The sequence below is a fragment of the Chrysemys picta genome, chromosome 8, assembly GCF_011386835.1.
Source record: "Chrysemys picta bellii isolate R12L10 chromosome 8, ASM1138683v2, whole genome shotgun sequence".
NCBI lineage: Eukaryota > Metazoa > Chordata > Testudines > Emydidae > Chrysemys > Chrysemys picta.
In genome coordinates, this window is record NC_088798.1 from 42248555 (window position 1) to 42536912 (window position 288358).

The 288358-nt window shown below is 43.2% G+C and overlaps 7 protein-coding genes and 1 long non-coding RNA gene across 23 annotated transcripts in view; 4 read left to right on the forward strand and 4 right to left on the reverse strand.

Annotated features, from left to right (window-relative positions):
- Positions 1-18140: 18140 nt before the first annotated feature.
- Positions 18141-58563, forward strand: LOC135973033 (uncharacterized). Its single transcript, XR_010589720.1, has 3 exons — positions 18141-22873; positions 31146-31418; positions 33403-58563. It is a non-coding gene; the product is annotated as an uncharacterized LOC135973033 (long non-coding RNA).
- A 15654-nt stretch (positions 58564-74217) lies between these two features.
- Positions 74218-117311, reverse strand: SLC25A24 (solute carrier family 25 member 24). Its single transcript, XM_005285469.5, has 10 exons — positions 116827-117311; positions 94513-94639; positions 93717-93804; positions 92805-92916; positions 89314-89472; positions 88119-88271; positions 84510-84617; positions 80630-80797; positions 78053-78203; positions 74218-76506 (listed from the first exon to the last, which is right to left on the reverse strand). Exons 1-10 carry the CDS (start codon positions 117007-117009, stop codon positions 76328-76330), a joined length of 1428 nt encoding a protein of 475 aa, XP_005285526.1. The 5' UTR covers positions 117010-117311; the 3' UTR covers positions 74218-76327.
- Positions 117312-117370: 59 nt separating this feature from the next.
- EEIG2 (EEIG family member 2) lies at positions 117371-181372 on the forward strand. 8 transcript variants are annotated; one of them, XM_065554319.1, is made up of 13 exons: positions 142474-142593; positions 143315-143409; positions 145214-145300; positions 156185-156305; positions 159460-159489; positions 160055-160171; positions 161737-161783; positions 170978-171084; positions 172247-172345; positions 174007-174193; positions 174270-174424; positions 174875-174944; positions 177197-181372. In XM_065554319.1, the coding sequence occupies exons 4-13, from the start codon at positions 156234-156236 to the stop codon at positions 177237-177239; spliced, it is 927 nt and encodes a 308-aa protein (XP_065410391.1). In that variant the 5' UTR covers positions 142474-142593; positions 143315-143409; positions 145214-145300; positions 156185-156233; the 3' UTR covers positions 177240-181372. The 8 variants fall into 8 exon arrangements, with proteins under 8 accessions (XP_065410389.1, XP_065410392.1, XP_065410386.1 ...); XM_065554317.1 differs by lacking the exons at positions 142474-142593; positions 143315-143409; positions 145214-145300 and adding an exon at positions 117371-117509; XM_065554320.1 differs by lacking the exons at positions 142474-142593; positions 143315-143409; positions 145214-145300 and adding an exon at positions 117376-117509 and having other exon boundaries at positions 172247-172342.
- Positions 181373-188439: 7067 nt separating this feature from the next.
- On the reverse strand, positions 188440-209156 carry HENMT1 (HEN methyltransferase 1). Of its 2 annotated transcripts, none has more exons than XM_065554312.1 (8): positions 208845-209156; positions 207481-207610; positions 204315-204427; positions 201244-201378; positions 200564-200746; positions 192684-192861; positions 190945-191684; positions 188440-190372 (listed from the first exon to the last, which is right to left on the reverse strand). In XM_065554312.1, the coding sequence occupies exons 1-7, from the start codon at positions 208847-208849 to the stop codon at positions 191250-191252; spliced, it is 1179 nt and encodes a 392-aa protein (XP_065410384.1). In that variant the 5' UTR covers positions 208850-209156; the 3' UTR covers positions 188440-190372; positions 190945-191249. The 2 variants fall into 2 exon arrangements, with proteins under 2 accessions (XP_065410384.1, XP_065410385.1); XM_065554313.1 differs by having other exon boundaries at positions 209017-209150.
- A 17445-nt stretch (positions 209157-226601) lies between these two features.
- On the reverse strand, positions 226602-228876 carry LOC135973038 (uncharacterized). Its single transcript, XM_065554321.1, has 2 exons — positions 228165-228876; positions 226602-227171 (listed from the first exon to the last, which is right to left on the reverse strand). Exons 1-2 carry the CDS (start codon positions 228742-228744, stop codon positions 226696-226698), a joined length of 1056 nt encoding a protein of 351 aa, XP_065410393.1. The 5' UTR covers positions 228745-228876; the 3' UTR covers positions 226602-226695.
- Positions 228877-231707: 2831 nt separating this feature from the next.
- PRPF38B (pre-mRNA processing factor 38B) lies at positions 231708-244283 on the forward strand. Of its 2 annotated transcripts, none has more exons than XM_005285476.5 (6): positions 231708-232125; positions 238213-238281; positions 238606-238757; positions 238841-238901; positions 241655-241878; positions 242191-244283. In XM_005285476.5, the coding sequence occupies exons 1-6, from the start codon at positions 231841-231843 to the stop codon at positions 243035-243037; spliced, it is 1638 nt and encodes a 545-aa protein (XP_005285533.1). In that variant the 5' UTR covers positions 231708-231840; the 3' UTR covers positions 243038-244283. The 2 variants fall into 2 exon arrangements, with proteins under 2 accessions (XP_005285533.1, XP_008162541.2); XM_008164319.4 differs by lacking the exon at positions 231708-232125 and adding an exon at positions 232386-232597.
- A 2565-nt stretch (positions 244284-246848) lies between these two features.
- On the reverse strand, positions 246849-272545 carry FNDC7 (fibronectin type III domain containing 7). Of its 2 annotated transcripts, XM_024102002.3 has the most exons (14): positions 272380-272545; positions 271854-271872; positions 269955-270209; positions 267108-267362; positions 265534-265794; positions 264739-264996; positions 260283-260537; positions 258756-259013; positions 257940-258194; positions 255790-256044; positions 254719-254973; positions 253823-253852; positions 251638-251706; positions 246849-246985 (listed from the first exon to the last, which is right to left on the reverse strand). In XM_024102002.3, the coding sequence occupies exons 1-13, from the start codon at positions 272440-272442 to the stop codon at positions 251675-251677; spliced, it is 2451 nt and encodes an 816-aa protein (XP_023957770.3). In that variant the 5' UTR covers positions 272443-272545; the 3' UTR covers positions 246849-246985; positions 251638-251674. The 2 variants fall into 2 exon arrangements, with proteins under 2 accessions (XP_023957770.3, XP_065410378.1); XM_065554306.1 differs by lacking the exon at positions 255790-256044.
- A 2035-nt stretch (positions 272546-274580) lies between these two features.
- STXBP3 (syntaxin binding protein 3) overlaps positions 274581-288358 on the forward strand; it is a 43309-nt gene continuing 29531 nt past the window's right edge. Inside the window, exons 1-5 of one of the 6 annotated variants that reach the window (XM_008164318.4) lie at positions 274735-274776; positions 275762-275870; positions 282703-282752; positions 282849-282943; positions 284426-284507. In XM_008164318.4, coding sequence (XP_008162540.1) covers positions 284477-284507 — 31 coding nt within the window. In that variant the 5' untranslated portion in view covers positions 274735-274776; positions 275762-275870; positions 282703-282752; positions 282849-282943; positions 284426-284476. Of the gene's footprint in view, positions 274777-275761; positions 275871-279676; positions 279915-282702; positions 282753-282848; positions 282944-284425; positions 284508-288358 lie in introns of those variants that run through there. The other 5 variants (XM_065554311.1, XM_065554307.1, XM_005285477.5 and 2 more) reach the window with 5 other exon arrangements.

Consider the following 288358-nt stretch of genomic DNA (forward strand, 5'->3'; position numbering starts at 1 on the left):
AATCTGGACGAATGGTAACCCTAGCATTATGCTCTGCACTTGCACAGCTCCATGAACTGGGGTGTGTGGAGGGTGAAAGGACATGCCCTTCTCCCCACCCCACCTATCTGAGGGTAGATTGAGCACCTGAAGGCACTGGAGGGAGAGAGCAGTCCCTGCACTCATCCAAATGTAATGACTGCAACTGTCCCTATGCTTTTTATTGGCAGCACAAGGGCAAGTTGCATGGGCCCATGGTGCCCGTAAATTCAGGGCCCGGGAGGCCCAGCTCCACCAATGCTCGGGGCTGGGTCTCTCCCCCAGCTACTGCACCGCGCGCCACCCCCGGCGTCCCGCGGCCCCGTCTGCTGCCCACACGTGCCTCCCCCGGGTAGCTGCCCCCTGCAGTTCCATGCTGCACTCCCTCGCCAGCTGCTGCTGGCTACAAGGCTGAGGCACCTGCGGAGGGAGGAAGTGCATGGCAGCACCCCCTCCCGGCAGGCGACTCCACGGCGACACTAGGAGGGGAGGCTTATCCTGGCTGGACCTCTTGAGCAGCACCCTGTGGGAGCCTGGGTGAGTATCGTGCCGGGGGGGAGGGGTCCCTCCTCCCCCAGTGGGAAGAGGGTGGGGAGAGGGAGTCCTCTCTGGCCCCCCGCCCCAGCCCTGGGGCAGCCTGCCTGCTGCCCCCCAAACTCCTCATCCCTGGCCCAGCCCCACACACCGCACTCCCTCCCACACCCAACCCTCTGTCCCAGACCAGAACCCCCACCCCGCACCCAAACCCTCCCAGACCCTACACCCCAAACCCCCTCCTGCATCCAAACTCCCTCCCAGAGCCCGCACCGCCTCCTACACCCCAAACTCCTGCCCCAGTCCAGAGTCTGCACCCAGACTTCTTCCCAGAACCTGCACCCCAAACCCCCTCCCGCACTCAAAGTCCCTCCCAGAGCCTTAGGCAGGTGTGTGTTGGGGAGGAGGGGGGGACTTGGACCCGTTCTGGGCACCACCAAAAATTATAAACCTGCCACCCCTGCAAAGGGAGTGTTCAAAGGGTCTTTGCATTCCACCTTCACTTTTCCCTACATGTAAAGATGACTAAGCTTTCCCTGGGGCCTGATCTGTTCCCTCTTCCTGAATGTCCACTCCATCTCTTGTATCCCAGAAAGGATATAACAAACTATGCTTGCCACAATGAATCAACTAAACTTCAGGAGCTCTACGCAGGGCTCTAGCAGCTACTAACACATGAACTGGAAGAAACGTGCCATCTTGTTGCACTACTCATCTGGCTTCCTCAAGCATTCAACTCTCTATCTCTTCTTTATATTGCTCTCATTCCCTAGCTCCTTCCCTGCCAATTATTTATATCCCCCTTCTCCCTTGGGATTCAGGTGCTAACTGCAACATCAGCATTCTCTTAAGGAACTCCTGTGCTCCAGGTTTGTCTAGCTGCCAGGTAGCTTGCATCCAAAGTATTAGATGCTGATTTCCTTTGCAATTCTGATTGTGGGGGTTAGGGCATCTGGGTGTATAGGACAATGATTTAAACACCAACCCCTGCTGCTTTCCATGTACAGTTCCTCAACCCTACCACATCTATTTAAAAAACCCAAAATTATCCTAGTAATAAATATTGTATTTTTAAAATAGTTAAAAATGTATTTCCTACTTTAAAACCTGTTTAAATAATATATAAGAATTTGATAGATGTTAACATTTTGGAAATCTTCACCTAATCTATATATTTATGCACATTAAAATTTAATTGTACTCTTTTTATATTCATTTATAATCTTTTCAGTCCATTATGACTATCAGCCAGGACCCTGCCACTACTATGAAATGTTGACTTCACTTAATTTATATTTCATAATGTCTAAATTATCTACTTCCAAGTAGATAAAGATGCCCTTGTCAAATGCAATACACTTTCTGATGTCAGCAGCATCATTTGTTTAAATCAAGATGGACAGATAGGACTGATTTAAGTTTCTCATCTGGATCCTTTTTTCCAATTAGTGAAGATCAGAAATATGAAATGTGGACACTTACTGTAATGCGATTATAGACAAAATCCATGATTTTATAGTAAATCTACAGGACATTACCTTGTGTTTGTGTTTAAAAAAAGTTTTAATTACATGGAAGAACCCGCCCACACACACACACACACACACACAAACCCAACCATCCAAGACGAGTTTCATGCTCACTGATACATAAGCAGTATTTTATACTGTGGCTATAGCGTTTATGACAAGATGAAGGGAGAAGAGAATGGGCACAAAATCAATTAACTATGCTCTTGAATAGAAAAATTGTCCTAACATATGACTGTATTCAGATTAATTCCATGAAGGAGACAGGATTGGCTAATGTTTCTACTGTGTTGCTAGGGCTGGGAAACTGCAAAGATGACGACAATATCTAATTCAGATCTGATTGTTCTACAGATGTACTGTAACAACTCTGCAGCCACTAAGGAGTCTGAGGCCATGTCTACACTCCTCACTAGCAGGGCTTGCATCGACGCACAAAGCACGGCACTGTGGGTAGCTATCCCACAGTGCTTGTAGCCAAGTGGAATTTTGGGTTGGGCTTGCATGCCTCATGGGACCAAAACATTTGTGTGGGTGGTTATGAGTACTTGCTTACTTATGGGTACTCCCATGATGCACTTGCCTGCCTCCCTCCCTCCCTGAAATCAACAGCAAAGAAACCAAGCCTTTTTCACTCTTTTTCCTAAGCCTGGTTTACCCTCACACAGACACATGATATGCTTGCCAAAGTGCCTTTATTTTCACGGGGCACTGCTGCATGTCCCTGGTGTAGCTCTTCTCCCCCATGCCCTGTGTAATTTTGGCATAGATGTTCGTGTTTCTTTTGCTGGATCGGAGCTCTGCCTGCACAGACTCTTCTCCCCACACAACAATAAGATCCACCACCTCCTGTGTACTCCATGCTGGAGTGTATTTGCAGCCTTGAGCATCCATGATCAGCTGTGCTGGCGAGCTCTCCATGCTGAGCAAACAGGAAATGAAAATTCAGTGTTCCTGGGGCTTTAACAGGGCGATGGCTGTTTCCTACGTACCTGGCTGATGTGCCGTGGAGTTGAAAGTGCTGTAGATCTGTAGCAGTTTGGCCTGGGTTTTCTGCGTACTGTACTTTTAAAACTTAAAAGCTCAAAAGTCCACAGAGGCAGGAATCCATTGTGTCCCCACTTCAATGCAGCCATCACAAAGGAGATACAAACGCTGTGAGCTCTCTCCCAGAGACTGTACTTCTGTGCTTTCTTGTTTGGCTACAAAGCAGCAATCAATCTGACTGAAAATAATGGTTTGCTTTCTGTGTATGGAAAAGCAAAATGTCAGGATAGGCTTTTCTGACACTGTTTTAAGCTTGACATTGATACAGTATGATCTTTACACAATAGTGTCAGTAAACTTTGAATACACCAGCTCACTTTCATATGTCACTAGCCTCCACTGAATTCTACCTTCTTTAAAATATTTTTACAAGGATGGGTAAGCATTTTTTTATTCACCCCAACTTTAATAGATATGAGTTCTGTTGCCTGTAGTGGCAGAACAGAGCAAGAAAGATCCTTCGCAACAAACACACACACACAAAAAAGAGAGTGAGAGAGAAACTTCCTATTCAGGAAAAGTACTTTTTGTCTAAAGTATATGGGCTGAGAAATGTGATGATGTATAGGCAAAATGGGTTGGCTGCACTATTTATGTGACTACCTTTTACGGTATTTAACATTTCTACTGAAGCAATTCAAATTCATGTCTGGTATCCTGCTAATTTGTCTACTTTCTAAGATGAAGGTCTTGAGTGATCGAATTGGATTTGCTATGATGTTAATGCATAACTGTTCAATATTGAAATTAGCTACGGCTTGAGTGCGTGACACTAGTTACTGCTAAATGATTATGACAAAGTAATTAAATAATAGTTTTTTTCCTACAACACATCACACCAGAATTTAAATATAGGACAAAGGAAAAGAGTTCAACTGTTTTCTGTACTGAAAAATCTCATGGAAATTACTATTTTGTGTAATTTTTGTAAAAAAAAAAAAGTAAAAGATATTCAGGGAGAGGGGAAAATAAGCAGGATAACTATGGACAGTGAAATGCTTTATCCATGAAGAACATTGTTTTCTTTCACTTCCCTTCCTTCTAAACAGCTGGCTTCAAGGAACTAAACTTAGCAAACATGAGGTGTAGGAAACCAGATAGCACATTCTGTAGCAGGACAGGAAATATAAGGCTCAATGTGTTTGAGGTTAAGATTAATTCCTGACTTCCGCTGGGGTTATTTTAAACAGTGGCAAATGATAGCATGCTTTCTTGGAAGAAAAATGACAGATGATCAAACATTGACTATGATCTGTATGTCAAGCATTTGTACCAATGTAATAGGTCTTTCCTTGAGGCATTGAGCAGGGAAGTATTTTGACATAGTGGCTCCTACTTCCCCTCATCTGTGTTTATTCAAAACATACTGGTAACCGGGAAAAACTGAAGCATTGCCTGGTGATAATTGTTTGAACTAGCACTTGCCTGCAGAAGAAGAACAACTGGAGATGGAGATTTGTTTTGGATTGTCAAAGGTTAACTTCTTACTGCCACCTCCGCCTCTTCGGAGTGACAGCAGGCACCTCACTCACCTCCTGTGTCATTCTCTGGGCAGACCAGATATAAAGGGAGATGTAAAGTCTAAAAATAAAGGAAAATACTCCCCCAACCCACTTCCTCATGTCAGAGTGAGGGAAGCACTCTTAGTCCCCACAGGCAGTCCCAGGCTGGTCTGCACTGGGAACTTACATCAGCATAGCTACATCTCTTGGGCAGGTGGATTACCTATGCCGACAGGAGAACCTCTTCTGTTGGCATAGGCAGTACCTACACTGAAGCACTACAGCGGCACAGTGGTTTGACCTTCAGTTCCTGTTCCTCAGTGCAAGAAAAGGTCAGGGCTTAATCAACTCCCACAGAAATCAACCCTCAACTTGAATGGCAAAAGGTGCTCAGTACATTGCAGTTACATTTAGGGCCAGATTTTCAAAAGAGCTCATCACTCACAACTGGAGTCACATTTTCAAGAGTTCTGCTCCCATTTAGACACCATAGATCAGCACCCATTAAGACTCCAACATGAAGGGTGCTGAGCTCTTCTGAAAATCTGGCCCCAACTGTGAGCGCTGAATACCAGAAAACCTGGCCTTTATTGGGATGTTATTTCCATGCAGTTAAAGCCAGATGTCTTTGTTGTAATGATCTGGTTAAGTCAATACTACTATTTTGTATGATTGTCTGTAAGGAACATAATTAATGTGGGCTTAGTTTTTCCTTGTATTATCTTTAAAAAGCCTCCTTGTAGAACTAATTTAATTAGAGAGTGAGAAGAGGAGGGTTAAGAGCCTGGCAGAAGTGGCATACTATAGCAGCCCACAGAAAAGAACAGAGTTTTACAAGTGATTTATTAAGTTTGTTGTGTAATTTATACAGTTATACCTCTCAGAATTTACAAGGTTTCTTCGTTACTAGTGAGCACAACAACAACAAAAAACCCCACAGATCATAAAAGGTTAGGAGGTATTTTCTATAGTAATTTTGTATTAGGTTTATCTCTATTCTGAATCTCCTTAGCACATCTGGAAGTCTCTGTTATGGGAGGTAGGAGAGTGGGAAAACTACTTTTTATCTACTTCCCACTCTTAGTATTTATTAACTTTTTTTTTATTGGATTGCAAACATCAACAAACATCCAAGCTGAACATTGCCATACCAATAGAAATGAACATTCCCTACCTTCCAGGATTAGCTTAATATCAGTTGATAACCATAAATAGTATAAGATTTTTACATTTACATATACTAATCTTCACACAAGAAGTGGTTGTATGCTTATCTGAACAGAGAACAGAAGCAATACCATGTGACTTCTCTGGCCACTCATAATTAGGGTCCTACCAAATTCACGACCATGAAAAATGCATCACAAACCATGAAATCTGGTCTTTTGTGTGCTTTTACCCTATATTATACAAATTTCACAGGGGAGACCAGCCTTTCTCAAATTGCAAGGGTCGCAAGGCTATTTTAAGGGGGGGGTCGCGGTATTGCCACCCTTACTTCTATGCTGCCTTCAGATCTGGGCAGCTGGAAAGCAGCAGCTGTTAGCCACGCACCCAGCTCTGAAGGCAGTATCCCGCCAGCAGCAGCACAGAAGTAAGGGTGTCAGTACCATGCCACCCTTACATATGCACTATTGCCTTCAGAGTTGGGCGGCTGGAGAATGGCGGTTGCTGACTGACGGCCAAGCTATGCAAGCAGCAGCACAGAAGTAAGGATAACAACAGCATACCATGCCATCCTAAGAGCCGCTGCCAGCAGAAGTGTCTTCAGAGCTGGGCTCCTGGCCAGCAGCTGATACTCTCCAGCTGCCCAGCTCTGAAGGCAGCACTACCCCCAGCAGCAGCACAGAAGTAAGAGTCGTAGTACCGTGACCCCCCCACCCCACAATAACAGTGTGACACACACACCCCACACACAACTCCTTTATGGGTCAGACCCCTAAAATTACAACACGGTGAAATTTCAGAGATTTAAATAGCTGAAATCATGAAATTTATGATTTTTTAAATCCTATGACTGTGAAATTGACCAAAATGAACCATGAATTTGGTAGGGCCCTACTCATAATTAACAGTTTAAATAGGAAATACTGACAACTCAGAGAACTGTCTGCCATCAGAGTTTTTAAAAATTGCAAAATAATAATTTGACTGAATAATTTCAGCAATACATTTACAAAGCAATGATAGTCCATTAATTTTACACACATAAAAAGTATAAATTGCTTCAGAAGAATTTCAGCAGCAGGAAAAGAGGCTAACCTTGTATAATAAAATTGTTATTACTGACATTTTCATTACATTTTTGCAACCTGATAATGGGGAGGCAAGTAGCAAGTTGTGATTACTGCTCCCAATTAGCTAAAAACTATGCACATCCTATCTTCATTATTTGTATTGTTGTAGCACATAGGAGACTCAGTTATTGGCCAGGAATCTTTTGTGCACCGTATAAACATGCAACAAAGATACTCCCTGTATAAACATGCAACAAAAACAATCCCTGTCTCAAAGAGCTTACAATCCAAGTGTTCTTTTTCATCCTGTCTTCTGAACTCCATGACATCCTGCTTGTTTGCATCATCTATTTGTTATGTGTTGCCTTTTAGATTGTTAGCTCTTTGGGACAGAGGCCTCATTTAACCTATGTCTGTATAGGGCCTAGCACAATGGTGCGCCAACCCAGTTGACTCTAACTGCTCCTGCAAAATAAATGATAAACAACACTAAAAATTATTAGCTCAGCTTCAGGTGTTATTTTTGTAAAAGAAAGCACTACCATATTATACAGTCATGGTCCAAAACACTACAGACTAGAAGGTGCTTTGGGTGAATGCCATCATATATCATAAGAATTTCTCCACTCCCAATATACAGTAACTCCTCACTTAACGTCCTCCCGGTTAACGTTGTTTCGATGTTATGTCCCTGCTCCATTAGAGAACATGCTCATTTAAAGTTAGGCAATGCTCCCTTATAACGATTCTCCAGAAGACCAGCAACTTTATAAAAGAGCAACTATATGGCCCAGCCGCCACCCTGCTCGGGAATAGGGCGCTACGCCAAGCGTTTGCGAGGCTACAAGCCACCTGCAAAGCAGCTGCAGGGGGGTGCTCGGCAGCAGCCCTGCCTTGCTGTCTTGTGGCTGAATAAACAATGTTCCATCCATGGCTTTGGAGCGGAGCCTGGAGCTGGAGCGCGGAGCAGCTCCGGAGCAGTGGAGCCGCAGGTTTTTGCCTGGAACTGGAGCGGAGCCGGAGCACAGCTCCAAAGCCCTGGTTCCATCCGATCCCCCCCACCCTTCACTGGAGGGGAGGTAAGAACACAGGGGGCAGCAGCTCACCCAAAGCAAGTTACAGTAATAGTGTTCCAGCACCTGCTTTGCTGTAGCAAGGGGGTAGAGCATAGAGCAGCATAGAGATGCACAGAACCTGGCCCTGCTCCCATGAAAGTCTGTGAAATCCATGGGAGCTTTGCCATTCATTTTAATGCCAGCTGCATCTCTCTGCCCCTGCATGCACACAGCAGGGAGGGGCACAGCCCAGCAGCAAATGTTATTTTCCTCCTCTTACTATATTGGCTGCAATGCTGCCCGGGTGCTGAGTGCATGGTTACTAGGGGAGATATATCAGGGCCAGCTTTTCCAGGGCACCCTGGAAGACAGGCCTTTGCTCCTCCAGCAGGGCTCCTGTGAAAGTAAGAACCTCCATAACTAGTCCTAGCCTAAACTCACAGGGCTTCCAGTAGGGGAGCAGCTTACGATGGAGAATGACATGGTGTAGCGAGGCAGTGGGATACCCCACAGCCCCGCTGAGGGCCAAACCTCCTCTAATACCGACATGGGCAGAGCCACCGGGTCCAGTGCCCGCCCCTCAGAGGTCACGGTGCCGACCCGGAAGTATAAAAGCCCGCTTGCGGAGCTCAGTGGAACCCATGCCGGCGGAGAGAGCAGACGTCTCTGGCCGAGCTCCCGCTTGGGAGACAGCCGCAGGCCGTGACCGGCCTGCCGAGCCTACCCCTCACCCGCTACCCTGAGGAGGAGCCAAGCCTGCCCCATGCCAGCTACCCTGAGGAGCCGATGCTGGTCGAGAGCACCGAGGACACTAAGACGGCCCAGGTACCATACGAGGGGGAGTGTGGAAGTAGCCCAGGGCAGCCGACCCCAGTCTGGCTGCTGCACTGCCAGAGCTGACGTCAGTGTGTTGCGGCCAGGATCCCCACTGACAGCAGCGAGTATCCGCCGCTGCTAGGGCCCCGGGCTAAGACGCAGTGGAGTGGGCCTGCGTCCCCCCATGCCACCCACTCCTTGGGTGGCAGACTCCCCCTTTTTCCCTGGCCTAGAGAGGCTGGGTTTCTGACTAACTATTTGCTTGCTGCCCTGCCCTGACGTAGGGCCAGTGCTGCTACAAACTGACCCAGCCCCTGCTTAAGGGCCTGGGCCTCTGATTGACTATTTGATTACTGCCCTGCCCTGACTTAAGGCCTGGGCTGCTATAGACTTTGCCTCAGCCCTGGCTTAAGGGCCTGCATTCAATCCTCTTGGCCCAGCCCCTGCTTACAGGCCTGAGCCTCTAACTGTGGGTCTGTGGTCCCCGACTGCCACTGGACCAGAGCAAGGTGGTGGGATACCCCAAAGCCCCGCTAACCTTGGCCCAAAACTACTACACATGGGTTTTCCAAATTTTTTCCCTTGCAATAGTTGATTGATGCTGCATGACCCTGACCCTGGCCACTCCAGGGTGAAAGGAGTGAAGAGGAGCATATGCATGCACCATCCAGAGGAGCATCACCTAGCATCATGAGTCAAAAACGTCCAACAAGTGATAGTGGAGTGCCTAGCAGTAGCAGTACCACTAGCAGCAAGAAAACCAGGAAAACCATTAGTTTGGGTACTAAATTTGACATTTTAAGGCATTTTGATGCAGGTGAGCATGCGGTAGACATTGGCATCGCTCTAGGTCTTACTGTGAGAATATTTTGGAATAATGCCGACAAGATCAGGGCTAGTGCTCGGTGTGTAACACCGCTTAGTGCTACTACAATAAGTCAATCAAGAAGTAGTTTGCTGGAAAACATGGAGTATCTTCTTTCACGGTGGATAGAGGACCAAAACCAGCAGAACATACCTCTAAGTTAGCTAGTGATACAAGCTAAAGGCAAAAAGTTTGTATGACAATTTGAAGAGAGACCAAGGCGAAGATCACAGACAGAGACTTTCACAGCAAGTCAGGGATTGTTTGATCGGTTCAAGAGGTGCTTCCACATGCATAACATCAAGATGTCTGGTGAGGTGGCTAGTGCTGATACTGCAGCAGCTAAAAAACTCTTCGACTATCTCAAGAAAATAATTGAGGAAGGTGGCTATTCCCCTAAACAAGTCTTCAATGTCGATGAAACGGGCCCATACTGGAAGAGGATGCCTGAGCAGACTTATATTTCCCTGAGAGGAGGAGACAGTGCCCGGATTTAAAGCAGCTAAAGACCGCCTAACCTTGCTTCTAGGTGGTAATGCTGCTGGAGACGTAAAGATGAAACTGCTGGCAGTGTACCAATCCAAAACACCACACGCTCTCAAGGGATTTTCAGAATATAGTGTTCCATTAAACTTGGAGTTTCCGAAGCTCCTGCTAGCGGCAACTCTCTCATTGGTAAAAAGCAACAAAGAGTCCTGTGGCACCTTATAGACTAACAGATGTATTGGAGCATAAGCTTTCGTAAGTGAATACGCGTCTGATGAAGTGGGTATTCACCCACGAAAGCTTATGCTCCAATACATCTGTTAGTCTATAAGGTGCCACAGGACTCTTTGTTGCTTTTTACAGATCCAGACTAACACGGCTACCCCTTTGATACACATGATATTACAAATGAGAGAGTAAGTCCAGCTCTATGGACGCCATGGTAAGGCACCATAAAGGCTGCTCCCATTGTGCTTTCATACTAGCTTAACACCACACAAGAGAGAATTAGATTGCAGAACATTAAATATGTATTTCAATTGGAAAGTTTGGCTTCTCCTGTTAAGCTGGTAGGGAATCAGGAGGTGTTTTTTGGGGTTTTTTACTGATATAATTTCCATATGCTGGGTGCTGACACTGCTGGAGGCAAAAATCATTTCACTTTTCATCAGGATGCTAGCAGGAGCCTTGGAAATGTCAGTGTTAAATGTCATTATAAAAATGCATGTTACCATTTATACAGTAAGAGATGAGTATCACGTGAGCTTTCACTTTGCTGCACTGAGCAAAATGGGTACGGTTTCTTTGTAAACATTAAGCCTTCTGGGCCCCACTGTGGTGTATGTTTATGGGCAACAATAGCTTACATAGGTTTCTCCCTATTAGGGTGACCAGATCACCCAAGACAAATATCGGGACGCGGGGGGAGGGGGGGGTGACGCGGGGGGGGGCGTGGCGGGAGGGGGGGCAAAAAAACAAAACAAAAACCCTTCCTCCGCAAGCGCTGGAGGGAGGCCCGGGAGACTCAGGGGAAGCGCGGGGCCGGGGTGAGTAACAGTCCGGCCTGGTCCCTTGCAGGCAGGACTCAGTTGGGCGGTAGGGAGAGGAGGGGGGCGGCCCGCGGGGCCAGGCGGCGGCTGTTCTCACCCCCGGCCAGCGGGACTCGGGAGCACCCGCTGCTGCAGCTCCCACTGCCGCAGGGGCAGGAAGCGGCCATGGCGCTCCGCGGCTGCAGCTCTGGCGCCCCCGAACCCCCCGAGCCGGGGCCTGCTGCGGGGACCCAGCAGCGCGCACGCTGCTTGCGCCCAGCCCCTGGCCAGTTGCGTCTGGGCTGCTGCCCAGCTGGTGCTATCCCGCGGCAGCCCCGGAGTGGGGGCAGCAGGCCCAGCCCCCCCGTCCCGCAGGGGAACGAACGGGGCTGGGCTGCCGATGCCTCCGCCCCGGGGACGCCGCGGGATAGCACCAGCTGGGCAGCAGCCCAGACGCGACTGGCCAGGGGCTGGGCCCAGCGTACGCGCTGCTGGGTCCCTGCAGCAGGCCCCGGCTCGGGGGGTTCGGAGGTGCCGCAGCCGCGGAGCGCCATGGCCGCTTCCTCCCCCGCGGCAGTGGGAGCTGCAGCAGCGGCTGCTCCCGAGTCCCGCTGCCCGGGGGGACAACAACAGCCGCCGCCTGGCCCCGCAGGCCGCCCCCCTCCTCTCCCAACCACCCAACTGAGTCCTGCCTGCAAGGGACCAGGCCGGACTGTTACTCACCCCGGCCCCGCGCTTCCCCTGCGTCTCCCGGGCCTCCCTCCAGCGCTTGTGGAGGGAGGGGGAATGGTGAACCCGGGAAAGAGGCGGGTATTCGGGGAGGGAGCCAATCGGGGGAGGAGGGGGCGGAGGCGGGGTGGGGCGGGGGGTGCGAGCACTTCCGGGCTCTAGGCTCCGGGGCATTTCCTTGTTTGTCCAGTGTCCCGACCGCATGTCGGTCGGGAAGCGGGACAAACAAGGAAATATCGGGACAGTCCCGATAAAATCGGGACGTCTGGTCACCCTACTCCCTATGTGAATGGACCTGTACAGCTATGGCACAAAACAGGCTAAATAAACTGAACCTTCTAGTCCTCCCTCTGAGAATAGGAAGGAGCCACTGAATATAAAGCACTCTCTCCTGCACTCATTTCTTGGCAGGGATCTCAACTTTAGGCATCTCAAGTTCCAACAAAAGAAGCCATGGGTCAATCCAAAGCCACCACACAGAAGAAATTTAGCACAAGCAATGTGTGGATATTTTATTCTCATTCTGAATCAGATGGGAGGCCATTAGGAAAAAGGACAAGAGCAATCCTACACAGCTAAGGAAGGTAAACCTACAAGAAGACCAGACAGCTGGATTCAGAATATTAACCAGTGTGAAATGGGGAAAATACCCTGACAAAATACTGTGCCTTATTCAGACCCACTCATCTCACATATTGCAAAATGACCAGAATGAGCAATCCAAAGGGCAGAAGGTGACCAGCTAAGGAGCAGAATAAGCTGACACGGAGCTATGGCAAAAAATGAATAAACCATGCAGGCTGGTACCATTTCATCCCATGACTTGCTTTGTCCACATTTCAGATTGTCAGCTATTGACATTTCGGCATATACAATTTGAGCCAATGCTAATGGTGATGCAATTGCAAGACAAGGCAAGAATATCACTGCCTTAAAACCTCATTACAAAATAAATGAATGAATGTTCCAGCTGTGAATGTACACCCCTAGACACCAAAAGTTTAGGCAAGTCTATCAGATCAAAGGGGAGGTATACAACAGATCAGATGCGATTATAAAAGGTACTAACCCCAATCAGGTACATAGGGCTAAAATTGCTGATCCTCTGCAGCCCTTTTGCATTGACTCCATCACATAAAGGAGACAAAATACCACTCTAACAACTTCCAAGGAATTCTGGCAGGGACAGAGCTGGTATAGTCAGGCCTACACTATCTCCTGCAGGACCCTCTGCCTCAGGGGACATGGAGGACAGATACATCAGGGAAGGAATGGATGTGTTTGGGAATTCCTCTGTCCTTGCTATTTCCAGCTTTGGAATGGATTATATAGGCCATTGCTGCTGGAGTCCAAGTTTATGCTGTAACCTGCACCAGGGTCAAAGCAATTCCAACATGTCCCAGGCTAGGCCTACTACAGTGTCACCTTTGTGCCTTCACCTCAATCCTCGTGCCAAGCGTCACTCAGGTTTATGGATGAAGTGGCCCTGTAGAGTCTTCATAAGGATAAGGATAAGGATAAAGGTGAGTTTTGAGCAATATCACACTATAAAGGTCCAATAGAAGTGGACTTCATTGTATTCACTAGAATTATGTCTCCATCACTCAGACAATTGAGATAACTAGGAACAGTGACAGACTCACTAATGGCAAAAGTAAAGAATTAATTCACTTCTTAGTTAGTGTAACCATAGATAGTATTGCTGGGTTTTAAATTTAAAAACTGGGGCTATATGCAAATAAGTATGTGCCAGAACTGACTCTCTCTTGTATATTTTAAGATACAGACGTCCCCGGCTTACGCAAACCTGACTTATGCAAATCCACACTTACGGAAAAAGTTCCGTAAGCTAGAAATGGGGTTGGGTTTTTTTTGCGTAATGGTCGGGTATACGTTTCCGACTTACGCACAATTCGAGTTACGCAAGGCGTTCCGGAGCATCTGTATTTAGTACACTTTTAAATGAGAAAATCGGATTTAAAAAGTAATACTTTCATTATATAGACTCTTTTATTGCTTGTCAGTTTGGCCAATGTGGAAACTTGCCAAGAGCTTTTGCAGTGGAGTTAAGAAAACAGGTGGTGATCCCTCTGGCAGAGTACAGAATGTAGAGGCCTCATGAAGAAATTACATGTTTGGGCATTTAATTGGATAGTGGAACAATCTTCTCTCTCAGAGAACAGGAAATAAAACTTATAACATTTGTGGTCCTGGCACCAGAGACTTTCAAGCTAATCATAACAGTTGAGGAGATTGCTGTCAGTACATGGAGGTACTCACATGGGGGTGAGAGTTTTCTCACTGCTTGGATTAATTCACAGTACACCTCTATCCCGATATAATGCGACCCGATATAACACGAATTCGGATATAACGCGGTAAAGCAGTGCTCCAGAGGTGCGGGGCTGCGCACTCCGGCGGATCAAAGCAAGTGCGATATAACGCGGTTTCACCTATAACATGGTAAGATTTTTTGGCTCCCGAATCAGCGTTATATCGAGGTAGAGGTGTATTTAAACATATTGGTCTTGATTCTTGTCTCATGTACACTGATGTAATTTCCATTAAGTTACTCACAATTTACACGTGTGAATGAGAAGAGAATTTAGGTCCACTGTCTATAAGAGCTGGCCTTACCAGTCTTTGGTACGTTGGCTTTGGATCAGCATCTAAATGAGTAACACTATGAAATAAAAACATTGTTCTCTAAGGGCAGGTCTACACTACGGCAGGGATTGACAGTCTGAGATTGATCCACCTGCGGTCGATTTAGTGGGTCTAGTAAAGACTCACCAAATTGTCTTTGGATTGCTCTCCAGTCGACCCCTGTACTCTACCCCCAACAAGAAGGGTAAGGTAAGTCGATGGGAGATTTTCTCCTATCAGCCCCCCACTGTGTAGACCCTGCGGTAACTCGACCTAAGGTACATCGACTTTGCGTAGCGTAGGTTGACTTACTGCGGTAGTGTAGACATAGCCTAAAGGTGGTTGGTAGTTACTCGGAGAGTCCCACTCAGGCATTATAGTAAGATTCAGAATTGTATTTAGAAACTGGGTGGTTCTAAATACAGGATAAAATTAATTTTTAAAAGGCACAAAAGTAATTGTGCAGGCTAAACAGGATAATTGTGTGAGGCTTTAACTCACACTGAGACAGTGTCAATTAGAATAAGCATGGATATTATAGCATAGAACTCCTGAATTCTATTGCTAGTTGTGCCACTAACTCTCTGGAAAGCCATGAGTAAATCACTTAATCTTTCTACCTGGGTTTCCCCATTGGTCAATATTAACATGTCCATTTTAGCAACCAGCTCATGGACATATTGTTAAGATTAATTAGTTAATTATAAAGTGTTTTGAGGAGATAAAGCACTGCAAAATGCTAAGTATTTAACCAATATTAAGCTAAGGTCACAGATGGAAAATGTCAATTTCCATCAGCTGCATCAAGGCTGACCCTGGATTTAATACCACAGATATGTGCAGCCCCTAGTTAAAAAATTAATATGATTATGAAATAGACAAAGAAAATAAAATTAACTCTTTCCCACTCATCCATTTGGACTAGAAGAGAAACTAAAGTAGCTGCACTTTGTTTGGCCTGATAAAACTACAACCATTATTAATAACTATGGGCCATATTTTGAGAATTGCCAAGTAACTCCCAAGAAGCCCTATGTTTTCAGGTCCTGATCCAAAGCCTAACTAAGCCAATGGAAAGACTTCCATTGACTTCAATCAGTTTTGGATCAGGTCCTCTGTGGGTTCCGCAGGCAATCAGCACTAGAGCTGGTTGGAAAAATTCAGCCGAAACCCTTTTTGGGGTCAAATTTGCAAAATCTAAATGTGTTGTGGAGGCGGTCCAATTTTGACAAAGTTCTGTCACAACACAGGCAGAGGACTGGCAGAAGCCTGCCTGCTAGGCAAGGTCCAATGGAAACCTGCCTATTCTCCTGCCAATTCACCAGACTGCCTTGGAGTTAGGGGCTCCCAATCTTCCAAGTCCATGGCTCTGGGGCAGCCCACCAGTCACACTGTCCCTGAGCCAGGGCTCCATTCCCTTAAGTGGAGAATTTCAAAATGTTTGTTTTTTTGTTCAGAATCAGAGTGAAACTAAATTTCAAAATCCTCCATGAAACAGAATTACCTTTTTCACCCAGATCTACTTAGCGCCTTCAGGATTAGACCTCAACTATCTAGTAGTTGGCATTATTAATCTAATTGTTTTACTGGACAGGCAATTCCACACCCATGCGGCAAACCAATTGGGTTTTATATTCTATAAAACTACATTTTCCTCTGTGGGTTCGGGGACAGAATAGGCCCATTGCTCCTCCTGCATGTTGCAAGAGGTGACTAAAAGGGGGCTGCCTGGAGAGGGATGGGCTCTGCCAGGTTAGAAATTTGCCCAAGACACACCATATGCTGAGCAAGTCAACCATGTCCATACCAGACTGATAGCAGCCCGGGTTAATAATGACTGCACCATCCATCTCCCACCAGGGCGGATGCAACAAATATACTACTTATACTTACCCACGCTCTGCGCACTCCTGCACAGGGCTGTTTTCATTAAAATGGCATTTTAAAATTCTAATACTGAATCTTTGTCATTATGAACTGGGGCTCTGTCAGCTACTTAGTTATTAAAGTTTTAATGACACAGCAATTAAAGTTATTTCTGTAGACTTGAATATCTGTCTGGAGAAGTTGTTGGGTGAGGGAGGGTCGTTTGATTATTTTACTCAGAGATGTGTGTTTAATGGTACATCTGGTCTCAGATTTCACTTAGCAATATTAACCGTAACTTCAAGATTTTTGTTTTGCTATTAAATAAACGATGTAAAATATATAATATGCAGATACACTAGCGAGGATAAAAATCCATAAGAAACATCATCACTCGTGCTTAAGGATATCATCCAGCCACTAACCACTTGGGATGTGGGGGAGGGACTTCCTTTACAAGCATGTTATTGCATAACTATTCATTTGTGAATTTCACACTTTCCATTGAAACTTCTGGCCAACATTGGAGGCAGAACCCTGGACTAGACAGACCATACATTTGATCCTCTATAGTAATTCCTATTTTTGTATCATTTATATGACTCAGATATATCATCTATAGTTACTTTTATCTCATGTTAAATCAGACAGGGCGAGCCATGTGCCAAACGTTGCCGACCCCTGAAGGAGCCGTTACAGCACCCGTTGGAAGAACTGTAACAGTTCAGTTCACAGTGTATTGGGCACAGAAGCTCTGCAGATACAGTACAGTGCCAACAGGAGTGTCTCATTTTCTTTGACAACAGCTCCTGAAGCCAAAAGAAGAACTATACTATTTCTATTCACAACATGCTGGATCCAAAAGAAACCCCCAAACAGATAGAATTTAAGACACTTTCCTCTTTTTCTCCCATTACTGACTTTGAAATAAAAGGTTAGGGTTAAACACCTATATAAAGCTGGTCAGAACATTTTGAGTTTCAACATTTTTCTAAGAAAAAGAAGGGGCAAATTTTCTCACACACACAAAATTTCCATATCCAACCAGTCTGACGCCTAAATAATATTGTTATGGCTTTTGAGTGCAGTTCTTAAACAGAAGCAAGATATTTGTTTGAGCATATTCTGATGTTACCACGTGTACTTGGCACTGTCTCTTTCTCAGTATTATTGGTCTGAGAACACTGCTGGAATGTAAGTAAAGTTACTCAGTTTAAGGGCATCTGCCAATATCATACCACACCAGTTGGACATTTTGTTTAAAAAAAAATAAAATAAAACACCTCTCTGTATGTTTCACCATGGTCAACATCCAAAGAAAGTTAGGTACAATAAAAGTGATGGCACATTAGTGTTATGTAAAGGGTTCAGGCAGAACCCAGAACTCAACCGAAAATCAATAAGCCCTCAAACAAGTAGTTGGGTATGTAACATTTTCACAGACATGAGCTCATGCTCAAGTCCTGGCTCCCACCCTGCTATGTTCTCCACTTGGAGCCTTCCTCAGAGGTCCTGGGAAGCTGTCCATCCTACCCTCATTGACTTTGAGAAGCCAGTGACCTGATGCCCATAGATCAGATGCCGCTTTCTTCTTTAAGGGTTACCAGGCAGCCATCTTGTTTCTTCTGTGTCTGGCAAGTAGCCAATACCCCACTGTTGGCGTCACTAGGCATAGCTACCAGGTAACTCAGGGGGGTGGAAGGCCATAAGTGCCGATGAAACCCCCCTGCTCTGGGTCTAAGTGAGCCACAGTAATTCCGTCTTGTGAACTTTAACCAGCCTCCATGCTAACAGCCTAAATGCTGAAGCAGAATATGTAACGGTCAGCTTTTTTAGCAGACAGCTGCAGTTTCGCTCACACTAGCAGAAGCAGTAGTGATAACGAGGGGGAAAAGGGGAGGGAGAGACCTACTATGTAGAGCTTGCAAGGCCAAAGATAACCATGCGGATGAGAACTTTTCTAACACGCCACAATGTACTGCCCGCTGTAACTGCTATCGGGAAGGGAGGAGTATGGGGGGGAACAGAACAAAGACTTGTACACAAACAGCTTGGAATATAAAATGGGAAACTTACTTGTATTTGCTGCGCTTGATTTGAGACTGCTCTCCTAGTGCCTATTCAGAGCTCTTGAATAAATTTGGTTTGCTTCTCTACCCTGGTGTGTCTATTGATGCAATGCACACCGGGCAACGAACTCTGTTGCCCCCTCAGGCCCTCTGGGCCGGCAACAGTTTTGGCGCCCAACATGGGGCTCGAGGCTGAAATTTAGCCTTGCCCGGATCCCTCCTGGAGGCCAACGGATTACGGCGACGACCAACGCCCAGAGCGCACCAGTGACTTCATCTGGGGCCTCAGCAGAGACGTGGTGTGATCGACCCCGGAGGGCACAACGGTGCAACGCGCTCGGACAGTGGAGGCGACGGTGAGGAACCGGACCCTTGGATAAGGTAGGAAGAGTCCAGTGGGGACTTTACCTGTTTTTACCCGGGGACGCCGAGTGTCTCCCTAGAGTATGGGGCAGGGACAGAGTACAGCCGGCGGGGCACAGTGTACGCCCTTAGAATGCATTCTAGCAAAATTGGGACGTGTTTGGGTCAGATTCGATGCTTAGAAGTAAATTGAAAAGGTTCTGTACAGTTGACTGGCCTCAATACCAGCTAGAGTGCCAGGAAAGGTGGCCACCAGAAGGATCACTTAATTACAACACAATCCTTCAGTTACTTTTGTTTTGTCAGCAAACTGGTAAATGGAATGAACACCTCTATGCGTATACGTTTATGATGTTAAGAAATAGGCCTGATATTTTGCACAAGTGCCATTTGACTCCGACAAACTCGGTAGTACCTGCTGCTAATCCCCAGAACCCTCCCACAGTTGTAATGGCAGAATCGGTATCCCCTTCGGCTCCAACACCCCCACAGGCTCCAGAGAGTACCCCCTCAGTGGGATTGTATCCGTTGATTATTGAGAATGTGGTAGCCCGTCCAGGAACACAGGATCGTGCAACCCAGATTGTGCCAGTGTATTCTCATGTTCCTTTTAACCCAGTGCACCTAGCTGCCTTTAAGGCAGAAGCAGGGGAATTCTCAACGAAACCAAGCAAATTTATTTCAATCTTTGAAGGGTGTCTAGCAAGCCATAAGCCTGACTGGGATGATTGCAATATACTTATGAGAACCTTGTTGTCTGAGGTGGAGCGGAATCAGGTTATAGCTAAGGCTAAGGAGGAGGCACAGAGAAGGCATTTAAGGTTTAAAAAGGAAAGCTATTGGACACCAGAGGTTGTACTGAGTGGAATCCTCAAAAGTGGGTGTGCTCGTCCTGGTTTGTTGCTTCAAAGCTCTGTATAGAAGTTATTTTACTGGAAGGGTGTATAATGGCAATGTGTATGTGTTCATTGTTGGGAAAAGGTGTATGAGTGAAGAGTGGAAGGTTCCTTTGTAGGTTAAAAGAAGCCAAGAAAGGGAGAAGGAAAAAGAACAGAACGAGTTAACTGGAAAATATAGCTAGCAAGCTCAGTCATGCTGGCCCCATCCAAGGACATTGTTCACAGCTAAGACTTGGCTGACAACCAAGAAAAGGGGGGCAGTATACCCATTTCTCGGTCCTAGATTTAAAAGACGCTTTTTTCATGATTCCAGTCGACACCCAATCTCAGGAGATATTCTCCTTCGAGTGGGAGGACAACAGAAGGGTTAAAAAGCAGCTTTGCTGGACGGTATTGGCCCAGGGATTTAAAAATTCCCCCACTCTGTTCGGCCAGGCTCTGGCCAGAGACTTGGAGGAGTGGAATAATTCAGACAGAGTCCTCCTCCTGCAATATGTAGATGACTTACTAATTGCTGCTGTGGGTCTGATCCCTTGTCTCAAAGCCACTGTGAGCCTCCTTGCATCTGAAGAAGTGAGGTTCTTACCCACGAAAGCTTATGCTCCCACTACTTCTGTTCGTCTTAAAGGTGCCACAGGACCCTCTGTTGCTTTTTACAGATTCAGACTAACACGGCTACCCCCCTGATACTGTGAGCCTCCTGAATTTTGTTGGACTCCGAGGATACCAGGTAGCTCAGAGCAAGGCTCAAATTGCTCTTTCAGAAGAACAGTATCTGGGATTTCACATAAGGCAGGGAGAGAGGCAGCTCTCAAATGAAAGGAAGGAGGCTATCTGCCAAGTTCCTATCCCAAGCAACCGTAAACGGCTCAGGGCATTTCTGGGAATGGCAGGCTTTTGCAGAATATGGATCCCAGAGTATGGACTGTGGGCTAAACCTCTGTACGAATGTGTTAAGGAAACGGATCATGACCCCTTTCACTGGTCCCCAGAAGCAGACAGGGCATTTAAAATCTTGAAAAGGAAGTTGATGGAAGCCCCAGCCCTGGGTCTGCCGGATCTCTCTAAGCCATTCCAACTGTATGTGCATGAAAGAAAAGGGGTAGCCCTGGGAGTGCTTGCTCAGTTATTAGGCACCTGGAAACATCCTGTGGCATATTTCTCTAAACAACTGGATCAAATTGCAAAGGGATGGCCAGCATGCTTGAGGGCGGTCACAGCCACTGCCCTAGTGCTTGGGGAAGCTGAAAAACTGACACTGGGAGGAACTGTGCAAGTGTATATTCCCCAGATGGTCCAAGCCCTGCTGGACATTAAGGATGGGCTCTGGCTCACACAGGCTCGGGTTGCTCGGTACCAAGCGAAACTGTTAGAGAACCCTGAAGTTACCCTGCAAACCTGTCCCTCCCTTAATCCAGCTACCAGAAACAGAAAAGCAGGAACATGACTGTCTGGAAATCATAGATGCCCAATACTCCAGCCGCTCAGATTTAAAAGATCAACTACTCCCAAATGCTGACTTGGAATGGTATACCAATGGCAGTAGTGCCGTTGTGGATGGGCAAAGGAGGGCGGGTTATGCTATTGTGACCCTTCATGATACCGTGGAAGCTGAGAGTTTACCTGCTGGGACATCTGCCCAGCTTGCTGAACTAGTGGCCCTGACTCGTGCACTCGAGCTGGCAAGAGACAAACGGGTTAATACCTTTACTGACTCGAAATATGCTTTGGGGGTATTGCATGCTCACGCTGGTCTGTGGAAGCAAAGAGGGATGCTAACAGCCCAAGGCTCCCCGGTTAAGCATGGGTCTCAAATTCACCGGCTGTTAGAAGCGGTACAACTCCCCTCAGCAGTAGCAGTGGTGCACTGCAGAGCCCATCAAAAGGAAGATCAAGATGTAACTAAGGGCAATGCCAGAGCAGACAGGGAAGCCAAGCGCGCTGCTACCCTGAAATCACCAACAGAGGAGAATGCCCAAATGCATGCCCTCATCCCATCAGTAGGTGAGCTTGCAGCTCCTCAGTACTCCCATGATGACAGAAACCTGGCTGACAGGCTCAGTCTCCAGGAAAAGGAGGGATGGCTTTATTCCACAGAGGGAAAAATCCTCCTGCCCAAGGTCCTGATCCAACCAGTGTTGCAGAAACTGCATCAAACCACCCACGCAGGCAGAGAGGCTCTTACCCAGCTTATGAATAAATATTTTCTAACCTCTGGACTTAAACCCCTAGCATCCCAGGTACAAGCTGAATGTTTAATCTGCCAAAAGAATAACCCTCGACCAGGAGTAGCAGTGTTGCCAGCCACCCTGGAACCTACCCCAGGCCCAGGATTGGTGTGGCAAATAGACTTTACTGAGTTTCCCCAGACCCAAGGGTACAGGTATCTCCTCGTCTTGGTGGATCGATTCAGCGGATGGCCCGAAGCCTTCCCATGTCGTAACAACACTGCCAAAACAGTGGCTCTTAAGTTTGTCAAAGAGATCATTCCTCGCTTTGGACTCCCCCAGTAGATGTAATCTGATAACGGAACACACTTCACATCTCAAGTTGTTCAAAAGATATCAAGTGCCTTGCAAATCGCCTGGAAACTCCACATACCATGGCGACCACAAGCCAGTAGAGTAGCGGAACGCACAAATCAGACACTCAAGCAACACCTCTCAAAGGTCTGTCAGGAGGCCTTTCTTAGGTGGCCTGATGCTTTGCCCCTTGTGTTATTCCGCATTCGTGCTCTCCCCAAGGGCAGGTTAGGGCTTAGTCCCTTCGAAATTATGTTTGGAAGGGCATGGCCTCTGAACGGTACACCGGTTCTGGCAGGAGAGTGGGAAATGGAGTGTGGTTTCTTGTCTCAGTACATGTGCTCTCTGTCTGCTGTTCTTTCTTCTCTTCACAGATACACCAAAGATTCACAGCCTCTTCTGCTGGATGCCCCTGTCCACTACTTGCAGCCAGGTGACTCCATTCTCGTTCAGACCTGGAAGGACGAGCCTCTCCAAGAGAAGTGGAAGGGACCCCACACCGTCCTGCTGGTCTCCCACACGGCAGCAAAGGTCAAAGGACACAAGAACTGGATTCATCACTCTCGACTGAAAGCAGTACCCACTCCTGAACAGTGGACTGTCCAGCCTGCAGAAAAGACTGCCAGCGACGATTTGGGACTTAAGCTGTTATTCAAAAGACGGTAAGGGTAACTGGGAATGCCTGGTAATCTCTTTGAACAGCCACAGCGCACTCCCCGTGAAAACCCTGAGCATTGGTTCTATCTATTCACAGAAGGCCGACCTAGCCTATGGTCTTGGTCCTTTTATTTTTTGATTTGTTTGGTGTCAATAATTCTTATCTTCTGGGCATTTGGGTTGTTGTAATTACAATATGGGTTCAGGTTAGGGTCTCTCACAACATTCCTTTTTGTCACAGAAGCAATCCTTCTGTTACCTACTGTTTCACCCATATCGCATGCAGGATGGGGAGCCATCCCTGCAGACCTGGCTACCAATACCTATGAGGCCCTGAAAATTGCCTTTGCCCGTGAGTTCAATCTCTCCCACTGTTGGATATGTGCCCAGACTCCCCACCATTCGGCTGGATTGCCCTGGAGAGTAGTTCCCCAAAATTGGTCAGACTTTTGTCAAAGGTGGATGGTTACCAGCAGCAGCACCTCTGATAATTTAAGTTTGCGATCTAACTGTACTGCGGAAGCTCCTTATGGCCTACACAATGGCTCTTGGAATTCCCACTATAGTAGCACTCGGAAACCCCAGCCCATTCATTTACGCTCTCCACCCACTGGTCTCATATGTTTTCAGCAAGCCAGTACAAGTAATCATACCTGGTTTGCCGGCATTAGTACATGTAGATTTTATATTGGTCCTGGTATAAGTCTCACTGTTCCTGTACTAAATGCCACCGGTTGGCAAACCGGCACTGCATTTTTTGCCCTTTCCCGACAAGCCACCCTACGGAACCTACAAGGTAACAATGGAAAGGCTAGTTATGGTGAAGCATTCTGGGTCTGTGGTAATAGTGCCTACAAATGGCTTCCTCATGGTTGGCATAGTAGCTGTTACAAAGGCTATCTCGCTCCTCCCCTCCGTGTTCTGACCCAGGCTCCCTCAGGTCGCCCCAGGTACTATCGGTCCTTGAGAGCTACCATTGAACCCATCGGGAAGGGAGACAGGTTTGGGATGATATTCCTCCCTACTTATGGGGTGGGACGGCTAACCCAACTCTACAGGAGACATTCTAAATTCTCACCCAGTTTGCCAATGATACCCTGGCCATAGAAAAAGGCATAAGCTCCAAGCTGTACCAGCTTCGATTGCTGGCTCTGCAAAACCGCCAGGCCTTAGATTATGTGTTAGCCTCACGGGGTGGGGTCTGTGCCCTTATTGGAGAAGAATGTTGTACCTATGTCCCAGAGTTTTCACAGGATATTAACAAGCACATCTTGTCAGCCAAACAGGCCTTGAACCAGTGGAAGGCCCAGGAAGGAGAATCCACTATTTTTGATTCCCTTTGGGGTTGGTTACCTGGTCTAGGGGAAGGCATTGTTCGCCTCTTGCTCATAGGTGTTGTGATATGTTTTGTTCTTTTTCTTTTGCTCACTTGCTGTAAGGTGCTTATACATAAGATTTGTACCTCCCATTCCCCAGAAGTTCCTTTATACCCTCTCATTGATGATCCCAATTGCATGGAGCTTAATCGCATTTTGTAGTTAGAGTATGAGAAAACTCTGCCAAAGGTTTGTTGAGTGTTTTCAAAGGAGGGAATTGTTGGCGTCACTAGGCATAGCTACCAGGTAACTCGGGGGGGGGGGGGGGTGAAAGGCCATAAGTGCCGATGAAACCCCACCCTGGTGTGTCTATTGGTGCGACGCACACCGGGCAACGAACCCTGTTGCCCCCTCGGGCCCTCTGGGCCAGCAACACCACTAATCCACTGGCTCTTCAGCAGGAGTCAGGAAGTGACTTAACTTCCACACCTCTCCCGCACTCACAGAAGCAGCAGGAAAGTAGACACATTCCTTGTCCTTCTGGAGCCACTGCTAGGTGAAGCAGAAGAGTCAGACAGCACCCCTTAAGTCTTAGCACATGGTTGCTAAGCAACATGAATGCTGTGGGGTGATTTGCTGAGTTGGCTACAGGTTAAAATTCTGTAGAACCTCAACCTCAAAGTGAGCCATCAAGGGTTGGCCCACTCCTGCTAAATCCTAGGACAGTGGTCCCCAAACTTTTGAGGATCATGCCCCCGTCTGTGCCCCACCAGAGCCAGGGCTGGGAGCGGGACTGCGGCTCGTGGGGAGACATGGACAGAGGTAAGGGGGCCAAGGCTGGGGCCGGTCTGGATCTGGGAGCGGGGCTGTAGCCAGGGAATGGAGCCACAGCTGGGCTGAAATGGGAGCTGGCAGTCAGGCCCATGGCCAGGGAATGGAGCCATGGCCAGTGGCCGAGGCTGGGAGTCGGAGCAGGAGCAGGGGCAGGGCCAGGAGCGGAGCCATGCCGAGGCTGGGGACAGATCCACACACGGGGGCAGCTGGGGTAGAGAGGGGCTGGGTGGCGCTCCCTTCCTGGGCCCCACCACATCTCCCTGGACATTCCTCCACACCCCTGGGGGGAGCACCACAGTTTGGGGACCTCTGTTTTAGAAAGAGACCATAGAAGGTTTGGGTCATAAACCCCACATAGACTGGACCCTGCAGAGGTCACACAAGCCCTAGTTCCAATAACATTAGGGCATCTAATAAACCACCAATAACTAAGAAACTTAGGCCCAGCTACTCAAAAGGTATTCAGGCACCTAACTCCCATTCATTTCAATGGAAATTGGATGCCTAAATACCTTTAAAGATCTGGGCATTAATGCTAAGGCTGCTGCTGTCCCATAATCAATGTACTATCTCCAGCCTAGATACTGTGTTGCATTAAATATATGGGCTGTTGTGAGACACACAGGAATAACAGTGCTAGAAAAGAGCCAGATCTGCAGGTTTAGCTGGGAATTTCTTGGCCACATTCAGTTTCTGTCACACAGAGATTCCCTGAAATACATGCTACTTAGACCATATGTGGCATGTAATATTTTCTGATTTTTATTGACAGTTTTCATTGGCATGCAAATAAAAAAATCTTAGTTTCGGAGAAGAATTAATCTGTTCATGTTGCAGCTAATTGTGCAGTTGAAAAATGGGTTTAGATGGAACCAGATTGGTACGAAAGCTTTGTGATAACCCTCAGCACAGGGGTGGTTTTCCTAAAAATGATTTATCCTGAAATGACTAAGGAAATCATATTCCCGAATTGTCCAAAAATCAAAAGATTCTGATTGTTGGTGGATAAAATTTTAAATTAATCTATTGTTTCTCTTACTTTATGTTAAGTGTTGCCAGGTTGTGCTACTTCATGGTTATAAGCTGCTAGAATTACTATTGCTGCAAACTGGAAAAAAGAGAATGCTAGGCAGATGGCTTATGAAAATCTGGGAAGTCATAACTGGCTAGCCCAGGGGTCGGCAACCTATGGCATGCGTGCCAAACATGGCACGTGAGCCGATTCTGAGTGGCATGCTGCTACCCACTGAGAGGAGGAGGAGGAGGGGCCGGAAAGCGCAATGCTTGGAGAAGAAGGGGGAGGGGAAAACTTGGCTGCCGCAGGATCAAGCTTCTGCCTCCTGCCCCCGCAGGGGAGAGTGGTGGTGGGGAGATCCCGGCCCCCCACCCCACTCAGCCCCCCCGCCCACCTCTCTCCCTTGCAGGGGCAGGAGGCAGAAGCTTGGTCCTGCGGCAGCCACACTCCCTCCCCTCCCCCCCCCCCGCTTCTTCCCACAGCGTGGTGCATTCCGGCCCCTCCTCCTCCCAGAGGAGCAGAGCCGAGCGCAGCATGGTGGCTGCTCCGTAGAGGAGGCAGAGAGAGGTAGGGACGGGCCTGGGGGAAGGGGGTGGAACAGGTCATATCCCTCCCAGCCCCCTGCCATGAGCCGAGCACCCCAGCCTTCTGCCCTGCACCCCCCACACCAACACACCCAGCCCTCTGCCCTGCACCCCCCACACCCTCCCCAGCCCTCTGCCCTGCACCCCCCACACCCTCCCCAGCCCTGACCTCGAGTTGCCCCCAACACCCAGCCTTCTGCCCTGCATCTCCACACACACACCCCAGCCCTCTGCCCTGAACCCCCCATCCAGTGGGCTGAGCAGGCTGGCGGCGTAAGATCAGCATTTTAATTTAATTTTAAATGAAGCTTCTTAAACATTTTGAAAACCTTGTTTACTTTACATACAACAATAGTTTAATTATGTAATATACACTTAGAGAGAGACCCTGTAAAGAAGTCCAGACTCACCCCTGCAGCGCCCCCTACTGGTTACTCCGGGGAATCAGCTCTCCAGCCTCTGGAGCGCCCTCTTCAGGCCAGTGATCTGCCTGTCCTCTTCCTCAGGCCTCCATGTCCCTCCCAGGACCCCGGTGCTCCTTGCTCTGGGTGCTGCCCCCTGGCAGTACCCACACACTAGGTCTCCCCTCCCTGGGGAACCCCCACCCACTATCCCCACCTTACCTCAGAATAAGGCCACTGCCAGTCACCAACTAGCCCCCGCTCCCTGCAGCAGACTTCAGTATAGGCCACTCATCACAGGTAAGGTTGGGTTTGGACCTGCTGCCTTGGCCTAGCCCTGGGCTGCCCTCTGCAACCCCCCGTACCTCTTGGCCTATTACCAGGCCACAGCCTGGGGCTATCTAGGCTGGCGCTCCCCAGCTCCTCAGCCTTTCCCCAGCCCTGCTCCACTACAGGTACCCTGTCTAGCTCCCTGCAGCCAGGCCCTTCTCTCTCTGAAGGCAGAGAGAAACTCTTGAGCTCCTGGCTCCCAGCCTTCTTATACAGGCCAGCTGGGGCCTGATTGGGGCGTGGCCCAGCTCTGGCTACTTCCCCAATCAGCCCAGTAGCTTTTCTCTTTGCCCCAGCCCTCTGCCAGGGCTGTTTTAAACCCCTCTGCAGGAGCAGGGTAACCACCCCGCTACAGACCCCGTCTAAAAAAACCTTAAAATGTATTACCGGCACGCGAAGCCTTAAATTAAAGTGAATAAATGAAGACTCGGCACACCACTTCTGAAAGGTTGCCTACCCCTGGGCTATCCATAAGAACAGTTTATACAACAGATATCTGAACACATAGCTGCCTTTCATCCAGGGCCGGCGCTTCCATTTAGGCGACCTAGGCGGTAACCTAGGGTGCCAGGATTTGGGGGGTGGCATTTTGCCGCCCTTGGCGGCAATTCGGCGGCGGGGGGTCCTTCACTCGCTCCAGGACCCGCCGCCGAAGTGCCCCAAAGACCAGGAGCGCAGAAGGACCCCCACCCCCCCGCTGCAGAATTGCCAACGACGACCAGGAGCGCGGAAGGACCCCCGCCTAGGGCGCCAAAAACCCTGGCGCCGCTCCTGCTTTCATCACCCATGCTGAAGATAGGAACTGGCTTAAAAAGCCAAGACTCAAGAACTTTTCTCCTTATTATAGTCTCATGGAATATATACTCTTTGTCCAGCTCTGACCCATGTTCCAGAAGCAGATTTGACACCCAAACCAGTGAATCCCCCAGGATCCTTATAGTCATTGATCACCATCACAAAGGTCCCATGCCTTCACGCTTGCTCCCTGCCTCCCCAGTTATCATATAAGGATTCTTCAGCTATGGACCCAGGATATCCCTTAAAGCTGGTGGAGTCCACATCATGCGATGGAAGATGATTTATAGTTAATTCACTCACAGAAGGATTGGAGGGAAATAGATAAGAAGCCCTCTTTTGACAGTTTAGGAAAAATAGCTCTCTGTCAAATACCCAAGAGAGACCGAATTACTAAATGAGGAGTACACCAGGATTGTGCAATCAATTCTTAATGTGAAAGACAAAACATCCTCCTTCTAAAAAATGCCAGAATTACCAGAACAGCCTCTCCCAAACCATAAGAAACATCACTTCTTCTTGACGACATTCAAGCTGAGGTTAACACATAGGACCAGGTCTCATGATATATGGATTCTATCACTAGTTTTCACAGATTTCCCTGTGACATTGGTCAAGTTACGTAATTTCTCTATACACTAGTATCCCCCTGTAATAAAATGGGATACAATAATACTACCCTGCCACCATATCAATGAAGACTTCACTAATGTTTTTAAACTGGTTTGAGACCCTTGGATGGAAAGTGTTATAACAGTCAAAAGTTTTAATACTACAGTGGCATACATGGTTCCCTGCAATGCAAAATACTAATCAACCTTGTTATACCTGGCTTATTCTGGATATGATCTGTAACATGAAGGGAGTGAAAGGGTGATTGTTTAAAAGTTATTACTTCACACTTATCTGGGGGCGGGGAGATAGAGAAAGCCAAATAACCTAAGGATGCATTTCATCAATCTGTCATTGCTTCACCTGCAGAACAGAGGTTGTTGTTTTAAATAGAATTAAAACTGCAGACTTGCTCTTGTGATCCTCATAAATCTTTCTGTGACATTCATTTATATTTTTTTTTATATATATATATATATATATATATATATATAAATTAAATAAATAAATTAAATAAAAGGAACCCTGTTCTCAACTAAATACTTTATATCCCCATGCATTAAATAGTGAATGAAAACTATCTGATATGACTAAATGAGATAGATGTTCATAAGATGCTGTTGTCATTATGCGTGGCAGTAAAGGTCTGACCACTGTGTGAATTACAGTGTCCAGATGATACTGTGATGAGCCCTGTATAGATACACCTGTAATAATAATTTACCCCTAATTCACTGGAGATAAAGTGACCCCTTGTCAGAGGGACAGCTTATGGGTAGTACCTTTGGGAGGAGGGCAAACCAGCTGCATGGGGAAGCTATGGACTCTGGGTATAGGGGAAGAGGGATCTTTGGACCAGCACTGAATAAGCTGACAGGGAAAGGAGAATTAGGGAGGGGCCACTACATTCACATTCATGAGGTCATGAACACCTGCACAGAGCATGTGATATGGCAGTATTTTCTGTTGCAGTCCCTAAGCAGCAACCATGGATGAGCTAGACTGGACAAAGCTGTGGAGAATAATGAGAACAATCCTGCAGTAGACCCCGAGGATGTACGCAATAACCTAGCAGATCTTTCCTGACTCTAAAAATCTACCATGTCCAGCGATACCAGATGTTTCAGCTAAAACAATAAAGGGCAAAACAGTTTAATGTTAATATGTAATTTATCATTAGGCTTCAGAGTTAATATCCCATACTGAATGAGGCAGTTAATACAGCTACTTTTTCAGCCTGTCTGCAGACTGAGGAAGGCATTGGATCGCAGTGGAAGATTTTCTATTGTGTTTTAATGATAGCTTGAATTCTGTGGGGACTGACAGAGGCACCCAAGAAATGCTGGATTTACACATTGGCAACCTTAAAGTCCTGCTTATATTCTTGACACGAGGTTAGATGAAGCAGCTATGTAAATAACAAGTAGGTAAGTTTCTTCGATTTAGATATTAAAGAAAACTCCATACTCAAACAACAGGCAACTGCAAATTACAAACCTGTAATTACATTGAGAGTTTCTCCTCATGTCAATTCAAAAGAGCAAAATTTGAGTGGTTTATGGGATCACCCGAGCCTACAGATGTAATTACAGCTCCATTACTCAAAACAAGCTTTTTTAAAATAATAAAATAAAAATAAAATAATAATAATGTTGCATGGATCTACCCTTCTTTTCTCCTCCCTCTTCAAACTACCACCAGAGTTGTTAGATCTAAAAATTGCTCCTTTTTAAGGAATAAGTTATGTCACTCCAGTGAATTGCAGGATTTTATGTCACTGCAATCTATGTACTACAATGGGGTTTCTTAGTGTCTCCATAGTTGAGTTCTCTGTAAATGGATTAGATCTACAGCAAATACAGGTTTTATACTATAGCTTCCTTGATAGGACTAGAAAGGAGTTCTAAGGTATTCTAGCTGAAACATCACATTCCTTCATATTTTGCAGGACTTTTCATTACAGTTATTCCATTCACCACAATCCCTTTAGAATCTAGCCAGTTTATTTTTAGCACCGCTACTGCAGGAATTTTAATTATGACTCCATTCATTTCATTGGCTCATGGGATTGCAGTGCCACTCGCTCAAATTTGAGTGCTTGATTGTTTGAAAAGTGTGAATTGGGACTGCTTTGTTCCAGGTGGGCCTTGAGTGGGCCTGACTGTTATAAAAAGTCAGTCAGCTGCGAACTAGCTGAGCGGCAAGACTATGAGAGGGAGCTTGACTGGTAGTTCACCTGGGGAGAGCCCACTGTGGCATTCATCTTGCAGGCTTCTCTGAGTATTTACTGCAACAGCTGAGGAAGCTCTTAGAAGGAAGGTAATATGGATGGTGAGCGATAAGCTGTTGTGACCTGCACAGGATGTACCATGTTTGTCTTTCTTCCACAGGACAGAAGTGACTTTGTCTGTACAAAGTGCAAGCTGGTCTCCATATTGGAAGAGAAGGTTCAAGGTCTGGAGAAACAAGTATCAACCCTGCATTGCATAAGAGAAAATGAAGATTTCCTGGACAGACGCCAGGATATGCTTCTATGGGCACAACATTCTGAAGAATCGGAGCAGGCTGCACAGCGGGGACAGAAGGACGGTGAAGAAATTTGGCAGCATGTGACCTCCAGAAGAAGAAAGAGGAGCGTCCATGTACCAGCAATGCAGATACAGGTGAGCAACCATTTTCATGTTCTCTCCACAGGTACTAATGCGGAGAGTGGACTAGATGATACATCTGAGGGAAGTGAACAGAAGGGGACTCCACCGATTGGAAGGTATGAGATGCACTGTCCTAGGGATGGGGGTTCTACAACCACCGCTCCCAAGAGAAGGAGGCGGGTGGTGGTGGTTGGGGACTCCCTCCCTCAGTGGGACTGAATCATCTATCTGCCGTCCCGACTGGGAAAACCGAGAAGTGTGCTGCTTGCCAGGAGCTAGGATTCACGATGTGATGGAGCGCCTGCTGAGACTCATCGAGCCCTCAGATCGCTACCCCTCCCTGCTCCTCCATGTGGGCACCAATTATATTGCCAAGAATGACCTTGAGCGGATCACTGCAGACTATGTGGCTCTGGGAAGAAGGATAAAGGAGTTTGAGGTGCAAGTGGTGTTCTCATCCATCCTCCGTGTGGAAGGAAAAGGCCCGGGTAGAGACCATCAAATCGTGGAAGTCAACGAATGGCTATGCAGGTGGTGTTGGAGAGAAGGCTTTGGATTCTTTGACCATGGGATGGTGTTCCAAGAAGGAGGAGTGCTAGGCAGAGATGGGCTCCACCTAACTAAGAGAGGGAAGAACATCTTTGCAAGCAGGCTGACTAACCTAGTGAGGAGGGCTTTAAACTAGGTTCACTGGGGGAAGGAGACCAAAGCCCTGAGGTAAGTGGGGAAGTGGGATACCGAGAGGAAGCACAAGCAAGAGAGCACAAGAGGGGAGGACTCCTGCCTCATACTGAGAAAGCAGGACAATCAGAGAGTTATCTTAAGTGCCTATACACAAATGCAAGAAGCCTGGGAAACAAGCAGGGAGAACTGGAAGTCCTGGCACAGTCAGGGAATTATAATGTGATTGGAATAACAGAAACTTGGTGGGATAACTCACGTGACTGGAGTACTGTCATGGATGGATATAAACTGTTCAGGAAGGATAGGCAGGGCAGAAAAGGTGGGGGAGTTGCATTGTATATAAGAGAGCAGTATGACTGCTCAGAGTTCCGGTATGAAACTGTAGAAAAACCTGAGAGTCTCTGGATTAAGTTTAGAAATGTGAGCAACAAGGGTGATGTCGTGGTGGGAGTCTGCTATAGACCACCAGACCAGGGGGATGAGGTGGACGAGGCTTTCTTTGGGCAACTAACAGAAGTTACTAGATCACAGGCCCTGGTTCTCATGGGAGACTTCAATCACCCTGATATCTGCTGGGAGAGCAATACAGCGGTGCACAGATAATCCAGGAAGTTTTTGGAAAGTGTAGGGGACAATTTCCTGGTGCACGTGCTGGAGGAACCAACTAAGCTTCTTGACCTGCTGCTCATAAATAGGGAAGAATTAGTAGGGGAAGCGAAAGTGGATGGGAACCTGGGAGGCAGTGACCATGAGATGGTCGAGTTCAGGATCCTGACACAAGGAAAAAAGGAGAGCAGCAGAATACGGACTCTGGACTTCAGAAAAGCAGACTTTGACTCCCTCAGGGAACTGATGGGCAGAATCCCCTGGGAGAATAACATGAGGGGGAAAGGAGTCCAGGAGAGCTGGCTGTATTTTAAAGAATCCTTATTGAGGTTGCAGGAACAAACCATCCCGATGCTTAGAAAGAATAGTAAATAGGGCAGGTGACGAGCTTGGCTTAACAGTGAAATCCTTGCTGATCTTAACACAAAAAAGCTTACAAGAAGTGGAAGATTGGACAAATTACCAGGGAGAAGTATAAAAATATTACTCATGCAGGAGTGTAATCAGGAAGGCCAAATCACATTTGGAGTTGCAGCTAGCAAGGGATGTTAAGAGTAACAAGAAGGGTTTCTTCAGGTATGTTAGCAACAAGAAAGTCAAGGAAAGTGGGGGCCTCTTACTGAATGAAGGAGGCAACCTAGTGACAGAGGCTGTGGAAAAAGCTAATGTACTCAATGCTTTTTTTGCCTCTGTCTTCACAAACAAGGTGAGCTCCCAGACTACTGCACTGGGCAGCACAGCACGGAGAGATGGTGACCAGCCCTCTGTGGAGAAAGAAGTGGGTCAGGACTATTTAGAAAAGCTGGACGAGCACAAGTCCATGGAGCCAGATGCGCTGCATGTGAGGGTGCTAAAGGAATTGGCGGATGTGATTGCAACGCCATTGGCCATTATCTTTGGAAACTCATGGCAATCCAGGGAGGTCCTGGATGACTGGAAAAAAATTAATGTAGTGCCCATCTTTAAAAAAGGGAAGAAGAAGGATCCGAGGAACTACAGGCCAGTCAGCCTCACCTCAATCCCTTGAAAAATCATGGATCAGGTCCTCAAGGAATCAATTCTGAAGCACTTAGAGGAGAGGAAAGTGATCAGAAACAGTCAGCATGGATTCACCAAGGGCAAGTCATGCCTGACTAACCTATTTGCCTTCTATGATGATATAACTGGCTCTGTAGATGAGGGGAAAGCAATGGACATGTTATTACTTGACTTTAGCAAAGCTTTTGATACGGTCTCCAATATTTTTGCCAGCAAGTTAAAGAAGTATGGGCTGGATGAATGGACTATAAGGTGGATAGAAAGCTGCTACATTGTTTGGCTCAACGGGTAGTGATCAATGGCTCCATGTCTAGTTGGCAGCCGGTATCAAGCAGAGTGCCCCACAGGTCAGTCCTGTGGCTGGTTTTGTTCACCATCTTCATTAATGATCTAGAGGATGGCGTGGATTTCACCCTCAGCAAGTTTGCAGATGACACTAAACTGGGAGGAGTGGTAGATACACTGGACGGTAGAGATAGGATACAGAGGGACCTAGACAAATTAGAGGATTGGGCCCAAAGAAATCTGATGCGGTTCAACAAGGACAAGTGCAGAGTCCTGCACTTAGGATGGAAGAATCCCATGCACTGCTACAGCCTAGAGACCAAGTGGCTAAGCAGTTCTGCAGAAAAGAATCTAGGGGCTACAGTGGACAAGAAGCTGGATATGAGTCAACAGTGTGCCATTGTTGCCAAGAAGGCTAACGGCATTTTGGGCTGTATAGGGAGGGGCATTGCCAGCAGATCGAGGGATGTAATCATTCCCCTCTATTCGACATTGGTGAGGCCTCATCTGGAGTACTGTGTCCAGTTTTGGGCCCCACACTACAAGAAGGATGTGGAAAAATTGGAAAGAGTCCAGCGGAGGGCAACAAAAATGATTAGAGGGCTGGGGCACATGACCTATGAGGAGAGGCTGAGGGAACTGCGATTATTTAGTCTGCAGAAGAGAAGACTGAGGCGGGATTTGATAGCTGCTTTCAACTACCTGAAAGGGGGTTCCAAAGAGTTTGGATCTAGACTGTTCTCAGTGGTAGCAGATGACAGAACAAGGAGTAATGGTCTCAAGTTGCAGTAGGGGAGGTTGGATATTAGTGTAACCCTTCTGCCAGGCCGAGTTGATAGCAGCAACAGCCAGGTTCAGTACATAGGGGTCCCCTCCCAACAACGTAACGCAAAACCAGCTCAAGCCCCCACCCAGTGACCTGGAAAATCTTACACACACCCCTGGGCGCCTTAAAGAGGCAATACTTCCCCTCTCGCAAGTGTTGTCAGAGGGTACCGGTGTGGTGCTTCTGCTTTCTCCTGTTGATATCACTCGGCTGTGTGCGTGTGTTCCCTCTGTGTGCTGCCCCAGCTCTGCGCAGATAGCTGACACAGCAGACCCGACGAGAACCCCCAATGACCACAGAGTCTAGTAAGGTACAAAGGCACCTCGGCCAGGTTTATTGTGATCTCGGACACAATTGCAGTTCCCCGTAGATTACTTAGTCTACCGGGCATAGTACTAATAGATGCCTCTTGGCAAGGACCCGGCTCAGTGGCGGGACTTTCCACTGCCCCCGTGGCCGGACAAAGACACCACCCCAGGGATACATTTTTATACACAGGTACAAACAAGTTACACATCACTCCTGACGTATTGAGGTGCAGCCCCTCTACGCAACAAGGTACAACCCCTCTACGTAGTAAGGTGCCGCCTCGCACCTTGTACCTATTGGTTCGATCAAAACAACTCTATCCATCATTTTACCCTTTTGCCCCTGTCATTGGGATGGGTCGGCCTGTTCCATGTTATCTGTGGAATGTTCCCGTATGGTACCATGTTTATACTGTAACTTTGCTAGGTGAATATATATTTCTACAACATCAGCCCTTACCTTGCCAGCTTCTGTGAGCAGGGCCTGCCTCTTGCTCATAGCTTAACTTTGCTTTTTATGCTAGCAAAGTCTTGACCATTACTTTAGTTCAGGCCTCAGGGCCTTCTCTTACTACAGCAAGCACAGAGTCTCGGTGTAGCAGAAAATATTTAATAACATGAGGTAAATGACATTAGCATTAAATTGGGAAAACACCACAACTAGAGTTCATAGACCAGACCATCAGCAAAGACCCACCCCAGCAAATTGGGCTGCGTCCTTTCCCTTTGGTTCTTGAGTCCAGCAACCAAGACTCACCCAAAGTCCCAAAAGTCCAACAACCCAAAAGTCTCTGTCCTTGGTCAGTGCAGCCCCAGAGTTCTAGAGAGTTTCCCCCCCCCCAGCCTCGGTGGAAACGGGGGGGGGAAGTGGGAGGCACGCGGGGTGTTAAGGGGCACCTTACGTGGTCCGAGGCTGACTATCCCGCCTCTCCGTGGGGTTATGCTGCAGCCTTCACCACGAGCCGCTCCACTCCACCAGCTGTCCCGTGAGCCGCTCCAGCCATCTCTGCAAACTGCTCAGCTCCACTCTGCTTGCCGTTCCATGGGCCACTCCAACCATCCCACAAACTGCTCTGCTCTGCCAGTCGCTCCACTCCACCAGCCGTCCCGCAAACTGCTCCACTCTGCTCCGCCAGCCGCTTAGCAATATAGCTTCAGGCTCCCCCACTAGTTAACACAGCACTCAGTGATCTCAGCTCTTAGTAACTTTAGCTCTTTAGTGATTTCAGCTTGTAGTAGGGGAGCCCCAGTGCTAGTGCACCATTAGCCCAAAGTGAATTCAGCTCAGCAGCCTGTAACTAGACTCCTAATGGAATCAAAATTAGCTCTGACATTCAACAGTGGAGAGAGGAGGAGGAGGAGGTGCAATTGGTGTTTCAGGCTCACAAAAGGGGCCACACCACCAGGTACAAATATTTGCCCCCAGCCTCTCTCAATTCACTGGGTTTTGGAACCCAAGTCCCTTGTCTAGCGAGTGCTACTTAGTTGATGGTAAGACCCTCTGTCATAAAACAGTTTCATTGTCCTTGATTCACATAATCAGGGTAACACCACTTTATTCCTCCTTCCCCAATAACAGAGAAACTGGAGATTCCACAGCAGCCAACATGACCATTTTGGGCTGCTGTGGTCTCATGCTGGGTGGGGTGGGTGTGCCTATTCAAACAAGATCAGCCCCTGAAGTTCTTTTCCACACTCACCACCAGATATCAGGGTAGAGCTCATCCTGACTCTGCTTACATTAGGAAAAACTTTTTCACTAGGAAGGTGGTGAAGCACTGGAATGGGTTACCTAGGGAGGTGGTGGAATCTCCTTCCTTAGAGGTTTTTAAGGCCCAGCTTGACAAAGCTCTGGCTGGGATGATTTAGGGTATATCTACACTACCCGCCAGATCGACGGGTAGCGATTGATCCAGCGGGGTCGACTTATCGCATCTAGTCTAGACGTGATAAAATCAACCCAAGTGCTCTCCTGTCGACTCCTGTACTCCACCGCCATGAGAGGCGCAGGCAGAGTCGACGGGGGAACGGTAGCTGTCAGCTCACTGCGGTGAAGACACCACAGTAAGTCTATCTAAGTACGTCGGCTTCAGCTATGTTATTCATGTAGCTGAAGTTGCATAACTTAGATCTATCCCCCTCCCCCCAGTGTAGACCAGGCCTAAGTTGGGGATTGGTCCTGCTTTGAGCAGGGGGTTGGACTAGATGAACTCCTGAGGTCCGTTCCAACCCTGATATTCTATGAAATCAAAATATTTGAAAATGTAGAAAACTACCATTTATTTAAATATTTTTGGATTTCTGTTATTGGTTAGCAGTGCGATTAATCACGATTAATTTTTTTAATCGCTTGACAGCCCTAGTCAGAACTCATGTTTTGAAGTCATCCATTTGAGATCTACCAATTCAAACAAGAGTGTCCATAACAGCTAAGGCAGAGAAAGCAACATGCTCTAAGAACTGTGAGCTATAGTATTGATTTGCCAGCTTGGAGGATTCATATAGCAGAGTTCTAACTCCATACAAAAACAACATCTGTAGTGGAAGTGCTGCCAAGACCAATGGCAATTCATTCCTGCTCCAATCCTGCATGGATCTGTCTCTCAACAGGCAGAACATGGCACCATAAGGGACTGTCCCATTTCTGCAGTCTAGATAAGTGAAAGGAAGCCAATACTATGTTACGTCGCATTAAAATGAGTAATTCTCCATGATCTAAGTAGGTCCCCAAATAGGTCTTGGGCTATTCAAGTCAGGGATCCTCAGCACTGCAACAAAAGAGATAGAAGGTACTATTTAGAAGATGCTGGATAAAGAAGGCATTTAAATAGCTTTGCATTCTCTATTGCATCAGAATGGGAAAATTTAAGAGGCATTGTCAGGAAGTTTGGCCCCAAATGTAGTTTTTTTTTAAAAACTAATGCCTTTCATCACCCCCTCCAAAAACCTCAAATGTGCTATTAATAGAAATGTTTTCATAACATTTGTTCATTTAATTAAAACAGTTTTGTTTGGATTTGAACTTTCTCCTGCAGCATTTGCATCCCAAACATCACAACACTGGGCGTGTGAGAACCAAAAAGTGATGGTAAATAAAAGTGAAAGAAACCAGCTGCTTCCCATTGTCCAAGCTCACAGATACACCAAGAGTAAACAAAAAGTCTTGAAAACCAACATAGATTTTTAAAATTCTTTCAGATTAATAACCCAAGGTATTATTAGCAACATAGGATAGCAATTTTTTTAAATAATAGGATTTTAAACTTGAAATTTTTGGAAGCACCACCCAGAGACTGAAGCCAGGAGCAAATCTTGTAATTTTTTTTTGCCAGTACCTAAACTCCTTCTCATTAGCAATTCTGTGCTCAGCCCCTCTCAGCCCATCTGATCATCCTACCAGGTGGTTATACTTTCTACAAGGGCACAAGTGTGTATGAATTTAACATATACAGTAGTGGTTTGTTTAATCTTTGACATTTGCCATTAAATGAAAGGGGAATTATCCAAAATAAGCAGCATGCTCATTAATACAGTCTTTAGGGAAACATTTAGCTCAGCAACCTCATTCATTTTATTATTTGAGAAACTTTCCAGCTAGCTTTAGTCTGGGTTCTGTTAAGTATGATATTTTCCCTCAAGTGAAGATTTTTCATGAAGACTCAAGTGGAAATTAATGTGCGTACATGATGGGAGTTAAAGCTTTGGTTCACAGCTCTCTCTCTCTCCCCTCCTCCTCACACCCACATGCCTGCCCATCACAACCTTGGGAAACCAGAAACCTGAAACCAAATAATCATAAACAGAAACAAAAGAGAAAAATCCCCTAATTTATATTTAGTTGAGCAAAAATTTTTAAAAAATCCCTCAGTTAAAAAAAAGTCATGGTATGGTAATGGGTAGGGAGTGGTTCTCTGTTCTGTAGAGGGAGCATGCCTGAATGTACACAAGGCAGATTATATTGAAACATTGGCTGCTGACTGAGAATTTCCTGGTGTTTTAATTTAAATTCTCAGTCATTGAAAACTGCATTTTCTGAGGGAAAATTCAGACATTTTTCATATACAAAAAATAATTATAGTGCAGAAACCATACAGACCTCCTTCCCCCGATGCGAGTCAGTCTGAACAGCGTTGGTTTGTAAACTAAAATGCTAAAGGAAAGAAGCATGGTCCAGTGGTTAAGGCACTAGCTGGGCATACAGGAGATATGGGTTCAATTCTCTGCTTTGCCACAGACTTACTGCATGATCTTGGGCAAGTTTTCAGTCTCTGTGCCTCAGTTTCCCCATCTGTAAAATGGGGATAGCAGCACTTTCCTACTCACAGGGTATGTCTACACTCCATCTGGGAGCACGCTTCCCAGCATAGGGTAGACAGACACATGCTAGCTCTGCTTGAGCTAGTGCACTAAAATAGTGTAGCCAGGGGTAGCGGCTTGGGCTAGCTCCGAGTACAAACCTGCTGGGGATCCCTAGGTATGTATTTGGTGGGCTAGCCTATGCTACCTGCAGTTCGGCTATTTTTAGTGTTAGCTCATACAGAGCTAGCATGCAACTGCTCTACGTGCTCTGGAAAGCATGGTCCCAGCTGCAGTGTAGATATACCCTGTTGTGAGGATAAATACGTTTAAGATTCTGAGGTGTTCAGACACTGTGGTAGTGGAGGCCATATAAATACCTAAAATAGAAATAAGTCTAACATTATTATTCCTTGTGCTGAAATTTCAGTGAAACCTTGTTAAATCTGGTGGGTGTAACAGCCACCCTTCATTCAAGATAAATGCAAAAAGTGATTGAGCTCCATTATAGAGCAGATAACTGAACCAATAAGCACCTCCAGCCCAGCACAGGTTACATGTAAGGCTGGAATAGGGGCTGGGCCATGTGACCCAAGGGTTTTCCCAGACATCTAATATCCACTCAATCTCCCACCCCTGCATTTGTTTGCAGTTGTGTGTGTGTGTATATATATATATATATGTGTGTGTGTGTGTGTGTGTGTGTGTGTGTGTGTGTGCGTGCAAGTGTGCGTGAATGAAAGAGAGAAAAAATGAGAATCACCACAGAAAGACACAAATAATGCAGAAGAAAGCCACAGACAGCCAGAGAAGGACATGACACCAAGAAAAACTTGAGAAACTTTTGGGTAGATTGTGAGCTGGAAAGAGACTTGGCACGGTGAGCAAAGAATCAGTCTCCTGCTATATTCAGGGAAACAGGGCTTTATGTACGCTCTTGTAAACAAGATTGCATCAAGCAAATACTGACTCCATCATTAGTGTCTTCTCTTAATGGAAACAACCCAGAAGACCCTGACTTTTGGCTAATTGCCCAGATCAAAACGGATAACAATTTTTTTCTGGAGGTAGCGGTATAGAGTAGTTTGAGACATTTTAAATGACTGAAGTATTCCATTTAGAACAGCTGCTGTTAAATATGTACAATAAAGTCACAGCCATTTCATGAGGACTAGATAAAGTGTGGACTTCATGAAAGACTTGTGGCAATGCACACTGTCAGCAGACTTGGTCAATTTTACAAAACATGTAGCTACTGAGTTGCCAGTTATGTTATTATTCCAAGTCTTGTGATATCGGGGTGGGGAGGGGAAGGAGGTTTAAAGCTGCTCCTGATTTCATGATCACTCTTACTCTTGTCTTCCGTTCTCTTATATTACCCTTATTCAAAATGGCTACCTCCTCCCATTCTTCTCAATAGGACTGAAGCTTAGGTGCCTTCAAGTTTCCAGTGGGACAGTCACAGACCTGGGTGAGCTTCCCCCAGACTGATGTGATTAGATCCATACATTGTATTCATTGGTCTGGGTAGACTCCTGCCATTGTCTCTTCCGCTGGCCTCAAGGCTCTCTCCTTGAACTGTCCAGTATCGCTTCAGTACCCTGGATGTGGGACCCTGCATCCAGCTGCCCTAGTCCAAGACCAGTGCTGAACCCCGCTCAAGACTCCCCAGTAGCTTAAGCACACTCTCCCCAGAGCTCCAGCCTTGTGGGTAGTTTGATTTATAATTTAACCCTTCAGGAACATGTGATAGTTGAAGCAAATAAGATGCAGACTTTAAAAAGTGATTGATTTAGAAATCTCTCTTTGCTTTAGACAGCACAAGAGATCTACAAATTCAGGCAAAATAAGAAACATAATTCCCTGTCTTAATTTCCTCACAACTCAAGAGTTCTCTGAAAGCAGTGACAACTCCCAAAGGTCTCCAGTTCCCCTCTCCTAGCCCTCACTCCTCTGGCTCAGTCTTCTTCTGGTTGGTAAGAGATTGCTATTTAGTGGAGACCTGGTCTTGTTATAATTTCCAATCCCCTCTGTCATATGACCCTCCTGGCCAGCCTCAAAGCCTCCCTCACATGGGCAAAATTCCCTATCAGGTGGTCTGCTGTCTATTACCACCCTCCAGGAGTCCAAATATGAAAAACTGGTTTTACTTAGGTTGCAGCCACCCCATTGTTCTGCTGTGCAAAGGCTTATTCACTTGTTGATGACCTTTAACTAGTGTCCCATTCAGAGGTGGTCACCCAGACACTAGTCTCCCTCTCTTTTCCTCCGGAAGTATGATGCAAGAATACAGTAAAGATAACCATAAGGCATAAACATATAGAGATTTCATTATACGAAACAGAATTTTTAAGTGCTGTATGCCTGAAATCTTTTTAAAAATTCACTGAAGTTTGTTACAAAATAATACAAATCAAAATGGTCTTTTTGGTTTAAATCACAAGACACTAGATACATAATTAGAAAACAAGCCACTCGAGATCAACAGGAGATGGATGAATGCACATTTTATAAACTCTTTAATACTTGTCTTTAGAAATTATCTAATTAAGTTTCCAGCTAAAAGGCAGCTTCAGTCACATTTCAACTCTTACATTCTGATAGATGTTTGTTTTCTCTTTATTTTAAAATGAATAAATTTTTAAAGGAAGTTACACACCAAACTATAGAGGAAGCAAATATAAGGCTCTGTTTTAAGCGGACAAAAAGCAGGAAATTCATTCTATAGCCCTTCTTTGAACTTTTACTACAGCTGTTAAGATCCTTTATCAGTGGCCTCAGAACTGAGGAAGATACTACATATGTTACAAGACTATGGCACAGCAACATGAGCTAAGGACGGAGTTTATCCTGGACAATGCATTTCCCAGCTTTTGTCAGTTTTATTCATTTTAATATTTTATATCTTAAGTGAATTTAATAAAAATCTTCCCAGCATGGCTATGCTCAGATGTCAGTCATGCAGTTAAATAGCACTATTTCAGCAAATGTATACCAAAAAAAATAGATTCCAGTAATCCTCAGCAAATCAAGAGTGTTCTGCATGTAAAATAAACAAGAAGTGTGTCATCTTAACAAAACATTCTCAAATATATTGTAATGATCTGATTAGTGTATGTTTACACCACTGATCTTTATTAATACTTCTAACATTACTTACATTTAAGATTACGATTACTGAAAGAAATCAGAACTATTCTGTTGTATATCATAGACTCTATACCCCTAGAGAAATTCTTTTTTGCCCAAGAGGTAGGCCTCTGTGCCTTTGGAGCAAGAGGATTTAAGTTTTAGCCCTTCTGTTCCATGTGCCCAGAAGATGCCGGATAGTGACAACTGTAAAGTCCTAAGGTAGTGCCAACTCCTCACAGCTCCCCCTACCAGAGGTCCCAGCAGTGAGCAGAGTTTAAGAAACAATCCATGCACTTCTATCCTCCCAACAGGGGCTTCTTGAGACCAATGCTTAATTTGTAATGAAAGAGGTACTGAGACTCAAGCAATTAGGTGCCAGGGCTCAAGCAATTTTTTTTTTTTAACTTTCATAACTGATGCAGCAACTAGAGAGGTGCTATAAACTGCCAAGTCTAGAGTTGCCGGAGCTCAGCCCTAGCACAAATTAAGCACTGAGAGAGACTGGTTCATTGCAGCAGGCTATCTCCTCTCCCCATCTGAAGATAAACCCAAAGGAGACATGGAGCATGACAAGCAAGGGAGACACACCCAAAGAAAGCTCCTGACCAATTGTCCAACATAATAGAGCCTCAGGAGGAACATGAGTGCAGGGACAGTGGGCTGGCCAAGGAGATCTGAGGAACAAGAGAGCTTTGTGGAGAGAGAGTGAGATGCTCCCATTGGAGATAATACTGATTTACATTGGTGTGAGAGGAGACTTGGGCTCATGTTTCTATGCTGTGCTACAGCCTTAGATCAGGAAGAGTTTTACATGGTTGGTTCTATTTATGAAGGCAAGATCAAGCATTATTTTAACACTTTATACAGTGTATTTTTCTATGTGCATCTAAGAGGAAAATATATGAGGGGGTTTGGAATCCTGATATTGTTGTCAGAGTGGTAGACGTGTTAGTCTGTATCAGCAAAAAAGAAAGAGGAGTACTTGTGGCACCTTAGAGATTAATACATTTATTTGGGCATAAGCTTTTGTGGGCTAAAACCCACTTCATCAGATACATGCAGTGGAAAATACTGTAGGAAGATATATATACACACAGAGAGAACATGAAAAAATGGGGGTTGCCATACCAACTCTAACGAGACTAATCAATTAAGGTGGGCTATTATCAGCAGGAGAAAAAATTTTTTAGTGATTATCAGGATGGCCCATATCAAACAGTTGACAAGAAGGTGTGAGTAACAGTAGGGGGAAAATTAGCATGGGGAAATAGTTTTTAGTTTGTGTAATGACCCATCCACTCCCAGTCTTTATTCAAGCCTAATTTAATGGTATCCAGTTTGCAAATTAATTCCAGTTCTGCAGTTTCTCGTTGGAGTCTGTTTTTGTTGATGGTGGGATGGAAATTGTTGAAATCATGGTGGAATTCCATGGGTCCAGATGATGAAGAGAGTCTGACATCATAATAAAAAAGGCTGACAAAGGAGGTGCTGTCATCATCATGAATAGGTCAGAATATGAATGAGAGGCTCCTAGGCAGCTGTCTAACACCACATTCTACTGGCCATTACCCTCCGATCCTACTGAGGGTTACCAAAAGAAAACTACACCATCTGCTCAAGAAACTCCCTGAAAAAGCACAGCAACAAATCTGCACAGACACACCCCTAGAACCCTGACCAGGGGTATTCTATCTGCTACCCAAGATCCATAAACCTGGAAATCCTGGTTGCCCCATCATTTCAGGCATTGGCACCCTGACAGCAGGATTGTCTGGCTATGTAGACTCTCTCCTCAGCCCCTACGCTACCAGCACTCCTAGCTATCTTTGAGACACCACTGACTTCCTGAGGAAACTATAATCCATTGGTGATCTTCCAGAAAACACCATCCTGGCCTCTATGGATGTAGAAGCCCTCTACACCAACATTCCACACAAAGATGGACTACAAGCCATCAGGAACAGTATCCCCGATAATATCATGGCAAACCTGGTGGCTGAACTTTGTCATCACCTACAACTATTTCACATTTGGGGAGAATGTATACCTGCAAGTCAGCAGCACTGCTATGGGTACTCGCATGGCCTCACAGTATGCCAACATTTTTATGGCTAACTTAGAACAACGCTTCCTCAGCTCTTGTCCCCTAATGCCCTACTCTACTTGCGCTACACTGATATCTTCATCATCTGGACCCATGGAAAAGAAGCCCTTGAGGAATTCCACCATGATTTCAACAATTTTCATCCCACCATCAACCTCAGGCTGGACCAGTCCACACAAGAGATCCACTTCCTGGACACTACAGTGCTAATAATCGATGGTCACATAACCACCACCCTATACCGGAAACCTACTGACTGCTATACTTACCTAGATGCCTCCAGCTTTCATCCAGACTACATCATATGATCCATTGTCTACAGCCAAGCTCTAAGATACAACCCCATTTGCTCCAATCCCTCAGACAGAGGCAAACACCTACAATATCTCTATCAAGCATTCTTAAACCTACAATACCCACCTGCTGAAGTGAAGAAACAGACTGACAGAGCCAGCAGAATACCCAGAAGTCACCTACAACAGGACAGGCCCAACAAAGAAAGTAACAGAACGCTGCTAGCCGTCACCTTCAGCCCCGAACTAAAACCACTCCAGCACATCATCAAGGATCTACAACCTACACTGAAGGACGAATCCTCACTCTCACAGATCTTGGGAGACAGGCCAGTCCTCGCTTACAGACAGCCCCCCAACCTGAAGCAAACATTCACTAGCAACCACACAACAAAAACACTAACCCAGGAACCTATCCTTGCAACAAAGCCCGTTGCCAACTCTGTCCACATATCTATTCAAGGGACACCATCACAGGACCTAATCACATCAGCCACATCATCAGGGGCTCATTCACCTGCACATCTACCAATGTGATATATGTCACCATGTGCCAGCAATGACCCTCTGCCATGTACATTGGCCAAACCGGACAGTCTCTACACAAAAGAATAAATAGACACAAATCAGACGTCAAGAATTATAACATTCAAAAACCAGTCGGAGAACACTTCAACCTCGCTGGACACTCAGTTACACACCTAAAAGTCGCAATTCTTCAACAACAAAAAATTCAAAAACAGACTCCAATGAGAAACTGAAGAACTGGAATTAATTTGCAAACTGGACACCATTAAATTAGGCTTGAATAAAGAATGGGAGTGGATGGGTCATTACAAACTAAAAACTATTTCCCCATGCTAATTTTTCCCCTACTGTTACTCACACCTTCTTGTCAACTGTTTGATATGGGCCATCCTGATAATCACTACAGAAGGTTTTTTTCTCTGCTGATAATATCCCACCTTAATTGATTAGTCTCATTAGAGTTGGTATGGCAACCCCCATTTTTTCATGTTCTCTGTGTATATACACATCTTCCTACTGTATTTTCTACTGCATGTATCTGATGAAGTGGGTTTTAGCCCATGAAAGCTTATGCCCAAATAAATTTGTGAGTCTTTAAGGTGCCACAAGTACCCCTCGTTCTTTTTGCTGATATTCTTGTGTTTGCTTTCTTCTATTTCCATCCCACAGTGACCCAAAGCCTCCCCTACTTCTACTTGTTTAGCTGTGGGTCTCATCTTGACACAGAAGTTCTCATGCAAATTTTGTGAAAGGCAGATTGAGAGACTGAAGTTCTCTATTCCCAGTACAAATAAAGCACCACAAGCATCCTCAAACCACCCTACTCACATGCCTCAATTCACACCTGGAGAGAGCACTTATAAAGGCAAGAGAGTAGCTCATGTTCCATACCCATTCCAACCTCAGTCTTCCGTTAAGGCTGTCAGCAAGCTGCTAGTTAGTACTCATTGTGATGATGGTTTGTGATGCAGTCTCCTGACCTTTAGGAATTGGACTGCCATGAAACCGATTTCACATAAGCTACTGAAGAGCCATCAGACAAAATAACTTTGGGTAAGTCTAAAGCCTGAGAACTCAGACTGAAGCCCAGATATTCCAACAGGCCAGATTACTGAAAAATCCTAATATTGATAATAGGTTCACCTCCAAAAAGCACCTTTCAAAAAAAAATTTAAGAATGTCATTTGTAGAAAGCCTTTGAAAGCAGAATCTCTCTTTTTCAAAGTATAAGGTCCATTCTCAACAGATCCATTCCATTACAAACCCACCGAGTATTTAAACTTCAAATACTAATGAGATAGACTTGAAAGTTAAAAAAGCCTTTAATTACAAGTTTCAAATACTTCCAGTGAGCAACAGTTCCTGAAGATTAAGGTGGCACCAGAGCATCGGTTTCCTACTGTTTCTTTTATGACAAACTCCAGCCCTGGATGTCTTTGAATGGTATAAATCCCCTTAGAGACAACTGTTAGTAGTCAGACTTTTTAAAATTCCAGATCTTCCAGAACTTTTGCCATTTGGGATCATAGTCTTAGAAATAAATCAGCTGGCTTCTTTTAAACACCACAATGGGAAAGCTTGAGAAATTCTGACTTTTAGTTCTCTAAAAGAAGTTACTTACATCATCTTTTTGATATATTAATACTTAAACATGACTGAAATCAAATTATTCTCTGGACATTCTTATCAGAACGTATGTGGGTTGGACATGAAGTTGAACACATGGGGCTCTTTAGATTTGGAGTGTGGACATTTCGTATCCCTTTTATTTGTTTTAACAAGATGTGCCTTGTCAGTGTTTAAGCTCTGACTCACCAATTCTCAAGAATTTAGGAGGAGAATGGTATAGATTCAAGGGAAGATACAACAATAATTCTGTATGATGGAGAAAAACAGTAGTCATAGACAAAGGCAAGAGATCTCTTAGTTCAACTCTAGTCAACACACAGGCAGTGCAGGATTGTATTGTATCGCATGTCCTAATGGGTCTGAATTAATTCCATCTTTAAATAGCATCCCAAGCAATGAGAATCTTTTGGGAGACTTTCCCTGGTAGTGAAATACTTACTGATTTTCAGCCTAAAATTTCATTTGCTCACTTTGATCCCATTTCCCCCTAGCCAACTCCCACTACTGGTACCGTGTTCACTTTTCCTCCTTCATCTTGGTGTTTACACCCTTCATATACTCCAGAGCTGGCTGTTGTATAGCCAGGATACATTTTATTAATTTTGAAACTTTCTTCCTAAATCCCTTAGCCATTTTTGGATCCCTCCCTTGAGGTCCCTTCAATTTGCTGACCATCTGTTACTGGGGTGTCCTATTCTGTACATAGCACAAGAGGTGCTGTCTCATTGCAGCCATAATATAGTTTAAACGGGATTCCTTGTGTGAGCACGTACTATTTACATGAAGAAAGGGTTGAATGATCAGGCCCTAAATTAGCCTGTCAGACATGACAGCAGAAAAAGGGACGAAGATGAAGAAAAGCAAATGATAGATACAAACACTGAAAGAACCTGTTATTAAAATTGAGAGGAAGGGAGAGCGGAAGAAGAGGTGTAAAGAGCAAGAGCTGAGGTGAAAATGTTAGCTGGGCTTTCCTAGTCGGATGTTGTAGACAAAAAAAGGTGCGACTTCCCACTGGCCCTCTAGCCAGTAAAACGGGCAGAGATGGGGGCCCAGCTAGGCTTTTATTCCATCAGGCAAAATAACTGTGTTGCACCCCTCTCCACATAATTATGGAAGACGGAGAGTATTTATATCCTGCCTCAAAGGTGCAGTGTTTCTTCCAACTCATGGGGAACAGACATTAAGAACTTTAACAAAATACTCTCCAAGACTAGAGAGCAGTGATACTCAAACTGAGGCTCACAAGCAGCTCTTTAAAGTGTCTCCTGTGGCTCTTTGCAGCACTTGATATTAAAACACTGCTGTAATTCTTAACCAATCTAAGTTATTACCCAATCAGGATGCTTTTATTAGGTTATTAACCAACTGTAGTTTATAAAACAATAGTTTTTGCTATGAAAATAATAGCATTACCAAGATTTCCCCTGTTATGCTGTTTAAATATGAATATATGGTACTATAGTAAATGAAACAATGAATTCACACTACTGTGGCTCTTTTGGGTAGTGTTGATCACTAATTTGGCCCTGAACCACTGAGGTCTGAGTATCAGCGCCAAAGAGTATCTGTTTTGGCAATAGTCTGCAGTGCAAAACACCTCTCAGCACTGAGAAAGGTGTGGAAGGAGAACAGGAGTACTTGTGGCACCTTAGAGACTAACAAATTTATTAGAGCATAAGCTTTCGTGGACTACAGCCCACTTCTTCGGATGCATATAGAATGGAACATATATTGAGGAGATATATATACACACATACAGAGAGCATAAACAGGTGGGAGTTGTCTTACCAACTCTGAGAGGCCAATTAAGTAAGAGAAAAAAAACTTTTGAAGTGATAATCAAGAAAGCCCAGTACAGACAGTTTGATAAGAAGTGTGAGAATACTTACAAGGGGAGATAGATTCAATGTTTGTAATGGCTCAGCCATTCCCAGTCCTTATTTAATCCTGAGTTGATTGTGTCTAGTTTGAGAAAGGTGTGCCACCTACTGGACAAAGTAGTTAACTGTAGGCTGATTTTGGGGGGGTAGTTTTGGTCCCTAAGGACAAGAACCAGAAAACAAACAGCTGAATGCACTTTTGTGACAGTAAAAAGCCATTTCCCCTCTATGGACAGAGCCCAAACACCACAATATATAGGGCCCAACACTCCTCTGCCCTACATCTTGTGGTCCTGATTCTTCACTATGTCAGAATGTGGATCAGATGTCTAGAGTGGCCACCACAGAGACCCATTTATGGGTCCCTGATCCTTGGCCACTTGGCTGTGCAAGAAGGTAGAGCAGAAGGGCTATTCTAACTTCCATTCTTGGACCTTCTAGCAGTGGAAGATCAGACAAAGTGTAGCTCAGCTCCACCATGCCCCCAACTCACCTCTTACACCAGAAATACAGACGAGAGCTGGTGTAGAAGGCAGCTATACTTGCAGAGATTCCCTACACAGCAGGGATTCCCTTTGGGAATCTGCCTGGTTTAATCCCAGATGATGATACTTGCTTTCTGAAGCACTTTGAGATCCCTAGATGAAAAACTGATATAAGAGCTAAATATTGTTACTCCAAATTTGCATCAAGGCTCATTCTCTTATCACTCACCTTTCATGTCTTTTTCAGCAAGGTCTCTTCATCCAAGAGACATTCTTGAGGGGTATAGGACGGTTTACAAGAAAATAAGGTAATTCAACTAACCAGGATATCTAACACAACCTGCATATTAGCACATTGCTGGCACTTAAAATTATAATTTTTAAATGCTACTAAAAAATAGAACATTCCCTAGCTTTAAATTCATCCCAGTCCTGGAGTTTAGGCCTCTACCACCCCAAAGCACTCTTTCCCCTCCCTCCCACAACCAGACAGTTTCACAGGCCTTCTCATGAGTACCAGTAAGAGAATTGGGAAACTTGAGTAGGAGTTAACTACACCCTTCCCAGGAGCCAGGTAGGGCCCAGAATTTCACCTATTATCTCTGGTGATAATTCCAGGGTGTGAAAGAGGAAGGGGAAACCTTCACAAGTGTTTTGGTAGCAGCACTATTTAAGGCATTCTAAACAGAAAACAGCTCTACTATCATCTCCATCTAGCTGGCTTTTTGCAACTGGCAGGGAAAATGGGGAATAAGCAGGAAGAACTGGAAGTGCTAATAAATAAATACAACTATGACATTGTTGGCATCACTGAAACTTGGTGGGATAATACACATGATTGGAATGTTGGTGTGGATGGGTACAGCTTGCTCAGGAAGGATAGACAGGGGAAAAAGGGAGGAGGTGTTGCCTTATATATTAAAAATGTACACACTTGGACTGAGGTAGAGATGGACATAGGAGACGGAAGTGTTGAGAGTCTCTGGGTTAGGCTAAAAGGGGCAAAAAACAAGGGAGATGTCATGCTAGGAGTCTACTACAGGCCACCTAACCAGGTGGAAGAGGTGGATGAGGCTTTTTTCAAGCAACTAACAAAATCATCCAAAGCCCAAGATTTGGTGGTGATGGGGGACTTCAACTATCCAGATATATGTTGGGAAAATAACACAGCGGGGCACAGACTATCCAACAAATTCTTGGACTGCATTGGAGACAACTTTTTATTTCAGAAGGTTGAAAAAGCTACTAGGGGGGAAGCTGTTCTAGACTTGATTTTAACAAATAGGGAGGAACTCGTTGAGAATGTGAAAGTAGAAGGCAGCCTGGGTGAAAGTGATCATGAAATCATAGAGTTTGCAATTCTAAGGAAGGGTAGAAGGGAGAACAGCAAAATAGAGACAATGGATTTCAGGAAGGCAGATTTTGGGAAGCTCAGAGAGCTGATAGGTAAGGTCCCATGGGAATCAAGACTGAGGGGAAAAACAACTGAGGAGAGTTGGCAGTTTTTCAAAGGGACACTATTAAGGGCCCAAAAGCAAGCTATTCCGCTGGTTAGGAAAGATAGAAAATGTGGCAAAAGACCACCTTGGCTTAACCACGAGATCTTGCACGATCTAAAAAATAAAAAGGAGTCATATAAAAAATGGAAACTAGGACAGATTACAAAGGATGAATATAGGCAAACAACACAGGAATGCAGGGGCAAGATTAGAAAGGCAAAAGCACAAAATGAGCTCAAACTAGCTACAGGAATAAAAGGAAACAAGAAGACTTTTTATCAATACATTAGAAGCAAGAGGAAGACCAAAGACAGGGTAGGCCCACTGCTTAGTGAAGAGGGAGAAACAGTAACAGGAAACTTGGAAATGGCAGAGATGCTTAATGACTTCTTTATTTCGGTCTTCACTGAGAAGTCTGATGGAATGCCTAACATAGTGAATGCTAATGGGAAGGGGGTAGGTTTAGCGGATAAAATAAAAAAAGAACAAGTTAAAAATCACTTAGAAAAGTTAGATGCCTGCAAGTCACCCGGGCCTGATGAAATGCATCCTAGAATACTCAAGGAGCTAATAGAGGAGGTATCTGAGCCTCTAGCTATTATCTTTGGAAAGTCATGGGAGACGGGAGAGATTCCAGAAGACTGGAAAAGGGCAAATATAGTGCCCATCTATAAAAAGGGAAATAAAAACAACCCAGGAAACTACAAACCAGTTAGTTTAACTTCTGTGCCAGGGAAGATAATGGAGCAAGTAATTAAGGAAATCATCTGCAAACACTTGGAAGGTGGTAAGGTGATAGGGAACAGCCAGCATGGATTTGTGAAGAACAAATCATGTCAAACCAATCTGATAGCTTTCTTTGATAGGATAACGAGCCTTGTGGATAAGGGTGAAGCGGTGGATGTGGTATACCTAGACTTTAGTAAGGCATTTGATACGGTCTCGCATGATATTCTTATCGATAAACTAGGCAAATACAACTTAGATGGGGCTACTATAAGGTGGGTGCATAACTGGCTGGATAACCGTACTCAGAGAGTTGTTATTAATGGTTCCCAATCCTGCTGGAAAGGCGTAACGAGTGGGGTACCGCAGGGGTCTGTTTTGGGACCGGCTCTGTTCAATATCTTCATCAACGACTTAGATAATGGCATAGAAAGTACGCTTATTAAGTTTGCGGATGATACCAAACTGGGAGGGATTGCAACTACTTTGGAGGACAGGGTCATAATTCAAAATGATCTAGACAAATTGGAGAAATGGTCTGAGTTAAACAGGATGAAGTTTAACAAAGACAAATGCAAAGTGCTCCACTTAGGAAGGAAAAATCAATTTCACACATACAGAATGGGAAAAGACTGTCTAGGAAGGAGTACGGCAGAAAGGGATCTAGGGGTTATAGTGGACCACAAGCTAAATATGAGTCAACAGTGTGATGCTGTTGCAAAAAAAGCAAACATGATTCTGGGATGTATTAACAGGTGTGTTGTGAGCAAGACACGAGAAGTCATTCTTCCGCTCTACTCTGCTCTGGTTAGGCCTCAGCTGGAGTATTGTGTCCAGTTCTGGGCGCCGCATTTTAAAAAAGATGTGGAGAAATTGGAAAGGGTCCAAAGAAGAGCAACAAGAATGATTAAAGGTCTTGAGAACATGACCTATGAAGGAAGGCTGAAAGAATTGGGTTTGTTTAGTTTGGAAAAGAGAAGACTGAGAGGGGACATGATAGCAGTTTTCAGGTATCTAAAAGGGTGTCATAAGGAGGAGGGAGAGAACTTGTTCACCTTAGCCTCTAAGGATAGAACCAAAAACAATGGGTTTAAACTGCAGCAAGGGAGGTCTAGGTTGGACATTAGGAAAAAGTTCCTAACTGTCAGGGTGGTTAAACACTGGAACAAATTGCCTAGGGAGGTTGTGGAATCTCCGTCTCTGGAGATATTTAAGGGTAGGTTAGATAAATGTCTATCAGGGATGGTCTAGACAGTATTTGGTCCTGCCATGCGGGCAGGGGACTGGACTCGATGACCTCTCGAGGTCCCTTCCAGTCCTATAATCTATGAATCTATAAAAAAGGAAATAATGGAATATCTACTTTCGTTTTTACAACTGCAGTATAAATACATGACAACATGTTTTGTGTGAATGGTGGGGAAGGTGAGGTAGGGTGACCAGACAGCAAATGTGTAAAATCAGGACAGGGGTGGGGGGTAATAGGAGCCTATATAAGAAAAAGACCCAAAAATCGGGATTGTCCCTATAAAATCGGGACATCTGGTCACCCTAAGGCGAGGTGAAGTTGCAATTCCCTTATTCCCTTCCTGGCTGTTCTGTGTGTAACCCTTCTGCCCCTCTGAGTTAGCAGCAACAAGGGCCGGGTTCAGTACCTAGGGGTTCTGTTTCAATAACGCAATGCAAAACTGGCTCGAGCCCCCACCCAGTGTCCTAGGACAATTACATACCACCCCCCGGGAGCCTCTAGGAGGCAATACTTCCCCTCTCGCAAGCATGGAGTCTGAGTGTAGCAAAAGCCTTTTAATAAAGGAGGGAAACAATGTGGCATTATGTTGGGGAAACATCACAAACCGGATTCATAACACAAACCATGAGCAAAAGACCCACCTCCACGTAAGTTTGGCAGTGTCCTTTTCCCCTCAGGGTCTTAAGTCCAATCACCCCCAAGTCCAACAACCCAAAAGTCTCTGTCCCTGGTCAGTGCCGCCCCAGAGTTCAAAAGTTTATCTGCAGAGTCCCGTCCCCCCCCAAGCCTGGGTGGAAATGGGGGGGGGGCACACGGGGTATTAAGGGGCACCTTACATGGTCCAAGGCCGACTGCCCCGCCTCTCCGTGGAGTTCCGCTGCAGCCTTCACCACGAACGGCTCCGCTCTACCAGCCGCTCCGCTCCTCCAGCCATCCCATGAGCCACTCTAGCTGTCCCCGCAAACTACTCCGCACTGCCAGCCGCTCCATTCCACCAGCCATCCCATGAACAGCTCCAGCTGTCCCCACCAACTGCTCAGCTCCGCTCAGAGTTCCGCTCCAACCATCCTGCAAACTGCTCCACTCTGCCAGCCGCTTAACAATATATCTTCAGACTCCACCACTAGTTAACACAGCACTCAGTGATCTCAGCTCAGTAATTTTAGCTCTTTTAGTGATTTCAGCTTCTAGTTGGGGAGCCCCAGTGCTGGTGCACCATTGGCCCAAAGTGAATTCAGCTCAGTACCCTTTAGCTAGACTCCTAAGGGAATCAAAATTAGCTCTGCTATTCAATAGTGGAGAGAGAAGGTGGTGCAATTGGTGTTCCAAGCCCTCAAAAGGGGCCCATACCATCAGGTACACATACCTGTCCCTAACCTCTCTCAATTCACTGAGTTTTGGAACCCATGCCCCTTGTCTAGCAAGTGCTACTTAGGTGATGGTGAGACCCTCTGTCATAAAACTGTTTCATTGTCCTTGATTCACATAATCAGGGTAATAACACTTTATTCCTCCTGCCCCAATAACAGAGAAACTGGGGATCCCACAGCTGCCAAAGCAGGCGTGGGTGTGCCTATGCAAACAAAATCAGCCCCTGAAGTTCTTTTCCACACTCGCCATAATTCACCACCAGATGTCAGGGTACAGCTCATCCTGACTCTGCTTACATGTGCATGCTAAATTCTGCACCCCATCTTGAGTTCTAAAACCAAGGTCCCTGTTAGATAGTGAAGCTAAATTTACGTATCATTAGAACATTACATCCTTCCTCTCCTTTCTCTGGATGCTGAACACTTTTCCTCTGCAAGTAAGGTTTGTAACTCCCGTTCTCAGCAGTCTGATATGCTCCATATTGGGGATTAGGGTTGGTTTGCTGTCATATTGTAAGGAGCACTGCCAGTGAATTAAACAAAGAGGCAGTGCTAAAATTGCCAACCAAACAGGAAGTCAAATTCCTTTCTCTAGGTACAGTCTAGGTCTACACTACAGCCTATGTCAGCACAATTTGTGTCACTCTGGAGTGTGAATAAACCACTGCTGAGTGACACAAGTTACACCGACCTAAGCACCAGTATGGACAGCACTATAGCTGCTGCTGCTTGCCGGGGCTGGAGTAATTAAACCAACAGAAGAGCTCTCTGTCAGCTTAAAGCTGCTACAGGAGAGATCTTACAGTGGTGCAGCTGCACTGCTGTAAACTCTCTAATGCAGCCATAACCTATACCTTTAGCACCTATCCCACCAGATCACAATGTTGTGACATTCTATATCTCAGGGGAGCACCCCATAATCCCCATATTCATCATTTAAATATAACTGATATTTCAGATAAAGCATGACATAAGGTATCATGGGAAAGGTTATGATTTTCTGGAAGCCATTGTTCTATCTAAATATGTATATCATTAGTACATATGAAGTTATGAGATTGTGTTATATGGTTGTCACTAAAATATGCTGTGGGTTGGGGAATCACCCAAATATTAGCTCCCCAGAGACAACAAGGAAGGTAACCAATGCCCAGGCAGGTGCCGAACAACCATCAATAGTCATTGTCCAGCAAGAGAGTTACAACTCAATAACTCACTTGCACAAGGTCACACTAGGGGAATTTCTCAACCTTGCCTGGTGAGTCAGCAATGCCCACCAGACAGGCCTGGACTGGTGTTCTCCAAGCACGTGGAATGAGGATATAAAATAGAGGATAGAGGCCCCATGGTTGGTCCTGTCTTCCCACACCTACACTGAAGGCAACAAGAATGCTGGAACTGAGGAGACGGCCCCAGGCTAACAGGGAGAGCCAGTGTATGAAAGACTGTAACCAACCTGCAGTATCCAGTGGGGAGAGGAAAACTGCTTAGTCCAGATATTGCATAGTCTAATAAGGTTGAGAATTTAGACTGCACGCTTATCTTTTATTTTCCTTTGGTAACTACTGACTTTTGCCTATCATTTAAAGTCTCTTTTCTAATTAATAAACTTACTCTAGTGTTTATCCTTACCAGTGAGTTTGACTGAAGTGCTTGGTAAATCTGCTCAGGTTACAAAGGCTAGTGCGTGTCCACTTTCCATTGATGTGGTGAACCAATTAATAAGCTTCCATTGCTCAAAAAAGGGTCTTGAGGAGTGCAAGACAATATATTCCCTGTGGTATAAGGCTGGAGTGGGGGGGCGATTTAACTGATGCCTTTCTCTGTGTGATTCCAGAGTGGCTCTGGGAGCATCCATGCAATCTAACAGGAGTATTTGTGGCACCTTAGAGACTAACAAATAGCTGTGCATCCGAAGAAGTGGGCTGTAGCCCACGAAAGCTTATGCTCAAATAAATGTGTTAGTCTCCAAGGTGCCACAAGTACTCCTGTTCTTTTTGCGGATACAGACTAACACGGCTGCTACTCTGAAAGATGCAATCTAGTTGGTCAAGGGGCTCCAGATACAGTTGTACTGAGTGGCAACAGCACTTGGAGGGGTTTGTGAGAGACAGCCAAGATTAGTGAGTTAAGGAAGCATCAGAATATTATTTATTATTTGTATTCTAGTAGCACCAAAAGTCTCCACCCAAGATCAGGGCCTCATTCTACTAGGTACTGATCAAACACAGTGTTAGATGGTCTTGTCTGTTTACATTGTAATCTAGTTGAGGCAGGGACCGAGTTTATGAGGGGAAAACAGAGGCACAGAGAAGTGAAGTGACTTGACAAGGTCACTGTCAGAGCTGAAATAAGAACCTACATCTCCTGGACTCCCAGTCTAATGCCCTAGCTACTGGGTTATACTCTCGCCTAATAAAGGTATCGCCCTGTGACAATGATTAGTGGCACTGGAGCATTGTCCAAACTATACGTAAAGCAAGGTGTAGGTATTAGGTACCCACTCCAAAAAAACCCCAAAACAAGTAATATTGATTTAAAAATCTCCCCTTTATTCTCTCTTCTTCCTTAATATAGTGAATTTGACTAAAACCTATTGGTCAAATCATAAACTAAAAGGCAGATGTTCCAGTAGGGGCATTGAACATGAAGTTATGTCAGCTTTAACATAACAAAGGGGATACAGAGATGGACAGTACCAGAGAGTGATTTATAGTCAAGAAGAAGAAAGCTGAAGTATAGCAGAAGCTCCCTGAGGAGAAATGCTGTGCTGCACTGGTATCTGATCCCTTCCCAAACCGTGGCTGGCTAATGCAACATGAAATATTTATGAGCCAGCTATCAGGTACGAGCTGTGTGCGCCACAGTTGATCCATCTGTACAAGCTGCAAGCCTGCAGGCAGCTTGGAATCAGAATGCATTATGTTTGATAATTGGGCCTACAAATTTACCCAAATTATGAGTTCAACTGTAGAAGGTGTATAATAGCTTATAAAGTGTCACAATAATCTATAATAATAAATGCTGATGGGCAAAGGTAGAAAAGGGAGACAGACTAAACTAATTCAGTCCCACACTTTTTTTTTTTTTTTTTTTTTAAATACACACATACACTTACCAGGCATGCTCTGAACAAAGTCCTTCAATTATATTAGGCCTTTTTGTTTAGATTAAAACAAAAAAGGCCTACTAATATAATTCAAAAACTGTGTTGAGATGATGCTTTGTAAACATGGAAAGTGAGCACCCCACCCACCCCTAAAAAAATATCAATGAACCAAAATTGGTGTGTTGGAAATGAGGCCTATTGCCGGACAAAATAATGAGAAGATGGACTGGTTTGCCCTACACTCCCCTTTAGGGTTCTTAAATACTACAAATTTGGGGAGGGGGAGAAATTATCAGAAAAAGCAGCTGTCTGCCAACAACTGCTGTAAGAAGCCACCATCACCTGGGACTCCAAAATCCAACATAATTCTCTTATGCTTTTGTCATCCTGATCACAAAAGATATCCTGACCAGGCTGGGCCAGACAGAGAGACAGACCCAAATGATACCACCACCTCCACAACTCTGGCTAAATTCCAACCCCACCAGTGTATAACACAGTCCTCCTGCCTGTCCTTTTTCTTTCCCACCTTATTTCTTCTCTTTCCTATCCCGCTTCCCCCCGCCGCCCCTCATCTAATAGAAGTCTGGCTTAGCTGGCCAAGACTGTATATTTTGAAGCACTGCTGTAAGCCTGTAACCAAAGTTCCAGCTAAAAGCAATGCCCTAAACAGCACAACACTGCACTAGTTTGCCTGGTCTCAGACTGGCTGATAAGACAGCATGCTTACCATGAGGCGAACCTCAGGTGCCGGACTGTGGGGGGGCACCACTAGGACCCAGAGTGTAGAAAATTGTGTCTGTTGCTGGTGCATATGTATTCTCTCTGCTCTAGATGCACAGAGATGGTGGAGTGCTTTGCTGGAAGGAGGAGGGCACAAGAGACATAACAGACAGGCAGGAGAAAAGGTGAGAGGGAATAACAGAAAGCAGCAGGAGCTGCAGGGAGAGAGAGGAGGAGCCTCTTGTATACCTCTCTAGCACCCCCAGGAGCCTGGACTGATTAACACCAGTTTCCTGTTTCCTGCTGCTTCCCTGAACCCACTTGAGGAGAACAGACAGTCAACAGAAGGCGCTCTCCTGAGATACAAAGACACAAATGTTCACGGTGAGCCTTCTGGCTAGGGTTACCATATTTCAGCAAGCAAAAAAGAGGACGGGAGGAGCCCCGCCCTAGCCCCTCCCACTTCCCGCCCCCCCAGAACCCCCAACCCTCCCCCCGTTCCTTGTCCCCTGACTGCCCCCTCCTGGGACCCCTGCCCCTAACTGCCCCCCAGGACTCCACTCCCTATCTAAGCCTCCCTGCCTCTTGTCGCCTGACTGCCCCAACCCTTATCCACACCCCCACCCCCAGACAGACCCCTGGGACTCCCACGCCCCATCCAACCACTCCCCACCCCCTGACAGCCCCCCCCAGAACTCCCAACCCATCTAAACCCCTCTGCTCCCTGTCCCCTGACTGCTCCGATCCCTCTCCGCACTCCTGCCCCCTGACAGCCCCCCCCAGAACTCCCAACCCATCTAAACCCCTCTGCTCCCTGTCCCCTGACTGCTCCGATCCCTCTCCGCACTCCTGCCCCCTGACAGCCCCCCCCCAGAACTCCCAACCCATCTAAACCCCTCTGCTCCCTGTCCCCTGACTGCTCCGATCCCTCTCCCCACTCCTGCCCCCTGACAGCTCCCCCCCAGAACTCCCAGCCCCCCAACCCCCCGCTCCTTGTCCCCTGACTGCCCCCTCCTGGGACCCCTGCTCCTAACTGCCCTCCAGAACCCCACCCCCTACCTAAGACTCCCTGTTCCTTGTCCCCTAACTGCCCCCTCCTAAGACCCCCCCCAACTGCCCCCCAGGACCCTACCCCCTACCTGTACCCTGACTGCCCAAAACTTTCTCCACTCCCCCCAAAAAGCCCCCCCCCCCGTTTCTTGACTGCCCCCTCCAGAACCTTCCTTCCCCCTGGCCCCCTTACCCTGCTGCTCAGAACAGGGTGTTGGGCTCTGTGCGAGCCGAGCCGGACACCTGGCTGCGCTCCCCAGCACAACAAAACCCGGTCCCTGGCCCTGCACAGTGCTGCTGGACCGGGCTGCAGGGGAGAGCTGCCGGCTCAGAATGCAGGGCGGATCCGGCTCCTCTACAGCTGCTCCGGAGTCCAGCCCGGGACTTTCCTGCAGCCCTCCCAGCTGCTCGCTCTGCTCTGCCGGGGGAGGGGGGAAATCCCGGACATTTTGAGTGCTTTACAAATTCCCCCCGGACGGTATTTTTAGAACAAAAAGGAGGACATGTCCGGGTAAATCTGGACGAATGGTAACCCTACTTCTGGCCCCAGTGAAGATGTGAGTGGTGAGGAGATGCCTGATCTTCCAGTTAGAGTGCAGGTGACCTGGCAACTACTGCAGCATCCTTATCTCCATCTCAAATGGATATAACCATGCACATTCCTGAAGAAAAGCATAGATCAGAGGAGTTTGGTGGAGGCGCAAGAAACAGCTGCTGCTGAGTTTAGTTCCTCAAGTCTAGATGATCCAGGACTGTGGACCCACTTGAGCAGTAGCCCGAGGGACTTCCTTGTACTGTGTGGCCACAGCAAGTGAAAAAACTTCATATTCCCCAAAGACAATTAAAATAGAAGTTTCCATCCAACAAGTTACTGGCGTGAAATCCCCAATGGTGACAAAGTGGAGAGGCCATGGCTATGTACTCAAAAACCCAGAATGCTGCATACTGTTTGTGTTGCAAACTCTTCCAGTCTAATGTTCCAGCCACCTTGGGTTCTACAGGAACAAAGGACTGGAAAAATCTGGCTAGAAATGAGGCATGCCATGAGAAGGTAGCAAATCACCAGAGAGCATTCCATAAGTGGAAAGAGCTTGAGATGAGACTAAGGTTAAAGGCCACCATAGATGATCAGCATCAAGAGAAGATTGCATCAGTCTCTCTTTACTGGCAAAATGTTCTGAAAAGGTTCATTGCCATTGTGAGAATGCTTGCTACTCAAAAACTAACACTGCGTGGCACTTCAGATCAGCTGTATGTGCCAAACAATGGAACCTTCCTTAAAATTGTGGAGCTGATGGCTGAGTTTGATGCTGTACTCCAGGAGCATCTAAGAAGAATCACCACCCAAGAAATGTACACACACTACTATCTTGGAAAAAACATTCAAAATGAGATCATACAGTTATTGGCATCAAAAGTGAAACAAACAATTGTGGCAGATCTGAAGTCAGCAAGATATTACTCTGTTATTCTGGACTGCACACCTGACATCAGCCATATGGAACAAATGACTTCAATGGTGCGTTTTGTAACAACCGAACCTAGTGAAAATGTCCCTGCAATGGTGACTAACAGAACATTTTCTAGAATTTATTGACATTGATGATGCACATTTGTCATACCAGCTCCTGTAGTTTCTTAAAAAGCTGGAAGTTACGGGAATTGCGATAGCTGACGTGAGAGGTCAGGCCAACGATAACGGTGCTAACAGGAGAGGAAAGAACAGAAGAGTGCAGACATGGATCCCAGAGTTAAACCCTGGAGCTTTTTTTGTCCCATGCAGTTCTCATTCATTGAACTTGTCAGTGATGCAGCATCAGCTTCTAGTGAGGCTGCTGAATTTTTTAATGTAATTCAAAGCAGCTATGTATTTTTCTCTGCATCAACTCATCAATGGAAAGTTTTGAAGCAACATCTGGGAACATCCTCTCTGACACCGAAACCACTGAATGTCACACGATGGGAAAGTCGCGTGGAGGCGATAAAGCCTATCAAACACCAAATTGGGAAGATAGATGGTGCCATAGTTGTCATTATGGAGGATAATGCTATGACAGGAACGGAACTGTTTGTGGGAGAATAGTGGCAGAAGGAAATGGAATCACCAGAAACATACATAACTTCAAATTTCTGTGTGGCTTAGTGTTGTGACATGACATACTGTTTGAAATAAATGTTGTAAGCAAGAGACTCCAAGGTGTTGACCTTAATATATCTGGAGCAATGGAACAACTGGACAAAACAAAGTCATACCTACAGTCTTACCAGTCAGAGGAGGGATTTCAAAACATTCTGAAGAGTGCACAGAAGTTGGCAGAGGAACTTCACACTGAAGCTATTTCCCCACCCATTCAAGAATACAAGAGTCACCGAAGACGACATTTTGATTACGAGGCACGGGATAATCCCGTAAGAGACTCCAAACAACAATTCAAAGTTGAATTCTTGAACCAGGTGCTAGATTATGCAGTACAGTCAGTTGAAAGATGTTTCACACAGCTCAAGGAACACAGCAGTATATTTGAATGTTGTATGATATTCCAAAATGCCTCACTATACCTGAAGACCTACACCAGCAATGCAGGGCACTAGAGACAGTGTTGACATATGATGACATGCGTAATATTGATGCAAGCGATTTAGGTGATGAACTGAAAGCCCTTTCAAGATACATTTCAGCAGGATCAACTCCAAAGGCTGTCCTGGAATATATGTGCGCAAATAAGATGACCACCCTCTTTCCAAATGCTTTTATTGCTCTGCGCATACTTCTAACACTTCCTGTAACAGTTGCCAGTGGAGAACGCAGCTTCTCCAAGCTGAACCAAAACAAAAACAAAAAAAACCACACACACCACATCTATGCTCCACAATGACACAGGAGAGGCTGGTCGGCCTTGCAACCATCTCAATGAGCATGAACTGGCCCAGACTGTAGACCTTCAGCAGGAAGCAGTCAAATCTTTGCAACCAAGAAGGTACGGAAAGCACCACTTTGATTATTCAAACAGATAAAAATGCCAGTGTTTACTATGCAGACAAGAAAAGTTAACTTTCAAACACCTGAACAGCAAATGTAAGTGTTACTTAAAAATTTTTTAACACAGCATTTTAAGTTGTTAATTCTCCTTTATTGGGGTAGGTAGCAGAGCAGTACCGTGAGAGAAGAACAGGAAGAAGGCAGAACTGAGAACTTTCAAAGTTTTGGCCCAAGCGAGGGGCCATGGGGGTGTCATTTGAGCTCCCCGCCTCAGGTGCCAAAATGTTGTGGGCCAGCCCTGATGCTAAGCTTCTGTTTTCCAGCAGTGAGGTTTCAAGTGGGAGTCAACACCAGAGCCAGAAGCTGTATTTTATATCTTTGCTAGTCTTCTTTCCCCTCTTGCAGGTATTGGTCTTGTTTTTCCTTTTAAGAAGTGAAATCAGATTTTAACAACAACAACAGATCCAATCCATCTCAGCTAACTTCTTTCCCCAAAGAAGGGCCGTTACCACCATCTAAAGACCTATCAAATAAGGTTTGGGGTCTCCCCACCCACACATACTTCTAAAAAACCTCTCACCAGCTAAAGGGAAAGGAGACAAGGAATGTTAAAATAAAAGCCTTACTTAATACTTTATAGATCAAATGCTTTCACTGTTTTCCCTTCTTTTCTTATCGTTTGCTGTAGTCTCAGCAAGTTCTGACAGAAAGCAGTTTCTATCTGCAGCAAAATCTGTTACTGGGGGCATATCATTTTTGCTACTCCATCAAAATATACCTCCTCTTGTTCAGAGACAGAGGTAGCAAATTCTGACAGAGGCGAGTCGCCCTGTCAGAACTTGCTGAGTTACGTCTTTCTCCATCCACTGGTCTCAGGGTAGCAAAATATGACATATGGAGCACCCTCAGAATATTTAAAAAATAAACGATACAGAAAATTTGAAGCGTCAGTTATTGGTCATTGGGGGTAACATACAGAGTATAGGGGTATGTTGATGTTTTGGGGTTGGGCAGCACACATAGTATATACAGACTGCAATGTCCCCAATGAGGGGTAGATCTTCACTTTTCCCCATCCCTGTGAAACGGATATCACAAAGACAACATAAATTGGACTTAACTCTGCCCCCTGAGCCAGGAACAGCCACTGAGTGTGGTTCAGTAACAGGAGTGCCATAATAAGTAGACATGAGAAAGGACTATGACTCTTCTTTGTCGTGTTGAGTTCCACAGAAGTGAATTCTAGCATTTGTCTATATGCATTCCAATGACCATTTGCAACAATACTGCTACATGGATGTATATAAACCATCTAGCCAGGAAAACAAGTGGGAACAGAGCTAAGATAACATGATAAAAATATAGAGTTTAAATATTACGAGTACAATTTTCACAAGCTCATAAATGACTTAGGGCCAGATTTTTAAAGGTATTTAGGCACTTTTTCATGTAGCATTTGAAAAACAACAGGCTGAGAATATAACTGAATCTTGAAATTCGACAGCCATGCTAATGCTTCTGGGATAGCTAGATACATGCCCTTGGTGCCACCACGTAAGTGATTGCATGCAGGATGGTTTGGTGGCCAGGACAGGATCCTTAGGGTCATGTTTTACATGTGTCATGAGTCCGTATTTGGGGTGATGGCTTGCAGATATGAGGACATATCCTTTGACTGGTGGCTTTCACTCTCCAGACATTTCTTCTAGTCCAAGAACATCAATGTTTTAAGTCTGCAGGATAGTTGCGATGTATTCACACTTTGCTTTAGATAGTCCCTCAATGGTGAGCTGCATAATTCACAGCAATCAGACTATTTGAAGGAAAGTTTGGCCCTGACATGGGCTGTTATTGCCATTGTTTTTCTGACCAGGAGATCCTTTAAAGATGTTCAATTGTCTATATGACATTCACTATGCTTCCGCTTGTAACCAGGCAGCCTGTGTGAAGATTGTCATCTCCTCCCTAGGCACCTAAAGATGAAGATAGGTGACTAGGGGAATTGTCAGTTGAAATGAAGTGATGCACCTGGGTGCTTTTGAAAGCCTCATTAGGCACCCATCTGCTTCTTTAGGTGCTTAAATACCTTTAAAAATCTGGCCCTTAATTCCTTTGTGCCTCAATTTCCCAGCTGTAAAGTGGGGCTAATCACACTTCCTTACCTCACAGGGCTGTTGTGAGGATAACTACATTAAAATTATAAGGTGCACAGATACATGATAATATGGGTGTGATGTTTTGGGGTCCACCCAAACCAGTAAGGGGGTCTGTCACCACCTGCCCTGTAACTTTGCAGCTATGGTTCACAGCACAGAGGCCCCCAAATTCCTTGACATCAGCTGCCTGCCCACATGCAGAAGGTCTTACCCTGGTTCTCACCAGCCTAGTTACTCTTTGCAGGGTGATACCAACAACCCCTCCAGACCCAACTCTCCCCCAAAAACATCCTCCATGAGTTCTTCATTACTAGACACTAGAATCATTCCCCTCTGGTTTATCAGCCCCCCTCCCCCACCAGTTATCAGCTCACTTTGGCATACACACTCCAGAGAATCTGCACAGCACAGATTTCCTTGGAATGAAAATAAAGAGTTTAAAAGAAAAACTTCAGATTCAAAGATGAAATGGTAAAGAAGAGCAAACAAAGTTACAAAGAAAAACAATAAAAGAATAAATGGACACAAATCAGACATCAGGAATGGTAACATACAAAAGCCAGTAGGAGAACACTTCAATCTCCCTGGACATTCGATAACAGATTTAAAAGTAGCCATACTTCAACAACAACAACAACAAAAACCTTCAAAAGCAGACTTCAGAGAGAAACTGCAGAACTACAATTCATTTGCAATTGTAACACCATCAATTTGGGCTTGAATAGGGACTGGGAGTGGCTGGCTCACTACAAAAGCCATTTTCCCTCTCTTGGTATGACACCACCTCATCAATTATTGGGAGTGGACCACATTCACCCTGACTGAAGTGGCCTTGTCAACACTGGTTCTCCACTTGTAAGGCAACACCCTTCTCTTCAAGTGCCAGTATATTTATGGCTGTATCTGTAATTTACACTCCACGCAGCTGAAGAAGTGGGTTTTTTTTTTACCCACGAAAGCTAATGCCCAAATAAATCTGTTAGTCTTTAAGGTGCCACCATTTTTAAAAGAAAAACAAACCAACAAAGACAACTTCAGGCTTTACACTTTCATATTAGATAAAATCCCTTTTCTAAGAAAGGGAAACTTATTGTCTTTAATCAGTTTCCCAGTATACCCCCTAGCTATATGAGTGTTCCATTGATCACTGACAACCTCCCACCTTGAGACTGTCCCCCTAGTTCTGGGTGCCCTTCAGGTCAAACCTCTTCCATTTTAAAGGGTTACAGGTATGTTTGGGGGGAGTTTTCCCCACTTGGAATATCTGTAGTGATCGAAAGGAAAACTCCCTCCTCTCTTTAGTTTTTGAAGACTGCTGTTTTCTTTTCAGTTTCAAGCTGTTCCCATTTGTTTTGATGATTCCTTATTGGCTTCAAGCACCTAGCCATTGTTCAGCCCAAGGAAGAAAGGAAAAACAAACAAACACCGATCTCCTCTCATTGGGGAGGTAGCCCTTTTCTGGCTGATTGCTTCACCACTTGTTGTGAGGTGATGCTGAAGTCACACCAGAGTTACAATTAAAACATACACACCCTGTACATCTCATCATGACTATTAAGTTCAGCACTTTACAAATTTTCATAAGAGATCTTACTCAATAGACTTATAGTAACATAGTACGCAATCACTTTATTGAACTGCCTTTTGGGGGAGGGGGCGGGAGGGAGGAAGGTTAAACCTTCCGTCCTCACCTTGACCATCTGGTACTAAAATCCATACTTGTCACAGTGTGACATACAAGTACCTTATCTAGAATTCTCCAAAAATACATTCAAGATAGTTGTTATAACATTTATAAGCCTATGTCCCTATATTTAATTATGGATCTATCATTCCGCACAATCTTATTTTTAAAAAAGTTGAACATCCCTATTATTGGCTGTGGTGAATGGAGCCCTTTACAGTTGCACCTCTTTGTGTCTAGGCCCAGGAAGTAGCTGTTGCCCTATATGGCAACTCCTGTTGTCAGTTGCTCATGCTATGGGGTGTGTGTGTGTCTCTGTGACTGAAGTACTTCCTCTTTGAGACTCAGCCCTCTAGCTCACTACACAGTTCTCACCCCCACTTCCACGGTATCAAAGTCCTCACCAGACAAGCTGGCCAGATGCCATTTCAGATTGTCTTTCACTCCGCCTCTAGATCCTGTGCCACTTCCCCACAGCTGGGAGGGGAACCAAAGGGCCCCCACCCAACAATTCTGGGTTCCAGCCAAGGCCACTATGACTCCATCTCAGTCTATGTTTTCCTGGGCTCCTTTCTGCCCCCAACCTCCTTCATGGCCTGTCTCTGGGTTTACTACCAGATCCTTTTCTGCTCCCTGTGGCTATTTCACCCTTGCCAGACCTAGACCAGGCCAGTATCCCAGGATTTATTTTTCCCCCAGGCATCCTCTTGATTCTATTTGCCTGTCATGAAAAGCTACAGCCCCTTCACTACAGCCACCTTGTAGCCTCACTTCCCAGTTTTCTAATCCTACCCCAACTGGCTTCAGCTGTAATTAATTCTTATCAAGCTCTGACTCCCCTTCAGGTGCAGCCTATAAAGTTAATTGACCCCTTCTGGCCCCCCACCGTAAGCCAGTCAGGGGCTGCGTGGAATGAATATTCCTCACATCGGCTGAGTTTGCAAAGGTCTTAATTTGATAGCATCTTTAAATATGTAACAACTTTTGAACACTAAAGTTTAGGGTATGTTCTAAGGATCAATGGCCTGAACCATGTTAAATTTGGGGGAAACTGGAAAACCAAGGGAGGGAAGGGGGGACACATAGATCTTCTACCATCTGTTTAGTACAGCTTCAACCAGCTCTGCCATTTTCTATTGCTCAGACTATATAGTTATAGGTGCCATTACATTACATATTTGCAAGAGGACACCTGGAAAGTTGTGAGCAGTTCATTTTCTTTACTACAGTATTGTGGTGCACCAATAGATGGCACTGCTGGGTTTAAAGTCTAGATACATGTATATTATGCAATTTAAATTCTGAGAAAGGGTTACAGGGACTTACCATGTATACAGTGATTGGCTGTTTTAAATGAGTTATTGGAAATAAAAAATATTGTAGTTAACTTTTTTTATTTAGTACTCCTGTGCCTTAGATGGAGGTGTACTGACAAGAGCTGAAAGATAGGTCAGGTACTGTAACTTGAGAACCTTCTTTAAGAGATATATATAGGTGCCATATTAACATCTTGCATTACAACAGTATCTCATGTCATCTCTGCTTATCCTCCCTGTAGAATTTAACAGGTTAACACCCTGAATACCAGATTAAAAATAATGGTAGTGCAAATGGGAGTGTGAACACAGCCCAAGCCATGGGGGACCCCTGAATGGGAGATACACAGAGCACCAGCTATGGGAAAGAATGGGGGACCCTAGTAAATGAGGGCACACAACCCATGGCACAGGGGAGATAAGGGGGAGTTGTAGGTAACCCATGAAACAGGGGGTTGGGAGGATGGCACACAGGGGGAGCAGGGCCATCTCTAGTTTTTTTGCCATTCCAAGCAACAACAAAAAACAAAACAAAACAAAAACAACAACTCCGAGAGCGAACTGCCAGAACGCTGCCCCTGGAATTGTGCCGCCCCAAGCATGTGCTTGGTTTGCTGGTCCCTAGAGCCGGCCCCTGAGGGGAGGGAGGGAAATGGAGGAATGCAAGAAACCTCTGGTGTGTTCAGTGAGCTTAGCTGACAGAAGCTATAGAGTGTGTGACCCCGCTATTGGTCACTGCATAACCTTTTCAGTTAGAGGAAGAGTTTTTCCCCCCCAAGAACTCATACAAGTCAGCTGCCTGTCTTGCAGCTGGAATCCAATGCCAGCTTGGATCACTACACATAGGACCCAAGCAGGTCTGTGGCTGTGCAGCTACAAACTAGAGTCCCTTTATTTGAACAAAGGCGAAAGTTACCCCTGCTGCTGCTGCTGGCATTTTCCATTCATGGTAGAGACCTGCCAGCTTCTTTCCCATTGTAGAGCCGCTCAGCTAGCTGAACTCTGTACAATACATTACACATTTGGCAGGGGACACCTGGAAAGCTGTGAGCAGTTCACTTCTTTACACCTATACTGCAGTGTCCCAATAGATGGCACTGCTGTGTTTAAAGCCTAGATACATGTAAATTATGCAATTTAAACTCAAAGAAAGGGTTACAGGGACTTACCATGTATACAGTGTTAGGCTCTTTCAAATGAGTTATTGGAAATAAAAAACATTGTAGTTAACCTTTTTTTATGTAGTACTCCTGTGCCTTAGATGGAGGTGTACTGACAGGAGCTGAAAGGTAGGTCAGGTACTGTAACTAGAGAGCTTTCTTTAATAGATAGTAATGGCTCCAGCTCAGATAAAAGTGCTGGCCATTTAGCTGTAATAAAGTGTTGCCCTCCATCCTTAGATGATTTCTCATTTCCTACACACATAACTTAGTGTGGTGGTGGATATGCTATATCACATAATATTGCAGTGGGCCTAAAACATTCTTGCCTTGGTTTCATAGGGTTTGGATAGCATAGTCACATGCTACCACATAGAGGACACTTGTCTGCATCTATTGTCTCTTGCAGAAGCTGTGCCTGTATAACACTGGCACACACAGCCCATAGGAGAGAAGGGTAGGTGAATTTCTGCATTACCTTGCAAAGCTCACTAAAGAAGCATTGAAGTGTTAAAGGAAGAGGTCAGGAAGAAGGGATGAAGTGTAATGGGGAGCCTGCCTTTGGATGACAATGTACGCTTGCAAAGGCATGTAGCTTCAGATATCTGGCACCCTGCTAACTATCATTATGTGTCTGCTATTCATTTGCTAGGGATGTAGAGAATATTTACATTGATGGTATCCAAATTTTCTGCATCTTACAAGACAACGTAAGGTGTTAGAGCTTAGCTAGAACTGTCCATATGCAATATCACTGCAAGTCTTGTTCTTCAATTCCTGGTTCAGGGCCCATTCTTGCAAGGTGCTGAGTGCCCTCAGCTCTCAGAGTTCAGCGTCTCATAGAATTGGTTTCAGAGTAGCAGCCGTGTTAGTCTGTATCCTCAAAAAGAACAGGAGTACTTGTGGCACCTTAGAGACTAACAAATTTATTAGAGCATAAGCTTTCGTGGGCTACAACCCACTTCTTCGGATGCATATCACAGAATTGGGGGTCTTACAGTCTACCGTTTTCTTATATACTGTTTAGATCTAAATTTCATAATATTATGCAATGCTTGGCAGTGGTTGTTATGCATTTTCTAGCAGGACTTGGGATCATAGCTGCCTCAACTTTTCCATAAAATATCCCTGATGGTATTTTGAATATTAAGGGTAGAGGCACGCTGATCCTTTATCTTATCTACCTATCTTTGCTCATTTTTACAGAGCTATTTCAATGAGGCTAGTTTTTCATTGTACAGTGAAAAAATAAACCCGTGGAAGGTCTTTTTTTTTTATTCCTGAGCAAAGGCTTAATCAGTTAATTTGTTTGTATTGTGGTATCATCCAGTCTGATCAGGGCCCTATTGTACAGCACGTACCACCTGATCAGGGTGGTAGGTGCTGTACAAACACATAGGAAGATCCATGCCTTGAAGAGTTTATAATCTTAAACAAGACACGGTAAATGAGTGCAAGAAATAGTAGGAAGGGAGGATAAGACAAGGACTTGTCACGATGAGGAAACTGACCAGCATGGGGTGTGTGGGTGTTGGTTATAGCTCTGATGGTCAATTCCTCTGTGTAGACAAGCCCTAATATTAATAGGAGCCTACAATTTACATTGGCTAACAATGTGCACAATTGGATAGTTCTGAATCAAATGAAACTATGGGGAAAGGACTATGAATACATAATCAGCCATCCCTGACTCCCATTCAGTGTGGACAGTATCTTATTTCAGATTACCTTTCTGATAGGTCTTCCTCAACGGTCTGCTCACATTGGTATTCCTAACAATCATTTCTGAACAGCAGCCTCCTTTCACTGTGCTGTGCTCCTCTCTCAGGGCACTTTGCAAGCGGGGAGGGCAGGACAGGGCCTTTACACTCACCTGGCCTCTGGTTGGCAATAGTCAGGCAGTCTACCACACAGGTCAAGTGGTGAGAGACTAAACACTTTACCTGGGTCTAGGATAGTCCACCCCTTCTGGACTACCAATGAATTGTCACACAGACATGGTAGGACTATTTCCTCAGACAGCCTCTGGTAAGCAGTAGCCCCAGTCAGGCTTGAGCTAGTCTGTTACAATAGTGGTTCAGAGTCAGGCTATCCCACCCTTTTGGGAGGGGCCAGCGGCTGCCAGGCAGCAGCCATTTGCAAAGCTCCAGCCTTCATCTAACCCTTCTCTAGGAGCCGAGCACTGGGAGATTACTCTCCTCTGGTCTGCTACTAATTATGCAGCGGTTTCCTGTTTTAAAATTCTCCCTCCAGGCCTAACGTTTCTCACAGGTGTGGTGCAGCAGATTGAGGCTATGACCGCTCATTAATCCTGTGTTACCTAGTGTGGGGTTTGCATACCCCAGCACAAAAGCTGTTCATTGGGATCCACCTCCAGGCTAAACTTCTAACTAAGCCGATTAAAGATGGACTGTGCAAGTGGGTTCTGCTGCATGCAACTGCCACCAACCCAAGAGTTTTAAACGAAACGGTGAGTAAAAACAGGCATCACAATGAAGGGGCTCAAGCTCTTGCATGATATTCAGTTAATATCAGGCATAGAGATAAATACCTCACTGCTCATGGGTGACCAAGTCAGAAGCCCATTGAAAAGCCACATCTTACCTCACCCTTGGAATAGTGTGTGCTGCTCATTCTGTAGAAAAGAAAATACACCTCTACGTTGATATAACGCTGTCCTTAGGAGCCAAAAATCTTACCGCACTATATCAAACTTGCTTTGATCCACCAGAGTGCGCAGCCCCGCTCCCCCGGAGCACTGCTTTACCGTGTTATATCAGAATTCGTGTTGTATCGGGTCATGTTATATTGGGGTAGAGGTGTAATTGGCAAGTTTTTGTTTCACTGCATCATGCTCAGTGATATACTACACTTCACATTAGCAGGGCTATATGAATCAATAGGCTCAAAGAACCCAGGGCTAGGCTGCAGCAGTTTTGGAGGCACCATTTTGGAGAGACAGCTCTGAGGCAAGCAATGTGGACAGATGTACTCTAAGGAGTGAAGTATCAGAGGGGTAGCTGTGTTAGTCTGAATCTGTAAAAAGCAACCAAGGGTCCTGTGGCACCTTTAAGACTAACTGTTAGTCTTAAAGGTGCCACAGGACCCTCTGTTGTTTTCTAAGGAGTGACTGGCTGGCCAACACTCCTATTGCAGCTGTGCTAACTGGCTGGCTCAGAAAAGCTGTACAGACACCTTTTGATCACTGAGCTGCTCCTTCAATGTCAGTTTAATGGTGCAGCAGGGGTACAGAGTAATGGCTGGACTCTGCACGGGTGCTTGAGGGGGAAAGGATGCAGGGATCCTTTCTCTTCCCTCCCTTGTGTGGCTCCCATCTCTCCTCCCACTTGAAGGGGCAGGGCACAATGGGAATCCTTTGGCTCAGAAACACATAGGGCTGGGTCTGCTGTAATCACTAGCTTTAGCAAAGGAAGTAGGGAATAGATGTGTGCATGAGCCTTCCTACAGACGACCAGCCAGGCTGGGTGAGCATGCTGCAACTATTACAAGCACTGTGTGTCTCAGAAGCCCAGGGCTGTGACTACAAGGTCCAGCAGGTAGGGCAGTAGACAAGGAATCAAGGATTCTATTCCTGGCCTTGCTGTTGATTTGCTGTGTGACTGAATAAATTACTTACCCTAGCTGTCCCTCAATTTCTCCATGTGTAAGATGAGAATAGTTATATTTACCCTTTGAGATCTATAGATGAAAAATGTTAATTCCACACTTTGGCCCTATGGATATTGTTTGTATGAGTTATAGACATTTCACTAAGTTAATCTAACTACCTTGCACCAAAATGTCTTGAAACTGCAAAGTGAAGCAGTATCAGACATGTAGTATATTTAGCAAATGATGATGTAAATAGATATAGGAAGGAGAAAAACACATTTTCCTGGGCTGCAGAGTTTAACAAAAGTTTTGTTCAAGACACCGATCATTTGAGGAGTAGGAAGGAGAAAGGTGTGTGCAACAACTACAACACTAATAATTTCAAGACTGAACTCTGTTATGTTTCTGGATCGTACTTTCCTTTAATAAAGGCCCACTGACAACTGTGTCATCATCAGTGGTGTAGAGTACATTGAAAGTTATGGAGCAGGTATGAAGAAATGGTTCTTGATTTATAGTCAGTGTTCTGCTTCTCTGCTAGTGCCAGATGGTTTTAATGGGAGATGCTGGTCCAAATGTTTCCCTCTTAGAGAGGTGTAAACTCTAATGGGTGCAGACACTTCTGTCCTGTCACTTTCATCCTGCCATCCCAGTCTTCTCTCTTCCACATCCTCATTGCCTATCTTAATATTCTTAATGTGGGGTTGTTTTTAACCTAATATGGCACTGTTTGCATTGTGGATCACTGCTATCTCAAAACCAATCATCAGAGGCAGTCGTGTTTTCTTAATTATGATAGCTGTGGTATATCTGAGAATATCTGATCAGGACCAGATACCAGTGAGAAGACTGTAGAACTCAGCCTCTCAGGGTAGCAGATTTAAAGAAAAGCAATGTTTTAGTACTAGTTTTATTTATATCTATACACACACACATATTATATATATATACACACACACACACACACACACACACACACCACATTTTATACTGACTCAGACAACATGATTTATACATCTTCCAATACACATCCCTACATACAACTACCTTCTCAATTAATATCCAATTTCACAATAGCTAGCAGAACCGTCTCAGTACAGAAACTGTGCTGTAAGTTTCTTGCCATTACCTCCAAACACATCAGAAGGCAGGTGGCACTAGATCCTTTTTTTTTGCCTTTTCTACATTTAGGGCTAAGTCTTTCCAATAACAGTTCTGCGCATGCACATTCTTGCCTTCTCTGAATAAAGAGCTGAATAGCAGACATGTTTGTTCTGTCAGGAATCATACACAGCCCTTAACTCACCAGGTTAAGAGGGTTATTGTACAGAATCTCTGTTTAGTTATATATGATGCACAGTACTTTAGGATATTGAGTGACATTCAAATTTTGGGAGGCTTCTTCCCGTAGAATTTCAAAAGGTGCCACAAGTCCTCCTAACCTTTAGAAGGAGAACAGTGATGTGAAAGACTGCAACATCAAAAGGAATTCTTTATGCTGGCCATTCGCTCCATGCTTAGCTGGGCAAACAAACCATTAAGTGTACAGCGGAAATGAAGCCAGTTGTTCTGAAAAGGCTGTATAGACTGATCCTTCGCTTTCTAAGCTAGCTTTAAATTAAAGACGGACAAGCACTAAGTATACAACAAGCTTCAGCTATGTTAAGTCACTCTTACAAACATGTCTGTTCTTGGACAGGTAAAACGCTCTTCCATCTTGCCGTGTACACCATACCAAATCATGGTTTTACAGTGTCCCTTGAACTGTGCTAAGGATCAAGACTTTGGAGACTTTGCTTGTTCCCATCTACACTGCAAGATAGAACAGTGTTAATACTTCATTTGGGACCTCTGACAGTTGATTCTGTAGTGTAGCCAGGACACAGCCTTTAAATGCTAAAATAGGTGTTCAAATACCATTGTAATGGGTACAGGGTACACTGATTTCAGTACTAATTTTTGGCTAGAGCTGCTTTGTCTTTCATTTGACATTAAAGCACACAGTACTGGAGTTAAGGGAATTGTCACTTTTGAACATCTGTTTTCCAAACCATGAAAAACATAATACATCCCAGACAGATTAGGAAACAAACATTTATTATAAACTGATAGTTTTACAGATCTATAAAAGTGATCAACTTTTTTCAGTACACAGACTAAGAATACATAATTTGAACACAGCCCATTAGAGGCACATGGTGAAAAGTTAAAACTCAAATAGTCTCACGTTCTTCGGCAGTTGAAAATGTCCCCACCACAACTGAACACTCATAATGACACTTATACAATATTAACAAAATGGACTGAGTCTGCTACACAAGAGGCGCTGCATAGGTCATCTTTGCATTGCATAAAGAATATATCTGTTACAATCAAAGGGATAATTGAGAAACAAAACTGGATCCCATGAATTATATGCAGGTACAAAGAGATTGGCAAAGACAAAAGAACATGGACAATCAGATCATAAAGACATTGTACATAAGCACCACAATACCTTCTGTAGAGCAACAGACTCTGGCTTTTAAAAGAAGTGCATAAACTAGACGGCAGGTTAAATAAAGGTAAAGCCAGAAAAAGCTGCCATTTTATAATATCACCAGATTAACTCTCAGGATTTATAAGATCAAGAATGAAAAATGGTTACACTGTGTGTGTGTCTTACATAAAAGGCCAAATTCTATCTGTTCTGTCCGTCCACATGGAATTAGTGCAAATTAACACTACAAAACCAGTTATTTTGTGCCAGTGTTCAGGCCAGCAAGCAGCTGAAATATACCTTAGTGGGGAAGCCATTTACAAAGTGTCTGTACATTAAAATATCCATCCCATATATGGGAGAAACTGTGAAATAATAGCTTATCAAAAATGAGTTCTTGGGCTCTTTGAGTGCTTTGTTTGTATATTTCCTCATTAATATAAAAACCTAGGGCCACTTTAATGGTCTGATTGTGGTGTCCTGCCTAGTCACTCAGCAACATCGTCTCATTTTCTGGTCCCAGTCTGACTCCCTGAGCCAGTGCTCTCAGACCTTCAGGTTCGGAAGGTGGGGGGAGAAAGTGCCTCACATTGTTCAACAGCAACTCCCCCCTCCAGTATTATCAACTAGAAGGATGCTGTTGAACTGCAACCATTCTGAATGGGAAACAAATGAGTCCTCAGACTCTAGGAAGAAGAGGACAGCATTCCAAACCCCATTGAGAAAAATCATTCAAAAGCCTCCCAATACTCAGCCCTGTGATCTTTACTAACTTGCTTGTTTTGGTACACTCCAATTGATACAGCCAGCATCAATTTCATATTAGATATTTCCTTTATCCTGGAACTGTAACCTGCGTTTGCAGGGAGTTTAGTGATCCAGTAGTTCTTTTCTGTTGCTAACTATTAAGATCCTATAAAACTTGCATCAAGAACCAAGGCAGTCTTGGCTAATGCTGCCAGCATTTATAAATTAAGAGAAAAGCAGCCCAGTGAAATGAGCTATGAAGGTCATTGTGACTGTACCATAAAAAAATAGAATTTAACTCAGCTTGAGGTATTCTGATGCCATAGAACAACATCCCCTTGCACTTTCATTTCTTTAGAGGAAAAGCAGAGGAATAAAAGCCAAACATTTTGTCATCCTGAAAGAAAAGCTATCAGGAGACAAAGTTTAATGTGGTGTTCTATTCTTACCTGCTTCTAAGACAATGTTTTCCCAGGACTTATTTTAACAGTTTATCAAAAAAGCAATATGCCTTTACAGATGGTAAGTGCAAAAGGACAGTTGTGAATTGCTTGAGTATAAGATGGTGTGACAAATCTATGAGTTTTAATACCAATGCAGTATACACTTCTCCCAAATGTGGCCTCACCCAGTCAAATGCATATTTAAGAGAGCAGTAATTACAAAAAAATTAAAGCGAAGAGCTAAACCGTAGGTGGTTTCCTGATAGTCTTAACGTGTAGCTGATTTAAAGATGCTGTGTTTTTTTATTTTTAAAATCCATAATATATTAATAGCAGTTTGCGGTTGGAGGTTAGAAACTAAGGCAGTTCCTTCCAGCTTGGGGGGAAAAAACAAAACCACAGCTTCTTTGCACAGTGATCTGTTCTCCAATTATAAACAAGAACAAACCAGTTATTTGAGAAATCCTTTTGGTTTGAATATTCCTGAGAAGGCTAGAGGCTTATCAGCTTTTTCCTTCTTTTCATGCTATTCCCAAATTTTGCTTCATTTTTTCATAAACCACATAGCTGATGCTGACTGCCGGAAGCACTTTCATGAAGTTTGGGCCTATGCCTCTATAAAGTCCTAGGATTCCTTCGTTAGCAACTATCCTTTGAAAGAGTCCAACCATGTTTAGCTGTGGGGCTCCTTCCAACAGAGCTGGAAAAGAAAAGGAAGATAGCAATCTCCATTGTTCAGCAGTTCTAGTGATGTTAATATTCTAATCATATAAAGCTCCTCACTACACAGATGCACAACTTACCACCTCTAACCCTACGGACTTGGTACAGAGTCTTCTCAACACTATTTCCTAGCACAGCAACGTCTGCTCTCAGTCGTTAAGTTTGGGGCAAGTCTCTTTCAGCTGCAGACCTGTGCCTTGGAACTCCCTCCCATGAAAGGTCCACAAGAATACCTTGCTTGTTGCACTAACAACATGCTGGAAGTTGATCTATCCTCTCCTGTCTGAGACCTCGCTCTACTACCTTTCTTTTCACCTATTTGGAACAGTTGATAACAGAGTAGCAGCCGTGTTAGTCTGTATCCGCAAAAAGAACAGGAGTACTTGTGGCACCTTAGAGACTAACAAATTTATTTGAGCATAAGCTTTCGTGGGCTACAGCCCACTTCATCGGATGCATAGAATGGAGATATATATACACATACAGAGAACATGAAAAGGTGGGAGGTGTCCTATCAACTCTAAGAGGCTAATTAAGAGAAAAAACTTTTGTAGTGATAAGCAAGATAGCCAGTTTGACAAGAGGTGTGAAAATACTTAACATGGGGAAATAGATTCAATGTGTGTAATGGCGCAGCCATTCCCAGTCTCTATTCAAGCCTCACTTGATGGTGTCTAATTTGCATATTAAAGTTCAGCAGTTTCTCGGTGGAGTCTGTTTTTAAAGCTTTTCTGTTGCAAAATTGCCACCTTTAAGTCTGTTACTGAGTGGCCAGAGAGGCTGAAGTATTCTCCTACTGGTTTTTGAATGTTATGATTCCTGATGTCAGATTTGTGTCCATTTATTCTTTTGCATAGAGACTGTCCGGTTTGGCCAATGTACATGGCAGAGGGGCATTGCTGGCACATGATGGCATATATCACATTGGTAGATGTGCAGGGTGTACATCATCATAGAACCTAATCACATCAGCCACGCCATGAGGGGCTCGTTCACCCACGAAAGCTTATGCTCAAATAAATTTCTTAGTCTTAAAGGTGCCACAAGTACTCCTGTTCTTTTAACAGCTGGTAAGTAACCCTTTTTCAGTGCTGGACTTATTTTCCTTGAGGGTCACAGAGCTTTCCTCTACACCAAATTCCTTGGTCTCCTCTGGCCATGCATTTGCTCTGGTGGTTAGTGCTTTATTTATTTATTTATACAAACTTCAGTTTTGTCCTTTGATTTTACAATATGGTCTTTACATAGCTTGTGATAGGAGCTCCATAAATGGGTTAAAATATATAAGGTGATTGACACAAATCTATAAAATATAAATATTAAAACACACAGAGCTGGAATCTGTAACATGAAGGTTGTGTCAAGCACTAACAAAGCCAATCAAAAGTTTAGATGGGCAAGGTCAATATGGTATTAGACACCTTAAAAACAGGTATAGGGATTTTAAAAACAGTAGGGATTATTCTCCAAATTATAAATACCTTTAAAAGACATTCTTCCCAAACCCAAATCCCAATTCTCACCTTGAGCCTGCATGCGAGTTCTGATGAGAGCAAGAGGGTAGCTGGCTAACTGACCACAGGTGCTGGAGACAGTACCACATCCAAGCAACACAAAGACACCGGGGTTAGCAGAGTCTGATGCATAACCATCTAGCCAAGCAGTCTTCAAAGCCTGCCAGGAAAACATAAATAGATTTGAATGAGGTATATAAAAGTTTACAATAGATAGTTAAGCAGACTTTATAGCTAACAACAATATTAAGGTGCTCCTTTGTCTCCATAAAAATATTCCAAATGCATTCATGGGCTCAATCCTGCAAGGTGTTGAGTGCTCTGCCTCAATCCAACAAGCACTTAAGCATGTGCTTAACTTTATGTGTATATAAGTAAGCCCAGTGACTTCAGTGGTATTATTTAGATGCTTAAAGTAAGAGCATGCTTAAGAGCTTTCTTTGATCAGACCACAGCACTCAACAAGTAGAGGATAAAGCCTTATAGTGGTGATCCACAAGCATCACAAAATAAAAGTTAAAAATGTGATAGATAAAAATATTAAATTGCCTTTTCAAGTTTTATTATGAAGCATATTTCTCAGAATTAAGTGACTATACCCCAGTTACATAAGACAGACTGTGCACAGAAGGCTGACAAAGGTATTTCAGATCAAGTGCAGGTGGGAAAATGAGTACCACAATAGAAGACCCCCTCATAGAAAATGCTATCAGGTCTCACCACTGCTTTAAACTTGGGCCTTCAGCTCAAGCACTTCTGCTGCTTGTCTAGACTGGGGAAATGAGTCTTTAAAAAAGTATACAATGTGTTAGCTAATTTGTGTTAATTAACATGTTTTTAGAGACCCCTTTGCACCCAGTGTAGGCAAAGAGAGTGGATGTTTAAAAACATGTTAGCTAGTCCTGGTCAGTCTTAGGGGTCCCATTTAGGGCTTTATAGGACAAAATCAACACTTTAAACCATACCCAGAAGCTAATTGGTAGCCAGTGCTACAAAATGAGCCATTGGTGAAACATGTCCTCAGGGTCTGTCTACACATCAAATTATTCAGAAATATCTATTTCTGATTAAATCCATGTATGGGCGCTCTTATTCTGAATTAGTTTAATCCACTCCCAAAGTAGATTAATATAATTTGGAATAAAACACTCTTATTCTAGAATAATAGCATCCACACATGCTCTTCTATGTGTGGATGCTTTATTAATCAAGAATAGTTAATCCACTTTGAATTCACACCCTATTTTATATCAGATTAATTTTATGTGTAGGCAGCCCCTCAGTGTAAAGCACATTTATGATCTATTCACATTAATATAATCCAGTCATAATGAGAGGGAATAATTACATATGTTCAACTGTATCATAGCCATAGGGCTACATAACATGCAATAGTGTCAGGTGTTTAGGGTTTAAGCTTGTTGTAGAAGGGATGTGCTGCAGGCCAGAGGGGGGTGTTTAAAAAGAAAGATATGAGTATATTGCATTGCAACAACCAGCTATCTAATGTTCTGATTTAAACCTACCAAAATCCGCTTCCAAAACGTAGGCCAGATCCTGCAACACTTACTCATGCCAGCAATGCCGTTGGATGTTACAGGGAAAAAGAGGTTGACTATGAAAGGATCACCTACTTGTGCAAGGGTCCAATCCTGCCACTTTATCTCCCTGTAGTAGTAGCAATATTTATTATTTGTATTACCAAAGTACCTAGGAGCCCTAGGCATGGACCCGGACCCCACTGTGTTAGGCACTGTACAAATACAGAACAGAAAGATGCCCCCTGCTCCAAAGAGTAATAAATTTTCTTTCAGAAAGAAAACAGATAGAAAATAGATAATTCAGGCCTGCCTGGGAGAAGCCCCTACCCCCCGATTGGCTGCCTTCTCTACTCACCAGCCTCCTGGGAAGGGCAGCCATTCAGGGCTGCTGCAGGAAGCAGGCAGAGCTCTCTCTTTCCCCCCCTCAGGAGCCAAAGTGGTTCTCACAGGAAGGGAGGGGGACACAAAAAAGTTCAGCAGCTCAGGATAGTTCTGCTCTCTCCTCCCCAGTTTCCTTCCTGTGAGCAATGGCATCGCTCCTCTGCTCCTCTCCTCTCCTATCTCCCTCCTTGCAACAGGCCTCCTGCAGGCCTGGGAAGGAGGAGACTCCACTGCAGCTGACTCCCCACAGGCCTGAAAGAAGAGGTAAAGAATCCCTGAAGCTGCAGCAAGAGCAGATGTGGGGGTGAGAGCTCCCACAGTGGGAGCCAAAATCATCTAAATCCAGACAGACAAAACCACAATATAAATTAAAAAAACCAAACAAAACACTCATGATTCTGGGGGAATCTCATGATTTTGATGGGTCTGACTCATGATTTTTGAATCATGGGGTTGGCAATACTGTAACACAGTAAGGAAAAATATGTTAAAAACTGGCCCTGAGCATACTACAGCAGATATTTTTTGAATCCACAAATAAGTGTAACTACAAGTAAGTTACAGATGTGAGTGAATGATACATATTTTAAGAGGGTAATAGGAGGGCAGTTTACATTTTTGTGTGTCTAAAGAAATAATACACGCATCAAATAAACAAACTGACCTCATAGATAGCCAGGTCTATACCAGCATAAGGAATTATGCCCAGAATGTTGGGTACATAACCTTTGTAAAAGGCTTTCAACCCTTCTCTTTTTAAAATCTTCTTAGCACAGTCAAACATCCCAGAGTATTGTCCTGTTTTACCCACAGCCAGTCTGGTCTTTAAGACCTGAAGGTAGAAGAAACGTAGAATTAATTATTTGACAGGTAACGACACAGATTACCTATAGGAAACCTGGCACAACAAATCTTTGCATACTCATAAGTTTCTATTTCCAAAAAGTGAACCTCTTCGCATTTGCTGCTTAAAGTCTCCTTTGTAACAACTAGAGTTAAGGTTCAGTTAGCACTAGTTTTCTCAAGGTTTTATCATTTGTAAGAGGAAACCCACCTAACAAGCTCATGGTTGTGAAGGAACAGGGTGTATTATTTTAGTCAAAATCAGAATAAGATGAAAGTTGTGATTTGCCTTTTTTCCCCTTCTCATATTCAAGAGAGACAATTTTTTTTAAAACAAATTACAAGATATCTAGAGCCTATAATTAGGGCTGTTGCTTAGCAAAATTAGCATTTAGAAAGCAGAGACTGTGCAGGAACATGAACTAATTCCTTCTAAGGCTTCACTGGATCAAACTTTTCAACTGAGGATTGCAAATCATATTAAAAACATTAAAGACGACTCATGACATCCTTATGAGATAATTAAGGGATATACAGGGATCACTTCACTCACTACTGAAATGCAACACAACAGCTGTTTAACAGTGCCTGTGACTTTACACCAGCATTGCAAGATAGGGAGCGAAGAACACCATGTTCAAATGAAACTATCTGAGCAGGAATTTGGCCTGCTTGGAAGTCTCGTAAGAGATGGCTCCCATATGTGACGTCTGGCACGTCAGCATCCACTCTTGGCCAGGAACACCATAAAAACCAGCTTTACTGCAATACTATGGCACGGTTAGGAAGATGTGGCACAGCTACAGACCTGTAGTATACCACTGCAGTTCCATAGTGCAGAGGCTTCCTACCGTGATGGAAGGGTTTTTCTGTCATTGTAAGTAATCTAGCTCTCTGAGCACCAGGAGCTATGTCAATGGAAGACGGTTTCCACTTACCTAGCCACATCTACAACAGGGCTTTAGGTCAGCATCACTATGGCATTCAGGGGTGAGAGTTTTTCACACCCCTGAGCAATGCAGCTACGTCAATCTAAATTTTAAGTATAGACCAGGCCTTATTGTAGAACAGGGCCTACATACCTCCACACCCATTCTTGTGTAGTATATAAAATGAATATAAAATGACCAACACTGTAACATTTGGTTGCTTTATTCTATGTGCTTAGAAGCCAGCTGTGACTTGATTTTCTAAGGACAATAATGACTCAACTAAAAACAAAAAACTCCACCATAGTTTATGTAGAATGCCATTGTTTTTTTATCTTCACAGAGAGATACTCTGTATCAGAAAGAGTTCAGGGTGAATCACCACTTTATATCAGTTTCAAATCTTGCTGTGATGCTTGAACAGACCTAAATTCTGGTCCCAGCACACAGGTTGGGCAACTATGCTGTGTGATACTAGAGTCATTCATCTTTCAGGCAGAGGAAACTGATTTTCTACCCAGGCTGCAGAATGAAAAATAGCCACTCTGGAGCTATTATTCTATTCTTGAGGCTGGAAAATTTGCTGTAATACCATTCTGAAAGCCGCTACCTGTTGTATGGAGGTATAATAGCAGCGACTCCACAGAGGAGCAGATCAATCTGCCCACTTTGCCCATAGTGCAAGGAAATCCAACAGAGGTAGCTTAACTTCATCTGCACAAGCTACAAATCTAACCCCAACTCTGCACAGCAGACCTGCATTGGTTCTGTTGCAGGCAAGGCCTCCTCACCCCATGCCAGGGACTTGGGCCCTGTAATGGCAGGGACTCAAAGGAGTGCCCCCTGGTGCTCTGGTGTAGAACTGCAGTTAAATTTCTGCTTCAGTTCCCCCAGCGGGTTTTCAATAAGTTGAACAACAAGGAATCCGGTGGCACCTTAAAGACTAACAGATTTGGGCATAAGCTTTTGTGGGTAAAAAAACTCACTTCTTCAGATGCATGCTTATGCCCAAATAAATCTGTTAGTCTTTAAGGTGCCACCGGACTCCTTGTTGTTTTTGTAGATACAGACTAACACGGCTAACCCCTGATACTTGACACCAATAAGTTGAATGATGCTTATATACAGTGAACAATGCCCCTTCAGAGATTTTGTTTATTTAATCAACAGCCAAACAGTGTGTAAACAAGCCTTCTCCTCCCTTAAGTTCCCAGGCTTCTCCTTTGCCTGGAGCTGTGCAGTCTCTCCCCTGTGATCCCAGGGTATCTCCCAGGCCTCCCTGGCTCAAGAGCTTTGTAGTCTCTCCCCTCTGGAGCTGTCTCTCTTTATGTTTTGGGGAGTGTTCCTCTCTCCAGGAGCCTCTGCTACCAATGGGCGTAGCTTCCTACCCAGCTCCTCTGAAGAGCTCTCTTCCCAGGAGCTTCCCCTCTATGTTCTGGTCTCCTGCCTGACCCTCAGAACCATTTATAAACCAAGTGTTTCATTAATTAATTAATTACTGCACAGCTGCTTATCCAATTAACTATCCACAGGTGGATCTGGATTGGCTCGTTTGCCTTAGTGAAGCCTGTCAGGCTAGATGCCTGGCCTTCAGAGGGCCAGTCCCAGTGGCAGGGCCACATTCAGGAAAGTACTTAAGCACACACTTAACATTAAGCATATGCTTACGTCTTTTACTTCATGGGACTTAAATACACACTGAACTGCTCTGCTGGGCTGGTCTACACTGGGGGGGAGGGGTCGATGTAAGATACGCAACTTCAGCTATAGGAATAGCGTAGCTGAAGTCAACGTATCTTATTTCGACTTACCTCGGGTCCTCACGGCGCGGGATCGACGGCCGTGGCTCCCCCGTCTACTACGCTACCGCTGCTCACCCTGGTGGAGTTCCGGAGTCAATGGGAGCACGTTCAGGGATCGATATATCGCGTCTAGACAAGACGCGATATATCAGTCCCCAATAGATGGATTACTACCTGCTGATTTGGCGGGTAGTCTGGACGTACCCGCTGAACAAAGATGCTTTCCAGACTTGGAGACTTAGCATGCAGTTTGTGACAATCCAATTTCTAACATTTTAAGAGAGAAACAACACAGCCCCCAACACATATGCACATGGTGGTTTGGGTTTGTTTGTTTTAAATAACGCAATTTAAATAAAATAAAACTCAGAAAACAGCAAAACCCCACATAACACTAAACACCAGAAAATCTAAGTACACCTCTACCCCGATATCACACGGGTTCGCATATAGCGTGGTAACCCCGGGGCTCCGGCAGTGGGGCTCGGGCGGCAATTTAAAGGGCCCGGGGCTCCGGCTGCTGCAGGGAGCCCTGGGCCCTATAAATCACCGCTGGAGCCCTGCCGCTGCTATCCCGGAGCTGCGGCAGCGGGGCTCAGCCGGCGATTTAAAGGGCCCGGGCTCCCCGCAGCAGCCGGAGTCCGGGGCTTTTTAAATCACCACTGGAGCCCTGCCGCCGCTACCCCAATATAACGGGGTTTCACCTATAACGCGGTAGGGATTTTTGGCTCCCGAGGACCATGTTATGTCGGGGTAGAGGTGTATAGAACATTCCATGTTGTATCCCAGAAAGTGTTAAGTAGCATTATGGTGTGATTCTGAAGGAGTAAATCTACAGAATGCACGTGAAAGTTGTGATGTAGACAGAACTCCTGTAATGTTTCCACAAAAAAGCCTTATCTTGCTCTTGGTGAAGTCAATAGGTTTTTTGGCACTGACTTCAATGGGAGCCCGGTCCTCTCTTGCTTACCTCCATGGGATAAATAGAGGTTTGTGCTGTTGCCCCAGCCAAAGAACCAGATACAAATCTTTCAACGGTCCCTATCTTTCCATCTTCATTAGCAAATATCTTCTTATACTGTGTAGGTAAAATACATAAAGACAAATATATCACACATCTTTCTGAGGCAGGTAGAATCCACCAGCAGAAGCAGAAATATGACAAGAGGTTTTCCCACGAAGTTTGCATTATAGATGTCCAATTAACACAACTTAAAAATATTTACATTCTAATTCTCTGTGTAATGATTTATAAAAACATAGATCTTCCAGCCTGTGAAAGTCCTTTACATTTGGTCTCACTGAGTGGGATCAATTCTGCCCATACTATAATGGCACGGGAGCACCTCTATAGTTAAGGTTGCCCCAAGACATCGGTTTAAAGATCAACCTTTCTAAATCCTCTAAAATTGACTTGGTTAGTCTTTGTAATTTGGTATGCCTCAGGGGGGTACAGGGTAGGATTAGTGACCCAAATTTAGAATCATTTGTGCCAGGGGTCCCGGACATATAAGTCTGAGAAAAAATAGTCTTTTAAAAAAAAAGTTGCAGGGGGGAGGGGAATCAAGCTATTGATGTGATGAGGGTCAAAATGGTCTAGATCTCTCAAACTTTATCCAAGGTAGTGCTTTGCGCACACATAATCTCTGAGGGACCCAAACTGAGAATGGTGTTTAAGAAAATGTACAGTAACTCCTTACTTAACTTTGTAGTTATGTTCCTGAAAAATGTGACTTGAAGTGAAACCAATTTCCCCATAAGAACTAATGTAAATAGGGGGTGTTATGTTCCAGGGAAAAAGATTTTCACCAGACAAAAGTGTGTGTACACACACACACACAGAGTATAAGTTTTAAACAAACAATTTAATACTGGTACACAGCGATGATGATTGTGAAGCTTGGTTGAGGTGGTGAAGTCAGAGGGTGGGATATTTCCCAGGGAATGCCTTACTGCTAAATGATGAATTAACAATCGGCTGAGGGTTAACCCATTGTTGTTAATGTAGCCTCATACTCTACAAGGCAGCACGAATGGAGGGAGGGGAGACAGCATGGCAGAAAGAGACAGAGACACACAGCATGTGTGAGAGAGAGAGATGCACATTGCCCCTTTAAGTATGCTGACCCCACTTTAAGTAAGATGCCTTTTAAAGTAGATCAACAAGTTGAGACAGCAGCTTATGCTGGCAAGCTCCCTCCATCCTGAGCCCTGTCGTGTGTCCCCCTATGGAGATGGGGTAAGCAGGGTGCAGGAGCGGGGGGGAGAGGGACACCCTGACATTAGTCCCCCTTTTCCCCGACCCCCACCCTGCACAGCAAGCAGGAGGCTCCAGGGAACAGCTCCAAGGCAGAGGGCAGGAGCAGCACATGGCAGTGGGGGGAGGGACAGCTGAACTGCCCGGCAATTGATAGCCTGCTGGGTAGCTGCTGCACAGGGAACTTAAGTGAACAGGGAGCTGATGCGGGGCTGCCGGTCCACCCTGGTTCCAAGCCCCCAGCAGCTAGCTCCAATGGGCTGCTCTTCCTGCAAGCAGTGGACAAAGCAGGCGGCTGCCAAATGACGTTATAAGGGAGCATTGCTCAACTTTAAATAAGCATGTTCTCTAATTGATCAGCAAAGTAACAACAAAACAACATTAACCGGGATGACTTTAAGTGAGGAGTTACTGTACGTTTTTACAATGCACATGTACCAGTACAGAAAAGCAGCTAGAGGATTTTCATTCCCACCATTTTATATGCTTTAAAGCTCAAGTCTTCTAAGTACTCTGAAATCCGAATGGTTAGTCGGCTTGGTTTGAAAATTTGGTCTCTCTCATGAGGTCACAGGGTAGAGCTAGGGATTCAAATTTGGGGTCACTTGACAAAGAGGTTACCAGTTTACAGGTTGTCTTAAAAAAAAGTTTCCTTATGCTGCCCTGTACTGTTAAACTGAAAGTTACTAATCACTGGATGAATTAGAGCTCATTCTGTTTGACTGCTGCGAAGTCATCCTTCAATTAACATAACTAAGGATAAGTTAATCACAAGCACCCACGTAACACAATAAGAATTTTGAACTGAGTGGTTGTAGTGCTACAATTTGAGAGTCATGAGTGGCAGTTTTATTTTGTGGGGAATAAAATCAGAGTATGAGGGGGGAATTAGACATGTGAATGCTTAAGAACAGCCATACTGGGTCAGAGCAAAGGTCCATCTAGCTCAGTATACGGTCTTCTGACAGTGGCCAATGCCAGGTGCCCCAGAGGGAATTAACAGAACTGGTAATCCTCAAGTGATCCATCCCCTGTCGCCCATTCCCAGCTTCTGGCAAGCAGAGGCTAAGGACATCATCCCTGCCCATCCTGGCTAATAGCCATTGATAGACCTATCCTCCATGAACTTATCTAGGAAAGGAGGGCATTATGGAGAGGAGGAGCAGTACATGTGTTAATGGGATGAATTGGGTAACTGCTGAAGGAGGACAGAGTTAAAGATTGGATGCCTTAACTCTGCATTTCCTGGTTTTCAGAAGTTTCAGTTTTGATTCACTCAACGTTCTGCAAGGGGACGACATATCAATAAGCAACCCTAACTCTGCAGAAATGTTGTTTTTTTGGTCATTCAATACCTATATGGTTGCATTTTTATAACAGAAGAGAACCCTGCATTTCTTGCACACCCAGAACTCCAACTTAAGTGAATGGGTACTCAAGGAATGGAGAATTAGGCCTTATGTGCACCATATCACTTGCTATAGATAGCCAAATACTGCAGTCTTGTCTTTGTTCTGCCTGAGTAGTTGTATCAGTTACTGATAAGCTGAGCTGAAGTAAGGAGTAATGTACTGAGGGAGGTAAGCAATAACTGCACATTAGGGCAAATTACCACTTCTCATCAGAAGTTGTAAATCAGATATCCTATACACAAAGGATATTTTTTTAAAATAGCTTTGGGTTTGGGGTTATTTGTTTACAGCACAGAAGAGTGTGGATGTATTGTACATTACTTTGCTCTTACTTCTGGCCCTAGCAAGACTCTGCCATCTTCACAGATGAGAAAGCAAAGATCAGTTACTGGGTGTTCTAGAATTCCGAACTAAAACTGTGATCGCAGGGAGATCTCTATTCCAAAGGAGGATTAGGCCTTTAATATCTTGTGTAAAACTGATTCAGAGGTAAATATAACTCTGAAACCCATGCTGAGGGCATCTTACTGCAGCACAATGATATTTGACTTAAAAGGAATCCTGTACATGGGTATGTGTTAGGCTAAAACAACATGCTAAATTTTTATGTGGTTACTATTTAGAAATCAAAACTGAAGTATTTAACATTAGAGCACCTCTCCATAAAAAGTTACACAGATAAGTAGGTAGCTTTAAACTCATATGATGCGAGTTTGATTTCTTTCCTACATTGTTCACAGTACAACAGTAATAATCCACATTACTCACATATTTTATTAACCAGTCATGATACTATTTTAAATTTGATCAATAAAGCCATTTATATATATATATATTTTTCCCCCCCATCATCATTTGCATTCTTTGTTTTTCTGTATTTAGTGTTCACCACCTTGATTTAACACATTACCTGTTCATATGCCCAGAACTTAATAGCTGTTTCAGGTGCGATTTTAATAACATTCACACCATTTCCCCTCCAAAGGGAACGGATGCCTCCTTCTTTCACCATCTGCTTAAGGCCACTTGATATATTCATTTTATTTGACTTTGAACCATGAACCTATTAACCACAGTAAGAAAAAAAATGCTTAGATTGGAAAGGGGACTCATTTTTAAGCAACAAAGGATAAAAGTTGTAGTAAATACTTAAATCAAAACCCCTATAAGACAGACAGTATAAATACTTGTCTCATAATTGAATAGCTGTAGTCAATCTGAGATGCTGCAATATGACTGTAAACTAAGGATTTTTTTCACACCATTAACGTTATCTGTTGCATTTCTTGAAAGCTAACACTATAGTAACAATATTCCAGTCTTTCATTTTTATAGCAGTTGTGATATTTCTTCCAAACTGGCTACTGGTTCTAAAGGGAATATAAATGCTCATTATCAGGAGAAATGCAATATATTCCTTATAATGCATACTATAGAAACACTACATAATGTGCTTTTTAGATTGAGTAGTACTTTCTATGCGGCAGACTCAGAAAACATAAAGCAAGCTACTGTTTAAAATCCTCTAATTTTGAAAAAATGTATGGGGTGTAAAAAGTGTGAAATTTATTGCTGACCTTAATACACTGTTGTAGTTTATACCAGCACAACTGATTTTGAGAGGGTACATGTATTTTCCAGTATCAGTCTTTTATTAATCATTTCAGATATCAAATGGGAACATATTTAATATAATATCTGTACCACAACACACCACAAAGCAAGTCTCATTACAAAAATGCAGCATTTGAATTCTTAAAAAAAAAAAAAGCAACAAAATGCATAAAACAAACATGCAACCATCAGGGTGCAAAAGACATCTACAAATTACGGCCTAATCCTGCAAACCATTATGCCCACAAGAATAGTTAGATGTAGTCAATCTTTGCAGGATTAGGATCTAAATCAATACAAATTATGAAACAGTTTTAAAAGCACAATGAGAGCCTCTCTAGACGTAAGAGGCTATATTCTGCTATTAATTTACAAAAACTCCCAACCAGCTGGAACTCCTCTAAAAAACTGCCACAACATGGCCCAGATTATGCTAAAGGGGAAAAGTGATTTACCAGAATTAAAAAAATTGCTTAGATGTTGCAACTCACCTGCATCATGACTTTAAGGCGATCTAATGGTGCTGTACCTGTTCGAGAGACGGCACCAGCCACTCCTCCTGATAAGAGCTGCCTCCACCACTGCCCAGACTTTTTCTCTTCCTCTGTGAATTCGTCTGGGATAGTCAAGCTATCTCCTATATCCAACACCTGTCACAATGCAAAGCAGAAAGGGGCAATAACTATATTTCCTATTTAGTGATTTTACTGATAGTTCTGATGCTGGCTTGACTACAAATAGATACCATACCAAATGACAGTGTATAAAAAAGTTACATTAAAGACATAAAAATAGCTATCAATAATCTGTAATGTACATACTTGAATTGTATAACAATGGAATGAAATTACAGTAAGAGCAATTCTATACAACAAAAATCAAAAGTGACCCTTTGTTCCCTTTAAATATATTTAGAACACCACCACCCAAAACCCACCATTTCAAAGACAGCACCATCATCATTAAAAATTATGACAAACTCCTTTCTTTAGCATAGTTGTAATGAAGACATTTTGTCAAGCTCAGTAAAGATTTCCAGACAGTGTCCAAATCCAAAATGCTTACCAGCTACTAACCTTTCATCCAGGCAGCCTTTAAGGATTAGTTTGATAATCTCTTAAAGATGCTGTCAAGAGATTAATCATTCAAGGTAATTTATTCATGTATTTTACAGACACACATTTAAAAATAGCTTTCTATTGATAAATTAATATAGCACCTAATTATAGGATTCATTTCACTAATCCATTATGATCTTTCTTGTTCCAACCAATAATTTTACTGAATGTTTTGAAGAGACATTAGTGACTATCATTCCGTTGTGAAAGTCTGAAATCTCCCTGCCAGACGGGTGTTTACTTTAAAATATTTACTGTTCAACTTGAACAACAGTGAACATTATCAAAGGTGACGGAGGTAAGGTTTCCCATGACAGAAGGCTATAGATTTTTATAAATAACTTAAATATATACCTTCATTTTCATCACAGAATATGTAATAACAATAAATTAGAGGGACTGCACCATTTAATACTACAAATCCAGTTTCACATATGAGTTACATTTGCCGTTAAAAAGAGAGAGCGAAAAATCTTTCCAATAAGAGAAAGCAATTACTGCCAAAGTAGCTGGGGAGTGGGAGGATTAATTTTTTTCCTTTAATAAAGTGAGTTATATTTATACTGTTGCTGAATTTAATTTTAGATGCTACCACTCTTAATGCCTCAAGTTCCGCCCCCCATCTGTAAAATGGAGATAGTACACTCTGTAGCATTTCGTCTTGTTTATTTAGACTGCAAACTCTTCTGGGCAGGAACTCTCTCTCTCTGCATTTGTATAGTGCCTAGCACATTGAGACATAAATTTTTGAAAGTGATGAGTGATTTTGGGTGCCTAATTAGAGACATCTTAAAAGGGCCTGATTCCCAAAGGGTGGGTGCTCAACACTCAGAGTACGTCTACATTAGAAACGCTACAGCAGCACAGCTACAACTGTGCCACTGTAACATAGACACACGTACAACAACAACAGAAAGGGTTCTTCCATTGCTGTAGAAAATCCACCTCAACAACCGAAGAATTCTGTTGAACTAGTGATGTCTACACCAGGGCTTGGGTTAGCTTAATTAAATCGTACAGGGCATGAAATGTTTCACAACCCTGAGCAATGTAGTTAAGCCAAGATAACTTTGAAGTCTAGACCAGCCATGAAAATCTGGTCCATTTAAGGGGTTTCCAGTTGCACATCCAAAATGGAGGCCCTCAAAATCACCAGTCACTTTTGAAAATGTTGATTGGGTGTTCTAGTTTGTGCCTATATTTATAGCACCTGCCAGAATTTGGCCTTATATGCACTGGACACTAATATCACCTTACAACTAAGCCTAAAAAAAAAGAAAGAAAGCTAAAGTCACCTTTTGGGATTTTACTGTATAAAAGTTATTACAATAGCCAGCCCACAACACTCCTATGCTAATTTAGATTCCTGCTCACCAGAGTCCAATCAGAACTAAGAGCCTTCAATTTTAAAATAAAAATAGTTTTCAAAAGGCTGTTACCGTGAGAAACTGAAACAAGATTTCAAACATTTTGCCTACGTAGGGCACCACCTGTGTTGCTGTGGTAACTGGAATTCAGCTGATGACCAAGTTCTCGCAGTAGGCCAACTGCAACAATTGTAGATCTCATGGAACACTTCTAAACTGAATACTTAGGATTAGATGAGGAGGTTCCATAATAACCAGAAAAAGAACTTGTAATTTTCATCATTTAAGAAACAGAAAAATTCTTGGGCATTTTTCACTAAATAGTATAGACCCAGAACTATCCAATTTCATATATTTGCCTCATGTTTTCTTTTGGCGAGGCATTTAAGAGGATAGCTGGATGTTATTAACCATGTGATACTCCCATTGTGAAATCAACCAGGGCAGGTATATACGTTTAGCCTGGTTTTAAAATAGAAAACTATGAAGAGTAGTTTTCTTCTTACAGTTTCATAGCTTAATAAAAGTCAAAGAATATTCTCCTCCAACTTTTAACTATAAAATTATCCTCAGGTTGGGACTGTGTACTGCAAATTGTAAACACCTATAAGCAAGTTTTTATCATTAAAAGGCTGACAGATCCTTAAGGATTCAAATGATCTCATTATATTTAAAGTAATTACAGTTTTTAGCCATGTGGTCTTAACTTTCCTGTAAATGATCACGGTAATTCTGTCAAATTATTTATTTGTGCACATGCAATATTTTACTGGAGGGTTACCTATAACTTCACGTTGCTTGCATATGAAAGAATTATTAATAAAATAAGATCTCCACTCTTGAGGAATTGAACTTACCTAGGCTGAGACAAATGTAGTGCATTACTTCCTGCCATTACCTATTCTATTCTTCTTACTTAAAATTCTACAGAGAGCATGCACATGTGTGCAAACACACACCTAAAGTTTACATGAAATTAGCAATTTTGTGAACTTTATGATAAAATTGCTGGTTAAATGAAACTGCTGACACAATACCAATATTCTGAAACAGCTAAAATACTTCTCCAACTTGTATGATCACACGAAAGCAACAGTCCGTTATAAAATTCACATAGTAACTAGAAAAAGGATTTACTATTATGTGACATTGTTTTGTGAGGCCTCTCCAAAGGGACAAAGTACTTATTTCTAGTCCTAATGGTTGGCAAGATTCCGGACCTTAGACTTTTCACTGATCCAGGACTAAATACTCATATTCACACAAGGATACTTGGGGCAGGAAGATGGGATAAAACCACCACATCTAGGGAGGAAAAAACACAAACTATACCAGCTATCTAAAGCTTCTCAGAAGGTTTGAAGTTCCAAAATTAGTTCTGGCAGAAATGGATTTGGAAGCAGAATCCAGGTGAGGAGTCAAAGATACAGGATAATCTCTCACACACAAATATATCTACATAAAATAGATCTCCTTTAAAATACAAGCTGAACTTACAGTAGAATGTTTCCAATAACGGATTATTTCCTCAATGTCTGTAGCTGGGTTAAATAAAAAGTGATCCCGCCATTCATTCCAGTCCACTGACATTGTCCCATCAGCATCAATGCTGAAATTAAAACAAAACAAAAGTATGCAAAATTTTAAATTGTGTCTGGAAAATAGTAAAAATAAATAAAATATCTGGTTACTCTACCTGCAAACTTTTTCAGGCTTAAAGTCCTGTGAACCCATGCAAACCAGTCCTCACATGAGTGTGAAAATCCACATACAGCAGTGGATACCAATCTTACAACTGTTCAGTAAAACAAACCGTTTTTCCCAACTGAGGTATGGGGGAAGGGTAAGCGGACATAACAAAAATCACGTTAATGAAGAACAAGTTGCCATCCCTTCACATTTCCAATGTCTTCAATGCATTGGAAATCACACTCTGCAGTGGTTTGAAGGACAATAAAACAATGCAGTGCACCATACTACAACTTATGCACCATACCTACTGTAAGTTTTAGATGTTCGATTTATGAATCTTTCAATTTTATGAACTCAAATACTTAGTATAGTAGAATTCCTATTCTACTATCATATTTGGAAGGGTATGCCTGTCTCTTTAGTCCTCTAAAAAAAGGAAAATAGAGCATGTTTTTATTGTTAAACTGGAGATCAACTACTGTTGGTTATGCAGATAGGTGTGATACCTAAATATTAGCATGACTCCAATTCAGTCTTAAATTAATATGAAAATAAAAATTAGACAGTGTTGTACTTTGCTAATCAATAGTTATCTTTGATTAAAAATTATCCTTTTACATCTGATTTGGAATTATGTAAACATGTTTATGAACAATCATTTGAAGACTACACAAAGTCACAAACAAACACTGACTAGAAATAAGAATAGTTTCTGACCTTTTTAGAATCTTTTCTGCCTGTTGTTCTGAAATATTTATACCCAATATCTTGAGAGACTGGACAATCTCTGACGCTTCAATTTTTCCTTAAAGCATTAAAAGAAAATATGTGCAAGTTAAAAGCTTCTTCAGATCTTGGTATGTAAACTCACATGACAATGATCTTTGTTCTACTTAAAGATTTGGGAAGTCTTTAAACTATCATTTAGTACAAACAAAGCAGCACAGACCATTTAATACACGTTTACACTGAAGTCCTAAATGATATAATTGGATAATATCTGCTCAGTCTTTGTAATACATCAGTGCATCACAAACACCTAGTGAGTCAGTCTCCCTCTATCAAAGAGGGAAAAATATATTTTTCCAACTAGTGACTTCCTCACAACTTCTCTAGCTGTAGGGCAAAATTCCTTAGGTCTGCCATCTTGAAGGCTGTTAACTGGAGGAGAATATAATCCTTATATAATTAGTTATTTGACTATGATGTGGATACTCAATCAAAATTATGAGCCTGCTCCTACTCCAATGGAAATTAATTGGAGAGGATATAAGTTCCATATTAGCAATACAAGTTCCATCTCAGCAAACTTTACACTCCAACAAAAAAAATTTACCTCCATTTATTACATACAATATTTACATTACAAACAATATATTTAGGTCCTTGAATGTTTTGGGGAAATAACCATCTTGTACTGAATTATTCTGAAATCTAGTTCAGTAATTGGTATCACACGTTTTTCTTTCAAACAGGTTTTTGAAACCCAGGTCAGGTGAAAATAAAGACATACCATCATTGTTTTTGTCCAGACTCTTAAACGCTAGTTTCATTTTTTTCTCATGGTCTTTAAGGTACTGCATAAATTCTTTGAAGTCCAGCTGCCCATCCTTGTTAGAATCTCCAGTTTTAAAAATTTTCTGTTGAGAGAAAAATAATGAAGGAAATATTATTGATCAAAAATGAATGAAAGAAAAGTGCTTTGTAATATTAAGATCTGCACAATCAACTGTGACAGGCATCTCACATTGGTAGAGTTTGGGAAAGAAACACTTTTCCTCGCTCACTAAAACTGACCCCCAATTGAACTTCAACACACCCACGCTGGGTAGGAAAGTATTGCTACTTCCATTTTATACTAAAATGACTGTCTGTAAGACAGTCGTTAGGAAGCAATGATAAGACACATTGAGACAAATAAAACACGCTCTTAAATGTAGTTCTACCTATGAAATTATCCAAGGGTTAAATACAGCCTATATAAATACATGTTTGACACAGGGATGAACTGGATTCAAGTTGTGATCTTACTTAGAGCATGGCTACACTTGCAGATGTAGAGCGCTGGGAGTTAAACCAGCCTTCGGAGACCGCAGCAGGGAAAACGCTGCAAGTGTTTACACTCTCAGTTGGAAGCACACTGGCGTGGCCACATTAGCAGCTCTTGCAACGCCACAAAGAGCAGTGCATTGTGGTAGCTATCCCAGCGTTCAAGTGGCTGCAACGTGCTTTTCAAATGCGGGGGGTGGGGTGGAGTATGACTGGGAGTGTGTTGTGTGTATGTGGGGGGAAGAGAGTGCTGAGAGAGTGTCAGCATGCTGTCTTGTAAGTTCAGACCCCTCTTCCCCCAGCCTCTCTCTCACACACTCACAGCAAGCAACATTCTACACTAGTGGCTTGCTTTGTCCCGGAGCAGATAAGCATGTTGGCTGTCACAAATGGAGCTTTGAAAGGGCATATCCACATTCCTACAGCCAATTCCAAAACAATGACAAGAGTGGCCACTTGACTTAAGGGGATTATGGGACGTTTCTGGAGGCCGATCAAAGCGCAGTAATGCAATACCTCGTTCACACTGATGCTGGGGCGTTTCAGCTGAGGCGCAACAAGCATTATGTTTCTCATGGAGGTGGATTACCAGAAGTGCTCCAGCTGCAGAGTCCAGGCACTCCAAGTGCCTTGCCAGTGTGGACGGGTCGGGAGTTAGGGCGCCTGGGGCTGCTTTAATGCGCTCTAACTTGCAAGTGTAGCCAAGCCCTTACTAGACATTTAGTCTACATTCAACACCTTGCCCTGCTTATGTGTAAAGAAGTGACGACAATGGGGAGTTATAGCATGCTAATCTCTTGGAGCAGGGGTTCCAAACTGTGGTACATGAGCTTGATGTTGACTTCACACAAAAAAATTTAAGGTAGGATGTAAATGAATAAAGTTTGAGAATCACTGATTAGAGTAGAGAGTTTAAGGTGAAGTTCTGCTCTCATACTTCAGGATGGATATGAATGCCTATATTCCACTCTCCCGGCACATGTAGAGTTCCTAATGAGACAGAATACAGAATTAGAGATGCACTCAGGGGATCAGAGCCTGATCTGAGAGCAGAATTCTGAAGAATATATTTCAAAGCACCTCATGGTACGTTTGAAATCTCTGCTAAAAAAAAAAAAAAAAAAAGAATGAATGTGTTTCTAGTTTAAATATTTTCATACAAGTGCGATGAATCAGGGCTATATCTGTACAATTTATGAATTCAGATTGATATTGTGAAGCTGTATTATGAAAAACTGCTGTATTATGAGTGCCTATATGTATGTGGATCCACTATTGCTGACAGGGCCTGTAGCAGATACATACAAGCCAGGGAAAGTGGGAAATACTTAAGGTTAACAATAGTACTGAAACTCACAAAAGGACATGATATAAAGTAGATGAAGCTTTAGAAATCCAGTTTTAGCTTAACACCTCCAAAGATAGTGGGGGTGGTAGAAGCAGTGGAACAAAAGAGATCAGGTAACCAAGAGGGGTTTAAATAAAGAAACACACAGGAATAGGGGAGCCAGACAAGAAGAGGAAGCACGAGGCAAGAGAAAGAAGGGGTCAAAAGCTGAGTAAAGGGCTCCAGGAGGAAGAGGTCACCCAGCATGTAGCAGCCTCATTAGGAAAGGGAACCCTACCTGCTTTCCTGCACCCAGATGGCCCCAAGGGACAACAATCCAACCCCACAGAATGCCCTGGAGTGGTGAGGAAACTGAGGTGGGGACATACATTTAGTGTCAGTGGTTTGTATAATCTGTACTCTCCTGTACTTTAACCATAAAAGAACATAAAGTTGTTAGACTCTGTGCATAGTTTGTGTGTGTTGACTGCTTGACAACTGCTGTGTGCCCCTAAGAGAGTTAAATTATAACCAGAAGTTTCACACCTTTGGGGTGGAGCTCTGGGAGAGGTGTGTGTTTGAGTAACTGGGGTCTCTCACAGGCCAGCACTAGTCCTAGGGGCCTAGGACAGGTGGGCTGAGGAGCCCCATTTCTGAGGAGTGATAGCAGACTGAGGGTCAGTACCCAGGAAATGTGATAGAAAAGCTCAGGGAGGAGCCAATGCTGCAGCCTGCTGAGGCTCCAGAAGCTTAATACACCCCAGGAGAGCCCTAGCACAGAGGCTTTGGATTCCTCTCACAGTGGCTCTAGTGGATGGCCAGGAGGAATTGCTTGCTAGGATCTGTGACAACCAGTTACATCCAAATGTGCTCCTTGTATAAATACAACATCTCTGCCAATTTATGGCTTGTCTGCACTCTGGCACTCCCCATTGCCACTCCTGCTCCTGAATAGGATGGGATTATAAAACAAATGAACCGAGAACCTAACATGACTCAAGTAATTGCAAATCAGGGTTTACATGCACTAAAACAAAAATGGTCTCCCAAGAACGTCCGCATCAGTTCCATTCTACTTACCTTAGCCACCCACTCATGTACTAATGATGTGTTATCTGTATGAATTATATTACCACAGGATCTTATGCAGGCCTTGTCGTAAAATGCCTTGCATACTTATGGCACTTATATAGGTAGGTAATCAATCTCGGTACAAATTTGTATGGCTATTCTGAACTATGACATTTTACTGAAACCACATTGCTTATTTTGATCTGGAGACAAGATTACTCAATATGCAATGAGTGCTCATTCCGCTGTAACCAGTTACAACTTACTGATGGCATGGCTACACTTGTGATTTAGAGCGTATTAAAGCAGCCCTGGGCGCTTTAACTCATGACGCGTCCACACTGGCAAGGCACATAGAGCACCCGGACTCCGCGGCTAGAGCGCTCCTGGTAATCCACCTTGGCAAGTGGAATAACATTTGATGTGCCCCTGCTGGAGCGCCGCCAATGTGGATGCCCTGGTCTGTTAATGCGCTCTGATTGGCCTCCAGAAGTGTCCCACAATGCTTGTTCTAGCCACTCTGCTCATCACTTTGAACTCTACTGCCCTGTCCTCAGGTGACCAACCGTCAGACCCGTCCTTTAAATTCTCTGGGAATTTTGAAAATCCCCTTCCTGTTTGCTCAGCCAGGCTTGGAGTGCTCTCAGCGCATCTTTCCAGGTGACCATGCCTCCATGCACCAGGCGATCCCCAGTATGGAGCACTGGCGAGGTGCTGAACCTCATCAGTGTTGGGGGGGAGGAAGCTGTCCAGTTTCAGCTACGTTCCAGCTGTAGGAATTCGGTAGGTACGTTCGGGCAGATATCAAGGGACATGATGGAAAGGGGCCATGACTGGGACGCACTGCAGTGCAGAGTTAAAGTGAAGGAGCTGCGGAATGCCTACCGCAAAGCCCGCAAGGCAAACCGCCACTCCGGTGGTGCCCCCATGACCTGCTATTTCTACAAAGAGCTGGACGCGATACTTGGGGGCGACCCCACCTCCACTCCGAGGACCATAATGGACACTTCAGAGCCCAGTTTAACAAGGCAGGAGGAGGAAAGCGGGAGTGAGGGTACGGAGGAGGAGGAAGACACCCTGGAATCCCTAGATGCATGCAGCCAGGAGCTGTTCTCAAGCCAGGAGGAAGGTGGCCAGTCACGGCGGCCGGTGCTTGGGGAAGGACAAACACCAGAGGAGGTTTCCGGTAAGCAACTTTTATTTTGGGAAGGAAGTTATTCGGTGTGGGCTTTTGGGGCAAGGAGGGTTAGGGCTGTATGCCTAGATGCGGGAGAGGGAGTTGATGTGCTCTCTCACATCACGGTAATCGGCTTCAGTGATCTCTTCAAAGGTCTCATCCAGAACTTGGGCAATGCGCTTGCGCAGGTTTCTTGGGAGAGCCACTGTGGTCCTTGTCCCAATCAGGCTAACATGTCCGCACCACTGTGCTATGAGGGGTGGGGGGGATCATTGCTGCACACAGGCAAGCTGCATATGGGCCAGGGCAGAAGCCGCATTGTAGAAGACCCTCCCTTGCTTCCCAGGTCACCCTCAGCAGCAAGATATCTTCCAGGATGAACTCCTGTGGAAAATGTGGGGACAGTGTTCAGTATAGGGACCCCCTGCAGCTGTTGGCTCTCCCCAAGGCACAGAAACCCAGAGGACAGTACAGCTGTGAAACAATCAGTCCTCCTTGACCCTGTGCTTAGTCACCATTTTGGGGATCCTGTGGGTTGTGTGTGCGCTTGCTTTGGGACAGGCAAATTATGCTATTGTGTGGACCAGGGGTCGGCAACGTTTGGCTCGCGGCTCGCCAGGGTAAGCACCCTAGCGGGCCGGCCAGTTTATTTACCTGCTGACGCGGCAGGTTCGGCCGATCGCGGCCCCCACTGGCCGCGGTTCGCCGTCCCGGGCCAATGGGAGCGGCAGGAAGCCGCGGCCAGCACATCACTCGCCCGCACCACTTCCCGCCGCCCCCATTGGCCCGGGACAGCGAACCGCGGCCAGTGGGGGCCGCGATCGGCTGAACCTGCCGCGTCAGCAGGTAAGTAAACTGGCCCAGCCCGCTAGGGTGCTTACCTTGGTGAGCCGCGTGCCAAACGTTGCCAACCCCTGATGTAGACCGTGCTTGCCCTTAAGTACGGGGGAATCATTGCTCTGTCTGGTGTGAACAATGCTGCCTCTGTTAAGTGTTGTATTTTGCCTTTACAGATGCAACCTTGAGATCTCAGCCGTCCATGTTATCACCAGCCGAAAGACTGCAAAGAATTAGGAAGAGGCCCCATAGAAGCAAAAGAAGATATGCTGCATGAAGTAATGCAGTAGTCCCTTAACGAGAATCTAAAAGTGCAGGAGTGGAGGGAGAGTGAAAGGATCCGCCAACAGAACGAGGAGTGCTGGTACAAAAGCGCGGAGCTCCAGCAGCAAAGTATGGATCGGCTGATAAGCATCATGGAGCACCAAGCAGACTCGATGCAGGCACTCGTAGCCATGCAGGCGGAGCACTACCACGTCCCCCTCACCCCCCGCAGCCCGTGTCCCAAAACTCTTTCCCTTGTGCCCGCATGTCACCTCCAGCCCACTTTCCCCAACATCCAGGTTATCGCCACCAGCTGCTTCCAACACCTGTAGCTTCACCACCCAGCCCTGAAAACTACGATCTTTATCCACTGCACTCAACCCCCATTACCATGCATTACAGCCATCCTGAAGTGCAGCACTCATTGCACAGCACTCCAGACAGGAAGGTTGAGTATGATAACAGGACATATGCAAATCTGTGATTGTACCGGTCCCCACCCCACCCCCTTGCCCTTTCTGTTTCCCAAGCAGTTGTTTCTTTTCAATAAATGGATTTTTTGGCTTTGAAAACATTATTATTATTGCATAAAGTAAAAGATACCTTGGCCCAGGAAAGCAACAGGTCCTGCAAGTCAGCGTAGCAAACACAGATTCCTACTAACATTGGAACCACTGCACTTCACTCCCATGCAGGGCACCAAACATTACTGGTGGCTTTCAACCTCTAATTGCTCCCTCAAGGCATCCCTAATCCTTGCAACCCCATGCTGGGCCCCTCTAATAGCCCCGGTCTCTGGCTGTTTGAATTCAGCTTCCAGGTGTTGAACCTCCGAGTTCCATGCCTGAGTGAATCTTTCACCCTTCCCTTCACAAATGTTATGGCAGGTACAGCACGCGGATATAACTGCAGGGATGTTGTCATCAGCCAGGTCCAACTTCCCATACAGAGAGCACCAGTGGCCCTTTAAATGGCCAAAAGCAAACTCTACAGTCATTCTGCACTGGCTCAGCCTGTTGTTGAACCGCTCCTTGCTGCTGTCAAGGTTCCCTGTGTAGGGTTTCATGAGCCACGGCATTAAAGGGTAAGCGGGGTCTCCAAGGATCACAATGGACATTTCGACTTCCCCTACTGTGATCTTCTGGTCTGGGAAAAAAGTTCCGGCTTACAGCTTCCTGAACAGGCCAGTGTTCCGAAAGATACGTGCGTCATGCACCTTTCCAGGCCAGCCTGAGTTAATGTCAATGAAATGCCCATGGTGATCCACAAGCGCCTGGAGAACCATAGAGAAATACCCCTTCCGATTAACATACTCGGAGGCTAGGTGGGCTGGTGCCAGAATTGGAATATGCATCCCATCTATCGCCCCTCCGCAGTTAGGGAAACCCATTTGTGCAAAGCAAGCCACAATGTTATGCACGTTACCCAGAGTCATAGTTCTTGTGAGCAAGATGCAATTAATGCCCTTGCAAACTTGCATCAAAATGATTCCAACGGTTGACTTTCCCATTCCAAACTGGTTAGCGACCGATCAGTAGCTGTCTGGAGTTGCCAGCTTCCAGACTGCAATAGCCACCTGCTTCTCCATCGTCAGGGCAGCTCTCAATCTCGTGTCCTTGCACCGCAGGGTAGGGGCGAGCTCATCACACAGTCTCATGAAAGTGGCTTTTCTCATCCGAAAGTTCTGCAGCCATTGCTCGTCATCCCAGACTTGCATGACAACGTGATCCCACCACTAAGTGCTTGTTTCCCGAGCCCAAAAGTGGCGTTCCAGGGTGGTGAGCATGTCCGTGAATGCCACAAGCAATCTCGTGTCATATGCGTTACTCGAGTTGATATCTTCAGAGTCCTCACGGTCTATTTGGATCTTAAGGAGTAACTCGACTGCCAAACGTGACGTGCTGGCAAGACTCGTCAGCATATTCCTCAGCAGTTCGGGCTCCATTCCCGCAGACTGAAAGGGAAGACAGAGCGCGCAGTACAAAAAACGTTGAAAGATGGCACCAAATATGGATGGAAACACGGGGATTGTTGGGATGCGAACCGATGCATCACGGGCATTGGAACAGGACCCAGAATGCCCCCCCTTCTCAAAAGCCACAGTGCCAGAATGGGAAGAGGTGCTCTGTGGGGTAGCTGCCCATAATGCACTGCTCCCAATGCTGCTGTAAGTGCCGCAAATGTGGCCACGCCAGTGCGCTTGCAGCTGTCAGTGTGGAGAGACTGCAGCGCTTTCCCTATTGCGTTCTCCGAAGGCTGGTTTAACTCAAAGCGCTCTACATTTGCAAGTGTAGCCATGCCTTGAAATAAAAAGCACATTCCAAGAATGAGTAGCCCAATAAGATTCATCCAAAGAATCTACTGATCTTAAAGAAAACTAAAAATTTATCATGTGCTAGGTGTACAGGCCAGGAGGAGATCTCTAAAACATCTTGGTATGTTAACTGTCTCTTTCTTCTTCCGCAACCCTTCCACTAAAGCAATCTATGCCCATATTTGAAGTTTTAAACATTTGTGATCTTCTGAACAAAATTCATGAGATTAGACAATTGTGAATAAATATTTAGAAGGGGAAGGTCACATGGCACTCAGTTATGAAATAAATAAAAAGTGACTTACATGCCTTCCTCTAGCATGGCACAGTTTAAAAACAACTGTGCATTTTATTTTGCACTATATCAACTATTCTTAACTGACTGCAGGGTACAACTTGTTTCAGTATTACTGCTCTTAATACACTGTAGATTATGGATATAACTTCATTCCTTTTAGCAACAACTGGTTGATGAGGGACACCCAAGCCGAGCTCACTCAAACACCCTTATCAGTGTGGTTGGTCCTTCCAGATTCTGTCATTACTAATAACATCACTCAGAAGTTCTTCAACAGATTTCTTGTCACTGACTTTCTTAGTTAGGAGATAAAAGTCTGTTTTCTGGATTAGCCCTTTATAGAAAGAGGTTGTTACACTGAAGTTCTGGTCAGAAATGTGACATCTAGAAGTGGTATGCAGTGTTGTTGTAGCCATGTTGGTCCCATGATATTAGAGAGAGACAAGGTGGGTGAGGTACTATCTTTTATTAGACCGACAAGCTTTCAAGGTTGGCCTGAAGAAGTGCTCTGTGTAAGCTCAAAAGCGGGTCTCTCTCACCAACAGAAGTTGATCCAATAAAAGATATTACACCTCGTCCACCTTGTCTATCTAGAAGTAGCACTGTCTAAACCAATAAACGTGTTTATATTCCACATGCTTCACTGACTAAAATAAATTACTACTCCATACTTCTGTGTGCACCCCCTCCCTCCCCACACACCCCTATGGGAAAATGATCAAGATTATGTTTTGGCTCATAGCTGCAACAGAATGCTAACTAACTAAGTTCCAATTACAGAATCTCTATTACTGGAGAACAAGAGAGTCCGAGAGAATAGAGATTCCTGGTTGAGTTTGTAGGGCTTGCAATTAGAAAACATAAATTTTACTTATAAACTCAACACATTTTATATGGAAGTCAGTAGAAAATTATAAATGTGGACTCCCTAATTTTGTCTTTACAATCATTTGCCACAGTCTGAGCCTCTCCAAACCACTTTGACATGGCAGAAATGGAAGGGGGGATTGAGGGGGGGAGGAGGAGGTGTGTTTCAAAAGAAGGATCATCCATTTTGCTCACCCTAGAATTCTGGAAGTTCATAGGATGAAAATCTTCTTTCAATCTATACAATCTACAATTTATTTTTGAGATAAAGTTTTGGATTGAAGCCGACATTTCTGAGTTTCCTGCTGGTGGACATCTTACAGCACATACTTCATTTGTGACACCAACTGTTTGAAAATCTGGTATCAGAAGCAAATTAGTTGATTATCTGTTAATTCATTTGCCATGTAGTAATTTGTTAATTCATTTGTCATATGAGAAGAGCAATCATTCATGAGTGCAAGAACAATAACTGAATTATTTTCATGATGCCAGAATATAGTGGTGTGCGTTATTTATACACTATATCATTTCTATAAATAATAATAAAAGGAAATTTTTAAAGACAACATTTATTTAGATGAATTGTGGAAAAGTGTGCCAATCAGATAGCTGCATGACTGATCCATATTTACACATGAAAAAGACCATAAGCTTTAAAAAAAAAAAATACAGATAACCTGGTTTTTGATAGGCTGACACACATAACAGGTCAATTTATCCTCAGATACTGAGGCAAAATTCTCATCAACCCATTTGATATGCTCTCTAGGCTAAGCTAATTGGCATGTAGCAGGCCAATACATACATCCAGTGAGCAGTTTTCATTCTGGCAAACCAACATCAGATAAAGGGACTCCCTATTATCTTCAGTGGAAACTGGATAGTGTCCTAAATACAAATTTAATTGCAATGGCTCTTCAGAATTCAAAGCATGTGTTTGAAAATAAATAGGTCGTGAATGCAGTTAATTTACACATTTTTAAGGTATGTTTTTAATTTTTTTTAAATGTGAATTTTCTTTTTAAATGTGTCAGACTTTGAAAATAGACGGGGTGCACAGCGCTCTATTTCTCCCCCGCCCCCAACCTAGCACTGGGAACAGACTCAGATATTTGACTGTGAAGCTACACCACAGAAAACAAAATGACTTGATTATGAAAGAAACTGAAAAACAACCAGAATTTATATTCCAAAACTAAAAGCTTCTTCCTTCCCCTCTCTGCCCTAAATTTAAAAACAAAAAGAAGAGAGCAGCAATGCTTGGAAGATCAGAAATTCATTATAGGCTGCAGCCCATGTATTTTGTGAGCATAGACAATGCAATGATGCCTGCTTGAGTCTGCAGAGAACCTGAAACAATAACTCTGAGATATGAATTGCTCCTTCACCTCAACAAGGGCCCCATGGACTCTGCTATTCTGTGGTTGCAGAATTTGGCATTTTTCTAAGACACCACAGGTTTCAACAATTTTGCCACCAAATTTCTATTTCGTTGCAGGTGCAGACTGGTACCAGACATTGTTTTCTATCTTCCTGTCCTTCTGGAACCTGCCTGCTGCTTCCTCTTGCTCTCCAGCTTTCCCCATAAGGGGTAATTAGATGAATTACAATGCAGGCTCCTCCCTGTTACTCCCCAGAACCAGACAACAGAGGCTTAGGGAGGCAAATGATGAGGCTGGTAGCCTGAGCTGCCAGGAGAGCTAGCCTGCTATTTCCTGGTACAGACTTGCTGTTGGCTCACCACACCCTTGGTTAAGTCCAACAGCAAGGGAAAAAAATGTTGTTTGCATGTTTCCCCAAGGCATGCCATTTCACGACTCACTGTCTGAAACTTTGAACCCAAGCAATAAAGATATTACACGAGACATAGCAACAATGCTGATAACTACTAATTGAGCGCACCAGCAGATTTAATGATACACAAACCTTAAAATTGCCTTTTGTTTGTCTATTTGTATTTTAATATCAAGGCCTTCCACTTTTTGACTGAACATCCAGTTCTGACATGTTATACCATTCAAGCTGTGGTTTCTAACAAATGAACAGTTTGTCACGGTTCTTCTGCTTCTGGTGCCGTTTGTACAAACGGCTAACTCTGTTTCACTTTTTCTCAACCTAGCACACTAAGGCAACACAAGCCCAAGCATTTGGAGGTGGAATGAAACACTAGAAGAAATAAAAAACTTGGGTTGGAGAAATAGGTAAGAATGCTGCAGTGTTTAATTTTCCCCAGTATTCTCAGCTACATCCACAGCTATGATTTGTTGTTAATAAACAAACAATATTCATTGCCAAACAAGGTAAACCTGCAACAGTCTCTCTTAAATAAGCCACTAAATATTTTGCACCTGATACCTTTATAACTGACCTGGCACATTGTTAGATTACCGAGTGGTACAATTATGACCCACTAATATTTTCAACATGATGGTACCTACACAGTACAAGAGGATAGAAGTTATTTTATATTTGTATGTAGATTTTTCTTTTAAATCCCTGAAAATGTCACTATTAAAGTATTGTAACTATGATTTTTAAATAAAGTTAGGGAAACTTTTTCATATTCAGAATTTATCATTGTTCCAAAAAAAGAAGTGGTGGGTGAGGAGGCTGGTTTTGTTTTATAAAATAATTCAAAATCAAATTAACTTGTTATTTTAACTGATTAATTAAATCTTATGAATGCTTAAAAGTCAGAAGTCACCAAGAGATTGCTGGGTGTTTCCAACTTCCTGCCTCTTCATCTAGAGGAGAAAATAAGGACAAAGAAACAGCATTTAAAGACTCTTAATTGGTGCAATTAGTGACTCATGATCTTTCCATAAACTATGACTAGTAAATAGAGTGCAGTGCTGCAAATACATTACAAAACAGCCTAGATCAAAACAGCACCACAATAAGAACAGTAACTATCTTCCCAGCTGTGACCAGATGTTTTCACATTAAATATTAAAACCAGGCAGGTCATGTATACTGACCAATTGTTTCACAGGTTTTCCCTAGACTGAAGAGGGGGTATAGCAGAAGGAAAGCTTGCTTACTGAATATCCCTTCATATGGGATCATCTAACTTTGCATCCTAGTCTAATGTTACCTCTGTATTAGACTGCAAGCTTCTTGGATCAGATTCAACCCTGCTTAAGTGAGTGCAACTCCACTGTCTTCAGTGGATGTGTACTCCTAACACCAAGGCTAACTTTGGCCCCTTGTCCTATTTATATCTGTAAAGAACACTTATGGAACTCTGTAAATGACACTATTAAATACACTAAATACAACTCTATAAATAAATCAGTATTTCCACATTGCAGTGGCTGAGGGATAGTTCCAGTACAGATCCTTTCAAACCCAAATGAACCTGAGGCCAGGCTTACCTATCCAGACATTGTAATTTGGATTATTTCCCCTCCTTCCCAGGAGTATTGCTGTCATTTAAAATATATGCAGTGGTCTCTTCCTGCTCCCAAAATTGACATCCATCCATCCAAGAAGCTTGAAGGAACCATGATATATAAATGTGCGATGCTGATCACTATATGACAACTTTGTCCCTGTTAGCACTTTACACCATGTATTGACCTGAAGCTCTCCCTTCTTACAGTACTAGGGAGCAAGAGATCTTTTCACCAGTCCATGCCAAGCAACAAAATCCACAAAATGAGCCTAGCGAATCAGATGCCAATCCAATGAGTTTGCTACCTATGGCATGCAGAAAAGGCATTGTAAAGCCTGGATTAACTCTCTCAACTCAGGGCAGGTCTACACTACTGCTTAAAAAGCAACAGAGGGTCCTGTGGCACCTTTGAGACTAACAGGAACTACTGCTTAAGTTGATCTAACTTACTTTGCCAGGGGTGTGAAAATGACACCCTCCTGAGCGATGCAAGTTACAATGACCTAAGCGCTGTCCACACCAGCGCTATGTCACCAGAGGTTCCGCCTCTCACGGAAGTGGAGTAATTATGCCAATGGGAGTGCGCTCTCCTGTTGGCATACAGCATCTTCACCAGACACGCTACAGTGGCACAGCTGCACCGATGTAGCACTTCTAGTGTAGACCTGCTCTCAGTCTCATGGATTGGGAGTTAAAAGTTGCCAAGAATCTGAAGTAGCACAGCATAAGAGGGTAGGTCTATACTTACCTCCGGGTCCGGCAGTAAGCAATCGATCTTCTGGGATCGATTTATCGCGTCTTGTCTAGACACGATAAATCGATCTCGGAAGTGCTCGCCATCGACGCCGGTACTCCTGCTCCGCGAGAGGAGTACGCGGAGTCGACGGGGGAGCCTGCCTGCCGCGTCTGGACCCGCGGTAAGTTCGAACTAAGGTACTTCGACTTCAGCTACGTTATTCACATAGCTGAAGTTGAGTATCTTAGTTCGAAGTGGGGGGTTAGTGTGGACCGGGCCAGAGATATGAGTTGTCTTTGCAGGAGCTCTCCATTTGCATTCCTTGCAACTCCGGACATATTTGGCAGGATGATCTGTCCATTGAGTAGGATAGCCTGTCACATGAGCTTGTCTACATGGAAACACTCAAGAAAATTAATACAAATTAACTAAAGGTGTGAACTGAAAATGGTTTAGTTAAACTGCATTAAACCCCTGTGTGGACACACTCATTCTGAATTAAAGTAGTTTTAATTCAGTTTATCTTAATTCACTTCCAAAGTGAATTAAATAAAACTGAATGCAGTTTAACTAATCCAGTTTTAATTCACACCTTTAGCTAATTTGGATTATTTTTTCCGGAGTGTCCCCAGGTAGACAAACACAGAATCATCCTAACTTTACAAGTCTTGGATTAAAATCCAACAGTTTTCCACTGGATTGGACCCATTTGTGCTGACTCAAAACCATGATTCAGCAAAGCAGTTAAGCACATGTATAAGAGCTTTGCTGACTTGGGGTCCATATGGGGCAATTTCTGTTGCTATGAGCTGGAGCAACAAGAGGAAGAGGTATAATCACTTATCACATTCTTTCATAAAATCCTGACCTTACCATCAAGCATTACTTAAAAATAAAATAAAAAATCAATGAAACCCAAATGTACATAAAGATTAATTTTAACTTTTCAGAGGCTTAAGTATGAGAAGCACACTTGATATATCTTTTTAATGGAGACTTAGGGCCTGCTGCATATGACTTTGATGGTCATAAAATTATTTCATTCTAATTAATCTGCATTTCCTATTAAAACTAAAATCAGATTTATTACTGAGGAAACATTTGTGATTTTTCATCACTGAAGTCTATAAGATAAGACATTGGTTATGGTAAGGTTTGGGACCTTCTATGCCCTCTACTTCTCTTCAGACCTGCAATAATGTTGCAATTTCATTACTCATTAATCAATAGTAATGAAATCAAAGAGTATCTATGAACAGAGAAGGGAATGAGACAGCTGACATTCAGTGCAACAGAAGACTTATCTGGCTTGGAAGAAGGACACAAGAATGGGAGAACTAAGGAAACAAAGATCTCAAACAGTCATGCAATTTGAATGGAACATAGGGGGTAATTAGGGAACAGAGAGAAATGTGTGAGGAACTTCATGGGTAGGTAAACCCTTTACTATATGGATTCAAAATGTAGTTATTGTCTGCTTTTGGAAAGCTTTCCAAATTTCTGTTCAAGCAGTTGCTGCAGCTACAGCCACTTCTGAAATGTTATTATCCAGGTTACATTATAATGGAGAGGCACTAATTTAGATTAATTTGGCCTAAAACGCTGCTTACTTCACCTTGTCTCATCAAGAAAAATAACTGAAATTAATAACAAAGCTATGTGACATTTATGTGGCTTTTAGGAGAGGGGTGGAACGTTGCTTTTTTAATAGCTGAAATAAAAGGGAGACATGCTAGAAACATCTATCACAAGTTTCAATCTGATTACACACACACTTTAGCTTTGTGGCATTTTAAGACTTAAAATAGACAATTATCAGATTATACATATACTTAGCTATGCTGTAATAAATATGGTGGTATAATTATGCATTTAAACCTCCTCTCAGACAAAAGGGACAGAACTATAAAGAAAATGCAAACCTCAATAAGTTTGGTTTAGTTGAAAGCATTCTAAAATTATTTTTTGTTTTTGTATTTTTTACGTTATATACACTTCAATGTTCTGCAGTGTTTTCGGGTCTAGGGAACATGTATTTAGAACTAAAACTGGACTTCTGGGTCACTTGCTGGTTTATTTTCAGGGCATAAAAGAAAAATCATCAACATTTTATCAGGTAAAATATTAGTGCAAACCAGTTGCTGAGAGATAAATATAATTGGGCCTGATTCTCATTTATACTAAGGCTCCTTTACGCCAGTTTGAAAGTGTAAAGGGGCCTTCATGTGGGTATAAATGTAATTTACTCCCACTTTGAGGTCCCGTTACACTGTCCGAGCTACGTAAAGAGGCCTTAGGCCAGCTCAAAACTAAAAAGTGAAGCTGATCCAGCTGTATCTCTCAGGGGTGTGAAAAATCCACACCCTTGAGCAACACAGTTAAGCAGATCTAACTCCTGGTATACACAGTGCTTAAGTCGACAGAAGAATTCTTCCGTTGACATAGCTACTGCCTCTTGTGGAGATCAATTAACTTCTCCCATCACTGTAGGGAGTGGCTACACAGAATTGCTACAGCAGGGTTAAGTGTAGACATACCCTTAATATAAATGAGTATCAGGCCCATTATGTCAAAATATGATCTTAAATAAAAGTAGTTCAACCCAGACCATAAATTGTCACTGGAACTTTGAATATTCAACCTGATAACATCTCACTGGTCTTATCTTGGATCTAGATATATAATAAACAGCCAAATAATCCGCTATCATTCTGAAAACTAACACCTGAAGATTCTTGTCCATCTTCAGCTTTATCACAAAGCTTGATATGTAAGATGATGAGATGAACAAAAATAGAACTCTACATGTAAATGCATTGTTTATGGGATGCTAGTTTGACACCTTCAGTGTATTCTGAGTAGATCAGATCACCGGAGCTACACTAACTTACACCAGTTGAGGATCTGGTCCCAGTTTTTCTCTCTCTCTCATTTTAAAAAGAAATCCGTATTTATTTTCCTTTTGCTTCTCAGCAAAAGGATTTTTTCCACTATTCAGAATGACTGTGCATTAACGGTATTATTATAGTTAATGCGGTCTATGGAAAGCTATATGATACTGTGGCCATATTGCATTTCCTCTTTGTTTGTTTTGAAATAGTGTGTCCATTTGGCTTTTGCACAACTTTGTAATGTGATCTGTGCCTCTACTTGATTCTAGGAAGTAGTATTTACTACAAACTAATCAGTGCCATTCTGGCAGCTTTTCATATATGCACATTTATAATTTTTAAGAAGTCTGGGTTTGGTCTGTTGCAAATTGACAAGATGAAGGACAAGTAGACCGTCAATTCCTCATGTTTTATTAGTGTGCTCTATGGGATCCTTTTGTGAGATGAATTAAGGGCTGTGCACGTAAATCCTCATATAGCTACAATGTTATTTCACTTGCCAGAATGTTTGATCAAATATTGGAAATGAATAAAGTTGAATGAGAAGACGGGGAAGAGGAAATACCAGAGCATACCCAAAATGGACAGTGACCTTTATCTGATGCTTCTTTAGAAGAATCCAGATACTCTATCACTCCTTATGCAAGAGGCCAATTATATAATACTTTAATATGAAAGGGAAATTTCTTCTTGAACCATTCAAGTAGTTAACTTACACCATGAAACATGAGATTTATCTTTTCATAGGCCCCAATCCTGCAAAGACTTATATGTGCACTTAATTTTATGCACTTAATTTGCATTTGTATACACCTTGGGCATGTCTACACTACAAAATTATGCTGACCTAAGTTACATCAGCATACAGCCATCACAGTAATTATATTGCTTTTGCATGTCCACACTATGCTCTTCTTGGGTCGGTGGTGCATGTCCTCATCAGGAGTGCTTGTACAGACTATACTGTCACTTCAGTGCATTGTGGGACAGCTTCTGCAAGCCGGTAGCAGTCGCTGTAAGCAATGCAGAGTCTACGCTGATACTGCGTCGACCTAATTACAGTAAAAGCTGTTTTATCCGGCACTTCACCAACCGGAAAGCTCAATAAATTGGCATTTCTGATCTTCATTGAAATTCCTGTTTATAGTCCGGTTGGCGCCAGGTCAGCAGGCGTTGGGGCACAGGAGAGGGTGTGGAGCACGGGCTCTGGGAGAGAGTTTGGGTGCAGGAGGGGGCTTGGGGCAGCAGGTTGTGGTGCAGGAGGAGGTACGGGGTGCCAGATACGGGGGGGGGGGGGGGAGGGGCGCTCACCTCGGGTGGCTCCACGCAAGCAGCGACCTGTACCGGCTCCTCCTAGGCAGAGGCATGGCAGGTGGCTCTGTGTGCTACCGCCACCTGCAGGTGCCGCCCCCGCAGCTCCCATTGGCCGCGGTTCCCAGCCAATGGGAGCCAATGGGAGCTGTGGAGCTAGCACTTTGGGCAGGGCGGGGCAGCGCACAGAGCTGCCTGCCATGCCTCCACCCAGGAGCAGCTGGGACAGGTCTCCACTTGCGGGGAGCTGCCCGATGTCAGCGCCCCCCGGATCAGGCACCCTGCACCCCCTCCCATGCCTCAACTCGCTGCCCCAGGCATTTTTCACTTACCAGCTTCCACCATTCCCTCAACATGCCGGATAAAACAGCTTTTACTGTACTACATCAACATTGACTCTACGCTTCTCATGGAGGTGGAGTTATTAAGTCAGTGTAGTGGAGTAGTTATGCCAGTGGGAGCTAAATTTACACATAAGCTGCCTTGCATCAACTTGACTCCATAGCATAGACCAGGCCTTAGACTTTGTCTACATCAGTGCAGCTGTGTCGCCGTATCACTTAGAGAAGATGCTATCTAAGCCAATGGGAGAGCTTCTCCCATCAGCACAGGTACTCCACCGCCCTGAGAGGCAGTAGCTATGTTGACAGGAGAAGTCCTCCTGATGACATAACCCTCAGTATAGACAGTGCTATGTCGATATAACCATGTCACTCAGGGATGTGGAAAGTCCACATCCCTGAGTGACGTAGTTATACCAACATACATTTGTAGGGTAGACCAAGTCTAAGACTTGAAGTGAAACGAAGCACCAGAACAGGACAATTTTACTTTGTTTAAACTCAGAAAAGGACAGAAGAAACTGAGTAGCTACCTAAGCACAGGAAAAGAACTGGAGGTGAGGCTACCTGTGGCACAGTTGCACCGGTACAGCTGCGCAATTCTAGTGCATCTGTTGAAGACGCTCTATACTGATGGGAGAGAGCCCTCGTCCAGGCCTAAAAAAAAAAAAACGCCAACTCTGTAAGCGGCATAAGCTATGTTGGTGGGAGAAGGAGCGTAGGATGGACGTGCAAATGCAATTTAATTACTGCAGCAGCTGTATGCTGACGTAACTTAGGTCGAAATAATTTTGTAGTGTAGACATGCCCAGGGTGTAGGGAGAAGCTCTCTCGCTGTGCACATGAATGCTTATGTCAGTGTAGCCTACGTCGCTCAGAGGGGTGGAATGTTCACACCCCTGAGCAACATACATTTTGCTGACATAGGCTGTACTGTAGAAATAGCCTAAGTTTAAAACAACCAACATACAGGAAGTTGAGTGCATTCCATATATTTTTCCCACCCTTGCATGCATGGCATGACTTATGGAAGGTAGGGTTTTTCTGTTCTGTTTTGTTTTTTAATTTTGTAGCAGCTAAAGGAAGGGAAGAATTTCTGCTCTCAGTCACATCACTGTAAATCCAGGTAACTCCACTGATTTCAATGGATTTATTTCCAATTTACACTGATGTAACTGAGCAGTACTTGGCAGAGAGATTCTCAGTCTCTAATTTGATTCAGCTTTTCCATATGTAAAAGTTATCAGGCAAAACTGGAGAGGCTGACACAATTATTAGGAGGTTGCCACGATAAAACTTTTTTACTTATAACCTTAGAAATGGCATTTTGACTCCCAGGGTTTTCAGTGCCGTAGGTAGAGAAATTAAACATTCCGTTTCCCTTAAATATGAGAAAATCTGGGTCCCTAACGTGCTCCCCCTCCCCCCCCCTCCCCCCCCCCCCCCCAAACACACACACACTCTTCATCCCCTGCACCAGGTAAAAGGCCAACTTTACTACAGGCATGAAACTGGTGCAACAGGTTTTCAATAATGAGCATACAAAGTAGGATTGACATTCACTGCTGGTATGCAATTTAAAACTGACAATTCTCATAGTTAAGCAAACAGACTGTACCGTCCCTCCCTTAAGTAACTGATAAAAAATAAAGAACACAAATCCACCCATTGCAATGATGGTTTTGAACACTGCAACTAAATCAGATTTTCTAATTCAACGCATCCCATACTGGTCTCACTTGCACCTATTTTACACAGTTGTTACTCCATTCACTTTGGTGGACCTGCTCTGGATTTGCACCCTCACAACTGAAAACAAAATCAATCCCTCTGATTTGGAGGCCATATGATATGTGTTTCTGTCTCAAAAGTGCATTTCTTGTTTTATTGTCCTGTATGAATATTAATAAATTGCCTTGGGTAATGACAATATAGAATATGAATGAATACCAAGGACAGTCAGGAAGCTAAAAGCTCCTTTAAGTATGGTAATCTTTTATTTATTCAAGATCAACTTGAAAGTGATGAGTTTTAAGAATACACACTATATGTAACATTATGATTAGGCCACTTTGTCCTGGTTTCCCATTCTCTTTGTAAGATAAGTGCGCACACACACACACACACACACACACACCAGTTTTTTCCCATAAGTGGAGGCCTAATCAATAACTCATGGCATTATTAAAAAACAAATTATTTATTCCATATAATAAAAATGAGAGAAATGCATAATGTTACACTATGGTTATGTTACATCAGGTTGGGCAAGCTTTTTGGCTCGAGGGCCACATCTGGGTGGGGAAATTGTATGCAGGGCCATGAGTGTATGGCAGGGGCAGGGGTGCGAGAGAGGGGGCAGGGCGTAGGAGAGGGTACGGTGTGCAGGAAGAGGCTCAAGGCATGGGCTTGGGGTGCAGGAGGGGGTGTGGGTTCCAGCCCGACACTGCTTACCTTGAACGGCTCCGGGGTGACAGTGGCGCACAGCAGGGCTAAGGCAGGCTCCCTGCCTGCCCTGGTCCCATGTCACTCCCGGAAGTGGCCAGCATGTCCAGCAGTGGCTCCTGGCGGTGGGGTGGGGCAGGCAGCTTCGCCACACGCTGCCCTCGCCTGCGGGTACCACCCCCGGAGCTCCCATTGGCTGTGGTTCCCCGTTCCCGGTCAATGGGAGTTGTGGGGGCAGTGCCTGCAGGCAAGGGCAGTGCACGGAGCCCTCTGCCCCCCTAACCCACCCAGGGGCTGCAGGGATGTGGTGCCAACCGCTTCTGGGAGCGGCGCAGGGCCAGGGCAGGCAGGGAGCCCTATTGAAAGCCCTGACAGGCCGGATCCAGCTCGCAGGCTGTAGTTTGCCCTCCCCTGTGTTACACAGACATCTGAGATACACTGTGTATGTGACACTGGATAGAGTTATCCATCTTGCCAAACTAATCTCAGGTTTGATAACAAAATTTGGAAAGTCAATACAAATTGAAGATAACTAAAACAAAGGAAAACTTTTAAGATTAGCTATCCTAGTAAGGCCAATCTCCCCAGCTTTGGCTAACAAGGAGATCTAATTAAAAGTCACACACATTGGATCAAATGTTGCCTTCTCAGAATAAAATCACCGTACCATAAGAAGATTCTTATCCATAGGATTACGTATGATAAGCCATTTCACAATATACCCCTAGCCAACTGGTGTAACTCAGCATAGCTCTATGAAACTCAGTGCAGCTAGGGTGATTTTCACCAGCTAAGAATCTGGCCCATGGTATTTCTGTAATATAGTCAGATTTTTATATTCATAAATGAAATTATATCACTGACAGTAAAGCGCATGCAAGTGCAATGAGTCAACAAGAACATCACAACACAGTGAAGTATGAATGTTTTGGGGTTGTGTGTGTGTGTGTGAAGTCATGGAATGTGTCCTATAAAAATACTTTTTTTAGTTTATATGTTAACTCTCCATTGGCCAGGCTCATGTCCATCATTTCTACTTGCATCTCCTCTTCGGTAGCCAGTGCTAATGTTACACCCCACTGACACAGAGGCTGACGGGGGAGGGTACTAAAACTTTTCTTATCTGCTGTCGAAGAGGAACTTACACTGCCATGACTCAGATCATGCAAGCAGAGAGATGCAAATTGTACAGCCAGGGCCAAAATCAGCAAATCATTCTCTTTATTATGCTGGGCCTGGAATGTGCTATCAGGTATCATGCAACAAGGGGTGGCGAGATACCAAAGATGACACACTGTGAGCAAGACCAAGACCAACTGCCCACAGAATTACCAACTGCCAAGCTATTAATAAAATTTTGACTCAGGACGTTTAATCTATTTACAGCTTTACAGAGAGCCTATACATGATAGTTCCTACAATAAAAACTGTATACTAAGGAATTAAAAACACAGGCCTCAGTCCTGAATTAAATGCACACAAGTGTACCATTATGACAGCACAGAGTCCCACTGAAATGCAGATCCATTTCAAAGACTGGGGTTATAAAGAGCTAATGACTCGAGCAGTCCTGGCATTTTATTTAAAAAATTGTCTGGCCTAAGATATCTAAATTAGACATATTAAAAGGAAAAAAATTGTTTCCCACCAGAACCCTGACAAAAAGATTTGCATATTTTAGGCCTGTCTCTCCTTTCACCTAGACTACTGTAACTCCACGGACTTCAAATGAGTTACTCCTGATTTACACTAACACATATTGGAGGAGGATCTAGCCCTTCTTTTACAAGATATATCTAAATGTAGCAAAATGACTTTAGAAATGTAGTTCCATTTTGGTTATAAGGCCTGCTTCTTCTAATGGGTTTGGCCTTGTACCCCTCCGCAGGGCAGAAGGGATCTGAAATGGGCAACAGAGCAAACAAATAAAAAAACAGCTGGGGAGTAATCGTACTATTCAGGGAAAGACAAAGAGCTTTGCAGCAGCTGGCTTTAAAAGCAGGGGGAAAGGGGGTGATGCCTGTGTACCTGGGTGCAGGGCATCAGAGTTTGAACTGCTGACCAGAACGGTCAGGATGGGCATTGTGGGACACCTCCCGGAGGCCACTTACAGCATCGAAACCAAGCGCGGTGTCTCCACTGACACTTTGTCCATCTAACTTTGCCGCAAAAAAAAGCTCTATGCCTCATGTCGAGATAGTTTTATTTTGTTGGCAAAGCAGGAGAGTTTTGCCGGCGGGAGGAGCCTTGCAGTATGTACACCTCCATCCATTGTTTTGTTGGCAAAAGGCAACTTTTGCCAACAAAACTCTGTAGTGTAGACAGTCTCCTGGGCGGGCTGGGCCCCATTCTGCACACTGGCCAGAGGCGAGTGGTCACTGGGGACATCCCACTCACTACTGCAGAGGCCAGTGCCTGCTCACTGCCTCGAAGGCCAGAGTTTTTTCACAGGAGACACCTCTTCTCACACACATTCCGGCCCCAGCCCCACCCAGCCCCTACCTCTTCTGCATCTTTGCCCAGGGGGATGCCCAGGGCTTTAAGGCCCTCATGGAGCTCGGCGATGTCCACTCTCCCGTCTTCATTGAGGTCCAGCTTCTTGAAGAGGTTCTCGTACCTAGAGCTGTTGTTGGCTTCTTCGCAGGCAGCCTCGGGGAGCACCAAGCCCCGCAGGAAGCGAAACATGGTGCCGCTGGGGACGGGCGGAGCGGCGGGAAGCGGGCCGGAGACGCAGGCAGTCAGGGGGGAGCGGGGAAGGAGAGACCAGAGCCGAGCGGGGAGGCAGAGCCTGGGCAAGCCCGGCAGGAGCAGCCAGTGAGTGCAGCGGGAAGGGGAAGGGCGGCTCCCTGGGCCTGCCTCGCCACAGGCTGGGCGGGGCGTTACTCTCCTCCCTGAGCAACGGAGCCGGCTGCTGGGCTGGGCTGGGCCAGGCGAGCCAAGGAAGCCGCCGCAATGACGGGTGTGCGGGGGAGATGGGAGAGCTGCGGCGGGCGGGGTTGCTCAAGGAGGGGCGGGACCAGCCTGTGCAGTGTCAGCCCCTCTCGCTTCAGGCGGCGGCGATGGCGGAGCAGGGTGCGGCGGCTGGGATGAGCTACACGGGACAGCTGGAGAAAAAGGGTCGATACGGGAAAGCTGCGCTGGAAACAGAGAGTTCTTAACATCACCTGTAGGCCAGGGACACCCAGGTAACGGAAGCTCCCAGTTCACTGAAACCCAACTACAGCCCCCTGTACCAGTGCGTGCGGCGGGTCAGTGCTTAGCAAGGTGGGACCCTGCAGATACTCTGTTTATTTCAAACTGTATTCATCCACATTTTCTGCTGTTCTTGGTCTTTCCATTTATGGTGACTATTGTCTCTCTTTTTTTCTGCATGGAGAGGAAGGATCGTCCAGTGGTTAGGGTGCCTCGGGACTCAGTAGACTAGCGTTTAATTCCCTGCACACTTCTGTGATCTTAGGTTAGTCTTGCACCTCAGTCCCCTCAGAGTTCGAACTGCTGACCAGAACGGTCAGGATGGGCATTGTTTGTGGGACACCTCCTGGAGGCCACTTAGAGCATCTCCATTGGAAAATGGAGATCATACTTCACACGGTGTTGTGAAGAGAATACATTAAAGACTGTGAGGCACTCGGATACTGTGGTAATAGAGCACACATATAGTAATATTCATAGGCTTTTACATACTACACACACCAACACTGAGTCTGGGCATTTATGTGATACTAATTTCAGAATGAATATTATAAAACACAACAGGAAGTGGTTAAAGGGAAACTGCCAGGTTGAAGTTCACATTTTAAAAAAACCCTGATTATGCTACTAATGCTTCACATTACAAAACTAAAAATAATTTGCTATATCCAATTTACTTTTACTTTTTGCACTTTATGTAACTTTGACAATTAAGATAGTTTCATTTTGTTTGTAGTCTGTTCACTTTCAGATTCTCATGCAACAGCAATCCTGCAATAGTTGCAAAAACTGTAAGAGACTATACCCAACCAGAAAACCTGTTTAAATTGATTTCTATGAGTAGTAGGTTTTATTATTTTTCTTTTTTTAGCTAACCTCTACATTTTAAGTCTAAATTGCCTGCCAATTGACCGAATTCTCTCTTGATACACACACATACCCTACTAAGGTTCCATGGGTGTAACTGAGGGCAGAATTTGACCTAGTGTCGTTTTAATTAATAGGCTGTACCTGATCCCAATATAAATGACAGTTTTGTCATTGATTTCAATGAAAGCAGGCTCAGGACTTGAGATACTAACCCAGACTTATTTTATTTGGAATTTTGCCACTGCCAAGAGGCTGCAATTTATAAGTTAATAGAGGGAACATTGTCACAAGCTATGGAAGATCCAAAGGAAGAATGACCAATAAGATCAATACTCAAACATGATGACATTAATTGTTAAGTGGAATGGTATTACTTTTCTTAGTGTACGAAATTACGTCGATTTAATAGAAGTCGATTTCTAAAAAATCGACTTGATGCAGTCGATTGTGTGTGTCCCCACTAAGCGCATTAAGTTGGCAGTGTGTGCCCACAGTACCGAGGCTAGCGTCGACTTTTGGAGCGTTGCACTGTGGTAGCTATCCCACATTTCCTGCAGTCTCTGCCGCCCATTGGAATTCTGGGTTGAGCTCCCAATGCCTGATGGGGCAAAAACATTGTCACTGGTGGTTCTGGGTACATGTCATCAGGCCTCCGTCCATCCCTCCCTCCCTCCGTGAAAGCAACGGCAAAAAATCATTTCTCACCTTTTTTCCTGGGTTACCCGTGCAGACGACATACCACGAGAAGCATGGAGCCTGCTCAGCTCACTGTCACCGTATGTCTCCTGGGTGCTGCTGGCAGACGCGGTACTGCAGTGCTACACAGCAGCATCCTCTTGCCTTGCCTTGTGGACAGCAGATGGTACAATACGACTGCTAGCCGTTGTTGTCCCATGGGTGCTCCTGACCGGCCTCGGTGAGGTCGGTCGGGGGGCGCCTGGACAAAAATGGGAATGACTCCAGGTCATTCTCTTCTTTACATTTCATCTAACAGAGATTCAGTCCTGCCTGGAATATCATGCCAGCTGGAGGCTTCTGTCTCAGGTTGCTCTCCCAGTCGTCAGCACCACGCGGTCGCACCTACCTCAGCCTACCCTTTGCTCCCAAGGCTCATGAAGCCTGGACAGTAGTAAGTAGCAGTTCAACTATAGGCTGAGCAAGTGCATAATGGTGGTAGAATGTGCCTTCGGACGTTTAAAAGCTCGCTGGTGCAGTTTACTGACTCGGTTAGACCTCAGTGAAACCAATATTCCCATCGTTATTACTGCTTGCTGTGTGCTCCACTATATCTGTGAGAGTAAGGGGAGATGTTTATGGTGGGGTGGGAGGTTGAAGCAAATTGCCTGGCCACTGATTACGCGCAGCCAGACACCAGGGCAGTTAGAAGAGCACAGCAGGGCACGCTGTGCATCAGAGGAGCTTTGAAAACCAGTTTCATGACTGGCCAGGCTACGGTGTGAAAGTTCTGTTTGTCTCTCCTTGATGAAAACCTGCCCCCTTGGTTCACTCTACTTCCCTGTAAGCCAACCGCCCTCCCCTCCCCCCTTTGATCTCACTTGCAGAGGCAATAAAGTCATTATTGTTTCAAATTCATGCATTCTTTATTAATTCCTCACACAAATGGGGGGATAACTGCCAAGGTAGCCTGGGCGGGGTGGGGGAGGAGGGAAGCACAGGGGTGGGGTAGTTGTAGGGGTACCCCCTAGAATGGCATGCAGCTCATCATAGAAGTGGCATATCTGGGGCTCTGACCCGGAGTGGCCGTTTGCCTCTCTGGTTCTTTGGTAGGCTTCACGCGGCACTGCTGCGGGTCCCTGTTATAACCTCTGTCCTTCATGCCCTTGGAAATTTTTTCAAATATTCAGGCATTTTGTCTTTTGGAACGGAGTTCCAATAGCACGGATTCATCTCCCCATACAGCGATTAGATGCAGTACCTCCCGTTTAGTCCATGCTGGAGATCTTTTGCAATTCTGGGACTCCATGGTCACCTGCGCTGATGAGCTCTGCATGGTCACCTGTGCTGATCAGCTCGCTACGCTGGCCAAACAGGAAATGAAATTCAAAAGTTCGCGGGGCTTTTCCTGTCTACCTGGCCAGTGCACCTGAGTTGAGAGTGCTATCCAGAGAGGTCACAATGGGAGCTATCCCAGAGTGCTCCAAAGGCCAATACTGTTGAATTGCGTCCACACTACCACAAACTCGACCCAGCAGGGTCAATTTCAGCGCTAATCCCCTCGTCAGGGAGGAGTACAGAAATCGATTTTAAGAGCCCTTTAAGTTGACAAAAATGGCTTTGTCGTGTGGATGGTTGCAGGGTTAAATCGATCTAACGCTGATAAATTCGACCTAAACTCATAGTGTAGACCAGGGCTAAGTCTTATTACATGGAGCACACACCAAAAGGTCTTTCTTATAGTCATTGAGGCCCCAATCCTTTAAATATGCGCTTAACTTTAAACACAGCTGCTCATGTGATTAAAGTCAAACAAAGGCATAAGTGGTTGCAGGATTGGACTTTGGGTAAATGTGATTGCAATGCTGCATCAACTAAGTATACTGAAATGTGTAGTTGAGGAAGTAGTGTTTTCTTCCTAATTATTTCATACCTCTATTATAGTCAAAAGTCACTAATGATAATTTTCTTACAAATAATGTGGTTCTATTTTGTGACAGGAGAAAACCCTGCCTTTAACATTGTTTACTACATTGGAGAAAGAATGGAGTAGGAGTAGTCAAGCAGAGGATCCACGAGCCATCCTGCTTGCTTATTCTGCAGCAATAGGCTCAGCCACACTCCTTATTGTTATTCCAAAAGGGAATAACGTGTACACATATATCCCCAGAACCTGCTGCCAACAGCAGCATATGTACAGAATGGCCAGGGGTCTGGCCAGGCCACCAAAATAGCAGACCATACCCCACATGGATCATTATTAAGTCTATTAGCCAGGTTACTCACCTTGCACTGAAGGAAACACTGTGGACATTCTGTCTAGCTGCTGCATACATGTCTTGAGTAGGGAAGGGGATTCCTGTACTCTTGTCCACCCTGCTCCCAAGTACACCTACGCAAGAAAGTGCAAGAGTTGGCCCAGGGATTGCATTCACTATATTTGTTTAGCTTATTTATAAACAGAATCCGAAAAATGTGTTTAAGATTATAAATGCTTTAAAATAGAGGCTTAATCTACTGCAGTCTGCCCTGACACGCTTATCCAGGTTGACTTGCATTTTAAGGTCACTTTCTGATTTTCTAACCTATGTGTGTGTGTTCTAACTTAGTTGTGTATCTGACTGAACAGCATGAACCATGCATCTGCCTTTTGGAAATCCAAGACACATTAGACCAATGTAAGCTCTCAAAGGCAATTCACATGGGCCAATGGAAAAACAAAATGTAATCAATCAAGTTTTTCCCTCCAAAGTTTCTATTGTCCAGTGAGGAAAATTAATCAGCTTTAACAAATCAAAACCACAATCAGAGAGGGGGTGAAGGAGGATGTGCACAATGAGTCAGCTCCCTGCCTGTTACCCATGTTCTAGAGGGCCTCTGTACCCTGCCACAACCATTTTAGGTTGCATTTCAGAATTTAGGAATGGTAACACTTATGGTTTTGCCATCATCATTAATTTATTCTTTTTATTTATGTTACCTTTATTGTATCGTAAAGGCCAAAACAAGGACTGGGTTTCTATTGCTATTCATTAAGGAACACAATTAAATTAGTCCTTCCTTTGATCATTGTTAATATCCCCAGGTGTAAGGCCAACACCATGCTGCTTTAGCAAGCTATGACTTTATTTCTTGTGTAGTAGTAGGATTTTATGTTTATGCCTGCTCCAGGGTTTTTGCCGCTCCAAGCGGCAGGGAAAAAAAAAAAAAGCTGCAGCCGCGATCGTGATCATCAGCAGCTCCACCGCGTCGCTTTCTTCTTCGGTGGCAATTCGGGGGCAGGTCCTTCCCTCCGAGAGAGACCAAGGGACTTGCCGCCAAAGAGCCCGACGTGCCACCCCTTCCACTTGGCCGCCCCAAGCACCTGCTTGGTCAGCGGTGCCTGGAGCCGGCCCTGGTACTGGTGTATGATTTGATCATATCCTGCCAGCCACTATTTTTGAATAACAGAAAGGAATGGCCTAATGGGCCAATGGGTAGAGATACATCAGCCAGAATCTGTGTCTGGACTGATTTCGAGGCAGTAACAGAACCTTTGAGGGTCACCAATTTGTTGTAGGTTTAGCATTTTAAAATAAGTAAAAGAATGCCATGATTGTTTTCTTTTGTATTGCAATCTGATGCTCCTGTTCAAAATGTTCTGTGTAAATTAATTCTGTTTTGTGTGTGAATGAGGAATGTATGTGTTAAGAGATAAGTGTGAAGGCCATCACTGAACCAGATGTACAAGGGAGGAACTGGAGAGAGGCGCAAGGGCGCCGGGGGCTGCAACAAGCCCCTTTTGAAATGTCAAGGGAGGGCAGATTGACGACTCTAAAAATGAGACCGGCACCTATCAATGGGGACAAGATAGCTGTGATCAAAACCACCATGAGGAACTTGATGAAAGAACAAGATAAAGGATGAGAAGGACAATTTAAGAAAACAAGCACTTGTCAAATAACAATTGATTACAGCATCATGATGCAAAACTCATTGACCCCAATGAAGGAAAATCACTATATAAACAGGGTGCCTTGCCATGACACTTTGGGTTTGTCCTGCCAAGACTTCCCCAGAGCATTGTGTTGCGACTGACGGAACCCGGCTCCTCCCTACCCATGATCAACCTAGTTGGCTACTAGATTGAGCTGGACTCTAGACTGGTAACTATAATATCAACTGGCAGGACGGTGTGTGTGTTTGTGTGTGTGTGGTGTGATTGAATGCATATGCTAATTGTTGTATCTTCAATAAACGCGTTGTGTTGCCTTTTCCCCTGAAAAAGATCCTGTGTGCTTCTTATAAGCATAACATTTGCAACATCTTGGAGCGCGTTACCACAGAAAATCTATTGTCTCCAAAGCTTACATAATACGACAGCCACAACATGCATTAATCTTTAAATACATGTTGTATGTTATTTATTCCATATTATCTATCAGTTATGCAATGGCTAATTATTTTTTGCATGATCACAGAATGCTCTACATTAGGTGTGGAGAACTTTTTTTTTTTTTTGATCAGCGCTACTAAACAATTTTTCTAATACGACAGGCTTGAATCTGACCTCTCACCAGTGTAATTCCATTAACTTTCATGGACCTACACCTATTGATTTATGCCAATAAAGGTGAGACCAGATTCAATCCCTCTATGTTTTCACTGCAGCAACAGAAAATGTTGTAAAGTTATAAAGTGTTTTGAAGCAAGGTCATTGTTAGTTATTTCTTCTGGTGTACTGTGTAAGATAATATAACAAGTACTTTGCTATCTAGTGTATGATTTAGAGTTGCCCCAAAGTGAACACAGAAACATCTGGAGCATAAATTAAAGTTGACCTCAGGCAACTTTAACTTACATACTGAGCCAATAAGTCATTTCTATGCTCAACATCATTCCACATGATTAATAAAATTGCATGTAAATACTCACAGGAATCTGTTGGCATTGACATTTTCCTAACTGTACAAAAGTAGACACTACATTTTATTAAATTACTACACTTAGGACATATCTACACTACAAAATTATGTCGACCTATGTTATGTTGGCATACAGCTACCACAGTAATTCACTTTTCCGTGTCCATACTACGCTCCTTGTGTTAGCAGTGCGTATCCTCACCAGGAGTCCTTGCACTGATTGTACTGTCAGCCTAGGGCATTGTGGCATGGTTTCTGAAAGACAGTAACAGTCATAAGCAATGAAGTGTCTACACTGACACTGTATCGATCTATCAACAATGACTCTATGCCTCTTGAAGAGGTGAAGTTATTAAGTCGGCGTAGCGGGGCTGTTACATTGGCAGGCGTGAAATTTTAGTGTAGACACTTACATAGTTAGATCTAACTCTGTAGTGTAGACCAGGCCTTAGACACTGATGTTTATACATGAAATGTTTTCTCCTTATGTATATTAAATCAATCAAATAATACTGTAGTTAATGAAAATACATACAGGTTTGTGTAGTAACAGCACCTTGCTATAATTTATTTAAAGTCCCAGGAACATATGAGTTCAAAGACACTATGGCACAAAGGACAGCTTTTGATTAAATTAAGCCAAAGGAGTTCCACAAATCATCCTACACTGCAATGTGGAACTTGAGTCAGCTGACCAATGTCAGGGAACCCTGGACTTGAGTATCTACACTGCATTTTAACCCTAGGTTAAGAAATTTCAGACCCGTGCTCAAACCTAAGGCTCTGGTGTATGCACTGCAGTGCACAGACCTGAGCCAAAGTAAACATATCCCTAAGTGCCTAGGGCCCCCCATCATACTCTAGCCCTAGGAACATGGTATGCTGTGTGGAAACTTTACTGCCCATCCTGTTTCCTAACTGTGCTGGTGCTATTGATGGGACTCAGGTGCCCGTAAGGAACACACTTAGTTCCTTTGGTGGCTGGCTCAGTAGAATGACTGCAGTGAGAAGGCTTTATACTGAACTACCCTCTAATCCAGGGGTTGGCAACCTTTCAGAAGTGGTGTGCTGAGTCTTCATTTATTCACTCTAAGGTTTTGTGTGCCAGTAATACATTTTAACGTTTTTAGAAGGTCTTTGTCTATAAGTCTATAATATATAACTAAACTATTGTTGTATGTAAAGTAAATAAGGTTTTAAAAATGCTTAAGAAGTTTCATTTAAAATTAAATTAAATTAAAATGCAGAGCCCCCCAGACCAGTGGCCAGGACCTGGGCAGTGTGAGTGCCACTGAAAATCAGCTCACGTGCCGCCTTCGGCACGCGTGCCATAGGTTGCCTACCCCTGCTCTAATCTGAGGATTGGGCTCTCCACCTCTATGCTGAGTCACATTGGCAGGAAAATGCCCGTGTGCACCTGATCTGAGGATAATTAAGACATCAGCTTCCACCATATTAAAATGGAACTTTGCGATTCTTAATTTTTGAAATAGGATATTCAGTGTTTTTGTTTGGTTATTTTTTATTTATTTTTGTCTGTTTGTTTTGAAGTTTGACATAAAATGTAGGTTTCAGAGGAAAAACACACATACACTCTGATGTATATGTGTAAATAAAACAAGTTACGTGGCTTATACGTAACTCAGTGTCACTGATTTCCCCTCCACTGGGAAGCCAACCTGCAAGGCCCTGGATAGCTGTTACTGGTAACTTACTGCTGGCAGATAGGTGACAGTGTCAGAATGGGACATAGGGGTCAGAAATTGGAGCAAAAATATATGTATTTTTAAAGTGCCAGCCTTACACAGAGTAAGCTGCTATAGAAAGATAAAGAACTGGACTCTGCCAAGATTTGAACCTAGAGCTCCAAGGCGTCTAGATGTTTCAGAGTTGAAGTTTCAACTGCTAATCTGCTCACAAGAATAAAGTAAAATTGTGAATGATACCCTCTTACTGAACTCAGATCTATTTTATTTTTCTTAACTTCTACAGAATAATACATTTTAAAATTGTCACCATTATGAAAATAATGGGCTTTGTTTCTCTGGTGGGGACAGTGAGCTGCACCACTAGGGTTACCATATTTGAACAATCAAAAAAGAGGACAGGGGGAGCCCACCCCCACCCCCATCCACTCCCTCCCTCTTCCCGCCCCCTGACTGCCCCCCTCAGAACTCCCAACCCCCCCCCCCCCGCTCCTTGTCCCCTGACTGCCCCCTCCTGGGACCCCTGCCCCTAACTGCCCCCACCATGTTCTCTGTCCAGACAGTGGAGGGGCAGAGGGTTGGGCCCACACCGCACAAGATGTGGCAGGATCCAGTTTTAAATTTACCCCCTGCCCTTGCTTCACTGAAGGGGGGAGGGGAGAGTTGCTCTTGACTTCTGTGGGGTACCAGGGAGTGGAAGCCCCAACCCCGCCTGAAGTCACTGGTGCAACCCCTCCCGCTCCAGCTGGGGAGCTGCACCTGGCCCTAGGAGCTGCAGGGGCTGCCACTCCCGGAATCTCCCTCCCTCCTGCCGTGGCTGCGGGAGGCTCCCTTGTCCCACTCACTGCCTTGGCGGGCGCGATGCAGCAGCTGGAAGGGAGGGGAGGAAACCCCCCATTCTCCCCCCTCGCCAGGCAGCCTCCTTTGTGAGAGCTCGGCCCTGATGCGCTGCCCTGCCCGAGCTGCAGCCGCGCCGGAGAGCGTCCGAGGGCTGCAGGCAGCGCTGAAGCTGCTGGAGGATGAGTCAGAGCTGGCCCCGCACCAGCAGGCTGAGCAGGGAGTTGTCGCGGGAGAAGTTTCCCTGCAGGCTCCGCTCCAGCCGGCGGAAAGCCGGGAGCCTGAGGGCACCCGTGCTGGCGGTGCCGCAGGGAGGGAGGTTATGGGCTTGGGCGCCGCACGGAGGGAGGTTACGGACTTGGATGCCCAGGGAAACTTCTCCCAGGGAAACTTCTCCCGGGACAACTCACTGGTGCGGGGCCAGCTCCAACTCATCCTCGGGCAGCCCCGTTGGCACCAGCGCTGCCTGCAGCGCTCGGATGCTCCCCGGCGCGGCTGCAGCTCGGGCAGGGCAGCATGTCAGGGCCTTGGAACTCGCCACCTGGGGCTGGGACCGGGGGGCCCCGGATGGGTCCGGGTTCAAGGAGCGCCCAGCTGTGAACGTGGCGCCGAGCTCAACAGAACCCCTAGCGGCTCCTGGGCGAAGAACCTCCCCGAGCCTTGCAGTCCTAGGACGGGCACTCAGAGGCTTGCTCCGTCAGGGTTATCATACGTCCATATGCCGGCGGGCCGGGAGGGATTTTTAAATATCAAAAAACCCAGACGCTTTTTAGATATTTAAAAATTCCTCCCGGATGGCCATTTAACAACCAAAAAGCCGGACATGTCCAGGGAAATCCAGACATATGGTAACCCTATGCACCACCCCCAACAAAATGCACAGGGAAACACTGAAAGATCACCAGCACATAGCAAGTGTGTTATGCTGCTGAAAGGGATACAACCTGCTGCTTCCTCTGCAGCTGGTCAACTCTCCTGAGTGGTGGGACCTTGTTAAATAAGACTTCAGTGGATCTACTCGCAGGCATAAAGTGCAAGCATAGTCTTTGTAGGATGGTGGCCTACATTTGGAAACAGACAACAAGTGTCCATTGGTATGTGTGATGATCCTAAATTGTTTTCTACTAATGCGATCCCCAGTGGTACTCATAACGTTGTACGTGCTCAGTCAAGCACCTGCCAGCATTTTAAGCTGTAGATAATCACCCCCGCCCCCCAATCTATGCTTTCCATTGGACACATGAAGCGGTCATGGAGGCTTTGCAGGGGCGGGGAAGGGTTTCCGTGGATTGAAGATTTCTCTGATCGCACACCCCCGGGGCAGGTGCCGACCGGGAAGGGTTTCACCTGCTGGGCCCCCGCGCAGCGGCCCGGCGGCGGAGCACTGCGTTGCACCGGGCTGAGGACGCAGGGGAGCATGCCGCTGGGCCCAGTCCGGGGAGCCCCGCCGCCAGCCCCAGAGCGGTTCAGCCGCCGCCTCCAGCACCTCCCTCCTCCCAGCACCCCGCTGTGTGCTTAGCACGTTGAGGCGCCCTCCCGCCCTATTTCTCCCTCCTCCTCTCGGCAGGGTGCGCGGCGGGCCGGGGCCGCTGGGGGCGCCCGCCCGCCCGCCCGGCGAGAGTCGTACAGCGGCCGCGCGGCTAGCGGCTCGGCAGCAGGGCAGGGCTTTGCAGCCCTGGCTGGGGCTCAGCGCGTCGCTGCCCCCTCCCCTCGGACAGCGGAGGCGGGTTGGTTTGAAAGGGAGGCGGCGGCGGCTGCCATGTAAGTGGCTCGGGCGGGCGGCAGTAGGAGGCGCCGTTGGGAGCCGGGTGAGCCGCACTGTGGGCAGGGGGCGGGCGTGCCCGTCCCAGCAGCGATGAGCGCGGCAGGCGGGCGGCGGCCGACCGGGGCGAGGCGCTGAGGGCCCGGCCGGAGGCTCCCCGGCCCCCGCCCATGGCCTTCATGATGATGAAGAAGAAGAAGTTCAAGTTCCGCGTGGAGCTGGAGCTGGACGAGCTCTCGTCAGTGCCCTTCGTCAACGGCATCCTCTTCTGCAAGGTGCGGCTGCTGGACGGCGGCAGCTTCAGCGGGGAGTCCTCCCGGTAGGTGCCTGGCCCCCTGCGCGCCCCGTCCCCTGGCACCAGTCAGGCGAGCGGTGCATGCAGACCTCCCCCGTCGCCATGAAAGCCCATCCCCGCCACAGAGACCCGTGCAGCCGCCTTCCTCCGGAGCGCCTTGCAAACCCGCCGCTGTGCAGCCCTTCTGCCTCCAAATGCCGGCCCAGCGGACTTGCAGCCCTCTGTCTCTGTAGCCTTGCGATAAAAGCAGTATCCTCTGCTCAGAATTAAAAGCTTATAACCCCCTTCACCCACCAGCCCGCGCTGTAAGTACATCACTTATGAGTTGTCATTCTGCTGCTTTATCTCTAGTGTATGTACCATGGTAACTACATTTGCAAAGAAGGTAACAATTACATCCATCTCATAGTCGCTTTCTGTTGGTGTCTAGCAAGCTTCTGAACTTAGAAACACGTAAGAGCAAGCAGTTGAGCCCTTTATTGAATATCCTTGATGATTACTAGAGTCTGGCGCGGATAGAAAATGTGTATCCGCATCCGATCAGCGAACCGCAAACGTGGTCCGCGGATACCCGCAGATTTTCAGGGCTCTTATTTTGGCTGGGTTATGGGGGTATACAGTGCAATGTACTAAACTTAAGCATGCAGTATACTACTTTCCTTGCACAAAGGTGACAGCAGCACTTTACCTTTGGAGCTTCGTCATTGTGGACTTGCTCTTAAATTATTTACTGCTTGTGATTAGATTACGTATTTTGAAATGGCCATTAATGAACCACTGCAGAAAGATTAGGTGACTCAGAAGTGAGGTGTCCATCCCTGAAGCTTTTAAAAAAAAATGTCTTGCAAGTTTTGTTGGCATTTAGCAATGGGCTTTAGAGCATCTCTTATCTTCTGATATAGACATGGCATTTAGTGTGATGCAACAGCTTGGAAGAAGCTAGAAAAGGCTTGGATAGGCTTCAGCTAGATAAAGTGATTTGCCATACATGCTTCCCCAAATTTCTGTTTATTTCCTCAGTTAGAAAGTAATAGTGTACACACATACGGACACGCTGTCTCTCTAAGTAAGAGTCATGCTGTTCTAAAGCATGGACTCTTCAGTAAGGGCAAAGTTGTATTGATTTTAAAAGCTCACGGGAATGTAGACTTATTTACTGTAGTCACATTCGTGTTTTTTTTCCAGTCTCTTCCATATCTATCAACAATAATGTTAATGGAATAAGAATATGGAAGTTTGTCTGCTGAAATATTGTAGACAGAAAGCCAAGAAAATTAGCACCTAATGTAACTTGACTATGTACAGTCTTTTCCTATGCAGACTTTTTTAAAGTCAATTCTGACTAGAGTTAATTTATATAACATAATATGACTAGAAAGGAAGGACAGTTTACCCATTCTATGTAAAAGAGTGGAAATAAGAATATTCAAGCTCCCGCAACCCAGTTAGTGTTACACATGGTTGCAGTCAGCAGGGTCCATTAATAATCTGATTTAAGGCAGCCTATACTGTACTTGTCTTCTGTTTGATACTTTACTGCCACTTTTCACTTTTTTATGTACTTGAGAATCACAGTAAAAGTATTAACATAAAAGTGTCCATAGAAAAATGGCATCTTATTTCTTGTATGTGTCTGAGCCATGTACTTAACAGGAATAATTCCATTTGTCAAACTGCAGAGCAAATGCAGCTGTGGAAAGACAGCTGGATTCCTTTTTGCCTCATACATCAGGAACAGAACTGTCAGCTCAGTTCTGACTGCAGAATATTTATTTGCTGCTGATAGTACGTGAGACAGAACATAACTTGATTTTTATCTTTCCAGATACCAGGTGGAAGTTGCAGCATTGGCAGTTATAATTTTTTTTTTCTATTTTGGCTTGTCAGCTTCTTCAGTAAATCCTTGAGAGACTAAATATCCAGCCCCAATATATTATTTGTCCATGACATGGATTACATCTTTGCTTTAATGTCATTACAAAAATGATTACTTGCTGAAACTTTTCAAGGCTGGACAGCTAGAAATCAGTGTAAAAAATTATATTGCCATTCAGTGCTTATTATTAAATTACCATATATGTTAGTAACAGAGTTTACTGAATTATCTGTTTTGATTCTGTGGATGGAAGTGTTTTATGAGGATAAAGTTATGCTGCCTGGAGTGGCTCATAAGTGAGAATACCAACCTCCAAGCAGACTCTTAAGAAGTAGGGCACAAACCCCAACCTGTTTGTGAGCTCTCTGCTTAGATTTCACTAGCCCAGTAACAAGTGTAAACACCTCAAGCACTATACAGCCTTAACAGGGAGTTACAGACAGTCCTCTTGGACATTCCAATCTGTCTTGCCACCCAGGCAAGCTTGACTCTGTGACAGATAGTCACTTTAGACTAGAAATCACAATGTTCAGGTTACTTCCAGTCCCAAAGGACAGGTCACTTACCCCAGATCAGTTGTACTCCGATCTCAAATCAAAGAGTGGCTGTAGCCAATCCTGTAATAAATTAACTAAAGATTTATTAACTAAGAAAAGAAATAAGATAATTATTTACAAGGTTAAAACAGGAAATGTACACACACAATTGAAATACAGTCTTAGATTTAAAAGGGTTATATAAGTTTATATAATGAGCAGCTCTATGTATCCGTTAGGGCTGATCCATGCCAAGCAGCATGGGGATCTCTTGCTTATGTTTAGGAATCTTAGGCAGTCAGAGTCCAGATAGCATAAAGAGACCCCAATTCCTTCTGTTAAGGGATTTTAATCTCCCCTTCCATAGAGTTCAAGCTGATGGGATGAGTGGTTCTGCATATAACCTCTTCAGGGGTGGAGCAATTGACAAAGTCTTTGTTTTACAGTGGCCCTTTTGGACTCAGTAATCCTTCCTGAGGATCAGGAGAGGATGCCTTCTGTAGGAATCCAGCATTTTGTATTAAGTAAAGTGGTATTTTTTAATTCCTCACTCCACCCGGTTGAGTTCCAGAGTTTCAGAACAAAAAATTTACAGTTATAGAGCACACACATAAGTATTATAGCATGGATACAGATATTATAAGTAGGATTAATACATGCAGCCAACTAGCATTTCATAAAGTCTAAACACATTTTTATTATACTAATATCTGTTTTTATTATACTAACCCCCAAGTAAACCAGACTGGTTTCCACCCATGTGTTAAACAGTGTTCTGTTAGGCGTGGGGCCTTGGCATGAGCTGGCACTGGGTCTGCCAGCATCACAGACAATTTTACCAAAATGGAGTTTTGGACCATGCACTTCTGAATCAACTGTAACCTTACACAGAAGTGTAGTCCCAAGTAACTGGGATGTTTGTTGGGTTTTTTTTGGTGGGAGTAGGGACTTCAGACCAGCAACACTTTACTCTCATCTCATTTCTGTTTAACACACTGCTGAATGATTTTGCTTTACCAGTAACAGATGATAATTTTCATGTGCTGATTACTTTAGATGCTAACATCTCATTACTGTTATAGGCAGATACTACTGTCTTAGGCCTGGTCTACACTTAAAATTTAGGTCGATGTAGCTATGGCACTCAGAGGTGTGCATGATCCACATCCCTGAGTGCCATAGCTATGCCGACCTAATCCTGTCACTCGGGGCAAGGGTGTTCCTACAATGACAGAAAAACCCCTTCCATCATGATAGGTGGCATCTACACCATGGAGTTTTGCCACCATAGTTACAGCACCATAGCTGTGCTGCTATAGTCTCTGTAGTGCAGACAGCGCCTTAGTCACTTTCTCTAGTTGATGTATATCATCTGGGAAATCTTTGTTAAAAGACAATAGACTACAACCAAGCAGATGCATATATTGTAAGCCTTGTCCTTCCTTTACCTTGCACCCTTAGCACTATGTGATGTCAAAGTGAGACCCCAATCTTGAAAACACATATTCTTAACTTTTCATATGTGCATTAAGCATGTGTCTAAGTGTTTGCAGAGTGAGGGGCCTTAGGTCTTGATCCTGCAATGTGATGTACTTGGGCAGCTCTTAAGGAATTTAGTGGGGTTCCCCGGGGGGAACAGGGATCCACCAGTATGCACTGAATTGCAAGATTGGGACCTGAGAGGATGAGCCTCCTTAGTTATTTTTTTTTCTTCTTCTTTGGAGTGTGGTTTTAAAATGGAACAGAGCAGTAAGTTATGTGCTCATATTACAGGAAACCAGAGTGCGGGTCTCTAAAATTTTGTCTGGCAGAGTTGGATGCGTCACAAAGATGTTGCTGCACTTGTAGAGGAAGGTATAGAATTCCTTTGCAGTAGTTCTTTTTATGCCAATTTAGGGAGTGTCTGTGCTATTGGCACCAGAATGAATTGCTTTATTCCTACATAGGTGAACTCAAATTGTTTCAATAAAAATATAAGAACTTCCATACTGGGTCAGACCAATGGCCCACCTAGCTCAGTATCCTGTCTCCGACAGTGACAAGTACCAATAAAATGAAGGGGTTAGTGTTCAGCAGAATCTTCAAACTAGCTTAGTCTTTATTTTTTAAATGAGCATTGTCTTTCTATTGTTCAATGTGATAAAATGCAAACTGCACTAGTATTTGTTAAGAGTTGATAATCATGTGCTCAAAATAGTTAACTTAATAGCATTTTAAGATGTTCAGGGAAGCTTGTTTAAATGTTTCAGAGAATGATTTAAAATATTTTGAGAAAATTTTGTGTGTGTCATAAATTAACCGCATTGTTGGCTATGCAGCCTTTTTTTAAGTGTTCACCCAATGTCTGGTAACATAATTGTTTGGGGAGAAACTTAATGGGGTTAGGTGCTCCAGTCCCACTGACTGGGAGTTGGGTTCTTAACTGACATCTGTGTCTTTGGAAGTCTTCCCTTTTTAAGAACAGTCTTATTCAGAACTGTAAAACAGCTTTGTAAATGCCTTTCACTTCCTTCCCAACACTTATTCTTAAACATGATATCACAAAAGAGCCAAATATACATCAACATCTTAAGATAGCATTAGATGCTGACAAAATGTGACATAAAATACAGTGTACACCTCTACCCCGATATAACACAAATCCGGATATAATGCGGTAAAGCAGTGCTCGGGGGGGGCGGGGCGGGGCTGCACACTGTGGCAGATCAAAGCAAGTTCGATATAATGCGGTTTCACCTATAACACAGTAAGATTTTTTGGCTCCCGAGGACAGCGTTATATCGGGGTAGAGGTGTATATGCAGGGATGGCAGGTTTATAGAAATGTTGGTGGTGCCCAGAACCCGCCCCCCCCCCCCCCCAAACTCCACCCCCGACCTGCCGAAGGCTCTGGGAGGGAGTTTGGGTGGGGGGAGGAAGTCTGGGGTGCAGGCCCTGGGCTTGAGCAGGGGATAAGGGTGCAGGCTCTGGGACAGAGTTTGGGTGTAGGCTCTAGGCTGGGGCAAGAGGGGGTGAGGGGTGCAGGCTCTGGGAGGGAATTTGGGGGTATGTGTGTGTGTGCGGGTAGGGGTGCAGGCTCTGGGATGGAGTTCGGGTGCTGGGTGCAGACAGGCTGGGGCAGGGGGTGGGTGTGCAGGAGGGGGTGAGGGGTCCAGGCTCTGGGAGGGAGTTTGGGGGTGCAGAGGGAGAAGCTGGAGGCCCTGGGAGGGAGTTTGGGGGCAGGAGGTGGTGTGTGTTAAGGGTGAGGGGGTGCAGGCCCTGGGAGGGAGTTTGGGAATGGGAGGGGGTGCAGGGGTGAGGGCTGTGCGGTGGGGCTGGGGATGAGGGATTTGGGCTGTGGGAGGGGGCTCAGGGCTAGGGCAGAGGGTTGGGGTGGGGCTGGGGATGAGGGCTCTGGGGCTCAGGATGAGCAGTTTGGGGCACTGGAGAGGCTCAGGGCTAGGGCAGAGGGTTGGGGTGTAGGGGTGAGGGCTCTGGCTGGGGGTGCGGGCTCTGGGGTGGGGCAGGGCTGGGGATGAGTTTGGGGTGCAGGCAGGCTGCCCCAGGGCTGGGGCCAGAGAGGAGGATTCCCCCCAGCCCTCTCCCTGTTGGCAGCAATGAGCTCTGGGGGAGGGGCCCCCTCTCACCCCCGGCAGCACACTCACCCCGCACCACTGTCACTGCACGTGCTCCTAGGGCCCCTCTCAGGTCCAGGAAGCCCTCTTGCCTCCCCTGTGGTGGGTGCGGGCTGCCATCACGTGTGGCCTCCTCCCCTGCTGCTGCCCCTCACTGTAGCCTCCCTAGGGTGGGGGATGAGGCTGCCCCTTGTCCAGCATGGGGCAGGAGCGGTGCCTGCGGGCGGGGGAGGGGGGGTGCTGGTGGAGGGTCCTGCTGGAAAAGGGAAGGGTCTGAGGCGGAAGGGCAGGGTAAGGGCAGCCTGCCCTGCCACTAGTGGATAGTGGGCACTAGGACCCTGTGGTGGCAGTTGATGCCGGGAGCCAGAAGAGCAGAGTCAGCAGGGAGCTGCAGGGGAGACACTTTGGGACCCAGGGGAGATGCGCGGGGGCAGCAAGTGGGGGCTGGGGGACACTCAGGGGAGGTGCTTGGGGGTGGCAGGCGTGGCCGGGGAGAGTCCCAGCCCCAAACATTGGTGGAGCTGGGACCCCCGGGCCCTGAATATTGCTGGAGTCCGGGCACCATGGGCCCATACAACTCGCCGCCCTTGTGTATATGTGTTATAAGCCAAATGGATCCAACTAGTCTTATATCCACAAACTGTCTTGCTAAATTGTATTATGTTACCGATTAAAACCCTGATCCTGCAAACACTTTCATATGTCAGTAGTCCTACTGAGCAAAGGGGGAAAATGGACATGTCAGGTAAAAGTTCAGGCTGTTGGAAAATATTTATTCTTCAGCACTGTTATCTCTTCATTGTATATTCCTGGAGGCATTCTGCGCCAAAAAAATATTAAAAATTTCTGCCCACAATATTTTAAAATTCTGCAAATGTTATTTGTCAAGTTAACATTACATAATCACACTAGTTTCAATTATTTTGGTAATTTATTTCAAAATACCTGTCAGCAAGTATGTCTGTAAAAATACAGAGAGACACAAAAATTCCCCCAGGAGTAAAGAGTTAAAGAAACCCCTATGACCACCCAGTTCCTGTTTCTCTGCCCTCTTTCGCCCCAGAGGCCAGCTGGGGGGCCAGTCACCCACAACCCCTCCCCCCCAGAGCCCAGCCGCAGTTCTCCCTCCAGCCAATACACCTGCACCCCCTCACCCTCCAGAGCCTAGACACCTACTCCCCTCCCCTCCAGAGACCAGGGATCCATAGGGAGAAAAAGCCTGACGCTGGATCCCTGCTGTCTCCTTCCCTCAGGGCACGTGGGGAACTGTAGCTGCCGGGAACACTCTAGCTCCCTCCTGTCCCCCGCACTCCCCCGGCAGTGTCTTCTATGTGCAAGCTGGGCTCTGCTGGGTCCAGTGGCCCCTAGTGGTGGCCAGAAGCACTGCAACCCATTTCTGTGGGAGAAAGGAAATTCTGTGCACGCAACATTAACTTCTGCAAAATTCTGCATTGCGCAGTGGTGCAGAATTCCCACAGGAGTAATTGTACAATATATACATTAGTGAAGACTTAGTGCTAGTCTACCCTACCACTTAAGTTGATGTAACTCACCCCTTGAGCGATGTAAGTTACATCAAATTAAAACATTGTCTACAATGTGGCAGAAGCAGGAATAGAATCCAGTTCTCCAGGGCAGCATTCAATTGCTGTAATCACAAGTCTTCCTTTCTCTTGATTACACATCTTCCAATTTCTGCAACAAATGAAACAGGAATCCTACAGACAACAGTCTTCTTCACTGCATAACCCTGGTTTATCTCCAGAGTAGGTCCACTGCACTGAATGGAAAAAATAGTATGTTATGTAATTAAAGACTATCATAATACTTATGCACAAGAAGGTTGGATTAAGGTTGAACAGGCCATTTTAATTCTGTCATTTAATCTTTTAATGTAGCTTTTTTGTGTGTAACTGCCTACGTCTTTTAAAAAGCAAACAAAAAATGTAATCATGTGGCATCATATTGACATTGATGGCTCATCAGCAGGGTAGAAACCTTTAAATCCACTGCATAGACCACTTGAGCTAGCAGTCATAGATTGTTATATTCTGTATGGACCAGCGGTAGAGCAGGATGAGAGATGAACAATACCTATTGGTTTCAGTTATTTGTTGACAACAGTGGAATGGTGAGACTCAGGGAATCTTGGGTTTGCTCCTCTCCAGAGCCTGGAATAATTCTCTAGTAGGCACAGATTCTTCTGCTAGTTCCCACCATCCTTGATCCTTCTGCCTCCTCTCCTCCAATTTGTTCCAGTCCTGTCTTTTCCAGTTCAGTTCTACCATGGAGGAAGAAATAAGGCAGCCATCCCTAGAAACATTCAGGAAAGGATTGCAGAGTATCTCCATGAACGTTTCATCAAGATCTCTCAGGAGGATAAAAGGGACATCTCTATGTACATAAACTGCTCTGGATGCTGCATCCCCATTTCTCTCCCCATAATCCTGCAGATACCAAATTCTATCTCTGTTTTTTGTACTGCTGTCCTTGACACCTCATGATACCTTAAGGATGGACCAGATGCCATCTTTCAATTTAAACAGTGTAAGGGAAAATGCATGCATATGCTTACCCAAGGTCCCTGTGACTGGGTTGGCTTACCCCGCACTAACCCAGACAGGGTTAAGCCCCAGGTGTTGACAGCGGAAGTCCCGCCTCCCTGGCAAGACTGGGCATGCTCCAAGTGCTCTAGCAGTATAAAGGGAGGGAGACTGGCTCATTCTGGGCTGGAGGCCACAGGGGAAGGACCTGCCAGAGAAGCTCCTGCGGAGGGCCAGCCACAGCCTCTGAATACGCCGGGAATCGCAGCCGTCCACGGCCCACCTGCACCCCAGCAACTGGAGGAGACCCTGGAGACGACTGGACCTGCTGAGCACAGGGGAATCTATGTCTCATGGGAAACCTCATCACAGACTCAGGTAGGAAGTGACCCAGGGAGGGTGTCAGTGGTACCTTCCACCCAGGGAAACTCAGTGTGTTTCGGCAGGACCCCCCCGCTGAGTCAGTGGCAAGCAGCTACGCCGCTGTTAGGGCCCTGGGTCGGGGCCCGGTGGAGTCGGGTGGGCCCGGGCCCTCCTACCGGGGCAGCCACACCCTAGTGCTATAGCCTCTGGCTGCTAGGCCACGCTGCCCTGCGCTGAAGGGCTGCTTTATGGACTGTGACTGATAGTCCATACTGCCCTGACCCCAGGAGCGTGGACTGTCACACGTGGTGGAGAATGTGGGCATCGCCCGGGACCTGCTGAAAGGTTCAGTGTAAGGAATCTAGACGGTGGGAGCCCCACCGCCATCTAAGATGGATACAGAGAAGCTTCTAAAGTGGTTGCTGGAGAACCAGCAAGAGCAGGCGGCCCAACAGCAACAGCAGCAGGCTCACATGATGCAGCAGATGGCCGGCCAGCCAGCAGCAGCAGTTACAGATGACCCAGCACCAGGAACAACAGCAGCAACTCCTTCGAGAGCTGGCTGCCCAGCAACAGTTACAACAGGAATGCCTAGTCCAACAAGTGGCAACTCTACTGCCCCCGCCGGGAGCTCCAGTCCCTACACCGACAGGATCGGGAGAGGCTCCAGTGGGGCTGCCAGTTCACCTTACTAAGATGGGACCAGGCGACGACCCTGAGGCATTCCTGGTCACATTCGAACGAGTCGCCACCGCTGCTCGGTGGCCCCCAGAGCACTGGGCCACCATGCTAGTCCCTTATTTGATGGGACAGGCACAGACGGCCTACCGTAAGCTTGATCCCTGAGAGTCCTTGGAATACCCCCGGGTGAAAGCGGCCATTTTAGACCAGACCGGCATTAGCCCTGAGATGTACCGCCAGCGCCTACGTAAAGAGCAGTATCCTCCTGGGGTTTGACCTCGGGCCGTGGCCCAACGGGTACGGGATCACTGTTGGAGATGGTTGGAGCCAGAAGGCTTGACTGGCCTCAGGTAGCAGAGATGGTGGCGCTTGAACAGTTCACACAGATCCTCCCGGCAGGAGGGAAAGCATGGGTGCCATGTCACCGGCCGGCGACCCTGTCAGCAGCCGTGGGCCTGATGGAGGACTACTTGGCGGCCGAAGGAGCCGAGGCACTCCCATGGAGGTCCAGAAACCCGAGCAGGAGAGACGGGCCAGACAAAGGAAGCCCTCGGGGCACGGAGGCTCGGGAATCTCCGTCCAACACCCGCTCCACACCCACTAAGCCTCCCAGGCCTGAACCCAGGCACAGAGTTCCAAGGACTCCGATTAGAAAGGAATGGCCCCCACAAGGGGGGCGGAGCCTGTCAAGGGAAGGCCTTGGACCTTCAGAAGGCCGGAATCACTGTTGGGGGTGCAGACAAGGGACATTTTCGGCTGGACTGCCCCTTCATGGATTGCAACTATGGGCAAATGTGGGTGGCTGGACACAGAGCCTGGAAAAGGGGGCCGGGAAAATTAGTGATCTCTGTGCGAATAGAGGGGACCCCCACGAATGCTCTTGTGGACTCGGGATGCAGTAAGATCCTCTTACGGGAGGGGCTGGTCCCGGATCTTAGACTCTCGGGGGGGAGGTGGGGAGATACACCTACAATGTGTCCATGGGGACATCTGCCCTTACCCCACAGCCTGGGTGAGGATCGAGATTGGCCAGCGGGAGGAAGTCCTCCACGTGGGCATGGCCCTTAGTCCTGGGACGAGACTGGCCAGAATTTCGGGAGATCCTCCTGCAGTATCAACCACCCGCTTCACAAATGGAAGGGGCTATGTCTCCAGGAAGGGGACTGCTCGGACACACACTGGAGGCAGACCCCGGGGAAGGGATGTCTATGGCGGAGAGGGTGCCCGCTAACACCCGACATCCCTCCGTGGAAGACTCGCAGACAGAGCTGGAGCGGGACATTGACTTCGTGAGGGAGCAGAGAGAAGACCCGACTCTGAGTAGGGCCTGGGAGCAGGCCACCGTTCCCGGCCCTGAAGAGGACACATCTACGAGACCTCCACAGGGGCCTTGGTTTGAGATCCAGCGGGACTGCCTATATCGGGTGGTTCAGGAACCACGAACACCGGAGCCGCTTCGTCAGTTGTTGGTTCCCCGGAGGTTGCGACAAGGCCTCCTACAGTTAGTGCACGCAAACCCATGGGCAGGACATCTGGGATGAGAAAAGACCCTTCAGAGGGTGGCCCACTGTTTTTTTTTTTTTTTTTTTTTTGGCCCGGCATTCACCAAGAGGTCCGGGAGTATTGCGCGTCGTGCCCGGAATGCCAGCGGGCCGGACCAAAGGGTGTACTCTGAGCCCTGTTAATACCCCTGCCTGTGGTTGGTGTACCCTTCGAACGCATCGGAATGGACTTGGTTGGACCCTTAGAAAGAAGCAAGACAGGGAACAGATTTATTTTAGTGATTGTGGACTACGCGGGACGTTACCCCAAGGCTGTTCCCCTCCGAGCAGCCACGTCACCGGTGATTGCCACCGAACTCGTGAAGGTCTTTGCTAGGGTTGGGATACCCACGGAGATCCTGACTGACCAGGGGACTAACGTATCCTCGAAACTGATAGCTGAGCTGTGCCGCCTCCTGAATATATGGACCTTCCGAACGTCGGTGTACCATCACAAACAGACGGTCTAGTGGAGCGTTTTAATGGTAATCTGAAGTCCATGTTGAGGAAGTTCGTGGAGGAAGACCCCAGTCATTGGGACACACTATTCCCAGCCCTGCTGCTCGCCATAAGGGAGGTACCCCAAGCATCAACCGGGTTCTCACCCTTCGAACTTTTGTATGGCAGGCAGACCCGAGGAATCCTGGACCTCCTGAGAGAAGACTGGGAGGCACAGGAGTCGCAAATACTCGGGACCACTCAGTATGTGCTACGCTTCCGAGAACGGGTCCAAGCCTTGGGAACTTTCACCCGGGAGAATCTGCTGCGGGCCCAAGAGACACAGGAACGGGTATATAACAGAGGCGCTAAGGTACGGAGTTTTGACTCTGGAGACCGGGTGTTGCTCTTGTTGCCCTCGGCCAACTCAAAGCTCCTGGCCAAGTGGCAGGGGCCTTACGAGGTGATCCAATGGGTCGGGCCCGTAGATTATGAAGTCTGGTTACCCGGACGCCGGAGGGACACTCTGACATACCATGTGAATCTTTTGAAGGCCTGGAAGGCCAGAGAGGCCTTATTCATCATTCCGTCGCCCCCGGACCCTGAACTGGGACTGCTAGCCGAGGAACCTCTAGACCCAAGGCCAGCTACACTGGGGACCGGCCTCACCACAGCACAGCGGGAACAAATATTGCAGCTCATAAAGGATTTCCCCAACGTGCTATCAACACGCCCGGGACGAACCAATCTTATGAGCCATCATATCGCGACGATGCCCGTGCAGAAGGTGAGAGACAGCCATCAACCATTGCCCCGGAAGATGTGGGCCACAGTACGACAGGAATTGGATACGATGCTGGAGATGGGCGTAGTCGAGGAGTCAAAGAGTGAATGGCACAGTCCAATCGTTCTGGTCCCAAAACCTGATGGGGACCCCCCCCCCCCCGATTCTGTATCGATTTCCGGAAGGTAAACGCTATCTCACGGTTCGACGCGTACTCAATGTCACGGGTGGAAGAACTCCTAGAAACACTCGGGTGAGCGAGGTATTTGTCAACCCTAGATTTAACCAAAGGGTACGGGCAAATCCCTCTTACACCAAATTCCCGGGAAAAAACGGCCTTCCCAACACCATTCGGTCTCTTCCACTTTGTAACTATGCTGTTCGGGTTACACGGGGCCGCAGCGACTTTTCAGCGGCTGATGAATAAGCTCTTGCTACCTCATGACCAATACGCAGCGGTGTATATAGACGACATTGTGGCCTACAGTAACAACTGGAAGGACCACCTCAGACACCTCACCGGGGTCCTCCAGGCCCTCAGAGCAGCTGGACTCACGGCCAACCCTGTGAAATGCCATCTCGGACAGGAAGAGGTGACCTACCTTGGGTACATCGTAGGGGGAAGGAAATTGTGCCCCCAAATCAATAAGGTGCAAGCCCTTATGGATACACCCACACCCAAAACAAAGAAGCAGGTGCGCCATTTTTGGGACTGGCCGGGTACTATCGCCGCTTTGTACCAGACTTCGTATCCATCGCTGCCCCCTTGTCAGACCTGACGAAGAATTCTCAGCTGCGACAGGTACGGTGGTCCGATCCGTGTGGCAAGGCCTTCAGGATCCTGAAAGAATGGCTCACGCAGGAACCAGTCCTGCGGCACCCTGATTTTACAAAGGAGTTCATACTCTAAACCAACGCTTCAGAGGTAGGCTTAGGGGCCGTGCTCTCCAAAGAATGGGAGGGGGAGGAACACCCAGTACTGTACCTGAGTCGCAAATTATTTCCTCGAGAACAACACTACTCAACGATAGAGAAAGAGGCCCTGGCCGTGAAATGGGCTATCGACGCCCTGCGCTATTATTTACTGGGGAACACCTTCAAATTGATCACTGACCATGCTCCCCTCAGGTGGATAAACAGCATGAAAGATGCAAACCCTCGAATCATGCGCTGGTACCTGTCACTCCAGCCATACGACTTCTGCGTGTTTCATCGTCCGGGTAAGGCTAACGCTAACACGGATTTCTTTTCTAGACTGGGAGAGGTGGACGGTGAGACGGACCGCCCCCGGGGGTCCTTCTTAAGGAGGTGGGAGGGCGTGACGGGGTCGGCTTACCCCGCACTAACTCAGACAGGGTTAAGCCCCAGGTGTTGACAGCGGAAGTCCCGCCTCCCTGGCAAGACTGGGCATGCTCCAAGTGCTCTAGCAGTATAAAGGGAGGCAGACCGGCTCATTCTGGGCTGGAGGCCGCAGGGGAAGGACCTGCCAGAGAAGCTCCTGCGGAGGGCCAGCCACAGCCTCTGAATACGCCGGGAATCGCAGCCCTCCACGGCCCACCTGCACCCCAGCAACTGGAGGAAACCCTGGAGACGACTGGACCTGCCGAGCACAGGGGAATCAACGTCTCATGGGAAACCTCATCACAGACTCAGGTAGGAAGTGACCCAGGGAGGGTGTTGGAGTGGTACCTCCCACCCAGGGAAACTCGGTGTGTTTCGGCAGGACCTCCCCGCTGAGTCAGTGGCAAGCAGCTACGCCACTGTTAGGGCCCTGGGTCGGGGCCTGGTGGAGTCGGGTGGGCCCGGGCCCCCCTACTGGGGCAGCCACACCCCAGCGCTATAGCCTCTGGCCGCTAGGCCACGCTGCCCTGCGCTGAAGGGCTGCTTTATGGACTGTGACTGATAGTCCACGCTGCCCTGACCCCAGGAGCGTGGACCATCACCGTCCCTTTCCCTTCATTGGGCTTGTACATGCTTGGCTGGCAGGACTGGCTAGACTGTGGTGGAGTCTCAAACAGGTCCTGGCTTATGGCAGGTATCCCCGCCCCTGCCGCATCTTCGTCCTCTTGACTGTGGGGGGGAGGGGAGGGTCTCTGTCTTGGGCTCCTCGGAGGTATCCATGGTGGTTTGCAGGGTGCTGGTGGGATCTCTGCCAAGTATACCATGTAGCTTGTTGTTAAGGTGGCAGGTCTGCAGCTCAGCACCAGATTGTTGGCCTCGTGGTATGCCTGCCACAGTTCCTTCGCTTTCACACGGCACTGCTGCTGATCCTGTCATACCCCTTTGCCTGCATTCCTCGTGCAATCTTTTTATAGATGTCCATGTTTCCAAAGCTGGTCTGTAGCTTTGCTTGCACAGCCTCTTCTCCCCACAGGCCCAGGAGATCCAATACCTCCTGTTTTCTCCGGGCAGGAGTCCACCCAGTGCATGGAGTTGGCATGCTCAGTTGGGCAGTTACACACAACCAAGGTGAGCTGCTAAGTATTATTGCCCACTTTGGCAAGCAGGAAAAGGCATTTAAAAAACATATGGGAAATTTTAAAAGGTGGCCCATGGCAGTGGAATTTACAACTGTGACCAGAGTAGTCACTTTTGTAGGGAATGGGACATTGTGAAACAGCTGCTCAAGGACTATTAGGATTGACAAAAGTCACACAGTGTTTACACTCTGTGTTGCTGTAATGGGGCACTGAGGTCTGCCAGAGACAAATCTGAGTTTAGACATATGCAGAAATAGGTTGATGCAAGGTGACTTATGTTGACCTAACTCTGTAGTGTAAACCAGGCCTAAGTGGCATTGAACTAATGAAAGGTCTATCTACTACAGAATCCCCAAAACGAAAAAATAACCCTGCTCTGCATCAGACATACAATGCTGGCCTGGAGAAGAGCTGTATTTACAGTTAGTCCTACATTTGAGGCTTTATGCCACATGAAAGTGTCAGCAAATCACCAAATATAGTTTATTTACATACAGGAAGGATCATAACTTATGCCATGCTAACTTGCAAATAAACTGATGCAAAGTTTGATATTGATTGTTGCTTTGCATCAGTCTTAGCTTACTCCTACTGCCGGTGTTCATCTTCTTTTAACATTGTAACATTAGTTACAAAACTGTGTTTGATTTGTCAAGGAGTAACAACTGTCTTTGCTTTTTACGTGGTGAAATGATGCAATGAGGCTCACAGGAAACTGACTCATAACAGAAGGCTTTCACCAGTGTGTCCATTAGCACAGTCATAGTCACCAAGTAGTCATCTGAGTTCATATCCATGGCAACCAATCAATATTTTGTGTGTATAGTGGGGAAAGCTTTGCACATGAAATAAGAAGTCTCAGAAATTGTGATGTGGTTCTTAAAAGTTCACGTTTATAACAGTTTATTGACTTGTTTGCTTGAATACTGATAATGTCTGCAGAAAAATCACAAATATTAAAACATGCCCTGTATGAATTCTCTGGAGACTCAGTAAACCTAAAATTTGCATGTGGAACACTTGAAGTAAGAACCATTCAAGTCAAAAGTTTTTTTTTGTTTGTTTTTGTTTTTTAAAATATATATACTAGGATAAGGCTTTTTTGGTTTATTTGTTCTGATTATCTTGTTACTGGAGTGTAATGGAATGTTAGTGGTTCTCTGAAATGGATAGGTGTAACTATCCGTGTGAGGGGAAATAAATGGTGCTTTTTGGAAATCCCTTATGGTAGGAATCCACATTTTTATAGCCTTTAAACCTTGTAAAATCATCAGTTTAATGATACATATGTGCAATGGATAGAGCATCTTTACTCCATCCTTTTATAACAAACAACTTAAAAGCCTGGCAACTAGAGCTGTCAATTAATCGCAGTTAACTCAAGCGATTACTTGATTAAAAAATTAATCATGATTAATCACAGTTTTAATCACACTGTTAAACAATAATAGAATACCAATTTAAATGTATTATATTTTTGGATGTTTTTCCACATTTTCAAATATTGATTTTGATTACAACACAGAATACAAAGTGTATAGTACTCACTTTATATTTTTACTATAAATATTTGCACTGTAAAAAAATAAATAGTATTTTTAAATTCATCTCATGCAAGTACAGTATGTAGTGCAATCTCTTTATCGTGAAAGTGCAACTTACAAATGTAGAATTATTTTTTTAAATAACTTCCCTCAAAAACAAAATATAAAACTTTAGAGCCTACAAGTCCACTCAGTCCTACTTCTTGTTCAGCCAATCACTAAAACAAACAAGTTTGTTTACATTTACAGGAGATAGTGCTGCCGCTTCTTACTTACAGTGTCACCTGAACGTGAGAAGAGGCGGTCGAATGACACTGTTGTAGCCAGCATTGCAAGGTATTTACATGCCAGATAAGCTAAACATTCCTATGCTCCTTCATGCTTCGACTTGTAGATTTATCTTTTTTACAGTGCAAATATTTATAATCAGCCCAGTACCTGATTGAAGAGGTCTGCATAAAATGGCAGGTTGCTATTCTCATGGAACTTGGCAAGCAGCATGACAGAGGCCTTTCCATGGTGAATATAGGGCAGTGCTATGTTGCTAAGTATCAATAGCCATTGGCAACAGAGGTGCCTGTAAAGTCACAGTAACAATACGCATAGTTTTGTTAAGCTCTATGTCGACCAGCCTCATGTGAGAGGAGCGACATGAGACAGGAGCACAGTAGTCTGCTGTTGTATAGCAGAGGGCAAGGGCTGATGATCTAAGCGTCGGGCGCTTGCACCCCAGGTTGAACAGGCCAATTTCACTGCTCTACAGCCAAAATGCTTCTGAAATAAATGTAGTCAAACTTTACTAATTCTAGGTCACTGAGGAATGAAAATTATGCTTAAAATTGTTGATTGGCTCTAGTTTTCAAGATATGCTATTGGATCAGTATATACGACCCTTGACTTGTGGAATGGCGGAGGATAAGTGAGTTATAAAGGGAAGGGATCTCAATTTAAACCAGAAATGATTAAAATACATCTTTGACTGGATCTATGACTAAATCTATAACTGGGTTTGGACAGTACTTGCTTTCTAGGCAAAACAATGAATGATGCAATCTGAAGCTGGTATTGATGCAATTCATATGATGTATGACGCATGTTCTTCCTAGAAGTCATGCAATCATAACTAAGCTTACGTCACTCTGCTGAACAAATTGCCCTATATCAGCTCTAGAAATCATACAGTGTCGTGCTCTCTTATTTGTCAGTGTTTGATTTTGCAAAGGGACACATTTCTGTTTAGCCAAAGTGAGCAGAGATGCCTTGTACTTGTGTGAACAGTGCAGATAACTTCTGCTATGTTTGTGGTGAAGTGACTTTTGCATCACAAAAGCGCAGTATAACCACTAGGGTTAAGAAAGCCTATCACCTTTATTTTAGCTGCAAAATTGGAGATCAGGACAAGAGGTGGGCTCCACACATATGCTGCAACACTTGTGCAACAAATCTTCACCAGTGGTTGAATAGGAAAAGGAAATCTATGCCTTTTGCAGTGTCAATGATTTGGAGAGAGCCAACATATCATAGCAGCAATTGTTACTTCTGCATGGTGTCTCCAGTTGGGAAAGGTGTATCAAAGAAGAAAAAGTGGACTGTGCATTATCCAAACATTCCATCAGCTATACGCCCAGTACCCCACGGAGAAGGACTGCCGGTTCCTGATGCACCAGAATGGTTCTCACTTGAGTCAGACGAGGAAGAGGATGAAACTTCTGGTCCTGAACCATCAATGTCACAGGACCCACATTTTCTCCCATCCTCCTCCTCTGAACCACACCTCATAACACAAGGTGAACTGAATGACCTTGTCAGGGATTTGGAACTACCCAAGAGTAAGGCAGAGCTGTTGAGCTCCAGACTACAGCAGTGGAATCTCCTGGCAGGTGATGTTAGGGTTTCCATGTTCCGTGACTGTCAAAAGGATCTTGTCCCATTCTTCTTCATGGAAGGTGATCTTGTAGCCTGCAACAACATCGATGGTATGATGGCATCGTTCACGATCCAGATGAGTGGAGACTGTTCATTGATTCATCGAAGACGAGTCTTAAAGCTGTTTTACTGCATAATGGCAATATTTTGCCATCAATTCCAGTTGGTCATGCAGTCCATATGAAGGAAACCTATGACAACATGAAACAACTTTTGAGGTGCATAAACTATGACCAACATCAGTGGCAGCTTTGTGGTGATTTTGAAGGTTGTTGCTCTCTTGCTTGGCCTGCAGACTGGATACACAAAGTACTGCTGTTTTCTCTGCGAATGGGATAGTCGTGCAAGAGATTCCCACTACATCAAGAAAGCTTGGCCACTCCGACAGTCATTGGAGCCTGGGAGGAAAAGTGTTCAGCATCCACCACTTGTTGAATCAAGGAAGATTTTGTTACCACCCTTACACATCAAGCTGAGTCTGATGAAGAACTTTGTCAAGGCCATTGACAAAACACAAGCAGCTTTCAAGAACCTCCGTGGAAAATTTCCAAGGTTAAGTGAAGCTAAGATAAAGGAAGGTGTCTTTGTTGGTCCTCAGATTCGTGAACTTCTTCGAGATGATGCATTTGACCATGCACTGCGTGGCAAGGAAAAGACGGCATGGAAAGCCTTCCAGTTAGTGGCAATAAATTTTCTCGGAAACAACAAGGCAGACAACTACAGGTTGTTTGGTGGAAAACCTCCTCAAGGCACACACAAGCCTTGGCTGCAACATTTCACTAAAGCTACATTTTTTGCACTCTCATCTAGATTTTTTTCCCACCGAACTGCGGAGCAGTGAGCGACGAGCACGACGAGCGATTTCACCAGGACATTGCAACAATGGAGAAACGCTATCAGGGCAAATGGAGCCCATCAATGCTTGCAGACTATTGCTGGACGGTGACAAGAGATGCTCCATTTAATGAATACAAGAGACAAGCCAAGAAGCGCTGAGTAGACACTGAATAGGACTAAACTATGTACATAATAGTTTTTGCCTTTTGTTTCATAATAAATTTTATTTATATAACCTTTTTGCTGATTTTTAAAGTGTTACATAAACAAGACAGGTGAAATATTATCATGTAAAGCAACCATAAACACATGAAAAGACCTAGGTTTACAATTTATGATTAAAACTCTACTATCTACACAATATACATAGACATAAAATGTAAAAACTTAAATATCTTAGAAACAGTAGCCAATCAGTTGTTTTAATTGTCATATTTGAATTCAGCACATCAAAATACATAATAAATAGCACATTTTTATCTCTAAAGCAGACGACTTCTTAAAAATTGTGGACCAGTGTTTCCTGAGCAGGTTGTTTTGACTGCTGACTTCGACTGCGGTCGTCCTCAAATGGTTGTGATATGTTAATGACCTATCCAATCACACTGATGTAAACTGGGTTTGGATCATGCTGCAGGCAATGACCATTGAGGGAAACATTTAACTCGTGGCTTGCGCTTGCATTATGCAGATGGAATACTGTAGAAATGGTTTTAGAAAAGCTCGGCTGCAGGCACCATTGACAATAGTCTGCCAGAAGCTTCATATCTTCATTCAAGGCCTTGTCACTTTCTGAGAGACTGAGCTTGGTAGCTGCAGCAGATGTCATGGCATAGATATGCGAGAGTGTAGCTGGCAGGTGGTTGATTTACACATTGAACAGTATGACTGAGGCCGTTGGATCTGACACTTCCAAAAGCTACAGCAGTTGTCCATGTGTATTCTAAACCTCCTGTTTTAGAGAAAGAACTCTATTATTTCAACTGCCCAAAGCGGGGCAACTCGAGAGAGTTTAAATAAAAGCCCTCTGTGCCAAACTGTGGTCAAATCTAAGAAGACGGCTTCTGTCTTTAGATTTTGTTGAAAACCATTTGATAAAGATGGTCAAGGCCAGGACTTGATCACAGGTGCTGCCTCCTTTCCTAGCCTGCTCAACCTGGAAGACATTGTTCAAATCCAGAGCGATTTGTTGGCAGATCAAATGCTCAAACACCTTGAAACAAACTGACAGCAAGGATATTGGGTGGTAACTCGACATGTTGTAGGGGTCCTTTCCCAGCTTAAGAATGGCAGTAATCTTTGCTTGAAACCAAGTGTGTGGTAACTTCTTCTCATTGATGTCCCATATGTAGAAGTTAGTAAGTCACTGTAACCTCAAGGTGCTTGAGGAATTCCAGCAAGATCTTATCATAGCCTGCCCCTGTGCCTAGCTTGATAGAGTTAAGGGCCTTATCTAGCTCGTCTACCATGAATAACTCTGGTTAACTTCTACCCATATTCTGATGTTGAAGTTGGCGCCATTCATCATATACTTTGCGTTTTGAGTCGCTTCTCCAGTGGGATATTTGCTACCCACAGAAGGTGGCTTACAACCTTGCTGGGCTTAACCAGAGGGTGATTTTGACCTGGAGGTTATTGAGCAGTTTCCAGCTGGCTGGAATAGGTGAAGTCAAGCTTCTCCGTAGAGTCCTTCCAGAGACTCAGTCAGGTGGTCAGTGATATCCAGGTCACCAGATAATTTGAATGTCCTGAGCAAGGCTTTGCATTCAGGATTCAGACAAGGAGTGTAAATTGGATGACAGTCCATGCAGTGTAGCTAAGCATGCAGCTTTATAAATGGCTCTTTGAAATCAATGGTAGGCTTCATTGACTGGGATACAATGCAACGGAATGGTAACCACATTACATTCCAGTGCATCGCAGAACTTCTCTCTGTCTGCTTTGCAGAAATTCCACCAGTGCTTGATTTGAGTTTCAAATGATGTGTAGCTGGAGGCATGGGCAGCTGGTGACCCAGCTGTTGGGGGAAGACTAGCCCCTGGCCCCCCAGCCCCTGTGCGGGGCAGCTGGGGGGCGAGGACCCCTGCGGAAGGCAGGCTGGCCAGCCCCAAGCAGCCTGGGCCAGCCAGGGCAGAGCATTGGGAACTGTAGGAGGGGGCCTGGCCTGGGGGCGGAGCATAGGCAGGGCCACGCTAGGCTGTGGGGGAGAGGCACAGCCTCCCCCTGCCTACAATACCCGCCACCCATGGCTGGAGCCCAGTATGAATAAGTGATGGTCTATGTTGGCTGTGAGGAAAGTTATCAAGTTCTATACGGTTCACCGGTTGTGAACAGCCGCCTAGCGAACTGACCCAGCGAAGGTCGGGCGAGTACTTTTTTGACCATCTAGCAGAAAGAAATGTGCTGTGTTTTTTGCATTGTGAAGCAACACAAAGTTGTTGTTAGTCACTCAATCCATCAGCTGTTCAGCATCGTTATCCAAATCAGCGTACCCCCCCCCCACTCAGAGTGGTGGCTATTAATCACCAACGAAGTTTGCACCTGTCTCTCTCTCCAACTGAAGTTAGTCCAATAAAAGATATTAGACAAGGTAGGTCAGGTATCTCATATCCTGGGACCAACACAGCTACAACAATACTGCAAATGAATTATTGGTGCTCACTTAAAATACCCTGCCAAAGTTCTTGTTTTATCTAAATGGCTTTCACTTTTTGTAACTTGGGTATGTGAAAGAAAGAGAAGTAAACTTACCTAAAAGAGAGAAGTTTACTCCGACTATACAATTAAAAAGAAAAGAACACAATTACTCATTTAATTATCTTAATAGTAAATCAGTGTTTTTGTATTTGAATATATTTCTATTAAAATAAATTACTGTCTCATGCTACAATATTTATTTTGTGCATTTCTTTGTGACTTTATCCATATGCTCATTACTATTTAGAGAGAAATGTGTAAATTCCCTTTAACGTCAATTAAAGAGTTCAGTATCAGAATGAACTGTTTATCGGTGCAGTTACATGATTCCATCATTTTCAGTACTTGTAAGCTACCTCTGGCTTTTAATAAATCGTTACTGCATGTTTTGGAAAATAGCTTGCCAAAGATGACAGCACTATTAGATACATCCCGCACACCCTTCCACAAAGCCACCAAAGTTTGGGGAAGTAGACATCAGGATGGGATAATTCATAAGGTCCTTATGTACAGGAACATCTAAGACTTCCCACAAGAAAACTGAAGAAAGGGATCCTGTATTTATATATGACTGCTGAATTCTCTTTAGTGCCAATATTGGGTCAAGTCTTGAAGCACTAGTTACCTTAGTACTGCACGTGCTGTAGGCAAAGGTGGGGCATTAAATACAATCATTAGGGCTTCAGAAAAGACACTACAGGATAACAGCATAAGAATTTCCCATCATTTGGGCATTACCTGTTAAAGTACTAATTAAAGAATATGAAAGGAGGAAAAGATGCAGTGAAAATGCTTAAGTGGATTCAAAATATGCTATCCCTTGAGCCCCGACAACTGTTCAGGTTATTCAAACAGTCTAGCCTAACTAAACCAATGGGGGTGTTGCTCCACAATCTGAAATATCCCAGAAAGTAAAAGCAGCTTAGTTAAGCATTTATTTTAATAGACTCAAACTTGGGCAATAATAGTACCCAACTTCACATCAAATATGAAAATTCAGATGGATTATTATTTTTGTTTATAATTTTATAGCTAAAATTTGAATCGTGGGATGATTGTCCAAGAATTGCAGCTGAGTTTGCAGACAAGCCATGGAAAAGTAATAATGGATCTTATTTGCAATAATAAAGTCCATTATTACTTTTCTGCAGTTTTCCGCTGTCGACCACCCAGGGACTGAGAGTGGGGGGCTCACTGTCAGAATTGCAATGGAAGCCTAATGTTGCGGAATCTGCAATATTGTGAATTAAGTAAGGCCTTATTTACAGCCTCTTTTGATGGCATACAATATAATAGAACTTTCAGGTATCTCCTTATCCTGTTCATCCTCTTAAAGAAAATCAGCATAAGCAAAACAGAACAAAAAGCTGTTTAACAAAATCTGGCCTGTGCTCTTCCTCTGTCTGCTCCTACTTTCCACACAAAACCATCAGGCAGCAAAGCCAAGTGTGATTGAGAATTTCTGGCATGTTTTCCTCAGCTGCTGTCTTTCTGGAAGGTTCCTTTCCCCAGTCATCTGTCTTCCCCCACAGGCAATGGCCACAGTTCCTTTTGTTTGTTTGTTTTCATTGTTTTTGTTCTGATTTGTGATTGTCAAAAAATTAGACTCAAAGCCCCTGAAGTGCCAGGACTGTAATACACAGACTGTTCTGGGAATGGCTGTGAAGTAGGGTGGCCAGATGTCCCAATTTTACAGGGACAGTCCTGATATTTGGGGCGGTGTCTTATATAGGTAGGGTTACCATATTTCAGCAAGCAAAAAAGAGGACGGGAGGAGCCCTGCCCTAGCCCCGCCCCTGCCCCTCCCACTTCCTGCCCCCCAGAACCCCCAACCCTCCCCCCGTTCCTTGTCCCCTGACTGCCCCCTCCTGGGACCCCTGCCCCTAACTGCCCCTCAGGACTCCACTCCCTATCTAAGCCTCCCTGCCTCTTGTCCCCTGACTGCCCCAACCCTTATCCACACCCCCACCCCCAGACAGACCCCTGGGACTCCCACGCCCCATCCAACCACTCCCCACCCCCTGACAGCCCCCCCCAGAACTCCCAACCCATCTAAACCCCTCTGCTCCCTGTCCCCTGACTGCTCCGATCCCTCTCCCCACTCCTGCCCCCTGACAGCTCCCCCCCAGAACTCCCAGCCCCCCACCCCTCCCGCTCCTTGTCCCCTGACTGCCCCCTCCTGGGACCCCTGCTCCTAACTGCCCTCCAGAACCCCACCCCCTACCTAAGACTCCCTGTTCCTTGTCCCCTAACTGCCCCCTCCTAAGACCCCCCCCAACTGCCCTCCAGGACCCTACCCCCTACCTGTACCCTGACTGCCCAAAACTTTCTCCACTCCCCCCAAAAAGCCCCCCTCCCCCGTTTCTTGACTGCCCCCTCCAGAACCTCCCTGCCCCTTCTCCTGCCCCCTGGTCCCCTTACCCTGCTGCTCAGAACAGGGTGTTGGGCTCTGTGCGAGCCGGACACGTGGCTGCGCTCCCCAGCACAACAAAACCCGGTCCCTGGCCCTGCACAGTGCTGCCGGACCGGGCTGCAGGGGAGAGCTGCCCTTGTATCAGCACAAAGTGCTCTCGCTCCCGTTTTGCTACGCTGCATGGCAGAAACCACTCCCAGTTGCAAAAGGGGAGGGCTGCACTTTGTGCTGATACACTTGCTCAGAATGCAGGGCGGATCCGGCTCCTCTACAGCTGCTCCGGAGTCCATCCCGGGACTTTCCTGCAGCCCTCCCAGCCGCTCGCTCTGCTCTGCCGGGGGAGGGGGGAAATCCCAGACATTGTGAGTGCTTTACAAATTCCCCCCGGACGCTATTTTTAGCACAAAAAGGAGGACATGTCCGGGTAAATCCGGACAAATGGTAACCCTAATATAGGCTCCTATTACCCTCTCACCCCTGTCCCAATTTTTCACACTTGCTGTCTAATCATCCTACTGTGAAGAAACTGGGACCAATTAGCAAGGCAAGCCTAAGCCACCTTGCCCCTAACCAGGGATAGAGGAGAAGCCCCAGATAGACAGCATCTTGTCAGATGTATGCATCTGCAGAAAGCCGCATATAATCCTTGTTGCCCCCAAAATCAGGCCAAACTGGGCAGGGAAGTAAGAGCCTGGCAGTGGCACCTGATGTATCAAAAAAGCAGTTTATTTCTCTCCTACTCCTACCTTTCTCACCCCTGATGTTCCTGAGCCCCAAAAAGCAGACTGAGAATTCTAACGTGGAGGATATTCTTGCCTTTTGTAGCTTCTTGGAGGGGGAGGATAATTTCTGTTACCTCTTATCTAGCCACAGAAAGTAAACAACTTGCATAGATGCTAAGTTCTGTGCTGCTTCATGTATGTTGTCTCTCACCAGTGACAAGCCACTTATTCTTCCTATAGGGTTCCCCAAGGAGTGGGAGCAGGTGTTTGGGGAAGGTAGAAGTTCATTCTCTGCACCCCTCAGAAGTGGGAAGGTTTGTGGGGGAAGGCAAGCGAGCTGCAACTTGAAGAGCTGGGGAGGGTGGTATTGCTGGGCAGACAGGAATTGAGAGGGACTCCTGAGAGGAAGCCTGGGGTTGTCATACAAGGTGGATGGCAGTATTTAGAGTTTAGTGGAGGAATTTGGGGAGCCTCTCCCCTTCTGCATATGATCTTAATAGCCTCCATATTGGCCATCTGCCCCTATCCTATTCAGCCACTCTCCCATCCACATCAGCCTCTGATACCATCCTGTCCACTTTCTACTGAGAAGAGCGCACTGAAGCATCCATCATCTCCTTGCTGTCAAGGAGTCCATGAAGGTTGTGAGGTGCCACGGAGACGAGAAACCAGCCAGATAGGCCTGCAGTGGTCAGGATTAATGGTAAAGAAAACCCTATTTAGTCCCTACTGGATGCATGAGATAGGGCCTGCAGACAGGAATGTCATTCCCAGTGCTTGACACTTGGCAGGTCTGCAACTGCTAGTAACCAGGAAAACTCTCCTAAAGGATGATCTAGAAAGACTGCATCCTTCCTATTCCCTCAGACATGAAATCCCTGGTATTGTACCTAGAGGGAAAGCTCATGATTGTAATTCTCTGTTTTGGTAAGAACAAACTAGATTTTCTCCTCTCCATGTCAGGAGTGATTCACACTGACAAGAGAGTGTAGGGAAGCTTCTACTTCCACTTCCTGTGCTGGATTTGTCTTGAGGTTAAATGGAGGATTTGGACAAAACTTCAGCTATTTGCCATATTTCAAATAGTCTTTAAAAACAAAATCAAATAACACTGATGTATGTGTTTTTTGCCTTTTTTTAAAATGTCTAAGATTCTCAGGTGATGCAGTGGGTGAATGCACTTGTCTTCTATCTCTGTAAGATAAGGATTGAAATTCTGCTCGGGTCTCATCAAAGCTCCATGTACTAACTTAGTTTTGCCAAATGGAAAGAGTCGTTTTTAGAGGCCACCAGTCATGTTGGAGCCCTCAATGGAATAGCAGGGATGTTACATATCGGGATTGATGAGTCTTGCACAAACTGTGTGGGGAAACTTGTACAATTCCTCCTTATGTTATGCCTAACTTAAGCTAGTTGGCTTTAGCTCTTTACTTTTAGGCACAGTAAATGAACTAATTTAAATAAAATCCTTTCCATTACTGCTGTCCTAACAGTCTAGTCATCTTTCTTCTTAGTGTCAAGTATGTGTACCCTTGCATGGTTGAGATGCAGCTTATCTATTTCATTTTGCTTTTCTATGAAAATGAACTTAGTTGTCAATTTTTTTTCCACCCAGCATGTTGCATTGTGGCTATCACAAGAGCTGTACTAAACACCGAAAGTACTAAACATGGTTAGACTCCTTTTTAAAAAAAAAAAAGGAAGAAAGTTTTAATTTTTCACCATATATAGACATTTTTAACCAAGTTTTTGATAGTGATTCATGTTTGTGCCACTTCAACTCAATGTTTATGTGGCAGAGCTCCGACCTTGTCCCCCTGGGTCCTGCGCTTCTACGCGGTATATGCTAGCCTCAGTGGTTCACTACGACCCTCCACGTAGCCCTTTGCTCTCTAGGGCCAGGGTTACAGTCTACTGAGCCCTTTTCATCATAAGCCAGCAAGGAGATTGGTGAGAGAACTCCCAGTCTCTGTTGTCCCTAGGGGCTTGTTTCAGAATAGTTTAGCCTCCTGTCCTGACAGGGGCCTGACTTGCCCTCCAGGAGGTGTTCCTGTAGTGGTGGGTTGGGGGGAACCCGGGCCCGCCCTCTACTCCGGGTTCCAGCGCAGGGACCCTAATGGTAGCAGCTGTTGGCAGCCAACCTTTCACTGCCAGAGTTGCTACATTTCCCTGGGCCACTTCCTCACAGCTCTCCTACTTCTCCCTTACCAATTACTTGAGCATGTCTTCATTAACCAGCCCTTCAGCCGCACTTCCCCTTCTCTGGCTCCCAGGCTCTCCTCTGCCTGACTGGAGTGAGTCTTTTTATAGTATCAGAGAGGCCTTAATTAGAGTCAGGTGGTCACATTAGCTTAATGGCCTCACCTGACTCTTTGCAGGTTAATTGGAGTCAGATGTTCTCATTAGCCTGGAGCAGCCCCTGCTCTGGTCAGTCAGGGAACAGAAAACTGTTAATCCAGTGGCCAGTATATCTGCCTTCTGCTACTCTGCTGTACCCAACTGACCTGGATCTATCACATTACTCAAATTTGTCCAGTGGTCTTTTGTGGTTTTGACTGCATATGTTGTTTTTTAGATGTTTGTTTATAATAGCTGTCTTTCTTCTCCGCCCCCTCCTTTTTGCAGAGAAGTCGTGCAGGCAAACTCTGTTCACTGGAAGAAGAAGTTCTTATTTATGTGTAAAATGAGTGCCAGTGCCACTACAGGCATTCTGGATCCTTGCATCTGCAGAGTATCTGTACGGAAGGTAAAAACAGCATTTTTCCTCTTCTAGACCATAATTTTTTTTCCACTGTAGCTCTGATCATTTACTACTGTCCTCTCTATTTTTATAGAGCTAACAGACATTATAAAATGAATTGTAGCTATAGCCATGTAAAATACTCATTAGTAATAAACATAATTTTGTCATCTGATCATTTGCTTACTTAACTCTAATTCACATACAGTAACTCCTCACTTAAAGTCGTCTCAGTTAATGTTGTTACATTGCTGATAGAGAACATACTCATTTAAAGTTGTGCAAGGCTCCCTTATAACGTCGTTTGGCAGCCGCCTGCTTTGTCCACTGCTTGCAGGTAGAGCAGCCCATTGCAGCTAGCTGGTGGGGGCTTGGAACCAGGGTGGACCGGCAGCCCCCCGCTCCCCTAAGTTCCCTGTGCGGCAGCCGCCCAGCGAGCTATCAATTGCCGGCAGTTCAGCTGTCCTTCCCCACACTGCCATATGCTGCTTCTGCACTCTGCCTTGGAACTACTCCCCAGAGCCTCCTGCTTGCTGTGCGGGAGGGATGGGGGGAAGAGGGGAGCTAATGTCAGGGTGTTCCCCTTCCCCCCCCTTCTCCTGCACCCTGCTTACCCCATCTTCCATAGAGCAGGGGAGGACACACGACAGGCCTCAGGATAGAGGAGCTTCCTGGCTGAAGCTGCTGTCTCGGCTTGCTGATCAACTTAAAAAGGTAGTGTACTTAGAGTGGGGTCAGCGTATTTAAAGGAGCAATGCGCATTTCACACACACGCACACAATGTGTGTCTCTGTCTGCCATGCTGTCTTCCCTCCCTCCATTCGTGTTGCCTTGTAGAGTGTGAGGCTACATTAACAACGAGTTAACCCTTGAGGGCTCAGCCAATTGATAGTTCATCATTTAGTGGTAAGGCATTCCCTGGGAAATATCCCACCCTCTGACTTCACCACCTCAGCCAAGCTTCACAATCCTCATCGCTGTGTACCAGTATTGAGTTGTCTGTTTAAAACTTATAGTGTGTGTGTGTGTGTGTGTGTATCTCTCTCTCTCTCTCTCTCATATCTATAGATATAGATAGATATCTTTTTGTCTGGTGAAAAAAATGTCCCTGGAACCTACCCTCCACCCCCATTTACATTAATTCTTATGGGGAAATTGGATTTGCTCAACATCGTTTCGCTTAAAGTTGCATTTTTCAGGAACATAACTACAATGTTAAGCAAGGAGTTACTGTATTGTAATTTGAGGGAGCTGTAACTGTGAACTTAATTTATGCTAGCTAAATGGCATAACAGCCATGATTAATTTTAAAATTCATTCTGAATTAAGAACTGCCTCCCGTGTGCAACATCCTGAGCACTCTTTTTAAGTGGTTTTGCTGGTTCACAACTTGAGCAGCATAAGCACGTTGCTACTTTCATTATATGATTTTTCAAGTATCGTGTTAATATATGAAGCACAAAGCATTTGTATGATTTCAAAAGGAACATTTAGTGTTTTATATATGCACTGGTATTTTCAGATAGCTATCCTGTTTGATAGCTTTCTTTTCATAATTTATGTTGTAACATAACCAAGGTAGGTCAGTGCAGATGCAGTTTCAACATACTTACAGAAGGATAAAACTCTCAAGTTATAAAACTTGCCTTCAATTATATTAAGGTACTAAATGTAGCAGAAATTTTTAAGAGCCTGCAGATTGAATGTGTTCAGTTGTTCCTTTGTCAGTTTTAACAAGGTGACTGCATCTCTCTACTCTGCCACAAACAGATCTTCTCTATTGCTGTGGGAATTCAGAGTCTTTTGAAAAGATTAGAATGAGGAAACAGTAATGCCTTCACTTTTCAACAAGAACTCAAGGACGAGTAGCAGAAATATATTTAAACTGGTTATTCTTTCTTCCTGGGAAAAGCCCAACTCTTCCTGGTCAGTGACTGATGCAGTGCATAGAAGTCAAGAGCAAGAAGCAGCAAGCTTAGGGTATGTCTACATTGGAGCTGGGAAATTGCCTCTCAGCTGGAGTAGACAGACTTGTGTTAGGAGAGCTCAAGGTACTGTGCTAAAAATAGCTGTGTGGATGTTGTAGCTCCAGTTAAGACACAGGCTAGCTTCCTGAGCTCAAGCCCAGTGGCTCAGGTGGGCTTGAGCATGGGTGATTAGCCTGAGTCTCTGCCAGAATCACAGCGTCCACACAGCCATTTTTAGCATGTTTCAGAGTAGCAGCCGTGTTAGTCTGTATCCGCAAAAATAAGAACAGGAGTACTTGTGGCACCTTAGAGACTAACAAATTTATTAGAGCATAAGCTTTCATGGACTACAGCCCACTTCTTCGGATGCATATGCATCCGAAGAAGTGGGCTGTAGTCCATGAAAGCTTATGCTCTAATAAATTTGTTAGTCTCTAAGGTGCCACAAGTACTCCTGTTCTTATTTTTAGCATGCTAGCTCAAGTCCCACTACCACAAGTCTGTCTACCTGAGCTGGGAAACTCATTCACAGCTGTAGTGTAGACATACCGTTAGAGGCCCTGAACTTGTGCCATGTACTAGCTTGATTTTCCTGATCTCCAGAGGTGCATCTCCTGCACGCCTTACCCCTAGAAGCAGAAACAAACTGGTGCTGTAGCACTGAACAGCTGTCCGTCTATCCTGAGGTGACTTTGTGAAGGCAGCAGGGATTTTTTTGGGGAACCTTCCAACTGCATGCATTAGAAAATAAATTGGAGGACTTTTGCATTTTTATTTAATTACCAGCTGGTTCCTCAACATTCAGGGGTAGGTGTTTGAAATTTATTTTTTGCAAAAATGCTTATTTCACAAACCAGGGTATGTAGTTGATCAGCCCCACAGTGATTGGGGTTATGCACACCCCTTCATCACTTGGATGGGGAGAAGTTAGGCTTCTGCAGTTTACTTCTCCCCTCCCCTCCAGGTGATCTTTCTTGGCTTCCTGATTGGGTCCCTGGGTAGGCCTGAGAAGAAGCTGGGAGAAGCACACAAGGTCTCTTCCTGTTACAATTAGCAATATAATAGACTAATACTATGGCAATATTATGTTCGGATATCTCTTAAAATATGTGTACATGTTGGATTCCTTCAAAAAGGCAATATTTTAATTTTTTATGACTTGTTTAGTTACTAGTGTATGTTTCTTTTTGCAGGAGTTAAAAGGTGGAAAGGCATATGCAAAGGTAAATAGACATGATCTGTTCTGTAAACTGATACTTCCTTCTTGCTCTCTTATGCTCTTTACATATTTTAGCTTAATAATAGGCTAGAATACCTATCATTCTGATCTACAAAATAGATAAGCTGGAAGATAATTTTGGGTAAGTACTGATATTTGAGAGGTAGGTTGGACATACTTAAATCTCCCCCCACCTCTCTTGGAGTTCGCTTTTCTTTGCCTCTCAAGAATGATGGAAGTCTTTACTTCTATATTTTTTGTGTGTATGGGATTTTCAATATTTAAAAAGCCTTCCTAGGGTTTTTTAGGTGTAAGTTGAAACTAAGAGTACAGCTGAGCAGCATTTGGCATTTAATCATATTAAACAGTATCAATTCTAACAATATTTATGAGGTTTTGTAGACCAGTTTTTTTTCTCTTCCTTTTTTTTTGAGTCCATACCTTCTGCATGAAGCAGTCATTCTAATTCAAGTGTGATTAAAGGCTAATAATGAATACTAATTATTGTGCATACAGTAAGTGTCCCTGGATTATACTACGATATCTAACTCTTCATTCTCTCTTAATAGCTGGGCTTTGCAGACCTAAACCTTGCAGAGTTTGCTGGATCGGGAAATACCACTCGTCGCTGTTTATTGGAAGGTTATGATACCAAAAATACCAGACAGGATAATTCCATTCTCAAAGTAATTCATGTTTTTTTCCCATCATATTATCTGTGGTAAAAGTGCATTTCTATTAACTGCATAAGGGAAAAACTGGAACTAATATGTTGTGGAACTGAAAACCACAAACATGACAGCCAAGCATTTAACAAGGTTTAAAATATATTTGCTGTTGCTGAACCTCCTCTCTGTCAGTAATCACTCTTACTAGAGGAAGACTGGACATGTAAGTAATATAATGTAGTGAAAATCTCAGCTTTATTTTTGAGAACCAAGTGAAATCCATACAAGCAACAAATTGGTGGATTATTTTTGCTGGTTTTGGAACTCTGATAAGTGAGCTATATTGGAGAACCATTTTTAAGTATTAAATTAATTTTAGTTTCCTGTTCCAATAGGAATTGGCAATGCAAAGTAAATTCAATATAAGAAGACAATCGGAGTCTAGTGTAGACATAGTTTATATAAATACTGTAACAGTTATATGTTCATGTAACTATGAAGTTAGTTCTTTTCAGGGTAGTTTTTCTTTAGTTGGCTTGCCTAATTCTGTAAAGAATGAGCCAGCTTTAACATTCAGTCATGGATTGTGATGGGAGGTGGAAATCCCCTTCCACTCACTCTCTAACCAGTGCCAAAGAATTTGTGGAAATATTTGAAATCTTGAACCCCTGAGAGTGATCTAGAACCACCATCCTTTTCTGTTCTAATCCATTTGGATCAGTAGAATTTGGGACAGATTTGTGTAATTTGATTAAATTGTGATGTTGGGGCACTGGGATTGATCAGTCACAAGGTAACTATACAGTTTAGGTCTTCAGTTTCTGCTTGTTTGGGGCAGTCCTAGGCTCCTCCAGAACATGTTTCTTTATTCCAGAAAACATTCATGAAAACACTGCTGGTGGTGTCAACTTTTTGGTCAAATGAGTCCTGACTTGCCGTGTTTATGGATGTTTGATGACATTATTTGCCTTTTATGGTTGCCTTCACCTGTGACCTTCCCAATGATGGTAGCACAACCAGTTTTTCTCTTGACAATTTAATAAGAAACTCTTAATAAATGATGATTCGGTGGAGTAATGTGCCTGCTGCTGGTGTATGTGCAAATGGAATTCCTTGTACATTCATGTTGTTGATCTAGGGGGATGGATGAGATCTCCTACAGTCCTTCTCGCTCTTGAACCCCCTACTGTTGATACTTATTTTTATTGTATTGTCTTGTGTCCTCTTATAGAATCATAAGGTAGAAATGAGATAATGTAACTGATTTCAAACACTAGTTCGTAGCTTTTGGGTTGTTTAAAAGACTGCCTTGTAGGATTTATAGCGGTTTAACTCTCTCTTCTGTACCAGTATTATTTTGGACACAATTAGTTTTCTTTACAGAAGCATGTGGCCATCCTGTGTGTGTGTGTGTGTGTGTGTGTGTGTGTGTGTGTATACACACACATATATTTTCAATTTAAATGCAAATTTGGTAATGAGTATTACTTATTGACACACCATATAACATCACAGATCAATTCCTTTGCTGACTTATGGTGTTTTTTGTTTTGCTTATGTGTGTTGTTTTTCCTGATTTGTAGGTATTGATCAGCATGCAGCTAATGTCCGGAGACCCATGTTTTAAAACGTAAGTTTATGAATGCTATGGGGTCTGGAATTTCAGTTGTAATTTAGTGGCTCAACTCTTGTTTAAAGTTGTACGTGTCCAAATCTTTATCTTCAAAGTGACAATATTAAAGAAACATGGAAAATTTAAATGGTAGCTGAATACTGACTAACAGAATATAAATACTGGTAGTTGAGTGGCAGTTTTTTCATTGCCTTGAAATACTTTATATTCTCTACTTGAATATATATCAAATTTTAAACGTGTAAGGGCAAATACTGTTCCCTGCACAAAGCCTATGTAAACTTGGTTGGTGGAGAGGAACTCTATTGATGCCTACGTTTTTAGAAAAGCTATTACATCTTTCAGTAACTAAACCTCATAGGTTTATAAATGATTTCTTTAAAATTCAAAAGTCTGTGTGATCTGATTTCATATAAAAAAGATTTGTTACCAAGGCCATTGTGTAAGATAGCAAAAAATGTCGTCATGTTTTCTTTGGGAAGGGAGGTGGTAGTGAGGAAAATACACTGCTTTGTAACAAGGATCTGTGTTTGATTTGTAGCTAAGGGAATACAATAGCTCTACTTCCTTGTGTGTTTACTTCTGCAGCTAACCACATAGCAGAAAATCATGTGCTGCACCTTAGGGAAAAATGTAGTTGTGAGTACGATACATTTTGCCTTCTTTTCTTTTTATTCTGAGTCATACAAGCTTGGCGGGTGGCCTAATTGTAACAGTGCAATTGGGAAAATTCCTATTTCCAGCAAAGCCACAGTTTGCTAAACACAATTTAGATAACCTGGTCAGTAGGAATGGAGATACTATTCAGCGTTACCACCATAAATCATATTTGTAGGACTCTGAAGGTTAGTTTTTTATTTTTAAAATGTGCTTTTTTGAGACCACTTTCATTAACATTAAATGGAAAAGCTTTTAAATATTAGACGCATCATTGTAAGGCCTACCACTATTACCAGAACAGTACAAAACCTAATGCTACTTTTCTGGCTTGTAAATATGTACAAAGCGCTTTCAATCTCTTAAAAATGACAAGCTATCTTCAATTCTAGTTCCAAATGGCTTTTTGAAATTTGTGGCAAGATTTTCTAGTTGCACTTAAAAGCTATTAATAAGGCTACGTTTTAGTCATGGGTATTTTTAATAAAAGTCATGGACAGGTCACAGGCAATAAACAAAAAGCTACGGCCCCATGACCTATCCATGACTTTTACTAAAAATACCTGTGACTAAATCTTACCTGCCAGAAAGGGGGTGCTCCTGAAGACTGCTGCTTGGGGCGGGGCAATGTGGGGCAATGCTTCTGCTGGAGGGGGGGGGCGACCTGGGGGCCCCCCCGCTGCTGGTCCGGGTGGGGAGCGGCCTGGGGCAGCACCAGGGCAGTGGCTGGTGCGGGGCTTCCCCAGCTGTTGCGGTGGTCCTGGGGTCAGCCACACCAGAGCTGCAAAATTCATGGAGCTTACAGAAAGTCACGGAAGCCGTGACTTCCGTGATCTCCATGAATGATTCACAGCCTTAGCTATTAAACACTTTTGTCTTATTCAACCAGATCTGTCCGGCTTATGTTTAAACCATTCAAGTAATTTTGAACTTTATTTGTACTGAGGTTTTTATTCAATCCAGGCTGCTGTTCAAATGAAATTACATCCTGTAAATGCAATGTTCTAGATGTGACTTTTTTGGTTTAAATTTAACATGGTTTTGGAACATTAATGTTTGATTACATGTATATCTCTCAGAATATTTTGTCAAAAAGTGGAAGTAACTGCAAATCAAAAGGAGTTGCATGTTTAAAATCATGACCCTTGAGCCAGTTCAGCAATGTCAAAAATAAAGAGCTGCTGTTTAGGGATAGGCAGGAGAAACATTAATCCTTCAAAGTTCATATTAAGAAGTATCTCTCCTTCCCTCCCCTAATGGTATGCTTCTGCTGCTTTCTTTTAACACTCAATGCAAAATTATACACTTGCCTTCATTTTAAAAAAATGACAGTATTTTGAACTGGTAAGACTTTTGGATGTCATGTACACATTTGTAACTTCAAATTAGATGAACTAGATGTTAGGATGATTTATAAATCCTCTCTGAACTGAACTGAAATCCTAAATTGCCAGTTTTAGGCTCAACCACTGTTTACATGCAAAGCTTTAAGTCCAGGATAATGGACACTTTATAATTAATGGGGGAAGAGAAAGACAGATAATCTAACTAAACTAGTTAAGGATGGGGTGTGGTTCTGTTACATTATATGTTTCTATTAACAGTATGTTGTGCTGAGCACAAACTCAAAATATTGTATAGAATTCTTCAGTTTATAGTGTTAGCTACTATTCTTTTAGTCCTTTCAAACAATATCCAATGGGACAAGATAGAAAAACCTTAGGTGACACTCAAAGATTAAAAACTAGTGTAGAATCTGAAAAATCTGATGTCTACCTTCTTATTCTGTCAGTGTGTCTCAGATGTCTTCTCCTTGAAGTTTTCTAATTTTATTTTCCTGCTTTCTGAGCCTTAATCTGGATCAAAGTCAGTCCCCTTGTGAATAAAGTACGGCTGCCGATTAATTGCAGTTAACTCACGTGATTAACTCAAAAAAATTAACTGCAATTAAAAAAATTAATTGCGATTAATTGCATTGTTAAACAATAGAATACCAATTGAAATTTATTAAATATTTTTGGATGTTTTTCTACATTTTCAAATATATTGATTTCTATTACAACACAGAATACAAAGAGTACAGTGCTCACTTTATATTATTTTTATTACAAATATGTGCACTATAAAAATAAAAGAAATAGTATTTTTTCAATTCACCTCATACAAGTACTGTAGAGCAATCTCTTTCTCATGAAAGTGTAACTTACAAATGTAGATTTGTTATTATATAACTGCACTCAAACAAAACAATTTAAAACTTTAGCACCTACAAGTCCATTCAGTCCTACTTCTTGTTTGTTTACATTTACAGGAGATACTGCTGACGGCTTCTTATTTACAATGTCACCTGAAAGTGAGAACAGGCATTCGCGTGGCACTTTCGTAGCCAGCATTGCAAGGTATTTACATGCCAGATATGCTAAACATTCATATGTCCCTTCATGCTTCGGCCACCATTCTAGAGGACATGCTTCCATGCTGATGATGCTTTAAAAAAAAAAAAGTGTTAATTAAATTTGTGACACAATTCTCTCCCAAGGAGTTTAATATCTCCTGTTCTGTTTCACCCACGTTCTGCCATATATTTCATGTTATAGCAGTCTCGGATGATGACCCAGCACACGTTCATTTTAAGAACACTTTCACAGCAGATTTGACAAAACACAAAGAAGGTACCGATGTGAGATTTCTTAAGATAGATACAGCACTCAACCCAAGGTTTAAGAATCTGAAGTGCCTTCCAAAATCTGAGAGGGATGATGTGTGGCGCGTGCTTTCAGATGTCTTAAAAGAGCAACACTCTGATGCGGAAACTACGGAACCCGAACCACCAAAAAAGAAAATCAACCTTCTGCTGGTGGCATCTGACACAGATGATGAAAATGAACATGCGTTGGTTCACTCTGCTTTGGATCGTTATCGAGCAGAACCCATCATCAGCATGGACACATGTCTTCTGGAATGGTGGTTTAGGCATGAAGGGGCATATGAACCTTTAGCGCATCTGGCACGTAAATATCTTGTGACGCCAGCTACAACAGTGCCATGTGAACGCCTCTTCTCACTTTCAGGTGCCACTGTAAACAAGATGTGGACAGCATTATCTCCTGCAAATCGTAACCAAACTTGTTTGTCTGAGCAATTGGCTGAAGTAGGACTGAGTGGACTTGTAGGTTCTAAAGTTTTACATTGTTTTATTTTTGAATGCAGTTATTTTTTGTACATAATTCTACATTTGTAAGTTCAACTTCCATGATAAAGAGATTGCACTACAGTAATTGTATGAGGTGAATTGAAATATACGATTTCATTTGTTTTTTACAGTGCAAATATTTGTAATAAAAAATAAATATAAAGTGTCAAGTATCAGAGGGGTAGCTGTGTTAGTCTGAATCTGTAAAAAGCAACAGAGGGTCCTGTGGCACCTTTGAGACTAACAGAAGTATTGGGAGCATAAGCTTTCGTGGGTAAGAACCTCACTTCTTCAGATGCAAGTAATGGAAATCTCCAGAGGCAGGTATAAATCAGTGTGGAGATAACGAGGTTAGTTCAATCAGGGAGGGTGAGGTGCTCTGCTAGCAGTTGAGGTGTGAACACCAAGGGAGGAGAAACTGCTTCTGTAGTTGGATAGTCACAGTCTTTGTTTAATCCTGATCTGATGGTGTCAAATTTGCAAATGAACTGGAGCTCAGCAGTTTCTCTTTGGAGTCTGGTCCTGAAGTTTTTTTGCTGTAAGATGGCTACCTTTACATCTGCTATTGTGTGGCCAGGGAGGTTGAAGTGTTCTCCTACAGGTTTTTGTACATTGCCATTCCTGATATCTGACTTGTGTCCATTTATCCTCTTGCGTAGTGACTGTCCAGTTTGGCCAATGTACATAGCAGAGGGGCATTGCTGGCATATGATGGCATATATAACATTGGTGGACGTGCAGGTGAATGAGCCGGTGATGTTGTAGCTGATCTGGTTAGGTCCTGTGATGGTATTGCTGGTGTAGATATGTGGGCAGAGTTGGCATCGAGGTTTGTTGCATGGGTTGGTTCCTGAGTTAGAGTTGTTATGGTGCGGTGCGTGGTTGCTGGTGAGAATATGCTTAAGGTTGGCAGGTTGTCTGTGGGCGAGGACTGGCCTGCCTCCCAAGGTCTGTGAAAGTGAGGGATCATTGTCCAGGATGGGTTGTAGATCACTGATGATGCGTTGGAGAGGTTTAAGCTGAGGACTGTAGGTGATGGCCAGTGGAGTTCTGTTTGGTTTCTCTTCTGGGCCTATCTTGTAGCAGGAGGCTTCTGGGTACACGTCTGGCTCTGTTAAAGAAACAAATCATTTCCTTGTGTGGGTATCGTAGTTTTGAGAATGCTTGGTGAAGATCTTGTAGGTGTTGGTCTCTGTCTGAGGGGTTGGAGCAGATGCGATTGTACCTCAGTGCTTGGCTGTAGACGATGGATCGTTTGGTGTGACCGGGGTGGAAGCTGGAGGCATGAAGGTAGGCGTAGCGGTCGGTGGGTTTTCGGTATAGGGTGGTGGTAATGTGGCCATCGCTTATTTGTACGGTGGTGTCTAGGAAGTGGACCTCCTGTGTAGATTGGTCCAGGCTGAGGTTGATGGTGGGGTGGAAGCTGTTGAAATCATGGTGGAATTCTTCCAGGGTCTCCTTCCCATGGGTCCAGATGATGAAGATGTCATCAATGTAGCGTAGGTAGAGAAGGGGCATGAGTGGACGAGAGCTGAGGAAGCGTTGTTCCAGGTCAGCCATAAAAATGTTGGCATATTGTGGGGCCATGCGGGTGCTCATAGCGGTGCCACTGATCTGGAGGTATATATTGTCCCCAAATTTGAAATAATTGTGCGTGAGGATAAAGTCACAGAGCTCAGCAATAAGTTGTGCTGTGTCATCATCAGGGATACTGTTCCTGACAGCTTATATTCCATCTGTATGTGGGATGTTTGTGTAGAGAGCCTCTACATCCATGGTGGCTAGGATGGTGTTTTCTGGGAGGTCACCAATGCATTGTAGTTTTCTCAGGAAATCTGTGGTGTCACGGAGATAGCTGGGAGTGCTGGTGGCGTAGGGTCTGAGTAGCGAGTCCACATATCCAGACAGTCCTTCAGTGAGAGTGCCAATGCCCGAGATGATGGGGCGTCCAGGATTTCCAGGTTTGTTGATCTTAGGTAGTAGATAGAATAACCCCCGTTGGGGCTCTAAAGGTATGTTGATTTGTTCCTGTGTTAGTGTAGGGAGTGTCCTGAGTAGATGGTGCAGTTTCTTAGTGTATTCCTCAGTGGGATCTGAGGAAAGTGGCCTGTAGAATTTGGTATTGGAGAGTTGTCTGGCAGGCTCCTTCTGGTAGTCAGACCTGTTCATGATGACAACAGCACCTCCTTTATCAGCCTCTTTGATGATAATGTCAGGGTGGTTTCTGAGGCTGTGGATGGCATTGCGTTCTGCATGACTTAGGTTATGAGGCAAGTGATGTTGTTTTTCCACAATTTCTGCCTGTGCACGTCGGCGGAAGCATTCTATGTATAGGTCCAGACTGTCATTTCGACCCTCAGGAGGAGTCCATGTGGAGTTCTGCTTCCTGTGTTGTTGGTGGGAGGGTATCTGTGTATCAGTGCGCTGTTCAGTGTTATCTTGAAAGTATATAAATATAAAGTGAGCATTGTACATTTTTTATTCTGTGTGGTAATTGAAATCAATATATTTGAAAACGTAGAAAACATCCAAAAATATTTAAATAAATGATATTCTATTATTGTTTAACAGTGCGATTAATTGCGCGATTATTTTAGTCGCTTGACAGCCCTAGTTTTTGTTGTGTAAAATATAAAACAAATTTAATAAAAAATTATTAAAATAAAATGGGAGATATTCTGGACTGGATTCTAAAAGATACAGCACAGTATTCTCAGCCTAATGTGATGTGTGGAGCTGATGTGGCTTTAAGGTTACCATTTGCACCCTCCAGATTCTGGGTTGCTCCAAGGTTCAAAGTAGACTTTGATGTAATGTAGACAGCAGTTAGGGGCTGTTTAAGTTATGGCAACCAGAATCTTTGCAGGGTTACATGCTGTGGCCATATCCCCTACACTAAGGCTTCAGAGGGTGGCCTCGGAGTATGGCCCGCCTGCAATCTTCGTTGGTTCCTACAGTGCGGGAGTTCTCCCGGGTCAGATCCAGGGCTATTAGAGCCCTTGTACACTGCTCTGGCCCCTTTTTTAACCTGGTATAAATGGGCCTGAGTGGAAGGATGAGGATTTCACCCACTACATAGTGGACAGGAGATGTATTATCTTAGTTTGTTTAGCAGGGCAGAGTTTGTTTTATCTCTGTTTATTGCACACTCCTATATTTACTTATTGTCACATGTCTACATATGTCACTAGCACTGATTGCATTAACCTGATATTACTCAGAGCAGTGATTCCCAAAGGGCTACTAAATTCTAGCCAGTTTTCTAATAAAATAATTTATTCCTTTTCTCTGTACACTAGTACATATAAAGTTGAAATCAACATTTAAATTGAGTTTTCTGTTTTGCCATAAAAAGTGTATCTGAGATTTATGGATAACTTTGTCTCCAGAAAAAAATTTAATCAGGCTTTCTAAAGCCCTGTTAAAGGACTACTATAAAGTCTCTTTCTGTTGTATAATTGATGTTAGGGGTTTGCAATAAAGGCAAAAAGAATCTCTTGGTTATGTGTTAAAATTTGTATTTTACTTCACAATGGCTTGACAAAATGATTCAGTCTTGATCTCTTCCAAACTGATGATATAATTCTTTCCTGGAATACTAAACTTTCAAATCAAACCCAGCAAATATTGTAGCTGATCCAGATGTGGAGTTTTGTTTTTAGTTTTGTTTTGATTAGCTGGCTGTTTTCTTAGAAAATGGAAACTTTTTCAAATTCTCTAATCAAATGAAAATCAGCTACTGCCTGTGTAACTTGCTTTGGGTGTGGAACTGGAAGCATTTCAGAGAATGTTACCATGGAGGTCCTGGACTTTAATCGTTTGCCTAGCAGCCTAAGTTTGGCCTCTACGATCTCTCTCCTACTTCTTGTCATTTTTACCTACGTGTACCACCACCACTGGCTCCTCCCTAGCACTGCACGTAAGCCTATCTAGATGCCTCGAGAGGTCCGCAACCTTCACACCCATCAGGCAGCTCACCATGTAGTTCTCTCGGTCATCACAAACCCAACTATCTATATTGTATTGCTAATAATCAAATCCCCCATTACTATTACATCTCTCTTCCTAATAACTCGGGTCCCCTCCCTCAGAGGGGTATCCTCAGTGTGAGAGGACAGCATGACATCTGGAAAGAGATTCCCAACTATGGGATCGTTTCCTTCTGCTCCTGCTTGATGTTCTTCTTCCCTGAGACTTTCCTCCGCCTCAACAACACAGAGGCTCTCGGACTCGATGATTTAGTGGTAGATACTCTTCTGTAGCGAAACCAGTTTGTGTTCAATAAACTGTATCTCCTTGATTATAGTTAAAATTGGCATGTTGGTTGAATATTTCGTATGGGATAGCTCAGTTATTACATTTTCATATTTTGAACTGTTTCTGGCTGTATGTATCTTTATGCCCATTACTTGTGGGGGAGAGGATGTGTGTAAGCAAACCTATTGCTTAGGTATGCATTTGACCTAAAAAAAAAAAAAAAAAAAAAAAAAATCATAGGGAAGGATGAAGATTTAATAGGAAATATGCCTGCTACACCTTGTCATTGTCCATAGACCCATGTACGTGGGTGAGGCCATTGAGGTAGTTGTTAAATTATTATTGCTGTGGCAGGCCATGAAAAGCATTTCCAGCTGGAAATAAACCAAACAACTCAACTCTGCTATTGTTTGATTAGCCAGCTATCATGTAATCATAAGCTTAGTACTGCGGTATTAAATGTCACTCATTCCACATTGGCTCTCTTGAAGTAAAACAAATTAATAATGTCTTGTAATAAAATACATGTACATTTTAAGTCAGAATTGGAGTCAAGTGTCTCACTTTATATCCCTGCAAACAAATTTACATTCTAGTAATGTAAATGTTATGGAAAGGGGACACTGGACACTTGGTTATTCTTACTGAACCTGTGTGTTCTGCCAAGGATAGAAACATTTTGTATACACTCAAAATGCCTATCCTGGGCTCGGAGTACTTTAATTAAAAACTAAATCCAAACCAAACGCCTCCCCTTCCAATTAAAAAAAAAAACAACCAACAATCAGTCAACAAGATGTATCTGTATTTTTTCATGGATCCTCCAAGAGTTTATCAGTCCTCCCCAGAAGGCTGAGAAAATGGATAAACTTTGCCAGGAAACCTGGATTTGAACAGTTTTGGACAAAGGGAACTGGAGGACTGTGTTCCTAAATTTATTGATACTACAATCTTATTAAGCCCCAGTGAAGTCCAATGTGAATTGAACCTATAACCCCCACCACCACCCAAATCACAATGATGCTTCCAAAAAGATAGAAGCACAGATAAAAGCAAACCCTGATCTCTGTGCATTTGCTTACAGGCCTCCTTCCACAGGAATGTCCATCTCAATTGCTGGAGAATCGGAATCTTTACACGAAGACAGGAAAGGTGGAGAGAACTTGAAAGTGGTACGTCTGGGTGTATCAGGTATGAAATAATGCTATTGGTTTTATTGTTGTTTGAGACCTAAGTAGCAGCAAATACATTCATGAAATATTTTGAATGTTAAACAGACATGGATATTTTATCCCAAATCCCCTTTCTACTCTGTTTGAGCAATATTGCTCTTGGTACCACTATGTAAATGCACAGTAATTCCTTTGATGTGCTGGATTTACACTGGTGTAATGGAGCAGTATTTCTATTAGAAGTGGGAAAGAAAGGGAAATCGGATCAATTGCCTGTGTCCCTTTTTAAAATACCAAATTATTTTATGAGCGTATTTTCTGCTACTTAAGCAAATCTCAATGGCATTGAGAATTTAAAAAGCAGAATCTGGCCCTTAATATTTAATTTATGAATGATCGTGCTTTCATAGGTGTATTGGCCCTTAAAATTAGCTAGCTCTTTTGTGATTTGGTGTGTTATGGATAGATATTGAATAAGGTTTTTAATGGTACAAGTTTAAGAATCACTTAGCATTTGTCATACTGAAAGCTGACAAACTATAGAAATCAGTTCACTTATTATTAAAATGCTCAAGTATCAGAGGGGTAACCATGTTAGTTGGGATCTGTAAAAAATACCCAATTCATCAGATGCATGTAGTGGAAATTTCCAGAGGCAGGTATAAATGTGCAGGCAAGAATCAGTCTAGAGATAATGCTGCAACTCTAGGGTGAGCCTCAATATATTTTACTAGTGCACATCAATATTAGACAGAGATTAGGACAGGAAATGGTATTCTGTCAACTGAAACTACAGAGAATTTTATAAAAGTATCTGCTTGAAACGTGGCCAGCACATTTGCGTTGGCACTTTCCCCAGAAAAGCAGTGTTATCGGCTCTTCACTCAAGGCCCAGCTTCCTCTGGTCATTAATGTACTTCAGCCAAAAGCTGTCCAATTGTGTACCCTCCGATACGCTCTCCTTTGAATCAATAATTATTTATAGTTCAGGTGAGTGTCATGTACTTGAATGCTGACAACATTTCTTGCAGCACCTGGATTTTCCTTAGAGCTTTCTTATCTAACTAGTATCAAGTCCCATTCTGCTTATCTTGTGAGGTCTGACATCTGTCTGATAATAGCTGTAGGCCAAAAACTGAGTGCTGGATTCAACAATATTTTCTGATTGTCGTTTATTGTAGATCTCTCAGCAAAGAGTGCATCAGTCCCAGATGAACTTGGTGCATGTGGACATTCCAGAACGTCAAGCTATGCAAGCCAGCAATCAAAATTGTCAGGTAGAAGTTGATGTTGAATTCCTTTGAGTTAGTTTTATTAGCTTTAGTATTTCAGAAGCTTCACAAAGCATTTTGATATAAATAGGCTGCTTGTGGGTAAAAAGAAACATTCTACCTAGTTAAGGCTTTTGAATTGTGAACCCTTTTAAAACCAAACTACCAACAGTTGTGGAACTACCTGATTTTGTGTTGGTTTGTTTTTTAATTAAGAAAAATCCCACCTACTGGTTTTTGGGGGACTTAGTTTTTTGGAAAAGGGAGAGTTTTTTTTTTAACTTTGCCACTTGGAAATGTTTACATGGACATAGTGTATATGAAAGCTTTTATTAACAAATAACTGACATTAGAACCTGTTTCTAATTTGTGACTAAAAGGTTCAGGCGTTCTAAAAAGTAAAAGGGAAATGATGATGAAAACACCAGGGTTGTTATGTCGATTAGGAAATGAGAATTAAAAGGCTAGGAGGCAACGGGTGGAGTTACTGCTGATTGGAGACCGGGTCATGGCTAATGCATGCAATCAGTTGAAAAGGGGACTAGGTAGTTATAAAATCAAGCCCTTGAGTTTTCTAGACTCTAGCACTATCTGGAAGGTTGGCAGAGCATCTAATAACATGGTTCTGCAGAAAGCTGGCTAGCTCACCTTATTTCTCATTCTTCAAAGTGTTGAATTCACTAGATGATAAATTCTCCTTCTAACTGTAGTAGACATTAAGTTGCTGATCATACCACAAATGAAAGACTAGTGATTACCAGCCATCATTGTATGACTTTATCTGATTCCACCTGCCTTGAAAGAAGTGATAGGGAAGGAGCAACTGAATAAAATCAAGTAACAGAAGCTAGTAATTTTTCTAAAGTAAAATGAAAACATTTTCAAGAGTTGGTAAATGAGCAAGATAGAAAGGATTCATGCTCATCCCAGAAGGTTGAAAACTAGATTACTCTGAGTCAAGATCAAATGTGTAAGTTCAATGAAATTCTGATGTAGTGGAGCAGAACAATGAGGAGACAAACCTGCAATATAATTTTTTTGCAATGTCCCTTATGTTCCTTTTCCAGCAGCTCGTCAACATCAGATGCTGCGCCTGAAATTATTTGTCTTCACAATTCACAAACTGGCAAAAATCAATCCGTGATAATGCCATAAAATACTGAAAGGGAAAGACTTGAACTTTATCAAGTTTCATCCTTCTTTTACGTGAACAAAATTACCAAAGCATGTTTGCTCTGGATATTTGTCTCTAGATGCAGGAGGTGAAGAAATAGAAGAAAAAAATTTTAAAGGAAGACCTGAAAAAATTCAACACTGACCATAAAGGCAAAATTAGTCAGTCAGATATGAAAAAGATCTGATAATTGCTACAGTCATCCACACGGAAAAATGCATTCCTACTTAATACACTTCTTTCTTAATCTGAAAAGAAAACTCCAGAATGTGTTCAAGCTGATGAAGATACCATCCAAGAAGGCAGAGAGAAGAATAATGAAGACTCCAAAGGAAAATATACTAAGTGAATTGGATAGAGTGTGAGAGTGTATGTAGCTTCTTAAAACATGTGTAGGCTCTCGTCAGGAGTAAAAACAAACCAAAGAGTGGGGAAAAGCACAGCCCTGGCCATTAATAATGTAACTAATGTGGCTCTCTTCTCTATTTTCCAATAGGGTATAGCACATGTCACTCCAGATCATCCAGTTTTTCTGATCTCTGCCATAGGAGAAACACCTCAGTGGGAAGTACGTCTACAGGAATTGGAAGTATTCTAGAGCCATGTGAAGAGACTGAACCAAAAGTAACTGATGATAATTTTGATACTCCTGTTAAAGATATATCTTCAGAAAAATTCAGCAGGTACACTTAACATAACTTGAAAGGCTTCTTATAGTGACAGTACTCTGAATTAAATGTATTGACAATTAGTTTTTAGAATCTCTAAATGTATTTATCCTGACAGGCATCCAGTGAAGCAAGACTCTGTAGAGTCACAACTGAAGCGGGTTGATGCCACCAGAGTAGATGCAGATGATATCGTTGAAAAAATATTGCAGAGTCAAGACTTCAGTTTAGACTCCAGTGCAGAAGGTATATATGGGGAAAACAAGTAAAAACTTGAAAAGATGACGTACAGTAAAGACCCAAATGCACTAATGTAATGAACATCCCCCCCCCCCCCCCCCAAGCTCCTACTCCCAGTGCGGGTGGGGTGTATTTATAGACCATTCCAGGAAAACTCCTGACTGCTGCTGTCTCCTGAGAGGCGGGGAAGGTAGCTGGGCTTTGTGCCCCTGGGGCTCATCACTTTAACTAAGTCTGTGCCGAAAAGGGCAGGGGCAATCCTACAAGAAAATTGCCTTCCCTGAAGCACAGCTTATTATGATTGGGTCCCAGTTGTTTTCAGATGCAAACGTTTTTAAATATCGTTTACAAAGTTCATGGATTTTAAAATGTTTTTTAAAAAGATTCTTTAGAGAATATTTGTTTGGCAACATTGATGGTGTCCTATTTAAACATGTTAACTTCTTTCCTTTGTAGAAGAAGGGCTGAGATTATTTGTGGGCCCTGGGGGGAGTACTTCTTTTGGAAGTCATCATCTACCCAATAGGTATGTAGTTTGAACCTTAATACTTGTTAGGTACCAGTTAGCAAAAGCATATTGTACTAGGTTTTTATGAATATTTTGTTTCTGATATATGCCAGTTCCATTTTCTCAATGAATCAGATGATATGGATAATACAAGGCAACATTTTCAAACCTGGATGCTCAAAGTTAAGTTCCTAAATCCATATTTAGGCACCCAGAGGTGCTGAACATTTGGAAGCTGGGGTTGCTCAGCATCTTGGAAGTGACCTGAGTTTCAGTCTGGGTATCTGAATATGTATTCAGAAGCCTAACTGTAAGCATCCAGGTTCGAAAATGTTGGCCTTATAGACTTCCTCTGGGTCTAATTATTCCATAGGCTAATTGCTCTCAGGAAGCCTTTTTCCTGTCAGTCTTGACTATTTTTTTAGTATCTAAACTCTCTGATATTTTCCTGATACTCAGTTTGTTTTTCCCTTCAATTTAATCCCACAGCTGCTACTCTTATTTCGATATAATTAATCTTTTTTCTCTGTGTTTTCATACTTCAAATATTTGTAAACTCTGAGGTGTACCCTTCCCGCTTCTTTCATTTTTGATCTCTCAAGCAGACTATACAGATATAGGTTTCAGAGTGGTAGCCATGCTAGTCTGTATCAGCAAAAACAATAAGGAGTCCTTGTGGCATTTTAGAGACTAACAAATGTATTTGGGCATTAAGCTTTCGTGGACTAAAACCCACTTCATCAGATGCATGGAGTGGAACATAAAGTAGGGAGATATAAATACACAGCACATGAAAGGACAGGAGTTGCTTTACCAAGTGGAGGGTCAATGCTAACGAGACAATTTAATTTAAGTTGGAAGTAGGCAATTCTCAATAGTTGACAAGAAAGGGTGGAAATCACTTTTGTAGTGTTAATGAACCAATGTAAACAAGGTGGCCCGTTTCAAACAGTTGACAAGAAGGTGTGAGTATTTAGCAAGGGGAAATTTAGTTTTTGTAAAAACAACTAGGAGTACTTGTGGCACCTTAAACTAAACCAATTTATTAGTCTCTCTGTACTGACCCATCCACTCCCAGTCTCTATTCAGGCCTAATTTGATGGTGTCCAGTTTGCAAATTAATTCCAGTTCTGCAGTTTCTCGTTGGAGTCTGTACTTTGAAGTCTGTTGTTGAGTGACCAGGGAGATTGAAGTGTTCACCTACTGGTTTTTGAACATTATAATTCCTGATGTCAGATTTGTGTCCATTTATTCTTTTGTGTAGAGACTGTTCGGTTTGGCCAATGTACATGCCAGAGGGGCAATCCTGGCACATGATGGCATATATCACATTGGTATTTGTGCAGGTGAACGAGACCCTGATGGTATGGCTGATGTGGTTAGGTCCTATGATGGTGTCCCTTGAATAGATATGTGGACATAGTTGGCACTAGGGTTTGTTGCAGGGTTTGGTTCCTGGGTTAGTGTTTCTGTTGTGCACACACCACACAAGTGACAGTGTGCTCTGTAAAGGGGGAAGGGGTAGCAAGAGACTTAATTCTGTGTCCAAGGGCTACCTGGTCCTGCAGTTCAGAGCTGTGAATTGCAGTGCATGCTAGCATGCTGCCTTCTGATTGCCCTGTTTGGACACTGGTGGCATGAACTAAAAGGTAATTTGCATTAATATAGTCCTGTTTGAAAGAGGGCTGTGTTCATGTGAACTAGCAACCTTTTAGTTCATACCAGCAGCATCCACACAGGATAACTAGAGCTCAACAATTCGGTGCATGCTGCAATTCACACCTCCATAGTCTGCACTGAGGGTCTGTGTAGACATAGTCAAAGACTAATACATGACACCATCCAATAATTGACTACAGGTGCCTCTTTGTAACCAGATTGAGGGAACTGATGCTTTTATTTCTTCTCTGGTTATTAATACAACTTTACTGGCTTTGTGAGACTTAAGTGTTTTTTAAACAATAGGCCATACATAACCACTGTGTACTAGGGAAATATCATCTGTTGTACTTGCCTGAAAATATAAATATATTATAATATATAAATGAAAACAATTATTAATCAATGCCATAAGGCATTTTCTAACCTGCATGTTCTGCTGTTGTACTATAACAGTTTTATACATTCAAATAGACATCTGAAAACACTTTTCATTTTGTTTTTTCTCTGAATTTTTAAGCAAACAAAAATTCCATTGTTCTATATTCAGTATTAGTTAGTATCTTCCACTTAAATTAGAACTGAAAACTTATTTTGCATTATTTTTTCAGGGTCGGATCCGGAGCATATGAGCAAGTGGTGATTAAACGCTAGAACAGCAGGACTTGAACAGAAGAATAGTTGTAGAGTTCCTCCATGGATAATTAAGAGGTGTTCATTTAATCCCAACAGTTATCAAAGTTGATGTGATGAGATAGACTCTTTCAAGAGACCAACTCACATTTGGTCTGAATTGTCTGAGTAACTCCTGCTCATAAAAGATCCTTCATGTCTACAGTGGTATAAAGGCAATTTTTAGTATCTGTGCCTTGTACAAGTGTATAACCATTGTTGTGACTGTTACCTAATGTTAGTGGATTACTTGCTTTTGTAATTTACGTGTAAAACATCTTGTGGAAACCTGATAAATGGTGTCTACTTGAACATAGTTTTATATAGAAGTTCATTAGTGATGAGGATGTGTTCTGTTTGCAACTTGGCTTTCAGAAGAAGCCCCTTAGAAAAAAATTAGTCTTAAATTAATCTAGTTCAAAACTTAAATTCTACCATTAGAAATAATTCTTCATAAATAACTTTTAAAATATTACTTGCCATTTCAGTGCTATAATGGCTAATTCCTTCTATCAGGCCATAATGAATATAAAATGGGGTTAATGCTTCCAAGAAAACAACTTAGTTGTGCTTTAAGATGTCCTATTATTTGTTTCAGTAATATTAAACTTGTAAATGCATTGAGCATAATTAACTGTAAGGTTGAGTAGCAGATGGTAGAGACAAATATATGAAAGCAAAATACAAGTGACTAGGTCTAATAACATCAAACAATATGTGTTGCTACTTGTAAATAAAATCTGGTGTCTTAAGTGCATCAGTATGACTTCTAGCCCTATGTAAATGACAAAATATATTTAAAATTTCACATCAGAATTACCAAATCATAGTAAAGCACTCAACAAGCTGGTCTTGTATGCCTGAGGATAGTATGATTTTATGGTTTGGGGTATAAAACTTTAATCTCAGTAAGTGAGATTCAGCTGTCTAAACAAAAAGTAAAGCTTCTTCCAAATGTGATTTCAATAACACATGAACCTTAAAGCTCAATGGAAGATAGTGTCAGGTGAAAAGTAGTCAGCAGCTTAACACCACTGTGAACACGTTTTTCTAGCTTAACCCTTTGCAGTTGGGTAGTATATCTCTTACAGCTGAAGGTGCCTTGTTCCTGCGGGTGGGAGATGGGGAGGGAAGGATAGATTACCAAATGAAGCTTTTAAGAATAAATGGACATCTAGACTAACTATTGCCAATATAATTTACTAACAGAAGCACTTTATATAGTATACATGCACTCTGCAGTCTGAAAAATCAATCTCTGGGCAAAGGCCTCACCTTTTTTGTGTAGAATCACTAACCGCTTCACTATCTGTCCATTGTTACACTTTGAGGCATGAAACATTTTGACCAAAATGTACTGTACTTTAACTTGCACAAATGGAATGGCTTGGTCTAAAATGTATTAGTTTTAGCAAAAGATGAGAATTAAAGATCTTTTAACAAAAGCATTGTTTTGCTGACAGCTGTAAAAGTATTTGCTTATTTTTTTTAAAAAGATTTCTGGTGGAATGACAATCTAACAGTTGAGGTTTAGATGTACTAAACCTGATGTTTAGATGTATTTTAGTACTAAATTGCAGTAGAAAACCTAGTTTTGCTGAAAATTGGCCATACAGTTTACCAATATGATCAGATAGGTTTGAATGAATCAAAACAATATTGTGGCCATTTTATTCTTTAACACTCTGAAGGTTTCAAATTCTTCTCTGAATCAATTGGTATTTAGGTTCCTTCTCTGGAAGTAAAATTTGAAGTCTTAATTCTTAGGCTGTATTAAGAAAATTTTGTTTTACATGGTTTTTAATAGGTTTTACTTTTTCATAAATGTGTAGTATAAACCGTTCATTATTGAACTCAATGTTTTATTTATATTAGCTTAAAAGAAACCTTAGAGTTCAAATTTTGTTGAATACTGTTAGATAAGAGCTATTTCTTCTTAATTATGGTATTTAAAAGGAGTATTTTTCTATTTCCCATTGCTTGTGTAATTTTTTTAATTTGGACTGTTCTAATGGGTAAAACGTATTAAATACAACTTGTTTGTAATAACTGCAGTTAGAGTGAGATTGTGGGGGAGATGACAAAATGCTTACAAGAAATGTAAAAATGATCCTTTCATAAAAAAGTTGCCATTAGTGTGTGTTTACATCATACAGATAAAACATGCCAGTTTCTGTTTTCCAAATTTTTGAATAGAACGTATGGATAAGGTTACTGGGTTTAAAGTAAAGCTGAGAAACCATAGCAACAAAGTATGAAGGGTGGTTTTATGAAATGGACAAAACTTTTTGCAGTACTAAATTGTTGATGGAGAGTGATGGTGGATCCTAAGAGCACCAATGCTAGCTTTATAGCTCATTCTAAGGGGCACATGACTTCAAACGGGGCCTATTTTTTTCCTGAAACTTAAGGATGTTGGTTTTGTACACACTGATTTAAACTGACTTTTACTCCTATAAAACTATCCATAATTTGCTTGTTGCCACAAACCAGTAACTCTAATTTTTAAATGCTTCTAGTTTACGTTTGCAATCTCTTTATATGCAAGGTGCCTAATATCACATCTTGCTATTTCATCCTCTTTAGCATACTATGCTTTTTTTAAAAAGCTAAATCAATGAATCCAGTCCTTCAGCTAATGTTATTTGATAGACATTTACTAGACTTTATTAAAAATGTACAACTGTAAAAGACCATTTTTAAGCACAAAAAGCAGAACTTGAAGTGTCCTTAAAGAATTTGAGGAATAGGAGCTGGCTGCTACTGATTCTTTTCTTCAAATAATGTAATCCATATTTTAATAATATAAAATGCATATTTACAATTCACAGTTTATAAGGGCAGAAGCTAACCCCATAATGTTGATATTTAGAGGAAAATAAGTTTGTGAGTCCAAAGAGCAGGTTGGTTTCAGATAATTTTATTTAAAATACTCAGGATAGGCATTTCTAGTTAGTCTAGTAACCAAAAATGCCCCTCTCGTCCTTCTGGCTTTCCTAATGTTATTTCAGTAGAACTGCTTCGTTCAGCAACAAGTGCCATTGTCCGTTAGTTCAGAGGAATCTTGAACATTTGGCATTTTCCATAAAACCTAGAAAATTGTTGAAAAATGTAGTTTTGATTGCATTGATATCAATGGCTCCAGCATTTGGTTGAGGTACAGCATGAGTTACTACAGATTGATGTGTTGATTCAGTGCCTGGGAGTTGAAATAACATTCAGCATCATTAATCATGTAGTGTACAAAAAGCATAGGGTTTAGTTATAACATTACAAGTATTTAAACCCTTTGTATCCTCTGGATTCCATACCTAATTTTGACAACTATTCATGCAAAGTCCATTATGTCCCCCAGCAGGATTTTTTGTGCATTGAGTAATAAGCTATTTGTACTCTGTTTCAGTGTGAAGAAATTAAGCCATAATTACCTCTCCCTTCGCGTTGCAAATTTTTGCATTTTTATGTCACTTATTACTATTGCAGCAAGCTGTGTAACTGAAAGCCAAACTGCATATATAACTTGCAAATGTGGTTTTATTTACTCCCAAATTGGATTTTGGTGCATGTCTTGACAAAACTTGTCAAAAACAAGAAAGTCATTAGATGGTGACAGGCTGAAATTATTATTATTTATTTATTTATTTTACTTGTGGGAAAATGGGTAATTAAAGGCTGCCTTCTTTAAAATTCAATTGTACGAACACTTATGTAGTATCTTACCTGGTAAATTCAGCTTTTAATTCTGTTTTCAAGTACACAGATAACTAAAGCCTAGGCAGTTTGTGTAGCTTGGTTGAAGTCATTTGTCCTCCGGCCACATAAGATTTTGTAGGGGGGAAACATTTGTATGCAAGTCAAAATTTGAATAAATCTCCATTGTATTTTGTTGGTTTATTGTTCACACTTAACAACAAAACTCTCCACGAAGTGATTCCTTAAGTATGTCTCTTGTACTTGGAGAATGACCTTCATATTTAGGTACAGTACTTAATTGTGTAAACTGTATTATAGTGAAATCTATGGAGACTGATATAGTAAAATCTGTTTTTCTAATAAAATGTAAAATTTGTAATGTAAAAATGGCCTCATGTAGACAATTAAAAATCATGTCTTCAGCTTGGAATGTGTTTTTTAAAAACACGTGCTTGTTGAGATTAAAAGAATCTAGTCTACTATAAAGTAAGGAAAAATGTAGATTTTCTTTCTTGGGAAGGACTACTAGAAAACCTTCTTAATGGTTTTGGGATGGATTCCTGGTGTTCCCTCTTCTGACCAGGAGTAGGTAGATAATTTTGCTTTCTCTCCTGACTCTTTGGGGAAATACACATGTACTACTTGCCCAGAAGAATTCTGTTTGAGAGAGGGGGTTGTTCAAGTATAATCTAATAGGCAAATGAGCATTGCATAATGAGCTGGCTAAATCTCCATCTTATTGGGGCACAGCAAGTTCATTTTAGTGCCAAGCAGGTCACATTAAAGATACTGTCCCAGGCTGCATTTCTTATATGCACCCCTTTGCCATCTTTAAAAATATATTTAAACTGACTTTTATGATCCTAAATCCCACTGCTCACTACAAAAGAGAGCAGCACCATCTCCACAAATTACTTGAAAAAGTTAGAGCTGTAGAGATGAACGATGACTAAAACTAAGCCCGACCGTTTATGCATACGGTAAGCAGAAATTTATAGTAGGAAAAAACCAAAGTTCCCTTTCAAGTAAAGGTACATCAGTAGTTCTTTACCCAGCACTTGACATTCTTCAAGCACACAACTCAACTTGCTATTTTTTTTTAAAAACCCTGATACTTTTAAAATCCTTCACATACCGGGCAGAACTCGGTTTAAATTAAATATGAATGGCAAGAGGTTATACTGAAAAGGGGGGGAAAAAAGTGAGAAAAAGTTTTGTCAAGAAGGGAAAATGAGGTGGTAAATTAAAAATCAATCTTTGCTGGATAGATGATAGCTTACTAAAAAAGAGGCAGTTTTAAGCCTAGTGTTTCTTTACCTCTTTCTTATTACTCATTATGACAGCACAGTAACACTATTCTTGAATGTAAAACTCTGGCCTGGTGATAGGACCATAGATAATTAGCACAAATGGCTCATGAAAATATGCCTGGCTATTTTAGCAATAGGGTCCATTCCATGCTACCCTTGCACAGTGAGGAATTAAGTTACTGCACCATAGTTGGCTATAGAAAATCAAAAACAAATATATCAGTATACTTTTGGATATTGGTAGCAATAAGAAAACTCAAACTCAGATCTTAAGTTTTCTCTCGAGACACATTTTGTTTAAATAAAAAAAAAAAACCTTTTTGATTATGGACAGGATTGGTAGTTTGTGTAGTGGGCTTTTTTAAAAACAAAACAAAAAAAACACTACTCCCTCTGCTTCTGTCCCTTTGTCTTATTTACTCACTCTCTTCCTTGGTGTTTTGTGTGTGTGTGTATTTTTTTATATATAGTAGGATGTAAAATGATCATTACTATGGTAAGTTTAATTCTGGAGTTAGGGGAGGAAGAGACTACCTTTAAGGAACAAGAAATATGAATGTGTAAACACATTTGTTTTGGGGGGGCAAGGAAAAGATGGCTATGGCTGCAGGGAGGGGGAATTTTCCTTCTAATGAAAAAAGGGGGATAGGAGGGACATGAAATACCAGGTCTTACACCTTAGTACTGAATGCTTACATTTTACTATGTAACTGCATTCTCAGATCAGACATGCCACAAATGGATAACATTTATCATCAGGAAGAGTGGGAAGTGATTTATTACTTAACTGGATTTGTCTGTTAAATCACACATCCTCATGGCAGAGCCTAGAAAATCTAGTGATTATATAAATACCAGCACACTAATCCTACCTCCTCCTGGAATTTTTCACAGTTAGAACTAGCAAATACATAGAGGTTTGCACTGCATAGGGCAGCAGATTCTCATGTAGCACCTTTCCATATCAAAGGCAGTAATGAGTAGGATTAGTGAGGGCATCTACTTACATTTTAAGACTTTCTCCTTTTGGGTATAATATAGTTTTTTTGCTGATGTTCTTCAAAAGCTACTTGACTTTAAATATTGTACCCATCTTCAGCCCTGTGCATTTTTCTAAATTAACCAATTAAGCTTGGTCCAAAGTGGAAGTTATAGTTGTACGTGAACTTGGTGACTACAAATAAGATTGTTCTTACATTTGGAAACAGGAATGTTGTGTTCAGGGCTCAAACACCGCTTCCTTGCAGATAGTCAATATTCTCCTCTACTCTCTGATGTATCTAGCATTATGTGCTAGCACAAATTTACTCTTTTGGGGAAGGAAATTTTTTTTCCCTTTAACTACACAGCTTCCAGGACATTGACTTTGATTTCTGTGGCAGTACAGAAATAAAGCTAAGGATAAAGCATGATTTTCCCATCCATTAGCAGATTCAAAGCAGGTGTAAATTGAGATTGTAATAGGTTTAAATTAATTAAAAATAGGAAGAGACCTATTTTATGATGGTGTAATACTTCCTACTACAAACACAGTGATTGTCATAATAGGAATACTGTTTAGCTCATATGGTGCTTTCAATCTATAGACCTCAAACCACTTTACAAAGAGATAAGGATAATAAGAATACAGTATCAAGACAAACTCTTTTAGACAGTCTAACACAGGGGTCGGCAACCTTTCAGAAGTGGTGTGCCAAGTCTTCATTTATTCACTCTAATTTAAGGTTTCGCGTGACGGTAATACATTTTAACGTTTTTAGAAGATCTTTCTATAAGTCTATAATATATAACTAAAATATTATTTACTTTACATACAACAAATGTTTAAGAAACTTCATTTAAAATTAAATTAAAATGCAGAACTCCCCGGACCGGTGGCCAGGACCCGGGCAGTGTGAGTGCCACTGAAAATCAGCTCGTGTGCCGCCTTTGGCATGCATGCCATAGGTTGCCTACCCTTGGTCTAACATGTGAGTCCCAAACAATGACTGCTAAGAGAAGTGTGCCATCTCCTGGTCAATGACAGTGTCACATGAAGACTGAAATTTTTATTCTGTACACCCCTTTGGCTTCCTCATTTATAGTATTAGGATTGACCTTTTATATGGCCCAGATTTTAAATTAGTAAGTAATCTAACTGAATGCCTATATTTAAAACATCTAAAATCAAACTGATTATTATGAAGAGTCCTGTTTATCATTACAGGAAATTCTGAGGGAAGGCTTTACTATACTAGAGAACTACACTAGTTTAATTTAAAAATTGCTCTGGTTAAACCAGTACAAACCCCATAATGTAGACCTACCTGAATCAGTTTAACCTTTGCTTATGTCAGTTTAACTCAAATCAGTAAATTACCAACTTAAGCTAAATTAATATAAGACTATGGCTGCACTCCAGTGAGAGCTCTCCTGTTGACTTAATTAATCCACCCTTAACGAAGCAGGGAAGCTAGCTCAGGTCACAGCAGAGATGAGAAGCTACAGCTTACACATCCTGGGTGTCAGCGAGAGCAGATGGACGGGATCAGGAAGATTAACAGCAGCCTCGGGAGAAACTTTGCTGTTTTCTGGATGGGATGAAGGACAACACCATGAGGGTGTTGCCATCCTTTTGAAGAAGGGAGTGGAGCATTCCCTGCTTTAATGGAAATCTATCAGCAGCAGACTCATGAGAGCCAGACTGAAAGGGAAACACAATAATATCACCCTGTTTCAGTGTTATGCTCCAACAAATGACCGTGATGAAGAAGTAAAGGACAAATTCTACCTTACACTACAAGCAGCGTTAGAGAGAGTACCACGCCACAACCTAACTATCGTCATGGGAGACCCGAATGCCAAGGTCAGTAAGGACAACACAAAAAATGACAGAGCAATGGGAAGACATGGGTGTGGCACTCTGATGAAAATGGAGAAAGGCTTGTTGATTTCTGTAATATGAATGACCTAGTCAGCGGTGGAACCCTATTTGAACATCGTGAAATTCACAAGCTGACATGGTGTTCTCCAAATGGCAGAGATAAGAACCAGATTGATCATATCATGATCAATGGCAAATGGGGACGCTCACTGACAGATGTGAAAGTGAGAAGGGGTGCAGATGTTGGCACCAACCACCACCTTGTGACAGCCTCCATCAAGCTAAAACAGAGAAGTGTGGGACCACCAAACAAGGGACATAGACATTATGATATTGACAAGCTAAAGTCCCATGAAATACAGAAAGCCTTCATTCTGCAGTTAAAGAACAGGTTTCAAGCACTTGCAGACCTTGATGAAGAGGAGGGGAATGCAGATGAGGAGATCAACAAGAAGTGGGACAAAGTAACAGCAATTTATAAACAGAGCAGTGAAGCCTGTCTAGGCTACAAGCAGAAGAAAAAGGAGTGGATTACACCCGGCACATGGAATGCCATAGAAACCAGATGAGCCCTGAAGAAAAAAGTTTTAGACACAAAATCCCAGAAGTTAAAGGACAAATACCACGAGCAGTACAGCAAGGCACACTGGGAGGTCAAACGGCATTATATTGATAATCTGGCAACACAAGCAGAGGATGCAGCTGCTTGTGGTGAACAAGGAACAGTCTACAAAATGACGTGGCTTATCAGCGGTAAACGGAAGACACCAACAAACACTCATCAGGAACAAACAAGGACAGCTACTAACAACTGAAAAAGAACAAGAAATGTGCTGGACAGAGATTTCAAAGAATTGCTGAACAGGGAGCCACCCAAAAGGAAGCAAACATCCAGGAGGCAGAAGAAGATCTTAATATCAATGCAGACATCCCAACTAAGGAAGAGATCATTCAAGTCATTAAATCCTTAAAAAATGGGAAAGCTCCTGGCAAGGATAACTTGAATGCAGAATTGTTCAAGGTAAATCCTAAATTAGCAGCATCTATCCTGGCGCCTCTATTTACATCAGTCTGGGAAAGGGAAAAAGTGCCAGATGAGTGGACTAATGGGGTTATAGTGAAGATACCAAAGAAAGGAACTCTGTTATAACTGGTGTGGTATCAAACTTTTATCTATGCCAAGCAAAATATTGTGTAAGATCATAGTCCAGCGTATATCAGAGGCAGTTGATAGCGTTCTCAGAAAAGAGCAAGCTGGTTTTCAGAAAGGGCGTGGATGCACAGACCAGATAGATCTACACTCTATGAAACATAACAGAACAGTGCTTAGAATGGCAACGGCAACTCTACATACATTTCATAGACTTTGAGAAGGCTTTTGATAGCATTCACGGGACCAGCCTATGGCACATTCTGCGGGCATATGGAATTCCTTTCCGTAGAATCAATGTCATCAAAAGCTTCTATTTCAACTTTACATGCAGTGTTGATCAGTGAGCTCAGTTTTGAAGTCAAAACAGGAACACGTCAGGGGTGTGTCATGTCTGCAATCTTCTTCAACATTGCCATTGACTGGGTAATGCAGCATACAACAGAAGACATGCCAAGAGGCATTAAATGGATGCTCTTCTCATCCCTTGAAGACCTGGACTTTCCAGATGATGTCGCTCTCCTATCATATATCTAACACCATATACAAGAAAAAACAACTAGACTCAACACATTCAGCCAGCAAATTGGACTGAAAATCAACCGCAATAAGACAGATATCATGACCTTTAATATTGCCTCACCATCACCAGTACGGATAGAGGATTATGTTCTCACCAATGTAGAAACGTTCACGTACTTGGGCAACACCATCAGCCAGGACGGTGGAACAAGCCAGGACATCCGGAACAAAATCAGTAAAGCCAGGACCACCATCAGGAGCTTAAATACGGTCTAGAAATCATCAAAATACAACACCAAAACCAAACTCAAGATTTATCAGAGCTGCGTACTTTCAACACTACTTTCTCATTCCCCAGCATTCTACACTATAAAGTATGACATGTCCAAACTGTCTTCATTTCATACAAGCTGCCTCAGAAAAATCCTCTGTATCTTTTGGCCCAGAACAATCTCAAACCAAGATCTCTTGACCCAGTGCAGCCAAGAGGATCTGAGCACTATCATTGCCAGGAGCCATTGGAAATGGATTGGCCATGTGTTTCGGATGGAAACTGATTCCATCAACAGAGTACCAATAAGATGGACACCTGTAGGCAAGCGAAAATGAGGCCTCCCGAAAACAACATGGCGAAGAGCTGTGGAAGCTGAGCTGAAAAACCTGGGGCACAGCTGGGGAACCACTGAAAGACATGCCAGAAACAGACAGGAGTGGAGGAGCTTCGTCACTGCCCTAAACACCAGAGGCGTAATAGGAACGTGATGATGATGATGAACGAGCAGTGGTAGCATTGTCGGAGGGAGAAGCTCTCTTGCCAACATAGCACAATCCACACCAGTCCTTACATCAGTGTAACTTAAGCCACCCCCCTGAGTGACATATCACACTCCTAAGTCACATAAGTGGTATTGTAGACATAGAACCATGGTTTAGGCTATCACTGATTTGCTGTAATAGCTTGGGCAAGTCACATGACTTCACCATGACTCTGAACACTTTTACAAAGAAGCTTACCTACCTACCTCACTGGGATTTATATGTCTTAACATTTATGAGGTGGTTTGTCTTCCCATGAAAGGCATCACAGAAGCACAATTTATTTATTCTTGGATTCCTTCTTCTCCCTTTAAGATGTTAACATCCAGTACTAAGTCCTAACAGTCAAGATTATAGAAGGAAAAACTAATCAATGCTGCTCTGTGTAAGTTGAGTTTTTTGGAGGATATTATAAATCCTTTGGGATAAAGGTAGCCAACCCACTATTCACATAGACCAATTTCCAACTGGGTTTACAGAACAAAATGTTAAGGGTCTGATCTTTCCAAGAAAAGTAAGTGTTTCTATAAGCACCCCTATAATTAGATGTAATGTAACATAATATTCAAGGCAAATGTTGTTCCAATTCTGCCAGAACCACCTGTTCCTTATTTTAAATGACTAGGCTACAAAGTACACTAAATAAAGAAATACCAACAAGAAAAAACAGAGTGGGGAAGGAAGGAAGGGGGCGGGGGACAAAAAACCTTAACAGATATAGTAACTGCTAAATGTGCCTTACAGTACACGACTGAGTTGCAGGGATATCTTCAAAAAAAATGGCCAAGCTAATGGTACTGAACTCTGCACTAATTAAACAGGCTCATTATTAGCCAAAGAACAGTTTATTTACAAGCTTTGAAGTTCACATGTGTAACATTTAAGGCATTTTACAAGATAACTGTGCAGCCAAAAAAAATAAACCACTGAGGAAGTAGTTCTAAATAGTTTTGATTACAAGTTAACGTTTAGTAAGCATAGCTGTTTAACAGGGATGAAAAAATTCTACACAAAACAAAGTAAAAGTATCAAGAAGTTATAAAAGCATTTGGAGGGAGGTGGAATGCTTCAAAGCATTTGTCTCTTTCAGAGAAACTCATCCTACTTGTAGATTCTGAACCTATCCCTCTGCTCTAAGTTACTGCCCCCCTTTTCTGTCTGGTCTTTCACCATGAATGATTTGAGAGTTGAAGGAGGGCCAGAAGAGACAGGAGCCTCCCCACCCACAGATTCTGAAGGTGGAGCAAAGGTCATCCTCTACGACACTAGTCTTTACACAGAACTGCTTTACATTTTTGTAAATATCTCACAAACGTTAGGCCTGATCCTGCAGCATTTGCCCCCCCCCCCGAAATCTGCCAGAGATATCAGTGGGAGCATCCAAAGAGTGAGGCCTGTTCACTAGTTAATTATGCATTACCCATGAGAAACATTTTAGCATTTATCAGATATTAACAAAAGAAAACCATGTGGCTTGACCTAGTCACATCAAAAATATTACTTACCTTGGACAAAGGAGAAAATTGAGGGGGAAATTTTGCAACATGTGTGAACATGCTATTCTTGTGCATACATAACAGTTTTAGTTCTTGGAGATTAATAAATAGTTAGTTGTTTGTTTACTACACATTTATATGTGTGATATATCCTTGCATAAGGCAGGCTGGCCAGCTCTTTCTAGTAGAATCATCTCCATGGCCTAAATCACACTGCTCCACTATCACAGGTATTGCACAGCCTTCTATTTCTATTGGAAGTATTAGGAATAGCATGTATTTTTAGGGAACAATTACTTATTACTTTGAGGGTAATTTTTCCTTAAAGCAGCTCTAGGAAGTTTTAAAATCTTTAATAAAATAAACAGAAGTCAAAGATATTTAACAGAAATCGGTGGGAACACATTTTATTTAGAAATACAGTACTTTTATATTTTAATGCCTACTACTTTCCCATCAGATTATTCTCATTGAACTTCTCCTGCCACCACGAACTAACTAGCTGTACCACTTTTCCCATTAACCTAGAAGAAGCATTTGACTTTCTCCAAGCCTAAAACTGTGCTCTGGGTTGCAATGACATCCATGAAAAGTGTTTTTTTTAATAAACACCACCTAAAGTTGTGAGACTCTCACGTTAATGGGCCTTACACAGGTACAGAGGAGGACACATCCCTATGTTTCCATCAAGTTATGTCCATGGGATCAGTGCTGCTACAATAAGATGACCAAAAAAGGGAAGGAGAAAGAAAACATATAAGAACTGGTACAATGGCTATGCCCATCTCTCCATTAGTGGCTGATTCTACAGGAATATTTTTACTTCTGTATTAGTCCAAATTTATGCTTTTCCCCCTCCTCTCTCCCCCCTCCCATCCTGCTACATGTCTTCTACCTGCTGCTTTTATTTCTCTTCCAGCTACACTATACAGTGATCAATAAGATAGGCTTTCTGAATTTCCATTTCTGTCTTCACATTCACCCTTTGAACCAAAAAAAAAAATGTAACTTACAAACAAAAAAAATGTAGGTAAATTTTACCAAAAATATTAACATTTTGGTCCTCCTTACCCAACAGCTTGTTTTATAGCGACATATGCTATAATTATAACTGTTGTCTAGGTTTTAGCATTAGAATCAATATGTGAAACCTATAGCTAGATAGGTGGTGAAGCCGTAGTGCTCTACTACACTACCATTCACATGACTAGTCTCGGGGGACTCAGTTACAGCTAGTGAAATCTGTATATATACTCCCAACATACCTAAAAGAGTGTAATTATGATACTTGAGAGATAAATAAGGGGAAAGCAAACAAAACATGGCTAAATAAACTATTGCCCTTCAATGGCAGTTGGATGCCTAACTGCTCCCTTTTGTGCCTTTGAAAATCTGCCCTATAATCCTTAAAGGTGCTGCCTTTAACAAGCAAAAATTCTAGGTCCCGCTGGAAATATTTAAAACTAAAAAAATATTATAAGTGAGTGCGGTAACTAGTCACTATATAGAAATAACATCGGCATGAATCTACTAACAAGGTTTTCTTTGTCACCACAGTTTGAAGTGTTTTCTAATTCTCTTGTTCTTCATTTTCATATTCGATAGTGACTATCACAGCAGAACCATCATTGCTCAGTGCTACTTTGCCAGCAATAAGCTTGCTTAACTTCTCAAAGGTGCCACAAAGTTGATTCACTTTGGGAATAGAAAAGATTTTTGCCAGAGGTATATAAACTGTGTTTCCATCAATGAATGGCTCCGTGCTTCTATCAGCAGCAAGTTTTTCAGTTTCAGCTAGAGGAAGCTAGTGAAATCTGTATATATACTCCCAACATACCTAAAAGAGTGTAATTATGATACTTGAGAGATAAATAAGGGGAAAGCAAACAAAACATGGCTAAATAAACTATTGCCCTTCAATGGCAGTTGGATGCCTAACTGCTCCCTTTTGTGCCTTTGAAAATCTGCCCTATAATCCTTAAAGGTGCTGCCTTTAACAAGCAAAAATTCTAGGTCCCGCTGGAAATATTTAAAACTAAAAAAATATTATAAGTGAGTGCGGTAACTAGTCACTATATAGAAATAACATCGGCATGAATCTACTAACAAGGTTTTCTTTGTCACCACAGTTTGAAGTGTTTTCTAATTCTCTTGTTCTTCATTTTCATATTCGATAGTGACTATCACAGCAGAACCATCATTGCTCAGTGCTACTTTGCCAGCAATAAGCTTGCTTAACTTCTCAAAGGTGCCACAAAGTTGATTCACTTTGGGAATAGAAAAGATTTTTGCCAGAGGTATATAAACTGTGTTTCCATCAATGAATGGCTCCGTGCTTCTATCAGCAGCAAGTTTTTCAGTTTCAGCTAGAGGAAGGTTCTTTGAACGCCTCATGAAATATTTAAATGGCTGGAATTTGAATTTTGTCTCAAGGCCATCTCTATGATCCTTCCACTCAGACTTGAAATTGCCCAGTAGTCGTCTTTTAATGATGTCTGCTCCGAAAAGAACTTCACTGACCACTGCATTCTGTAGGTACTTTTCATCTTTAAGACTTGGGTACACTGCCTTGAAAACCTTTACAATGTGCAAAAACCCAAAATATCTAACATTATGACAGACCCAGAAACAACAGAAGTCTCCAAAACAAAGCACACAAACGTCACCGCCCAAAACAAAGGCATATCCAAGGCCACTCAATAATTTGAACTATATGGGTGGGAGGCATTGCTGAGTACTGTTTTGGATAAGAGTGTGTGAGAAAGACAAGCAGAAGGCAGACAGTAACAGACTTGGGCCTTGTCTACACTACACAAAAGTCAGCTTTTGGCAACAAAACAGCGGCAGTGTACATACTGAAATGCTCCTCCCGCCAATGTAACTCACCTGCTATGCCGACATACTAAAACAACCTCAACAAGAGGCGTAGGGCTTATATCATTGTAATGAGGGTGATGCAGTGTCTGTGTAGCCACTGCATTCCTTACAGTGGCTGTTGGCTGTCATAATTGTCAATTTCATGGCTCTGCTGGAGTCGTGAAATTGACAAGAAAGCCGGCTCCCGAGCCAGGGTGCTACCCGGTCTCTGCTCCAAGGTGGGCTGCCACCTAGGCTCCCGGCTTGGACTGCTGCCCGAGCTTCCCACTACCTGCTGGGAGTCCTACTGGTTCCCAGGGTCCGACTCCCTGCCGGGACCATGGCAGCTGACCAGATTCTGGGCATGGATCTCCCTGCCACAGGCAAGAAGTCATAACGTCAGTCTGAATGTTTGGTATTTTTAAAAACATAATCACAGGCTTATTCTTTTCTCAATGCTCTTGAGTACGAGCTGGTCTACACTGGGAATTTACATCAGCATAGCTATGGCTCAGGGCTGTGAACCCCTCCTGTCGGCGTAGGCAGTATCTACACTGAAGCACTGCAGCTGAGCCACTGTAGCATGTAGCAATAGTCGACTCTAGTATACACATAACCCTTATGATTCTGTCTCACAAAATTGTCCCTTTGTTGTTATTTATTGATCCCTATACAAAGTAAACTACATGGATATGTAAAGGGAGAGCCGGAGATACTTACAGTTTTGTAAGCATGTTCCGTGTGTTTCTCAGAGTTAACAGTTTCACCATTCTTTGGATATTTTCTCACAAACACACCTATTTGGGTACAAAACCCAACATCCTCAGTTCCAGGTGGTGAGGTCCCAAGTCCAGTAAATTCCACTGTATAATCATAGCTAGTAGCTGCAGCTACTGCCCTAAGAAAAATAATGTAATCTTATTATATTGAATGGTCATATTTTTAATGTGATGTAGAAATATGAACACCAGTGCAAAAAATAAAACCCCGATCCTGCTAGCTCTTATGCACTTGTTTAACTTCAAGAATATTTATTTCAATGGGACTACTCATGTGCTTGAATTTAGGCACATACATAAGCATTTTCAGGATGAGAGCCTTAGTCTGTAGTACTGTGAAATAAGATTAAATGAGGGGTAGGCAAACTATGGCCCATGGGCCTGATCCGGCCTGTCAGGGCTTTGGATCCAGCCTGTGGGATTGCCATCCCTGTGGAACCGCGGGGCTAAGGCAGGTTCCCTGCCTGCCCTGACCCCGCGCTGCTCCTGGAAGTGGCCGGCACCATGTCCCTGAGGCCAATGGTTGCTGCAGGAGACGGTGCCTGCAGGCGAGGGCAGTGCACGGAGCCTTCTGCTCCCCTCTCCCCCAGGGGCCGCAGGACGTGGTGCCTGCTGCTTCCGGGAGCAGCGTGGGGGCAGGGCAGGCAGGCAGCCTGCTTGAGCCCCGCTGCGCACTGCTGCCACCTGGAGCTGCTCAAGGTAATTGGTGCTGGGCCGGAGCACCCAGCCTGCTGCACCCCGCACCTCAACTCCCTGCCCTCAGCCCCCGCTGCACTCCGCACCCCTCCTGCACCCCAACCTCCTACCCCAAGCTCCCTCCTGCACTCCGAACCCCTCCCTACACCCCAACCCCCTGCCCTGAGCCCCCTCGTACACTCCACACCCCTCCTGCACCCTAACCCCCTGCCCTAGATTCATAGCCCTGCATGCAATGTCCCACCCAGATGTGGCCCTCAAGCCAAAAAGTTTGCCCACCACTGGATTAAATTGTTATCTCTGCATTTTTAAATAAACCAGAATTCCTTTAATATTTCGCAAGCACCTGCTGGAAAATATACATATTCATTATTATGCCCTCTCTCTTTCTCTCTCTCTCTATAAAGCAGACAGAATGAATAAAAATACAACAGCTTATAGAAAACATCAGCTTTTTGTACTTTGTTAAGTTTTCAGAATTTAATCACACTATTATCTTTTGAGAAGAGTGCATTTAAAAAAGACAATACTGGCTAAATGATAGAAATACATGCTTGAATCTATCTCTAAGTCTGCAGGCCCAGTATAGCTATACTAGTATCTGAAAGCCCACACTGTTATAGAGGTGTAATTTATGAATTCATAATGGCTGAGAACTTAAAATTTGGATGGTACCAGACCATGAATCCCAGTGATTATTGAATCTGGTGATATTCTAAACAAAAGAATCTTTAGAGTCATGCTTGCAGCTTCTTCCTTTGCATCACACTTACTCAATATTCTAGGCTTCAGAGTGATGTTTGGGGTTAGAGTGTGCTGGTTGTGTTGTTGTGTGGGTGGTTGTGTTGTATTGCAAGATTTGTATTTATTTGTGTAGGTAGTAAATAAAGGGTGTGTGCTGTGGTGAGGGACTGTGTGTGTTTGGGGCTACTGTGTATGCTGGCTGTGTTTTTGTGTAAGTGGTTGCATTGATTTGTGTCTGGGGGAGATGTGCTTGGAGATTTGTGTTGATTTGTACATATAGAGAATGACGGATATATGCTGCAGTGAGAAGCTGCGTGTGCTTAAGGTTATTGTGTGTGCTGGTTGTGTTGCTGTGTGGATGGATTTGAAAAACTGGCAGTTGGGTCATGTCTCCCTCATCTGTGCAGTCTCCCTTATACAACCAATTAAACTGCTATATGCAATATAGCTGTATGAGGGGGTGGTGATTGGTTTAGTTACCTCTGGTATCACAATGGTCTTCTAGGGACTCTTGGCATGGCATAGATACATGCCTTGCTATCTAATAGATTTAATTTGTAAAGTCAAAATGGCTAAGAACTTAAAAACTGGACAGTAGCAGGCTGCAAAACCAACCTGATGATATTCTGAACAAAAAAAGAAGCCTAGAATGTTGAGTCAGTGTGATGCAAGGAAAACAGCTGCAAGCATGCTTGTAGCAGTTCCCATCACTTCTCACTGACTCTACAGACATAATAAGGCTTCAGAGTGACAGTCTTGGAATCTTATACAGCTGAGGAGAACGGAGACATCTCAGGTCCATAACACTGTGCATGGGAATCATATTAAGGTGAGAAAGAGATCTAAAAGGGCCACCTCTCTTCCTCTGCACTATTCCAAGGATACAGTGGCCAATGGGTATGATAAAGCTGGCGAACCTAAGAAGAAGCTCACTGGAGACAAAGCACCCAGCTGTAGAATTTTCTGCCACAGAAGATCAGGAATGCAAGACTCACACAATTCATAACACAAAATTTAAATATTTTCCTATATTTATTACACCAAAAACACAGACAGATGTTGTGACATAAGAACTCCTCAATGCCAACTGGCAAGGGAGTTACAGGAATATCCTAATTCTAGTATGTACATTCTGGTTTACCAAAGAAGGTCATCTGATGCCTTAAATGAAAGCCAGGGTCACACAGGTCATTAATATTGTTGTGAAATGTAGGTACAAATATTATGTAAGGAGTTATAGGTGTATACTGAAAATATTTCTTAGCATCTGTATCACAGCAGAGGCAAAGAGTTTTCCTGACAGAAAAGATGTTTATTCCTCTGTCTCCGTTGGCATGTAAATTAAGCATTGTAAGCTAACACAGTGCAGGCACATTTACATACAAAATCAACAGAAAGATATGAAGTGAACCACAAAGAGCACGCAATGGGGGAAGAGAACCTTGTCTTGAGCCACACTTCAAAGGTTTGCTGGACTATATTTGGGGAACAGAGAATACACCTCACCCTCCCTCACTGAGGAAGTAAACAGGCAGTGTGTTTAGATTCATGAAAATAGGATCTTAACCATCCTTGACTCAAATGCTTCAGAGGACATTTGGGGTGACAGGAGATTAGCCTGTTCAATTAAGTTTAGTCTCTAGAAAGCATGCTGCCTTTTTTTTTCTTCCAATATCCTTACTATTTCTTGAATCTTGGGTCATAAACTTATCCTTGATTTCACTATAAATATATCAGAGTGCTGTGATATTAAGCTAGGTGCTGAACCTGAGTTGAATCCTACAAGTTGCTGTGTGTACTTTTTCCTTGGTGACAGCAGACCTGGTATTTCTGTGAGTGTTCAGTGGATAAGAGGCTGGCACTACAGGGGTAGTGTGACTGAGTCACACCTATTATTAATCTGTAAGGCAAAGTAAGGCTGGCATACCCCAGAAGAGAGAGCATGTGTGACTAGCAGGCTGGTACTGTCAAGCAGATGACATCCAGTTAAACATAAGCAAGCCTCCTCCTCACTGGAGGTCAGGGTAATAAGGTGACTCACAGTCCTGGGTATCCCAAGAAGGGAAAGTTACTTACCTGTAACTGGAAGTTCTTTGAGATGTGTGGTCCCTATCTGTAGTTCACTGAGGGTTATGTGCATGTACCAGGCACCCAGAGCTGGAGCTTTTTCTAAGTAGCAACGTCCGTCTGTCCATGCATGCACCCTTGCACCTCCTCGTAGTTTCACCTGAGGCGATAAAGGGTGGGGCAGACCGACCACATCTTCAGTTCCTTCTCCACCACACATCTACCAGATCTGCAGCAAAGGGGAAAGAAGGTGGGATTGGAATACAGATAGGGACCACACATCTCGAAAAACTTCCAGTTACAGGTAAGTAACATCCTCTTCTTCTTCAAGTGATGGTCCTTCTTGTATTCCACGGAGGATGATTAACAAGCAGTGCCTAGATAGGCGGTGGTTGCGAGGAAAATGACAAAATTGTGGAACAGAGGACCGCTGTGCCAAACAAGGCATCCATCGCCGAATTATGCACTAGAGCATAATGAGAAGAAAAGCTGTGTACTAAACTCCACGTGGCTGCCTTCTATATATCTTCAAGGGGCAGTCGTGGCACACAACGGTAGTTGATACTTGTGCTCTCATGGAATGGGCCTGCATCCCACCTGGTGGGGACCATCCCGATAATTGATAGCAGAGCATAATGCACCCTGAGACCTACTTCAAGATTCTCTGGGTAGAGATGGCCTGCACCTTAATTTTCTCTGCTATGATGACAGTCTGGGAGATTTCCAGGATGGCTTCTTCCTTTGTAGGTAAAAGGCCAGGGTCCTATGTACATCAAGAGAGTGAAGTTGCTGTTCATCATTTGAGGTATGTGGTTTAGGAAAAAAAGTGGGTAGATGGATGGTTGGTTTAGCGGGAAACCAGTTTTGGTACAAATTTGGGATGCAGGTGCAGTGAAACTTTGTCCTTATTGAACGTGATGAAAGCGGGGAGTTGCCACCATGGCCCCCAGTTCACCAGAGGTAATAGCAACCAGGAAGGCGATATTCATAGAAAGGACGAAAAAAGATTAGGAAGCCAGAGGTTCAAAGGGGGAGTTCACTAATGACATAAGAACTAGGTTGAGTTCCCACTGGGAAGTTATAGACTGAATGGGCGGGTATTTACATACAAGGCCCTTCCAGAATCCGTCAGAGGATGGGTAAAAACCCGAATGTCCCTCTACCAGAGGGTGGAAAGTGTTAATAGCTGCTGCGTGCCACCCTGATGGAGCTGAGCACGACCCTGAAGTTTTCAGATGGAGGAAATAATCTATGAGCATTGGGATGTCCACAGCCTCAGGAACAAGACAAGACCTCTCTGTTGGGCCCAAGAAGTGAAACGTGCCCATTTGGCTTGATAGGATTGTCTTGTGGAGTCCTTCCTGCTATTTGAGAGGACATCTCAAACTGCTGACGAACACTCCTGTGCTAGCAGAGGTGTTCATCCAAAAACCAAGCTGTCAGGTGAAGCATCCCTGGATCGGGTGACACAGTCTGCTGTTATGTTGTGTGAGCAGTACCAGAAAAGTCGGTAGCGGGAGGGGAGGATGCTTCAACATATGGTGAAGAAGAGGAAACCAGAACTGGCAAGGCCAGAATGGAGCGATCAGGATGACCATCACCCTCTCCTGTCAGAGTTTGTGAAGGACACGTGGCAAGACTGGTAGGGGAGGGAAGATGTAGTTGATTCGATCCAACCAGTCAACAAGGGTGACGTCTTGTGAATGGGCACCAAGTCCTGCCCTTCAGGACAGGAGCGGGTGACCACCCCGCTACAGGGAGCATTGCACAACTTTAAACGAGCAGCTTAACACCAAAACAATGTTAACCCGGACGACTTTAAGTGAGGAGTTACTGTACTAGACATTTTGCATGCATTGGTACCAAGTGCATTCAGTACTGTTCAAGGGGAGGACTTCCTGCCATGCTTATGCACATGCTTCCGTGACCCATGGCTAGGCCTTGGTGCGGGGTCCATAGCACTTGTACCAGCAGAGCCAGACTCAGGCTCCACAGTAGGAGGCACACTCTTGGACTGTTCAGGCAGGTGTAAAGGGGGGGGGGATCTGTGGCCCCATGGCGACTTCCATGAGGTGCTTCATAAGACAGAAGACTGCTTTCCCAAGTACGAACAGGGAAGGAGAGGCAGACACTGTACCTGGACGTAGTGTGGGTTACCCCCAAACAGTACAGACAACATTGATGCTCATCACTGAGTGAAAACCGATGAGGGCAGAAACTACAGACTTTGAATCCCAGCCTTTTCAGCATAATCCAGTATCTCAACCTGGATGGTGGGATGAAGATAATTTGGTGGGAAACTGCAAAAGCGGCACCCAAAGTCTTTAAGCATACCAGAACTTTCAGAAAGAAGAAAATTACAGTACTACAAAAACAGCAAAAAACAACAACCCTTGACTATATACGGTATCCAAAACTGGACACTGGGAGAGCAGAGAGGGATGGTTTAGGAATTGTTTGGCAGGAAACTGCCAAAGCAGTGTTTCCAGCCCTTAAACCTACAAAAACTCTAGAATCAAGAAAACTACTATGAAAACTGTAAGAATCCTGACTCTGTACAAAAATCAAAACATTTTTTTCCTGAAAAGTTTGGAAAATGCATCACCAAAGACAAGAGACCAGCAGAAGTTCCAACTCAGACCATACAGTGGTGAGAAGGAACTGAAGACACGGTCACCTTGGGCGAAACCACAAGACCGTGCAAAGGCGCATGCATGGACCAACAGACATTAGTCCTTTGAAAAAGCTCTGGCTCTAGGCACATAGCTGAGAGGAATATAATAGGGACCATCACTTAAACAAGAACCATCACAGATGTATAGTTAACAGAAGGATGAATTGCAGACCACAAGCCTCAGAAAATTCAAGGCCAGAATAGCAGTTCATACAGCAGTTACTAAAAATAAATAAAAGTAGTTATGGAAAAAAGTTTCCAAGACAGACATGAGAATCTCCCAATTTAAATTAGAACCTTAACAATATAATAACCTGGGAGATGGTTTTATTTTTTTATTTTTTCACATTGCTGTGCAAAGTCCTTTATCTAAGTTGTCCAAGATAACAGAAGTCCAATTCAAACTGTTACCTAAAATTGTCAGCAAAAGGTAAAGACAAATCGACTGGTTCAAACTGAATTGGTTAGGTTAAAAGAACTGTGATAAGAGGCCCTCCCCAGCACCATGGGTGCATTGTTTCAGGCACCCAGTGGAGAGGTATCAGCGGGGGGGGGGAGGGAATCACTTGATGATTACTTGTTCTGTTCATTCCCTCTGGGGCACCTGGCATTGGCCACTGTTGGCAAACAGGATACTGTGCTAGATGGACCTTTGGACTGACCCGGTATGGTCATTCTTATGTTCTTAAACATCCTGACCAGAAAAGGCCAAAGAGAGAGAGAACCGCTGCCACCACCAGAAATCCTGAAGACTACCTGGAATGTAAGAGTTGGGTTCCTGCTCACACCCTTTCCCTTGTGAGTTCTTTTCCTTCTTGCAACTTATTTCTTCCTCTTTTCTATCTCTCTTTTTTGCCTTCTGTTTAATAAGAGTCTGCATCTTTTGCAACAAAGCTGTGAGCTCACAACTAGTGAGGCAGCTAAAAGCAATCCCCCAAACAACCCAAAGCTGGTACCATTTTGCCAGGCCTTGGACTGGCTGATAAGAGCATGTGTTATGCACCTGTGTTTCTCCAGTAGTGAAGCTGCAAGTGAGAGTCAGCACCAGAGACAGAAGCGGCATTTTCTATATTTGGTATTCTTTTCTGTTCCCATTTGTGTGTATTTGTCTTGTTTTGTCTTCAAGGAAACAGGACTGGACTTTAAACAACAATAGCTCCTAATCAGAACAACTAAATTCTTCTCTTTTCCCAAAACAGGACAGTTATTAACATATTTACTACCATCCAAGACTGTCAAAACAGGGTATTTTACCCACAAAAAATCTCTACAGCTAAAGGGAAAATTGGATATTGTTAAAAATGAAAATCTTACTTAAAACTTCACATTTCAAATGTTTTAGCTGTTTTTCCTTCTTTTTCTGCATATTTACCCAAAAGTTTAAGATTTTAACAACTGTTGTTACAATGAGAGTAAGCCAGTGGCAACTTGACACAAAACCCCAGCCCACACTTATCTGTTTAATGTAACAGTATACAAGGATTTCATTAACATATTATCCCTATTTGGGCCCAAGACACTCACTTTTCAACACACCAACCACCCTCACACATAAACTGTATTTAAAAAGGAAATCTCTACCATTGCTTTTTACTGTTTTGAGTACAAATAATGTAATGTACAGTAACCAGCAAACTCACCAACTTTGAAATTGTGCTCGGTCCCATTCAAATTTATGGTCTGAATGTCTGAACAGTGTCACTCCTGGGAGCAAAGGGTTAAATTCTGAGTTTGGAGTGCTGATTACAACCATGGCTGGAGCCATAAAACCAAATACCACTTCTGGAAACTTTTCCAGTTCCGCTGCTTCCAGGTGCTCTATTCTGAAAAGGATAGGATTACATAGGTCCTTAAAGTCTCACAGAGTCTTTTGACTTTCTCTACAATCAATTCAACTAGACTATGTATGTCCTAATATTTTAGTCATGTGCTGCAAAGTGAATAAATATAAGTTGTCGAAGGTGATTCTTTACTATTTTTCATAATCTCTCCCTCTTTCATACTTTTTTTCACCCTTCTATCGACACACACTGCCCCAGGTTCCTAATATGATTAACTTCACACATTAGAAAAGTCAGCCACATCCTGCTAATCTTCCATTTGAATTATGAAAGTGTTAAATGTACAGGATTGAACAAGTTTGCTAAGAGTAAAGGCTTTAAACTCTAATTTCAACCCTCCTGACCTCAATGAGTCTTGCCACATTACAAAGTACAATGCAAAGGAAGAACAGAATGAAACGTGGAATTCTGCTCTATGAATATTTATATTTACAATGTGTTGGATAAGAAAAAATGGAGTACGTAAGCTTAATACTCACAATTCAATGCACGTTACCAAGTCAAAACCAAGCATGCAAGGATCTTTATGAGCAACTGAGCCATGATGCAGGGTCACAGTTAGAGATCTTTCACTTGGTTGCAGATAATCAGCAGGAAGGGGAGACAACCTATGCCTAGGAAAACATTCAAAATTAAACAGCTGTTGACCTAAAAACTCTATATCCTTATAAAGGCTATTAGCTTGGCTATGTGAGCAAGTGTACCCATATGCTATGTAGTTGTGCTAAGAGGAGGAAAATGCCAGCTTGCTAGAAATTATTAGCTCAGGAATTGTTAAATAAGAATAAATATTGTTAGCAATATTCTTCACTAACCCCAACAAGTACCAGATATTTAGGTTAGCAAAATACATTAAGTAAATAACAGATATTTGATCATGCAATTGGAGATTTATTGGAAAGTTTGTAAATATGCTAAAAATAAGTCTGTCTGTGAAAAAGAGGAAATTAAAAAAATCAAACTGTAAACAATTCCTGTATAAAATATGCCATGTTGTAAGCAAAATTAGAACCAGACAAATAGGTCAAGCTAATCATTAGGCTGCAAGGAGCAGTTCTCACAGACTTGACAATGTACCTTTCTGTTATGCTCTGACTAACAAATTATTTAATAAAATCAATTAAAGTGACTAATCTGAGGTTTCTTTAAGTACTGAGTAAATTGGAACCTCACTCAATTTGTAACACAATACAAGAAGGATCTGGTTGAGACAAGATTCTTGTCCTGAGTCTCTCCTTAATAAGGGCCTCCTGTAAGAAGCTGTATACGCTTAACCTCTGTTGATTTCAATGGGAGATGAGCATGTTCTGCAACAAACAGGTACAGGAACATGCAAGACAAAAGGATAAGTACGCATTTGTAACTGTTTGGTGCTGAACAATTAATATGACTCAATCTTCCTAAAAAACATTAAAGTTAAGAGGTACTTATCCTCGGTAAAAAGTTAACAGACAAAACAGTTTCCAGTACAATTCTGTCTTTAATTAAAGACCATTTTTACTAGGAAATGATTTTTGAGGGCCTCCTGGATAGTTGCTTAAGATGGAATCACTGCAGTCCCTTACATAGAAAAATATCAATAAATCAATAATCTTCTGAGTGTGTCAATAGACATCCAAGACTTAAAGGAAGCAAACAAAAGAAAAACCTACTATGTAAAGACTGAAGGTAATTGAAATCTATAAATAAGTGCACAGGCTGAGGCTCCATCTTTAAATTATGATAATGTTTAAAATCTATGGGACCAACAATAAGTTCCTGACTGGAAAAAAAAACAGCTTAGATGTTTCGCCTTGATGATTTTAAACCCAAAACTTATTTTTACTTTGTTTTTCTTTTGAAATTATGAAGATTCTTCATACATTTTTCCTTATTACCCAATCACTGCAGCCTGGAGATATTAAAAAGACTAAAACATAACCACAATGTCCTATGTGGACGGCACAGGACAATGGGGGGTTGACAAATGGTTGCTGCAGTAGTTGACTGATACAGGAAAAAATGGTAGATGAACACTCAGCTTCACAACTATACAGAAAAAATAACATTTAAGTTAAATGTGGAGCCTGAAACCTTGACTGTGATGAAGCCTCAAGTGAGAACTGATACAGAATTAAAAAAAAAAATCTGAGCCCTTTTATAGGACCTGACCTTAAAGAGTCTTTCACCATGTGTGTTGCAGAAGAGGACCTGGGCCAAATCTCAACCTTGAAAAGAAGACTGCACCACCAGTCAGGAGAGTACAGTTCTAAGTTCACACCAAACCTATTCAAGTATGGGGGAAGGAAGCTGACAAGAAAGCAGCATTCTTAGCTGCCTTTTGCTTTGTTTCCAACTAATATACTGTCTTTGAAGTTCTTTGCTTCTTTCTGTGTTAACCTATCATATTTCTTGTGAATTGATGTGGCAAAAAAAAAAAAAGTGGCCAAAAAAAACTTGTGATTTCTTCCCTTCAAAGGCAGTTTGACCTGGACATAGGCAGAACCCATAATTGAAAAATGGAAGTACGTTGTGTGTCCTTGGAATCTATGAAGTCCTCTTATTGTTTGTTGGAAAAAGAAACAAACCTAATACAAATGAGCAGCCACCTGCCATGACTATCTACAATAAGACAAGAAAGTAAAGGACGAACTGGACTTCAGCAATAGTCCTCCAAGATTGCAAAAATCCTACTTTGTTGCCAGATATCTTTGAAGATAAGAGATGCTATTGTCAGCTTTGATGGCAACAGAGTTCCAGAAACATAGCAAACTGAGATGCTTACAAAAACCAAACCAAAACTAAAAAAAAAATCCTTATAATTTCCAATTAAAAAGTTACTATGCATGCATATTAACCTCCTTTCAAAACAAAATAACCAAAATAAATTGGTTATTGAAGACATTTGTAAATTTCCTTTTAAATTTTGTTTCTAAATTATACATTATCAAACAACATATACAGTAATAACATAAATAAATGCAAAGCTCCTTCACCCCATGTAAATAACCACCACCAAGAAAACTTGTGTGTGGTACAATCTATAACCTGCAGCTATCACTGGCGCAATGGTATTTTCAACTTCAACTTTTGTGTTCAGGAAACAGCTTTTTCACCAACTGGTCCATAAATTTGGAACTCAGTCCTGAAGAGTTCACATAACCACAACCCCCCCTGTGCTTTCTCAGCAAAATACAAACCCCATTTCTCTGACCTCACCTTCCCACAATAAAAACAGAAACAACAACGTCCAATCCATATTGATTGGAAAGAAAAGAGAGCAAAATATAACTTATGCAAATGTCAATTTTGGGAAGAGCTCAGCTAATCATAGTGATGGGTGCCACATAAGAACTTAAACAGATTTGATGCCAACAATAGCATATGGCATACCAGTAGTTTTACAAAACCACCATACCAATTCCCAATATACTCAATCTTTACATACCAAATAGTTCATAACTTTACATTTATCCTTATGCTGAATCTCTTGACAACTACTGCTGCAACATGCTGTTAGGCTGAACCAAATACTGAATTATTAAGAAAAATAATGCAAAAAGCATCTTACATTTTCTCCTTCATCACATTCTCCCTGATATCTAGCCCAGCTAGCACCTCAATGCATTTGCAGAATTTCAGCATCCAGAGTAATGTACAGTCAGCACATCCCAAGTCTGCAACCTATAAAGTAGATTTGAAAACAATGGCATTTTAACACCCCGAATTCTTAAATTATTTGTGTGACTCAAAAAATATGTTCTGCGTTGATATTAAACAACATTTTTATGAAATAGGAATTAAATACATGGCATTTCTATGAAACTTTATAATTTAGTTTTACAAGAGTTACATGAATTGAAAAGATTCTTTACAAAGGACATTTAGGCAGGCCCCAGTCCTGCAAACTGTTCTACACAGGTTGGCCTTTATGCAGTTAATAGGGCTCCACACGAGCATAAGGGTTCACTCCTGTGCAATAGTTTGGATCCCGATCCAGCAAAGACTTACTCATGCTCATAGGTGCTGGTACTAGGGGTGCTGCTGCACCCCCATCCCCCAACCCAAATACATGGTTTCCACATTCAGCAGCTCCACTATAAAAATTGTTCCAGCACCACTGCACATGCTTAACTCTATGCAATGAGTAGTCCGTTGATTTCATTGGGACTACTCACAATGCATAAAGTTAAGAACCTGCCCAGCACCATCTAGATAGCTAGGCAGGGCCCTATCAACAATGAATTGGTAGTCTCAGTTCAGGCTGGGTTTTTTGGGTTTTGTTTTGTTTTTTTTGGGGGGAGGGGGTATCTATTGTAATCTCAGGGACTAGATGAGCATGCAAACTAAACAACCACTCTACACCCTGGTACTCCATGCAGATCAGGATTGAAGCACACTGAAGCTCAGCTGATGTGGGGAAGCCAAAACTGTTTCTACTGAGGCTAAATCTGACCTGTTGATAAACAGAGAACTCCAGTTTTTACACTGAATTAATTTACCAAAAAAAAAATTTAATTTTGCATTGCCAAGACAGGAGCATCAAAGCTTTATAGATACAGATGCAACGGAGCTACTGAACTGATCCTGTTCAAAACCAGATCAAAATGCCCTGATCTCATAAGTGGAACAGAAAAGTGCTTTATAAAGCAATAAATTAGCTGTTGGTAATATGAATACATAAGAAACACAATTGTCATTATATGTCTGCCAAAAGCTCACATATTCCCTGAGACATTAAAATCTGTTTCACAGAGACCAAATGTTGGGGAGGACACTGAGGTTAACCCTAGATCCCAACATTTTTTTATTTCAAAACTTAAAAAATTAAAAAGGTTAGCACTTTTAATTTTTCATCTTCAAAGCTTTTTAAAACAGTAAGTGCCTTGGCATCTTAAATTTCCAGTGGAAAAAAAGGACTCTTATTTTTGCCCAGATGATTGCATACTAACACTATCCCAGATTCTTAATGTCTTTCTTTTGTGTGTGTGTTCATTTTTGTGTGAATGTGAGAGATGAGCCTGGCACTATACTGGCACTACAAAACAGTATAGTGAAAGATGTCTAGGGCTTGTCTTCATTGCAACAGTTTGCTTAACTTGATGAGAGCAACCACTCTGCTAAGCAACACTGTATGTAGTAATTTTGATTAGCAGCACAGGGTACATCTATACTGCAGCTGGCTGTGTGCCTCCCAATGCAAGTAGACAGACATGTGCTAGCATCGCTCAAGCTATCATGCTGAAAATTGCAGTGTGGCCGTTGCAACGTGGATGGCAGTTCAGGCTAGCCACTCAAGCGTGGCTGAGCTACCCCAAGCTGCCACCTGTGATGCAATATCCATCACATTTTTTTTAGTATGCCAACTCGAGCAAAGCTAGTGCAAGTCTTCCTACCCACTTTGCGAGTCATGTTTCCAGATGCAGAGTAGACATATAGGTAGAGTGATTGGATTAACTGCTTCTGAGTTGTTGTAACTTGAGCTGCTGCATCCCCACAGTATTACTAGCAAGCCTCAGCAGCACTTGAGTTTCAACCCCACACCCACAAGCTACCTTGAGTTTAAAGCACCACTTAAAAATCTCTAACTTGAGTTCTATGTGGACAGAAGTTGGGTTAGGGGCAAAACCTGAGTTAGTTCAAGCTAACATTGCAGTGAAGACAAACCTTTAGGGGAAGGAGCTGGGACTAAGCCCTTCAAAGAGTCTTTTTAAATATTTTTTCCTCTCAAAAGAAAACAATAAAATGTTCAGAAAACCACCCGATGCCCAGCAAGAGGCAAACACATCAGCCATACCATCAGGGGCTCGTTCACCTGCACATCTACCAATGTGATATATGCCATCATGTGCCAGCAATGCCCCTCTGCCATGTACATTGGCCAAACCGGACAGTCTCTACGCAAAAGAATTAATGGACACAAATCTGACATCAGGAATCAAAATACTCAAAAAACAGTGGGAGAACACTTTAACCTGTCTGGTCATTCAGTGACAGACCTGCGGGTGGCTATATTACAACAGAAAAACTTCAAAAACAGACTCCAACGAGAAACTGCTGAGCTAGAATTGATATGCAAACTAGACACAATCAACTCCGGTTTGAATAAGGACTGGGAATGGCTGAGCCATTACAAACATTGACTCTATCTCCTCTTGTAAGTACTCTCACACTTATTATCAAACTGTCTGTACTCGGCTAGCTTGATTATCACTTCAAAAGTTTTTTTTCTCTTAATTAATTGGCCTCTCAGAGTTGGTAAGACAACTCCCACCTGTTTATGCTCTCTGTATGTGTGTATATATATCTCCTCAATATATGTTCCATTCTATATGCATCCGAAGAAGTGGGCTGTAGTCCACGAAAGCTTATGCTCTAATAAATTTGTTAGTCTCTAAGGTGCCACAAGTACTCCTGTTCTTCTTTTTGCGGATACAGACTAACACGGCTGTTACTCTGAAACCTGTCATATTTTTATTTGTGTTTTTTAAGCTCCAAAGAACACTTGAGTTCAAGTGTTTTTTCTTCAGTTGACTAGTTGTATGAGCCTGGAAAAAGCCAAACATGGCTGCCAAGAATAGTTTGCCAAGGTAACTCAGATTTAACAGAACTCCCCAAAGTGCTGGTTCTTGGCACTGAAAGTCAGACAACACTGGTATTTGCTGTTTCTAGATGTCTTGTGCCAGCATTTACTGTATCTTTTAAAATTTAAGCTCTGAAAAAACAAACATACCAACCTTCTTAGGTTTGTATTTAATCACTAAATCTTTAATGAATTGGTAACGTTGTTTGTACAGGGGAGGTATGAACTTAATTGTTCCTGTGAGATCATCCTTTTGAAGATTCGTATCCATCATACAGTCCACACTAAAAATTAAAAATAAATTATGTTTCTGAAACATTTTCACAACGAATTCTGTCAGTTTATTGTTCTCTGTGATACTCACTTCATAATTAAGCAAATTGAGATGTGATCCTGTTTTCATATTAAGTCAGTGACAAAATTCTTACTGATGTCAATGGGAACAAAATGAGACTTTATACCCCTTTCACCATATTTGACAATGAAAATACCCTTTACACAGTCATAATAGAAATCAGCCATTTCCCAACAGCTTGTTTGTCTTTGTCCATCCAAAGGAGGGGGGGGGGGGCAAGAGGGGAGAAGAGGTGTCAGCACAATCCACTCTGTAGTCTCGTTGGCTAATTTTTCAAACAATAGCATATCCTACCCAAAATATCATTTTCATGCCTTTCCTATTTCATCTGCTTTGTTTTATATTTACTGTTTGCATATTTGTTTGGCTCAATATACTTTATTGAAAGTGGCAAATAACAGGAAGTGTTTTTTTTATGATTAACGTTCCTATATAACATGAAAGGTTCAGTCAGCCCTTAGCTTTAGATTTATTACAAATTAGAGGCATATAATCAGTGCCTGCAGTAAAGTTTTAATGATATTGCTAATAAAATGCAATGTCTCACTGGAAAGATAATCATTACTGCACTTCCAAACTCTGCATTTTTCCCCATTACTTGTTACATCTTTGTACAAATAGATGTTTGGAAAGAAAAATCCTCCTAAACCTAAAAACAAGGGTTTCATAATATTAATAACATGATAAATTATGAATGAAGTCAGCAGGAATCAGGTAAGCTAGGCAGTGCAAAGTCTTTTGAATAGGTGTCTTTCTAGTTCAATGCTCACAGTTTGCACCTGTGGTGAACAGCTCCCTGGCAGATCTAATTAGAAAATTGCTATCAAACACGTTTGTGACAAGGCTACTGACAATGTTGCCTTTGCATGGCCTTCAAAGCCTTCTTAGGCTGTCTCATCATTGAAAGAGATGTGGTTTGGGATCTCTCTCAAGAAATACAAGAAATGAAGGGAAATACAGCTCTTTGTGCCGTGAGCCAGGCTCCAGGGTCAGTGCCCAGGCTGGGCAATTGTGCATCTTCCAGCCATTCCAAGCGAAATACCAGGACTGTTTTTTGTGGTATCACCAACTACTGAATTTGGAGTAAAAACCCACTCATGTCACATATTCCGGGGCTCCACCCCTCAGTCTGCACCCCCCCAAACACTAGGAAACGCCCCCACCTCATGCTGCAGCCCCTGCACCCTCGGGCCTTTCCCTACACCTCATTCGCTGTGTTTCAGATCCTCGGGAGCTCCTCTCCCCGGCACCGATCCCTGTCCCCACTCCTAAACCCTAGGGCTCTTCACGCTGCCTCAGCCCCAGGAGCCGCTCCTCTGCCTCCGCGACGGATACCTGTGGCCGCCCTGCAGGCTGGCGGGGTGAGAGGCCCCTCAGGCCACGTGGCCGAGGGGAGGCGGAGGCAGAGAGTTAGGGGCTCTCGCGGAGCCGTCCACACGAGGGCGGTTAGCCGGTGGCAGAGAGCGCCCCGCCCCGCCGTGTCTGACGGAACACCCAGTTCCTCCCTCCCCTCGACTTGGCTACCGCACATCTGCTCTGCTCTAATCCCCCTCCGGGCTTTCTGTATTCCCAGGGCCCCTTCGTCTCTCCCTAACCCCCAGTACTGGTCTGTTCCCCGCTCTTTCTCACCTTGACAGCCCCACCCCCACCCAAAGCCACCCTCTGTCTCTGCCTGGGTCACCTCCCAGTCCTTTCTGTCCCAGCCTTACCCTCCATATTTCCTTTACTTTAGGGATTTTTTTCCCCCTGTAGGGGAAGAAGGAAAAGAATGAAGCAGTCCTATTGCAGGCCAGGCAGATCAGCAACGCACAGTGACTGAGCAGCTGTCACCTTCTTCAACACAGCCCCATGATGAAAAGATTCCGGACTTGTAAGGGCTAGTAGTACCATGGGATTTATTTGGCAATGGAAGAAAGAGTTATCAAATCCAAGTCACCACTCAAGTGCTGATGAGCTCCTAAAGGACTAGGTCTATTACTCAGCCAAAGCCAGAATGAGGCTTCTTCTCTCTGTTGGAGCCAGGTCTTAAGTCTGTCTCCTTCAGTAAAGACTGGTTTCAGAGTAGCAGCCGTGTTAGTCTGTATCCGCAAAAAGAAGAACAGGAGTACTTGTGACACCTTAGAGACTAACAAATTTATTAGAGCATAAGCTTTCGTGGACTACAGCCCACTTACTTATATACTTATATACATATAGTATATGCATCCGAAGAAGTGGGCTGTAGTCCACGAAAGCTTATGCTCTAATAAATTTGTTAGTCTCCCTCCTGTTCTTCTTTTTTCAGTAAAGACTGTAAAATAAGCCATGTTTGAAGTTTCTTGCTTCAGCCGTTTTTTACTTATATGGCCACAACATTTTACTTTAGAATTCATGGGAAAGGAGCAAGAATTCACTTACCACGTAAAACAGCAGAGCCCATTTTGCTCAAACTTTTTTTTAGCAAAATCTGTTTTTCAGTATGGAAAGTTTCAGCCCCAAAGGATTTTTTTTAAAGAAGTTATGAGTAGAGACTTGCAAATCTGCAGATATCTGCTTTGTATCTATGGATACACACACCTGTGGATGCAGATATCCGTGGACCATTTTTGTGAATCATGGATGAGACACAGATACAAATTTTGTATCTGGAGTTCTGCAAATCTGCAGATATCTGGTTTATATCCATGGACCTTTTTTGTTTGTTTTGTTTTTGTTTTTTTGTATCCACGCAGGGCTCTAGTTATGAGCAAGTGAAAAAGTGGTGTAAGAATGGAAACAGCATCTCAGCATTAATGCAATTACTACTAGCAAAGTCTATTTATTTACATATGGTGTTCAAACTTTTTCATAGTATGAACCACAAGAGTGAGATTTTGTAGACTACGTCATCTTATAATTGCATAACAAAGAATGGTTTCAGAGTAGCAGCCGTGTTAGTCTGTATCCGCAAAAAGAAGAACAGGAGTACTTGTGGCACCTTAGAGACTAACAAATTTAATTTGTTAGTCTCTAAGGTGCCACAAGTACTCCTGTTCTTCTTATAACAAAGAATGTTGTGTGTGAGAGAGAGAGAGAGATTTTAGGAACAGCATCAGCTTGAATTCTAGTCAACATCCAAATACAAATAATTAAACTTAGTTTCAGGTAAGACACCTGCCCAAGCATCCTATAAATTTTTATTTTACAGCTGATTTTTTCTGTTTTAAAAAATTTTCTCTCCTGTTTCTATATGAAAAACCTGGACAAACAGTGAAAACTGACTTTGATTAAAATGATTACATGTAAAGGACCTGGATCCTGCAAGCTCCCTTTGGGGGGTTAGACCTTTGCATTTGTTTACTTTGTTGGGGCTCTGCCTACATAGTTCTTCTTGGAAGATCAGGGCCAAAGTGCTATCAAATACGCAAACTGAAAGCAATAGAGAAAATGTTTTTCCTTGTAATATCTTTTAGTTGTAGTATTTTTTGTATTACTTTTAACCATAGTAGGCTTTAAACATCTCTCAGGCAGAAGTGTGATTATTGTATTAGTGGCATCCTTTTAACATATACTTGTATATTTTTAAACAAAATCTAAGTTAAAATTTATATGAATTTTTAATTCCAAAATTAAAAATAGTTTTTAAATAGGTAGGTTGTTACAGAAATGCACTGGAATTACAGGCCAGTCACCAAGGCTCAGATCCACACAGGGACTGGTCACTAATCTCCAGGAAATGGCTTGACCATCAATTACTTACCTCATTATAAAATGGTTTTGAAGTTAGAACAGACATCTTTTTATACGGTTGTCAGTAATGTAAGGACCATGTCCATATTTTTTAAGTTTTTGGATATCGCATTTTTAGGTTGTTATAGTTCCTGCATGTCTTGTAAATAACTGAGAGAAGGTGAGTGAGGAAATATCTTTTATTGGACCAACTTTTATTAGTGAAAAGATTTGAGATGCACAGAGCTTTTTTCAGGCCTGGGAAAGTACTCAGAGTGTCACAGCAAAATAGAACGTGGAATAGATTGTTTAGCATAAGTAGTTAACATATATTCTAAGGGAGGTGCCCTGTTACATCTCTGCAGACATCAAACAGAAAAAGAGGGGTTAGTGGGTTACAAGTTGTTGTAACAAACCACAAATCCAAGGTCTTTATTAAGACCAAGATTGTTAACGTGTAGCAAAATTATTAATTTAAGCTCCCATTATAGTTGTTTGAAGGTGTTGTGCATAGGGTTATCCAACCCTCCTGGTTTCGCTAGGAGTCTCCCAGAATCGGGCTCTGTCTCCCGGAGGCTGCTGAAGCCAAACTGGGAGATTTTAGGCCGCTAAAAGTCCGGTGGCATGGCGGGGCTAAGGCAGGCTCCCTGGCTGTTCTGGTCCTGGGCCGCTCCCGGAAGCGGCTGGCATGTCCCTGTGACCCCTGGGTGTGGGAGGTCAGGGGAGGGTCTACGTGCTGCCCTCACCCAGAGCACTGACTCCGCAGCTCCCATTGGCCAAGAACTGCGGCTAATGGGAGCAGCAGGGGCAGTGCCTGCAGTCGGGGCAGTGTGCAGAACCCTGTTTCCCACTCCCCCCCGGGGCTGCAGGGACATACTGACAGCTTCCAGGAGCAGCGTAGGGACAGGGCAGGCAGGAAGCCTGCCTTAGCCTCACAGTGCCGCTGCCCGGGAGCCACCTGAGGTAAGCGCCGCTCGCCTGGAGCCTGCACCTCTCACCCCCTCCCCCATCCCAACCTCAGCCCTGAGCCCCCTCCTGCACCCAAACTCCCTCCCAGTGCCTGCACCCCAACCCCTTGCCCCAGCCCTGAGCCTCCTACACCCAAAGTCCTTCTCAGAGCTAGCACCCCCTCCCACACCCCAACCCCCCACCCCAGCCTTGAGCCCCCTCCAGCACCCAAACTTCCTCCCAGAGCTTGCACCCCGCACTCCCGCCTGCACCCCAACCCCCTTCCCCAGACTCAGCCTGGAGCCCCCTCCCACACTCCAAACCCCTCGACCCCAGCTCAGAGCCTGCTCCCCCTTCCATCTCCCAAACCTATCCCAGCCCAGTGAAAGTGAATGAGGGTGAGGCAGAGCAAGTGACGGAGGGAGGGGGGATGGAGTGAGCAGGGCGGGGCCTTAGAGAAGGGGCAGGACAAGGGTAGGGCCTCAGGAAAGGGCATGGCAGGGGCAGGGCAAGGGTGTTTGGGTTTGTGTGATTAGACAGTTGGCAACCCTAGTTGTGCAGGATTGCCTTGAGGACAAGGACTGACAGGTCGATCATTTTGTGAAAAGTGTTTGTCCACAGGTGATAGGGTGGTTTTGTTTTTTATGCTAAATAATCTGTTCCACTTCATATTTAGCTGTGAAACTCAAAAGAGGTACTGTGAGATTTTATTAATATTTGTAAAACACTTTGAATTCTTTGGAGCAAAGGTTCTGTATTTCCTGTTTTGATTCATTATAGCCTGGTAGAATCATCACTGGATATAAGAGTCAGTATAGCATTTGTGAAGAGAGGAAAAGCGAACCCACAGACATAAAATGAATTTGTTGTAAAGGGGGCCTTCTCCACAAAATTTTGAGGTCACTTCTCCCCTACAAAACAAAAATCATCACAAGAAAACATTTTTCTTGATTGTTAAATATTAGGTAATGTGTATAGAGGTGGAGATGGGAACCTTTGAAGATTGTCAGAATGAAAGAAGTAGGAAGTGCTGTCAGCAATTTTCAACTTCAGTGTTTTGCTTTGAAGAATTCAAAAGTGAATGCTTGATCTCCTTTTGTCACTACTGCAAGTTTTGAAAAGGTTTTCTGATTAGAGGGGAAACAATTTCTTTAAATTAGTCCCTCACTTCATAAAAGCAGAGTTCCTCAGATTTAGTCTGTTATCTAAAATCTTTGTTTCATTTCTGTCATGCAGTGGCAGATCCAGCCATCCAAGAGGTTCTTCATTACACATTATAATCAGTAATTTCAGGCAGGGTACTCCTGCTTCATTCAACTCTAGTAGCATCTAAAGGTAAGTGTAATTGCTCTAAGAGTTTTTAAACTACCATAGTCTACAGAGAGCAATAAATTTAATTATCATACAGATTTCTTTGATATCAACACAATCCCATATCTCACATGCTGCAGGGATTTTTCTGTTCAATCACCTCCATTCTAGGTAAGGAGGAAGACTCAGATTTATTGCCCATTTTAGTTATTCTGTCAAAACTAGAAATTGGAGGGCTCTCTCCCGTCGGCATAGAACAGCTACACAAGCGATCAGACAGTGGTACAGCTCCATCGGTGGTACAGCTCCATCGGTACAACTGTGCCACTGTAAGCTAACCAGTGTAGACATGGCCTAAGTCACTGGAATTCCATAAGATGCTTCAGTAACTGGAACAAAAAGCAGGTAAGATAGGTTAGAATGATAACTACTGCCCAGATCCTAACTTCCGTTGATTTTTGAGGAAATGAGTCTATGTCCTTTGCAATCTGACTGCAGATTTGTGTACTGTTCTCTATTAATTTCAGAGATAATGCATCTTGAAAACCAGGTGCTATCACTTGTCATATATCTTCCCTTTAAATGTGAAATATATGTAACTGAATGTGATTGCAAAGGAAACACTGGCAAAGCAACACTGTCAGTCGACATTACTAAAGAGTAATATTTGACAAGAAAATACATATGGCAATATTGCTCTACTTATAATTCAAAGGCAAATGGACATTCTTCTGCAACCAGACTCAAGGGTTGCTATGGTCAACAAGGTACTAAAGACTGCCATTTTTCTTCTCTTTTTCAATTGACAGGCTAAGCCTGTCTAGAAAAGGAGATCTGAGTCAGTCTGTATTATTGGGTAATGAGGCTTGCACTGAACCACAGCACATTTCTTTTAATGCAACTCCTCACTTTTTGCAAGTTAAATCACCTTTCTGATTGATTGGATTTGATAGTCTGAAGACCATCTGAGATCCCTGAGGGAAGAAATCTAATTTTAGACAGAGAAATGTATAGCTTGCAGTTGTACCAAAGGCCTCAGCATCACCACCAAGGAGGACCTTTGTGGAAAGAAAAAGGAGATGCCACTTACACAAAGGGAGAACTTTATAAAGATATCAACTAAAAAACCCTGACAAGGACAGACAAATGCATGAGTAAATAACTTAGAGAACAGACAATAAAGTAAGGGAAAATACAGTATTTTGAAATGATTGTGAATGAAATGGAAAGAAGAGGGAAGGAACTCAGAGGATGAGGGACAATTTTAAAAATAAAACACCTTCAAAGAGGAATCACTGTTCACAGACTACATTTTTTAATTTGCATGGAAAATAAGAACCTTCACAATTGTATTAGGATTTTTTAAATAAGGATACAGACCCCATGCTTCTAGGGTAAGGTAGTCGCTAATTGGCAGGGGTTAGAAAAAAAATTATCCTTTGGGGAGAAAGGATAGTCTTGGGTGTTTATAGCACTAAACTGGGTCTCAGAGGTATGGGTTAAGTTCCTGTGTCACCTTGGGCATGTTATCTTTTCTCTGTGTCCCTCAATTTCCCATTTGTAAAATGGGAATATTACTAATTCCTTTCTCCCACTTTGTCTTGTCTATTTAGGCTGAGCCTTAGGGAATTAGGTGCCTAACTTCCATTAGTCTCCTTTGAAAATTCTAGCTGTAGATTGCAAGCTTTTTGGGGCAGGGATCAAATCACAATGTGTGTGTATATACAATGCCTCGCACCCTAGAGCCCCGATCTTGGTTCAGGCCTCTAGGTGCTGCTATGGATAAATAATTAATTATAATACAAAGCTAAGCTAAAAAAGCTTAGCTAAGCAAATCAAAGATGTTCCCAGGCTGCTAGGACTGCCATAAGGCAAATAAGTTATGGTTCTACATTCTTTCTTGGAGCAGTGGGTTCTAGAAACTCTTCATCATACAGACAGACTTGTTAATGTGGAACAGACATGGCATGTGCCTGATGGACCTCCACAAGAGAACGTGGTGGTTTTAAGACTTCAGTCCTTTGAGAAAGACTATGCATATTAGGTGTAGCGTAACAGAAAAATAAATTATTCTGGAAGTCCTTTGTATACATTTCTTCCCTGGCCAATTAACATAACCAAAATGGTGAGTATAGAAAAAATATGAAATTAAAGAATTAGAGTTAGCTTAAGTTTCGTGAAAAAAATAAATGTGTTATAAAGAAAGGCCCTGACTAGCAAGTAGAAGGAAGGCCTTGAAAATAATGAGTCATAAGGCCAGAAGAAATGGAGTAGGAAGGATGTCTGGTTCAAAAAATAATTAAAGGCATAAGGGATTTTCTAAAGAGAAGGCCTCTGACTAATAGGGGTGACTGCAGATGGTTTTAAATAAGATAAAAAAATTGTCTTAAAAGGAGCCAACATGGACCATACCACCCCACAGATCAGTGTTATCTTAAAAGTAAAGGCTATGTGAACCTAAATGCAATGAAAAAGCTGTTGGTCAGCTGAAAGGGACGAGATAAAATTTACAACCTCCTTTATCCCCTTATTCATAAATTCAAGCATACAATTCACCATTTTAACCACCACAGCATGTTGGAAAGATATCTTTATAGACCTTTCCATGATAATATCTACATGTTTTTTCTCAGAAGTTTATGAATGCAGAGGCCATCACTGTATACACAACATTCAAATTATGTTGTCCCACTCTGCACAACCTTGCAATTATCTTATTAATATTTAAATAAATGATATTCTATTATTAACAGTGCGATTAATCGCACAATTAATCGCGATTATTTTTTTTAATCTCTTGACAGCCGTACTTATTAAATTTCATGTCATCCTGTTTTCTAGTCATTCAAGTTTTAGGTCCTTTTAGTTTCCCTCACCGTCCTCCCTTTACATTTTGCCTTAAAACTTTCCTTTGTAGTTTAGCTTATGACTGACTCTTTAAAGTAGGGGTTCTCGAACTTTCTTGAATCATGCCCCCTCAACTTTTTTTTTTACTTTGAGCCCCCCCCTCTACAAAATGGGACTTTACAATGTAATCTAGATGGAACTGGGACCAGTACATTGATTCTAAGGCCTGGTCCACACTAACCCCCCACTTCGAACTAAGATACGCAACTTCAGCTACGTGAATAACTCACGCGGAGCAGGAGTACCGGCGTCGACGGCGAGCACTTCCGGGATCGATCCCAGAAGATCAATTGCTTACCGCCGGACCCGGAGGTAAGTATAGACCTACCCTAAGAAAGGGGATTCTACTTTAAATAAATCAGACCTTTGATCCTGCTGTCTAACTGTGCATAGGCCAGGAAATCTCTTAAAAGCACATATCTTAACATCCACAAAGTTTTCAGGGTAATATTTCTCAGTGTCAGCATCAGAAAGTGCTAGTGGACATTGCAACCCTTTGTGTCAGGTCACACCACCACTCACTCAAATTTGCACAGTCATCCCTCCATCATCACAGAGGAGAAGCTGGGCCAAAATTGAATGGATGGTGTTGCGAGCCCTTGAGTTAGTGGGAAGGCTCGCCACACATTGCTATAAAATTTGACTCCCACCCCACCCCAACTTGAGAGAACCACTGTTTTAAAGCATTATGTGATACTGTGTTTCATTACTAAAGAATATTGGTGCTTTATAACACGTATATTTCAGAAACTGCTGGGAGCCTCTGAATAAACAAATTAGACTTATATTTAAGTGGAAACTCAAGCCAGAGCCCAAGCATCAGATATATTTTGTTAAACTTAGTCTAAATTGGTGTATTATGTCTTTTCTCCCTTTATCATGACAAACCGAAACTCATTCAAAGGCAGAAACAGTGACCTTAAATTCCACTGAGATTTGTGAAATTTTTCTTTCTTATCTTTTGGATGCATTAACCCAATACCATTCATTAGAAGCAAGTGGAAGACCAAGGACAGGCTAGGTCCAATACTCAATGAGGAGCGGAAAAACAATAACAGAAAATGTGGAAATGGTAGAAGTGCTAAATGACTCTTTTGTTTCAGTTTTCACCAAAAAGTTTAGTAGCAATTGGACATGTAATTTAATGAATGCTGGTGAAAATGAGGTAGGATCAGAGGCTAAAATAGGGCAAGAAAAAGTTAAAAATTACTCAGACAAGTTAGATGTCTTAAAGTCACCAGGGCTTGATGAAATACATCCTAGAATACTCAAGGAACTGAAAGAGGAGATAACTGAGCCATTAGTAATTATCTTTGAAAAGTCATGGAAAACAGGAGATTCCAGAGAAATGGAAAAAAGTAAATACAGTGCAAATCTATAAAAAAGGGAATAAAGACAACCTGGGGAATTACCATCATCTTACCTTCAATGTCTAGAAAAAGGAAAAGGAAAAAGGACACTAAACTATCTAAACTGCTACATGCCACAAGGAGCCACAACAGTAGTTCCCTTAACCCACCCAATAATATTGTTAATCTTTCCAGCTATACTCTTAGCCCAGCAGAAGAGTCTGTCCTATCTCGGGGCCTCTCCTTTTGTCCCTCCAGACCCACGAACATGATACAGTTCTGCGGTGAACTAGAATCCTACTTTTGACGTCTCCGACTCAAAGAATATTTCCAACATACCTCTGAACAGCATACTAACCCACAGAATCCTCCCTACCAGCACTCCAAAAAAAAGGATTCTGCGTGGACTCCTCTGGATGGTCGAAACGACAGACTGGACTGCTACATAGATTGCTTCCGTCAATGAGCAAAGGCTGAAATTGTGGAAAAGCAACATCACTTGCCCCATAACTTCAGCCATGCTGAACACAACGCCATCTACAGCCTCAGGATCAACTCTGACATCATAATCAAAAAGGCTGACAAAGGAGGTGCTGTCGTCATCATGAATAAATTGGAATATGACCAAGAGGCTGCTAGACAGTTCTCTAACACCACATTCTACAGGCCATTATCCTCTGATCCCACTGAGGATTACCTAAAGAAACTACACCATCTGCTAAAAAAACTCCCTGACAAAGCACAGGAACAAATCTGTACAGACACATGCCTAGAACCCCGACGAGGGGTATTCTATTTGCTACCCAAGATCCATAAACCTGGAAATCCTGGACGCCCCATCATCTCAGGCATTGGCACCCTAACATCAGGATTGTCTGGCTATGTGGACTCTCTCCTCAGGCCCTACACTACCAGCACTCCCAGCTATCTTCGAGACACCACTGACTTCCTGAGGAAATTACAATGCATTGGTGTTCTTCCTGAAAACACCATCCTGGCCACCATGGATGTAGAAGCACTTTACACCAATATTCCACATGAGGATGGACTACAAGCTGTCAGGAACAGTATCCCTGATGAGGCCACAGCACGCCTGGTGGCTGAGCTTTGTGACTTTGTCCTCACCCACAACCACTTCAGATTTGGGGACAACTTATACCTTCAAGTCAGTGGCACTGCTATGGGTACCCGCATGGCCCCACAGTATGCCAACATTTTTATGGCTGATTTAGAACAATGCTTCCTTAGCTCTCGTCCCCTAACGCCCCTACTCTACTTGCGCTACATTGATGACATCTTCATCATCTGGACCCATGGAAAAGAAGCCCTTGAGGAATTCCACCATGATTTCAATAATTTCCATCCCACCATGAACCTCAGCCTAGATCAATCCACACAAGCGGTCCATTTCCTGGACACTACTGTGCTAATAAGCAATGGTCACATAAATACCACCCTATACCGGAAACCTACTGACCACTATACTTACCTACATGCCTCCAGCTTCCATTCAGGACACACCACACGATCCATTGTCTACCGCCAACCTCTAAGATACAACCACATTTGCTCCAATCCCTCAGACAGAGACAAGCACCTACAAGATCTCTATCAAGCATTCTTAAAACTACAATACCCACCTGCTGAAGTGAAAAAACAGATTGACAGAGCCAGACGAGTACCCAGAAGTCACCTCCTACAAGACAGGCCCAACGAAGAAAATAACAGAACACCACTAGCTGTCACGTTCAGCCCCCAACTTAAACCTCTCCAGCGCATCATCAAAGATCTACAACCTATCCTGAAAGATGATCCCTCACTCTCACAGATCTTGGGAGACAGACCTGTCCTCACTTACAGACAACCCCCCAACCTGAAGCAAATACTTACCAGCAACCACACACCACTGAACAAAAACACTGACCCAGGAACCTATCCTTGCAACAAAGCCTGATGCCAACTCTGTCCACATATCTATTCAAGTGACATCATCATAGGATCTAATCACATCAGCCATGCCATCAGGGGTTCGTTCACCTGCACATCTACCAATGCGATATATGCCATCATGTGCCAGCAGTGCCCCTCTGCCATGTACATTGGCCAAACCGGACAATCTCTACGCAAAAGAATAAATGGACACAAATCTGACATCAGGAATCATAACATTAAAAAACCAGTAGGAGAATACTTTAACCTGTCTGGTCACTCAATAACAGACCTAAGGGTGGCAATTTTGCAAAAGAAAAGCTTCAAAAACAGACTCCAACGAGAAACTGCTGAACTTGAATTGATATGCAAACTAGATACAATCAACTTAGGCTTGAATAGAGACTGGGAATGGCTGAGCCATTACAAACATTGAATCTATCTCCCCATGTAAGTATTCTCACACTTCTTATCAAACTGCCTGTACTGGGCTATCTTGATTATCACTTCAAAAATTTTTTCTCTTACTTAATTGGCCTCTCAGAGTTGGTAAGACAACTCCCACCTTTTCATGCTCTCTGTATGTGTATGTATATCTCCTCAATATATGTTCCATTCTATGCATCCGAAGAAGTGGGCTGTAGCCCACGAAAGCTTATGCTCAAATAAATTTGTTAGTCTCTAAGGTGCCACAAGTACTCCTATTCTTTTTGCAGGAAGATAATGGAGCAAATAATTAAGGAATCAATTTGCAAACACCTAGAAGATAATAAGGTGATAAGTAACAGTCAATGTGGATTTGTCAAGAGCAAATCATGTCAAACCAACCTAATAGCTTTCTTTGACTTGATAACAAGTCTTGTGGATAGGGAGGAAGCTGTAGATGTGGCATATCTTGACTTTAGTAAGCCCTGGTCTACACTAAGAGGTTAGGTCGAATTTAGCCGCGTTAGGTCGATTTTATAAGCAACGTGTCTACACATCCAACCCCGTTCCATCAACCTAAAGGGCTCTTAAAATCGAATGCTGTACTCCTCCCTGGCGAGGGGAGTAATGCTAAAATCGACCTTGCTGGGTTGAATTTGGGGTAGTGCAGATGCAATTCGACGGTATTGGCCTCTAGGAGCTATCCCAGAGTGCTCCAATGTGACCGCTCTGGACAGCACTTTGAACTCCGATGCACTAGCCAGGTACACAGGAAAAGCCCCGGGAAATTCTGAATTTCATTTCCTGTTTGGTCAGCATGGCAAGCTCAGCGGCACAGGTGACCGTTCAGTCCCAGAATCACAAACGAGCCAGTAGCATAGCTAGTGGGGTGCAGGGTATGCAGCCGCTTCCCCTCAGCACATTTTCGAAAAGCGGGGCCCACGCACCACTCTGAAGCTTGGACTGCCGGGTGGGGCTGGGCTCCTGCAGGCAAGGGAGGGCAGCATGCCTAGAGGAGCCATGGAGAGGGGGCGGCACGGCCGGAGGAGCGAGGGGGGGCGCAGCATGGTGGCCCACAACTCCCTCCCTACCCCCCGCAGATAACTTTGATGCGGACGGTTTGGCGGACGGGCCCCTTGGAGTGCTCTGTGGTGCAGAGGCAGCAGCAGAGCCCGTGCATGGTGGAGGAGCGGATGCCGCGGCTCTGCGCTGCTCGTGGCAAGCTCCGCGCATAGCCCGCTGCGAGGGCGGCTCAGTGCCCACCCCGCCTCCTGCACTGACCGGGTCCCGGGGCGCCCCCGGGGCAGGGTCTCCCCCGCCTGTTCGCGGCAGCCACACCGGGCGGACCCCGCGGCCGGTCACTCCCAGCAGGAGCCTCGGCGCCGCCCTCGGCTCACCGGAATAAAACTCCCCCAAGGAGGGGAGAGCGCTTCCCCCCTCCTGCCGCGGCCTGTCAGCGCAACCCGCCCACAGCCAGGCTCCGCCAGCAGCCCTGGGCAGGGCAGCGCCCCCGGGCTGAGCAGGCGAGCTGGGCTGCAGCTCACTCGGACCGCGCCTGGCGGAGCTCACTGCCTTCTGCCCCCATCCCCCAAGGGTAGGGCCAGCGCTGAGCCTGGGCTGGTGCTGCATGCGGCGAGCCCCTCCGAGGCAGTGACAGTGTGAGGGGCACCGTGGGAACCCAATTTGCAGCCAGCCTGCTCCCTCTCCCCCCCCCCCCCAAGATGTGGGTTTGGAGACCGGAACTGAGTGGGGAGATGCCTCGGTGTCCCGCTACGCAAGAGCCACTTGCACAAGCAGGTGGGACGACACAAAAAGCGGCTCTCCCGTCACCCGCACAAACACCACGATGGCTCTGTGCTCCCGGACCAGGGCCCTGAACGGGATCCTCTGCCCATCTCCGTCCACCACCAGGCTCCAGGCGGTGTCTCGCAGCTCCCCCGGCTCCTGGCCGCTGAGCCGCACGCGATCTCGGCTACTGATCTGCCGGGTGATTCGCCATGGTGGGGTTTGCTCTCTGCTGCTGGCTGGGCCAGGCCTAGTGGCCGGGCCCCGGAAAGAAGCAGCGGAAGGCCAGGCAGTGGACTCCCAGGCTCCCCCAGTCCCTGGGGCAGCTCCAGCCCCCTCTGCACAGAGAGCCCTGGGGACCCCAGCCCACTCCCATCCCCGATAACCCTTCCTCAAGCTCCATACCCCGTGTACCCCTCCCGTGTACCCACGCCCCTGCCTTTCCCTCCCCTTCACCTCCCCTCGTATCCCGTCCTCTGCCATCCTCCCCTCCACCTCCCCTCAAGTCAAACCCCCTGTTCACCTCCCTCCACATCCTCCCCTTCACCTCCCCTCGTACCCCCATCCTCTGCCACCCTCCCTCCACATCCTCCCCTCAAACCCCCTGTCCTCTGCCACCCTCCCTCTACATCCCTCCCCTCCATCTCCCCTCAAACCCCCTGTCTCCTGCCACCCTCCCTCTACATCCCTCTCCTCTATCTCCCCTCAAGCCCCCTGTCTCCTGCCACCCTCCCTCTACATCCCTCCCCTCCAACTCCCCTCAAACTCCCTGTCCTCTGCTAGCCTCCCTCTACAGCCACAGGGTAGTGGTGCGCCCAGAGGAGCGAGGGCGCAGCATGGCCGCAGTGTGGCCTGAGGAGCCAGCCAAGTGGGGGGCAAGGCGTGGCCGGAGGAGCCGGGGGGCGAGGCCAGAGGAGGAGCCAGGGGGGGGCGCCTTTTTTATGTTTGCTCCCCCTGCTCTTAGAACCTGGCTACACCACTGAAACGAGCTCCAGCATGGACCAAATGGGAGACACTGGATCTGATTGCTGTATGGGGAGAAGAATCTGTGCAGGCTGAACTCCGATCAAAAAGAAGAAATGCTAAAACATATGCCAAAATCACACAGGGCATGGTGGAGAGAGGCTACAACAGGGACATACTGCAGTGCTGCATGAAAGTTAAGGAGCTCAGGCAAGCCTACCAAAAGACGAAGGAGGCAAACGGTCGCTCCGGGTCAGAGCCCCATACATGCCACTTCTATGATCAGCTGCATGTCATTGTAGGGGGGGGGACCCTACCACTACCCCACCACTGTCTGTGGACAACTGCAAAGGGGGAGTCTCACGCAACAGGGAGGAGGATTTTGTGGATAAGGAAGAGGAGAAGGAGGAGAATGCGCAGCAGGCAAGCAGAGAATCCATTCTCCCTGGCAGCTAAGACCTTTTCATCACACTGGAGCCAATACCCTCCCAAGGCAGCTCCCCGAACCCTGAAGCCGGAGAAGGCACCTCTGGTGAGTGCACATTTGTAACTACACTACAGGGTTTAAAAGCAATTGTGTTTAATGTTTGATTTGCCCTGAAGACTTGGGATGCATTCCCGGCCAGTACAGCTACTGGAAAAGTCTGTTAATGTGTCTGGGGATGGAGCGGGAATCCTCCAGGGACATCTCCATGAAGCTCTCCTGGAGGTACTCTGAAAGCCTTTGCAGAAGATTTCTGGGGAGGGCTGCCTTATTTCATCCTCCACAGTAGGACACTTTACCACGCCAAGCCAGTAGCAAGTAGTCTGGAATCATTGCAGCACAAAGCATGGCAGCGAATGGTCCTGGGTTTTGGTCGCATTCAAGCAACATTTGGTCTATATCTTTCTGTGTTAGCCTCAGGAGAGTGATATCATTCATGGTCACCTGGTTGAAACAGAGGAATTTTTGTAAGGGAACAGTAAAAGGACCCCGTTCATGCTGGGCTGTTTGCGCTTGGCTAAAAGGGATCATCCCTGAGAATAGCCACCTTTCCCGGCCATCCCACACTGATGTCGGTAAAACGTCCCTTGTGATCCACCAGTGCTTGCAGCACCATTGAGAAGTACCCCTTGCGGTTTACGTACTGGTTGGCAAGGTGGTCCGGTGGCAAGATAGGGATATGTGTTCCGTCTATCGCTCCACCACAGTTAGGGAACCCCATTGCAGCAAAGCCATCCACTATGACCTGCACATTTCCCAGAGTCACTAACCTTGCTAGAAGAACAGGAGTACTTGTGGCACCTTAGGCCTTGTCTACACTACGAGAGTAGTTCGATTTTACTTGCATCGAATTTTTGGAATCGATATTGCAAAGTCGAACGTGTGTGTCCACACTAAGGACAGTAATTCGACTTTGTGCGTCCACACTAACGGTGAAAGCGTCGACATTCGAAGCGGTGCGCTGTGGTCAGCTATCCCACAGTTCCCGCAGTCCCCTCTGCCCATTGGAATTCTGGGTGTAGCCGGCAATGCCTTCTGGGTAACAAAATGAGTCGAGGGTGCTTTTGGGTAACTGTCATCATCCGCCCATCACTCCCGCCCTCCCTCCCTGAAAGCGCCGGCGGGAAATCAGTTCGCGCGCTTTTCCAGTCATTGACAGCGCGGACGCCACAGCACTGCGAGCATGGAGCACGCTGCGACCATCGCTGCAGTTGTGGCCGCTCTCAACGCCTCGCAGCTTATCATACAGGTTTCCCTGAGGCAGATGCAGAAAAGTCAGGCAAGGAGGCTACGGCACCGCGGTGATGTCCTGAAGTCTGAGAGTAGCACAGACCTGTCAGAAAGCAGGGGACCCAGCGCCGAGGACATCACGGTGGCAATGGGTCATGTTGATGCCGTGGAACGGCGATTCTGGGCACGGGAAACAAGCACTGAGTGGTGGGACCGCATAGTGCTGCAGGTCTGGGATGAATCCCAGTGGCTGCGAAACTTTCGCATGCGGAAGGGAACTTTCCTGGAACTTTGTGAGTTGCTGTCCCCTGCCCTGAAGCGCAGTGACACCCGCTTGCGAGCTGCACTGAGTGTACAGAAGCGAGTGGCCATAGCCCTCTGGAAGCTTGCAACGCCAGACAGCTACCGGTCAGTCGCGAACCAGTTTGGGGTGGGCAAATCTACCGTGGGGGTTGTTGTGATGCAAGTAGCGAAGGCAATCGTTGATGTACTGCTGCCAAAGGTAGTGACCCTGGGAAACGTGGAGGCGATCATAGATGGCTTCGCAGCGATGGGATTCCCAAACTGCGGTGGGGCCATAGATGGAACTCACATCACTATCCTGGGACCGGACCACCAGGCCACCCAGTACATTAACCGAAAGGGATACTTTTCCATGGTGCTGCAAGCACTGGTGGACCACAGGGGACGTTTTACCAACATCTACGTGGGATGGCCGGGCAAGGTTCATGACGCTCGTGTTTTCAGGAACTCTGGTCTGTTTAGACGGCTGCAACAAGGTATTTACTTCCCGGACCACAAAATAACTGTTGGGGATGTGGAGATGCCTATAGTCATCCTCGGGGACCCAGCCTACCCGCTAATGCCCTGGCTCATGAAGCCCTATACTGGCGCCCTGGACACTGAAAAAGAACTCTTCAACTACCGGCTGAGCAAGTGCAGAATGGTGGTGGAGTGTGCTTTTGGCCGTCTCAAGGGGAGATGGAGAAGCTTACTGACTCGCTGTGATCTGAGCGAAACCAATATCCCCATTGTTATAGCAGCTTGCTGTGTGCTCCACAATCTCTGTGAGAGCAAGGGGGAGACCTTTATGGCGGGGTGGGAGGTTGAGGAAAATGGCCTGGCTGCTGATTACTCACAGCCAGACAGCCGGGCGATTAGAAGAGACCAGCGGGAAGCGCTGTGCATCCGGGAGGCTTTGAAAGCAAAGTTCCTGAGTGAGCAGGGTAACCTGTGACTTTAAAGTTTGTGTACTGAGAAGCTAAACCTGCCCCCGTTTCTTTACCCACTTAATGTTGACTATCCTATCCAGTTACATACCCCCTTCACCCCCCTTCCAACACACGTGTCGAAATAAAAATACCGGTAGTTCTACTTTGTTAAAGCACACCGTTTTCTTTAATACTGTTTTCGCGGGAATTTTTTAAAACTGGGACGCAGACTGTGGTGCGGAGCGGGTGTAGTGTTGTGACACGAATGCAGCTTCTAAACTCAAGGATTGACAGGCTCCGCTGCGGTGGGATGGTTGTTTCAACAGAGCCTGTCACCCCTCCTGATCGGGACTGTGTGTATGGGGGGTCTATGTGACTTTGTGGCAGGGGGAGGACGGTTACAGATCCCATGCTGTGTGGCTCTGTGATCCTGCCTAAGGACCGGCGCTTAAGATCTGTAACTGCCCTCCCCCGCCACAAAGTCACAGAGCAACCCACCCCCCCCCCCAACATAACATGAAAACAACCTCCCAGACTAACCAGGGTAACTAGTCACTGCATCACTGCACTGTGTATGTGCCCTGCTGCTGTGCCTGCCCCCGACTATGTACCCTGCCAAAGGTGACTGTCCTGTCCAATTACCAACCCCCTTTCCCCTCCTCCTCCAAAAGAACATGATTGAAACAATAGTTAACAGAAACGTATTTTTTATTATCATCTAAACATGGCATTGGGAGGTGAAACTTGGACGTGGGCTTGTGTCAGGCGGGAAGGAAAGAACTTTTCAAATTTTGGGAAATGAGAGCCTTCTGTTAGTAGAGCTCTCTGCAGGGGTGGAGTGAGACTTAGCAGGGACTCTGCCGCCTCTCCTTCTTTGCACTTTGGGTGAGGTGGGTATGGGACTTGGTGGCGGGAGAGGGCGGTTAGAGATGGACTGCAGCGGGGCTCTGTCCTCCTGCCTCCGTTCCTGCAGAACATCCACAAGGCGCCGGAGCGTGTCCGTTTGCTCCCTCAGTAGTCCAAGCAGCGTTTGAGTCGCCTGCTGGTCTTCCTGCCGCCACCTCTCCTCCCGATCCATGTTGGCTTGGTGCATTCGGGTCAAGTTCTTCCGCCACTGGGTCTGCTGTGCTGCCTGGGCTTGGGAACAGGCCATAAGCTCAGAGAACATGTCCTCCCGTGTCCTCTTCTTCCTACGCCTAATCCGCGCTAGCCTCTGGGAGTGTGATTCCAGGCTAGGTTGTGAGACAGTCGCAGATGGGGCTGTGGAAATGGGAAAAAGGGAGTGAATTCCTCAGAAAGATAAATGTAGTTGTGAACAAAGAACATAGTCTTTCTCTGTGAACAAGACCATGCACAGCACCTATCACATGCGCACTCAGCACAAGGTCGAATTCTCGGCCTTCGCATTCAGTGCCTGGGGTCTTGCACAGCGCATTTGAGAAGCGGGGCAGCACAACGGAATTTCTGTTGCAGGCAGACATGGTAAGCCGTACACTTGTGGCAGTTTAAAACTTTTATATTACCACTGGCCTCAATTCACATTTAAAGCTATGTCAGTTCCTGCAGCCAGCAATCCGGCAAGCGGGAACTCTGCCCCGTCCCACCCCCTCGCGGCTGTCCCCAGGAACGATCCCTTTCGGCTGCCCCTCTCCCGCCTCCACCGCGTGGCTACAAACCAGCGGTTACAGTTCTGTAAAGGAATGGGAAAGCAGTCCCAACACTAACATTCCCCTACCTAATTCAAAGCAGGTCACCATGGCCGACATCACCCTGATGAGGATCTCCGAGAGCGACAAAGAGAGAATGCTCCGGGAAAGCCTCCAAAGACCAGGGCCGTATGCCGCCCTGCTGTGCAGAGCAATGATTCCCGAGTACTTGATAGTCTTGTGGCGCGGCAACGTGTCGTACTTCGGAGGACCCAATAAGGCCGCTCTCCCCAGGAACCTCATGCAACGGCTTTCAAATTACCTCCAGGAGAGCTTCATCGAGATGTCCCAGGAGGATTACTGCTCTATCCCCGGACATATAGACCGCATTTTACTGTAGCTGCAGTAGCAGGGAATAAGCAGTAGAGCGGCTTGTGCAGGACAATCACTGAAAACCGGACATTGCTAGATTTCTTTTCAAAACTTGCACTGCCCATGACTAAACCGTTAAGCGCCTAGGGCACACTAATCATGAACAACCCATTCTTTTAATTGTTAATATTCCTGTTTTGTTAAAAATAAATGTTTAGATGTTTACAACACTTACTGGCTGATCCTTCCCCAGATTCTGTGTCCGGGGTAACGGCTGGGGACGCTTCGTAGGGGATCTCTGTAAGAGTGATGAAGAGATCCTGGCTGTCGGGGAAATCAGCGTTGTGAGCGCTGCCGACTGCCTCGCCCTCCTCATCTCCTTCCTCATCTTCCCCGTCCCCTAACATGTCCGAGGAACCGGCCGTGGACAGTATCCCATCCTCAGAGTCCACGGTCACTGGTGGGGTAGTGGTGGCGGCCGCACCGAGGATGGAATGCAGTGCCTCGTAGAAACGGGATGTCTGGGGATGGGATCCGGAGCGTCCGTTTGCCTCTTTGGTCTTCTGGTAGCCTTGTCTCAGCTCCTTGATTTTCACGTGGCACTGCGTTGCATCCCGGCTGTATCCTCTCTCTGACATGTCTTTAGAGATCTTCTCGTAGATCTTTGCATTCCTTCTTTTGGATCGCAGCTCGGAAAGCACGGACTCATCGCCCCACACAGCGATGAGATCCAAGACTTCCCGATCAGTCCATGCTGGGGCCCTCTTTCTATTCACAGACTGCACGGCCATCACTGCTGGAGAGCTCTGCATCATTGCCAGTGCTGCTGTGCTCGCCACGATGTCCAGACAGGAAATGAGATTCAAACTGGCCAGACAGGAAAAGGAATTCAAATTCAAATTTTCCCGGGGCTTTTCCTGTGTGGCTGGTCAGAGCATCCGAGCTCGCACTGCTGTCCAGAGCGTCAACAGAGTGGTGCACTGTGGGATAGCTCCCGGAGCTATTAGCGTCGATTTCCATCCACACCTAGCCTAATTCGACATGGCCATGTCGAATTTAGCGCTACTCCCCTCGTCGGGGAGGAGTACAGAAGTCGAATTAAAGAGACCTCTATGTCGAACTAAATAGCATCGCAGTGTGGACGGGTGCAGGGTTAATTCGATGTAACGGCGCTAACTTCGACATAAACGCCTAGTGTAGACCAGGCCTTAGAGACTAACAGATTTATTAGAGCATATATGTGTGTATATATATCTCCTCAATATATGTTCCATTCTATATGCATCCGAAGAAGTGGGCTGTAGTCCACGAAAGCTTATGCTCTAATAAATCTGTTAGTCTCTAAGGTGCCACAAGTACTCCTGTTCTTTTTGCGGATACAGACTAACACGGCTGCTACTCTGTAACCTTGCTAGCAGGTTAGTGATTGCCTTGGCTACTTGGATCACAGCCCCACAGTAGATTTGCTCACTCCATATTGATTCCCAACTGACCAGTAGCAGTCAGGCGTTGCAAGCTTCCACAAGCCTATCACCACTCACTTCTCAACTGTGAGGACAGCTCTCATCTTGGTATTCCTGCGCTTCAGGGTGGGGGGAAGCAACTCACAAAGTTCCAGGAAAGTGGCTTTATGCATGCAGAAGTTTCACAGCCACTGGGAATCATCCCATATCTGCAACACTATGCAGTCCCACTAGTCTGTGCTTGTTTGCTGGGCCCAGAAGCGGTGTTCCACTGTATCAACCTGCTCACTGCCACCATGATGTCCCAATTGCCACATCCCGTGCTTTCAGGAACATTTGTGTCCATGTCCTCCACACAATCGTCCTCGTGCTGGCAGCTTGTAGCCAGGTTCTGCACATACTGTAGGATAATGCGTGAGGTGTTTACTATGCTCACAACAGCAGCGGTGAGCTGAGCGGGCTCTATGCTTGCCGTGCTATGGCGTCTGCACAGGTAACCCAGGAAAAAAGGCGCAAAATGATTGTCTGCCATTGCTTTCAGAGGGAGGGAGGGGAGACTGACGCCATGTTCCCCAAACCACCCGTGATAATGTTTTTGCCCCATCAGGCATTGGGAGCTTAATCCAGAATTCCAATGGGCAACGGAGACTGCAGGGACTGTGGAATAGTTACCCACAGTGCACCGCTCCATGAGTCGATGCTAGCCATGGTATTGAGGACGCACTCCGCCGACTTAATGCACTTAGTGGGGACATACACAATCAATTGTATAAAATCGCTTTCTAAAGATTGCCTTCTATAAAATCGACCTAATTTTGTAGTGTAGACATACCCTAAGGCTTTTGATACTGTCTTGCTTGACTTTCTCACATACAACCTAGCCGGAGTTACTATAAGGTGGGTGCACAACTGGTTGGAAAACCATTCCCAGAGAGTAGTTATCAGTGGTTCACAGACAAGCTGTTAGGGCATATTAAGTGGGGTCCCGCAGGGATCAGTTCTGTTCAATATGTTCATCAATGATTTAGATAATGGCATTGAGAGTACACTTATAAAGTTTGCACACAATACCGAGCTGGGAGGGGTTGCAAGTGCTTTAGAAGATAGGATTAAAATTCAAAATGTGTGACTGTTAATACTTAGTCCTGCCTTTAGCGTAGGAGACTGGACTAGAAGAACTCTCAAGGTCCCTTCCAGGCCTACACGTCTATAATTCTTTCTTTCTATCCTTAAGTATAGTACTAGAAACTTTTTCTGGAGGAAAAGATATTCCTAAATATTTCTGCTCATTTTTAAATTTAGCAGCATGAAATATTTCTAATGATCCTTTTTAATATTATTTCACAGAAAACACTAAGCTAAATAATTTGGCTACAAGAGTCAGTATCAGACAATTGTCAGGCTAGACTAGAGAGGTTTCATAGTTTTAGACTCTACATCTAATCCTGCAGTCACTTGTATACACTGCTCTTGTTGAAAATGATATCTGCATGAGATAGAAGTGCAGAATGAGACCTTGGTATTCCAGTTTATTCAGATGTAGCACAACACATAGATGCTGGAACTAGAAGTGCTGGGGGTGCAGCAGCACTCCTTAGTTTGAAGGGGTTCCTATCATATACAGGGTTTACAGTTTTGTTCAATGATTTTCAGCACCCCCACTATAAAAACTGTTCTAGCACCTATGGCACCAGGTTTTATATATTTTCATTCCACTAGCTTCTGTTATTTTATATTTTTATGGCTACGTACCAGAAGCTTGTAATTTCCAAATGCAGTACACTATTACAGTTTGAGGACCTAATTTATTAGAGGCTGCTGCTGTTAACAGGAAGCTTTCAGTTTAAAGGATTTTGGTTAGCAGCCCTTTTCATGGAATTATGTCCTAAAACCCCCAAGAGAGAATTTATTTCCCATTTGTTGTAGCCCTGACTTCAGTGTATGCTCTCCACTGGTGCCAGAACCAGGGGCTCATAGCTCTTCAGCCAGTTTGTTCTTAGGATAGGCCCAAGCTGCATGAGACACGTCCCAGGCCGCAGAAAATCATTTCCTGCCAAGCTGGTTTCAAGCAAACGAAATTATTGCACAGCCCCAAAGAAAGCGACGGCTAAGGAGCGGGGAGAGACCCCGCCTTACGGATCCTCTGCCCGCTGCGAGTGGGGGCCCCGGGAATCACTCGTCTCCCTGAGCAGAAGGGGCCCTAATTCTCAGCACAGGGAAACGGCGCCATCCCAGCTCTCTCAGACCCGGGGGTTTCTGGGGACATAGCGGCCGGGTCGGTGCGATTGGTCGGCGGTGCGGTCGGTCCCGGAAGACGAACTCGTCACTTCCGCAGGGCCCGCCATCTTGTTGGCAGTTAGTGGAGACAGTGCCCGGCTCGGCCACTCGCCTTTCGGTGCAGCGAGTCAGTCCCCCGCCTCGGCTGGAGCACTGAGCCGCCGTGGCACAATGGCCAACAATAGCCCCGCGGTAGGCGCCGGCAACTGCCAGCATCAGCAGGCGGCCCAGCACCAGGCCGGATCCGTCCCGCCGGCCCAGCCGCCGCTCCAGAGCGGGGCCCCCAAACCGGCGGCCTCGGGCAAGCAGGGCAACGTGCTGCCGCTGTGGGGGAACGAGAAGACCATGAACCTGAACCCCATGATCCTCACCAACATCCTCTCCTCGCCCTACTTCAAGGTGCAGCTCTACGAGCTCAAGACCTACCACGAGGTGGTGGACGAGATTTACTTCAAGGTGAGGCCAGCGGGGGCGGGGAGGGCCCATCGTGGAAGCGGCTTGGGGCCTGGGCCGGCTGGCTGCCCCCGAGGCCTTCCCGCTCGTCTGCGTGCTGCCCCTTTCCTTCGGGGGAGCGGGTCTGGTGCGGGAGTGGGGGCGCTTCCGGGCTGCGGGTTCCTCCCTGCTCGCCCTCGCTCCGGGTGGCGGGGTCCCCTTGTCCTTTATCTCGGCCCGGCAGTGAGCGGCATCCTCCTTCCCTGCGCGTGAGCAGGGGAGGGCGGGGGCTGCGTCCTGCGCCTAGCCGGGCTCAGTGGCGCGGCCCCCGCGAGAGCGAGTGGAGCGTTCCGGTGCTGAGCGGAATGGTGGGCGCGGGGGCTGTGTCAGCGCTGCGGGGATGAAATGGCCGCTCGCAGCCTCTCCTCAGGGCCCTGGGCGCGGGGATCCGCGGTCTTCCCGCACAAGGGCGCGTGGAGCCGAGTCCGTGAACACGGTGAGTAGGAGGCTGTAAAAACCATGTGCAGCGGTTGAAGCACGAGCGTACGTCTCCGAAAGGGAGCCTGTCTGCTCAGTGCGCAGAGCATAGGAATCGCCTCAATTTGTGCCCCTTTTCCAGGGGGCACGGCCAGCCCCCACCACCTAGCAATTGCTAGGACGTTGTACTGCTGGGGTGTAAAAGGGATGGCGGTGCCAGTCAGCGGTCCCAATAGGAGCTTGCATGCGGCCTTCCTTTCCAGTTAGAGATTGGGGCATCCAGGTATTGAAACGAGATCAGACTATAGTGCTGCTGTTGGCGTTAGTCTGGCTGTGCTGGGGAGATAAATGAACTCCTCGGTGCATCCTTGTCTCAGTTCTTGTTTCGTTAGCAGGATTGAATCAGTCTTGCTGCGAGGCTTCCATCAAGCCAGGGTACCAGGTAGAGGTATGCAAAATTAATGCTCATCAACACAATTACATGCATTGTCCTGCTAATGTGTACAAGTTTAGGGTTATTTAGGCCGTTGTTTTCAATCATTTGTACTCTGGAAAATATTGACACTCTTCTGGTGTGTATTGACCCTACTCCTCAGTTCCGTTGTCACTATAAATATAGTGTAAAGATATTTGGCAATAAGCTTTATTACTTTCTTGCTTGGCTTAAAATTTTATTCATGGGTAAGTCCATTGCTTAAAGAATAGTGTTCTCAAGAGTGATTCTGTAATAATAGCTGTGTGGGATTCCATGTTTGTGTCTTGATTATTTCTGTATCAGGTTTGCTCAGTTTACTGGTTAAAGAGGATGGCATTTTTCCCTAAATGCTAGAGTGCTGTTAACTCAACCTAGTCTCTTGAGAGTCAAGATGGACTCTTTCCTTATCATGCATAATTTCCAGTAACACAGATTCTGGAGGCCAGATTATTGTTCCCAATTACATGTGTTATTCATTACAGTCAGTGAGATTGCATAGGAATAATCAATTGGGATTCAATAAACAATACTGTTGATGCTAAAGAAGTAACAGAGCCCATTTCACTTTCCTAGAGTGTATTGAAAAGTGTAGGACTAATAGAAGTGAAAGGATGTAAAGACTATTTTTGTCACCTACATTGAGATTAAATACTGAATAGCATATCTGGAATGAGAAGGTGTTTTACATTTTAGATATATTCCAAAATATTTTAAAATTAGTACATATAAATTGCTTTGTACTAAATTAAATACTCTCTAAAGTTTAATTAGGGTAGTTGAAATAGTTTGCATATTCATGTTGAAAATCAGTGTGTTCTGTAGTTTTGGACCCTTGGTCGTTATTTAACTTCAATCTGTGAAAACCTTTAAAGGAAATATATTTTCCATTCTTCTATAAATAAAAATGTCTAGTAGATTAATTTGACACACAGAAATGGTACTCCTGATATTTAAAAATATTTAGATGTTTATGGCATAGAGGTTCTTAGTTAGTTTCAATTCAACAGAATTCTTACCTGGCATTTACATGTAAAGTGGGTGTGATTAAAAAGACCGTTTTTTGTGGATAAGACACTGGGGTGCAGTAGATTGAGTGCAAAATATTTGGATTTAATTCTCTGCTTTGCCACACACTTTCTGAGTAATAGTGGTCAAATCACTTATGGCCTCATTTTTCAAAAGAGTTCTATTCCCATTTTGGCACCAAAATAGTCAAATTTTTAAGATGTCATCATGTTGGGTGCTGAGCTATTGGCAAAACTGACCTGGAGTCACACTCTGAACTACTCGCTGTTGAGCACTACTCAAAATCTGGCCTCTGTTTAGATGCCCGAATTAGTTAACTTTAAAATCTATCCCCTAATATATGCGTGTTTCAGTTCAGCTCTCTAAACTGGTGCACTTCCTTTCTTCTACTGTTTTACACAATTAGGTACTGATCCTGCACACACTCAACTTTAGGCACTCTGAGTGGTCCCATCAAGTTAAGCACAAGCATCGGGATCTGGACTGTCTCCTATTACGTGTTTGTACAATATCTAGCACAACAGGGCCCTAGTTTTGGTTGGGGCCATTAGCCACTTCTGTAATACAAATCAAATTTGAAGAACATCTTTTTGTGTTCAGTGTTTATTATTTGGTTCTTGTCCTTTGACTGAAACTTTATTCAGCCCATTAGTGCCTTGCTGTGTGAGATAAAAGGTACAATTCACAATGAATAATATGAAATATTCTTTCAGTATAATTTATATGGTACTTAGTATCAGAGGGGTAGCCGTGTTAGTCTGAATCTCTAAAAAGCAACAGAGGGTCCTGTGGCACCTTTGAGACTAACAGAAGTACTGGGAGCGTAAGCTTTCATGGGTAAGAACCTCACTTCTTCAGATGCAAGTAATGTAGATGTAGAGTAAAGTACTTGCATCTGAAGAAGTGAGGTTCTTACCCACGAAAGCTTACGCTCCCAGTACTTCTGTTAGTCTCAAAGGTGCCACAGGACCCTCTGTTGCTTTTTATATGGTACTTGGAATTTCTGAGCTCTTCAAATGTGCTGCTGGTAATATGTAGGATGTATGTGATAAAGCAGGTTGAATGGGTTTCCATATTATTGGTATGAAACAAGTTCACATGTTTAGCAAGATGGCTACTGTCAACAGTAATTTAGCTGTTTGACTGTAAGATAAACCTTGGACTACTTCATTGGATTTCAGCATGCTTTATGCATGTATTCAAAGTTTTATTTCACAGGTTCTCTTAAATAATTCTGAGTAGGGCTGTCGATTAATCATAGTTAACTCGTGATTAATTCAAAAAAGTTAATTGTGATTAATCACACTGTTAATTGCATACCAATTGAAATTTATTAAATATTTTTGGATGTTTTTCTACATTTTTCAAATGTATTGATTTATATTACAACACAGAATACAAAGTGTACAGTGCTCACTTTGTTATTTTTGATTACAAATAAACAAGATATTTGCACAGATAAACAAAAGAAATAGTATTTTTCAGTTCACCTAATACAAGTACCGAAGTGTAATCAATCTCTTTAAGTACATCTTCACTACCCGCCGTATCGACGGGTAGCAATCAATTTATCCAGGATCGATATATCGCGTCTCGTTAAGACGCGATATATCGATCCCCGAACGCGCTCACCATCGACTCCGCAACTCCACCAGAGCGAGCAGCGGTAGCGCAGTCGACGGGGGAGCCGCGGCCATCGATCCCGTGCCGTCTGGACCCCAGGTAAATTGATCCAAGATACTTCGACTTCAGCTACGCTATTCGCATAGCTGAAGTTGCGTATCTTGGATCGATCCCCCCCCAGTGTAGACCAGCCCTTTATCATGAAAGTGCAATTTACAGATGTAGGGTTTTTTTGGTGGCATAACTTCACTCAAAAACAAAACAATGTAAAACTTTGGAGCCTACACGTCCAATCAGTCCTAATACTTGTTCAGCCAATCGCTCAAACAAGTTTGTTTACATTTGCAGAAGATAATGCTGCTTGCTTCTTGTTCACATTGTCACCTGAAAGTGAGAACAGGCGTTTGCATGGCACTATTGTAGCCGGCATTGCAAGATATTTACGTGCCAGATGCACTAAAGATTCATATATCTCTTGATGCTTCAACCACCATTCCAGAGGACATGCGTCCATGCTGATGACAGGTTCTGATCAATAACTATCCAAAGCAGTGCAGACCGATGCATTTTCATCATCGTAAGTCAGATACCACCAACAGAGGGTTGATATATTTTTTTAAATTTTATTACTATTTTTTTTTTTTTTTTTGGTGGTTCGGGTTCTGTAGTTTCTGCATCAGTGTTGCTGTTTTAAGACTTCTAAAAGCATGTTCCACACCTCATCCCTCTCAGATTTTGGAAGGCACTTCAGATTCTTAAATCTTGGATCAGCTGCTTTAGAAATTTTACATTGGTATCTTCTTTGTGTTTTGTCAAATTTGCAGTAAAAGTGTTCTTAAAATGAACAACATGTGCTGGGTCATCATCTGAGACTGCTATAATATGAAATATATGGCAGAATGAAGGTAAAACAGCAGGAAACATACAATACTCCCCCAAGGAGTTCAGTCACAAATTTAATTAATTTTTTTTTTTTAAATGAGCGTCATCATCATGGAAGCCTGTCCTCTGGAACAATGGCCGAAGCATGAAGAGGCATATGAATCTTTAGCGTATCTGGCATATAAATATCCTTCGATGCAGGCTACAACAGTGCCATGCAAATGCCTGTTCTCACTTTCAGGTGACATTGTAAACAAGAAGCAGACGGCATTATCTTCTGTAAATGTAAACAAACTTGTTTGAGCAATTGGCTGAACAAGAAGTAGGACTGATTGGATGTGTAGGCTCTAAAGTTTTACATTGTTTTGTTTTTGCGTGAAGTTATGTAACAAAAAAACTCCTACATCTGTAAGTTGCACTTTCATAATAAAGAGATTACACCTCAGTACTTGAATTAGGTGAATTGAAAAATACTATTTTTTGTTTTTTTACAGTGCAAATATTTGTAATAAATATAAAGTGAGCACTGTACACTTTGTATTCTGTGTTGTAATTGAAATAAATATATTTGAAAATATAGAAAACATCCCAAAATATTTAAATGGTATTCTATTATTTAAAAGCGTGATTAATCGCGATTAATTTTTTAAATTACATGACAACCCTAATTCTGAAGTGTAAAGTGAAGTAAAATTTTACCATTTTATATTCGGACTCGAGCATTACACAGCGTCCGTGTAAGACCAGTGGATTTTTGTCTTCCAGTTTCTGAACCAGGTAGTGAAACTGACCCATATTAAATTGATGAGTTTATAAAATTTACATACCTGTGTAATCAAGTGATTACTTCCTCCTCTATGGATTGCTCAAGTTCTAATGTAACTTGAGCAGATCTTTGTCTGACTCTCATTACAAGAGTCCAAGGATGGTATTGGTCAACTTAGTTCTAGCACTGATCATCTAATCTTGTTTTAAGATGTACTTGAACTATGCTAAAACCCTTCATAAAACTAAATCTGCCATTATTGTTTAGTATGCAGGGCAGGTCGTTATCTGAGAGAATCATCACAATCTACAAAAAAGCCATTAGCTTTTTAAATTAAAATATTACAGTTCATAGTTATTTTTTCTCATTGTCTTAGATTTAGGTTATAACGAGGAGAGAATAAGAAAATATTAATCTCTTATTAAACTGCATAAGTAGTGGAGTATGTACCCCATAGTCATGTGCAGTAAGTACCACAGACTAAAATGCTCTATTAACAAGCATAATGCTAATAGTATGTTTAAGTGGAATTACTCAGCATTGACCATAGTAATGATTGTTTTTATCCCCAGATAAATACTTGGGGGAGACTGCAGTGCAAAATAAAAACAGTTACTTACTTTGACTTTTTTTTTAATCTTTTAAGGAAAGATTATTAAAATCTTGAGTAACGTTTGTTTGCTGAAGTATCCAGCTTGCCTTTAATTTGGTGTGCATTGATGAGACCTACTGAAAATTGGTTTAGGAATTTTTTTTATGAACTTAACTGTATTTGGGCACGTGATAATTGTTTTATGTACTTGTAGATAATCTGTGAAGCTAAATATGATGGCTGTGATAGTAATCTTTTTCACACTTTCAGGTTACACATGTTGAACCATGGGAGAAAGGGAGCAGAAAAACAGCAGGCCAGACAGGGATGTGCGGAGGGGTAAGTAGAAGTACGTGCCTTCCTAAATACTTTTGTGTGGTAAATAATCACCTGTATAATCACCTGTGAAATGTCCCAGTCTTGTCTACACATGAGACTTGAGTATTGGATCAGAATGAAGATGACAAATTTCCAAATTACAGAGGACTGAGATACCCCCTTTGACTCTGATGTGAGTTTGGGGAGGCAAGCAGTAATATTCTTGCTTTTCTCCAATGGAAAAGCTTCATTCTTTTTAGGTTCTTCTGCCACTGAAAATCTGGAGTAATATTTTGGCGACTGGCTATGTTAAACATCTGGTATATCTTTTTTCTGTCACTAAAGGTGCGAGGTGTTGGAACTGGAGGAATTGTGTCTACAGCTTTTTGCCTGCTATACAAATTATTTACTCTAAAACTCACTCGTAAGCAAGTGATGGGCCTCATTACACACACAGATTCTCCGTACATTAGGGCTCTTGGATTTATGTATATTAGGTGAGTAGCAATGTATTAAACTATAAACTAGTTTAATACATAGAAAATTGTATTAAATTTACACATTTTCTTTGTACTTCAAGGTACACACAGCCTCCTACTGATCTATGGGACTGGTTTGAATCGTTCCTTGATGATGAAGAGGTATGTCGGCGAGGGTAATACTTTTGTTTTCTTTTGTTTCCTTTCATGCTGCTTTTTTAGATTAAAAATGTTGATACATTTTCCTGTAGTTTGAGCATCTTAAAGTTGTGATTTTCTTTTAATTTAATTACACTAATAGATTAATGTGGGGAGTAGGTCTGATCTGGAAACAAACTTTGTTTTTTGTTATCAAAAGATTTAATTGAATTTTCCACTGGCTAAGACTAATGATCGTTTTAAACTTATGACATATATTAGAAACTGATGTGAAAAAAGTTTAAATAAATTCTTTAAGGTGAGACCTTTGGGCTGCATAGTGGTGTCTCTAATGGCTTTATACTCTATACTGTTACACCTTTTTTTAAAAAGGGAGAGAGAAAAGGATATGTTAAACAGATCACAATAAATAAGAGTTTATGGCCAGGACTTGCAAAAATGCGTTTGAAAGATTAGGCTCCTAAATGTATGTATTGTGTATTATTGAAAAAATTAATCTTGTACTTCAGATGGAGAGAGGTGTGTGATTGGGATCAACCATTTTACAGCAAAACTTTATCGGCTCCTTTCTGTGGCTATTATATCCCAAGTCACTAGAAACTGAACTTTACTAACCAGAAGCGAGCAGCTTAATTACTGGGTAGGATGGTGCCACCTGTACTTGTCTGATGAACATTCCTGTTGATCCATGGAGTAACAAGAGGCAATTTTAAGTGCTAAGTTCCGAACCCCTTCAGTCAAACAGATTGCATTATTATGCAGTAGGGAGGGAGAATGAGAAAATAGTGTGTTATGGGAATTATTGTTGTCCCTTATCCCCAAATTTCTGGCTAGAGAAATTGAGTGGGAGCATATGTAACACATTTCTAGGGTTAGAGGGTTGAAATACACAATCCTCAAATTGCAGTAATACGTAGTATTTACTGAGTTTGAGGCTTAAGTTATTTACTAGATTTAAGAACATATTTTCCTTGACTGGTTGAGACTAACACCCTGTATTACAAGAAATATCAAACTTCATGTTTACAGAAAAGCCCTATTTTTAATAAAAATGCAGTGTAATACATACGCATGACTACAACACAGTATATTTATTTTACACAGCTACTTTCATACTAAGCATCAAATACTGTACAAAGGAGACATTTGTTAATCCAGGTAAACCTGTGTTATTGTATATTTGTAATGTGCTCAAAATATTCCTTAATTAAGAATTCAGTTGTGGGGTGACTGCATAATTAATAGTTAGCATTCCCCCCCAAGTGGGTGCTACTTTAATTCTTGGATGTGAACATTTAACTATATTTCTATAAAGTGCTGCCCTGTAACTTTTTTGGGGGAGGCTTCAATTCCAGTGTCCTACAAGCTACTTAATTCATAGGACAAGTTGAACAAGAAAATGAGTGAACTTGCAGGCCTTAATTGGTGTCTTTACTATTAAAGGCCCTACTTTTAGTTTATATATATATGACATACTACACAATTTTTGCTCTAATATTTTGAATAGCAGCATACATTCATGTCTTCTATCTCTCCAAAACTGTATGTTAGAGGAAGCATTAGAAGCAGTCTTTCTCTGCTGCTTTCCCAGGACTTCTTTATGTAGGAGGAAGTGCTTACAGCTGGTTCATATGCATTTTTTTGCCAATGTTGCACAAACTCATTTAAAGATACGGTAAACATTTATAAGAAGGATAATTTTAACCTCTAAAGTTTTTTCTCTAGTCCATAAATCTAATATGTTGAAGCTATTCAACATTGTCACACTTTCCTGTAACAGAAGGCCTCTTTCTGTTCCACGGTTATTTTTCTAAATGCTTCTAATGTTTGTTCTGTTTAATCATGTAGATACTTGCGAGGTGCTACATTTAAGCTAACTCATTGTTTTCTTCTTTAGATCTCTGTGCAACGATTATATTTGGAAATACTGTATATCTGAACACTTAAATGTGTGTGAGTGCAAGCAGTTTTACATTTAGATTTTCTCTTCATGTTTAGATAACAAATCTCACTTTCCTTGTGTGCTTGCACTATAGGTTTGGGACTTGACAATAGCTGACTAACATGTCCTGAGCTGTGAGAGGGCATAGCAAGAAGGCCTTCATGCGGTAATGACCCTTTTCAGAGACAATGGTCATCATGGATTATGCGTTTCCAATTATTTGTTCATTTATTTATTTTTTTACATATTTCTAAATTAGAAACCTCACTGCTTCATGGCAGTTGGTTTGCTATTGCTTCCAATTTTGTTAGGACGCCATTTTGTATTACAACTTTCTATATGATCATTTGTAGACAGGAAATGAAGTAGTTCTTATGTGGATAGGCCACAGTGTTGGCTATCACTGTGTACAGTCATGCACCCATAAAATGAGGTATTAAATATAGTCTTACAAAGAAATTCTCAGTTTTGTAGCATTTAAATAAGATACAAGATCATATCATTCAACTAGACAGAGTAAGAGGATTACACCTTAATCTGTTCATTGAGACAGTCCCTTAACATCCAGATGGCTGCAGGCTTACTATGGACCTGCATGCATGTGTATTAAGTCCCACTCCCTATCTGTAACATTTATTGCCAAATCCAAAGGGTACAAGAATTGGAATTTTTTCAAGAACCTTTATTAAAGTGTGAAACAAGTAAATTTTCATAATTATGAGACTTCAAGATGGCAATAAATATATCAGCATTTGTTTAAATTAAGCAAAGAACTTTTTTGACGGTCAGGATATTTTTTCTTTGTGTTTTGTAGGACCTGGATGTGAAGGCAGGTGGGGGTTGTGTTATGACCATTGGGGAGATGCTTCGTTCCTTTCTTACTAAGCTCGAATGGTTTTCAACATTGTTTCCAAGAATTCCTGTGCCCGTCCAGAAAAACATTGATCAGCAAATAAAAACCAGACCTAGAAAAATCAAGAAGGATGCCAAGGAGGGAGTGGAAGAAGTAGACCGACATGCAGAGCGTAGACGTTCAAGGTTATACATTATCTTTTCAAAATAGTGCAATTGTAAAAGCCAATATCTAGTACCTTACACTCTGTATTATCAGAAAAAATAGTGTCCTGCCTTTGCTGGGACAACTAATGTTTCTAAACCAATCAATCAAAAGAGTTGATTGATGGTAATACTAATGAATAAACTAATGAAATGATATTGAAATAAATGTGTAATGTTTGGCAATTAAGGCTAGCATGTGGAATGTGAAGATTCACAAAACGCAATCTGGAAAAATCCAGAGAGCTCATGGTTAAAAATTTCAACTTGTAAATCCCTTTATTTTTAATGTAGGTCTCCAAGAAGGTCTGTGAGCCCTAGGAAGTCTCCTAGAAGATCCAGAAGCAGAAGTCATCATCGGGAAGGCCATGGATCATCTAGTTTTGATAGAGAACTAGAACGGGAGCGAGAACGGCAGAGATTAGAACGTGAAGCTAAGGAGAAAGAAAAAGAGAGGCGAAGATCACGAAGTACTGATCGTGCATTAGAGCGGAGGCGAAGCAGAAGCAGAGAGAGACACAGAAGCCGTAGTCGAAGTCGTGATAGAAAGGGAGATAGAAGAGACAGGGATAGAGAGCGGGAGAAAGAAAATGAACGAAGCAGGAAAAAAGATAGAGACTATGACAAGGAAAAGGGTAATGAAAGAGAGAGATCGAGGGAACGGTCAAAAGACAGGAAAAGTAAGGGTGAAATAGAAGAGAAAAGACACAAAGATGACAAGGATGAAAAGAAGCACAGGGATGATAAGAAAGATTCCAAAAAAGACAGAAAACATAGCAGAAGCCGAAGCAGGGAGAGGAAGCATAGGAGTAGGAGTAGAAGTAAGAATACAGGTAAGCACAGTAGAAGCAGGAGCAAGGAGAAATTAAGTAAACATAAAAATGAAAGTAAAGATAAATCAAATAAACGAAGTAGAAGTGGAAGCAGAGGAAGAACCGATAGTGTTGAAAAGTCCAGAAAACGAGACCACAGTCCCAGCAAAGAGAGATCCCGAAAGCGTAGTAGAAGCAAAGAACGATCCCTTAAACATGATTACAGTGATAGCAAGGACCATTCAGACAAACATGATCGTAGAAGGAGCCAAAGTACAGAACGAGAGAGCCAAGAAAAGCAACATAAAAACAAAGATGAGACTGTGTGAACTCAATGAAAAGTGGATCACATTGAATCCTATAAATCTTTGATTAAATCCTGCTTATTTTTTTCTTAAAGTTGAGATTGTGCAGTAGTTGAGCACTCTTCTTTCAACCTCCCTATAGGCTGCAGATTGTCATTTCCTATGTTGGGTAGGGAAGTGCCTTTGTAATCCCATTTGATGCATTGATGGTTTCAACCCATGTGTTTAGTTTAATTCATAATGCAAAGATTGTTCTTGCGTTTTTATTGTTCAAATGTTTCTCAAATGTACAGTCTGTACATATGTCCTGAAAATGTTTTAATTCCTTTGGTATGGTTGCCATGTTGGTTAAATTTGTATAAGGCAATAAACTGCCACTAATTCTACTTTTGTTTTGTAGATGTGGAATTATGGTTTATATCTAGAAATTAGCATGGCTGTGCTTTACATAATAGTACGACAGAAGCTTTGGGGGTGGGTCTTGATTGTGTATTATAGCTCAAATATTTATGTGCATATGATGTACATAAGGGCTGAAGATTTAGAATTAACTTGTGTCCATTGTATCTACTGTCTTAGAAAGCTTTTTAAAATGTATTATGTTTTAATCCCCAACAAAGTGTTATATTCAGAGTAGATTTTCAAACAGGTAGCAATTTTTAATGCAGGGATTTAGATTATGCTGTGGCTTATTTAGTAACCCTCTTAGAAATGCTACCTCAGAGGGACACTGTTAAGGTTGGTAAGCGTGTACCATAACTACCTATGCATTTTTTCTTACTTGTTTAAAAAGTCCATGTAAATTTGCTCTTCTTTTCAACACTTTCTTCAGTTTGTTTTGATTATAAAAAATCAGTGCTGTCAACCTGTCACTCATCATAAATCTAGGTTAACAAAGGTGTGTGAGAATGGAGGCGGGAGGTAGGAAGGAGAATTTTTGCCAAGAAACAGATTTGAGTTTCAGGCTTCCAAAGCATTTTTATAAATGAAAAACATATTTAAAATAAATACCTTGATAGTGTCCTTTTTTAATTCATAATGTTTTCTACAAATAGTAAAGATTGCTGTTCTGAGCTGAAACTTTCATCTCCAGCAGTGGGAAAAGTAAATACGTTTTTAAAACAGATTAGCTAGTAGGAGGTAATACCAAAATGCACTATTGAAAAATCATATAATAAAAGTCCAGTTCTGCTTGATAGGTTGTTCTGATGACTTGTGTATTGAGTGAGGAGAACCATCGGTCTGGAATAAACACTGGATTAACACCTTTGTGCTGGGTGTCAGCTTTTCCCCGTATTGAAAAGCTGTGTGTGTGGATTTCTTTGCCTTGATATAAAGGGAAATGATACTATGTATGGACCAGGACTTCAAAGTAATAGGTCAACATATAAAGACTAACTTGGTTAACTCAGGGCTTAAGACTGAAATGTGGATCATTTGTGGTTTGAGTGATGTGAAGGTGAAAGAAATTGAGGTTTGTGTCATCCCTCTCCCCCCCCCCCCTTTTTTTTTTTTGCATGATGTAGCACTTCTAGGTATTAAGTTTAAACAAGTGTTTAATACAATCACTTTCCCTCTCCTGTTCTTACTTTCATAGTATATGTCAATAAATCTAGTTAAGTTAATTTACTGTAGTAAAACAACTTTCTAGTTGTCTCTGATCTTGCAGAATAAATAGCGAGTGCCTGAATTACTAAGGCAAAAAGAGCTGATTTTTTTTCCCCCCTCCAAAATATTTTCATTTCTGTATTAAAGAAGCAATGGTAGCACAAGCTCAATTCCTCACATCCTCTCCGCCCCCCCGGTCACCTTTAATTCTAAATGTATTGTTAATCTTCCTAGTTTTTCCTCCAGCAGTAGAGAAACACTTTTTAGTATTGAAGTGCTACTCCCTTATGTGATTTTTTTTTTTTTTTTTTTAATCGATAGGTAATTGAGTTTGAAATCTGAGTTTGGGGAGAAACTTGTATGGGTGTAAGAGTATTCACTGCAGTAGAAAACCCAGACTGTTGTTGCCCTCTATCTTGTTCTCTTGCTTTAAAAACTACAAACAAACAAAACATTTGAGGCTTTTTAATCAGAAGATGAATGTATAATCAGCATCTTATTCGCAATTTTGATTATTTTAGTTTCTACTTGTTTTATGGGGTGGGGGGGCTAGCAACAACATTGACAGTTCAGATACTTGGCTTTAAATGATTGACTGCTACTCCTCTTTTGTACTGTTCTCAGTCGTTGCCTGGCTCTTTGCAAAAAGTTTTACTTCTCTTGATGAATTGGATATGGCTTAGTAGATAGTCTGTTAACACATCTTTCCATTTATTTTCCTCCTTGGCTGTTCTGATTGAGACCAGGTTTCTGTTGTTAACATTTGGTTAAATAATGTGACTCTTCAAATTCCATTCAGTAATACAGACATTATGGTGGATACTTCAGACAAATAAGTACATGCCCTGCTCTGTAGAGCTTACAGTCTGACTGGAGATATGGTGTAATGAATGAAAACAGCTCAGTGGTTTGAGCATTGGTCTGCTAAACCCAGGGTTGTGAGTTCAATCCTTGAGGGGGCCATTTAGGGATCTGGGGCAAAAATCTGTCTGGGGATTGGTCCTGCTTTGAGCAGGAGGTTAGACTAGATGACCTTCTGAGGTCCCTTCCAACCCTGATATTCTAAGTTAGAAAATAAGGAGACAGAGTTGCAAGGTTACATAGTTTAGTGGAAAAACTGGTAACACTGGGTGGTCAAGGAGCAGGTAGGCCTAAGGTGCCTCTTCCACAACTCAGCCACTGCTGCCTTGCTTCTAATGTGCAGAACCCCTGTTGTAGTCCTGTAATTCTTCTGTGTAGAATCTCTCAATCATAGCAAATTGGATAGTTTATATGGTGGATAAAAGTTGTGGATGGTTTGGCTGTAGCCATAAGTAAATCGTGGCTTAAGTTTCCAGAAGTGAACACCTATGCTGCTTTGTAATTTACAACACTGCATGCTGGTTCATTGCCAGTGAATTACTATATCCTTTATAACCATCAGCAGTAACAATCTGCCAGGTAAAAGTGAATAAAATCCTAAACTTTTGCTTTCAAGAGAACATGCAAATATACCCGAACTTCTAAAAGTGCAGCCTCACATGTTTTCATTTTTCAGATTTTGGATTCACATTTTAATAGAGTTTCTTATGGATAATCTCCCCTTTCACATGTGATCACAATCACCTTGTGCCAACTAAAGTTTGCTTTCATGAAAAAATAAAGTGTATTTTAGTCATCTTAATGATATTTAAGAGCTGTCACCCTCTGAGTCGGTTTGGCAGACCACCAGCCAATGCAAGAAGACTATAGTTTGGCAATAGGTCTCAGCTGCCCTTTTGGTTGCTTAGCATATGAGAACACCAAGCATTACACTTAAATTCAGAATCTTGACCTGGCATTCCATACCATAGAACTTTTACTTTATTCATGCAAAAATATCTGGAAGGATGGAAGTGAGAGAGAAAGTGATGTGCTGAGAAGCTTTCTGTTTTCATGATTTGATTACCATGTGCTCAGAACCCTGTTTTTCAGTTGGCATCCCTCTGGCTGAAGAAAATCAGGAAGAATTCTCTAAGTCTGAGGTTCCTCTTTAACTGTCTAGTCTAGTGATTGGTGTCCAGTAATGATGGGGCATTTTCTCCTCTGAGAGTATCATCACAGTGCTGTATACAATAATCATAGTATTTTTCAGTTAAAAATTCAGTGATTAGTGTGTTCTAAATGCCTAGAGTTCAATCCTTTAATGCAGTAATTTCTTATATGTGGCAAGTAGTACATTTCAAGCACTTGTTCCAGTAGATGAGATGCCACTTAATACAATGGTTAAAGTAAATTGGGGAAAGGCATAGAAGTTGAACCCTTGCCAAACACTAGAACAGATAAACATACTACAAATAAATCCTGCCATCCTTTATGCAGTATTGTACCCTTTCCTGGTAAAACCTGTGGGGGAGAAAAGGAATGAGGGCAATAAAATTATGCAAAGCAAATATGGTAGTGCTTCTGATTAATGCCTCACTTAAAAGGGGAAAGGTTTTGGAAAATGCAGGTTCTGTGGTCTCCCAACCCAGCTGAACCCAAGGGAAGGTGGGGAATCAAAATTACAAGCCCACATTAATAACTAGTTCTTATATAGCCATCTACAGACTTATCTCTTTGTGCCACCTTCCTGGCAGCATGACTCAAGGAACTGTATTGCCATTGGCCACATTAGCTAAGCCTTGGCTGTCCTGCTAGGTGTGGAATGGGACATACCCAGTGTTAATTTCCACTACTTTTGTTTGTTGTATTTCAGTTGGCTTGGTAAATATCTGGAATATAAATTTTGTTTTTATTGGAGGACTTCTTGGGACATCTCAGAAGCATGTAGTGGGAGCTTACTCAACGTTAGGGTGAGTGAGGGTTTGAAACCTTAAATCTCCCCCTCCCACCTCCAAGTGTATTTTAAATGGCTGTTAAAGGCAAATGGTCTTAAGGGGCTTGAATAAAGATCACTCCCATCAGGTTTCATTTTGTGTGTATTTATGATGCCCTAATCCTATACTAGTTATCCCATTATCTGTAAATGATTCCAGACCCAGCTAAATTTCTGCTGTAAAAAGACAAGAAGAAAAACCTTGTGTGTTTATACATTACTTGCACTTTGTGGTTCTTTATAATGTGGAGCAACAAGGAGCCAACTCTTGCTTAACTTATTCATGTGAATAGTGCTAAGTGAGCATGATTTGTCCCACTGTCTGTACTCTAATCTTGGAAGATTTGGCAGATCCATTCAAATGCCTGGCTTCTTTAAACATCCCTCTTCCTCCTCCTCCCCCAATCTAGGTTAATGGTGAGGTGAGCCTGCCAGTTTTGTCTGGAAAGGCCTAGATTTTACAAAAATGAGCTGCACGGATGGAGACCTGTGCCTGCACAGAACCCCACTGACTTCAGTGGGGCTCAGGTAATCTTGCAGTAGTGGGGCCTACTATAGCAAGAGGTTTTGCAGATATATACTGTCCTTCTATAATAGATAGAAAGCAAGGGACACAGTAGATGAGGACTCCATAGTGTCTGTGAAGGGGAAAAAACCCCAAACCCAATTGTTTATACACAGTAGTAATCAGAGATGGAATCTGTGTATTTCTAGTCATAGGATGCCTTAATGGTGGAACCTTTTAATAGTAGTACCTGAGTGCTTGCCCCCTCCCCACCTCTGATATTCTTAAATTCTGAAGGCAGAGCTATAAAAGGAAGCATTGTGCCCCAGCTGCCATTAGGAGTTAACATGAGTGGGGAGTAAGACTCTACATATATTCAATCTTGAAAAACTCTGCTTAAAGGTAAGTAACCTTCATTCCTTAAAGAGTACGTTGCTGTTTGTAACTATTCACCTACTACATATTTAATTCTAATTAAAGTTACTCATTCTCAGTCTTTTATTAAGTATGTTTGAGTTTAAATGAGGGCTGATATGTAATTAAGATCTGCAAATCTTATGCAGCTGGTTGTTTTGATTCAATGTAATTTGATTTTATCAAGGACCATCATAAAGGTATTCATTTACAATTAGTGTACCTACACTGTTTAGCAGTATTTTTCTTGAAATTCTATTGATTTCTCACTTTATTAATAATTATTCATGCAGCCTGCTACTTTACTAACAAAAAATTCATATGTGGACTTACAGATTTTCTATAGCAAAGGTGAAAAGTTAAGTCATTTAAACTTGTGCTAGTGGTTTCATTAAAACTAATGGCTAGACATCCTCTTTAGATAACATTACAAGGATATGAGGTACAAAAATTATGGAGCAGCATAGCTAGACTTATCCATTGTTTTCTACATTTAATTTTTTAAAGAAAATTGGTAGCTGTAATGGTGACAACTTTCAAAGCACAAAGCCAGTATAACCCCTCCTCTGCAATAATTTTTTCCTGTGAACTGACTCATCTCAATGGGTGGTAACTTACATGCCAAGAATGACATTTTATCAACATTAACTATTTTACAGCCTACCAAAACATGTCAGAAAGGAGACGGATTATGTAATGCAGATCTGCATTCATGTTTCTGTGTATGTGAGTGGAGGGTGGGGAGAGACAGCCACACATGAGGACTAGCCCAAGGGAGGATGCAGAAGACATGTATATTAAAAGTTGTGCCTTAAAATATGAGGTGATTGGTTCCATACTCCTGAAGGTATGGTTTAGTTTTCAAAAGTGGTTGCAGCCTGTTTTTATTTTTCAATTGGAGGATAAAAAAAATAGGTTAAAAGTCTGGGAGCCACTAGTGAATGCAACCTACACACTAAAGCCAGTTGGCCTTCAGCTGGCGAGCGTCACTCGTGTAAGCTTTTCTACATCTATAAAAACAGGTACAATGCACCCATCTAAACTTATCTCACATCTGGAAGAGGTGAGAGAACTGCCGTCCCTACCAAACTTCCAGACTCTACAGAGAAGCTTTCAGAGGGCATGTGGCTCAAAAATGTAATAGAGTATAGGCTTTATTAATTGTTGGCACAAATTCACTGCCTGCATATTATGAACTTCTGGGGAAGAGAGGTAGCTTAGTGATAGTGGCTGACTGAGTCCATGGTACCTATTGAGTTTCTGGGAGTGGACAGGCACAAGCCTGCCCCCCTCTGAAGACCCCACTAGTGGATGTGGCCCAGGGGAACTGCCCAGATACATGATCTAAGGGAAGAGCAGAAATAGGCCTGTCTCAGAGTACTTTCCTGTCCAGTATACTCCTGGTATGGTGGATGGCCACCTTGACCAACACTAGGAGGTCATTGACAAGGAGATCTTGTAACTTTGTGGGGCTACGGTTGGGTGAGTGTAGATCAGGAGCTGTGGGAGAAAAGTGCAACCAGAATCTAAAGAGAAGGTTCTGGAGCAGCCATAAAAGGGGTTGCAACCTGGCACATGCCAGGGTCTCCTTCATGCTGCAAAAGGAGCAAATGTGGGGGAGGGCAGTTAACCATGCCAATTACATGCCTGTGCTCATGCCTCAGTGAAGGAACTACCAACTAATATCCCCAGTGGGCCACAGCTGAGTGCATGGTAGCAAAGCTTCCAAACAGAATAACACTAATGTCTATGTTCTACCTTTTCAAACCCTAAATTGGAAATAAAAACTAGCTATTTCTTACTAAGTAGTGCAATTCTGAAGGCAAAACATGGTTCTCTCCCTCTATTCCGCTCCAATAAATACTGTACCTGTGTTACAGATAGGTTTATTAAACCTGAAAGAATGCTTATAATGTACTCTCTCCCGTTATGGGGTGTTTACTTTTTAAATGTCACTTAGGTTGTCCTGTGAAACTATATACACTGCCAATTTCACTTTTGTTTCCAGTCAGTTTCATTTTTCCAGTTGTCAAGAACTAAAATCATGGTGACCTGCTGGAGTTTCCACACTGCATAGGAATGGTTATTTTATAAATAAAATAAAGCTCCCCAAGGTTTCTCTATAAAGCCTCCAGAAAGAAAAAAGGAAATTTCAAGTTCTCATTCATGAAGCTTCCACAGCATCATTATGTAGGAATGTGGAGGGTTGCCTTCCCAACCCTGTTAGTCCAAAAGCTGTATAAGGTCTTGAGGGATCCATAGAGGCTAAGGCCAGCCCCAATGTCTGCATGCATCCCAATGTCTGTTGCTCCATCACTTTCCAAGCTGACTATTGCCCTCAAATTATCTCTAAGATGAGATAGTGACTTCATTCATAACCATGAAGTAGGAGAGCAAGGGTCAGCATTATTTGTGTGTTCTCCCAAGGAGGCAATGTGTGGTATGGATAACAGCCACTACTTCTCCAGCTGCAAAGCCTCATCCTTGCCATAGGATTACAGCAAGGTTGGGGGGGGGGGGGGGGATGTCATGGAGATGGTATGTCGGCTCGCTCCCAAGATCCACAAGCTGAACAGTCACCTCTGCTCAAAGAAGACATTGCTAGGGGGATCGGGCCTATTTTCATTTTAATTGTATCAATCAACAAACATTTTAACATTAGGCCTTGAACCCTTTTGGGGGGGAGGTGATGGTTAAAATCTATTTTGTGGGACTAAACTGCTACCAAATATTAAAATCCAAATAGTTCAAGAATTTTAATACTGCTTATTTTATTTTGACAGCAGTTCACTGACAAATTATTTCCAGAACTGCTTTTATTGCACATAGACGTACTACTTAGCTTAACATTAGCAACCCACACTTAGCACCCCTGTGCAGCTCTTATTATTGACTGTTGTAACAAAGCTCTGTCCTTGTCTCCATAGGTCCTGTGTTTCCTGGTGGATTTCGCTAGCCTCAGAGGCTCACTGTGACCCTCCACATAGCCCTTCTCTCTCTAGAGGCAAGAGAGCCATTTTCATCATAAGCCAATGAGGGAGGTGAGGAGAAACTATCCTCCCTTGCACAGTCTGTTGTCTCCCAGTCTCAGTGATTAATCAGGGGGGCAAAGGGAAGAGCCCAGGGAGCCTAATAGTATTAGCTACAGTAGCTGATATTTTAGAAACAGGATGCATATAATTCTCTGGGCTACTTCCCCACAGCAGCCCCCACTTCCTCAAGCTCCACTGTGATTCAAGTAACACAAACTCTTTTTCTTACCTGCTTATCTGAACCAATGATTCCATCCAGAAAAATGTTATTCTGCACTTCTCTTTCCTCTATAGATCACTACAACAAAAATTCAGAGGGTTAAATTCAGGTGAGAGAAAAACATAAATGACCAACGCATTCAATAAATGTTTGAATAGTTGCTTATGTTAGTGTCCCCAGCAGTTTCAGACAGGAAATTGAATGGAAAGATTGTATTCATTTGAAACCACACAAAAAACTTAGAGTGGACCATACAGTGTCACCAATTTGTTAGCAGAAAGTAAGTGCTGCTTCAAAAATCAGTGGCACAATATACTTCAATTTAATTAATAATTGTAACTTGGCCAGGCTCTAAAAGACAGAACACATACTTTCAAAAAGTGCCATGGACTCTGCTGACCATGAGTGGTTCAAACCTCAGTTTTAGGTCTCATGTAAGAGTATAAAAGTCTTGCAGTAGTATGCTAGGCTACTGGGACAGTACAGATTCAGAGGGTATAATGTTCCTTACATGACACATCTACACCCTTCTACTAGCACTCTGTTTTTCAAGGTCTTCCATCTAAGTACTGACTAGGCCTGACACTACTTGGCTTGTAAGAACTAGTGAGAATACAGCCTGACGTGATATGGCTGCAGGCCAAAATATAGGTAATATTTGTAAAACATACTCATAATCTAATTTTTCAAGATACATATAGCTATTTATCTGTGTAGGTGGTGATTGGAGTCCCACTTAAGTCTATTTAGAGTTTAAGAATACATGATGTTAACAGGTCTTTATGTGAATGAGTTTGGAATGGTCCCATTACACAAGAGGGGTGAAGCCACAGATGGGCACCATCCTCAACCAAACACCAGTAAAGCATTTATACCATACCACACCACACCAATCACGAGTTCTATATGTGCCACATATGTTGGAGAAAAAGTATTTTAGGAATGTTTTTGTGAGTTTTACAAAATTAGGACCATTTTTTGGTAACCCTCTGCCTGTAAAGCTAGCTGCCAGGAATCCAACTGTGCAAGGCTCAAAGGAAGCCATCTCCAAAAGTTGTAAAATAACTTTTCTGTATATAAAGGTGACATAACTTTAAAGTGTAGTGTCTCTAACCCTGGAAGGGCAGAGGTAAGTGCTGGTTCTGATTAGAAAGGAGAAAATCTCCTTAATGATATAAAGCTCTTGTTTCTACCTCTGTAAAGCTGTGAGAGCTCAAACTTCACAGCTGTGGCATTTAGAAAATGCTGTTAGTAGCTCAAAGTTGAATCTTGCTTCTCCCGGGCCTCAGAGAAGTGTAATTTGTGGGTGTGAACTGCACATTTGGGGAACAATGATGAAATATTTCCCTGACATGTATTTTTGTTTGTGGCTGGTTGAAACGCCTCAGAATTTTGGAAAGTTAGACATCCAGTCTTGATTTAAAGACTTTAAGTGACCAGAATACCACATCCTCATGGAAGATGTTCCAATGGTTTTTACGCGCTGTTCAAAATTTGCATTTTATTGGGCACTGGGCAGATAGACACAAGATAAATGTATGACATGTCTGTGCTGTTATATGTCTTCATTTAATTTCATGGATCTCATTTGGACATGTGTACGGCCAGATTCTCTCACTAGTTTAAGTCATTTTTTGCACAGGGTGAATACCATATAGGGGAATCCACTGGTTTTCTACAGCTGGCATACAGGTGCTTTGCCAACCTCCTTTTTACAACTGTAGTAGGGGCTGTGCCCCGAGAAAATGGATATGGCTAGGATTTCCCAGGACTTCAGCAATCCCTGGCTCTTATAAGAGCCCTTTGGGGCCTTTGGCAGGCATTGTATTTAACAGCAGCCTTCTGGCTATTCTAACTTACACTGGAGGACTGGATTGGCACAGAGTGACCCCAACATGAGGGGACCAAAACCATCTTTGCACACTCCCTCCTGAGTCATACTGTGTGCTTCTTAGTTCCAGCTGAGGATCTATCTAGGCCATGGTATATATGTTTTATACAATGTAGCTTATAGAAGTTGTAATACATATTATGTTGGGAGTAAATATTTTATCTGTGATAGAATTAAGAGAGTCCCCCTGCCAGAAAATAATAATGTTATTTAAAAACAAAGTACTCTTTCATTCTAAGAAAAACATATCTCACTAGAACCATCATATTCATTAGAGGTGAAATGCTGACAGCATTCTCGTACCCATTCCAACAGAACTTCCAGAGCAGGTCACTAGAATGAAATACAAAGAAGGGGCATGAAAGTTAAGTGTATAATTATAAGCTGAAAAACATTAGCAATTTGTACAGTAAGGGCCATATTATACAACTAGGCAATCTCATTAAAGTTTAGTATGTTTAAAAATAATTCCATAATAGATTTGAATGTCTATCATGAACAAATAAATCATTGTTTGTTTGGCTTTTTGTTCAGTGCTTCCAAGATAATTCTGCTAATATGAAGCATAATTTTTACAGGAAGATTGTAGAGACAGTTTGTTTTTATAAGGGTGGCTCATTAGTGTTGCTTCTGATTTTTTTTTTTTAATTAAAAAGAGGGCATTAAGGTATTTGAAAACCAGTACAGATGAAGAATTACATTAATTTAAAAGCAAACTAAGAAAAAAAATAAGTTTGGTACTCAGCAACTAAAACTGATCCCCAAAAGAGTAAAGCATGATGCAAAAAGCAGCCTTGTTGTGCATTTTATTGTCATTCCTTTCCATCTACATCAACCACTAGTATCCAGACTCAACACACACAGCCCTTTGCTCCAATACTGATTATTCATGTCAGGATCAAGAGAAATTCATGTGAATTGGGGTGTGTCATTTTACAGCCAAGCACATAAGCAGAAAATGTCCTTGATTTCTAAGCCCTGACCCTGAAATACCCCTCATGTTTCAGGTTATGTGGGTTATGTGGTGAGCCAGCACTGGGATAGAAAACTTCTGCTACATGCTGTATCTTTGTTTCCTCTTATTTTGGAATATGACAAGACACAACTACAAGCCAGAATTTGGCCCTATATAAATTAAATTACACTGAAATGCATCTAACAAAATATACATAGTTAAAAGGTCTATCATTGAGTTTTACCTGAATATATTTTTTTAGGGCAAAATGTAATCTTTGATCCTTTCTCAGGAACAGGAGAAACTACCACTGTATAGACATCCCCACAAGGTATCTCGGTGACATCGCAATAATTCAAACCTGAAGTAGGGATACAGGTGAAATTGCCTTTTGATCCATATAGATCTGTACTTATCAACCCTGCAGAAGCTCGCCAGTATATTCGGATACCATTATTGCCCAGTCTATATAATTTCACCCCAGAAGGACAGCAAGCACCTAACAAAGAAAATAAACGAGATTAAGTCTAAACTACAGATTATGCTTGTTCTTGAAAGGAAATTATAAATTTTCTTAACAGGTTTCACACCTACATTCGAACTACAAAGGTTCATCATCTCACAAAAAGTCAGGGTAATTGTACAAGGCAATGGTGGGGAATAAGGGAATGGAAGTCGCCCTCCAAACAAGCTGTGGTGCTGGAATACAGCCCCTCTTCAGACACTGTTTAATATCATACATTGGAATACTGGTCACTATTGCGCCCCACCCACTATGGGGAATGTTAGGGCTAGTGGATTCACACAATTGTAGAACCTCTTGGTGTCCCTAGCCTCTGCCAGAAGCTGGGAATGGGCAACAGGGGATGGATCACTTGATGATTACCTGTTCCGTTCATTCCCTTCGGGGCACCTGGCACTGGCCACTGTTGGAAGACAGGATACTGGGCTAGATGACCTTTGGTCTGACCCAGTATGGCCGTTCTTATGTTCTCTCCCATCTCCAAACTTCAAGTAGATATTGGCTTGTTTGGGTCTGCTGTGCGACCCCCTTCCATAGTGCACAAAGAGTACAAAAGTCCCCTTGCACAGTCTGCCTCAGTTCCCCCACAGTGCAGCCCTACCATGAAGTTTAAGTGATACAGAGGGCCTTGCATGAATTTCATCCTAAGTATATTTAACTATTTAAAACGGGGAACTGCAAGGGTTTTAGCAATTTCTTTAATCTCACATACAACCTTGATATGAAAATAAATCATCCGCCTACTATACTCTGATTTTTTTTTCTTTTCAATTCCATTTATCGTTTACATACTGGAAGAATAGTCTTGATATGTGCAGTATGAGGCCAAACCAGTTTCACTAATCACTTTCAGAGCCACTGTATAGTTGGTGCCACATGTAATGCATCCCAGGAGACAGTGGTTTTGGAGAGTGTGGCACCTGGCTGGTCCTTTCAGTGATTCCAGTATTGTTATATATGTCTTTGCACCAGCCCCAACAGACCAGCTGATATTTGTTATAGACTGCATCACTTGAGTTACTGTCAGATCATTAGGGCAACAAGGAGCTTAAAAGGAAACAAAGAAAGGGAGATCAACTTTATTGTGTCCACTGAGGTTCTATGCAGATATTTTAGTCAATTATTTTGTTTTAGAAATAGTTTACACCTCTACCCCGATATAACACGGGTTCGCATACAAAGCGGTAAAGCTCTGACACCCTGCTCTGAGCAGCGTGTTAACGGTGCCGGGCCAGGGCCAAGGGGTTGGGTAAGGGGCAGAGGGTCTTGGGGGCGGTCAGGGTTTCCTCCGCCAGGGTCTAGGAGGCAGGAGCTGGGGGGGGCAATTTTGGGGGCCCTGCAGTCCCAGAGTGGCCCGGGGAATTAGCAGGAGGCCAGGAGCAGCCCGCTCTGCTTCCCTCGCCCCAGCCCCAGCCGTGTCACTCGAGGAAGGTGGTTTGGGGGAAGGGATCCCCCCTGCACTCACCGGCAGCGGCAGAAGCGGAGCAGCCCAGCCTGCTATACTCTGCTAACTCCCAGCCACGGTGCTCCGCTTCCTGCCGCAGGTGAGTGTGGGACCTTTCCCCAACCGCCCCCACCCCAGTGACACGGCTGGGGCTGGGGCAAGGGAAGTGGAGTGGGCTGGGGCCACATCGTTCCGCTTCCCGCCGCTGGTGAGTACGAGGGGGGGCGTCCTTTCCCCAACCTCCCCGCACTCACGGGCAGCGGGAAGCGGAGCAGCCCGGCCCCAGCCCGCTATACTCTGCCAGCTCCCGCGCTCCACTTCCTGCCACAGATGAGTACGGGGGGGCGTCCTTTCCCCAACCTCCCCACACTCACCGGCAGTGGGAAGTGGAGCGCCGCGCCTGGGAGGTAGCGGAGTAGAGTGGGCTGGGGCTATATTACTCCGCTTCCCGCTGCTGCCGGTGAGTGCCTATCAGGGGGTGGGAGGTGTGGCTAGGGATCGGAGCAGTCAGGGGACAGGGAGCAGGGGGGTTGGGTAGGGGGTGGGGTCCTGGGGGTGATTAGGGACAGGGGTCTCTGGAGGGGGTGGTCAGGGAACAAGGAATGGGGGGGGCCAAAGCAAGTTCGATATAACGCGGTGAGATTTTTTGTCTCCCAAGGACCGCGTTATATCGGGATAGAGGTTTATTTAAAATCTATTCAAAAACTGCCAGTTTTGTCAACCACATTTTTCTGATCTTAAGGCTTGATCCAGCTCTTGTTGAAGTCTGTGGGAGTCTTTTCATTAACTTCAATGGGAGATGGGTCAGGCCCTTAGGAAGAAAAATAATCATAGTAGCAATTTAAAAAAAAAAAAGAGGAAAACTAAGTACTTTTTAGCTAATGTTACCAAAATAGTCAGATATTAAATTTCGGCATGCTACAGTAGCTAACGTCTAATATATAGAATAACAGCATAAGATAAATAATTTATTCCTTCTTCACCCATTGTGTGAGACAGTTATTACCCCAGGATTATTATGTGAAGATTGTTCCAGCTGGTAGATCTTGGTAATAAAAAAATATCTACAATGCATCATCAGTATCTCAGTGGTTTTCTCAGCCACATTAAGAATCGAAGTGCTGAAAAGGAAGCCATGCATTGCATAAAGAGATTATGCCATTATAGCTTAATTAGCAGTGACCCAGGAAACATAAGTACCTGTATTTGGGTTTATCAGCAGGATTCAGCTACTAAAGAGTAACATGATCTCTCACTCACTCTCTCTTTCTCTCTCTCTCTCTCTCTCACACACACACACACATTTGAGCAGATGCCATTCCATTCAGTAGGAAAGAGTAATACATGTAGATACATTGTGGAAAAAAAAAAAAAACATGGACATAGAGACACACACATTTAGCACAGAATTTATATATATAGATATAGATATAGATATAGATAGATAGATAGATAAAATAAAGATTATATTTTCAATTACATATTGATTGCTACGTACCTGTCTCTAAAGGAACACTGTAACTAGGTAAGCTCTGCCCTGCTGTTGTAATTGCCACAGCACTAATAGAGAAAACTGATCCACAGGGAAGACCAGTTATGCTACAGGAATTTCCAGAACTTGTGCAATGCCACAATCCAGCCTCTCCTCTAACAGTAACAGTGTATATAGCTTCATCATTATTGGCCTGCCAGTGCACACTAATTATGGAAAGATCATCCTGTGAGACGTTTTTTATTTCAGGACTGCATGGAGCTGAAAGATTTTAGATAGAGGAGATTTAAGATGTGTTATTATCAGTACATAGCTATACAATATAAAATGGACGTTATGTCAATAGCTGCAGATTATTGTAGATATCTGACAAACTCACTCTGACAGTGATATCCTAGTCAATAATCTTTGACTAATTTGGAACAGTTTATGAACATATAAACTTTAAATGAGTTTTACAGGGAAAAACACTTGAAAAACTGACATGTTAAGGTTTTGCATATAAATATACATACTGGAATCATAAATCTCATTTTCAGAAGTGCTGATTACCTAGCAGCTTCCAACCTCGCCACTTATTGAGGTGCCTGGTTATGATTTAGGAATCCAATCTTAGGCACTCATTTTTGAAAATCTTGACATTAGATTTTCTTTTCATTTGCAACCATGAATTATAATAACCTTTCTTAGCACTCACATTACGTTTTCCACCTTCAAAGCACTTTACGACTGTTAACTAATTATTTAAATAACTACAACAACAACAACGCAAACAGCTAATTATTCTGTGTGTTAAAAGACGTGAGAAAAATAGCAATATACCTGTTGCCACATATTTAGATACACATGATGTATTGCTGCCCCTGATTTCACTGTAAGAATACACAGTGATATTATACTGGGTGTTACACTGCAATGCAGACAGGATGCAAATTGTGGCAGTGTCATGACACAATACTACACCAACCCCATCAACAGCTTTTGTTTCATACATTTCAGCACCACGGACAGGAGACCAGACAATTTCAACTGTATCGCTGGACACAAACACTGGATAAAAGTCACTGGGGCAACAAGGTGCTAAAAAAGCCAAAACAGAGAGGAAATGTCAACAGCGCTCATGAACTGAAAAATATTACATATTAAACAGGGTAGTGACTTGTTTACACAAACACATCTTATATGAAACCTCCATTATCAAAAATTTAAAAATGAATTATGTTCCCCACATTGAAGTCCTTCATTTATCCAAAACTTAATCTATCAAAAAAAAGTGCCATGTCCCTCATGATATCTGGACAAAGAGAATTCTATTGCATACTGTTTTTTGTAATCAAAGTGTATTCTTACATCTCTTTAGTGTCCCTACAATAGAATTCAGTAATAATCCATTAATCTGAAATAATACTGTACACTTATGTTGCACCTTCCATTTGAGGTTCTCAAACATTTATGAATCACCAAACTAAGCCTCATAATCAGATATTTCCCCATTTTACACATTGTGAAACAGGCACAGAGAAGGTTAGGGACTTACCCAAGATTACACAGCAAAGCTATGGCAGAGCCAGGGCTAGAATTCAGATATCTTGACTCCAGTCCTGTGCATCCATAACACTATCCTTCCCCACCTTTTGAACATGTTTTAGAATGACTGAATGATCAAACCTTGTAGTTTATAAGCTGGTGGCATACTTGACTGATAAACTAGCTATTCAAATAAACATTGACTACACTTTAAAGTTTAACCCTTTTCCTTTTAAAAATATATATTTACTAAAGCACTGGTAATCATTGTTAATTTGGGCTGGTCAAAATTTTTTATCAAAAACATTTTTTTCCAATGGAAAATTGGGTTTTTGACTAATTTTTTTTCAGTGACAAGTATCTGCTTTCTGTAGAAAATTTCAACTTTCTGTTGAAAAACTGAACACCAAAACATTTGCATCTATAGGCCAAGTTCCACAGCCACCCTACATCTCCATGACACACCATGGCCAGGGACTTTGAAGATGTACTGAAGTAAATCAGAAAGAGAGGAGAATGTGGTGTATTATGGGAGATGTAGTCCACCACAGAGCCCAACCCATACAGGAAAATAGGAGCATGTGGCACTTGCATGACAACTCCCACGGAATACCAAGGGAGCATTTCAAAATGTAAATGCTCTGTTTTAAACGAAAAGTTTTCTAGCCAAAATTTGGGGTAGCAGCCAAAAATTTTCACCTTTCAATTCATCACCAACAATTGATATTTTCTGCAGGAAAAAAAACATTTTCCAACTAGTTCTATTGTTAATACTACTAGGGGAATCACCAAATATGTTTGCATAAACAAAGTGCTACTTACCAGTCGTATAATTGAATATATCCCCTAAAGGACTCTGTCCTGCCTTGTTATATGCGAAGACACTAATGAAGTAGGTGAAACCACAATCTGATTGGAAGTGGCATTGGGTATGGGATGTGTTGCAGTGCACTTCCAAGCCATCATCACTTTTCACAAAAACCACGTAATAATCTCCAAGATCTGCATTAGACCATGACACTGACAATTTACCAGAGTTGTCCTCTTCTATTGTTATACTTCCAGGTGCACAAGGAACTGAGAAACCAGATTTAAAACAAAAACGGGGGGAAGGAAGAGATTACAACTGTACTCACAGGAGTTTATTTAAGCAACATTTTTACTACACAAACATCAATGAAAGATATATAGAATATGTGTGATATATTTAGCTTGAATAGTTGGCACATGTCCAGTTAGAAAAGAGCAACTCATCTGGATTTATAAGGATATTGGGATGACATGTATGTGATTATTTTAACATGGTGCTTGTTCATAACATAAATTGTGTGTGGGCTGTCAATTAATTGCAGTTAACTCACACGACTAACTAAAAAAAATTATTTGTGATTAAAATTGTGATTAATCGCACTTATAACAATAGAATACTAATTGAAACATTAAATATTTTTGGATGTTTTTCTACATTTTCTATATTGATTTCAATTACAACACAGAAGACAAAGTGCACAGTGTTCACTTTATATTATTATTTTTTATTACAAATATATGCACTGTAAAAATGATAAACAAAAGAAATAGTATTTTTCAATTCACCTCATACAAGTACTGAAGTGAAATCCCTTTATCATGAAAGTGTAACTTACAAATGCAGATTTTTTTTGGTTACATAACTGCACTCAAAAACAAAACAATGTAAAACTTTAGAGCTTACAGATCCACTCAGTCCTACGTTTTATTCCGCCAATCGCTAAGACAAACAAGTTTGTTTACATTTACGGGAGATACTGCTGCCTGCTTCTTATTTACAATGTCACCTGAAAGTGAGAACAGGCATTCATATGGCACTTTTGTAGCCGGCGTTGCAAGGTATTTACATGCCAGAGATGCTAAACATTTGTATGCCCCTTCCATGCTTTGGCCACCATTCCAGAGGACATGCTTCCATGCTGATGATGCTCGTTAAAAAAATAATTTATCAATTAAATTTGTGATTGAACTCCTTGGGGGGAGAACTGTATGTCTCCTGCTCTGTTTTACCCGCATTCTGCAGATATTTCATGTCATAGCAATCTCGGATGATGACGCAGCACATGTTCGTTTTAAGAACACTTTCACAGCAGATTTGACAAAATGCAAAGAAGGTACTGATGTGAGATTTCTAAAAAGAGCTACAGCACTCGACCCAAGGTTTAAGAATCTGAAGTGCCGTCCAAAATCTGAGGGGGATGAGGTGTGGAGCATGCTTTTAGAAGTCTTAAAAAAGCAACACTCTGATGTGAAAACTACAGAACCCAAACCATCAAAAAAGAAAATGAACCTTCTTCTGGTGGCATCTGACTCAGATGATGAAAATGAACATGCGTCAGTCCGCACTGCTTTGGATCGTTATCAAGCAGAACTCATCATCAGCATGGAAGCATGTCCTCTGGAATGGTGGCTAAAGCATGAAGGGACATGTGAATCTTTAGCGCATCTGGCACGTAAATATCTTGCAATGCCAGCTACAACAGTGCCATACGAACACCTGTTCTCACTTTCAGGTGACATTGTAAACAAGAATCAGGCAGCATTATCTCCTGAAAACTGTAACCAATCTTGTTTGTCTGAGTGATTGGCTGGCCAAGAAGTAGGACTGAGTGGACTTGTAGGCTCTAAATTTTTACATTGTTTTATTTTTGAATGCAGTTATTTTTTGTACATAATTCTACATTTGTAAGTTCAACTTGCATGATAAGGAGATTGCACTACAGTACTTATATGAAGTGAACTGAAAAATATTTTTTTGTTTGTTTTTTACAGTGCAAATATTTGCAATCAAAAATATATATAAAGTGAGCATTGTACACTTTGTATTCTGTGTTGTAATTGAAATTAATATATTTGAAAATATACGGTAGTAAACATCCAAAATAAATTTAAAATAAATGGTATTCTATTGTTATTTAACAGAGCGATTAATCGCGATTAAATTTTTAATCATCTGATTATTCACGATTAATTTTTTTAATCACTTAACACCGTAATAATTTATAAAATTTCTATAGAACAAAGTACATGCTATTTCAGTCACAAGCAGGAAAAAGATCCCATTTTAAGGGCCACTCATAAATGACAGCACAGGCATCATGCAGTATTTCAACAAGGAAGTGAAATATCTATGATAGCAATTTGTAGGTTTGGATGGCATTCAGCAAAAGGATTGAATAACAGTTGGCAAGGGATGGCCTGGACACAAGAACACCTTGTATAATGGCATCAGATCAGTTGTTAACTCTGTACTTCATCAAAAAGCTTAGTCTTTTTGCTTCGGTTTTATTTTATGGTGGCATCCCAAAATAAGACTCACAAATGAGGACCATGTGGTTCATAGATTTAATAACGTTTCCCTTTTCCCTTCCTGGTTCAGTGGTTTACATCGCAAGCAAGAAATTCAATGTAGTGGTGCCGCTCTAGCTGGAATTGGAGACTTCTCAATCTTATCACCAACCAATTTTGCATTATCATTATTAATCATCATCCTCTGTATTTAAGGTAGCACCCAAAGACCCACTCAGGACCCTGGCTCCATTGTGGTTGGCATTGTATAAACAGGAAAATGTGGTCTTTGAGTTTTAAGAGTAACCCAGGACAAAAATAACAGGAGCACTGGAGGTCAGAACTGGGTATGTTGGCAGAACTTCATAGTATTTTGCATTTATACAGCATATTTTTTTAACAATTTCAATCCATTTTTCTAATACGCTCACATTAAGTCTTACAAACATTCCTGTGCAGTAAGTTAGGGTAAGGTGGCAGCATTATAAACTGAGGCACAACTAGGTTAAATGATTTTTCCATGGTTGCAGAGTGACTCTGTGGCAGAAACAGGAACAGAATAGAAGTCTCCTGACTCATAGTCCTGTGCTTTAATCACCAGATTATCCTTTCTCACTCAGTATGGGGAAGCTTGCACACCATCTACTTATATTGGGCCTGTTCTCCTCTTACTTCGACCAGTTTTAGACTGGTGTAACTCTACTGACTTCACTGGAGTTGCTTCTGATTCTCACTGGTGTGAGAGGAAAATCAGGCCTGTTGTATCTGCCATCTAAATATGCCATTCGCAAAATAATCCAAATAAATAAAAATAAAGTTAGCACAGGATTCAGAGGGTAAATGGGAAGCTTCATGCATGAAGTACAACAAAAGTTTCAGAATACACACTGTTAAGTGCCACAATAACATGATAACCACAGAAACAGAGCCTTTTTTTTCAATATAGGGATTAATTTTCTTATAAAAGAAACACAGTATCTCAATATTTAACAAGAGCAACAGAAGCTCCAGTAGAGGTCACATTCAAAGACAAGGATCTTTCTCCTCCTACCTCCCCATAAATGATAGTCCAAGTTCACCCAGGGTCTGCATAGTTTTCAATAGCACAGATCCTGGCATATGGCCTTGGAAGTGGAAATTCTGCAGGAGGAGGTAATGGTGAAGGTGCCTACAATATCCCCTTCACTGAGGGACTTGAAACCAACCCCCAAAAGAGGATGGCAGTGGGTAAGAAGGGGACATGGCCAGAGCAGCCAGGGGATGCACCTCTACCCATAAGGAAATATAAATTGACCTTCCCTGGAATAATCCCTAGGGGGCAATGGTGGTAAAATACTGCCTGCCCTCCTCTGGGGGAGAAATCCCCAAGAGTTGAGAGAAGCCGGGCTGATGAAGACAGGTGCAATTTGTATCACCTGTAAAGATAAAATTGGCCCAATGCTGATTTCCCCAAACTTTCAAATATATAATAATTAAAAAGCTAGAGATAAAAATAATATGTTTATATAAACACGATGGACCAGATTCTTCTCTGTGTTACTTGACTTCAGTGGAGCTATTTCAGATTTATATTGGTGTCACTGAGAGCAAAATACAGCTCAATTTCTTTAAAAAATATTTTTCCATAAAGTAAAATGCAGCAGCAAAACAGTTTTTCAATGGACTGCTTTATGGAAACAGCAGCACTTAAAAGAATGCTGCAATGGACAACCATGATGAGGCAGTTTATATACCTAATAATGGAATCTTTTAAAATAAGGTGTGAATGTAATACCACGTGAGGGCCAGACATTGACAGTATTTAACTGTTCTGAAATATCTTAATGATTAGTATAGCAAATTCCTCTAAAACTATTTAATATTAAGCTAAAATGTAGGCAACTTTTGCTTTCTTCTTTCATTTTATGGCAAAAGAGAAATAATATTATGGGCTATACAAGGGTCACTATAGTTCACATACCAGTTTTTAAACTCACTGCATCTGTAGGTTTACTGGATCCAGCACCATTATTGGCTATGACATAAACAGAGTACTCAGATCCACACTGGAGTGAAGACAAAGTGCAGGAAGTGGAAGATGTGCTACAGTTCAGTTTGGAGGCTCCACTGCTGGCTGTCACACTGTAATTTAAAGTTCCCTCTGTCGGTATCCAAGAAACAGTGGCCCTCAAAGTTCCACTATCAAAAGCAACTTGAACATCTGATGGTGCATGAGGACCTACATTAGTCAGAAACAACTGTAAATACACTTAGTATCTGGTGTTTTATAGAGATGATCATCAACCAGACCCCTGAATCCAAACATTGTCAAATTTTGGGAAACATTCTATCCAAATGTAACTTTTGTGGCATAGGCCTCAGCCCTCTTCTTACACCTATTACAGTTGCACAGAATTTTTTAAACAATTACTCTAATTTTGCTCTGAACCAAAAATTTCTGTTGAAATTTTAATATTTATATAAATATTAATGGACATATCCTAAGTTCCTTTACTCAGTTCTTGCTCAGGCAAAACTTTAATTGAAGTCAATGGCAGATCTGCATAAGTAACGTTTATAAAATTTGACCTATGTCCTCTAGAACTTTCCCGAAACTAGAATTGGCATAAATTGTCATAGCTCCATTTGGACAATTTACACCAGCTGAGGCTATACCCCCAATGTGTCTTGTCAAAAACACACATACTACTGTCAATAGCATTTTAAATTATAATTTTACACTAACCTTGGTTTCAGAAGAGAAAACAGTTCTTACTTGTTATTTGGTTGTACGTGAAATCATCTCCAGGTATTCCATTAACATTCCAGGCATGTGCCTTGATGGTATAGAGAGTTCCTGGATCTAGACTGGTAAATACCAAGGAGGTATGGGTAGTGTTCTCTTTCATCATACTGCCTAAACCATCTGATCTCATGATGGACACAGAGAATCCAACTGCCATATATACAGCTCCCCAGCTCACCACTATGGAGTTGTAACTTGGAGAACTTACAGACAGGACCGGAGCAGCCAAGACTGTTAATTACAAATATACATTTACTATTGCGATTTTCATTAATAGCTATGCTGTCTAAAAGTTAGAAGAGCCAAATTCAGCATAGAGTAAACAGAATCAACTTTCATGGACGTCTCTGGGCCAAATTCAGTGGTGATGTAAATAGTATAAGTTGATCAGAGAATAAAGTGGTAAAGTTAGCATAGTTTGCACCAATTTACTATTTAATAGACTTGTATAGTGAAAGTGACTGGCACACTAAAGGGTGAAAAGTGGATGAGTGCAGCAAGAAAAGCAACTAAAAGGAGTGTGTGAGGTCAGTTAGATTCCCTTATTTTGTCCTGTTATCTTACCACTCCTTTCAGTTGCTTCCCCACCCCTTCCACACCCTAAGAATGTCAGTGTACATCTTCTATTAGAAGGTAAAGCCACAAGGTTATACTGACTTACTAAACAATATATAAAGAAATACATATAAACGTTTTACTGACGTGGGTTTGGACAGCTATGTTACTTACGCCATGCACAAGTTATGCAGGTCACCCTAAATGGGTTCCAATAATTTTTTTTATATCAAGGCCAACTGTCCAGGCCTTAGAGAAAAATTACAACTTACACACTTCAGAAATCTATAAAATTCACCCAGCATAATTTATCTATTCATAAACATTTCCTGATTTTAAGGCCCAGTCTCTCAATGCTGTGTCCCACAGACAGACTGGGAATCTCTCTTTCCTGAATGTATAAAACTTCCATTTCTTGTCTTGATGGGACATTAGATATTAGACTTTATCATTGGTTCAGGCCTGAATACTGTTCATCTTGAGCCAAAGCCAAATTCTGAGAACTGGTCAAATGTGAGTGATAAATGCAATTTATCATATGGCACAGTAATATATCAGCTGGGTATCACCACTACATGCATGGGTCTATGTCTACTTTTCACTTATATAACGCCTTCCACCCAAGGACGGTAAAGCTCTTGGAAAACATTAAGCCTTAATGTCATTATTCACATTATACCAATGAGAAATTAAAGTACAGAGACGTTAAGTACAGAAGCAGAGCTGAGAACTGAATTCAGAAATCCGGTCCTATGCACTGGCCATAAGGCCACTACATCGATATACCTATAATTATATTCTTGAACACTGCAGTGGTGATATGTTCAATATTTAAAATAAAAGATTGCACTAATTCATCCCCAGTAAATGCTTGAACTATTTTTACTTTCTGTACTAGCATTTTAAAAGATACATTTAGAAAATTCCATGAGCCATATATGTTATGCACTCTAGTAATATGAAAGTTGCTATATAAAATCAAAAGCTACCTGTCTTTGCCTTCTTTGAAGGCGAAGGTAGGCTTCTTCCTCCAGAGTTTATAGATCTGATGGTGATTTTGTACAGTGTAGCAGCCTTCAATCCTGTCACTGTGCCTGGTGAATTTATGACTATAGTTTCAATGAAAGACTCTCCATCCTGTGCAGTCAGTAGATAACTGGTAGCCCCAGGAACACCTGCCCATTCCACTGTGATACTGTTGCTCAGTTTTGAATAAGCTTGGTCAATAACAGGTATCTCAGGAACTAAAAGTGAAATTATGGTAAGTTAAAAATCCATAATCATGTTCAAATATAAGGACCTGCTGCTGTCAGGTGCTAAGTGCATTGACCATTTTGCAGGAGGTGCTCAGGACAACTGGGATATAATTTCTTTGATACTTCTAATTTTACTTCTCTAAATGAAATAGCAAATTTAAATTCCATACAAATGTAATTGATTTTATTTGTGCCATGAAACAAAAGAAATGTTTGTTCAGTGTCCACAGTGCACTTAGCAATGAAAAACTGCAAATAGTTAGCATTGATGATATGCAATTTATATATGTATTCAGATTGTTCTTTAAAGGGGAACGGTGGCACATTAACCAATTCAGTTGGTCTGACTTTAGAGAACGGTTGTTTTGTATAGTCACTTGGGTAGTTCCTATCCTGCAAATTTGTCATTCCTCTCTGTACCTTACTGAGTGATGGAGCTGGGTTTTGGTCTCCCTAACTCTGAGCTATATCTACTTTATCTTAATCTAATCTAATCTAATCCAATCCATCATGTGCCTAATGACCAGCTGCCAGAAAATCAAATGTTTAAAAGGCTGTAAAAAGTGGGCCAAATTATTCCTTAAAGCATTGACTTCATTAGAGTAGCATCAGGGATAAATATGGCCCAGCATGGCTTCAGTCACCAGAATATTGCAGCCCCCTAAGGAGATCATCTGCTAAACTGAGGAAGAGGAGATGCTAAATTACTCTGCATCTTTGGGGACACTTGTGCCCTTCTACAGTCTTTCAAACAAGCACTGTGATTTACCTGTGTAAAATGTGCTACTACTGCAGGTTTTAAACAATTTTAAATACATACTAACAATACATGCAAGACTGGATTTATTTTAGATCATTATTGAAGTTACTAATGATGATACCAACCTTTTGATCATGGTCACCCTAGATAATCTAAGTGCATCTTTCCCATGTTGCTCTGTAGCCAATCAGTCCTGGAAAGTGTTCGTATTATAATCAACAGGAAATAGCTTTGCTTTCTACAAAACAATCTAAAATGGGAAGACTGAATACTAGATACTATATGTTAAATACTGCAACTAAAGGAACCTTTTTCTAACAGCCCTTACTGTGAGCCATTCAGAAAACTAAATGTCATGTACTTCAGTCAGACAAGTACCTAGCTATAACTCTCCCAACTAAACTGCAGTAATCAGGATATTGGGCCTTGAATAAGCACATATAGCAGGTTCCATACGTTGTAAGGCTGCAAAAGACCAAAAAGAGCAGGAAACCTCACAAAATGGATGAAAGTGATCCAATAGCACTAACCGTAAAGTGAAAAGTATCAGAGGGGTAGCCATGTTAGTCTAGGTCTGTAAAAAGCAACAGAGAGTCCTGTGGCACCTTTAAGACTAACAGATGTATTGGAGCATAAGCTTTCGTGGGTGAATCCGATGAAGTGGGCATTCACCCACGAAAGCTTATGCTCCAATACATCTGTTAGTCTTAAAGGTGCCACAGGATTCTCTGTTGCTTTGTAAAGTGAAAATGTATCCAGAATGTAAGCTTGGACCAGCACAACTACCAATTTCAAGGCAACTAACCCACGAGTTCAGAGACTTTGGCAGCAATTACAGGAGTAATATTTCCACAAGTATGAACTCTTGAACAATATCTCTACTGTATTAGGCCCAAATATTTTTTCATTCAGCATTAGCTAGGCATGTCCCCTTTTCCACCATTTGTAAAAATTACAAAAAAACCTATTTTCTACATTTCTACATTTTTCTTTTAAAATATTGTGCAAATTTCAATTAAGTCTATAGGAGTTTGTCTGATAAATGACTGCAGGATTTCACCCTTAATCGGGGACCAATCCTGCAAACCTTCCACATAGGGAACTCTTATTCAAGTCAAAGGGAGCTGTGTGCCCACGGGGCTTACAGGAGTGGATCCATAGTATATTATTTATTTCAGAACTGCATTACAGAGCATTAAAACATTATGCTATTTCTTCCATACTGAGGTAACCAAGAGGTGAAAAAGAGGTAGATTATATTCTAAACTTTCAGGGTGACCATAACCATGAATTTAATTTTAGTTATTTCCTCAATAAGATGAAAAATTTGAAATTTTTGAAAAGAAAACAGATATTTCTAAAGTTTTTCAATTAAAATAATTTTAAAAGGGAATTTCAAATGATTGATTTATTCAAAACTAAATATCAGTTATGGAACAGGGAAGAGGGAATACTGTCTATCTAGGTTCTTCTATAATGTCCAAGGCTAACTTAAATAGTACAGAATCAGGTTCTAAATGGAAATAAAATGTCAGTTTTTCACATTTATATGACCTCACTTTTGTGTTCTTCAATTAAAAACAAAGCAGCTGATTTTGAAAGTTGTGATTAGGTGAGAATTGATGCAAGGGATGCACCACACACACACTCACACACACACACACACACACACACACACTCTCTGAAGTCAGTGGGAAAACTTCCATGGACTTCAATATGAGTAGGAGTCAGCCCTAAAAGTCAAATAAAATATGCAGGGTGAAATCTTGGCCCTATTGAAGTCAACAGAAATCTTGTTTATCAGCCCATCCCATACTAACCTGTTAACTGCTTAGTCTGTGCTTCCGCCAGGATAATTCCATTCTTATCAATGGCTTCCACTTTTACAGTGTGGACAGTGTTGGGAGTTAGTGAAGTAAGAATGCCTTTAACAGGAACATCACTGAAATGCGCCAACAAAGAGTGGCCTGTGTTTCTGGGGGTTGCTGTTATTCTGTAGGAAACGGCTCCTGAAAACTTGGACCATCTGAGATAAATGTTTCTTGATGTCACATTATATATGGATATAGAGAAACCTACAAAAAAAACCACACCAATTTTAGTCTTTGAAACCTGAAATACACTACTGGGCAAACTGTTTGGACAAGACTCTTGAAAATGTTTAAGTAGCCTGATTTTCAGAGGGCAGTTATTCAACACTCTTTTCGAAATCAGGCCCCTTTAAGGGGCCTCAAGAAGGGTACCCAAAATAATCTCTTTAGAAAATTAAACTTTGCATTAAATTATAATTGAAATAATTTTTCTGCTCATTTCTATCATCCATTATACACTGTAGTGTACAGTGTCGCCAGCTCTCATGATAATATTGCAAGTCTCATGATAATTGCTATTTTACTCAAGCTCCAGCTACTGGAGCTTTCTGAATATTTGAAAATCTCATCCTTCATTTAAAGAAGAGTTTCTACCTCTCATGGTTGCAGAAAAAAAGGATTAAAATGTGACCCAAGTACATCCTAAGGCTTAAAAAGCAGAAGGCAAATAAAAAGAAGCCAAAATTTGGTGGCAGTTTTTTAAATCTCATGATTTTTAGAGGGCTGCCTCATGATTTTTTAACATCTGAGGTTGGCAATACTGCAATTATTTACATATGGCTTTTGTAATCTTGCAAATAGTGGAACTAATCCTACCACTCTGTGCATGGAAACCCCTCTGACATCAATGAGAGTTCCACACAAGAAGAGCTTGCACAATCAGGCCTGTGGTTTATAAAATCTCTGTGAAAAGAATACGGTATGCTGAAGTAATTGCCCAAATACTGTAAAAACATTGAGGAGTCCTTGTGGCACCATAGAGACTAACAAATTTATTTGGGCATAAGCTTTCGTGGGCTAAAACTCACTTAATCGGATGCACGGAGTGGAAAATATCATAGGCAGGTATAAATACACAGCACATGAAAAGATGGGAGTTGCCTTACCAAGTGGGGGTCAGTGCTAAAGAGCCAATTCAATTAAGGTGGAAGTGGTCTATTCACAACAGTTGACAAGAAATACCACTCTGAAACCTATCACCAAATACTGTAGTAACTTTATGGTAATATGTAATGGTTAGGAATCTAGAATATTGTAATATATACTAATATGTACTGCCACAATGTATACTAAATGGATGACTTGTAAGAGCCCAATCCTGCGTTCCTTGCTCAGCCAAAACTCACACTGCAGTCATTAGGAGTCCTGGGTGCACAAAGAACGCAAGATTGAAGAAAGGGAAAAGGGAAATTGTGTGGTGTATTTATCTTTAATTTTTAAAACCAAACAAAAATTATGCTATTTTAAGAGGGCCAAAATATCAGAGAAAAGCATACACACACTGAATAGATTGTGTAGATAATGGGTATAGTCTGAGAAGGTACTGTTCAGTGCAAACTGAGTGTAGCCTTAGGTAAGTGTCATATTGTAAGAAGTATGTTAGAAAGTTTATGCAAATGTATAGTAGCATAGGTAACTATTTTTCAAATAAAGTTTTTTTAATTATATCATATAAAGAAACATATGATTCTTTACATTTTTTGAGTCCAATTTCATTTGAGTTAAAAAACTTCTGTTTGCAACATTACTAGAATTTAAAAATCAATTTGGATTAGTAATCAGAGATTTCTCTGTTCTTTAGTGTCCATCTAAAAATGAACTGGTAAAAATACCTTTTTAAGACTTTACCTGTGTTAGCTGAAACAATCTGAAAAGAAAGATATAGAACATTAGAAACACAAATTGAAAAATTATTTTGGGAAAAGGGAGAACATTTAACTTTTAGCAGTAATAACAATGACTTCTTTAAAATTGTATTTTGTGAACATAGCTTACTAATGTGCAATTTTACTTATTTGTTCAGTTTATTTAAGCATGCAAAGGTATGTACAGTAGTAAGGTAAATCCACGAAGCTGTTACTAGTGAATTTAACATAGGTATGCAGTTCATTACCCTCTCTGAATCTGGCCATTGATCCAGAAGGGAAAGTTTGCAGTTGCTGACAGACTTTGAAAGACACTGTGTTCTAAAAGTATAATGGCATAGTTTTTCTGTGGGTCTGTTACGAGTCTGGGAAAAAGTAATTGTATAACTCTTACAAAAAATATAATAATCAAAAATAAGAATAAACATTTGATAAATAGGTTGCTTTTGGTTTATTTTTAAAAAGGACATGTCATTCTTAAAAATGTTTGAGAACAAAACTAAACTCACCATTTCAAGACTCATGAGGATAAATCCAATAAGTACCAAAGGTTTACCTTTTCCACTGCACATCTTGTCAGACAAAACTTTTATTCCACACTTTGCGTCTGGATGTGATCAATCAGATACCCCATAAAGAGAAGTAATCACCTCACTATAGTTGTTGTTAAGACTCGTCTTTGAGACTGTGAAAAGAAATATTTGTGTGTAGCTCCTCCTCCCCTTTTCCGGATGGCCTATAAGCAGCTGCAAGAATATTTAGTGAAATGAAGCATACTGCATCCAACTGAAAATGCAGAAAATGTTACATGGGAAGACTGTGTTCTGTTCTTTCCTCTGTTACACAGGTGCAATTCCTATATTGCACCTATGTAACAGATTGCAAAATTGAGCCCAGTTTAAATAACTACATTGGAATTTGGTCTTACTGGTTGAAGTTCACTACATATTGTGATACTATTTCTACCAAATGCCATCTCTTTCTTTTTGTTCAGAATTATGCTTGGGTTTTGTTTCCTATTGTAATAGGAAAATGTCATACTATAGTTAATAATTTGAGGAAGTATCTTTCTTATACTTCTTTGTATGGTGCACAGTGAAGTAGAAATTACTTTCAGTTTTAATGTCTCTAGTGTGGTTGGTACAAATGTTCATCTTTGGGTTTCCTTTTGTCTCCAGATTATTATTATAGTTTGTGATACATGATTCTTTATTTGTTAAAAGTCTCCCTGTATTTTTCATATTTCACTGTGGCAAAGAATATGCTAGGGTAATCTTCTGTGTAAAAATCTGTAGCAGTTTATCTAATATCACCATGATATCCAGGCACTAACAAAACTACATAAACAGTCCATCTGAAATACTGTATTCTCCACTCTTCATTATTCTTTTTTGTTCAGTTAAAGTATGCATAAATAGTTTTCAATTACATTATTCGTTATGTTCAGGGAAGCAATGTAGAGTCTTAAGGCTGTTTTTATGGGAAAGCAATTGCAAATAGATGAGTCTTACATTTGTGTCTGAAAGTTGCAAACCCATGGTCATTACCATTTTTGATGGAAAGGCATTCCAGTCATTAGTCACCCTCTTGCTCCTGCAGCAAGTGTAATCCTTGCTACTGACCTTATCCCTTGTCCCTGAAAAATGTAATTGCTGTAATAAATCACAGAGAAAAAGTGCCTGAGATCATCTGGGTTCACCTCTCTCAGGGATTTGAAGATCAAGACCAGGATTTTGAATTGAATCTAGTTTTGGACAGGGAGTCACTGTAGATTTTGGAGCATTAGATTGCTGTGCGTATATCACCCATCCTATGTTAGTAGACAAACCACTCCATGTTTGATCAGCTAGAGTGTAAACCCTTTACTTTCAATCCATGGTACAATGCACTGGAATACATCACCATGACCAGGGCTCTATACAATAGGACTGAATGCATCCCCTGAGCAGTTGGAGCTACTAAGAGGCATTTCTAGCCATTATAGCTATTTGTGTATCCAGAAGAAGCAGAGTCCAGAAGACTCCCCAGGCCATGAACTGACTTGATGATTACACTGAAGACTTCTTCAGGTGAGGGTGACTTTTGTAGTTATAGACATTTCTTTTGGGTAACTTCCCACACTTACATAATTCTCTATCTTGCCAAAGATTAGTTTGTCAGCTGCTTCATGCAGATGCATTTTGTTCTCAGGCAACAGGAAAACTGAATAGGATGGTTTGTGTTTGATGTGAAGGGGATGAGAGTAGACACCTGGCCTGGCACCACGTGTGGGTCATGGAGTTTGATGCATGATTCTCAGCTGCTCCTGTATTGCCTTTAGGTTCTGCAGTAGTATGGTGAATGAGTGCTACTTGATATTGGGGAGGGCACTGGTGCATGTGGGTCTGTCTGCGAGACTGGGACAGCCCAGGCCTGATCGGATGTGGACCATGATTCTGGTGTTGGTCCGCCAGAGGACGGAGTGTAATGTCCCTCTCCTGTGACACCGGGCACGGTCCCCATTGGTAACGCTCGGTTCCCGTCAGTAAGCCTCTGCTCGGAGCCGTGCCGGGGAGAGCCAGAACCCTCCCACTAACACCCACCCGCCTCCTTCAGCCCGTCTTCTACCCCGCAGCTCCAACCTAGGCCCCATTCCTCTCCCGCCCCCCAGGGCGCACTCCGGCCGCGCCCGGCTTACGTCACGACGCAGTGCCAAAGGGGCGTGGCTCCCAGACAAAAGCGAGGCTTAGGCGGGGTCAGAGGGCGGACTTCGAGGCGGGTAGTATGACGTAGATGAAGCGTAAACGGGATAGGGATTGTGTAAAAGTGACGTCAGGGAGGAGGTGGAGTTTTGGGGGGTAAGATGGCGCCTGCTACGGTGGGGGCCGCGTCCGGGGAGCGGGGTCTCAAGAGCCTGGTGTGGCAGAGTAAGTCCGGGACACCCATGTTCCCTTCCGTCCCTGCGGGCTCCCGCTGCTCGCTCCCTCTCTCTAGGGAAGGGCCCACACGGTTCTGGCGCCGAGATAGCGAGTCCCGGCCCTGGGGCACCAGCACTAGCTTTGCGGCTGCGCCGCGCCTGGCAGCCCCAGGGAGGGGAGCCCGGGCTGAGGTCCTGCCCTCACTCCTTTGGGGGCCTTCCTCCGTGTGCCCCCCCCCCCCAGCCCGTGGTGGGTCTCTGCGCTCCTGCAGCCCGAGCCCGCGGCCTGTTGCACGCCGCCGAGAGGGTGCGGAGCGGCAGGGTCAAGGGCTGGTTGCTGCGGGAGCATGGACCTTGCCTCCCTGAACGGGAGACAGCCGCTGGCCCTACCGGGCCTGAGCTGCTGCCTCCGCCTAGTGATTTGGAGGCTGTAGCGCCCTGCTGCGGAGCCGCGCGCTTCTTCGTAAGCGCCAGGACAGTCCCCGGTCAGTGAAGGCACGGGGCCTGCTGTAAATGTTTTGCGGAAGCGCAGTATAGACTGTGATGTTGAAAAATGAGGTTTTGCCCCATGTGGGTCCTGTCTTCACTGGCCTGGGAAATCCTGTTGGTCGCCGTCTCATTTTAACGGAAGTGCTACAGATGCTGGGAAGTAGTACTGATTTATTACACTGACAACAGGTCTTTATTCTTAAGTTCTCCTCTATGCTCCAATTTGCACCAGTTTAATTAGTTTAGCCTTTGTCTCGATCGTTATTTTTCATTGGAATATTATAAGGGAATAGCTGTGTTACAAAAACTGCAGCATTGACACTGTTCTAAGCACAGTGTTTTCTAATCTTCCTCCTATGGTCAGTGGCGAAAACAGTTGTCAGGGTGTTGACAGAGCTCACCAAGTGGAGCACCCATTGTAGGAAAAAATTGATAATGACAAATTTTGAAGTTTGTTGGCACTGTGTACTCAAGCTGATCAGTCTCCTTCTTCCGTGGTTTTTGAGGGAAGTGGGAGGTTGCCAACTCCGGAGAGAAGGCACCCGCTGTCAAATGCAGTAGTTTTTAGAGTATGGAGCCAATGCTTCTGAAAGGGGATTTTCATCATATTTCAAGGTAATAGTCAATTTTACTGAATATGTTCAAGTAAATGTTCTTCAAGGATTTCTACAGACTTGTTTTTTTGCTTATTCTCAAATGTTAATTACAGACTACTTTGTTTTATTTTTAATTGTTGCCAAATGACCACAAGGAACATATAGCTAGCACTGATGTTTATTATTAGACTGCATATATGAGCAGAAGTGTACTTTTCTTAGCACACTTACTTTTTGTCAGAAAACTGCTGTTTAAAACACCACATACTACTTTTTGTATCGATGTAGTGAACATTTTCTTCTGGCAACTTGATACTAGTAACACAACATATTTGGGAAAGTAGAAGTCCAATCAGAAAATTTATAAAAAAAAAAAAAAAAGTTATACAGCAAAATCTTTAGCTGCTATGATAGTACAAATGGATGTGCATTTCAGAAAATGTGAAATAAGTGAGGAGGGCAAAGCATTTATTACCAATGCATGTTGTCAAATTTGGCAGCACTGGGAGAGTTGCTATCACAGAAGTATGTAGAGTTTGAAAATTGGGTTTGTCATCCAGAACTTGAAAGAGTCACTTGCATTTTCCAAGAAAACTTTCCAGTCACCAGTGAGGAAAAAACAAGGGAATTAAGCCATGTCTACAGAATGTAAACTTTCCTTTGGTGTTGCAAGATGGCAGCAGAGTTTCTAGCCTTTATGGTTGTGAAAGTAACCTTACCTATATATACCCATGTAGTGTGACATTCCTGAATCTTTCTTCAGTGCTCCCTGTAGATTTTTCCAAAGCTGCAAAAAAGTGAGACTACCAAGAGAGACTGAGCACTTCTTTTGCTACTCAGAGGTCTCTGAATATCAGTGAAAATGGCAACAATCTTCTGTCATTCTGAGCAGCAGCAGAGGCAGGTACTGTTGCTGTCCAAGGAGAAGGATTTCCCCCACCCTAAGAAAATGAGGCTGCATATAGTAGATATGCCCCCTTCAATAGCTGAATTGCTGGTGGAAAAGTAAAATATCAGAAAGTCTGACTTTTGTGGGAGATGGACAGGGTATTGGAGGACTCCTGAACAAACAGAAAAATAAGGCTTTGAAGCAGTCAGAAGGGCTGTTTCTCCCCCTCCTTCCCCTAACAGGCAGGAAGTATTGGAATTGAGTAGTGAGGAAGAGTTCCACCATTTCAGAGATGTGTAATAGTGGGAGCTTCATGTTTGTCAGACATGTACTAGTTACAGGTTGGTATAAAAATGGAGTCTGGGGCAACACTCTTACCCCTCCTGGAAAAAGTACAACTCCTTTTTTTTAAGGAAAAGGGGAACCTGGGCTTTTTTAGAGTCCTGCAGATAGATAAATGTCTAGTAAACTCTCCAACATATGCCCTCTCCCAACGTACAGTTTTCTCACTGAGGCCTTCTCTACATTACACAATTTTGTTGGCAAAAGTTGCATTTTGCTGACAAAATAGGGGACGTGTACAGACTATAAAGCTACTTTTGGGTGGCAAAACTCTGCTTTTTTGCTGACAAAATAAAACCACCTCAACAAGAGGCATAACACTTTTTGTGGCATAGTTAAAGCGACAAGCATCAGTGTAGATGCTGCCTTTCATGTTGACATAACTGGCCTCTCCTGGTATCCCACAATGCCTGCCATGACTGCTCTGCTCTCTATTTTGAACTCGGCTGTCCTGCAGGCATGTGCCCTTCCCCTTTCAAAGCTCTGGGAAGTTCTGATAGCTGAGAATGCCTTCTGCTCTGGCAGCAAAGAGCAAATCATTAGGGTGGAATCTTCCTGTTCTCCCTTTCACTAGGAACACAGCAGCAGGCAGACTGCTGGTGGGGGGTGGAACTGCTGTGGGGACTGCTGTGACGTTCCTCAGTGTAGAGAGCGCACTGAGCTGCTGAGGATGCCGCTCCACTCAGCTGAGGAGGCTCTGGGAGAACTTCGAAGGAATCACAGAACCATGAGCAGGCTGCTGCTGTGGGGGAGGGAAAGGGGGAGAGACTGCTGTGCCATGCAGAGGTGGGGGTGATGGTGTCCCCCTGTCTCAGGGTAGCTTTGTCAGGAAGCTGTCTGAACTTAGAGACAGCATGTTAACATAGTTGCTCTCCCCAACACACACACTTCCCCAACACACATTCTGTTTGTCTCTCTTTCTCCCTCTTTTTCCCCCCCCAACACTTCCTGTCACACAGTGCTCCCTGGCCCTCCCCACCTCAGCTGAAAAGCGACAGACAATCTATGAGGATGCCCATGGAATGATAGAGTTGAGAAACCTGCATCATGTGATGCTCTACCTGCCCCAGGAGGCATTGCAAACCCTTCCCAAAGCACCCTGCAGCCAGTTGCATAGTGGGATAGCTACCCACAGTGCACTGCTCTCTGTGTGTTTGCAAGAGCTGCTCGTGTGGAAGTGCTCTGCTGACACAAGGAGAAATGGGTGGATATGCAACAGTGGTTTAATTAAAGCGGTATAACTTTTGTCGACAAAACTCTGTAGTGTAGACATAGCCTGAGTCGTTTTGATTCTCAATATGTGGGTATTGTGCTATAGCTACATTCAGTACATTATATGTACATCTAGCTAAGTTCTTAAAATTATTTGCTGTTTATACAGCAGTGACGCAATTAACATTACAAATTAAATTAACTTAATGTCATAAATGTTACATAAAAGATCTGGGTCTGAGGAGTTTTTAGTCATATACATGAAACAACAAGTGAGCGTGACTGTGTGTGCAGACAAGGGAAGGAAGGGTGAGGGTTGCAAGAACAACTTTGAGATTTGACTTAAGTTATGTACGCCACTTAATGGTATTGCTGTTTGTTTCTATTTATGTAAGATAAGAATGGCCGTACTGGGTCAGACTAATGGTCCATCTAGCCCAGTATGCTGTCCGACAGTGGTTGGTGCTAGATGTTTCAGAGGGAATGAACAGAATAGAGCAACTTAAGTGACCCATCCCTTGTTATCTAGTCCTAGCTTACAGCAGTATGAGTTTTAGGGATACCAGGAGCATGGGATTGCGTCCCTGAACATCTTGGCTAACGGTTGATGATGGACTATCCTTCATGAATTTATCTAAATCCCTTTTTAATCCCTAAATCCCCAGTTATACTTTTGGTCTTCATAACATCCCCTGGCAACAAGTTCCATAGATTGACAGTATGTTGTGCGAAAAAGTACTTCCTTATATTTGTTTGAAACCTGCTACCTACTAATTTCATGGGGTGGGAAATCTCTGTTTGTTGTTACGTGAAGGGGTGAAGAACACTTCCCTATTCACTTTCTCCACAACATTCATGACGTTAGACTTCTATTATGTCCCCCTACCTTCCCCTTAGTCATCTCTTTTGTAAACTGAACAGTCCCAGTCTTCTTAATCTCTGCTCATCTGGAAGCTGTTCCATACACACATAATTTTTGTTGCTCTTTTCTGTATGTACCTTTTCCAATTCTATTTTTTGGGGCGACCAGAATTGCATGCAGTATTCAAGGTGTGCGTGCACAATGGCTTTATATATTGACATGATATTTTTCTCTTACTTATCACTTCCCTATTGGTTCCTAACATTGTTAGGTTTCATAGTGGTAGCCGTGTTATTCTGTATCAGCAAAAAGAACGCGGAGTACTTGTGGCACCTTAGCAAACATTGCTAGTGTTTTTGACTACTGCTGCACCTGTCTTTCAAGGAATTATCCTCAATGACCCCAAGATCTTTCTTGAGTGGTAACAGCTAATTTAGACCCCCATCATTTTCTATATGTAGATGGGATTATGTACTTAATATGCTTATAATCTAATCTTCAGTTGTTCTTTTGACAACAGAAGCATTATAAGGACTTGCTTAAGGACAATCTAAGAAAGTCCAATATTGACATTTATACTTGGGAGACACTTGCCCAGGATTGCTTAAAATAGAGTGAAGTCCTACGTGATGGTCCCCTGCATTTTGAACTTGCTCTCCTACAAGCCGAAGAGGACAAGAGGTGCAGGAGGAAGGAGAGACTGGCTTGCAGTCATGGTCAACAGCCTCCTGCTGAGCCTGAAAACATCTGCTCTCATTGTAAGAGAACTTGTGGTTCAAGGATTGACCTTATTAGTCACCTGAGGACCCATAACTCCCATGGAAGATGATCATGCTCGGTAACGAGTGATCGCCCATAATCATCATCACAGTTGTGCAAGCAGTTATCATAGACTAGAGTTGAGGCTCAGCAGTTATATCAAAGAACAATGGAAATTACTAAGATTTATTATTAGATTTACTTATGATAATCCATTCTCAATACATTAGTGCCTAACACAGTTATCACACTTCCAGGGAGGCACTTGTTTTTAAGGCACTTTGAAAAGTGTAGTTAGTACGGTTTGAATAGATTGGTCTCAAAAGGACAAATTTAGAATATTAAAAGCAGTTGCTTAAAACAATTTTTTCAGGCCAGTTTGCTTGGATGAATAAAGGAGTTAAAATATGGTTTACTTGAGGTCTCACTAGAGAGTGTAGACTCAGCAAGATAATCTAGTTATTTGTATTTCTCCTTCTATTCTGTAATATAATCTTTGAATATTTGTTATTTTCTTAACTGTGGGATGGGGTAGAGTCCTTTCCACATGGTTGGTCCAGGTGTCTGTCATGCTTAGGATTCTTCAGCTTGTTGGGTTCAGTCAATTCTCAAGAGCATGTGGTGACTTCAGTTTATATAGCCTAGTTTCAGGACTTGTAGGAAGGGGCCGCCCTCTTATTCCTATTGGACACATGCCAAGTGAGTGCTTAAATTTTAGCTCTTTGTGTTGCTTCCATCAGTAGATTAAGGGTCTCAAACATGTGGCTCGCAGGCCGGCGGAGTTATTTCCTGTGGCCACCAAGCTCCTCTCACCTGCCGCCCCCCCAGCGTGCCGCGTCCCCACTCCTCTGCCTACCTCCAGGTGCTTCCTGCCGCCAAACAGCTGTTTGGCAGTGCTTAGCGCTTTCCGGGAAGGAGGGGGAGCCGCACGTTATGGGGAGGAGGTGGAGAAGAGGCGGGACAGGGGCGGGGATTTGGGGAAGGGATTGGAATAGGGGCAGGGAGGGGGCGGAGTTGGGGTGGAGACTTTGGGGAAGGGGTTGGAATGGGGGTGGGGTAAGGGTGGGGCCTCATGGAAGAGGTGGAGTCAGAGCAGGGCCAGGGTTAGAGGGGGCGGTTTTTGTATCTTTATATGAACAGGTGTCAGTGATGTGGCACTCGGGCCAATATACTAGTCCTCATGTGGCCCTCATGGTGACTTGAGTTTGAGATACCTGCAATAGATGGTGATGGTATATAACAAATTTCTTTAATCCTTTCCTTATCAGCGTTTTTTTTAAGTTTGATTTGTTTCAAGGATTGTATTTCATTATTAGCCCCTGCTGTCTACTGAGATCCTCCCCTTTAAGCAAGTTCTCTTAATATCCTAAGTTGTACCCTGGTTGATATTTTTTGATATTTTTTTCCTTGTGCTAGACAGTTCCTATTACTTCTAGAGTGCAACAGTTATTTACAATGAAAACAACAAAATCCTTAATATTTTAAATTTGGAGGACATACTCCATACACTCCTTGATTGTACATGAGCAGTTTGTTATGTTGGGCTTGCCATAGAACAAGACATTTTCCACACATAGAAGGATGTAGATCTGACTCACAAGGCAAACAAATGAGCAGATTCTGATATGGGGTGAAAGATTATTTACAGTATATTTGAGTTACAAAGAAAACAATGTATAGTTTGAGGTGAACATTTTGCTTGGATTTCTTGGTGTAACAGTTATTTTGTTCAATTTGACCTTCAGTCTTACGGCAACATTTCTAATTTTGCTTAACTTGCATCTTCCCCAACCATTTCTTTATCCACTCATAATGTGTAATGGGTCACTTTGCATAAGAAAGCAGCATGTCACCCTCACATGGTAACTTAGAGTTCTTTTTAGGTAGGTTGGGAGGGAGGAAAAAGGTTTTATCCGTATGCAAATTGAGAGATTCTTGCCTAGATATAACAATATTCTCATTTAATCATTTTAATTAGAATTCCTGACTTTGACTGTCAGTCCTTAGACAAAGTGTCTCGCATGATGTGAACCATTTTCTTCTTGTCTTTCTTGGTGGATCTTATTTTGGGATAAACAGTGGTGGATAGCTTTTCCAATTTTTAAGGGACAGAAGGAATCAGTTGTTGTTAATCAATCAAGGCATATTTGTTCTGTATATCCCTTGCAGCTAGTTATGTTTGTACAGAGCCTACAAATGACAGTTGCTCCTCAGAGATCACAATATAAAAGGAATCATACTTCCAAGCATTTGCTTTTTTCTTTTCTAAAACAATGGGTATTTTTCATAGGTTACTCTTGGGATGGTAGAGTAAAGCAAAAATGCCTAGCTATGTATTTAAAAGTATGCAATATGTTTTTGCATACTTTTGTTTGTATATATACATCTGATCCTGCACGTACCTAAAGTGTTAGCTTAACATTGTGCTCAAGAAGAGTCTTGTTGAATTCAGTAGGAACTGTTCCCCAACATAAAGTTATGAATGTGACTAAATGTTCGCAGGATCAGGATAATCATTTGGACTGATTATATAGATCTGTAAATTATGAAACTAGTTCAAGTGAAAACTACAGCTTCAAGTTTTGCACTACTTTTTGTAAAATAGAGCAAAGGACTAGTTGCAAAAATGATACTTCTGGAGACTCGCCTAGCAAAAGATTACATCTTGTGCTTTTTGACATCTCCATAAACATAACTGTTACTGAATAAGTTGTTACGGTGTTTGTTCTTGTATGTCTTTAAACTGACATGTTGTGTTTTTCTTTTTTTTTTTCTTTTTTTTAACAGAGCTAAAATTATCAGTATTTGATGATTGTAGGAAGGAAGAAGAATGGAAGGTATAGTTCATTTTGCTTTTTGCAACACTTGAGAATTACTAAAAGCAATAGTCTGTTTCATTAAGTACGCTAACTCTATTTCTTTGCTTGCCTGAGATTTCTTCACAGCACTTTCATTAAATGACCTGTAGTAGATGGACAAATGGATTTGTCTTCTGGTTTCCTAGTGATGTAGAAAGAAGACCTGAAAGGTGATTCTGTTGGTTTTTAAACTTTAGAAATTCAGGTCTTGTCTTACCCTATTTTCCTGAAAGACACAACAGCCTCACTCATTTCTCTGTAACTTTCCATTGATTGAGTTCCACCGGTGGGAATGCTATGTTGGCCTTATATGGTATATTTATGCTGCAGTTAAAAACCCGCAGCTGGCCTGTGCCAGCTGACTTGGGCTCAGGATAATGGGATGTTTAATTGCAATTGCAGAAGTTCGGACTTGGACTGCAACCTGAGCTCTGAGACCTTCCCACCTTACACGGTCCTAGAGCCTGGGCTCCAGCCTGAGCCCGAACATCTACACCACAATTAAACAACTCCTTAGCCCAAGCCCTGATGAGTCTAAGTCAGCTGGCACAAGCCAGACACTTTTTTAATTGCAGTGTAGACATATACACAACAGACTTAAAGGGTATCTGTTTTGAGCAGGCTTAGACAATATGTAAAAAGAACAGGAGTACTTGTGGCACCTAGAGTCTAACAAATTTATTATTTATTAGGATGCGTCCGAAGAAGTGGGCTGTAGTCCACGAAAGCTTATGCTCTAATAAATTTGTTAGTCTCTAAGGTGCCACAAGTACTCCTGTTCTTTTTGCGGATACAGACTAACACGGCTGCTACTCTGAAATTAGACAATATGGTGCTTTATTAGAATTTGGGTTTTTTTTTTAAAATCAGAAAAACATCAGGGTTGTTACACAGACAATAAAAATACTCCCATTATGTGATGCAGCTGTTCTTGCCGTGAACAAAAAGATCTGTAGAATAAAATTTGCCCAGGGAGATGGGGAGAGGAAGCTTAAAATAATTCAGGATAAACTGATTTGAAGAGGAAGGCTTTACACTAAACCAAACATAATGAAGACAGCCACTGCAGGATTCAAGGAGATCTTCTGACATAGCAAATTCTGCAAATAGCTCTCTGAGCCACAAAGTTCTCAACCCAAGCAAGATGGAAGTTTGGAATGTTGAGTAAGGCCAGCCAGGCTGATCTCAATTGTCATGGAAGACCTAGGATGAAAAATGGTTAGAGCAGGGGTCGGCAACCTTTCAGAATTGGTGTGCTTAGTCTTCATTTAATTACTCTAATTTAAGGTTTCGTATGCCAATAATACATTTTAACGTTTTTAGAAAGTCTCTTTCTAGAAGTCTATAATATATAACTAACCTATTGTTGTATGTAAAGTAAATAAGGTTTTAAAAATGTTATATATAAAAATAAAATTTTGCTTTGCAAAATCCATGTTACTTGTAACCCCTTAAAATAAAAATAGCAACCTTGCAGTAATAAAGTGAGCGATTAGGAAAAATAAATTGGTAAGAGAATAATTTCAGTTTCAAGCTTCCACAGCTTATCAAAGAAAGAGAATTAAGAACATGAAATATACCTTGTCTTACAGTAACTGTAGCTGATTCTGAATTATTTGTCTAAATGCTGCTTCATTTGTTTTTATATTTAGATAATTATTTTAGACGACTTTACCACTAAACTACTGTCGTCATGTGGCAAAATGACTGATTTACTGGCAGAAGGCATCACTGGTAAGTGTAAAATAGTTGTTTAAAAAAAAAAAAAAAAAAAAGCACCTTTAATCTGGGGCAGATAAAAATGTTGGGCTAATAAATAAGGCTATGTTTTAGCTACGGTATTTTTAGTAAAAGTGACGGACAGGTCACAGACAGTAAACAAATTCACTGCGCTAATAAGCGATGGTAACATAAACACCACCCTATAACGGAAACCTACTGACCGCTATACGTACCTACATGCCTCCAGCTTTCATCCAGACCATATCACACGATCCATTGTCTACACTCTACAGCCAAGCTCTAAGATACATCCGCATTTGCTCGATCCTTCAGACAGAGACAAAAACCTACAGGATTTCTATCAAGCATTCTTAAAACTACAATACCCACCTGCTGAAGTGAAGAAACAGGACAGAGCCAGAAGGGTACCCAGAAGTCACCTAGTACAAGACCGGCCCAATAAAGGAAGTAACAGAACGCCACTAGCCGTCACCTATAGCCCCCAACTAAAACCTCTCCAGCGCATCATCAAGGATCTACAATCTATCCTGACCGACCTTGGGGGACAGGTCGGTCCTCGCTTACAGACAGCCCCCCAATCTGAAGCAAATACTCACCAGCAACCACACACAAAAAACACCAACCCAGGAACCAAACCCTGTAACAAACCCTGGTGCCAACTCTGTCCACATATCTATTCAAGGGACACCATCATAGGACCTAGCCACATCAGCCACACCATCAGGGGCTCGTTCACCTGCACATCTACCAATGTGATATATGCCATCATGTGACAGCAATGCCCCTGTGCCATGTACAGTGGCCAAACAGGACAGTCTCTATGCAAAAGAATAAATGGACACAAATCTGACATCAGGAATCATAACATTCAAAAACCAGTAGAAGAACACTTCAGTCTCCCTGATCACTTAATAATAGACCTAAAAGTGGCAATTCTTCAACAAAAAAACTTCAAAAACAGACTCCAACGTGATACTGCAGAACTGAAATTAATTTGCAAACTGGACACCATCAGATTAGGCCTGAATAAAGACTGGGAGTGGGGGAGGGATAGCTCAGTGATTTGAGCGTTGGCCTGTTAAACCCAGGGTTGTGAGTTAAATCCTTGAGGGGGCCATTTAAGGATCTGGGGCAAAATCAGTACTTGGTCCTGCTAGTGAAGGCAGGGGGCTGGATTCAATGACCTTTCAAGGTCCCTTCCAGTTATAGGAGATAGGATATCTCCATTATTATTATTATTATTATTTTTTATACAAAACCTAAACCTAATTTCCCCCTACCGTTACACACATCTTGTTGTCAACTATCTGAAATGGGCCACTCTCATTACCACTTTGAAAGTCATTTTTCTTCCCTTGGTATCCTGCTGTCAATTGAATTGTCTTGTTAGACTGACGTCACGCTTGGTAAGGCAACTCATATCTTTTCATGTATTTATACCTGCTCCTGTATTTTCCACTCCATGCATCTGATGAAGTGGGTTCTAGCCCACGAAAGCTTATGCCTAAATAAATTTGTTAGTCTCTAAGGTGCCATAAGGACTCCTTGTTGTTGTGTGTGTTTTGTGACCTGTCCATGACTTTTACTAAAAATACCTGACTAAAACATGGGTGGGGAGCCGTGGGGGGACAGAGGTGCTGGGGGAGGTGACTTGGAGGGGCTGGGCAGCATGGCCGGGGATGGGGGGTGAGCAGCATGGCCCGGGACCCCTGCTGCTGCGAGGCCTGGAGCTCCGTGCAGGGGGGAGTGTTGGCAGGCCTGGCAGGGGCTCCCTACCAGCTCTGCGTCCCTGCAGCAGAGGGGGGGGTTGCTCGGCGCGCCGCTCCCGCAGCTCCCATTAGCCAGGAACTGCAGCCAATGGGAGCTGTGGGGGTTGGGCCTGCGGATGCAAGCAGCATGTGGCGCAGTGCTTTCCCCTTCCTCCCCCCAGCCCCTTCGCTGCTTAGGAGCTGCAGGGCTGTGGGAGCCGGGCAGCCCCCACCTTTAGCCCCCTTCCACACACCCAAACTGCTGCTGCTGGCTGGGCAGCCCCTGAGCCAGCACCAGCGGTTGCAGAAGTCACAATGGTCACAGAAAATCACAGAATCCGTGACCTCCGAATGGACTAGCAGCCTTACTAATAAATATATGCACTGTATGTAATATTACTATTATAAAGGAGAAAAAGCTCATAAGACTGTGTTTCTTTATTTACTTGTTTAATATTCCATGGTTTGTTAATTGCAAGCCTGAAAAACTGCGTTTAATGCTGCTCTCGAAAAAACCTTGCAGCATTGGTGCTGCAAAGTGGCATGTTGGCAAGTATAATATTTGTAAAATCCAGAAACTGGTCTGCCATAGCTGACTGGCTGTTTAGTCTTGAAACTTTATGCTGTCAGTTGAGAGACGTGCCTTTTCCCTGTCTGCTTTCCTTAAAATCTGGTATGCTTGATCAAATTTGAAGGTCCAGTGTAGGAAGACTTGCTTGAAAGAACTTTACAGTTGGATGATAGTTAACTTTTCTTTACTTGGAGACTTCACTTTTGGGCAAAGTGTTCTTCAGTGTTTTTCATGCTATATAAGTGATTAGATGCTCCCCTGTACTTTCAGGGAAGCAGCAAATCAAGTATGTGGTCAGACACAAGATGGACTTCTTGAGAATGTATTTTCAATTGTAGTTAGCTCAGTGAAAATACGTGTTTAGTGTAGAGTTTTGGACAAAGAAATACAAAGTATTAGAATGTATGAAGAACAGGATATAGCATTCTCAGCATTCTCACCACATATAAATCAATGGAATGCCCTCATCTTGAATCCTGTATCCAGTCTCGAGAAAACAGAAATAGGAGAGGTCCAGAGAAGGGAAACCAAAATTGCTGAAGGCATGGAAAAACTTTCCTATGGAAAAGACTGAATCTGAATCCTTTCCATGCCATCAGGCATTGTTTAAGGTATGGAAAAGGCTCTTCCATCCCTGTCCATCGTGTCACTAGAGTAGAACACCAGAGTTACGAACTGACTGGTCAACTACACACCTCATTTGGAACCAGAAGCATGCAATCAGGCAGCAGCAGAAACCCCCCAAAACACCCCAGCAAGGATATTACTGTGTTAAATGTAAATTGCTAAAAAAAAAAATTTTTCTATATTTAAAAAAAAAATAAGGAAACTCTCTGTGCTTGTTTCATTTAAATTAAGGTGGCTAAAAGCAGCATTTTTCTTCTAGCTAGTAAAGTTTCAAAGCTGTATTTAAATCAATGTTCAGTTGTAAAGTTTTGAAACAACAGCCATAATGTTTTGTTCAGAGTTATTGAACAACTTTCATTCCTGAGATTTTTTTGTAACTCTGAGCTTCTACTGTACTCAGAATACTTTGTTGTGTTTCTATAACTTTTGTACAAAGATGGGTTGTTGTTCCATTGCAGTGTTTCATCTTCTCAAGAATATAGGTAAATCTATTCTCAAATATATCATATAGGAGGACCAGTAGGCTGCTTTTAGCCTGATCCCTACCTTTGACCTGTTCAGTTTGTGTGGCCCTATCAAGAGTTAAAACACCTGCAAGCATAGCTGTCAGGTTCACTGGAACACACAAGCCTTCCCTCTACATCAGGGTGCAGTCTCCAGGGAAGGATGGAAAGACTAAGAACTGTTTAAGTTTAGAGTGGAGAGAAGAGGGGACATGATAGCTGTGAATAAAATAATGAATGATATAGAGAATAAGGGGACATCCAATGAAACTAAAAGGTAAAGTTTAAAAGTGCTAAAAGGAAATCCTTCTATTCAATGCCAAATTAACCTATGGAACTGTCAAGACAGATTTTCCCACTCTAGCACTTTGAGTGCAGAAGGTGGGGGGGCCC

Excerpts from the sequence above, each read along its gene's own strand:
- SLC25A24 (XM_005285469.5), bottom strand. The coding sequence starts at position 117,009 with ATGTTTCGCTTCCTGCGGGGCTTGGTGCTCCCCGAGGCTGCCTGCGAA. Across the intron at positions 94,640-116,826 it reads TGGGCAAAGATGCAGAAGAG|AAAATTTTTAAAACTGGAGA; the intron begins GTAGGGGCTGGG and ends TTCTCTCAACAG. Across the intron at positions 92,917-93,716 it reads GCAGAAAAGATTCTAAAAAG|CATTGATGCTGATGGGACAA; the intron begins GTCAGAAACTAT and ends TTTTAATTTCAG.
- PRPF38B (XM_005285476.5), top strand. The coding sequence starts at position 231,841 with ATGGCCAACAATAGCCCCGCGGTAGGCGCCGGCAACTGCCAGCATCAG. Across the intron at positions 238,902-241,654 it reads CGTTCCTTGATGATGAAGAG|GACCTGGATGTGAAGGCAGG; the intron begins GTATGTCGGCGA and ends TGTGTTTTGTAG. Across the intron at positions 241,879-242,190 it reads GCAGAGCGTAGACGTTCAAG|GTCTCCAAGAAGGTCTGTGA; the intron begins GTTATACATTAT and ends TTTTTAATGTAG.
- LOC135973038 (XM_065554321.1), bottom strand. The coding sequence starts at position 228,744 with ATGATGCAGAGCTCTCCAGCAGTGATGGCCGTGCAGTCTGTGAATAGA. Across the intron at positions 227,172-228,164 it reads ATCTGGGGAAGGATCAGCCA|CCCCATCTGCGACTGTCTCA; the intron begins GTAAGTGTTGTA and ends CCATTTCCACAG.
- HENMT1 (XM_065554312.1), bottom strand. Across the intron at positions 204,428-207,480 it reads TTAAATACAAACCTAAGAAG|GTTGCAGACTTGGGATGTGC; the intron begins GTTGGTATGTTT and ends TCTACTTTATAG. Across the intron at positions 192,862-200,563 it reads CGAGCACAATTTCAAAGTTG|GGCAGTAGCTGCAGCTACTA; the intron begins GTGAGTTTGCTG and ends TATTTTTCTTAG.
- FNDC7 (XM_024102002.3), bottom strand. The coding sequence starts at position 272,442 with ATGTGCAGTGGAAAAGGTAAACCTTTGGTACTTATTGGATTTATCCTC. Across the intron at positions 267,363-269,954 it reads ACAGACTAAGCAGTTAACAG|TTCCTGAGATACCTGTTATT; the intron begins GTTAGTATGGGA and ends TTTCACTTTTAG. Across the intron at positions 254,974-255,789 it reads ATATCAAGACTATTCTTCCA|GTGCTTGCTGTCCTTCTGGG; the intron begins GTATGTAAACGA and ends TTTCTTTGTTAG.
- EEIG2 (XM_065554314.1), top strand. The coding sequence starts at position 128,441 with ATGGCCTTCATGATGATGAAGAAGAAGAAGTTCAAGTTCCGCGTGGAG. Across the intron at positions 159,490-160,054 it reads GTGGAAAGGCATATGCAAAG|CTGGGCTTTGCAGACCTAAA; the intron begins GTAAATAGACAT and ends CTCTCTTAATAG. Across the intron at positions 161,784-170,977 it reads GGAGACCCATGTTTTAAAAC|GCCTCCTTCCACAGGAATGT; the intron begins GTAAGTTTATGA and ends ATTTGCTTACAG.